This window comes from Bubalus kerabau, chromosome 4, assembly GCF_029407905.1.
Source record: "Bubalus kerabau isolate K-KA32 ecotype Philippines breed swamp buffalo chromosome 4, PCC_UOA_SB_1v2, whole genome shotgun sequence".
Classification (NCBI taxonomy): Eukaryota; Metazoa; Chordata; class Mammalia; order Artiodactyla; family Bovidae; genus Bubalus; species Bubalus kerabau.
Genome location: NC_073627.1, coordinates 28,657,406 through 28,931,503, shown reverse-complemented (window position 1 = coordinate 28,931,503; position 274,098 = coordinate 28,657,406). Strand labels below are relative to the sequence as shown.

Sequence of the window (274,098 nt, the reverse complement as noted above, 5' to 3'; positions counted from 1 at the left end):
GGTGGCCTGGGGGGTTGGAGAAGGAAGCAGTAGAAACAGGAGAGGAACTGAAGGGCAGACATGGGAGCAGCTGAGGGCCAGCCACCTGATCCTGGGTTCAGGCATGTGAACTGTGGCCCCTCCGCATGGGGAGGCACAGCCTCTCAGCACCTTTGGGCCCAGGTGGCTCCTGTTAACCTGAATGATTCTCCAGAGAAGGGGCAGTTGAGATCCACTGGGCAACGGCCCAGAAGCGGGGCACCAGGCTCACCCCAGTACAGGTGTCTGGTGGTGCACAAGATATACCTCTGCTGCAGCCGCTGCCACGGGGCCCAGTCCCTGAGTGAGAGGGATGCTCAGGCCCCAAGGACAAAGCAGGGGAGGTCTTGTTGGAGGGACCAGTGGGTCCAAGGAAGAGGCATTTCCTCTGAGCTCAGAAGGATGAGTAGAGGTTTCCCAGGTATATGGGAAGGGGCTTCCCAGAGTGGGGTCAGCACCAGCAAAGGCCCCTGGGGTGAGAGCGTAGGAAGAAGTAAAAGGAACAGTTTGGCTGGGGTGGGGAAGACCACACAGGGCCCCATGCGGGGCCGGACCTCCTTCTCCAGACCTCAGCCTTCCTCAGCCCTCCGTGATGGCCTTGCAGCCACAGCCTCCCCAGAGCAGGAGCTCTGGTCCTCTCTTGTTCACGATGGAGCCCCAGCACCCAGAGTAACCAGTGCCTGGCTCCCTGTAGGTGCTCAGCTTGGGCTGCTCCCACAAGATGTAAAAGAACCACGGGAAGTTGTTCTTGACCTGTCCTGGGAGGGGCCCAGGGCCTTGCCATGGAGCTGGCTGAGGAGTAGGTCCAGGAGGCCTCCTCCATGTTGGCCCAGTTGCGAGGTGTCTGCAGGCTCGCACAGTTTGTGTGTGGTGGTGTCCTTCTCAGAAGCGCACAAAATGAAACAACCTATGGTTGCCAAGGAACCCATCCTCATGCAGAACAGTTACCAAAGTACAAACGAAAAAATTTGTGGGATGTTAATAACTACAGGCTTCCCAGGTGGTGCTAGTGGTAAAGATCTGCCTGCCAATGAGATGCAGGCCCAATCCCTAGGTCGGGAAGATCCCCTGGAGGAGGGCATGGCAACCCACTCCAGTATTCTTACCTGGAGAATCCAACGGATAGAGGAGCCTGGTGGGCTACAGTCCGTGGGGTCACAAAGAGTCAGATACGAATTATCGACTGAGCCTGCACGCAGTAACCATGTTTCCTCACTAACTGTTGATGCCAGCTTCCTGGAGGTGAGCACAGCCTCACTGTCAGGGGTTCCAGAAAGTCACCAGCAAAGAACCCCACCCCTACCTCCCCACATCCCCCACCCCCACCATTCTGCAGGTGGCAGAATTGCCTCCATGTAAAAGAAGAGGATGCGGTCACTTTTCATTAGAGGTGAGAACACAGAGCTGTCCATGCTTCTCACCCAGGTACAGTCCCTGAGCCTGGGTGGGCGTGCAGGCCTGGCTTCTAGCCCTGCGATCCAGTGGTTTGGAGGCAGGCTTGCTGCTGTGGGGCAGGGCAAGGATACTCCTCCTGCAGAGGTCCGAGAGAATATACTGTAGGCTTCGTGGCTACGAGGTCGCTGGCAGCAGCATGGCTCCGTTAGCCTGACAGCAAAGCCATTATTATTACTGTTCAAATAATGCCTCATGTATGGGCACTGATATCTGAATTCCATATATTTTTCACATGGCACAGACTATTACTCTTTGACTCCACTCCCTGCTCTCCCCCACCCCACCATTATTAAAAAATGCAAAACTATTCTTGGCTGGAGGGCCATGAAAACAGGCTGTGGGCTACATCAGAATCTCCCAGAACTTCTTTAAGCTCATACCACTGTGAATTCTGATCCATCCAGCCCTTGGCAGTCCCCAAATGTGTATTTCTAACAAGTTCCCAGGTGATGTCAAGCTGTTGGGTTGCCTTACCCTGAGAACCGCTGTTTTTCTGCCTGGGAGATGAAGCCCCAGATGTTTGTGAGTTGACCACCTGCCCTGGCTCTCACACAGTTATAACCCTTCCCGAGTGTGAGATTAGGTGGCCTGGTGTTCCCTACAGAGGTGCCAAGCCAAGGTAGCCCCTCTCTGATGTAGGAGAGGAAAAAGATGGTTTTCCCCTCTATCTTCCCACATTCTTCAGCTTGGATCCTGCAAATTGGACTAATAAAAGAGGAATAAGGGAAAAACAAGCAGAAGTTTATCAGTATACATATCACACATACACACCAGAGAACTCAGTGATGAGTGACTCCAAAGATGGTTGGAATGCAGACTTTCAACAGCACTTTACAGATGAGGATGCTGAGGTTCAAGGACAAGCAGGAGTGCACTGGCCTCTCACTGCTCAAGCCAGATCTCTGCACTGTTTTGGATCCCCCCTGCACCCCCACCCCAACTCCACTCTGGTGCAACACCCTGACCTTTTAAATATTTAGAATTTGTTTTGAGCCCCAGTGCATTTCTCCATCGCACTGCCTCCACCCAGTCCAGGCCACTGTCATCTCCGACCTGGACGATTATAGTTAGCACCTCCCTGGTCCCCTGAGCCTCTTGCCCTTCTGTACCTGGGCAAGACTTTAGAGTCCCCTGGGCTTTGGGTCTGGGTGGCCTGGGCTCCCTGGCCCTGATGGGCCCGCAGGAAGCCTGCATGAAGCCTGCTCCAGCAGGCAGAAGGCTTGGCTGTATGAAGAGTGGGCCAGTCACCTGGATCCTGGCTCTGTGCTCCCTGAGTGACCTGCCAGCCGCAGCCCCTCCCTGAAACCTCTTTTTCTGGAACACGAGGAATGATGTGGAAAGACGCTTCCCTTCCCTTCCTGGGTCAGTGCTTCTTCAGCGTTGAGGCTGGGGCTGTTCTACTGAGGTGGGAGCTTGGGCACCACAGCCCTGGGTCAGGGCAGCCCAGGTTGGGCTCTGGAGCGGTGCTGCTGCCCAGGCAGTGTACTGCGCACCCCAGGAGGCCATTCATGGCCTATTCCTCCGTGCACAGCAGTGGTAACCTCCGAGATCTCTGGCCTCTCCTCACTGCCCACAGGCTCCGTGGGGAGGGTCCACAGCACATGTGGAAGGTGTGGTGTGGGGCGCCCCGGCCAAGATGGGAGCTGTTTCTGCAGACAGGGACAACTTTTCTTTGTGAACTGACTGACTACCTGGAAAATACTCGAAAGGGTGATGAGGCCTCCTACCAACACACGCACATAACCACATTCACATAGACCCACACATACACACGTACAGACACCTGAAATGTACACAAACACACGTGCACTGAACATACACACACGACAGTATGTGCCGCTCCCAAAGCATGCACCAACGTGAAGGATCCTCACAGTCACACATGAGGACATGCTGAGTCTGTGGGGCTAGAGCTCAGGGCATGGGTTGCCTGTGGGAGCAGGTGAGGGGTTAGGACCTGGTAGGTTTGGGCTCAGAGAATAGGAGTTCCTGGCTCTGGAGGAACAAGTTGACAAGGAAAGGTTTCCAGTCCACGTGTCCTGCCCATCAAAGAGGGGGCTTTATCAGTATATGCATTGCACACACCTGGGAGAGCTCAGTGAGGGAAAAAAAAGACAGACAGAGACAGATAAAGTGACAGACCAAAAAACATGCAGCCTGATAGATAGATGGACAAGGAGATAGAATCAGAAAGATGGACACATTCACAGACATATCAACAAGAGACAGAAAGCTATATGGACAACACAGAGAAGAAGACAGGCAGGATTATGGATAGAGAGGTACAGGCAAACTAACAGAAAGTGAGGCAGACACCCAGACAGGCAGGCATGCAAACACACATCTGTACATACAACCACACACACATATGTAGGTACAGCCACACACATATATGTAGGTACAGTCTCTAACACACACACGGATATAGGTACAGCCGCCCACACACAGATGTAGGTACAGCCGCACACAGTTGTAGGTACAGCCACACACACACAGATGTAGGTATAGTCACACTCATAGATATAGGTACAAATACACACACACATGTAGGTACAGCCACACATACAGATGTAGGTACAGTCACCCACACACAGATGTAGGTACAGTGTCACACACACACACACACACACAGAGATGTAGGTTCAGAGAGAGAGGCAGAGCCAGTGGAACAGAGAGGCAGACAGCATTGTTTCTGTCTTTTTTCTCTGACTTTGAATAGAGTTCCTCTGTGTGGGGCACATTGGCATGAGGAGGTCATGGCCACCTAAGATGCCATTATGAGCTCCTGTCAATCATGAGCCTTGGATTCATGTGACTTCAAGTGACGTGAAGGGCAAAACAATGTAGATCTGACATCTCGTATGGGATCAGAATGCTTCTTGCTCTATGATTATTTGACTAAGGATATACATTAAGAACGGAGAAGGCAATGGCACCCCACTCCAGTACTCTTGCCTGGAAAATCCCATGGATGGAGGAGCCTGGTAGGCTGCAGTTCATGGGGTTGCGAAGAGTCGGACACGACTGAGCGGCTTCACTTTCACGCATTGGAGAAAGAAATGACAACCCACTCCAGTGTTCTTGCCTGGAGAATCCCAGGGACGGCGGAGCCTGGTGGGCTGCCGCCTATGGGGTCCCACAGTCGGACACGACTGAAGCGACTTAGCAGCAGCAGCAGCAGCATACATTAAGAATGGTCATATTTTTATTTTGTTTTTGCTTGTTTCTGTCTAAGAGGAAAAATCCATAAAAATTCCATCCTGAAGTCTTTTTCCTGGAATACACCTAAACGAGGGATTCCAATTGGAGCCAGCAGAGGGCAGGAAGTCATTAGTCACTAGATCGTGTTGCTCGGTCTGTGGACAAGTAAACTCAAGGTTTGCTTGTGTCGTTGCTTCTTGAGCATTTGGTTAACTCCAAGAGCTGCACACACTCATCCACCCTTAATGAATGTGCTGAGTCTTCAGTATCTATAGCATTCAGACTTTCTGCTCTTTCTCAGCAATGAGGTATTAGAGGACACAGCTGTTCTTCGAAGTGGGGTGGAAAATCAACAAAAATCCACTCAAAATTAATTTTATGGGAGGTCCAGGAGGATTATATTGGATAGAATAAACAACAATGCAAAATGAATATCTTAGTGCAATTAACAATTTTAAGCTTATTCATTTTCCTTTATATTGCATAATTTACTAAATTCTGCATCCGCAGAAATATGTTTGCTGTTCAGAAAGAATGACTTCTGGAAGGTAAGTAATCAAAGTGTGTCTAAGCTCTTTACACCAATTGACATTGTCCCAGCAATGTGGTCTCTTCATCCAACTTTTGACAACAATTAGTTGTGTATTCATCAGTATTTACAGGCAACCCTCAACGCTTGTCATCTCAAATGTGGTTTCCAACTACAGATGCATCCTTAAATTTTTATGATTTTGGAACAAGTGGGAATCGGCTGGTCCACATAAATAAGATCAAGCATGTTCCTCTTTGAACACGGAAATTATGAGACCCAAGTTTTCCCACCAACATTCCCTTAGAGGCAGTAGTCTGCTGGAGTCTTGACGGGTGCAGAGAGTTAGGAGATGGCAGGAGGACTCCAGCTAGGACAGCCTGCAGACATCCATCTCCAAGGAGAGGAAGCCCTCTGTGCTCTCTCTGTGAGCCTCACCCTATGGACCTACCACACTTGAAGTCTCTGGACTTGGCGGTTCCTGGACCTCCAATCGGTGCAAACACACATTAGGTACTTCTTCATATCTAGCCTTTCCAGTCCATATTAAGTCTGTGAAATTCATCCATATTATATCATTATTTCATATAACAGCCATTCCTATCATCATTGCTAGGTCCTACTATTGTTTAACTATATCAAAATATACGTATCTGTTCGACTACTGATGTGAACTTTCTAATTCTCTGATTCTTTTAGCTTTTTCCTACTGGCACATCTTCTCATGGACATAAGCCATAATCCCTGTCAGGCTGTGTCATATGGGGTGTGTGTGTATGCTCAGCTGTATAGATATTGCCAAGCAGTTTTCTTTCCAAAGTTGTTATATTGCACTAATTCAGCCCTGTGCTTTGCTCGTGCGGCCTTGCTGGCAGTGTCAGCTTCCCGTACGTGTCCTCTCTTGTCTCGCGTGCCCCCTGCGTGTGTCTCCTGCTTTCTACGTGCTGCCCCGGTCTCTGTTAGACTGATCGGTATGGTTTTGTTTTTTTCCCCCACTTGGACAATGACAACACGATTACTAACCTGGAAAAGGTAAACTAAATCTATTTGCTGTTCTTGTTAGCTGTCTGGTGGGTAACAACTGAGAAGATTGGTAACATTCAGGGTGGTCAAACCATGGGTAAATATATACACGGAGCTACTGGGCAGAACATAGTAATGTTACAATGGGTATGGATTTGACCAGTAAATTTTCCTTCATGCCACCCCTACCTTTGGAGGAAGATGCTCACCTGAGTAGGAAGATGCTCACCGGCATGATCACCTACATGTGGTCTGGATACAAATGGTCATGACAGGACAGTTGTCAAACTGGCATCTCCGATGTACCACCTGGGGTCAGTTCATACAGACTGACCAGGACAGATAGGCAGGGCATATGGGGTATGGAAGTGTCAGTCTGTACAGAGAAGCATCTGGAATCTTTGTATAAAATGATGGCCCACAAACTATCTCATCCCACTAAGAGTCTCAGGTACCAACCATTCAGTTCAGTAGAGGAGTGGAGCCCTAGGTCATCTGACACTTGGCAGGAGACTGGGGCTTTCATGGGGCACGGCTGGACTGGGCTCACCCAGCTGGATAGCCCCTGCAGCATGGCTGCTGGCTGAGCCCATCAATCCAACACTGCTCACAACATTTACTTGTTTGTTCAGGCCATCACGATCACGCTGTGAGCAAGCATGTTCCCAGGTGGTGTGAGAGCTGGGACACAGGATAAGGAGCTGCCAAAGGCCCAGCAGACAAAGCACAGCAACCTCAGTGGGCAGCTGCCTCCCAGGGTGTCTGCCCCGCTGCCACTCCTGTGATTTTGTCATTTTACTGAGCAAAGGGGCTTGGCAGATGGAACTAAAGTTACTGATCAATGACCTTTGGCAGGATAAGATCCCAGTGGGCCTAATCTAATCACACAAGTCCTTACGAACTCACAGCCTTCTCTGGTTACGGGCACAAGGGCAGGTCCGATCTGTCAGGAGCTGAGCTGAGAGGTGTGAGTAGGTGAGTAGAGCCACAGGCCCCGAATGGAGCCGTGAAAGCTTTAATCACTTCCTGGGTTGAATGATGCAAGCATCTCCAGCTGTTCCATTGTCCCCTGGGGAAACGTGTACCTGTTGAGGCTAGGTGGGGCAGAGCATATGGCGGGTCATCTCACAGTGGGGTAGGCCCAGCAAAAGGCTCTGGTGGTTCTAGGGACCCAAGGTGGGTGTGAAGGGGTGAGCTTGGAGTGGAAAAATACTGGGTACCAAGTCAAAGTGGGGAAAGCACCTTCAAGGTTTCCCCCTTCTTTCTTGAAGGCGCCTGGGGAAGACCCCTGTCCAAGCATCAGATAAAAGCACCTGGGAATGGAGGTGCCAGGTAGAAGTGTAAGTCTGTGAAGAGCCCAGCCAGCCAGGGGCCTGAGTCCTTGACTGTGTAGGGAGGCAAAATCTGTTACCAGAAGACATATCTCTCTGGCATGAGGATTCATTTGGGCTGATTATTTTAAAAAAACAGAAGACTCAGGAAGTGTTTTGTTTTGTTATTTTTACCTCCCTCTTAGCTGCCTATAGAATTTAGATATAGAGACCGTTCCTGGAACAGAGCTGTCCTTGGAGAAATCTGGGTTTTGTGGGTTTTGTGCAGCGGGGAGAGTCAGCAGAGCCTGGAGACCAGAGTCCACTCTCATCCCGCTGCCTCTGCAGGGCTCAGGAGACACTGATTCACCAAAATTTGCTTTCCCATCTCCACGTGAATTGTCTGCATTCCCACTGAAGTCCCAAATCCCTACCTGACACCCTCTTTTGTCTTTAGCTGAAGATGGTATTAATATTTAAGCTGAGGGTTTTGGCACTGGTGAGTTATTCAGTTTCCCCAGGTCTCTCCCATGTATACATGTTATTAAACTCTGATGCTCTCCTGTTAATCTGCCTCATGTCAATTTAATTCTCATACCAACCAGAAGAATCTAGAAGGGTAGAGGAGAATCTTCCTCCCAGATAGCGGAATATTTCGTTATACATACATACATATAGGGCCTTCCCTGGTGGCTCAGATGGTCAAGAATTCACCTGCAATGAGGGAGACCTGAGTTTGGTCCCTGGGTTGGGAAGATCCCCTGGAGAAGGGCATGGCAACTCACTCCAGCATTCTAGCAGGGAGAACCCCCATGGACAGAGGAGCCTGGCGGGCTGCAGCACATACATGCACACACCACACATCTTGTATTTTCTTTATCTACTTAGGTTGTTTCCTTATCTTGACTTTTGCAGGTAACATGGCAATGCACAAGGGACATAGATATGTCTTTGAGATACTGATTCCATTTCCTTCGGATATACACCCAGAAGTGGGATTGCTGGGTCATATGGTAGGTCTATTTTAATATTTGAAGGTAGCTTTCTCCTGTTTTCCACAGTGGCTGCTGCAATTTACAGTACTATGAACAGCGCACAGGAGTTCCCTTTTCTCCCAGGGGAGCGTTTTCCATCTGGGGAGATCAGCAGTGATGCCTCCGTGAAACCTCTCTGATGGTTTCTCCTGGGTCTGAGCACCAGACTTTCCAGCATCATTGTCTTGGAGGATACCTGTGGGCATGAGGAAGATTGTCCCACAGAGAAAGCAGAGGCTGTGGGGATGAGATGCAGGACCCATGTGGGGAGGGGCGGGGAGGCACCACCAGCTCCTTCAGCTACAGCTCCTCAAAGGGTCCTGGAGAGTGCTGACAAGGGCTGGTGCTGTCTTGAGAGCCTATCTGAAGAGTCTTCCTGAGGGGTTTGCTCCACGTGGGTGGCTGGGGTCTCAGTGAAGTCTTGGGGGCACCAGGGTCCACTGCAGACCACTGGGAAAGCAGCCCCACCTCCATCCCTCCTGCCCTGAGCCTGGCTCCTCTGAGCTGGAGAACCCACCCCTACTGTGCGTCCACATGCACACCTGCTTCAGCTGCTGGAAAACACCTAGTCTGGACATTCCTGGGCAGGTCAAATTTCCTCTCTCATTTTTACACACATTAGCCATTATTTCAACCAAGCATGTCTCTTGTGGATGGGGGACCGAGGTCTCTAAGAATAAAGGACCACAGTTTAAAGCTTGTTCCGCTTCTTCCTGCCCTCAGCATATGATCATGAACTTCTGAAAATAAATTGTCAACTCATGTTTTATATGTTTTGCTGCCTCTAGAGAGGTGGCTGTATCCATACTAGAGCATGTGAATAGATGTGCACAGCTAGGACATATTTCTAGCTGTCACCTGCAAAAAACTGACATCTAGTAGATGCGAGTTTCTTGTTAAGTGTCTACAACGCACATAAGTCGATCTTCAGGAGGATGAACGTGACAGGCACTGTATGTTTATTAGGACCCTTTTTGCAATGCCTTTTAAAATAAATGTGTTGAATTCTATACTTAACCACCTTAGACCTCGATAGCAGGCTGACATTTTCAGTGCCTGTCAACAAAGGGCAGTGAGATGCATCAGATCCCTTACTTGGCCTCCATGTATGAGCAGCTGCATTAATTCAGTGCTTCCTTATTGAGCACCTATTGTGTGGCAGGTTCTGTGTTTGACTCTGTCCTTGGTTAGGCCCTGTTTAATAAGATGCTTAGCTCTTTGGGTGGAGGACAAATTGGTCTTGGAGACATTAATCCCATGAGTGAGTTCTTCTGTCTGTTACATGACATAACCTTTCTGTGCTCATTGCTCTCAAGAAGCGCATCTAGGGTTGGGGGAGATGGGCGCTACCCATGGGAACCAGGCGCCCACCTGATGGCACTGCTGCCTGACCTCAGGATTCCTGGCTGCCCCCGCCCCACCCCCCCCCCGCCCCGCTCCCCGCCCCAAGACTTGGTCCACAACCGTCACATCCTTTGACTTATGTGCGCAGAACACAGCATTTGCATTCTTCTCCTTTCGGTGAACACTGCTGCGTGAGCACCTTTGCTTGGTTTTCAAAGGTTCTGGAACATTCCTTTGTTGTGTCATGCTGCTGGATGTCCCATTTTTTAAGCTCTAATAAATAACAGTGACCTTCTAATAAATACACCCAAGTAGTATTCAGGATGAAGAGATCATCGTGGTAGGCATCAACTTGCTTCACTTGATTTTGCTTCTCTTTTCCAGATAAAGGGCCTGTTATATGGGCTGCTCCCCTGGAAGCACACCCTCCCCAATCCAGGGAGGGGGGTGAGACGCCTGCCCTCAGGAGCCTATAGCGTTGGAAGCGTCGGCTCCCTCTCTGACTCAGACGCAGGGCCCTGATGACGTCTGTCCCTCATAGTTGTCAACCTCAGGAGATTGAGTCACCTGGTGCACAGGTGTGCAGCCTCACTGAGATCAAACATTTTGTCGAATGAGAATTAGGGGCAGTGACATCTGTGTGTGACTGACCCAGGCATCCAGTAAGCTCTAAGGAGCCATACCCCACCCCGATGGTCATGGTGAGGTCACCGCTTGTCTCACTGGTGTGCTTGTCAGGCCCTTGTTCTCTGTGCTCTGTTATAGAAAATTCAGCTGCAGGACGGCTGGAGCACAGAGAAGGGAAGGCAGGAGGCATTTGCTGTTGCAGGAGAGACACTCTGGCAGGGGTGACCAGAGGAGGATCCTGGGAAATGGTGAGCAGCAGGTCTGAGAAATCAGAATGCAGACAGGGCAGGTGGTGCCAGGGCTGCTCCCTTGGGTCTAGGAGCTGTTCTTGCACTATTGTTCAATGAGCCAAGGACTGATTTTGCAGACATGCATGCCACGCCCCTGGTGGGCAAGGGGTTTCCAGGCTCTGCACCAGGTACTCGGCAGCCATGAGTCAAGCTGGTGTCCTTCTCACTGTCCAAGGAACAAGAGCATCAGTGGGGACCCCCAAGTCTCAGGGTCTCCAAGAGCTGCACTAGGGACAAGATCTCCCATGCCTGGCCTCACGCAGCCCCCTCCCCAGCAACATTTGTGCATTTTGGATGTTAGTTGACAGCAAACCGAAGTAGATATTTTGAAAATCTGAGTTGACAGAGAGGACTGCCCCCACAAGTAAGTTTTCTGGAAAATAAGCCCAATTATGGAGCAGAAGCTCACAACCCCGTACCTGGGCCCTGTAGCTGAGATCCTCCTATAAACTCCACTGCATGGCTCACATCACGGGTCCTGCTGGTACCCGGTGGTGATCAACACCAGGGCTGGCCTTCGTCCATGGCACGCACATGGCCTCAGCACCACCAGATGGGCCACTTGCATGGAAGCTGGAACAGAGAACCAACAGTCTCCAAGCCCAGTCTCTCTGAGGGGATCCAGCCCGCCCAGCAGAGCTACCTGGGTGTGAGGCTCTGACAGAGACATGTCCATGGTGCTGAAATAACCCCCATCTAACCCCCGCTAATCCACCTCCTCCTGCCACAAACAGATGACTAGAAATTCCAGTTCAAGGTGAGTGAGAAGGTCTTAACCCCCTGAGATGGAAGGCAACAAACTGCCCCAGGTCCGACTTCTCCCCTCTCTGGCTCATCCTTGGCAGCATCAAGTCATCTTTGGGCCTCAATCTCCTGCTTTAGGACCCGAGGGAAGGAAACCACTGGAAAAAGCCAATCTCACAGAATCAGCATTTCTTTCCAAGACTCCAGGCCACATCTGAGGAAGAAAAGATCACTGACCAGGCAAGCAGGAGCTCTAGGCTAGTGCTCCTCACCAGCCCTGGCTCAGAATCCACATCCAGAGGGAGGGCTCACAGGGTCCAGGAGTGCATCCAAGCAGGACCCCTTGGGGCCTTCCCGGGATATACCCCTCTCCCACGTCCTCTGTCCTCACAATAGTATCTGATATACACTCCTGAGTTGTTTTGCAAATGCTAAAAGCCCCCCAAGAGAAAGAAGTTAACTATTCGATGACCAGGAGCATGGAGCTACTAGAGGCTGAAAACTGATGATGTTCACCCCACCCTGTGACCCCACCCTGTTACCTCGTCATTAATCGATCAGAATTGTGCACAAGCTGACCCTCCTACTCTGTGACTCCCCTCCCTCACCTGGCCTTTAAATGTGCCTCCCTTCCAGCCTCCAGGGAGTTTGGGAGTTGCCTTATTTTGAACACCAGCTACCCTGGCCTCCTAATCTGCTGCCTTTCAGTAAACACTGCAGTTTCCTTCACACAACCAGATGTCACTAGATTGGCTTTATTGCTGCAAAGGCAAGCAGACCCAAGTGTGCTTTGGTGACAGAAGGATAGCAGCCCCCGGAGCTCTAGGATGTCTTCTGGACATTTCCACCACTGGCTGCTATTTTCTCTGCTTCCCCTGCAGGTGCAGTCGGTCACCCATTCAGAGTGCCAACTGGTCCATGAGAACACGTGGGGTTTCTGTGCACTTTGGGACTGTGGGATGGTGGTGGCAGTGGCATTCCCAGGCCTGTGCTCCTTAGAAGAGATGCCCCCATGGTTATGGACCCCTGGCATGGGTGCTCTGGGGAGGAGCCAGTTCTGGGTGTGATCAGAGGCCTGGCTCAGGGCTCAGGGCTCTGGTCAGTGGTGAGGCTGGGGTCAGTGGTCCCCTGCCAGTCCCATCCCAGGCACTCCTTTGTCTGATGACGGAGAGGGGTGTTTTCTGTCTCCCTGGCCCCAGTGATTGGCCCGGGGCTTAATCTATGTTGGCTGCTTGGGAGATGTTAAAAATAAAATAATGGAATGAGCCCGGCCCAGTGTGGCCCCCCTGCTGTGGGGCTCCCAATGATGCTTGCTTAGCTCTGCACACCTGGAGGACCAGGGCTTGGGCAGAAGCTGTGCCCCTGGGTGGTAAATGAGAATTCCTTGATCCACTGATGTGTTTAAGGACCTTCCCCTTATCCCATTGTGGAGGCCGAGGAGATAGTTGGTGGGAGAGAAAGTCAAGAGAGCAAGGGAAGGGCTGGGGTCCAGCAGCTAGAACCCTTAAAACCTGACACTTGGAGGGAAGAGATACAGCATCCTCTCCTTCCAGCTCACTTCGCCCTGCTCAGAGACACCTCTCAGAGGTCTTCCTGGGAGGGTCCTCTCATAGTGGCCTTTGATGTGTCAGATGACTGGAGTGTCACCTGGAAACAGGTACTGGCTGAAGGGTCCCCCACCCCGACCCTGACCCTGATCCCAAACCAGGAGATGCGTGTGGGCCTCAGGACTGCTGTCTTCCAGGAGGGTATCCTTAGTCAGGAATGAGATCCTCTGGGTTCCAGTGCCCCTCATGTGAGGGCGGTGCTTGGTGGGGACTGTCATCCACCAGCTTCCGCTTTTCCATCAGAGCCCCTCCCAACAGGAGCCCTTGTAGGAAAAGCTCCTCAGGACCCTCTCTCTCAACTTCATTCCTCTCTCCCTCATTTTGGAAGGTTCTGAAGCACACTCTCTTGCTCCTTTGTTGAGCTGCTGTGTCAGAGTTTGAGACATCACCAGGAGACTTCTGAACCAGGCGCTGATGTGACTTCATCAAAATGGCCCAGGTGGAACACAGAACCACTGCAGGTCCTGCCCATGTCCCCACTGGGGATGAATCCATAAGGGCACTTGGGCTCACAGACTTCACGGAAAACCTGTCTTCAGGACTGGTCTCCTTTCTTCCAACCAGCTGTTGGTCAGAGGCCCAGGCACCTCCATCCTGGCTCCACTCTCCAGGGCCTGGATTCTGGGACACCTTAGGGGTAATTCAAGGCTGTCATGCTCCTTTATTTGGGGACAAGAAGGCCCTAAAAGCTGCCTTTGTTTGATTTTGGAGGTCTGATTGTTTCTTGTCCAGATAGGTGGAAACATGGGGTGTGATGTTCCTACACCTGCAGGGCCTTCCCAGGGTAAAGATCTGTGTGTTTTCCCAGCCAGTCCGTCCCCTACACCACCCTCCCAGGAAACTCAGATCGAGGGTTACGAGAGTAGAAGCTCTCCTATTGTTTATCGTAACTTGGACTCCCACACTGAGGAGCCTGGCTCCCACCATCTGCCCTTTATCTGTGTATTGCTCCTTTCCAGATTACACGTGCAGAGGTTTCAGCATTGTTAGCTACTACACCCTGGAAAGAACCCCCAAAATGAAGCCCCCTGTTTATGTACAGTCCATTTTGCCTTTAGTCTACAGATTCCATTTATTTCTAAAGTTAACTCAGGTCAGCACCTTTTGCCCCCACCCTGACAGTTTTTCCCATACATTTCTAAAATAGTTAGATTCTATGTATTAGAATCTATAGTTAGATTCTATGAATTCTATTTAGTATTCCATCCTGTGACATTCCTACATCCAAAATAACTAAACCTGAGTAGCTTATGATTGACCCCCCAGGCTTTACAAATCTTTGGGTTTGGACAATCGCGTATCAACAAGTATCTGCCCTGAAGTATCACGTGTAATCCTTCAGACCCCCACACCCTGATCGGCTAGCATCTGTGTAGCTTTGTCTTTCCTAGATGTCATAAGTGGGGTCATACTCCACGTGGCACCTTCAGACTGGATTCTCTCACTTAGCAATATGCACATAAGACTCACCTGTGTCTTTCCATGGGTTGATGGTTCATTTCCCTCTATTGCTGAGTCGTGCTCCATTGCACGTGCATGGCAGGAAAAACAACTTTCCCTCTCCCCTTCTAGGCTCTTGGTTGAGATTCTGTAGGTCATAAAAGACAGATTAATAGGAGAAAAGCAAAGAGAATTTGAATACATTCATACATCATTCATACATGGGAGATAACCAGGAAAACTGAGTTAACTCCCTGAAATGGCCCAAGTCATCACTTAAAATACATCTTCAGCTAAAAACAAACAAAAAAGACTTTGGGGAATGGGGGAAGCCAGTTATGACAGGTTATCATGCAAAGCACGGTAGACAAGGGTATGGTTGTTATGCAGCTTGACTCAGGACTTCTTCACTGATGAGAGTTTCTTGCGATTTAGTCATCTTTGTATTCCTGGTACAGACAGGGAGACACCATTGGAATGGAGATTTCCCTTCTAGATGTAAATGTCCCTCAAAAAGGGCAAACTCTACTCAGTTTTCTGAAATTCTTCAGTGTGTTTTTAAAAAACTAATCAGCTCAAAATAATCCTTATGCCAAAGAATGTTTTGGGATGGCGTATTCTGTTCCCCTTGACAGGGATGTACCCCAGTTTGTTTATGCATGTATCTGTTGAAGAACTTTCTGATCTCTCCCAGTTTTTAGCCATTATGAGTAGAGCTGTTACGTATAATTCCATCCTTGGTTTGGGTATAGTTTTTCAAAGCAGTTGCCTAAATACTGGAAGCACACACTTTTTGGATCCCAAGGTGAGACTTGCTTAGTTTTGGGAAAAATTGTCAAGCTATCTTAAAAAGTGGCTGCACATTCATTCCACCAGTAGGCAGAGAGACTTCCTGTTGTTCCTCACCCTCCAAGAACTGGTATTGTCATTTTCTGGGAGCTCAGCAGTTCTCACAGGTGTGCAATGATGTCCCATTGTTGTACTGATTTGTGATTCCCTAATGGTGTATGACACTGAGCATATTTTTGTATACTCTGTATATCTTCATTGGCCAGGTGTCTGTCCGTATCTTTTACCTATTTTGAGTGGGGTGGTTTGTGTTTGAGGTGTTTGTGCATTTGAGATAAATCCTTTATTAGATATGTGTTTGCAAGTACTTTTCTCCCTGCTTCTGTCTTATCTCTTGATTTTCTGAAGGATGACTTTCACAGGGTAGAAATCTTTAGCTGTTTAAAGTCCATGATATTAACTTGCTCCTTTTTTGTGGATTTCCTTTTTGTGTTGTGGGTTAAAATTCAAAGCTCATGATCTATGAAACAAAACACAAGGTCATGTAAGATTGGCTCAGTTCAGTTCAGTCGCTCAGTCGTGTCTGACTCTGTGTGACCCCATGGACTGCAGCACGCCAGTTCTCCCCGTCCATCACCATCTCCCGGAGTTTACTCAAACTCATGTCCACTGAGTCGGTGATGCCCTCCAACCATCTCATTCTCTGTCGTCCCCTTCTCCTCCCACCTTCAATCTTTCCCAGCATCAGGGTCTTTTCAAATGAGTCAGTTCTTCACATCAGGTGGCCAAAGTATTGGAGTTTCAACTTTAGCATCAGTCCTTCCAATGAATATTCAGGACTGATTTCCTTTAGAATGGACTGGTTGGATCTTCTTGCAGTCTAAGGGACTCTCAAGAGTCTTCTCCAACACCACAGTTCAAAAGCATCAATTCTTCGGCTCTCAGCTTTCTTCACAGTCCAACTCTCACATCCATACATGACTACTGGAAAAGCAATAGCTTTGACTAGATGGACCTTTATTGGCAAAGTAATGTCTCTGCATTTTAATATGCTCTCTAGGTTGGTCATAACTTTTCTTCCAAGGAGCAAGCATCTTTTAATTTCATGGCTGCAGTTACCATCTGGGGTGATTTTGGAGCCCCCCAAAATAAAGTCTGTCACTGTTTCCATTATTTCCCCATCTATTTGCCATGAAATGATGGGATCAGATGCCATGATCTTAGTTTTTTTAATGTTGAGTTTTAAGCCAGCTTTTTCACTCTCCTTTTTCACTTTCATCATAAGGCTCTTTACTACTACTACTGCTAAGTCGCTTCAGTCATGTCCGACTCTGTGCGACCCCATAGACGGCAGCCCACCAGGCTCCCCCGTCCCTGGGATTCTCCAGGCAAGAACACTGGAGTGGGTTGCCATTTCCTTCTCCAATGCATGAAAGTGAAAAGTGAAAGTGAAGCCGCTCAGTTGTGTCTGACTCTTAGCGATCCCATGGACTGCAGCCCACCAAGCTCCTCTGTCCATGGGATATTCCAGGCAAGAGTACTGGAGTGGGGTGCCATTGCCTTCTCCGAGGCTCTTTAGTTCTTCACTTTCTGCCATAAGGGTGGTGTCATCTGCATATCTGAGGTTATTGATATTTCTCCTGGCAATCTTGATTCCAGCGTGTGCTTCCTCCAGCCCAGCGTTTCTCTTGATGTACTCTACATATAAGTTAAATAAGCAGGGTGACGGTACACAGCCTTGATGTACTCCTTCCCAGTCTTTTATGTCTTTTTGTATAATTTTGAGTAACTGTGTATTTTAAATGTGCCTAAGAATAATTTTGAATGAGTTGGTATAGGTTGTAACCTTCATGTCTACATTCATTTCATGTCATATTATTTCCAATTAATTGTTGCTTAACTATTTTTGGAGAAATTATGGGATATAATCTCCATTTCAGTGAATGCCCAAAATTAAATGGGTTCAGCAGTTCTGCCAGCAAGGGGTGCTTTCTCACTCTCCTCTTTCACCCTCATCAAGAGGCTTTTTAGTTCCTCTGTGCTTTCTCTCATGAGGGTGATGTCATCTGCATAGCTGAGGTGTCTCATATTTCTCCGGGCAATCTTGATTCCAGCTTGTGAGTCATCCAGCCCCGAGTTTCGCCTGATGTACTCTGCATATAAGTTAAATAAGTAGGGTGATAATACACAGCCTTGATGTACTCCTTTCTCAATTTTAAACCGGCCCATTGTTAGAAGTCCAGTCCTAACTGTTGCTTCTTGTCCTACATACAGGTTTCTCAGGAGGCAGGGAAGATGGTCTGGTATTCCCATCTCTTTAAGAATTTTCCACAGTTTGTTGCGATCCACATTGTCAGTGGCTTTAGAGTAGTCAATGAAACAGAAGTTGATTTTTTTTTTATTCCCTTGCTTTCTCTATGATCCATCAAATGTTGGCCGTTTGATCTCTGGTTCCTCTGCCTTTTCTAAATCCAGCTTCTACGTCTGGAAGTTCTCAGTTCATGTACTGTTGAAACCTAGCGTGAAGGGTTTTGAATATTACCTTGCTAGCATGTGAAATAGAGAAGGAAATGGCAACTCACTCTAGTATTCTTGGCTGGAGAATCCCAGGGACAGAGGAAGCTGGTGGGCTGCCATCTATGGGGTCACACAGAGTCGGACACGACTGAAGTGACTTAGCAGAAGCAGCAGCAGCGTGTGAAATGAGTGCCATTGTGCGGTAGTTTGAACATTCTTTGTCATTGTTCTTCTTTAAGGTTGAAATGAAAAACTGACCTCTTTCAGTCCTGTGGCCACTGCTGAGTTTTCCAAATTTCCTGACATAATGAGTGCAGCACTTTAACAGCACCATCCTCTAGTATTTGAAATAGCTCAGCTGGAATTCCATCACCTCCACTAGCTTAGTGATGCTTCCTAAGGCCCACTTGACTTCGCACTCCAAGATGTCTGGCTCTAGGTGAGTGATCACACCATTGTGGTTATCTAGGTCATTAAGACCTTTTTAGTATAGTTCTTCTGTGTATTCTTGCCATCTCTTTTTAATCTCTTCTGCTTCTGTTAGGTCCTTACCATTTCTGTCCTTTATCATGTCCATCCTGGAATGAAATCTTTCCTTGATATCTCCAATTTTCTTGAAGTGGTCTCTGCTGCTGCTGCTGCTGCTAAGTCGCTTCAGTCGTGTCCAACTCTTAGCAACCCCATAGACTGCAGCCTACCAGGCTCCTCTGCCCATGGGATTTTCCAGGCAAGAGTACTGGAGTGGGTTGCCAGTGCCTTCTCTGGAAGTGGTCTCTAGTCTTTCTCATTCTATTGTTTTCCCCTTTTTCTTGGCATTCTTAACTAAGAATGCTTTTTTTTTAATCTCTCCTTGATATTCTCTGGAACTCTGCATTCAGCTGGGTGTATCTTTCCTTTCTCCCTTGCCTTTCCCTTCTCTTCTTGTCTCAGCTATTTGTAAAGCCTCCTGAGACAACCACTTTGCTGTCTTGCATTTCTTTTTCTTTCAGATGGTTTTGGTCACCATATCTTGTACTATGTTCTGAGCCTCTCTGTCCATAGTTCTTCAGGCACTCTGTCCACCAGATCTAATCCTTTGAATCTATCCATCACCTCCACTGTATAATCATAAGGGATTTGATTTAGGTCCTACTTGAATGGCCTAGTGGTTTTCCCTGCTTTCTTCAATTTAAGCGTGAATTTTGCAATAAAGAGCTCATGATCTGAGCCACAGTCAGATCCAGGTCTTGTTTTTGTTGACTCTATAGCGTTTCTCCATCTTCGGCTGCAAAGAATGTACTCAATCTGATTTTGGTGTCAACCATCTGGTGATGTCCATGTGTAGAATTGTCTCTTGTGCTGTTGGAAGCTATGTCCAGTGTGTTCTCTTGGAACAACTCTGTTAGCCTTTGCCCTGCTTCATTTTTCACTCCAAGGCCACACTTGCCTGTTACTCTAGATATTTCTTGACTTCCCACTTTTGCATTCCAATCCCCACAATGAAAAGGACATCTGTTTTTAGTGATAGGTCCAGAAGGTCTTTTAGGTCTTTACAGAACCATTCAATTTCAGCTTCTTCAGCATTAGTGGTTGGGATATAGACTTGGATTGCTGTGATGTTGAATGGTTTGCCTTGGAAATGAACTAAAATCATTCTGTCATTTTTGAGATTGTACCCAAGTACTGCATTTCAGACTCTCTTGTTGACTGTGAGGGCTACTGCATTTCTTCTCAGGGAATTCTGGCCCACACTAGTCAATATAATGGTCATCTGAATTAAATTTGCTCATTCCTGTCCACTTTAGTTCACTGATTCCTAAGATGTCGATGTTCACTCTAGCCATCTCCTGCTTGATCACATCCAATTTATCTTGATTCATGGACCTAACTTTCCAGGTTCCTATGCAATATTGTTCTTTATAGCATGGGTCTTTACTTTTGCCAAAAGACATAGCCACAACTGAGTGGCATTTCCACCTTGACCCAGCCTTTTCATTCTTTTTGCAGCTGTTTCTCTGCTCTTTTCCAGTAGCATATTGGACACCTTCTGATCTGGTGGGCTCATCTTCTGATGTCATATCTTTTTGCCTTCTCATACCATTCATGGGTTTCTCGGGCAAGAGTATTCGAGTAGTTTGCCATTCCCTCCACTAGTGGACCACGTTTTGTAAGAACTCTCCACTATAACCTATCTGTCTTGCGTGGCCCTGCATGGATTGGCTTGTAGCTTCATTGACTTATGCAAGGCCCTTCACCATGACAAGGCTGTGATCCATGGAGGAGAAGGACTACAGAGAGAAAAGCAAATTAAACTCAGAATAACTACAAAAAAGAAAATAACAAACATTTGAATGAAAATAAATGAAATTGAAACTAAAAAGAAAACAAAATTAAAAGCTACATTTTTGGAAAAGATAATAAAAATAGGCAAAACTTTAGGTAGACTCATCAAGACAGAGGACTCAAAATAAATAAAATAGAAAAGGGGAGACACTATACCTGATACCACACATATAAAAAAGATCATAAGAGACTACTATCAAAATAACTCACCAACAGCATGGATGGCCTAGAAGAAAAAAATGGACAAACTCCTTGACTCTTAGGCCAACTAAAATTGATTCATAGTGAAATAAAAAGTCTGAAAAGACCAATAATGAGTGAGGACATTGAATCAGTGATCAAAAACCTTAAAACAAATAAAGTTTTATGACTAGATGACTTCATTAATGAATTCTACCCATTAGTTTAAAAAGAATTAATACCAGTCTTTCACCAACTCTACCAAAAACTAGGAGAGGGAATGATTTTTAATGGTTCTATGAGACCAGCATTATTCTGATAACAAAAACACAAGGACACTACTTGAGAAAAAAAAAAAAAAAAGAGTACAGACCAATAAAGTGGATGAATATGGATGCTTGAATCCTCAACAAACCAAATTCACCAAGGCATTGTGTTGCAGAAATCAGTACTCAAACACCACACTCAGAGAGTTGGAGAACTCGGGTTTATTATGCGGGCTCAGAGGAGTGCACTCCAAGCTCTGAGCCCCAAACAAAGAGGTTACAGAGTTTTTATAGACAGACTATAGTGGGCAACACTAGCTGCTAATAGGCTGGTTTAAACTAAGGGGTTTCATGTGCGTGGGAGCATTGGTCAAGATGGGGAGGGGGATGCCTGACCTTTACACAGACAGGCATGATTATGCATATTTGCAGGGGCTGGGCAATTGCAAAGAGCAGGACAAGGGTGAGTGAGATAAGCTCCAGTTCTTAGTATTGTAAGTCCCCACTTTCTGAGACTACGTGACCTACATGATCCAGACCTTGCAAGGAGCAAGCTGAGTTACAGAGGCAGAAGGAGGAGGTAAAATTTTAACTTTCCTCTTCATTCCCCCCTCTTGATGCTTCTCTCACTCGTTCTAGAAAGCATTATCTCATGTTTTGGTAGGACATTCAGAGTTCCCTATCGTTTAGGGGGCTATACTGAGCTCTTACCATTTGTAACTTTATGGATTCAATCTGAGAGGTTATGAACTGTGTAATTACATTGAGAATACAAGGGCCTAACAAGAGTGCCACAAAGAACATGAAGAGAGGACCAGTTAAAGGGAGAAGCCATGATGCCCAGCTCCAGATATTGTTCCAGTTACCCCAGGGATTTGCTCGTTCCTCTCTCCTTTTTAAGATTCATTCCTTTAGCTGTTGGGCCATGTCACTGACCATTCCTGGTTGGTTTACATAAAAGCAACATTCTTCTTTTAAGAAGAGGCAGAGTCTTCCCTTTTCAGCTGTCAATAAGTCTAACCCTCTCCTATTCTGTAAAACCACCTCAACCAGGGAGTCTAGTTGGTCCTGTAAGGCCACTAAAGATTTGGCCACTCTCAATGTCATCTGTGAAGTCTTTGGATAGTGTATGGTAGAAGGTGGCTGATGAAGCAATTCCTCCTATTCCCATACCTATCCCAGCCATGGGATCCCTATCCTAGACCAACTAGTAAGGGTATAAACTGGATGGCTGTTTTTGACCACATACGTGCTGCCAGAGGTACGGTAAGAGTCTGGTTGTTAGGGACAATATTCATCTGGGGAGTGAGGAAAGCTAAGGTGCAGATACCCATCCAATTGATTGGTAGACATAGGTAAGCATCTGTCCCACAAAGAAAAGCCCTTGATGGGGGCAGCACCAAATTGTGTTTGTGGGAGGATGAGTGGGCCACTCACCTTTTAAAGTTTGATTACATTGGTCCCTGGCTAAATTGCCAACAGGTTCAGTTCCTCCATCATTTGTAAAGCATTCTGGAGCCTTTTGAGTTAACTCAATTGGCCTTAAGACTGGTCCTTGTAAAGGTGGATCTATAGGAGTTTCCATGGCTGTTGCTATTTAATGGTACTGGTGTAGCTAAATACTGTGGAGCTCCTAAGGATAAGCAAAGCCGGCAGTCCCTGGCCAGCTGGGGGTTGGTGTCATTAAGTAGGTGATGAGTTGCGTTGAGAACCTGGTGCAGACGAGGGTCTAAGGGGGAGTAAACTCTGTAACCTGGGTTATATGATTTGGCAGAGCCAAAAAAATGGCAGAGCCTGAATTTTTAGGGCAAAGTTGGTCTGTGATTTCGTTTGTCTGCATTATTGTCCCTGTCCAATAGGTTTTTCCATTTATTTGACAGACAGACACCTGTTCTGGGTTGTAGCATCTGTGTGGCATTTGGGGGGTGGACGGAGGCACAGGGGCATGATGGCAATGCCATGGTGTTGAGATACCACCAGGGGTTTGGATCCTCTGGTGGGGGAAATATAGCAGCAGCAGGGGGCATACATTTTTGGAAAACATTTTTGGCACCCAGTCCCCTGGATATACATAGCATGGTTATGAAGGCAGTAGGTGATTGGCCTATAGGATTGACTATCTATACATTGCTCTTGTTGATGGTTAAGTAAGCGATTTTCCAAGGGTTGACTGTAATGTTGACAGGTGCATGATGGATAAGGAATGGCACCATCTATTACAGCAAGGGACACAAAAAGGCTGCAAAGCAGCCTGCACATAACAGATGACTGAGCACTAGCAAAAGGTTTTCTCCCCAACTTTGGGTTGTCACAGCTATAGCAACTGAGCCCATCATGAAGCGGGGTCAGATATACTGTGGAGCAATTTAGTTAGCAGGGAGAATTGATCAGAAGAGACATCTAATAAGAATGAGGCTTCCCACTACAGTGAAGAACAGACAGCTAACTGCAGCTTCTGACCCAAATCCCAGTCCTGGGGTGTGACTGAAGCTAGTGCTACAGCAAAGAGCACAGCGATAATACCAATCAGGCATAGAGTCCCGGATTGACAATGAAAATCCATTGATATTTTGATAGCTGGATCCTTAAGCTTCCGCTGTGTGTTGACCAGCCAGCTGCCGGAGTGTGGCTGGAGCAAGGCTGAAGAATCCTCAAACTTCTGCTGTGCGTTGACTAGTCAGCTCCCGGAGAGACTAGAGTAGTGCTCAGCGTCCTTCATGGGTGAAGGTCGTTGATTTGGAACCAGACCTCGAGAGGATTTTTGGGGTCCTAAACTGTTTTCCAGGTGTCCTCATTACAGGAAGCCTCTGCCTTTTTGACTCTGGTGTGGTAGATCCAAAGGATGATGATGCCTGTAACTTTAACAGCAGTAGGGGTTGCCAGGACAACCGTGTGAGGGCCTGTCCAAACTGGCTGAAGTGGTTCCTTTTTCCAGTCCTTAACCCATACCTCATCTCCTGGCTAATAGGGATGAACCCAATTGCCCAAAGGAATGGGTGTCCTTTCTAAGGTTTCTCTGATGATATGATGGAAGACTTTTCCCAGGGCCTGGAGGTGTCAGGACATCTCCAGGTCAGCTAGTTGTTGGGGATCTCCCCTGAGTTTTCCTGTCACTGGGGGTGTTCTCCCATATAAGATCTCAAAGGGAGAATAGCGTGAGGACCTTGGGGTGCATCAGGCTTGGAGTAAGGCTACGGGTAACATGTCGACCCATGACAACTGGGTCTCCTGACAGAGTTTGGCTAATGTAGTCTTGAGGGTCTGATTCATGCATTCAACTTTCCCTGAGCTCTGTGGCCTGTAAGCAGCATGAAGCTTCCATTTGATTCCCGTGTCCTGGATAAAGTTTGGATTATTTCAGACACAAAAGGTGGCCTATTGCCAGACCCTATGGAGAGAGGCAGCCCATATCTCGGGATTATGTCTCTTAGCAAGGGCTTGGCTACTTCTTATGCCCGTTCAGTGCATGTGGGGTAGGCTTCAGCCCATCCCGAGTAGGCGCAGACTACCACAAGTAAATACTTACAGCCCCTATAGGGCTTGACTTCAGTAAAGCCCACTTCTAGATCTTCAAAGGGCAGTGTCCCAACTGTCTGCACCCCTGGGTTGGGTCTTGGTCCTTGGCTGGCGTTGTTTTGCACACAAGTCACACATCTAGCTCTGATCTGGGCACACAGGTTTGGGAGCTTAGGAATTAAATAGTAGTGCCTCAATAAACTCTCCAGCACAGTTTTTCCTAAATGAGTTATCTCATGATATTGTTTCACCAGCTGGATTGTTATATAGCTGGGGACAAAGAGTCTTTGGTCTGGGAGCTTCCACCAGCCCTTCTTTTATTTTATTCCTCCCTCATTTAGAGCCCATTGATCTTCTTCCTTGGTGTATCTCAGGGACAGAGGCAATTCTGGTGCTAAGAGGACCTTAAAGATCGACTCGGGTCCACTGTGGGGCTTGGTTGTGTCACTGCCTCCTTGGTTGCCTGGTCAGCCAACTGATTTCCTTTGCTTATTGGATCAGTTCCTCCCTGATGGCCTTTACAATGGATGACTGCCACTTGAGAAGGCTTCCAGACTGCTTCTAACAGCTGGAAGATTCCTGTTTTGTTTTTAATCTCCTTTCTCCCGCACTGTCAATAGTCCCCTTTCTTTATAAATGGCTCATGTACATGTAAAGTAGCAAAGGCATAGCTTGAATCAGTATAGACGTTGACTTGTTTCCCTCTGGTGTGCCTTAGCGCCTGGGCGAGTGCCCATAGCTCAGCTCGTTGTGCTGACCCTCCTGGTGGCAAGGCCTCAGCCTTCACTATCTTGTCAGTTGTTATTATGGCATCGCCTGCTCTGTGCTGCCTGTCGTGGATGAAACTGCTTCTGTTAGTGAACAGTTCCAATTCTGGGTTCCTGAGGGGAATGTCCGTCAAGTCTGGCCTGCTCAAGTAAATTTCATCTATGACCTCCTCACAGTTATGTTTGGGGGTTCCCACTTCTGTAGGTAAAAAGGTGGTGGGGTTCAGCGTCTGCACAGTCTCAAGTTGGACCTGTGGGTTTTCGCAAAGCAGTCCTTGATGGTGAGTCATCCTGGAGCTGGTCAGCCACTTATGCCCCAGGCTATTCACCAGGGCAGTAACAGCATGCGGAACCTTTACATTTATATTTTGTCTTAGAGTAAGCGTATCTGCTTCTCTGACCAAAACCACAGTGCAGCTAACGCCTGGAGGCATGGTGGCCATCCCATGGCCACCGGATCCAGTCGTTTGGGCAGGTATGCGACCAGGCCCTGCCATGGACCAGCTTTGTGTGAGGACTCCCAGTGCAGTGTGATTTTTCTCATGTTCAAAGAAATTAAAGTCCCGTGTCACATCAGGCAGCCCTAATGCTGGAGAGCTAGTCAAGAGTCTATTTATCTCCTTGAAGTCCTTTTCCTGTTCAGGTCCCCACTCTAGGGAGTCCTTACCAGACCCTGCTATGGCTTTAAACAAAGGCTTGGCAGTTTCAGAGAAACCTGGTATCCAGATCCAGTAGAATCCGGCAGCTCCGAGGAACTCGCGGACTTCTTTCTTGGTGTTCAGCCAAGAAAGAGGTAGTGAACAGATGGCTTGCTTCCTCTCATGTCCAAGCACTCGATGCACTTTTGAGATGACAAACCCCAGGTTCTTGACCTCCTGTCTGCTGATCTGAGCCTTTTTCCATGACACCTTGTACCCTGTGGTGGAGAGTAGAGCCAACAGGGCTTTGGTGCCTCTCCAGGAGTCCCCTTGGGTGGGACTGGCTAGCAACAAGTCATCCACGTATTCGAGTAGGTGCAGTTTAAAGTTTCTCCGGGAAAGGCAGCAAGGTCTGCAGCCAGGGATTCACCAAACAGGGTAGGTGAGTTTTTGAAGCCTTGTGGCAGTCGAGTCCAAGTCAGCTGTGTCTTTCTCTCGGTGTGTGGGTCTTCCCATTCAAAGGCAAACAAGGACTGGCTGGCTGGTGATAGCCGGAGGCAGAAGACTGCATCCTTGAGATGGAGACAGGTGAACCAGCTTGCCTGAGTGGGTTAGAGACTCAGGAGAGTGTAGGGATTTGGGACCACTGGATGGATGGTGATCACTGCACTGTTGATGGCGTGGAGGTCCTGGACGGGGCGGTAGTTGTTCCCTCCAGACTTTTTTACAGGTAAGAGTGGAGCGTTCCAGGGAAACTGACATTTAATTAGGATCTCGGCATCTCATAGGTGCTGGATATGGTCCCAAATTCCCAGGCATGCCTCCCGTGGTACTGGATATTGTTTCTGTCTAACAGGAGTGGCTCCTGGCCTCAGGTCCACTATAATGGGGGCATGGTTTTTGGCCAAATCTGGGGGCCCCTTCTCTGCCCAGACATCAAGGAATTCTTTTAGCAGATTGGGGAGATTTATTTATTCCCTCCCTGAGGAATAGAGACACCATTCATCTTCCCTGGGCACGGTCATGGCCCATCATCAGAGCCGATTGGCTCCCCAAGGTGAGGCTCACAGGCTTTCCAGGGGCAAAGGTGATTTGTGCCCCCAGTTTTGTCAGTAAGTCTCTACCCAGCAGGGGAATGGGGCATTCCGGTAAGTACAGAAATTCATGAGTCACCAGATGGCCCCCTACCTGAATGAATGGGCCTTGCAAAATGAGTGGGCTGCCATGTCCCCTGTGGCCCCAACAACAGTTGCTATTCGGCCTGTGAAGGCAGCCACAGATGTGGTTAATGGAATGTTCAGCTTCGGTATCCACCATAAAAGTCATTGATTGGCCCCCTACTTTTATCATGACTGTGGGCTCCCAGGGGCCCAGGATCAGGGAGCCCAGTCTTCCCTAGTCTGATTCTGCTCTGGCCAGGCCAGTAAGGTTTTGGACAGCTGGCTCAGGCTGGTACCTTTCTTTGTTGGGTTGACTGAACTTTGATCCTTTAGATGTCCCTCTGCAATGGGGGTGTTCATTCCTCCAATGTGCAGTCTCTTTTCAGTGGGCGCACTGGTTGTAGCGTAGTGGGTGGTCTCGTCTTAGTGTCCCCTTTCCATGAGGGAACAGTCTGTTTCACTAGACCTGAGCTCCTCAATCCTGCTGCTAGCAGGGCTGCTTTCTGTTTCATTTTTGTATCTGCTTCTCGTTGGGCCTCACGGTCTCCGTTCACAAAGACTTTATTTGCTCCCTCCTGGAGCTGTGTGGCGTTCATCCCAGTGAAGTCTTCCAGCTTTTGGAGTTTTCGTTGGATGTCTGCATGGGATTGAGCCACAAAGGCAGTGTTAATCATCCATTGATTCTCGGCTGTCTCAGGGTTGGACAGGGTGTATGTCTGAAACGCTTCACACAGTCTTTCATAGAAATCAGTGGGGGTCTCCTCTGCTGTTTGGATTATCATTATAATTTTGGACGTATTGGTGGGCTTTTTGGCTCCCACTCAAAGTCCATGTTGAAGAGCATCATGGTATCGACCCAGGGTTTCTTGTCCTTCCCTGGTATTGAAATCCCAATTAGGTCTCATCTCTGACATTGCTTCTCGTGCCCATCCTTCCACATCTAAGACCTCTGTGGGGGCTTGTCCTCGGAGCCATTTTTGGGCTTCCGTCGAGATGCATTGTTTATCCTCAGTGGTGAAGAGAGAGATTAGGAACTGGTGACAGCCATCCCATGTAGATTGATGGGTGTGGAAAATGGACTCTAGGAGGTCAATCATAGCCAGAGTACGCTGGGTTATGGTGTTTCCAGTTTAGGAGACCAGTAGTGCTGAAGGGCTGGTAATAGAGATGGAGCGACCAGGCTGGACTGAGCCATCCTTGTTCACTTGTTGAGGACCTTGAGTTTCTCGCAGTGGCATCTGACGGGCCGCGGCCTGATGGCTAGATTGTTTGGCTGAGCGGAGCGGCTTACCTACTGGCTTGAGGCTGGAGTCTTGCTCATGAGTTGGTGCGGGGGACAAGGAGTGGGGTGGACTGTCTGGCAATGGGTCCAGCGCTGACTGTGCTGGGGCTTGTGGAGTCAGGGGAACGTATGGCAGGGGCAGTAGTGGGTCCTCTACTGGATCTCCCTGGGATATAGGTTTTTCCCCTTCTTTCTTTTTTCTGAGTGGTTGGGCCACAAATACCCTACTCTGTCTCTGTCTGTTCATGCAAAATCTTGCCCATGGGGGCAGGGTCTGTGCTATTAGAAGACAGGAGTCTATGTGTGGAAACTGATCTGGATGTCCTGGAGTCCCAGTGACTACCTGGTGTACTGCTTGGACGGCAGGCAAGTCAAGCGTGCCCTCTGGCAGCCATCCAACGTTAAAGGATGGCCAATCAAGCTCATAGAAGTTACAAAGATTCCTGGGGGTCATCTTGACTCCGTAATCTCCTACAAATCCCTTCTTAAAGTTTTTATCATGCGATCTAAAACTGTTGGCTTAGAGGAACTTCCCCCCATGTTGACAAATGTAATCTACCTGGCAGGGTTTTGAGGAAAACCTAATCTCTTAGATTTCAGCTCAAGGCATCAGTCGACAGAATAACCACTAATCAATAATTTCTCCCTCCCTGTGTATCCTGCCCTGAGTTGGTGGCACAAAGACAAACAAGGGTGGGTGTCCCTCAAAAGAGGAGCCCATTCAGGTGCCTGCTTGGCCATGTCCCTGGGGGGAGCTTAGGTGCCTCTTAGCATTGGCAGATCAGTATAAACCCCTGATATGGATCTGTCTTGCACAGGGGGACTGGGTCCCCCAGAGGCAAACACCTTCTTGAGCCATATGAGGTCACCATGGAACCACAAGTTAGGGCCCTCTAGGACTCTATAGCTGCAAAAAGGCCATGAAGCCACACAATCGAGGCTAAAGTGCAAGGGAATCAGGCTGCACACATTCACATTCATTTTTTGTCCGCCTGGACACTCTCCCGAGGGAGATTTAAGACACCTCTTAGCATTGGCAGATCAGTATAAACCCCTGACCCGGACCAGCCTTGCAGGGAGGGATCAAATCCCCCAGAGACTGGTGCCACCTTTAATCTTATGAGGCCGTCACAGAACCGCAGGTTTTGGACCCTCTCAGGCTCTATAGTCCGAGGACTGTGGAGCTCACTTTCACTTCCTTCAGTCAGCTAATCATGCATACACAATCAATCACTCAGAGGTTATCACAATATCTCCCTTTTTCCCAAGTCCCCAGGTCTCCCTATCTGATGTTCCCTTCCTGGGAGCCCAAGGAGGTGATCAGTCTCCTCTTCTACCAATTGGGGTAGGTCCTGACTGGGGACTGGCCCCAGGGCCTTACCTTATCCTGTGGTCCTTCCTGGTGAGTTGGTCCATCTGTCCAATGAGTCTTGCTGGTGCTCGGCCATCCGGACAGTTGGAAAGCTGGTCCAAAAGAGAATCCGGAATACTGTTAGGTGGCACACCTCCTTGTTCGTCTTGGAGCTCCTCCACTCCGACCTGGCCAAGCCACCAGTCTGGCGGCTCAAGGGCCAGCGTGGTTGGAATCTCACTGGGGCCCCAGAAATATTGCAGAAACCAGTACTTGAGAAACCAAGCACCACGTTCAGAGAGTTGGAGAACTCAGGTTTATTATGCCTGTGGGCCCAGAGGAGTTCACTCCAAGCTCTGAGCCCCAAACAAAGGTGTTACAGAGATTTTATAGAAAGACTACAGTGGGCCACACTAGCTGCTAATAGGCTGGTTTAAACTAAGGGGTTTCATGTGTGTGGGAGCATTGATCAAGATGAGGAGGGGGATGCCTGACCTTTACACGGACAGGCATGATTAAGTAGGTTTGCAGGGACTGGGCAATTGCAAAGAGCGGGACAAGGGTGAGTGAGATAAGCTCCAGTTCCTAGTACTATAAGTCTCCACTTTCTGAGACTACGTGACCTATGTGATCCAGATTTTGCAAGGAGCAAGCTGAGTTACAGAGGCAGGAGAAACAGGTAAAATTTTAACTTTTCCTTTTCAATTGCATGGACCATCTACCATGATCAAGCGATGGGGATTCCACCTGATCATCTCAACAGATTCAGCAACAGCATTTGACAAAATTCCACGTACAGTCATGGTAAACTCTTTTCAAAATGAGTACAGAGAGGGAGTTCCCTGGTAGCCTAGTGGTTAGGATTCCTGGCTTTCACTGCTGGGGCCTAGGTTTAGGGAATTGAGATCCTACAAGCTGTGTGGCATCCCCCCTTCAGCCCTGCCACACACACACACACAAAAGGCACTGAGGGAATATTTCACAACACAATCAAGGAACATTTTATAAGCTGAAAGGTAATGTCATACTCCACAGTGAAAAGCTAAAAGCGTGTCTTCTAAGATGAGGAGCAATGCAAGGATGTTATGCAACATGGCAACTGGTGTTTTAGCCAGAGCAATTAGGCAAGGAAAATAAACAAAGTATATCCAAATCAGAAAGGAAGAAGAGGGACTTCGTTGGTGGTCCAGGGGCTGAGACTCCATGCTCCCGATGCAGGGGCCTGGGTTCTAGACCTGTCAGGGAACCAGATCCCACAAGCCACAACTAGAGATCCCAGTGCTGCAAGTACAACCTGGCACAGCTTGAGTAAATATGTACATTTTTTTCAAAAAAGGAAGAAAAAAGACTGTCTCCATTAAAAAATTGTGAAAACTATTGAACGATTTCAAGGAACTTACAGAACACAAATTTAATATACAAATACTAATTGTACTTTCATACATTGACAACAAATTTTTACAACTAGAAATTAAGAAAGCCTTGCTTTAATATATGTGCTGCTGAAGTGAGCACAAGAAAACCATGCTTTTGGACTTCCTTGGTGGCCCAGTGGTAATGTCGGCTAATGTAGGGGACAGGGGCTCAATTCCTGGTCTGGGAAGATCTCACATGCTGCGGGGCAGCAAAGCCCATGTGCCACAACTACTGAGCCTTGCTGTAGAGCTCGCACTCCAAAACAAGAGAAGCCCCTGCAAAGAGAAACTTCCACACTGCCATAAGGAGTAGCCCCTGCCGGGCACAACTACAGAGAAAGCCTGCGCACAGCAACTAAGACCCAGCACAGCCAATAAATAAATAAATAAACATTAAATTTTTTTTTTAAATTTTAAAGCTATGGTCATGTTACAATGTAGGTATGCAGGCAATCACCCCTTTGTATACCAACACTTACATAATATTATATATTAATTTTATCTCAATAATATTTAGATTTAATAAATTTTAAATAAAAAGAGGTTCCAGGGAAGAAGAAAACACCAGTCCAAGCCTAGTGTTCTGTAGTCTGCTTAGTGGAAGTCACTCAGTCGTGTCCAACTCTTTGTGAATTTTTGTGACTCTTTGCGGCTGTGTAGTCCATGGAATTCACCAGGCCAGAATATTGGAGTGGGTAGGCTTTCCCTTCTCTAGGAGACTGAACCCAGGTCTCCCTTATTGAGGGCAGATTCTTTACCAACTGAGTTAATAAGAGGGTAACAGGCAAGAAGGCTAGGGGTCTCCAAACAGAGGAAATAGGCTGCAAGTGTCCGACATTTTTTATCTTTCTCTTAAGCGGCAGGAGGAAACAAACAAGTGTTAGATTTCCCCCTTCTCTATATTAATTTAAAAGGAGGTTTCTCTTAACATTTTAACAACACAAAATTCTTAAAATGTTGTTGCTCTGATGACACCTGGCTCCACCTGAACTTAACTTTTCTCAAACCTCGAGCTAACCGATGAGTTTTTCCTATGGAAATGTTTTCAGGCTAGAACAGTTAGAACTGGACATGGAACAACAGACTGGTTCCAAATAGGAAAAGGAGTACATCAAGGCTGTATATTGTCACCCTGCTTATTTAACTTATATGCAGAGTACATCATGAGAAACGCTGGGCTGGAATAAGCACAAGATGGAATCAAGATCGCTGGGAGAAATATCGATAACCTCAGATATGCAGATGACACCACCCTTTTGGCAGAAAGTGAGGAGGAACTAAAAAGCCTCTTGATGAAAGTGAAAGAGGAGAGTGAAAAAGTTGGCTTAAAGCTCAACATTCAGAAAACTAAGATCCTGGCATCTGGTCCCATCACTTCATGGGAAATAGATGGGGAATCAGTGGAAACGGTGTCAGACTTTATTTTTCTGGGCTCCAAAATCACTGCAGATGGTGACTGCAGCCATGAAATTAAAAGATGCTTACTCCTTGGAAGGAAGGTTATGACCAACCTAGATAGCATATTGAAAAGCAGGGATATTACTTTGCCAACAAAGGTCTGTCTAGTCAAGGCTATGGTTTTTCCAGTAGTCATGTATGGATGTGAGAGCTGGACTGTGAAGAAAGCTGAGTGCTGAAGAATTGATGTTTTTGAACTGTGGTGTTGGAGAAGACTCTTGAGAGTCCCTTGGACTACAAGGAGATCCAACCAGTCCATCCTAAAGGAGATCAGCCCTGGATGTTCATTGGAAGGACTGATGCTGAAGCTGAAACTCCAATACTTTGGCCACCTCATGCAAAGAGTTGACTCATTGGAAAAGACCCTGATGCTGGGAGGGATTGGGAGCAGGAGGAGAAGGGGACAACAGAGGATTAGATGGCTGGGTGGCATCACTGACTCAATGGACTGAGTTTAGGTAAACTCCGGGTGTTGGTAATGGACAGGGAGGCCTGGCGTGCTGCGATTCATGGGGTTACAAAGAGTTGGACACGACTGAGTGACTGAACTGAACTGAAGTTAATGAACTATGTATTTACCCTAGATTCTGTCTTTCTTCAAGTTGGTTCCGCTTCAGACTCAGAACTGATTAAGGTCTCAACAAATCTGTATGTTTTACTCATATATCGTTCTTCTAATATGTTAATGAAACTATATATTTACTTGGACACTTGCCTTTCTTCAGGATTCATGTCAATCATTTTATGGCCCAGGATGACTCATCAGGTGCCAATGTTATCTCAAAACACATGTTAGGGTGAGGGGCCTGGTGCCACTCTGAGTTTTGAGACATCTCCTTTCTATAATTAACAGCTTGCTAGTAGCTATATAACATCCGGCTAAAGACTAGTTGGGGTGGGGGTGGCACTCTTTCTGCCCCCTTCTTATGTCTATGTCAGAAGCTTTCTCTGTCTCTTTTATACTTTTATGGTGGTTTAGTCGCTAAGTCGTGTCCAACTCTTGTGATCCCGTGGACTGTAGCCTGTCAGGTTCCTCTGTCCATGGGATTCTCCAGGCAAGAATACTGGAGTGGGTTGCCATTTCCTTCTCCATTTTTATACTTTAATAAAACTTTATTACACAAAAGCTCTGAGTGATCAAGCCTCGTCACTGGCCCTGGATTGAATTCTTCTCTGGAAGCCAAGAATCCCAGCATCTTTTGTGGTTCATCAAGTTTTCACCATCAAGGAAGCCTGAGTCTGCTTAGAGATTAGGCCAAACAATGAACTGTCCTGCTTCCTGAGGAGCAACGGCCCAGATTCTCATTGCAGTCTCTGGAAGACTGTTCTGTAAATCAGAGAAAACCATGAACAGAGCAGCCCTCACAAACCTGGAACCCAACCTGAAGTATTAATAGCTCAGTCCCTAATTGGAACAAGGTGATCTGTGTGTGCACTGAATTCTATGGGGGATGGGGTGGTGGAGGTTCTTTTTGGGGGAAAGTCACATGACTCAGAAGCTCCATCAATTTTCAGGCACGTCTCTGGACTTCAATCAGAATGCAGTAGCCAAATCATGAGATGTGATGTGAAAACCAATAGTCAGAAAGAGAAGAAAAGGGGACAATGGCAAGAGTTCAAAGGCAATCAGGACTTGATGTCCTGAGTCTAACACTGAGCTTGAAATGCAAGTGAGCCTCAGGGAGAGGGGAGATGATCCCTGGTAGGGAGACCCCCTGACAAGCCACATGGGGGAGGTTTGCTCCTTGAGCTTCAGAAAGAAGAGGGGTAAAAGGCGGGCAGAGGGTGGTCCAGCATCAACTGCACCATTTACATGTAGGGTGTGGAAACAGGTGAGTATTGAATTCATCTCACCTCTCAATTCTCCTTAATGTTCACCAATAAAAGAATGGAATACACTGAGAGGGGCAAAGCACTGGAAGACTCCAGTGCAGACTGAATGTTGGAAATTGGATGGAGCTTCAAAGACAGGCCATCAAGATTCATTTGGAGATGAGAGGATAGTGTGTGTAGAAGCAGGACAGCTGTAACTGTGTGTATTGAGGAAAAACCCAACATGGACACAAGATTTCTACTACAAGCAGCTTTTTGTGGTCTATGTAGGAAGTGTAACTCCCTAGGCTCATGGGAAATTGTGTCTTTTTAATTCTATGCGGTGTACCTGTTTTGCAAGGGGAAAGTCAACATAATTTGAAGTGTTGATTTAAAATAAAATGCTTCATTTCACTTACATATTATATTTTATTAATTTTACATCATATTTTAAATAATATTTAGTTCCTTGAACATTGTTCAGATATAGGAGACTGGTTCTCCTCTTCCACAGGGGTGTTCTATACACTCGTGTCTGTTATTCACCAGACATTACTCGGCTTACATTCCCTGAGAGTGCACTGAAGTGTAGATGCAAGAAGGAAGAGAAGGGGCTTCCCTGGTGGCTGAGTGGTAAAGCATCCACCTGCCAGTGCGGGAGACACTTCTATCTGTGATTGGGAAGATCCCACGTGTCACGGAACAATTAAACCCATGCACCACAGCTACTGAGCCCGTGCTCTAGAGCTCGTCCTTCACCAAAAGGGAAACCACCTGCGCAACACAACTAGAGAGTTAGCCCCGCTCACCGCAAATGCAGAAAGCCCTTGCCTAGCAACCAAGACCCAGCACAGCCAAAAGTAAATAAATAAATTTAAAGTTGTTTTAAAAGGAAGGAAGGCAGGGATTCACACCCACAGACTCCCTGTGATGGCTGTGGTCACTGATGGGCACTGCAGCCTCATGTTCAGATGGGATTTCCATAAATGCTACTACGTTCAGCCTTCTGTCTTGGTGTCCACTTGGGGATACACTGTCCAGAGAGTCATAGTTTATGCTGGCTGGAAACTGAGCCCACACTGCTCTCACCCCTCAGACCGCAGCCATCACAGAAGGACATACATGGCGCTGGCTGGGAGGAGCCCTCTGTTACCCTGAACCCACTTTGGGTTTAGATAAGGAGAGATTAAAGAGAAGGAGAGAAAAACCCCACGGCTGGAGAAATGTCATGAATCTGCCCCTGAAGAAGCCCATAAAAACTTTTGTTAGTACTGGGACCACTGAACACAGGTCAAGACCCAGCTGCTGATTCAGGTCTCAATCTTAGCCAAATTGTCCAGCTGTTTGCCCTCTTAGAGTTTACAAATATTACAGGACACCAACAAGTGGTTTTCAAGATTTATTTGCGAGTGCTGTTCCAAGAGACCTGATGTGAAAATGTCAATGCCTCCTGATGGCCCCAGATTTTGGAACTGCCCCGTTATTGCCTGCAGACTTCTAGAACATGAAATCCACACCTTTGCTGATTTATTGCTGCTCTCATCACATGTACTGATACGACTCCTATATTTCCATTGGTTGTATGGAGATCGGGAGGCTGGTTCATAATTTAAGCAAACTTTACTGTCACTTCCTTAACTGTGGCGGTCTGGGTACTTCTAACACTGGTGGCTACAGCAAGGAGGAGTGCAGCTATGAACACATGCTGCTGCTGCTGCTCAGTCGCTCAGTCGTGTCCGAGTGCAGCTGCTGCTGCTGCTGCTGCTGCTAAGTCGCGTCAGTCGTGTCCGACTCTGTGCGACCCCAGAGACGGCAGCCCACCAGGCTCCCCCATCCCTGGGATTCTCCAGGCAAGAACACTAGAGTGGGTTGCCATTTCCTTCTCCAAGGCATGAAGGTGAAAAGTGAAAGTGAAGTCGCTCAGTCCTGTCCGACTCTGAGCGACCCCATGGACTGCAGCCTACCGGGCTCCTCCGTCCATGGGATTCTCCAGGCAAGAGTACTGGAGTGGGGTGCCATTGCTTTCTCCATGAACACATAAATGCAACCAAAGATCAGCCGCAAGTATTGGAGTGGTTTTTGACTTGTTTTTACGGAGCCAGTCTGTCCGAAACCAGATGAAGCAGGTCCGTCTGGGATGCTCCCTCCAGGACCTCTGCTTCTGCACATTGGAGGTTTCCAGCCTATGTGGCAAAAGCACTCTCCATAGTTGTTGCAACATCTTCTAAAATTGCATTTACTGGGGGGACAGTCATTTGAGACTAGTATTGCTGCAGTTGTTAATACAGATCTTCTCAGGAGCGCACAGGGTACCATTTCTCACCTGATCAACATCAATTATTACATCCAGTTGATGGTGATTGGATAGTCCCCAACACCAGACCCCTGAGATCTTTGACTGATGGAATGAAACCTCTTCCTGCAACGGGGGAGGTTGAGTGACATTGCTACACTGGAGCCTTCCACGCTTTACATCTTCCTTTTTACAACCATTAAATTTCAAGACCCTGCGCATAGCAGTACAGTGTCCAAATCGATTGGTTCCTCTATTGATTTCATAACAGTCATCACGACCCTGAAAAGAGTCTCTTCCAAATATTTCTCTGCAGTGCACACTGCGGTCAGTGCAGGTCCCATTATAGCAGCAACCCTCTTTAGAACAGGGCATTCCATCCTGCATATAAAGATCATCCAGAGGCATATAGAGACTGTTCCATGACAGTATTCCGGAAGATCACATATACTCTGGATTGGTCTGCAGAGTGTTCCTCTCTTAGACCAGGTACGGTTTGTACAGCAGCCTCCTATATGACACTCAGCCCCTACCTCGAACATACGGTTAACTTTACAGCTGGGTTGTTATAACACTGCTTGAAGGAGCTATAGTCACAGTCCTCCCAATCCTCTACCTCAGAATTTCCACAACGTTCTTTTATCAGGCTTTCATTAAAAAAGCATTGAGGTTTCGCAAACATACAACTGCCCCCAAATCCTGCTATGCTCCGCCAGTGAAGAGCGGAACAGTTACTGAAGGACTCTGTCAAGGATGGGAATGTTCCCATAATGCAGCTGCTCCTCCTCAGGCAAAAGCAGGTATCCTCATCATAGTACAGTGCCGGGAGCCGGCGAGAGACATTCCACTCGTGACAAAGGTCATGAGGAAGGGGGCTCGGCATACGCAAAGGCGGGATCGAGCCTCGGGAGTGCCCCCGGATATTCTCGAGCATCTACCCCCCAAAAAACCAGAGTCTGCCTACTTTATTGCTTTGTGCTCTCACCTCTGACTTTACTGGGGGCTGTCCCCCACCACCATCTCACTCTCTCTGTCAAAGAGTTAACTTACAGCTCCAATTAATAAAGTTCCTGGGCAATTAGGAGTGTTTAAATCCAAACCCCTCAGATGGCTCTCTAACTCGCCTGACAAGTTTACCCGTACACCTACAGCTATGCATACGATTGTTTACAGTCTCCCAGCCTCCAGAGGCACGGGAAGCTTAAGATATTCAAATAGCTTAGAGCCTCTCAGAGAATTAGAAACTGTCAGAATAAAACTAGTAAAAGATTTCATTGATGAGCCAATGTTTGTTGCCAAGTTTTCACATCCCCTGAATTGTATCCTTGAATGTGCATTAATTAATATAGTTGGTATGTAGAAAAAATAAGTAGTGGCCTGGTGTTAGTAACTTTAGACCCTTAAGGTAGTAAATTCTTTCCTTTGTAAACCCATTACACATCCACCCTATAGGAACGTAATCTTATCTTCGGAAGATGGCGCCAAACCTTAAAATAATTACTCTTAGAGAAAATAAGTCTTTGTTGATAAGTCCTTGTCAAGAGTCATAAAATGTTAAAAGGCCTCTGGCCAGAAGATGATGTAAATCACCTAAACCATTTGTATACGATAAATCTGCAGGAAAGAAACCCTGGCTTTTGATAAGCATCAAAGACTGCTGATTTTGCATCCCCTATTATCCTCTATGTGTAACTTAGGGTATAAAAGCCCCTGTTGAAAATAAAGCTATGGGCCTTGCTCACCAACGCTTGGTCTCCCCATGTCATTCTTCCCTTTAACTTCCAGCTGAGTGTCCATCTGGAGCGTGGATATCCTCTGCGACCATTTATTTGCCTGGGCTTCTAAGACCCACTCGAGAAGGTGTCTAAGGTGGGGCACCTTCCGCTATTCGAGAGGGCGCCTGCGGCCTCCGTGGTCAGAGCTAACCTGGTGTCACGGGTTATATTGATTTTCCGCGTAAACCAAGCCACTCAGCTTCTTTTCTCCACTGAATTTTCCTACTGAGCTATCCTCATTCTATTCCTCTTTATTATCTCTAATTAACATTTGAATAGGTCGCCTAGCCGTCTCTCCTTCGAATACCCTGGATCAGCTGGGGCTGGACCCCGGCAGTACAGACCAATTTGTCTCCCAGTGAGTCGGGCTGTTAAAACGCCTAACAAGATTACACGTCTCCCTAGACGATCAACTAGGGAGTCTGGTCCATTTAGACCAGACTAAAAGGACTGTTACACAATACATAAAGTTCTGATTCAAATTGAGTTAAATTGGATCCATCACGATTAAATATGAAGGATGTACTGGGATCTCCATATGGTAGAAATGTTGCTGTATGGTAACGAGCATATGGACCATATGGTACATTATAATCATTCATTCTGGTAGGATCTTGTACATCATATATAGCACTGCAATGAGCCAGAAGTTCAACACAAGACCCTTATAAAAGGAGTCCACCATATTACTGATCTGTAACAAGAATTTTATACACATAGTGACATTGTTGTATACACAATACATTGAATTAGAAAACTGATCCAATCCTGACATAACTGAAGGATAGGTTGCAAGCATTCTGGAAGTAACTCTGGGGGCTACACTGACATCCTCTTCAGTGGGCAATGGCTGCCTGTCCTCCTTGTGATCCGGTCTAAATGCGGGTCCTGTTCCACTGGCGTCTGCCACAATGTGAGAAACTATGTCTTCAAGCCTTTCAGAACACATGAGAGAGGCTTGATTTCATAGATAAGGTCATCCAAATTCATGATACCTTCGAGACCCCCATAGCAAGTGTCCAAGGTGACCATGGACAGAGGAATCTCCTCCAGGTAGCTGAGGTAGTAACAGTCTGAAGGGCCGATGGGGTAGTCTATCTGGAGGGCTCTTTGGTCATCCTGAGTCATCAGCGGCAGGTGTCTGGGTGAAAATAATTTCTTGCACCACATGTGGATAACATGCCTCTGCCCTGCAACACGCAGGCTGTAGGAGAGCCAGCCCAGCACCTGGACACTCTTGTCTCGGTGCAGCTCCTTCCTGGGAGTCACCACCTCCGAAGAGCTGTAGCGCCATGAGGGACGTCCTGGAGAACACTGGACAGGAGCCAGCACTGCCCAGAGCCCGAGCAGCAAGAGGGCTGCCCGCAAGGTGACCTGGCCCTCTGTCAGCCTGGCGGCCCGGCTCAGGGACATCTGCCAACGAGAATAATTCAAAGCAGGGTCCCAGAGTAGCCAAGTCTATACCATCTTCTGTGGCCACTTCCTACCAAGAAAATACTGACAGACAAAAAGGGGTCACTGGGTGGGTATCCTAAGATTAGGTAACAGTCGCAGGGCCAGGCAGAGGGTGGGTCTGGTTGTGAACTCAGCCAGGGCTGAGGTGAGAGACTGGGAGGGCTGTGTCTGAGAGTGCTACTGGGGAACTGAGGGCTTACTGGGTCAGCATTTAGAGTAGGATCAATATTTTCCTAGTGCACCCTGAAACCCTTCAGAGTCCTCCATCTCATGTTCCCTTCCCCTAATTACCAGACTGTGTTCCTTTCCCCACGGTGAGGAGAGAGGCTGCCCCTGACCCTGGAGAGTCCCAGAGGGCATTCCCTCTAGTCCTTGTTCGAGTTTCTCTCCTGGACGGTGGTACATTCCTCCCCCCTCCCCCCACCCCCACCTCAGCTGAAGACACAGGGGAGTGTCTCTTGGTGCCCAATGGGAGACAACAAATATTTCATTCGTGAAAATTCTGTACTTGTTTTCAGGGGAGGAAAAAAATCTAGTACCAGATCATGACCAGAAGAAAAAACGTCATGGTTCTCCAGACAATGAATATTTCCCTTTGAATTTTTGAACATACTCCCGCCATTTAAACTGACTGTGTTGGGGGATGAACTTCCAAGGCGGGACATTTACTCCTGGCCTTGGTCCGGCAGGACTCCATATTCCTACCTCCACCTCCCCCCACCCCCACCCCCTACCACCCCCATCCTACCTGGGCCTGCTCTTCCCCGGTGGATCTAACCCATGGGCTAATTTTCCCCTCTGATAGCCCAAGACTTGGATGCTCTTTCACTTCCACATTGGGGTTTTCACAAAGCACAGACAATAACTGAGACATAGAAATCTAATGTCTCCCTTTCCCCTCTGTTCTGTGCTCTTCCAGGCTTTCATGTTCAAGTGCCCACCGTTCTGCTCTCTCATGAGAATTCCCCTTGACCTTTCAAATGTTAACTCCACACTTTTAATTTATACCCATTACAAGACGATGTACTCTTCTCCCTCCACTCAGCATTTAATCATGCCTACACACATGGCTTTTACTGGTTCGCTTCTCGTTTCCTTCTTCTCCATCTTCTCTCTGGGCCTGTTTTCTCTTTACTCTAAAATTATGTCTCACAGTCTCCTTTGCTGCCTGTCAGCTGACAATGGACTCTGACTCGTGTTTTCATACTTTCTCTTCCATTGAAGTACTTTGATCAGCATGAAACGCTTTTGAAGGCCCAGTGTCAAAGGTCCAGTACTGCAGACGTGCACTAGTCCCCCGCCTTCAGGGGGCCACACTCATTCAGTCCACCCACACATCACAATGTGGAGTCTGACTTCACTGCAGGTCTCCAAATCTAATATCATACGCTGAGGGGTATGATATTACCTTTTAGTTTATCAAATGTACCTTGGTTATGTTGCAAAATACTCCCTCAATACCTTATTTAGGGTGCCAGGGTAGGGGGCCTGGCTGCACAGCTTGTGGGATCTAGTTCCCTAAACCCAGGCCCCAGCAGTGAAAGCCAGGAGTCCTACCCACTAGGCTACCAGGGAACTCCCTCTCTGTACCCATTTTGAAAAGAGAGTTTACTATGAGTGGATGTGGAATTTTGTCAAATGTTGTTGCTGTATCTGTTGAGATGACCATGTGGAATCCCCATCACTTGACTATCCAGAAGGAATCTCCTTTTCCTTTTCCTTCATTCCTTCCCCTCTTTCTTCCTTCCATACTTCCACAGATACACAGAAATCTGCATCTCTAAGAGATAATCCACAATAATTATCTCCTATCTTCCTTCTTTGTATACACAGTAAAGTATATCTGAGATAGACAATTCACAAGGACCTGTGGCTCAGCAAACTGCTCATTCTTCTGTGGCAAAATCCAAAAAACAATAGAGATATTCCATAGATATGTAATACCTGAATCAGGCGACTGTACGCTGACAACAATCACAACATTGCATATTGAACATAATGCACTGTAGCATCGGCAAGATGTTAAAGAAAGGAACAAAAAGCAGCTCCTACTCTAGTGTGTCTGACCTCCCTGACATGGGATGCTATCCCATCCCTGGAGGCTGAGCAATCTTTGGTCCCATTGATGGAGTGGGGATGTTTCAGGAAAGGGGACCCCTTCCAGGGCTAACACTTGTCTAACACTGGGAAATGAATTGTCTGAGGAGACACACGTGCTGATAAAGCAAGAAATTTTATTGGGAAAGGGCACCTGGGTGGAGAGCAGTAGGGTAAGGGAACCCAGGAGAACTGCTCTGCCACATGGCTAGCGGTCTTGAGTTTTATGGTGATGGGATTAGTTTCTGGGCTGTCTTTAGCCAATCATTTTTACTCAGAGTCCTTCCTGGTGGCCTTACTCAGCCAAGATAGATGCCAGCGAGGATTCTGGGAGGTGGTCGGACATATGGTGTCTCCTTTTGATCTTTTCCGAACTCTTCCTGTTGGTGGTGGCTTATTAGTCTCATGTTCCTTACCAGGACCTCCTGTCATAAAACAACTCATGCAAATGGTTGCTATGGTGCCTGGCCAGAGCAGGCGGTTTCAGTCAGTGTCCTTCCCCTAACAACTCCCCACTGAAAGACCTCAAACTCAAGGTGCCTCTTGCGAATTGGGGCGGAGGTCTCTTTCTTCTGTGACTTTTTCCTGCTGTGCATGGGTGTAGGCCTGCCTAGCAGAGCACAAGTTTTTCTCTACCGGATCTAAGTTGAGGTACTCTTCATCTGCAACCAGCATTCACCCTTGTAGACAGCAATTTAGCTTGAAACTGTTGGCTCCTCTCAGAGATGAAATAGACAGGGGTCAAACAGGAGAGCTAACAGGATGGGCATCACTGGTTCCCAGAGACAGAAGGCAACATTTGTGGTGAGGGCTTGAGGGTGAGTGACTTTTTTCTGATTGGTTGGTGGTAAGGCAACCACCACCAGAGTGGTGGTCTCAGAATCTTGTGCTCAGCCTGAAGCTACCATCCTCCACCGGGTGGGGGCCCCAGTTCTGTAGAAGAACTCAAAAACATTGTTATGCATATTTTTTTGAGTGGGAACCAGGATCCTGCCTCAAGGCTGTACCACCATTTGCTCCTCCTCTGTTTCTGTATCCCCTCCCTTCCCTGATTAGCAACTGTTGGAGTCTACCCTTTGGAACTCAGGGAAGGTCAAAGAGGCTGAATGAAGCCTGGGCAACTATGACTGTGATAACTTCCTGTCTAAATGGGGCATAGGACTGCCTCAGCTTGGAGAAGAGACACTGAATTGGAAGTATTCCTGACTTTCAAGTCCTAGATCTAAGTCTTGTAGGATTAAAATCTCAATCCCTTGGTCTGCCATTTTGGTGTAACATCCCAATTAGAAGTAGTTGGAGGAGTGACAACTGGAATTTTAATAGACAAAATAAATCTCATTTCTTTTTAGAAAAATAGCCCTGAAATCCAGTCTAGACCTTCAGGGAGACTTGTAGGCAGTTGCCTAGCTCTATAAAAAGTAAGGTTGTAGTTACTAGCTTCCAGCAGACATTGTTTTGAGAATGGTGGCATCTAAGCCTGACACGACTCAGAAAACTCAAGTGTTTAGCGATATAAGGTCTAGTCTGAAATTACACCCATAGAATCACCTAGTTATTTCCTTGAATGTCTGAAGCATCAGATCAGATCAGATCAGTCGCTCAGTCATGTCCAACTCTTTGCAACCCCATGAATTGCAGCACGTCAGGCCTCCCTGTCCATCACCAACTCCCAGAGTTCACTGAGACTCACGTCCATTGAGTCGGTGATGCCATCCAGCCATCTCATCCTCTGTCGTCCCCTTCTCCTCTTGCCCCCAATCCCTCCCAGCATCAGAGTCTTTTCCAATGAGTCAACTCTTCTCATGAGGTGGCCAAAGTACTGGAGTTTCAGCTTCAGCATCATTCCTTCCAAAGAACACCCAGGGCTGATCTCCTTCAGAATGGACTGGTTGGATCTCCTTGCAGTCCAAGGGACTCTCAAGAGTCTTCTCCAACACCACAGTTCAAAAGCATCAATTCTTCGGCACTCAGCCTTCTTCACAGTCCAACTCTCACATCCATACATGACCACAGGAAAAACCATAGCCTTGACTAGACGAACCTATTTTGATTTTTCATTATAAAATTCTCCTAACCTTTTGATAGGGCCCACATGGGGTCTCACTGATAAGATGGCTCGTATTGTCAACCTTGCGGATGAAGAATAAAATCACAGAGATCTGTGAGACTGACCAAATTGCCCAAATGGCATCCTGTTATCTCTGTGGCGCTTATCTTCTCAAAGCTGCAAGACCACCAGATTCCAGATGGCTACATGACCATCACTTCAGAGAATTTTTCATTGGTGGGGTATAAGAAGGACTCCGTCAGAAAGGGAGAACGCTGGTTTTCCTTAAGAGCCAGTCACCCTCTCTTTTCCCTCTAATAAATTTCCTTTTCTTGCCTGACTGCCTGGCTTGCTCTCTTTTTCTCTGCACTAGCCTTACACTTTTCTTTAAGCCACTTAAATGGAGCTCATTTACAAATTAATCTCAAAAATATTAACCAGAGACAGAGACATATAGAGACATATTTATACAGACACAAAGCAAGATCTAGCTTCATTTTCTGAGCTTAGTCATGAATTAGATACTACAATATAAAATTTGCTAGTTTATAAATAATAGTTGGAATAAATAAAATTTCTAAAGGCTTTTCCCCATTTTTCCTCAGTCTCAGCAGTTAGAGATGGTCCAGACAAGTGTTCCTGAGAGCCCTGGTCTCAAGGCACAGGGAAAGAAAATCAAGTTCTAACAAAATGGTGGCAGGCCACTTTCTTCTCCATGAGATCTTCCTGACCCAGGGATTGTACCCGTGTTTCCTGTGTTGGCAGGCGGATTCTTTACCACTGAGCCACCAAGGAAGTCCCATATATATATATGTATGTATTTGCCATCTATGTAAGTATATATACATATATACACTAATATATATTTCTGTATACATATATCTACCATCTATATATATGCCTGGCATGTTGCAGTCCCATGGAGTCACAAAGAGTCGGACACGACTGAGTGACTGAAATGAACTGATATGATGCATGTAAGTATCTGTCATCTCTCTGGATGCATCTACCCATTTTGTATCTACGTATATATGTATGTATGTAACAGCTGTATATTTGTAGCTGTGTGTGTATACATGCATGTATTTATTTATCTAGCTACATTGGTTCTACTTCTCTGGAGACGCCTGACTAATATATCAGCAGTTACACAAGATTGTCCTTACTTGGCAGGCAGTGTATCTGCGGACTATGACTTTGCAGTACAGAAACTAAACAATTAAGTATAATTGGAATTTTTTCAGTGTTCTGATACTGATATTGAACATTTTTTCTGTTACCATAGAGATATTTAGGACCACCTTTTCTAAATTGTAATCTCTCAGACTTGGGAATAAGTTTCTAAATCCTGAGGATACCTTGAAGTGGTGCTACAGAGGTTGGCATTTATGGAGTTGTCTTGTCTGAGACGTTCATGTGACACCACATTTTCAGGAAGAAGCTCAAGTTTATAATTGGCTGGCATTCGAGGTGGGAAACTGGAGGACAGAGGGAGCTCATTATCCGACCCCACATTGTCCTGACCATTGAGGTGGGAAGGCTTTACACTCCTTGTCTCCACATAAGGCTAAAATACCACTGTGTTCACAGACTAGACCAGAGTAGAAATGGAAATCCCCTAGGTCTGGGGCGATTCAGCCCTTTGTCACTGGTCATTGACACCTGCACGCCTCCACTCCTGTGCTCCTGCCAGCCTGGAAGAGCAGAACAGGCTGGGCAGGTCTGAAATAGAAGGCCCGCAGGTCAGCTCCGGCATCTCTCTTTCTCTCTCACACACATTTTCTGTCTCTCTTCATCTCTCTGAATCTCTCTCGCAAAGAAAATTGTCATGCGAGTGTATGTTCCTCGGTTCTTTGTCTCATCACAATAAAGATTTGGAGCGACGGATATTAAAGCCCTCGGCGCGTCACAGCTCTCGGGTCTTGGACAAACCGTGTTATAGCTCTTAGGCAAATCAGTGTTACAGCTCTATTTTATTTATAAGATAGCAGGAGAATCCATCCTTGAAGCGTGAGAGCATGCCAACCCAAAGACTCGAAGAGAAGCGAGTGGAGGAGCGTGCGGGGGAGGGAGAGAGAGGGAGAGAGAGAGAAAGAGCACACACACGCGGGAGAGAAAGAGAGCCCTAGAGAAAGCGCTTTGGCTCCTCCTTTTATATGTTTTTTTCCTCAACCTAGGCCTGCCTATGAAAATTGGGCTTAGCCAGGAGTGCTGTTTGTTCTGCCTGAAGTCTTCACTCTGGTCCTCGAACCGTCCTTTGACCTTCCTTGTCTTTAGCCACCGCCATTTTGGACTCCTTTTCCCTATTCTACCTACCTAAAAAAATGATGACTTTTTTTTCCTTTATTTTCTTTCTTTCACTGTTTCTATTTTATAACAGAAGAAACTTAGCTTCACAGGGGTAGTTAACGCACCAAAAGAAAAACAGTAAATATGGTGCTTAGAGTGCAAATAAAAATTAAAACCTGTGCTTCTGTGCCTCTAGAACTCATGTATTTTCTACCAAAATGTTAAAAAATATAAAAAAAAAAGGGGAGGGAGGGTGAGGGAAAGAGAGAGAAGAAGAAAAAGGGAGAGAGAGAGAAAGAGAAAAACAAAATGGGTGTGTTGCAGGAAAGGGAACTGCTTTCAGAATCAGAAAGTGGTCTCTTGTCTAACACTGGGAAATGAATGTCTGAGGAGACACACATGCTGACCAAACAAGAGATTTTATTGGGAAGGGGTGCCCAGGCAGAGAGCAGTAGGGTAAGGGAACCCAGGAGAACTGCTCTGCCACTGGTTAGCAGTCTCCAGTTTTATGGTGATGGGATTAGCTTCTGGGTTGTCTTTGGCAAATCACTCTGATTCAGAGTCCTTCCTGGTGGTGCACACATTGCTCAGCCAAGATGGATGCCAGCGAGAAGGATTCTAGAAGGCAGTTGGACATGTGATGTCACCTTTTTGACCTTCCTGAACTCTTCCCGTTGGTGGTGGCTTATTAGTTTCACGTTCCCTACCAGGACCTCCTGTTGTAAAACAACTCGTGCAAATGGTGGTGCAAAAACAACTATGGTGCCTGGCTGGGTGGATGGTTTCAGTGAGTGTGCTTCCCCTAACAACTTCCCTCTGAGAGACTTCATACTCAAGATACTTCTTGGGATTTGGGACAGAGGTCTCTTTCTTCTGTAATTTCTTCCTGCTGTGCATGGGTTAGGCCTGCCTAGGAGAGCAGAAGTCTCTCTCTACCTGATCTAGTCAGTCAATTTACTAGCTCAATCATGTCCAGCTTTTTGTGACCCCATGGACTGCAGCACTCTGGGCTTCCCTGTCCATCACCAACTCCCAGAGCTTGCTCAAACTCATGTCCATCGAGTCGGTGATGCCATCCAACCAACTCATCCTCTGTCAATCTTTCCCAGCATCAGGGTCTTTTCCAATGTCAACTCTTCACTTCAGGTGGCCAAAGTATTGGAGCTTCAGCTTCAACATCAGTCCTTCCAATGAATATTCAGGGTTGATTTCCTTTAGGATTGACTGGTTTGATCTCCTTGCCGTCCAAAGGACTCTCAAGAGTCTTCTCCAACATCACAGTTTAAAAGCATCAATTCTTCAGTGCTCAGCCTTCTTTATGGTCCAATTCTCACATCCATACATGACTACTGGAAAAACCATAGCCTTGACTAGATGGACCTTTACTGGCAAAGTAATGTCTCTGCTCTTTAATATGCTATCTAGGTTGGTCATAACTTTCCTTCCAAGGAGCAAGCATCTTTTAATTTCATGCAGCAGCCACAATCTGCAGTGATTTTGGAGCCCCCAAAAATAAAGTCTGACACTGTTTCCACTGTTTCCCCATCGATTTGCCATGAAGTGATGGGACCAGATTCTAGGATCTTCATTTTCTGAATGTTGAGCTTTAAGCCAACTTTTTCACTCTACTCTTTAACTTTCATCAAGAGGCTTTTTAGTTCCTCTTCACTTTCTGCCATAATGGTGGTGTCGTCTGCATATCTGAGGTTATTGATATTTCTCCCGGCAATCTTGATTCCAACTTGTGCTTCCTCCAGCCCAGCGTTTCTCATGATATTCTGCATATAAGTTAGATAAGCAGGGTGACAATATACAGCCTTGACTTACTCCTTTTCCTATTTGGAACCAGTCGGTTGTTTCATGTCCTGGTCTGACTGTTGCTTTTTAACCCGCATACAGATTTCTCAGGATCTAAGCCAAGATATTTTGTGCCTGAAACCAGCATTTACCCCTGTAAGAACAGTAGTTTAGCTTGAAACTATTGGCTCCTGTCAGATATGAAATAGACAGGGGCAAATAGGAGGCCTAAAAGGATGGTCATCACTGGGCCCCAGAAACAGAAGGCAACATTTGCAGGTGAGGGCTGCAGCGTGTGTGACTTTCTTCTGACTGGTTGGTGGTAAGGCAACAGAGTGGTGCTCCAGGAATCTTGTGCTCAGCCTGAAGTTACCATCCTTCACCTCGGTGAGGGCCCCAGTTCTGCAGAACTCAAGGACATTGCTATGCATGCTTCTTGAGTAGGAAGCAGGACCCTGCCTCAAGGTTGTACCACCATTTGATTGCTCCTTCTGTTTCTGTATCCCCTCCCTTCTCTGATTAGCAACTGTTTGAATCTGTTTTGAATCCTCTGGGACTCAGGAAAGGTCAGGAAGGCTGAATGAAGCCCATATCCTACAGACAAGAAATGGAGAACACTGAACAGATCTATACTCCAGAGCCCCGGTGAGTCCTGCTCAGTTTTAATTCAGGGAACTAGGCAACTATGACTGTGATAACTTCCTGTCTAAATGGGGCATAGGACTGCCTCAGCTTGGAGAATAGACACTGAATTGGAAGCATTCCTGAGTTCCAAGTCCTAGATCTGAGTCTTGTGTGATTAAAATCTCAATCTGTTGGTCTGCCATTTTGGTGTAACAGACCCAATTAGAAGTAGTTGGAGGAGTGACAACTGGAATTTTAATAGACAAAATAAATCTCATTTCTTTTCAGAAGAATAGGCCTGAAACCCAGTCTGGACCTGGCACTTCTGGGAGACTTGTAGCCAGGTAGCCAGTTGCCTAGCTCTATAAAAAGTGAGTTTGTAGTTACTAGCTTCCAGCAGACATTGTTTTGAGCATGTCTGGTGGCATCCAGGCCTGACACAACTCAGAAAACTCAAGCGTATAGCAATGCAAGGTCTAGTGTGAAATTACACGCATAGTATCACTACCTTGGATGTCTGGAGCATAGCTACTCTGTTTTGACTTTTTTGTTTTAATTTAACATTTTATTTAGCCAAACTTAAATTATAACTGCACAGTAGTTCCTAGAACAAATAATAAGTTGTTCTTTGGGGACAATTTTCTGACAAAATGAAGAGACACAAAGTGATGTGTCTTCCCATTTGACTTTCAAGGCACAGCCATAAAAGAGGATAATTGCTGATGCAGCTTGGCTTAGATCATAAGGCTCTTGGGCTCCATGGACAGGGCAGCCTGGCGCTCTCAGAGACAGGTCCACAGGCACAGCTGACAGTCCAGAGAGCAGCACCCATGCAGGAGGATGCCTAGGATTTTCCAGAGGGTGAGGCTCGGGCTCTGTTTGGCACCGAGCTAGATGGGGGTCTGGGGAGTTCACAGTCATGTGCTGGGAAGAGCTGATTTGAGAGGATAAAACTGACAAGTTAAAGGAAAACGCCCGTCCTGACATGACAGCAGGCGAGTGTAAGTCCAAATGTTTGAGACACCCACTTCAGTATAGCTACCTAGGCCTGTAAATTCCTCTTTTCCTATATCAGTTTAGGCTGTCTATTGCAAACAACAGTGTCTGAAAGAGCATTGTTGAAATAAAAGGTGTAGAAGACTTGGGACAGTCATGAGACTTGGGACAGTGGGCAGAGCTAGCCCCAAGGAAGAAGCCTAGCTCTAGCAACAACTGTCCAGCCCCGAGAAGACTGAAGGTGGCCTCATTTGAGTGGCAAACAGTAAGGTTTAAATTTCAAAAATTATTTATCCTGCTTCCTAATATTACTTAAACCACATAGTTCCATGAGGCAGGGTAAACTTGAAATCAATGAAACAGTAATGATCTTTCAAAACTGAGCAGCTGAACTACATATCAACAAGACAGGCCAGATTAAATCAAACTTAATAAAAAGCACTTTATGATACTAGTATCCATGTTCATCTTTAACATGAGTTGGTTTTTCAAAGGGAGGACGATGTAGGGGATGTCAAAAACCAAGTGAGAACAGATTTGCTTTCATCTCATTCTGTTCAGTTTCCATAATGGGAGGATGGATCCACTACCATTTCTTCACCAGTTTTCTTTGTTGCTGGCATCTCGCGCCTTTGGTCCTCCATGCCGAGGAAGGAACACTTTGCTGGGTGGCACTGCTCTAACTGCTACCAGAGACACTAGGTTTGACTTGTATATTGATAAAATCTGGCAAATATCTTCTGGAATCCTAGTAACTTCTGGAGGTGTAGGTGTTTTGAGTAGAATCTCATAAGAAGAAATAGTAGGAGAAGAGGCATCTGCAAAATTCTCAAAGCATTCATCTGAATTTGTACTTTCTTCCATTGCCAAATCATTCAATGAACTGTTTGCTTTTAATAATGGATAATTTGTGGATACCAGAGCTGTGCTGCTTTTTGTAGAAGGAACTTTCAAACCAGGAGTGCTGAATGTAGGTGCCAAGGGAGAATCTGTGTGCTCTGCCCCATTTTTTTTCCCAACAGCTGGATTATGAGTCCAGGAGTGGCAAAGACATTATCATTGGGCACTGGTTCTGTTTCTATGGTCTCACTGTTAGTCTTCACATTTTTAAGTCCAATTGTGTAATCGTCATTTAAACACATAGTGTATTCAGAGATACCAACTCAAAATCATCCATCTTTAGTGCACATTTTGAAGTTTTTACTAGTGACTGTTTGGAAAATGGAGTTAAAATTTTTGGCTCTTCCTTCTCATTGTTTACTGCTTAGGGAGGGTTTGGCAGAAATTGGGATATGATGTACTGCTCAAGTCCAAAATCAGAAAGTTGTGGACTATGCGGTGACTTCTCAGAAACAGAAGTGCTTGGAGCAGCAGAATCCAACAAATCATCTTTCACGTCAGGCTTCTCAGGACATTCACATTCACTGGGCACTGGTTTAGAGTCAATGACCTCTTTCTCATCCACTGAATTTTTCTTGGCACATGGAGTATATCCATACTTCTGGAAAAACTCTTTTATTTTAATGATATCCACTGAATTCTTTTTCATCAGTATTTTTGTTGCCTTTATGAAACCTATGCTTTCTTGACTTTCCAAGCTTTGCTTTATCAAGAATATTGACATCATCCTTTAGAGTCTGTACTTCTGAGTGAAGGTCATGTAAAACTCTCATTGGACAATCTTCAGAGTTGCTTTCCTCTCTGTCCAGCGCTCACTACAGCTGGGCCGTCTTGCCATCCAGGGTGATAGCCAGAGACCTCAGCATCCTGCAAAAGTCTTGGATTGGATCCATAGGAGAGCCCGGTCTATTTTGACTTTTAATTATAAAATTCTCCTTAATAGCCAAAGCAGATGTCACCATTAACAATGTCATTGTTTCTCAGGTATGAGAAGATGTAAGAGTTGGAACTCATTAAATCTTCTCCTGAAAAGATCTAACTATCTGAAGGCCTGTTCTGCCAGTTTTTCCCAGAGCACAGGGTGTCTCATTCCTGATTTCCACCCTGAACTCCTTTCAGGGGTGTTGAAAATCAGCAGCTGCCAGTGGTCATGATTTAATCTTTGTAGAGGTAGATGGCAAGTGTCAGTTTTTAGTTGGCAGAGCCCCTTCTTGGTCATAAACTTGGCCATGATTTTAAGAGAGAGCATTTCATGACCATTTCATGCTAGGATGCTGAGAATGTCCATTCTCAGGTCTGGCAAAGATTTTGTTAACAGGCCACTCAATGTGCTGTTACTGGATTAGGCCATAAAACAGTATCCAAAATTCTCTAGACCACCTGTCTTGCTAGCCTCTTGGTCCAGGATAACATTCCTTCATGTTGCTTCTTCCCATATCTAGAGTTACACTGTTACCATCATTGATCTCATATGGAACTATATATTATTTTATCAGAGGCCTCAGTCACACATTTGGCAGTATAAGAAACAGCAATTTTGTAAAACTGGTGAAAGACAAGTAACATAGACATCAGTATTATAAGCTAAAAACTTCCATTAGATGTAGCCCAGTATATCCCAGGTCATCTGACTTAGTCTATTCTGTATGAATCTTTATCTTCCAGGGAAATTATATATTAGCACTGTCTATAAGGCACATAACCCAGTTTCCTAGTGTTACTAGACTGATTATTTTTAGTATGATTTAATTGTTTCCAACATAGAGGACACTTTAAACCTAAATTACCATAACCTGGTGTTATCTATATAAATCCATCCCATAATAATGGGAGATTTTTTTCCTTTGCTGAAACTTTGCTTGCTGCTCTGATTGAGACTAATAGAAGAAAATTCAAATTTATGGCCAGGGTCAGAGGAGGCATTATTAATTGGTCGGGTAAGGGGATTCCATTTAGTAATATCAATAGTGACATGAATATGACCATAATTTTTCTTTTTAAGTAAATTTTCTCAGGGTCAACCACTTAGAGACTTGGAGTAGAGAAATTCACCAAGGTAACCCAGAACTAGACACAGGTAATTGGCCACAAACCCAACAATTGGATTGATTTCTAAAACTAGCCTAGGATCAGGGCTATGATAGAAAAGCTTTTGATTTATATGCAAAGGCCTAAGAAGTCAAGAAAACACTATAAATGATCATACGAATCAGATCCACATCTTGGGCAAACTGTCTATCTCTGATGTTGTCTTCTTCTTGTCCTGGTGTAGAGCAGTTTCTCCTCTGTTTGAGCATCATTTTAAGGTGAGATCAGGTCAGTTGTCCTCTCTATAGATCAGTCTAGTGTTGGGGCCTTTGGAAGTCGGAATTAATCTAAGAGTCAATTTCCCTTCAGTTTCATTGTGCATGAGCTAGTTAAGAGTACCTGATAAAAAGGTCCTTCCATCCAGGTTGGAGACAGCCCCTTAAATTATGTCTTTTTCTAGTCCTGGTTGCAGCTCATGAGGCATCTGATCTTTATGCAAAGATAGATTACTGAGATAAGCTTCAGAAACAAACTTAGGGTGTTCTTTAGAAATTCAATTAAATTTTACATTAATATCACATAACAGCAAAGAACTATCCAGGAAATGAGTCTTACTAGATTCAGACCTCCATTAACAAACTTGGATTTAACATTTATTGAAATATCTTTTTCTCCCTAAAATTACTCTCATTTTTATCAAAAATAACCAAATTAAGGCTAGTTTGTTTGCAAAATAGGTCTGCTTTCAATAAATTTGGCCTGATGATTTATATAACCACAATTGATTACAGACTTTTTGCTTTGTTGAAACTTTCATAGATTCTCAGATTGAACTTTTAAAATAAAACAGGGCTGGGAAAAGTCATACCAAAGGCTTATCACAGGTTTCACCTAACAAATCTAGGTGAATTCTTCCCTTTTCAAGGTCTCAAAAATTCCTTCAGAGTTCTGTACCTGTTAGTGAGAAAACCTTCCTAACTCATCTGATAAAGTTACTGAAAACCTAAGATTTACCAGTCTCTGAAGGAGTCAGATAGAGAGAAAATATAATTGTTTTAATTTGTTTATAACATATAATTTTACCAAATTACTGTCATAATTATTTTGAGGGGAAGGTTCTCCCTACTCCTGGAAAACACAGATTCAAATCTATAATTTTTTCAGATAGAAACCATAAAAGTTATAAGCATATTCGCTGGTTAATTCAGTCCTTTTGTAACTTTTGTGAAGTCATCAGGTTTCCCATTAGAATACCAGGACATATCAGAATGTTAGAAACTCCACATAATTTCTAGGATATTTATATTAGTAATGTTTACCATACATTATAACCTGAGAGGATTTATTACTCATTTGACAATATTTCCCATGTAATTTAACCAACCAAATAAGGACAATTAGTTTAATAGTTCTCTTTGGGATGTTTTAGGTGCCCTCTAAAGCAACCCAAAGTTAGCTAGAGGTCAAAAGAACTTCAACAGAATTTGATTTAGGAAGTTTTGTCAAAAAAATCAGTCAAAAGGGTTTAGAACATTCAGTCAGATTTCGTCAATGCTGATGGGTGTATCACTTAACTTGCTGATATGTCACAATCGGTATATATAAGGAGGCTCGAGGTCTAGAGAAAGTCAACTCCGTCATCTTGGACCTAGTTGGCTCTAACCAGTTCTCCTGCAGCTGTGTCATTCCTAAGAAAATCCATTTATCCAACTAATTGTAATCCAATTTTAGAAAATCCTGATCATGCATAACTCTTTCAGTATTTTTTTTTCATAACGTCTTCTCTTGAAAACACATCTTAGTTTCCCTAAAGTATTTTACACAATGAGGTACATTTCTTGTTGACAAATTTGTTACAGAATACAGTCTTATTTGACCTCTAGTAAACCTAGGTACAACAGAAGTATTATACTTATTGATGGTTCTAAAGACATATCTATGTTACCAGGTATTCATTTAATACTGAATATTTCTCAGTTCACATGAATCTGAAATTCATTTAATTTAATTTAGAATTATTTGATTTGTAAGCACTTACATGTTTAAAGCCAATTAAATAGAGCTTATCTACAAATTAATCTCAAAAGTATTATCCAGAGACAAAGACATATGGAGACATACACATATTCAGACAGACACAATGCAAAATCTAGCTTCATTTTCTAAACTTAGTCATGAATTAGGTATTACAATATAAAATTCACAATTTTATAGATAAATGTTCCTGAGAGCCCTGGTCTCAAGGCACAGGGAATGAAAATCAAGTTCTATCAAAATGGCAGCAGGTCTAAACCAAATGGTGGCCTGACAAAGCAGAATGGCCATCACCAATCACAACACAGATCGCAGAGTAGAAAACACATACACAGACCTGACAGTCTTAATCAGACCCTCCCTTAACAGAAGATTATAGTTTCTCAGAAAACCTCCTATGGAGACACAGAACTTCAGATCCAAGGACTAACAGAGTAAATGAAAATATCTCAGGTCTTCAAAGATTCCAAAGGGAGGAAAGGAAGCCAGGTTGAAAGGAGAGCGGGGAGGAGGCAGGAGAAAGGGGCAAAAGCTGTGGCCTTATAGACATCTCCTGCCACCTGCGGACACCCAGGCATTATGGGATGTTACCCTGGGCCTCCAGAGAAGGGAGGACTGGAACTCGGCCCTACCAGAAACCAGACCAGACCAGAATTCAAGCCAGAAACTAGAACAGAACCAGAATTCAAGTCTCTGCCAAGAAGAGGTGATCAGCCTCCAGTCCTCAGCTCAGGAGGATTTGACCTCCTGATTTGAGGCCCTTTGACCAGATTTCTGTGTTCAGGATCGGGGGGCTAGAAAAAGAAAGGGTAGGATAGGAAGGGTTAAGGAGAGGAAAGAGAGAAGGAAGGAGAGAGAGATCAATAAAATCTCTTGTTCCTTACCCGGTCTGGGCACTTTGGCCAGTTGTCCGCACCAGGAGGAGACCAGGAACAAAAGGGTCCCACTTGTGGCAGCTGGGTCTGATCCATTGCCAGGCAAGCTGGTCCCTGAGTGCCCCAAATGGTCAGGATGTCAGTTGCAGCAAAGAGGAGACCCCGCCAAAGTCGCCATTTGTTGCAGGAAGAGGGACCCCTTCCAGGGCCTGAAAGAGGGCTCTTATCTAACATTCAGAAGTGAATGTCTGAGGAGACAAAGCAAGAGATTTTATCCGGAAGGGGCGCCCAGGCAGAGAGTAGGAGGGTAAGGGAACCCAGGAGAACTGCTCTGCCACGTGGCTCACAGTCTCGGGGTTTATGGTGATGGGATTAGTTTCCAGGTGGTCTTTGGCCAATCATTCTGATTCAGAGTCCTTCCTGGTGGCGCACACATTGCTCAGCCAGAATGGATGCCAGTGAGAAGGATTCTGGGAGGTGGTTCTGAGCAAGATCAAAGCCCCCAATTAAAGTAACAACCTTTTGCTTTCCCTTCCCTTATCTTGTTTTTAAACAGCTGCTGCTCATCAATCACCACTTTCACTTCTGTGATCTTGCTTGCTCCTTACATCCATGGGAATTAAGGCTGCTGGTGAGGGGAGGGATCTGAGCTGTTTGAGCGGGAAGTTTACAGTGTATAAAAGATACCCAGAACAAAGCCGGGACTCCCAGCCTTTGGAGGTGACTCCGCTGGGCCTGCACCAGTGCTGAATAAACCCTGCTGTTCTGTATCTCTGAGTGACACTTGTGTCTTTCCGACACTATGGTTTCTATAATATTTTCTGGTGCTTTGGCCAGGAAGCTGACAACCGAACTGGCCCCTTGCGCCACCATTGTTAGGGAACCAGAGAAAGCTGTGGCCGCCGACCTGGTGACAGACAGATAGGCACCACCCGGCCATTTGCTGGAGCCCAATTCTCACTCAAATCACGCTGGCCTTGGCCCATGCCGCTTCCCCAACAGACTCAGAAGGAGAGCAGAAGCGGGGTCAAGTATAGGACGTCAGATGGGGGAGTGCCCTGGGGACATCTGCCTGAGTCAGGACCCACCATATGGCAGAAGGGGCGCCTGCTCACCTCCCAATGACCAGACAGTCACTCAGAATAGGGTATGTTCCCTCAGGTGGTCTGTCAATTCTGGTGTGTGTGGGAGAATGATTGGGTGGAGTGAAAGCCGGCGCTCCACCGTCTTTGGACTATGGCGCCTAAGAGGGTCCTAACCTGTGGTTCCATGATGAGCTTATTCAGTTCAGGGCAGTGCCAGCCTCTGGGGGATTTAATCTGTCCTTGTGAGGCTGGTCTGGGTTGGGAGTTTATATTGACCTGCCAATGCTCAGAGGTGTCTAAATTTCCATATGGGGAGCAGCCAGATGGATGAAAATGAGTGTCTCCCTTTGTTTTGTTGTGGGACACCACGTCAGGGTGGGAACTTTCACATAATGGGCAACTTGACTTCTAAACTCACTATCTTAGAGTGTATGGTTAAAAATTTTAAGAAAGGATTTTTCTGGGGATCAGGCTTCCCTTATAGCTCAGTTGGTAAAGAATCCGCCTGCAGTGCAGGAGACCCCAGTTCTCTTCCTGGGTTGGGAAGATCCGCTGGAGAAGGGATAGGCTACCCACTCTAGTATTCTTGAGCTTCCCTTGTGGCTCAGCTGGTAAAGAATCTGCCTGCAATGTGGGAGACCTGGGTTCATATCCCTGGAGAAGGGAAAGGCGACCCACTCCAGTAATCTGGCATGGAGAATTCCATGGACTGTACAGTCCATGGGGGTCAAAAAGAGTCAGACACGACTAAGCGACTTTAACTTTTCCTGGAGATTATGGTGTAAAATTGAGTCCTGAAAAGCTGTACAGTCTTTGTACCCTGGAGTAGCCCTCCTTCGGGGTCAGTGGCCCCCAGAGGGACCTTAGATATGCCCACAGTCTGAGTAGTGTCATAGTGGGAGACTCCAGCCACCTGGACCAATTCCTATATATCAATTAATGGTTGGAAATTGCCCAGTTAGGGCCCCCTTGGGTTTCAGGGATAGTGTAAAGTCCTAGTAATTCAATCAAAGAAAAGGATCTTGTGCCAAGAGAAGGAACCACCTATCCTCCAGGGAGAGGCTGAAGAGCTGCCTCCAATGTCCCCACCTTACGTCCCCATGGCTCCTGCACCCAGAGCAGCAGATCCCCATTTACCAGACAGCCTACTGCCTTCCATTCCTTCTCCTCCTCCTGATGCTCCTGAAGTTGTTGTGCCCCCTTGGCCAGCCATCCCAGAACCAATGGGTAGGCGCCTCTGGTCGGCTCAGGGACCAGCTGACTCAGCACTACAAATGCCCTTACGAGAGACTCAAGGGCTGCAGCACTTTGCTGCCGATGGGATCCTACCTGAGGGGGGACCCGTTTCTTACTACCAGTCTTTTTCCATGACTGATTCCCTTAACTGGAAACATCACACCACCTCTACTCTGAAAAGCCCCAAGCGCTGGTTGATCTCTTAGAATCCACCTTTCAGATCCACCGCCCTTCCTGGGGAAACTGCCAACAGCTTCTCCTCACCCTATTCAATACAGAGGAGCACCGAAGAGTCGTAACAGAGGCTCCAGGGGGTCAATTAGACGCAGAGAACTGGGATCGGTAGAATTTCCTGGAGGAAGAGCCTTGCTGGGCCCCAATACCGAGGGAGGGGAATAAACCAGTTGGAGAGGTATTGACAGGCCCTCTTACAGGGGGTAAGAGCCACGGTTAAGAAGTCTACTAACATAGCTCAGATCACTGAGGTGCTACAAAAGCCAGATGAAAGCCAGGCCGACTTCTATAAAAGGCTATGTGAATGAAGCCTTTCGGGCTTCACCCCTTTTGATCCTGAAGCCCCTGAATATCAACAGTTGATAAATGCAGGCTTTGTGGGACAGGCCCAATCTGACATCCAGAAAAAATTTACAGAAGTTAGAAGGGTTTGCACGTAAAAATGCCACAGAACTGCTAGAAATAGCTAACAAAGTCTTTGTCAATCGCAACCAAACAGCACGCTGAGAAGCAGAAAAGAGGATGAAGCAAAAAGCGGCACTCTTGGCAGCTGCCCTGTCAAAGCCTTCCCCCACCCCACCCCGCCGTGGGACCACCCCACAAAGCAAGGGGCCCAGATCTGAAAGGGAGCGTTCCCCTCAGCCATGATCAGTGTGACTATTGCAAGGAAAAGGGACACTGGAAAAATGAGTGCCCTAGCGCCCTGAGAAGAAAACCAAAGCAGCAGGCTCGCTGAGCTGATATCAAACCGAGCCACCCAGCACTAGTCTGATTGGGCTAGCTGGAGCAGAATCCAACTAGGGGGGACCAGGCTCTCTCCAACTGTGCCTCTGAGAGCCCATGGTCAGAATTCAAGTAGGGGGCCATCCAATGGACTTTATGGTGGACACAGGTGATGAGCATTCAGTGGTCACCCAGCAGACAGCCCCCTCTCGGGAAAAGAAACTACCATCATCGGGGCCACAGGTGCCCAGACCCACAGGCCATTTTGCAGTCCCTGACAGTGCCGACTAGGGGGCCGTGTGGTAATGCACAAATTCCTCTACCTGCTCCACTGCCCCGTTCCCTTGATGGCAAGAGACCTGTTTGCTGAGATGGGGGCCCAGATTTCCTTTTCTGCTGATGGATCAGCTCAGCTAAAGCTAGCCCGACCACCTTCCTCCTTCATTATGACTCTCACTATAAGGAGAGAAGAAGAATGGCACCTGTATTCCTCCCGTCCAGGAGAAGGGACCATTTCTCCTGAATTAGAGACTGAGTACCCACTAGTTTGGGCGGAGGAAAATCCTCCAGGTCTGGCAAAACACCTTGCTCCCATCCTGGTTGATCTGAAACTGGGAGCTCAGCCTGTAAAACGACAACAGTATCCAATTCCCCGGGAGGCCTGACTGGGAATCCAGGCTTATTCAGACAGACTACTCAAACACAGACTTCTGATGAAATGCCAGTCACCCTGGAACACCCTGGAACACCCCATTACCACCTGTGAAGAAGCCAGGGACTCATGACTACAGTCTGGTTCAGGACTTAAGAGCTGTGAATGAGGCAGCAATTACTCTGCATCTGGCAGTGCTTAATCTGTACACCCTACTAGGACTGATTCCTTCCACAGCTGAATGGTTTACTTGCTTGGACCTGAAAGATGCCTTCTTCTGCCTCTGGGTTGCACCTGTCAGCCAACCGCTATTTGCCCTTGAATGGGAAAACCCACACATGGGAGACAAGGAACAGCTCACTTGAAAGAGGCTTCCTCAGGGGTTCAAGAACTCCTCTACCCTCTTCAGCAAAGCTTTGGCTGCCAACTTAGCTAACTTTCCTGGACAGGAGTTAGACTGTGTCCTGCTGCAATACGTCAATGACCTCATGCTGGCCAGGACAACACAGGCTTGCTGCCTAGAAGGAGCAAAGGCCCTCCTCTCCTTGTTAATAGAAGCTGGGTACCAGGTATCAAAAGAAAAAGGCATTCCTGAAAGACATTGTCCTCAGATGTGGAATGCCTCTGACCATAGGGTCGGACAATGGGCAGGCATTTGTAGCCAAGACAGTACAATAGATGGCAAGGGCTTTGAAGATTAAGTGGAAATTGCATACTGCCTACCTGCCCCGAGCTCAGGGGAAGTGGAACGCGAGAATCGAACCTTCAAACAAACCCTAGCAAAACTATGCCAGGGGAACAGCTTACCTTGGGTAGGCATATTACCCATGGCCCTCTTGAAGGTGAGGTGTCCACCCTGGGCAGGGATAGGGTTTTCACCATTAGAAATCCTGTATGGATAGCCACCCCAGGTAGTCAACCTAACGGGAGACACCAGAAAACTGGGGAACTTGGACTTATATAGGCAGCTGCAAGGGTTATGATACATAATCTCTCAAACACATACATGGACAGTTGATGGAGTACCGATATCCTTAGGCATAACAGTACATCCCCACCAACCAGGGGACCAAGCATGGGTGAAGGATTGGAAAAAAGAGCATTTAAAACCCATGTGGAAAGGGCCCTATTCTGTAATCTTAACTACTCCCACTGCTCTCAAGGTGGCAGGAATAGACGCTTGGATCCATTACTCCAGAGTCAAACCTACAAGTCTGACCAATAGCTGAGGGGAGTGGGAAGCAGCCCTCAGTCTGGAGGAGCCCCTGGGCTTGATCTTGTGAAGGAGGAAACAGCCACCCCGAAGCCCTGCTTGGACCACACTGGAAGCTGGTCAGTCAACACATGGCTGAAGCGTGAGGAACCAACTGGACTGACAAAAGGCAGATGTATTGGCTATTAATTGGACTGGGACTCGGCCTATTTATCTTATGCAGAATAAAGCTCTTTCTCTCCTCCAGAGTGGACTTGTATCCAAAAACTCTCCCTCTGCTTTGTCTGCTTCTTCATAGTTCTTGATTTTTGGAGTTTTCTCCTATTGTGATCAGCTTAAATATGAAAATGACGTATTTTTGCCTTATAGTTCTGTTAAGTTGTAAAATCCCCTCCTCATCTGAGAGTCAGGATGATTGTTCGGAATATATAGAATCTTTCTACTATGAGAAGGGGTGGGTATGCCGTGCCTTTGCTTACTATACGCACCAGTCGGCAGCATGTCATAGTTCAGCCTCTACACGCAGTAGAGAACGGAAACATTATTGGAAGGGAGAAATTAAAGCCCAAAATATAGATGGCCAAAGATATTATGGGTTTCCAGGACAAGCAACTTGTTGGAAACTAGGCGAAGAGAAAACAAAAATTCCCGTCGACCTAGGAAAATGGCCAATTGAGTACATCTGGCTGGACCCCGACCCCTTAGTAGCCACCCCTGGCCCACCGACATTAAGCCCTGGGCCAGGATTCAAGGGACTATACAATCAACTCATTTCCCTAAAAGATGAACTAAAACTGTGTACTGCTGAAAATAATCTCTTTATCCATTTAGCCAAGCAGGTTACCTGAGAATTAGGTATCACTAACTGCTGGGTTTGCGGAGGAGCCCTGATGAGTGAAATATGGCCCTGGAAGGGTACCAGACTGGATGCCTTTCTGCTACTGCAATGGTATCAAACAATTAGTAGGCGGGTAGGAGGTCCTATTTGGAGTTGGCCCTGTCCTCAGAGACAATAGGCAAAAAATGCTTGAGTGGAGAAAGGATAAGTTATACCTGGGTCAGAAAAACAAAATGCAGAAAAACCCTGGTCTATAGTGACACCACTAAGAGCCTTTTGTGGTGACCAGGGCCCCCAAGCTGGTTTTGGGCTCCCCAAAAAGGAGGGTATAGAAATCACACTTGCATTTCCTTCAACTCCACCACCAGGATTCTAGTGCAAAACTGTACAGGAAACCAACCTGATATTAATCCTTTTCTTGCAACCCCAGTTCAGTTCAGTTCAGTTCAGTCGCTCAGTCGTGTCCGACTCTTTGCGACCCCATGAATCGCAGCACGCCAGGCCTCCCTGTCCATCACCAACTCCCAGAGTTCACTCAGACTCACGTCCATCGAGTCAGTGATGCCATCCAGCCATCTCATCCTCTGTCGTCCCCTTCTCCTCCTGCCCTCAATCCCTCCCAGCATCAGAGTCTTTTCCAATGAGTCAGTCAACTCTTCGCATGAGGTGGCCAAAGTACTGGAGTTTCAGCTTTAGCATCATTCCCTCCAAAGAAATCCCAGGGCTGATCTCCTTCAGAATGGACGGTTGGATCTCCTTGCAGTCCAAGGGACTCTCAAGAGTCTTCTCCAACACCACAGTTCAAAAGCATCAATTCTTCGGCGCTCAGCCTTCTTCACAGTCCAACTCTCACATCCATACATGACCACAGGAAAAACCATAGCCTTGACTAGATGGACTTTTGTTGGCAAAGTAATGTCTCTGCTCTTGAATATGCTATCTAGGTTGGTCATAACTTTCCTTCCAAGGAGTAAGCGTCTTTTAATTTAGTGGCTGCAGTCACCATCTGCAGTGATTTTGGAGCCCCAAAAAATAAAGTCTGACACTGTTTCCACTGTTTCCCCATCTATTTCCCATGAAGTAATGGGGCCGGATGCCATGATCTTCGTTTTCTGAATGTTGAGCTTGCATTAGCCATATTGGAAGCATCTTAAATCCACAAACCCAGACTTATGGCAGGTCCCAGAGGGTCTTCTTTAGATGTGTGGGAGAAAGGCCTACTCATGACTCCCATCCAGATAGGGAGGGGAGGAACCTGCACCATAGGAACAATTCATCCAGATTTTTTCCTCCTACCTGGCTCACAAGGAGACACGCTTGGCGTCCCAATCTATGATGACTTAAAATGTGGAGAAGGGCGGTCTCCAGAGATAGGAGGCCATCACCCGGAAAATGACTGGCCTCCCCAGTGAATACTCGATATTATGGTCCGGCCACAAGGGCACAAGATGGGAGCTGGGGATACAGGACACCCATTCATATGCTAAATTGAATAATCTGACTACAAGTGATGCTAGAGATTATAACCAATGAAAGGTCTGCTGCCTTGGAACTGCTGGCACAGCAACAATCCCAGATGAGAATTGCCATCATTCAAAATCACTTGGCACTAGACTACCTCCTAGCAGAGGAAGGAGGAGTCTGTGGGAAATTCAGTCAAACTGACTGTTGCCTCCAAAAAGATGATAATGGAAAAGCTGTGATAGACATAGCTAAACATATCAGGAAGATTGCCCATGTTCCAGTTCAGACCTGGAAGGGATGGGATTCAGATGGCCTCTTTGGAGGATGGATCTCTTGGCTGCTGCTGCTGCTGCTAAGTCACTTCAGTCGTGTCCGACTCTGTGCAACCCCATAGACGGCAGCCCACCAGGCTCCCCAACCCCTGGGATTCTCCAGGTAAGAACACTAGGGGGATTTAAAACAATGATTGGGATGGTCATAGTCATACTTGCTGGAGGTCTGCTTATTCCCTGCCTCATATCCTTCCTAATCAGAGTTGTAACAGGGTTCATAGAGGCAGTTGTCCCACTGAGGAAGGCCACCCAGTTGCTGCTTTTAAAGGAATACCAGCAAGTGCCAGAAGATGATGTTCTGTGACAGCTGCAGATGCATCCTAAGTATCAAGAGGGGGGGATGAGGTAGGAACGAGATCAAAACCCCCAATTAAAGGGACAGTCGTTTGCTTTCCCTTCCCTTATCTTGTTTTTAAACAGCTGCTGCTCATCAATCACCACTTTCATTTCTGTGATCTTGCTTGCTCTTTACATCCATGGGAATTAGGGCTGCTGGGGAGGGGAGGGATCTGAGCTATTTGAGCCGGAAGTTTACAGTGTATAAAAGATACCCAGAACAAAGCCGGGGCTCCCAGCCTTTGGAGGTGACTCCGCTGGGCCTGAATAAACCTGTGCTGAATAAACCCTGCTGTTCTTCATCTTCTTCATCTTTGAGTGCTGCTTTGAGTGCCGCCATGGTTTCTATAACAGTTGGACACGTGGTGTCACCTTTTGACCTTTCGTGAAGTCTATACAATCAGCAAAAACAAGACCAGGAGCTGACTGTGGCTCAGATCATGAACTCCTTATTGCCAAATTCAGACTTAAATCAAAGAAAGTGGGAAAACCACTAGACCATGCAGGTATGACCTAAATCAAATCCCTTATGATTATACAGTGGAAGTGAGAAATAGATTTAAGGGACTAGATCTGAGAGATAGAGTGCCTGATGAACTATGGATGGAGGTTCGTGACATTGTACAGGAGACAGGGATCAAGACCATCCCCATGGAAAAGAAATGCAAAAAAGCAAAATGGCTGTCTGGGTAGGCCTTACAAATAGCTGTGAAAAGAAGAGAACCGAAAAGCAGAGAGAAAAGGAAAGATATAAACATATGAATGCAGAGTTCCAAAGAACAGCAAGGAGAGATAAGAAAGCCTTCCTCAGCGATCAATGCAAAGAAATAGAGGAAAACAACACAATGGGAAAGACTAGAGATCTCTTCAAGAAAATTAGAGATACCAAGGGAACATTTCATGCAAAGATGGGCTCAATAAAGGACAGAAATGGTATGGACCTAACAGAAGCAGAAGATATTAAGAAAAGGTGGCAAGAATACACAGAAGAACTGTACAAAAAAGATCTTCACGACCCAGATAATCACAATGGTGTGATCACTCACCTAGAGCCAGACATCCTGGAATGTGAAGTCAAGTGGGCCTTAGAAAGCATCACTACGAACAAAGCAAGTGGAGGTGATGGAATTCCAGTTGAGCCATTTCAAATCCTGAAAGATGATGCTGTGAAAGTGCTGTACTCAATATGCCAGCAAATTTGGAAAACTCAGCAGTGGCCACAGGACTGGAAAAGGTCAGTTTTCATTCCAATCCCAAAGAAAGGCAATGCCAAAGAATGCTCAAACTATTGCACAATTGCACTCATCTCACACGCTAGTAAAGTAATGCTCAAAATTCTCCAAGTCAGGCTTCAGCAATACGTGAACTGTGAACTTCCAGATGTTCAAGCTGGTTTTAGAAAAGGCAGAGGAAACAGATCAAATTGCCAACATCTGCTGTATCATCAAAAAAGCAAGAGAGTTCCAGAAAAACATCTATTTCTGCTTTATTGACTATGCCAAAGCCTTTGACTGTGTGGATCACAATAAACTGTGGAAAATTCTGAAAGAGATGGGAATACCAGACCACCTGACCTGCCTCTTGAGAAACCTATATGCAGGTCAGGAAGCAACAGTTAGAACTGGACATGGAACAACAGACTGGTTCCAAATAGGAAAAGGAGTACATCAAGGCTGTATATTGTCACCTTGCTTATTTAACTTACATGTAGAGTACATCCTGAGAAATGCTTGGCTGGAAGAAGCACAAGCTGGAATCAAGATTGCCGGGACAAATATCAATAACCTCAGATATGCAGATGACACCACCCTTATGGCAGAAGTGAAGAGGAACTAAAAAGCTTCTTCATGAACGTGAAAGAGGAGAGTGAAAAAGTTGGCTTAAAGCTCAACATTCAGAAAACTAAGATCATGGCATCTTGTCCCATCACTTCATGGCAAATAGATGGGGAAACAGTGTCAGACTTTATTTTTTGGGGCTCCAAAATCACTGCAGATGGTGATTGCAGCCATGAAATTAAAAGACGTTTGATCCTCGGAAGGAAAGTTATGACCAACCTAGATAGCATATTAAAAAGCAGAGACTACTTTGTCAACAAAGATCCATCTAGTCAAGGCTATGGTTTTTCCAGTGGTCATGTATGGATGTGAGAGTCGGACTGTGAAGAAAGCTGAGCACCAAAGAATTGATGCTCTTGAGAGTCCCTTGGACTGCAAGGAGATCCAACCAGTCCATTCTAAAGAAGATCAGTCCTGGGTGTTCATTGGAAGGACTGATGCTAAAGTTGAAACTCCAATACTTTGCCCATCTCATGCGAAGAGTTGACTCATTGGACAAGACTCTGATGCTGGGAGGGATTGGGGGCAGGAGGAGAAGGGGACAACAGAGGATGAGATGGCTGGATGGCATCACCAACTCGATGGACATGAGTCTGAGTGAACTCTGGGAGATGGTGATGGACAGGGAGGCCTGGCGTGCTGCGATTCATGGGGTCGCAAAGAGTCGGACACTACTGAGCAACTGAAGTGAACTGAAGTCTTCTGGTGATTTATTAGTTCCATGTTCCTTACCTTCCCATTACCTTACCATGTCCCTCCCTCCTGTCGTAAAACAACTCATGCATATGATAACTATGGTGCCTGGCCAGGGTGGGCGGTTTCCATTAGTGTGTTTCCCCTAATAGGTCCTCGATAAGCTAATTGATTATGAAATTTTTAATTTCTTCTAGACTGCAGAATTAGCATATGCTTTCAGCATAATTAAAGACAAAGGCTGAAGTGTTTTTATTTAGCAGTAGAGACATTTAAGAACCGCAAAACTCACATTTTGAAATCCTACCCCCTCCCTTTTTTTAAACAGTATCCCCATTTGGACATGACAAGTAAAATTAAAAATATGGTTTATATGACAATTTGTTTGGAACTGAGAGTGTTAACAGCCTCGGTAGGGAGGCCAGAGGTCCCCAAGTGGCAGGAGGAAATGAACTGCAAGTGGTACACTTTTTTCCTTTCTCTGTTGGCACCTGGTTCCACCTGAACTTTTCTCAAACCTTGAGCTAACCAATGCATTTTTCTTATGGAAGTGTTTTTCTTAAGCTACTTCAATGAAACTATGTATTTGCTTTGGAATCTACCCTTTTTCAAATCGCCTGACTAACTTTTTTTTCTTTTCTCAAACCTTGAGCTGACTTGGGCTCAGCAAACCAGTATTCATGTCAATTGCTTTATGGGGTGGGATGATGGCGGGGTGGGGGTGTGGGGTTGATGACACCCACTGTGCCATTTTATCTCAAAAATGCATATTGTGGGAGAAGCGCCTGATGAAACTCCCTCAGCCTTGTTTCTCTTCATCTGATTAGCAGCTCGCTAATACAAAATGCCTTGCTGAAAACTAACAAGCTGGCACCCTCTGTCCCCTTCTGATGTCTACGTCAGAAGCTTTCCCTATCTCTATTATACTTTAATAAAACTTGGCTACACAAAAAGCTCTGAGGAGTCAATCCTCTGATGGAAATCCTCTCCTCCAGAGGTCACAAATCCCAGCATAGCACATGGCTGGCAATGGCAACCTTTCAGAACCGTATTGAAAAACAGTTTATATGAAAGAATTAAAAACAAGCCTCTCCAAAGTTCCCTGGTGGTCCAGTGTTTAGGACTCCAGGCTTCTACTATAGGTGGCTGGGGTTTGATCTCCAGTCAGGGAACTAAGATTCCTCTGCCACACAGCAGTGCAACAACAAAAAAAAGCCTTTCTCCTTAAAAAAAAAAAATGTATTTGTTCATTCATTATTTTGCCTGCACTGGGTCTTAGTGGTAGCACGTGGGATCCTGGGTACAGCACACAAACTCTTAGTTGTAGTGTGTGGGATCTAGTTCTCTGACCAAGGACTGAACCCAGGCCTCCTGCATTGGAAGCACAGTCTTAACCACTGGACCACCAGGGAAGTCTTTTGTTCATTCCAATTGCTCTGTGACCCTGCTGACTGGACCTCTGGGCAGCCTCCTCCCTTCCACTCTCCTGCCAGGCATCTTTGTGAGTTTCATGTCTTTATGGTTCCGGACCAAGTATTGCCGCAAACACCTCGGTGAACACATCCTGGTGCTCACCACATTCTTGGGTTTGTATTTGAGAGGGTTGACCAGTTTCTGTTAGTTTCCTGAAGAGTTGCACTGTTCTGCATTCCCATCAGCAAAAAGGAAATTTTCTTGCAGATCTAGAGCCCTACATACGGTATGTTGTTGGTTGTTTCAGTCGTGCTGTTTTTGAACGGTGCAAAGTATCTTCTTATGTCACCTTTTTTTTTTTTGGCTGCAGTTCACAGCTTGTAAGATCTTAGTTCCCTGACCAGGGATCAAACCTGGATCCTCGGCAGTCAAAGTACCAAGTCCTAACCACTGAACGGCCAGGGAAGTCTCTGTTTCATTATCTTGACTCGCATCCCCAGCCACCTCACCTCTGTCAATTGGCCTATGCAGTTTGCTCTTATATGAAAGACTGTTCATGAATGGCCCAGTTTTCTGCTGGACTGTTATTGGGACATAGATGTTTATTGGGTTATTTTATGTGTATGTATGTAAATCAAGTTAATTTGAACAAACGCACAGTATCATATATCCATTACGGTATCATTCGAAGTATTTCACTGCCCTGAAAATCCTCTGTGCTCTTTCTGTTTGGCGTTCCCAGCCCCTGGCAACACTGTCCTCTTTCTGCCTCCATAATCTGCCCTCCCCAACACAGCTTCTAGTTGGGCTCACACAAGACATAGCGTCTCAGACTGGTTTTCTGATCTTTGTTTTCTGTTTGAAGCTGTCTTTTCACCCCCATATCACTCAGAGAATGTTATTCCAACGCGATAGAGTTTGTTGCATAAGAGCCTTGTTGATCACCCAACATTCCCATGCTTAGAAGTGCCTAAGATTTTTTTTTACTATGATCATAAAGTTCTAAGGGTTACGTTTATTTCTGAATTATCAATACATTTATGAGTCGTTCAAACTCATTAAATTAGTATATATATGATTGCATATTTTAAAATTATTAAAAATAAATCTGCTTGAAATACATTTTTAATAGAGTGAATACTTTTTCCTTTTATTGTTTTTTTACATGTATTCAAAGATGACCATGACTAATTGCTAGGAAGAGAAATGATTCAGTAAATAGACCTAGTCCTAGTTTGTATTTCTTAGATATTAGCACAGATACTTTATTCAGATGAGAATCACTTATTCATTCAATTCCTTCCCAATTACATAACCAAGTATCACAAGAAAGGTTGGGTAACCTATCAGCTGACAACTTTATTAGTGTTTCCCTCAATCCTGTTGAAAGTACACAGGGGGAAGCTTTCAAGCAGGTTTATGAGAATCCTTTTTCAGTGTCTGGGGAGCAGGACAAAAGCATCCCCAGGCTCAGGAACTGAGCAGCTTCTCTTTCACTGACCAGCTTCTAACCTGACCAGCTTCTCTTTCACTGAGAAAGTCTTGCTTTACCTGATGTCCTTAACAGGCTCGGGAAATATGCAACTCTGTCCATCTTATTCTGCCTTCATGTATGTGGTATTCTGTTTCAATAAAGAGTTCTTACTGCAGGATGTTCTTGAAGTGACTTTCCTTTAAATCTGTATATTAGCTTATTCTGCTTGTGGAATATAATTGGCATCTTCATCCCTCCCTGCCTGGCCCACCAGCCTGGTCGGATTCTCTGACAGTCAAGACTCGTTTCAATGTTCACTGTAAGAAAAACAGGTGTTTGTGTTGAGAGGAGCCTTGCCAAACCAGGGCTCACCAAACTGCAGGGTGCATCCCTCAAGTAGCCTCACCAAGATCAGAAAGAGATGGAGCTCCTATATACGTCCAAAAAAGGGGAAGGACTTCCTTGACTGTCTAGTGGTTTAAGACTTCACACTTCCACTGCAGGGGGCATGGGTTTGATCCTTGGTCATGGAACTAAGATCTCACAGGCTGGGGGGCACAGCCAAATAAAAGGTGGGGGGAGATCAAAATGCACCTTCTCATTAAGCCGCTGAATGTGCAATGATGCATTATTAGCTAGAACTCCAGGATATTTTAACAGCTTTGTTGAGGTGTAATCAACATAAGACAGATGCACACGTTTAAAGTGTCCAATTTGGTGCTCACTTCGGCAGCACATATACTAAAATTGGAACGATACAGAGAAGATTAGCATGGCCCCTGCGCAAGGATGACACGCAAATTTGTGAAGCGTTCCATATTTTTACCTGTGGCGGATTCATTTTGATGTTTGGCAAAACTAATACAGTTATGTAAAGTTTAAAAATAAAATAAAATTTAAAAAAAAAAGAAAAAAAAATAAAGTGTCCAATTTGATATGGTTGGAAACACATGTCCCCCATCAAGATAATGAATGTATTGTCAATGAGAAATTACTCAATGGTCAATCTAAGTAGGGGGCTTCTGTGGTGGCTCAGATGGTAAAGAACCTGCCTGCAATGTGGGAGACCTGGGTTCAGTCCCTGGGTTGGGAAGATCCCTTGGAGAAGGAAATGGGAACCCACTCCAGTAATCCTGCCTGGAGAATTCCATAGACAGAGGAGACTGGCCGGCTACAGTCCATGGGATCACAAAGAGCTGGACACGACTGGGTGACTAACACACACACAATCTAAGCAGGAAGTGGAAAATTTAATTTGAGCCAATTTGAGGATTATAACCCAGGAGACAGGTTCTCAAATCTCTGAGAACTCTTCTGAAGAGGTGAGGGAAGAGAATTAGTGTGATTTTGATGAAGGGTTATGTGCTCCCTGCTATTCAGGAGGAACAGATGCCTTAAAGGTTTTAGTGTTTTTTTACGTGTGTGAAGAGGTGAGAATCCAGGTTCACAGAACGTTTCTCCTGAAAATATTTAACTGAGGGCCAGTGCTGCCAGACTTCCCAGAGCACCAAGTGCCTCATCCTGATGGTTGTCCACATTCCTTTCAGGGTGTCCTGTGGGTCAGTGACTGCGGTGTTGATGACATCATTCCTGTAGACCTGGGTGGCAGGAAATTTTCTTTATGTTACAGTCCCTCCCTTTGGTCTTAATTTTGACCAAGGTTTGGGAGGCATTTGGTGAGCAATTTGTCCTAAGGTCCTAGGAATGCTCATTCCCATGTTGGGCGAGGATTTCATTGATGGGCCACTCAACCTATTGTTACCAGACTAGCCCTGTTAACAGTAGCCCAAAGCCTTGGGCTGCGTGTCCTACTGGTCAGCAATCGTCCAGGAAATGGTTCCTTCCATGGCTTTTTCCCATACCTAGAATTACACTGTTACAATCACTGATCTTATAGAACTATGTATTTGATTAATTGTTTCGGGTCTCCTGTTCATTATTTGTATGGGAGGCTCAGTCACAAATTCAGTAATGCAAGAAACAATAATCTTGTAAAACAGGCAGCATACGAGTAATATAGCTGCTGCTGCTGCTGCTAAGTCACTTCAGTTGTGTCCAACTCTGTGCAACCCCATAGACTAGTGACATTAATAAGGTCACAAGTATTTAAGCTGAGAAGTTCCTTTAGGTGCAGCCCTGTGGTTGGCTGGCCAGTCTGTTCTGCACCACCCACTATCTTTTTTTTTCTTTAATATTTACTTATGACTGCACTGGTTCTTTGTTGCTTTCCATTGGCTTTTCTCTAGTTGTGGGGAGCAGAGGCTGCTCTTCCTTGTGGTGCGTGGACTTCTTATTGTGGTGGCTTCTCTTGTTGCAGAGCATGGAGTCCAGGGCATGCGAGCTTCAGTAGTTGCAGCAAGTAGGTGCAGTAGTTGTGGCACAGGGGCTTAGCTGCTCCATGGCATGTGCGATCTTCCCAGACCAGGGATTGAACCCATGTCCCCTGCATTGGCAGGTGGATTCCTATCCACTGCACCACCAGGAAAGTCTGCAATCACTGTCTTTGAGGGAAACGACATGGCCTTGTCCTTAACACTCACCAAAGCTGCACGTACAAGGTAAGTGGTGGTCATCATGACCCCTTACAGGATTGAGAAAGGAATGTTATTTTCCAAGGAGTTACCCTAATGCTAACCTCCATGACATAGCATTTCATTCCCACTAAGATGCTAGAATTGAAAAGACAGACAATGATAAGGGGGAAAGTTGGAATATTCAAACATGGCTAGTGGGAATGTGAGAAGGAAATGGCAACCCACTCCAGTATTCTTGCCTGGAGAATCCGGGGGATGGAGGAGCCTGGTGGGCTGTCATCTATGGGGTCACACAGAGTTGGATACGACTAAAGTGACTTGGCGGCAGCAGCAGCAGCGGGAATGTGAAATGATGCCACCATTTTGGAAATTAGTTTGGCAGTTTCTCAAAATGTCAAACATGGAGTCACCATGTGACTCAGTACTTACACTCCCGCATATAAACCCAAGAAAGGAAAACATGTCCATGGAAATACTTGTACATGAATGTTCCTAGCAGCACAATTCACAACAGCTGAAAGGTAGAAATCACCCAAATGACCATCCACAGGTGAATAGAGAACAGATACACATAATGTGGTCCATCCACACAATGGAGTATTACTCGGCCATGAAAAGGAGTGGAGCAGTGACACTCACTGCAGTGTGGTCTCACTCAACCTTGAACACACTCATCTTGACACTCATCTTGAACATACCATGCTCACTGAGAGAAGCCAGGCACAGAAGGATGCTGTCTTGGAATGCTTGGGCTACCATAGCAAAATAGCAGGATGGGGACCTCAGCAATAGAAATGTATTTCCTACAGTTCTGGAGACCAGAAATCTGAGATGAGGGTGTCAGGATGGTCAGGCTCTGGTAAAGTTCTGTTCTTGGTGGGGGACTGTGTCTTCATTGTATCCTCACATGTAGGAAGGGCTGAGGGAGCTCTCTGGGAGTCTTTTTTTTTTTTTTTATAAGAACACTAATTCCATTCATGGAGGCTCCTCTTTCATGACCTCATCACCACCTCAAGGCTCCACTTCCTCATACTATCACCTTGGGGGTTAGGATTTCAACATGTGAATTTCAACAAACACCCAGCCCAGAATAACCACAAATTGTATGATGCTATTTACAGGAAACATCCAGAACAGGCAAATCTAGAGACAGGAAGTGGGTTAGTGGTGTCAAATACTTGGGGAGGGGAAGGGTAACAGGAAGTGACTGCTCATGGAGATTCCTCTGGGGTCTCATTTGGGGATGAGAATGTTTTGGAACAAGTTTTTGGCTTGTCTTTTGATTTGTCTTTCACAGAGTAGAAATCTTTAATTTTATTAAGTCCAGGAAATCCTTTGCTTTTCTCTGTGGATTGCCTTTTTGTGTTGTGTGTTAATACTTCAAAGCTCATAATGTACACAGCCAAACCCAAATTCATGTCACTTTTCTCCTATAAATTGAATAGTTTGTATCTAAAATTTGTCTGTGAATAACTGAGTGAATTTGGTGTGAGTTGTGAAGTTTACATCTACATCCATTTCATTCTGCATGGTTTCCAATTAACTGTTCCTTAACTATTTTTAAAAAGTAAAGACATCACTTTGCTGACAAAGGTCCCTATAGTCAACACTATGGTCTTTCCAGTAGTCAAGTATGGATGTGAGAGCTGGACGATAAAGAAGGCTGAGTGCTGAAGAATTTATGCTTTTGAACTGCGATGCTAAAGAACCTCTTGATGATGGTGAAAGAGGAGAGTGAAAAAGCTGGCTTCAAACTCAACATTCAAAAAAATAAGATCATGGCATCTAGTCCCATCACTTTATGGTGTATAGATGGGGAAACAATAGAAACAGTGCAAGACTTTATTTTCTTTGGCTACAAAGTCACTGAGGACAGTGACTGCTGCCATGAAATTAAAAGATGATTGCTCCTTGGAAGAAAAGCTATGACAAAACTAGACAGCATATTAAAAAGCAGAGACAATACTCTGCCAACAAAGGTCTGTATAGTCAGAGCTATGGTTTTTCCAGCAGTCATGTATGGATGCGAGAGTTGGATCATGAAGAAGGCTGAGTGCTAAAGAATTAATGCCTTCGAACTGTGGTGTTGGAGAAGACTCTTGAGAGACCTTGGACAGCAAGGAAATCAAACCAGGCAATCCTAAATCAGGAAATCAACCCTGAATTTTCATTGGAAGGACTGATGCTGAAGTTGAAACTCCAATCCTTTGGCCACCTGATTTGAAGAGCCGACTCATTGGAAAAGACCCTGAGGCTGGAAAAGATTGAGGGCAGGAGAAGACAGGGATGACAGAGGATGAGATGATTGGATAGCACCACTGACACAATAGACGTGAACTTAGGCAAACTCCGGGAGATAGTGAGGGACAAGGAGGCCTGGCAGGCTGCAGTCCATGGGGTTGCAAAGCGCTGGACGTGACTTAGGTGGGTCGCTGGGTCTCTGACTCTGCAGTCAGGGATGGAAGTGGTGGGGGATCTTGGGGCCCTGGAATCTGAGGGGCCCTCTACTGGGGAGGGGGTAGGAGACCCCAGGTGGTAGTTAGCTGAGTCCAAGGCCCTCCTGGGTATGAGGCATCCTAGCCCCCATGCATCACCAAGAGGCCAGTTCCCTCCTCCCCTCAGCTCCCAGCCCTAGTGCCTGCTTCTGAGAAATTCCCTAGGGTGGGGTCCTGGTGCTGGAGGTGCCTCCATGCTGTGGCTCCTGAGTTTCCAGGGAGGATAGAGGAGTGAGGGGAGACTTGTCCACAGAAAGGGAGCTTCTGCAGAATAAAGCCTGGGGCTGTTGCACCCCCACACTATCTCTGTGCAGGACCGTGAGGGTGAGGCTCCTTCCCCTCCCAAAACCACAGGACACATGGGGCACTGGTCACTGGACCTGCACACAATACTGAAACCTCCCACATGGGCCCACTCAGTGAGAGACACCATTTAAAGACTATTAATGGAGGAGGGGGCAGGGTGGGGGAGGTGAATGTGGGGTGGGGAGAGTTGGAAAATCATCCAAGGACAGTCTCCCTGCAGTGACCCCGCCTCCCGCCCAGATAGAGGTGACCCTCCAAGTCAGAACCCTCATGTCTCAGACACCCACATTCTGGGCCTTTGGAGGACAAACACTTGAGCACTCTCAGTACTTGCCTTCATCTGCTACATTAAGGCCTGCCCTGTCTTCTTCATGGCCAAGTTCTCACCCCTCCCATCAGGGCTCTCGGGGGCTTAATGGAATGAGGGTGTCTATGGCAAGACCGGAGGCCATGGGGCAGGCAGGAGGGCTCCCACTGATCTTGCAGGTCCACACGTCATGGTTGCAGGCCTGCGCACAGGGAACCAGGCTGTGGATGAAGAAGGTGCAGTGGTCCAGGGACCAGTCTAGGCCCTGCAGGTGTCTGACCATGGAGCAGTCAGTGTAGACTATGCGGAGGGAGCCCAGGGATGCTCCCACACTCCTGGGGGGACACTTGAGCACGCACCCTGGAATGACCAGGAGATCAGATAGCAGGGCTCCCCACCCAACCTAAGTTCCCACAAGAAACCAAACACGCCTCTGCAGAAAAACAGGATGTCACCAGCCTGACTGCTGTCCTGAGGAGCTTGGCTGGAGCCTGACTGTTGTCCTAAGGTGCTTGTTTGGTGTCTGACTGCTGTCCTGAGAAGCCTGGCTGGTGTCTGGGTGCTGTCCTGAGGAGTTTGGCTGGAGCCTGGCTGCTGTCCTGAGAAGCCTGGCAGGTGTCTGGGTGCTGTCCTGAGGAGTTTGGCTGGTGTCTGACTGCTGTCCTAAGGAGCTTGGCTGGTGTCTGACTGCTGTCCTGAAAAGCCTGGCTGGTGTCTGGGTGCTGTCCTGGATTGAATGTAGGCCCCCATAAAATTAAGTCCCCATCATGACCCCAGAATCTGAGAATGGAACCTTATTTGTAAGTAGATCTTTGCAGGTATAATTAGTTACGGATCTGGGGGTGAGGTCATCCTGGATCAGAGTGGCCCTAAATCTATCTCAGTGTCCTTCAGAGAGACAAGAGGAGAGAGGCAGACACAGAGGAGACACCAGGTGAAGACAGAGGAAGAGATGGGAGGGAGGAGGCCATGAGCCCAGGGCCACCTGGAGGCCCTAGAAGCCAGAAGCAGCAGGAAGGGCCTTCTGCTGGAGCCTCTGGAGGGAGTGTGGTGTTGGGACTCCTTGATTTCGGACATCTGGTCTCCAGGACTGAGAGGGGACTGGCTTCTGTTGTTTGGAGTGTCCATGTGTGATTGGTTGTCACCGCTGCCCCAGCAATCTCAGCAGGTAGTGGGCAGCTCCTTGCCCTGTTCTAAACTCTCTCTCCCTTGCACAGGTGAGGTTATCCTGCAGACCCTACCCTTTCCTTCATGTCCAGTAGAGCTGATCTGGGAGTAGCTCTGGGGTTTTGCAGGCTGAGCCCCTGTTGCTGTGCCCCCGCTTCCCCACAAAAGCCTCCAGAATAAGCTGTCTGCCCTGTTGCCTGAATCCCCCTCTCCCACCCAGTATCCTCAGGAAAGGTCAGGAGTTCTGTAGCAGTGTCTGCAGGCAGTCTGCATCTGGATGCACGTCCACATCTTCCCTGTAAGCAGTGAGAACCTTCCCTGACCTCACGCCCCCAGCTGACTGCCTCCACATTTGGCCACAGTCCTGGTGTAGGTGTCAGACCGACTGCCCTCTCAGCCTTCTCATCATGTTGTCAGAGCTGCTCCAGGCCCTTGCTGAAAATCTGTGAACCCACTTTTACTAGGGGTGTCCTTGCTCACAACCCTCCAACCCCTACCTTTAGCAGGATTCAACAGAAGTCTTTCCTTCCAAGGAGTAAGCGTCTTTTAATTTCATGGCTGCAGTCACCATCTGCAGTGATTTGGGAGCCCAAAAAAATAAAGTCTGACACTGTTTCCACTGTTTCCCCAACTATTTCCCATGAAGTGATGGGACCAGATGCCATGATCTTCGTTTTCCAAATGTTGAGCTTTAAGCCAACTTTTTCACTCTCCTCTTTCACTTTCATCAAGAGGCTTTTTAGTTCCTCCTCACTTTCTGCCATAAGGGTGGTGTCATCTGCATATCTGAGGTTATTGATATCTCTCCCGGCAATCTTGATTCCAGCTTGTGCTTCTTCCAGCCTAGCGTTTCTCATGATGTACTCTGCATATAAGTTAAATGGAAAGTTATGACCAACCTAGATAGCATATTGAAAAGCAGAGACATTACTATGCCAACAAAGGTCTGTCCAGTCAAGGCTATGGTTTTTCCAGTGGTCATGTAAGGATGTGAGAGTTGGACTGTGAAGAAGGCTGAGCGCCAAAGAATTGATGCTTTTGAACTGTGGTGTTGGAGAAGACTCTTGAGAGTCCCTTGGACTGCAAGGAGATCCAACCAGTCCATTCTGAAGGAGATCAGCCCTGGGATTTCTTTGGAAGGAATGATGCTAAAGCTGAAACTCCAGTACTTTGGCCACCTTATGAGAAGAGTTGACTCATTGGAAAAGACTCTGATGCTGGGAGGGATTGGGGGCAGGAGGAGAAGGGGACGACAGAGGATGAGATGGTTGGTTGGCATCACTGACTCGATGGACGTGAGTCTGAATGAACTCTGGGAGTTGGTGATGGACAGGGAGGCCTGGCGTGCTGCGATTCAAGGGATCGCAAAGAGTCGGACACAACTGAGCGACTGAACTGAACTGAACTGAACAGAAGTGTTTAAGTCAAAGGATCCAGAGAGAAGAAAGGAAGCTACAAAGAACGAAAACCAGATGGCGTCAGCTGGGACCAAGCTGGCAATGAATCTGACTTCCAACAGACCCTGAGTCTCATTGTATGTTGATTTTACTATATTATCATATTAAGTGACACGTCTACTGGTGGCCATGACCAGACAGGAAGAACCAAAAAAAGGATAAAAAGGCAGTGGCACCCCTCTCCCTCGGAAAAAGCCCTGTCTCTTCCCCCAGTGCACATGCCTCCCCAGCATTAGCCTCACTCCTCCTCCTTTGTCTTTACTCTGGAGAATTAAAGCCCTCTCTCCAGGTGGGCGAGAAGCTGATCTGTGAACTTAATTCTGGCTTCTCCGTTCTTTGGCCTCTGAATAAAGCCTGTGCTGTGTTTGTCTCAGCTTTGGTTTCATAATCACCTATTTGAACCTGAATGGAGAAAGGAAACCTTCCCTGTTGGGTCAGAGAGCCTCGGCCAGGCTAGGGCCCGAGAAGGGCCCATAGAACTTGGTAACAATCTGTAAGCAGACAGTGGTCTCTGGCTGTAGCATGGGTGGAGGGCACACTTAAGCTACAGCACTAGCTGTGTGGACAGCACAGCCCCTCAAGGGCCTGGACTGTATGCTCTCCTCCCCCCATGATCTTATAGTCATGACTCGGTGACAGTGGCTGCTGGGCCGTCCAGTCAGGAGAGACTCAGAGGCAGCACCTAGAGCCAGATCAGAAGTGCCTTTTTACAGACAGTGTACAAGTAGATATTAGGACTCTGCTTTGCATCTAGAAACAAACAGAGCTGCTCAAAGCTGATGTGCGCTGTGGACTTGAAACCCACGTGCAGGACAAGAGTTCCCACTGGACCCTGGCTCGGAAGCTTCTGCACAGGTGATGGTCACAGTTGCGCTTCCTTGTCGAGTCCTCCAGGCCTCCCTGGTGGACACAGCTGGACCCACACCCATGGGCTCCCCAACCCAGAGCCTGAAGGGCTAATGCTGGCAGGGCCTGGGGACGAGAGCAGTCATTCCACCAACCACCAAAACTGAGCCCATCCCAGGCCCTGCTACAAGTCTGCTCGCATTTGCTCTCCGGATTCTGAAGACAGACCTGCAGGAAACAGGGGCCGTGAGTCCCATATTGATGGTGTTCTGTGGAATTTCCATGAGGCCCCTTTTTGCCCTGTTCTGAGCAAATGATTAGTCAGTCGGTGCTACCATCACTCCACAAGCAGGCTGAGAGGCTTAAGCTCTGAGAAGCCAAGTAACGCATCCAGAAGGACAGATGTGCAGCCATGGAGTGGGGTCTGTGCCCGCCAACTGCCCATTCACAGCAGGCTCACATCTGTTCCCTTTACCCCCTCCCAGGGCCATCTCTCAGAGCCTCCTGTTAGGGGGATTCACTCATCTTCTTTTACCAGGACTCTTATCTCACAGTCCTGTCTCTGGGATCATCCAGAAGTCTTGTCACTCTGAAGTGGATTTAGTTTCACGTCACCAGGGCGGCTTTCCTGGATCACACTCACCACCTGCTTGTCCACTCCCAGCTCAGACCAGAAAGGCCGCCTCGGGCCCCGAGCCCCATGGCTCTGCCTGGGCACTCACTCCCCTCCAGCCTGGTCCTTCCCTCTCAAGTCCCCTGCAGGGTCACCAGGAGCTCTCACCACCCAGGGCAGGCTGTCTGCTCTGTCCTGGGGAGGCCTCCGTAGTAACAAGTATAAGAAACAATAGGTTCCTGTGGGGCCTCCCACACACAGCACAGTGGCCAGCACCCACCTACTGACCTCTTCACTCTGGATGGCCCAGGGTGGCCTCAGGGGCCCCACTGCATGCCCTGGTTCTCATCTTATCCCAGCATTGCCCACAGGGCCGTCACTAAGCTACTCTGCCTGCTGCACAGAGAGGGCACTCATTCACACGATCCTCCTAGGAGCACAGGGTTCTGGTGGGCAGGCTCCTCCAAGGGTATGCGGCTCACCTGGGCAGGTACCCTGCAGGGCTCAGCACCAAGAAACCATGTACAGAGCCCTCTTTGCAGAGCACCCCCCAGCCCACCTATTGGTCAGTCTGACCCTGAGCCCCTCAGAGCAGGACCTGAACTAATAATCGCTCCTGGACAGGTCAGTGACCCTGGGCTTCACATGCAGCCTCCCTCCAAGTCTTCCAGAGACTTCCACCTCACCTTGGCACTGGGCCCCTGTTTCCACATACCATCCCTCCTCTCTCTGACTTCTGGGTTCCTCTCATTAGGAGAGGGTCTTCTTGAAATTACCTCCCACTTGTGGGCCAGATAAAATGATTAGAAAACAATTCAGAGCTCCAGTCCCATGTCCATCCTGACCTGCAGGAGCCACACCTGTTCCTAGCACCTGGAAGGCACAACAAGGCCCATTTTCTGCAACTGTGAGCCCCTAATGGGGGACGATTGGCTAACCTGACCTGGCCGGCCAGCCCTCCCCACGTGTGCCTGGCTTGAGGTCTGTAGAAACGGGTGTAAGAGTGCCTGCAGCTGTATTCTACACCATACTTTTGTGGGGTGGGTGGGCTGGAGAGAGGACCTTGTGGGTTGCTGTTTGTTATCAGGTCTTCCTAGACCAGGTATGGAAGAGGAGTGTCACCCATACCTGCTGTTGGCCATCACCCCAGGTGGGGGTGAGGAAATAAGGGAAAAGGCAGTGGGAGCAGGTTAGGAGGGGTAACTCAGGTAGGGAAATGGAAAGCTTCCAGAAGAGGCCCCTGGGTCAGGACCATCCTGCCTGGCCTGCATGAGCCAACTCGGCAAGCATGCTGTCGCTGGGGTGGCTCCAAGCCCTCTCCTCCCACCTGTGAGGTCTTTGCTGGTATTTGGGTGTTTTACCTGGGAAGGGTGGAGGAGGTTCAGGAGCAGCTAGCCTGGGGCTCAGCCAAGGTTTACTTAGAGATCGTGTGGTCCCCCAGTTTCCCACTGAGGATACTCCTGGGGGGTGGGGGGTGGAGGAGGTGGAAGGGCTGCTGGCTGCATATAAGTCCCCACTCCTGACCATCTTCAGAACTGCTCATCAGTGCAGCAAGTATCCTAACTGGGTTTCCATCTGTGTAACTGGTGGGTTCTTAATGAGTGTGAACAGTGACATTAAATGTCCTCAGTCAGGACTGAGACACTTACCACACCACGTGCACAGGTTTAAGAACCTGGGAAGTGCAGCTGGTACCCTAGTGATGGGCTTCAGGCTTGACCCCTCCACATTCTGGGGTCTAGCCACTCTTTAGCATTTCTCGGGGCCCAGTGCTGACTCTAAGGGTTCCATAATCCAGCCTCCATCTGCCTTTAGTGAGACCCACACTTCCAGGATCCTACAGAGCAAGGTTTGTGTGGCTGTTCTGTGGCTTTTCTAACAAATGACCATAAGCTGGGTAGTTTAAAACAACAGGAGTTCATGTCATTATTTGATCCTTTTTAATCAAGCTGGTTTTAGAAAAGGCAGAGGAACCAGAGATCAAATTGCCAACATCTGCTGGATCATCGAAAAAGCAAGAAAATTCCAGAAAAACATCTATTTCTGCTTTATTGACTATGCCAAAGCCTTTGACTGTGTGGATCACAATAAACTGTGGAAAATTCTGAAAGAGATGGGAATACCAGACCACCTGACATGCCTCTTGAGAAACCTGTATGCAGGTCAGGAAGCAACAGTTAGAACTGGACATGGAACAACAGACTGGCTCCAAATAGGAAAAGGAGTACATCAAGGCTGTATATTATCACCATGTTTATCTAGCTTACATGCAGAGTACATCACGAGAAATGCTGGACTGGATGAAGCACAAGCTAGAATCAAGATTGCCCGGAGAAATATCAATATCCTCAGATATGCAGATGACACCACCCTTATGGCAGAAAGTGAAGAGGAACTAAAAAGCCTCTTGATGAAAGTGAAAGAGAAGAGTGAAAAACTTGGCTTAAAGCTCAACATTCAGAAAACTAAGATCATGGCATCTTGTTCCATCACTTCATGGCAAATAGATGGGGAAACAGTGGAAACAGTGGCTGACTTAATTTTGGGGGGCTCCAAAATCACTGCAGATGGTGATTTCAGCCATGACATTAAAAGACGCTTAATCCTCGGAAGGAAAGTTATGACCAACCTAGACAGCATATTCAAAAGCAGAGACATTACTTTGACAACAAAGGTTCATCTAGTCAAGGCTATGGTTTTTCCAGTAGTCATGTATGGCTGTGACAGCTGGACTATAAAGAAAGCTGAGTGCCGGAGTCCAGCCCCAGTGGATCCAGGGAATTCGAAGGGGAGACGGCTTCGGGTATCAGGAAACAATAGATCAATTAAGCGTTAATTAAAGATATAAAGAGTGGTTAAATAGGGATAGCTCAGTAGGAAAATTCAGTGGAGAAAAGAGGCTGAATAACTTGGTTTACGTGGAAAGCTAATAAAATTCCAAGGCAAGGAATTTATGTCACCTACGTAGGCCGCAGGCGTCCTCCCGTTCTCCCGAAGGAGAGGAGACACTAAGGCCTCCCGATCAGCTCTTAGAAGCCCAGGCATAATTAGTAGGCTTGACGATTCTCCATACTCCAGATGGGAATTCAGCCAGAAGGTGAGAGAAAGAATGATATGGGGAGACCAGTCTTTCCAGGAACTGATCCCATTCTTTATTTTCCAGGGTCCGCTTTTATACACAGAGATGTAATACAAAAGTCACGCAGGGTCAGCAGTCCTGACTTTTATAAAAGTCAGGTGCTTTAGAAAGAATGACATGGGGAGACCAGTCTCTCCAGGAACTGATCCCATTCTTTATTTTCCAGGGTCCGCTTTTATACACAGAGATGTAATACAAAAGTCACGCAGGGTCAGCAGTCCTGACTTTTATAAAAGTCAGGTGCTTTATACAAATGTATACAAAGGTCTTAGGGGGTGTTACATCATCTTCTGGCCAAGGGGCCTGCTAACAATTTATGACTCTCTCCTTGTGATAGTGGTCAGTCAACCAGAACACTCATTTTTCCAGGGGTGATTATTCTTAAAACAGACGCCACCTTTCGAAGGCGCCAGATAAGGTTACATTCCTATAGGGTAAGGGTGCAGTGGGTTTTAATTAAGGAAAGAATTTGCTTAGCCTAAGGTCTAAACGTGATTAATATCAAGGGTTAATACTTATTTCTTCTATATATTCATCAATGTATATAAGGGCAGGGGATGTGGAGACTTAGCAGCAAACATTGGCTCAACAAATGAAAAATCCTTCACCAATACAATTTCTAATCAGCCCACTATACTACACTAATAATTTCCTAACATCTCAAAAGAATCTGTTTTTAGAAAGTTTAGAGCATTGCGTGCCTCTCACAGTTGGGAGGCTGTGAACAATCACATGTGGCTGGAAAAGCCTGTCAGGCAGGCTAGAGAACCTTCAGAGGAGTTTGTAGGTTGAAACACTCCTATCACGCCCAGGAATTATTATTAACTGGAGCTGTAAGTTAACTCTTTTTCAGAGACAGGTGGTGGGGGACAGCCCCCCATAAAGTCAGAGGTGTAGGTGAGGGCACAAGGCAGTGAAGTAGGCAGACTCTGGTTTTGGGGGGTAGACGCTCGAGAATTTCCAGGGGGACTCCTGAGGCTCGATCCCGCCTTTGAGTATGCCGAGCCTCCTTCCTTATGACCTTTGCCACGGGCGGAGTTCCTCACGCTGGCTCCCGGCAGCTGAGTGCCGAAGAATTGATGCTTTTGAACTGTGGTGTTGGAGAAGACTCTTGAGAGTCTGGGGTGTTCATCGGAAGGACTGATGTTGAAGCTGAAACTCCAATATTTTGGCCACCTGATGCGAAGAGTTGACTCATTTGAAAAGACCCTGATGCTGGGAAAGATTGTGGGCAGGAGGAGAAGGGGATGACAGAGGATGAGATGGTTGGATGACATCACTGACTGGACATGAGTTTGGGTAAACTCCGGCAGTTGGTGATGGACAGGGAGGCCTGGCGTGCTGCGGTCCATGGGGTCGTAAAGAGTCGGACATGACTGAGCGACTGAACTGAACTGAATAGCTGAATAATATTATGGCTAGGTACCCCATCTTCTTTATCCATTCATCTGTGTTCTGCACTTAGATTGCTGCTGTGTCTTGTTTATGGTCTTAGTGCAGCTGTGATCATAGGGCTGCAGGCGTCTTTTCAGATTTTGGTTTTCTCCATATCCACACCCAGGTGTGGGATTGTTGGATCCTAGATATGTCTATGTTTAGTTTTTTAGAAGAACCTTCATACTCTTTGCCTAATGGGTGTACCAATTTACATTCCCATCAAGAATGCAGGGGAATTCCCTTCTCTCCCACATCCTCTGAAACACGTATTGTTGGCGATTCTCTGAGATGGCCATTCTGACTGGGGTGAGGTGATAGGTGATAGTTCACTGGACTTTTTATTTGTCTTCCTCTAACCATTAATGATGCTGAGCATCTTTTCAAGTGCTTAGTGGCCATGTGTATACCTTCTTGAAATGTCCACTGAGATCTTTGGCCCATTTCCTATTGAGTATTTTTATTTTTGATATTGAGCTGCATGAGTTGTTTGTATGTTTTGGAGATGAATTCTATGTGGGGATTTTTGTTTGAAATATTTTTTTCCTATCCTGAGTGTTGTCTTTTTCTTTCATTTAGGGTTTTGTTTGCTGTGAAAATGCTGCTAAGGTTAATTATGTCCCTTTGGCTTTTTATTTTTTATTACTCTAAGATGTGGATCCAAAAAGAACTTGCTGCTATTTACAACAAAGTGCTTTCTGTCTATATTTTCCTCAAGGGTTTGAGAGTATCCATCTTCACATTGAGATCTGTAAATTATTTGGAGTTTATTTTTGTGTATGGTGTTAGGGAGTGAGAAATGGAATATTTTCTGTTGTATCAGTAAACGAGGATGTCATAGTCATCAGCAATTGCAGCCCTCCACTGTGAGCTGGTGAGCCCTCAGGGAACTCAGGAATGAGAAGAGTATCTGCTCTCTGGCAGCCATCAGACTACAGCCACTCCCTAAGGTGAACCCTGAGGAAAGGAAACTCAGGATGTGAAAACAGGACACTGGCCCGACAGGTGAGGTGCATATGAAATGAATGATTTCAGTGAGCCCTGACTCGTGCATCTTGCCATACACAGAAAAGCACTAAATCCCTTAACTCGGGATATCTGGTTTTCTTAACAATAATCTTTTGATATTCAGACTACCTGCCCTTTCTTACAAAATTGTATGTAATCTGACTCCTCCCCTCACCTCCTCAAAGCAGGTCTTATTTGAGATGGTGTCACCTGGGCTTGAAGTCCTGAAAATTCCTGCCGAATAAAACATAATTCTCATCTTTTAGGTTGTGAATATTTTTTAAGTCAACAGGAATTACCATAATTTCATTCTCATTTTCAATGTTTAAGGAACCTCCACACTGTCTCCATGGGCTTCCCAGGTGGTACAAATGGTGAAGAACTGGCCTGCCAACACAGGAAACATGAGACATGGGTTTGATCCCTGGGTGGGGAAGATCGCCTGGAGGAGGAGACAACCCACTCCAATGTTCTTGCCTAGAGAATCCCATGGACAGAGGAGCCTGGCGGGCTACAGTCCACAGCGTTGAAGAGTCAGAAATGACTGAAGTGACTTAGCATGCAGGCACACTGTTTCCTTAGCGGTGTTCCCAACTGACATTCCAGCATCAACGGAGGAGGGTTTTCATTTGTCCGCACCCTCTCCAACCTTGGTTCTTTGTAGAGTGTTTGACAATGGCCATTCTAACCAGTGTGAGGTGATACCTCATTGTAGTTTTGATTTGGATTTCTCCTGCCTCTTGAGAAACCTATATGCAGGTCAGGAAGCAACAGTTAGAACTGGACATGGAACAACAGACTGGTTCCAAATAGGAAAAGGAGTACGTCAAGGATGTATATTGTCACCCTGCTTATTTAACTTATATGCAGAGTACATCATGCGAAACGCTGGGCTGGAGGAAGAACAAGCTGGAATCAAGATTGCCGGAAGAAATATCAATAACCTCAGATATGTAGATGACACCACCCTTATGGTAGAAAGTTAAGAGGAACTAAAAAGCCTCCTGATGAAAGAGGAGAGTGAAAAAGTTGGCTTAAAGCTCAACATTCGGAAAACGAAGATCATGGCATCTGGTCCCATAACTTCATGGCAAATAGATGGGGAAACAGTGGAAAGTGTCAGATTTTATTTTGGGGGGCTCCAAAATCACTGCAGATGATGATTGCAGCCGTGGAATTAAAAGACGCTTACTCCTTGGAAGGAAGGTTATGACCAACCTAGACAGCATATTAAAAAGCAGAGACATTACTTTACCAACAGAAGTCCATCTAGTCAAGGCTGTGGTTTTTCCAGTGGCCATGTATGGATGTGAGTTGGACTGTGAAGAAAGCTGAGCACTGAAGAATTGATGCTTTTGAACTGTGGTACTGGAGAAGACTCTTGAGAGTCCCTTGGACTGCAAGGAGATCCAACCAGTCCATTCTAAAGGAGATCAGCCCTGGGTGTTCTTTGGAAGGAATGATGCTAAAGCTGAAACTCCAGTACTTTGGCCACCTCATGCGAAGAGTTGACTCACTGGAAAAGACTCTGATGCTGGGAGGGATTGGGGGCAGGAGGAGGGGACGACAGAGGATGAGATGGCTGGTTGGCATCACCGACTCGATGGACATGAGTTTGGGTAAACTCTGGGAGTTGGTGATGGACAGGGAGGCCTGGCGTGCTATTCCTGGGGTCACAGAGTTGGACACGACTGAGCGACTGAACTGAACTGAATAGTTAGCAAGGTTGGCATTATTTCCTATGATTTTTTTTTTTAAAGGGTACAAGTGAAGCATCTTGCAATTGAGTCTTGAATGTCTGCTCTGTGTTTTGATGACCATTCCTGGAGCATTTCTTGAAGGCAGGTGTTGTTTACTCACAATCCCACAGCCTTCTGAATATTAAGTGCCCATCAGCGCAGTAGTGCCCACAAGGCAGTAGCATTTCTTCATGACCCTTTGTTTTCTTTTTCTTTCTGTGCAATTTCATTTTGATCTTACATTGAAATAGAGTTGGTTTCCAATGTTGTGTTTGTATAAGGTGTACAGGAACTTAATTCAGTCATGCATAAATGTATACATATTTTTTTTAAGGTTCTTTTAGTGGTTTACAGAAGATCCCCAAAAGTACTGATAAGCAAGAGTTGGAGAAGAGAATAAAAACACAGCAAAAGGTGTTGGAAAGTGATGCAAAATCCAAGAAATGTAACCCTGTAGAAGCAGGGCTCTACAAACGGAAAGCATGGAAACTGGATTCCAGAATTCTTTACGGTGGGCCGATTTTGCCTGAGAAACCGCCAGAGAAGCCACTCACCATGCCTATTGGCTTTGAATTTGAAACAGAGAAAAGAATCAAACAGCAAAAAGCAAAGAAGGTATTGGGGGATAAACACTTTATATTTATGTGAAGCCTTGCCCTTATTGTATCTTATTAGGTGTTGTGGGTGTTCCCAAAAAGAAAGAAACTCCACTCACTGTCCCCCTGACTCCTGCCTTTGTTTGGAAGAAGAGAACCTAAAACCCTCCAAGAGGATGAGGAGCAGCCAGGAGTGGTAAGAGCCCATGATGGGGTACCTTTTAAGCCCCAAATCCCAGTGAGAAGAACTGTGGAATTACGCCCTTTCTCTTTTGATTCAAAAAAGTCACTTAGAGGAGAAGAAAATAAAACTGTTGCAGGAAGGTGGACCCCTTCCAGGGCCCGAAACTGGGCTCTTGTCTAACACTTGGAAATGAATTGTCCAAGGAGACACATGTGCTGACAAAGCAAGAGATTTTATTGGGAAAGGGCACCCAGGTGGAGAACAGCAGGGTAAGGGAACCCAACAGCTCTGTCACATGGCTTAAAGTCTCAGGTTTTATGGTGATTGGATTAGTTTCCGGGTAAGTCCTTCCTGGTGGTGCATGCCTTGTTCAGCCAAGATGGATGCCAGAGAGGAGGATTCTGGGAGGCGGTCGGACATGTGGTGTCTCCTTTTGACCTTTCCAGAACTCTTCCAGTTGGTGGAGGCTTATTAGTTCTGTGTTCCTTAGCAGGACCTCCTGTCCTAAAACAACTCATGCAAATGGTTACTATGGTGCCTGGCCAGGGTGGGTGGTTTCAGTCAGTGTGCTTCCCCTAACAGAACCACCTCAGAAAGGGGAGGTGCCCAAGTTCTAGGTGCTTCCTTCACCTCATTTTACTACCATTAACCTGCAGGAGAAGAACATGAAGAACACAACTCAGGCTGAGCCTTCGGCTTGGAGCCTGGAAGATGTGTCTCAAGGCGCAGACTTGGGTTCTCTCTGTGTCCTGGTGACAAAGAAGGCTCCTCCTGGTGCGATCAAAAGAGCAGCTCTGGGTCCCGGATGGTATCTGCTGCTGAGTCTAGCGGAGGAATCGGCTGGAGCTCTTGGGTGGTACCCACACAGTCAAGGGCTGCTCACTTACAGTAATTTCTGTTTACATCCTCCTCCTCTTCTAAGTCAGACTATATAGTTGATTAATTTGTAATTTAAAGTATAATTTTTTTTACTGCATTTATCTTTTTAACATTTAAAAATAAAGATTTATAGTTTATGTCTGATACTTTCCTCTTCTCTGTACAAAATGAATTTAGAATTCAAGAGCCCTTTGCTGCAAGGGAGGAGCCTTGTTAACCACCTGACAAGGAAGAGACTTGACTGACGGGTCCCTCACCAGAGGCTGTCTGCTGGCTTTGGGAGGAGCTGCTGTTCAGGCACCTTCTTCCCTTGTTGGTGCTGACGATGAAGGAACACTGAGCAGGACATGTTTTAAGTCCTCCAAAGACCTGGACTGGAGTCAATGTTTGTCTTACTTAAAAAAGGCAGTTCCATACTCAACAGTGATTCTCAGCATTTACCTGTCATCAGTACTGTCAATGTTCCTTTCCTTCATGTCTTCTCCCATTTACCTTTGTAGACTGAGGATGGCCTTTCAAACAGGCACAGAGTGTTCCCTCATTGTGGTTTTGATTTGCATGCCTCTAACAATTTGTGATGTGCAGCACATTTTCACGGGCTTTGATTTTAACTAGTGTGTGTGGAATTGATCGTGGAAATTTTCTTCACAGTCTGCTCAGTTTTTAATTATTTTCAATTAGTTACCCATGGAAAATTTTAAAGTGCCAATATCATTTAAAGCCCAGCAATCCTTGTGAATATGAAGTGCTCATAAGTGCTCCAGTGAAATAAAGTTTTCTTTCTCTTTTGCCTTTTGAGTCCTAATCTACTTTAACTGTTTCTGATCTACTTTGCCAAGGAAGATCCGTCTAGTTAAAGCTATGGTTTTTCCAGTAGTCATGTATGGATGTTGAGAGTTGGACTATAAAGAAAACTGAGTGCCAAAGAATTGATGCTTTTAAACTGTGGTGTTGGAGAAGACTCTTTGAGAGTCCCTTGGACTGCAAGGAGATCAAACCAGTCAATCCTAACGGAAATCAGTCCTAAATATTCGCCGGAAGGACTGATGCTGAAGCTGAAACTTCAATACTCTGGCCACCTGATGTGAAGAACTGACACATTCATTGGAAAAGACCCCGATAATGGGAAAGACTGAAGGCAGAAGGAGAACGGGACAACAGAGGATGAGATGGTTTGATGGCATCACCAACTCAATGGACATGAGTTTGAACAAGCTACAGGAGTTGGTAAAGAACAGGGAAGCCTAACATCCTGCAGTCCATGGGGTTGCAAAGAGTCGGACACGACTGAGTGACTGAACTGAACTGACTGATCCTGGGAAGGGGAGAAATACTAATCAGGGTTAACTGTGAAATACAAGACTATCTACCTATGTTATTTTTGGCTACAGACAGGTGTGTTCAATGTCTCAGGTTCAGTCTTAAAAGAAATGCACCCAAATTAGCGCGCGCGTGTATGTGTGTGTGTGTGTAGGTAGGTAGAGAAGGAAGAACCACATATACTTAGTTTCAAACAAAAGTTACTGTGAGTTTATTAAAACATTCCTAGTAACAAAAAAACCACATCTGACTCAATATATCATTATCTATATATTATCACACATTCTGGAAAGTCTGAGATTTCAGGACGGGTTTTTCCTGTGGCTCAACTGGACCTGAGGAAAGAACAGAAGAAATGATATACTTGATTTATAGCCACTGGTCATCAACAAACAACATGGACTGGCAGTGTTATCTGAAGAGGCAAGATCACCAGACTGTTTTCTCCTCCTGGTTAGTGTTCTGCTCAAAATTCTGCTACCTTCAAAAATTCTTTCCCCTAATTAAGTCTGTATGTACTTCCAGAGTTTCTCCTCAACATTTATGAATCTCAGAGAAGATCAAATTACTCAACTGTGATGAACAGGTCAACTGCAAAGTTCAATGTCAGAATGACCACCATATCTCAGATGAAAATCAAGCCATGGGAAGAAAATAATGTCCTACTGTTTTAAATATCAAGCAGCAATTGGAGGAAGGCAAAAACCTTGTATCTTGAAGTCAAAAAGTACAAATTTGGAGTTATAAACATGTACTAGGGATGTGATATACAATATGATAAATACAACGAACACTGCCATACATTATGTACGAAAGTTGTTAAGAGAGAAAATCCTAGGACTTCTCACCACAAAGAAAGGAGTTTTTATCTATTTCTTTCATTTTGTATCTATATGAGATGATCGATGCTCATTAAAGTTATTGTAGTAAACATTTCATGACATATGTATGTCAAATCATTATGCAGTACATCTGAAACTTACACATTGCTATATGCCAATTATATCTCAATAAAACTGGAAGAAAAAGAATATATACATGCATGTGCCACATATATATATTACATATGGCAGCAAAACTAATGACTAACCATTCACTAGCTATAAGGCAAGCTACTTATAAACTCTCAAGAAACATACAAAATAAAAGGGCTTGAGCTTATGGAAACTGTAATTATACATGAAGATACTTACCTCTCTCTGTTAAGTCTCTTCTGCTTTGCAGATTATATACTCAGTGATTATAATTTTGATGATTATTTATGGACATAGTATTAAAAATCTTCCCTCAGAAGAACAGAGCCAGATTGTTGTGATTTGGGAGAAGAAATTCCCAAGGAAAAGTTTAAGTCCAACTTCCTGATCTATGTCCTTCCCACTCCCTTAACTGAAGATACAGCAACTCAGAGGCAAAGAAACAAAGATCAGCTAATATAGTCCCTCTGCCAACTGACAGCAATGGGTATAACCTTAAAACTTTGTAGAATGAAAAAAAAAAAGCTTTTCTTACTTTGAATAATCTTTTTAAAAGTCTGAGTAATGATGCAACCTGAAAAAAGTAAAAGACAAATCATTAAAACAATTTTTGATTACCCTGGGTATTGTCAATCAGATCACAGCATGGCACTTAGGAAGACTTTAGGTGTGGAAATGTAATCACCATCACTCTCACTGGGCAGCTACGTTAAGACTCCTCAAGTTAATATTCTGAAGGATCCTAATGCTAATACCTCAGAGTTTAGATACAAGCCATCAGCTTGCTCCAAAGCATTAAAGCAGAATCTGAAATACCTCATGAGCCACTTCCAGCAGAAATGCTGTCACTGCAAACCACATGCTGGAAGCAGTCTCACGAGAGATCAATGCTCTGGTGAAAATTCTAACGGGCTTAGGGGCTTAAGAAAAGAAAAAAATCCGTTATCATAATAAATTACAGCTTCGGAAGAGAATTTTGAAGCACAGTGAGTATCTGCATCCTTTTATAAAATCCAAACCGAAAGATCACTCCAAAAATGACCTGCAGTGAGAATGACGAAGCTACCAATTTTCCCAGCACCATCCGCCCAATTTTCTTTCAAAGTAAAACTATAAGCATGTTATCGTTTGCTACATTCTCTTCTCACAACTATCTCCTCAAAACCAATTTGCACTCCTCCTCTTCTTTACCCCAGATTTCAGCTTCTTTGAAAGCAGGCTTTCCCTGAAGCACACAAACATGAACACAGGCTTCTATACCACATTCACTGCCAGCCCACGGGAGCAAGGAAAGGGGGCTGTGACTTAGGTCAGTCCCCCCCCAAGAGTCACCTTGTCACCAGCATTTTCTTCTAGAAACAATGTAATTAGATTTTATTTGTTTTTGCTTTATAGCCAAGTAAACTGAGTGCAGAAAAGAACCTGGACAGAGCATAAACTTTTGGTATCTTTGTAGTTAATATCCATATTTACAGCTTACAGCTGCCGGAAAAGAAATAAGTACCTCTTCGAAAAATATCACTTAAATCTAGTGGAATAAACAGAGCATTGTCAAGTCGACAAAGGCTAATCTAAAAACGTAAGGCACCAAGAAAGTGGCAGTATTATTAAAGGGGCAATTTTTCCTCAATTTGACATTTTCAAAACACAGCATCACCCCGCTTCTCCAAAAACTCCAAGTGAATTTTTTGCTAGTGACATTTTATGGTAGAAAAATGTACATTTTGTTAGATGTGAGGATAACACCACCTACCTATACATCAGGGCCTTCCCCTTTTCATTCCCCAAGGCAAAATACCCACTTCTGGGAGAAAAATCCATGGTATGAATAAGAGAAATATTCTTCTTTTTAACAACTGGGAAGTTTGAAAATACTGTAAAGGAAGGAAGGTGGACCTGCAGGAAACAATAAAAGCTTTTAAACTAAAAGAACTGGGAGCTCATCTTAAATTTTAGTCTTCATTCTATCATTTTGCTAGAACAAAAGTTCGTTTTGATTGTAACACACATCAAGTACAGTTCCCTTAATACAGCAAAGTGTTCCAAAATTAAAATTTGATTTTCAATATGCTATTACTGAGAAGAAAGGGACGGAAGAGAAAAAAGTGCTTTCTTGATGCTTCATTATTAATAAACTGCAGCATCTAGCATGGTGCCTAGGAGGGTCAACAAATAAGTGAATGAACGAAGTGAAAAGTCAGCAGTGGTGGTTTACTCGTTAAGTCATGTCTGAGTCTTGCGACCCCGTGGACTGCAGCTTGCCAGGCTCCTCTGTCCATGGGGTTCTCCAGGCAAGAATACTGAAGTGAGTTGCCATTTCCTTCTCCAGGGGATCTTCCTGACCCAGGAACTGAACCCGGGTCTCCTGCACTGCAGGCAGTTTCATTACTGACTGAGCTACCAGGGAAGCCCAAAAAGTCAGTAGTAGAACCCATTAATGTTCTAACATAATAACTACAGTAAAGAATACTACAATCTGATTACAAGGAACAGAACATTATGAAGAGCCTGAAGCCAAGACAAAATCATACCAAATTTTCCAGTATCATACAATTGCCTACTTGCACTTTTATTTCTCAACAATGTGGTATTGAGAATCTCTCCTCGAGGAGAGGCTAAACCATGAAAACTTGGTCCCAGTGAAACTGTGTTCTGACTGAGAAACAGTCCAAAGCTCACCTCAAGGCCAGGTCTCTTTCTCCAGAAAAGTCTGCTCAGGGGGGAAGTGAGCCCAAATTCAAGCTAGGCAAGACAAGTCCTCATCCAATTTGTGGATAAATAAAATCCAAGCAAGGAAGCCATTATCTTAAGCAGACTGGGATTTTGACAACTCTCGCACATTCTCTAGCTCTTCCAAGAAACGTAGCACCTTCATACTGACAGAATTCTCATTCAGCTATTAATCATGGCAGTCCATAATCCTCCACTTTGAGGTCACACTTTAAACGAGCCAATCAAGGGGACTTTCACAGACAAGTACCAGGTAAAACTGTTAGATAACATCTGTCTATTACACAGGTTTCATTCAGTCACTAGGCCCTACTACCCTGCTAAATGCCTACTGACCATTAAGTCAAGAAAGTTTACAGTGTCTCCAGACCATTTTCAATTATTCTCCTTCTCCAGGAAGCAGATTCTGTCTGCACAGCCTGTCATCAATGCAAAGTGATGAGACTTTGCACTTCAAATGAGAAGTGCTCTTTGACACATTAAAGCAAAGACGCTGACAAAAACTGGAGTATAAGACACAAAGCAATTTTTTAAAGTTCAACTTTACCTTTTGTGTATTTGTCTAGCTAAATAAACAGAACAACTCTGTTACCAAAATTATCAGAAATACTGCAGTAAACACAAAGTTTATGATGTAAATGGAGTCCCTTTAAATGTACCCTGTGCAACAAATAACCTACACAAACATACATAGTAGCCAGAGCTTCAGACAACAAGCTGACATGTTCTGATGGAGGATAAATACCAATTTATCAACAATTTTAAATTTTATCTCCCCTACTGACTTGAGTATCAGGGAGCAAAAACCAGGTTTATGCCTTCCTAAAAGACTCAGCCATCTACTTGCAAGAGCCCCAGTTTAGGGAGTGCTTAGTGGTCCAGTGGCTAAGACTCCTTGCTCCAAATACAGGGGGCCTGGGTTCGATCCCTGGACAGGGGACTAGATCCTATGTGCCACAACTAAAAGATTTTGCATGCCACAATGAAGGTCAAAGATCCCCTGAGCTGCAACTAAGACCCAGTGCAGCCAAACAAATAAGTATTGGAAAAAAAGTTCCCCAGAGATTACACTGAATTAGTACATCTTCCCTCAGACCAATGACCCCCGCCTGGTTAGATCTCAGCTGTTCTCTAATCTCTCTTTATGACCCTTGTATTAAAAGCTGTGATTGAACTAATAAGAAGTCCCATAAAAACACAACTTCTTTAATTCATAAAGTTCCCTTTATCTCCAACATAATTTCTGTATTACATTTAAGGGTCCAGTTATCAAAATTCAACAAAAGCTCTCTTATCCTTAATTTCATAACTAAGGAGTCCCACAACTCCTACAACATCCAAGATTGACGATGTAGTAACAATTTAACTTCTGAGTCTCTCAATGGTGCTATGACTTAGATTTATATTCACTGCTGGAATAACAGAACTGTTTGGATCATTATAGGAGACTGCATCTAATAACACTGACACTGTTTCACAGAGGCATTATACCTGGCTTATTTCCATTAGTCATTATGGTTGAAAGTTGTTAGAAAGTGTCAGTCACTGTTATCTCCGACTCTGCAACTCCCATGTACTGTAGCCTGCCAGGCTCCTTTGTCCATGGAATTCTCCAGGCAAGAATACTGGAGTGTGTAGACATTCCCTTCTCCAGGGGATTTTCCTGACCCAGGGATTGAACCTGGGTCTCCTGCATTGCAGGCAGACTCTTTACTATCTAAGCCATCAGGGAAGCTGCTTGATGTTATAGCTGACTACCATTTAAAAAATGGGAGGGGGCTGACACTAATGAATTTCTTATGTGATTTTACTACAATAAAAAAACGTAAATGCTGCCATGATCACTGAAGCAAACTAGACAGAACTATAAGGCGTTTTGCAGAACATATTATGTCAAGAAAAATAGATGCCATGGTTTTCTAACACAATTTACTATCATTAAAATGATAAAAGATTGATTTGTGCTAGTCTACCACTTCCATTACAGGAGTGGAGATTTTAAAGCTGACCTGAATTAGAACCCTCCCATTTATCAAATGATTCATTCAACAGAGGCAATAAAACCCAATGATATATTATCCACACTTTTCCAGCAGAACTCTTTCTTCCCTCAAAGAAAATCTTAATGCAGAATGCCAATATATATATCACAAGTAATACTAAAGCTGCTCTATATAATACAGGGAGGAGCTTAGCCTCCTACTTGACATCTGAAGTCCTGTACACATTCTAGGGCTCTGAAAAATTTAGTTGGAAAACTAAAAGCTAAAAAGAATACAGAATCTAGCATCACAGTTCACTGGCCTTTAGTAGCCGCTGACTTTGGGGAAGCTAATCCTCTGAGGACTATCACTTGGCTCAAAATTTTTTGTAAAATTCTTTATAAATCTTTGTAAACTATACACTATTAAAGCTGATGAAGTATGCAAGGTTTATTTGCTGAGTGTAAGTAAGATAAAAATAAGAATCTCTGTAATGTGTTTACAATCTGGTAGTATGCACATAAAAATAGCACCCTGCAATGCTGCTTTTCAAGGTTCTATGTATACCTGGGCATCTGTATACCTGGCTTAGAGCAAGAAACTGATTCTGCCTGAAGCGGAGGAAACTTCACGAGGTAGAGTGACATTTAAGCTGAGCTCTGATGCTGGGCAAAAAAAAAAAAAAGAGCTAACACTGGCCTGAGGCTGTTATCCTTAGAAAGGCCTGCTTACAAGTGGCCCTTAGATGCTTTCTGGGAGTTTGACTGGCATATAGGTCCCGACACAGATGGGACACTTTTCCTAAATGATAAGGATGGCTCATGAGTCCGTGCTCAGTTGCCTCAGTTATGTTCAACTCTATGTGAATCCATGGACTGTGCCCACCAGGATCCTCTGTCCATGGAATTTTCCAGGCAAGAATACTGGAGTGGGTTGTCATTTCATACTCCAGAGGATCTCCAATGTGGTTTATGTTGAACACTTGACTTTACTTCTGGGAACCTTTACTTTGGGTACCTCCTAGGTAGAGGGTACCTACATGATCAACCCCCAGTAAAAACCTTGGGCACTGAGTCTATGATGAGCTTCTCTGGTAGAAAACATTTAACACATGTTGTCACAACTTGTTACTCGAGAAATTAAACATGTCCTATGTGATCTGCCTTAAGAGAGGACTTCTGAAGCCTGTGCCTGGTTTCATCCAGGCTTCATCCCATACACCTTTTTCCTTATCCTTTGTATCTTTTCTCTGTAATAATTCTTAGCCATGAGTATGACTATATTCTGAGTCCTTGAGTCCCTGTATTTACTATTCTATTCCATGTGGTGCAATGGTAAAAGAATCCACCTTACAATGCAGGAGAAACAAGCAATGCAGGTTTGATTGCTGGGTTGGGAAGATCCCCTGGAGTAGGAAACAGCAACCCACTCCAGTATGCCTGCCTGGAAAATTCAATGGACAGAGGAGTCTGGTGGGCTTCAGCCCATGGGATTGCAAAGAGTCGGACATAACTGAGCGACTGAATGCTCAGCACTCACCAAACCTGGGCGAGTTCCTGGGAACCCCTGGCACAGAGCTATCTTCACAAGTACTATCCAGCTATTTAAACTGCAATCTTTTTACATGGTTAATGTCCAAGCTCAATTTATTTTCAGAATTTAAGAACTGCCTCCACTCTATTATGACACCAGGTCTTATAAAGGTAAATTAAGAAAACTAGAGAGGGATGAAATATTTGCTTACATATTCCTTCATGTATATACTGAAAGTAACTTCTGAAAAGGAAGACCACCCCTTAAGAAATGTTAGGAAAGGACAGCACAGTTTTCCCAAAAGAACTGAAATAATATAAATTTGGTGGCTACTGTATATCATTTCTATAATCACACCCAAAAGCTACAATACTAGCAGTTTTTACAACAAAAGAGGCTACTCTTTTTAAAATAATTCAACTCTTTCCTTATTAACTTTTCACGTTTTCAACCTAAAATTTTAAGATCATCAATGCTAAAAGGAAAGGGTAAAGAAACATTACCAGTCTGACTGCTTCTTTCATGTTTGCTGAAGCAATTGCCAAGATTTCTGTAGTAGGATTGAAGGTCAGAGAAGTAACACCTGTAACCAAGTTCATTATCGCTTTTATTGGCTTTGGGTTCATTTCTTGGAGACAAGAATTTTGATTGTATACGTTTACCACTCCACAATTAGAACTGCAAAGAGAAAAAAGAATGAATTAAAGATTAAAAAGAAGCAACAGGATTTTCACAATCCAAGTGCATTAAGATATAACACCCCACCCCCAGAAAACTAATATTTATAGGAACTGTATCATGTTACACAGGGACTATGGGCTGGAGTGTTCATCCCAAGGCAAAAATCATAGTCTATCAGTTTTACTGTAGTCTTACCGAAATCTTGTTAATGCTGGGAGCTTTTAAATTACTAGTGTAGCTAGAAAATCCAAGGAAGCGTAGAATCTTCATTATTCATTCCTTCAATAAATATTTACTGAATTTCAACTTTACGACAGGCACTGTTTAAGTGCCTGGGATGCAAAGACAAACAAAAGAGGCTAAGAGGACCACTCTCATGGCATTTATGGACAACTGAACATTCTAATATGCGAATGAGCACCACCTTTCCCCTGTTCAGATCTCCTCCTTTTTTTATTCTATTCTATTCATGAGAACATCCAAAACGGTGCTGCACAACAGCTGTAATAGCAAGTACCTTAGTTTTTTGGTCTATAAGAATACCACAGTCAGCAGTTAACGGAAGCGATCATCCACTCCAAGTTTACTGAAATATTTACCAACAATGAATTATACCCAATATTCATAAAACGTAATTCTTAATGACTAACAGAATCATTCACAGACAAGTTTCAGTAAAGTTTTTGACCTCAATCTTCAGACCACCTAATGTTACAGGCATCATTTATAAGGAATAAGAATAAGGTAGTTGTCATTCACAGATACTTAATTAGCAAATGCAATATAAACCTGAAAGTTGCAAGAAATTAATACTCAAACTAACAAGGGCGACACATTAAGTGTTCTCATTCCTACACTCAACATTCTCACTGATTCACTTAATACTTACTGCCTACAGTGAAACAGGCACAATGCATAAACAAGACAAATTTAGTTCACACACAAGACTCCACAGTTTGAAATTATAGCCAACTCACAAATAGTATGTTAGATTTAGTGTTTTAAAGTCTTCAAACTACTTATATTTACAGTTTCTGATGTATATTTCATATACATTAATTAAAAAGTCCTTAATTTAAGTACAGCTTACTCTTATGTGGTCCCTATTAACCACTCAGGAGAAACAATATATATCCTGGGTTTAGAAAATTTTGCTGTGGACTGAACATTTGTGTCCCACAAAAATGGTTTTTCCAGTAGTCATGTATGGATGTGAGAGTTGGACTATAAAAAAAGCTGAGTGCTGAAGAATTGATGCTTTTGAACTGTGGTGTTGGAGAAGACTCTTGAGAGTCCCTTGGACTGCAAGGAGATCCAACCAGTCCATCCTAAAGGAGATCAGTCCTGAGTGTTCATTGGAAGGACTGACGCTGAAGCGGAAATTCCAATATTTGGCCACCTGATACAGAGAGCTGACTCATCTGAAAAGACCCTGATGCTGGGAAAGACTGAAGGCAGGAGGAGAAGGGGACGACAGAGGATGAGATGGTCGGATGGCATCACTGACTCAGTGGACATGAGTTTGGGTAAACTCTGGGAGTTGGTGATGGATGGGGAGGCCTGGCATGCTGCAGTCTATTGGGTTGCAGAGTTGGACATGACTGAGTGATTGAACTGAACTGAATGGCAGTTCTATTTTCAATTTTGTAAGGAATCTCCACACTGTTCTCCATAGTGGGTGCACTAGTTTGCATTCCCACCAACAATGTAACAGGGTTCCCTTTTCTCCACACCCTTTCCAGCATTTATTGTTTGTAGACTTTTTGATAGCAGCCATTCTGACCGGCGTGAGATGGTAACCTCATTGTGGTTTTGATTTGCATTTCTCTAATAAGTGATGTTTAGCATTTTTTCACGTTTGTTAGCCATCTGTATGTCTTCTTTGGAGAAATGTCTGTTTAGTTCTTTGGTCCATTTCTTGATTAGGTCGTTTATTTTTGTGGTATTGAGCTGCATGAGCTGTTTGTATATTTTTGAGATTCTTTGTGAGCTGCTTCGTTTGCTTATATTTTCTCCTACTCTGAAGACTGTCTTTTCACCTTGCTTTTATAGTTTCTTTCATTGTGCAAAAGCTTTTAAATTTAATTAGGTCCCATTTGTTTATTTTTGCTTTTTTTCCCTTTACTTTGGGAGGTGGGTCATAGAGGATCCTGCTGTAATTTATGTCAGAGAGTGTTTTGCCTATGTTTTCCTCTAGCAGTTTTATAGTTTCTGGTCTTAAATTTAGATCTTTAATCCATTTTGAGTTTATTTTTGTGTATGGTGTTAGGAAGTGTTCTAATTTTATTCTTTTACGTGTAGCTGTCCAGTTTTCCCAGAACCATTTATTGAAGAGGCTCTCTTTGCCCCATTGTATATTCTTGCCTCCTTTGTCAAAGATAAGGTGTCCTCAGGTGTGTGGATTTATCTCTGGGCTTTCTATTGTGTTCTATTGATCTATATTTCTGTCTTTGTGCCAGTACCATACTGTCTTGATGGCTGAAGCTTTGTAGTACAGACTGAAGTCAGGCAGGTTGATTCCTCCAGTTCCTTTCTTCTTTCTCAAGATTGCTTTGGTTATTCGAGGTTTTTTGTATTTCCATACAAATTGTGAAATTATTTGTTCTAGTTCTGTGAAAAATACCGATGGTAGCTTGATAGGCATTGTACTGAATCTATAGATGGCTTTGGATAGTATACTCATTTTCACTATATTGATTCTTCCATCCATGAACATGGTATATTTCTCCATTATTTGTGTTATCTGTCATTTCTTTCATCAGTGTTTTACAGTTTTCTGTAAAACTGTAAAAATATATAGGTCTGTCTTTGTTTAGGTAGATTTATTCCTAAGTATTTTATTCTTTTCATTGCAATGGTGAATGATTATTTCCTTAATTTCTGTTTTCTCATTGTTGGTATATAGGAATGTAAGGGATTTCAGTGTATTAATTTTATATCCTGAAACTTTACTATTCATTGATTAACACTAGTAATTTTCTGGTAGTCCTTAGGGTTTTCTATGTAGATGGATCATGTCATCTGCAAACAGTGAGAGTTTTACTTCTTTTCCAATTTGGATTCCTTTTATTTCTTTTTCTTCTCCAACTGCTGTGGCTAAAACTTCCAAAACTATGTTGAATAGTAGTGGTGAGAGTGGTCTTGTTCCCGACTTTAGGGGAAATGCTTTCAATTATTCGCCATTGAGGATAATGTTTGCTGTGGATTTATCATATATGACTTTTATTATGTTGAGGTATGTTCCTTTTATGCCTGCTTTCTGGAGAGTTTTTATCATAAATGGGTGTTGAATTTTGTCAAAGGCTTTCTCTGCATCTAGAAATAATCATATGGTTTTTATCCTTCGATTTGCTAATGTGGTGTATCACATTGATTGATCTGCAAATACTGAAGGATCCTTGCATCCCTGGGATAAAGCCCACTTGGCCATGATGTATGATCTTTTTAATATGTTGTTGGATTCTATTTGCTAGAATTTTGTTGAGGATTTTTGCATCTACATCCATCAGTGATATTGGCGTGTCATTTTCTTTTTTTGTGGCATCTTTGTCTGGTTTTGATATTAGGGTGATGATGGTGGCCTCAATAAGCTTGGGAGTTCACCTTCCTCTGAAATTTTCTGGAAGAGTTTGAGTAGGATAAGTTAGCTCTTCTCTAAATTTTTGGTAGAATTCACCTGTGAAACCATCTGTTCCTGGTCTTTTGTTTGTTGGAAGATTTTTGATTACAGCTTCTATATCCGTGCTTGTGACGGGGTCTCTTAAGATTTTCTATTTCTTCCTGATTCAGTTTTGGAAGGTTATAATTTTCTAAGAATTTGTTCATTTCTTCCAAGCTGTCCATTTTATTGGCATATAGTTGCTGAGAGTAGTCTCTTATGATCTTTTGTTGTCTGTTGTTGTGTGTTGTCTGTTGTGATCTCTCCATTTTCATTTCTAATTTTGTTGATTTGATTCTTCTCCCTTTTTTTCTTGATGAGTCTGGTTAATGGTTTGTCTGTTTTATCTTCTCAGAGAACCAGCTTTTAGCTTTGCTGATTTTTGGTAGAGTCTCCTTTGTTTCTTTTTATTTCCGCCCTAATTTTATGATTTCTTTACTTCTACTAACCCTGGGGTTCTTCATTTCTTCTTTTTCTAGTTCCTTTAGGTGTATGTAAAGTTAGGTTAATTTGATTTTTGTGTTTCTTGAGGTAAGCTTGTAACGCTATGAACCTTCCCCTTAGCACTGCTTTTACTGAATCCCATAGGTTTTAGGTTGTCGTGCTCTCATTTTCATTTGTTTCTATGCATGTTTTAATTTCCTTTTTGACTTCTTCCATGATGTGTTGGTTATTCAGAAGCATGTTATTTAGCCTCCATATGTCTGTGTTTTTAATAGCTTTTTTCCTGTAGTTGACATCTAATCTTACCGCATTGTGATCGGAAAAGATGCTTGAAATGATTTCAATTTTTTTGAATTTACTAAGGCTAGATTTATGGCCCAGGTTGGGATCTATCTTGGACAATGTCCCGTGTGTAGTTGAGAAAAATGTGAAATTCATCGTTTTGGGGTGAAATGTCCTAAAGATATCAATTAGGTCTAACTGGTCCATTGTATCATGTAAAGTTTGTGTTTCCTTTCTAATTTGCTGTTTGGTTGATCTATCCATAGGTGTGAGTGGGGTATTAAAGTCTCCCACTATTATTGTGTTACTGTTAATTTCCCCTTTCATACTTCTTAGCATTTGCCTTACGTCTTGAGGTGTTCCTAACTTGGATGCATGCTGCTGCTGCTACTAAGTCGCTTCAGTCGTGTCGGACTCTGTGCGACCCCATAGACGGCAGCCCACCAGGCTCCCCCATCCCTGGGATTCTCCAGACAAGAACACTGCAGTGGGTTGCCATTTCCTTCTCCAAAGCAGGAAAGTGAAAAGTGAAAGTGAAGTCACTCAGTTGTGTCCAACTCTTCGAGATCCCATGGACTACAACCTATCAGGCTCCTCCATCCATGGGATTTTCCAGGCAAGAGTACTGGAGTGGGTTGCCATTGCCTTCTCCGACTTGGATGCATATATATTTCTAATTGTTATATCTTCTTGGATTGATCCTTTGATCATTATGTAGTGTCCTTCTTTGTCTCTTTTTATGACCTTTATTTCAAAGTCTATTTTATCTGATAAGAGTATTGCTACTCCTGTTTTCTTTTGGTCTCTATTTGCATGAAATATCTTTTTCCAGCCCTTCATTTCAGTCTGTATGTGTCCCTTGGTTTCAGGTGGGTCTCTTAGACAGCATATACAGAGGTCTTGTTTTTTTATCCATTCAGCAGGTCTTTGTCTTTTGGTTGGGGCATTCAACCTATTTACATTTAATGTAATTACTGATAAGTATGATCCTGTTGCCATTTACTTTGTTGTTTTGGGTTCGAGTTTATAAACCTTTTCCTGTTTCCTGTCTAGAGGAGATCCTTTAGCATTTGTTGAAGAGCTGGTTTGGTGGTGCTGAATTCTCTCAGCTTTTGCTTGTCTGTAAAGCTTTTGATTTCTCCTTCATATTTGAATGAGATCCATGCTGGGTATAGTAATCTGGGTTGTAGGTTTTTCTCTTTCATCACTGTATGTCCTGCCATTCCCTTCTGGCTTGAAGAGTTTCTTTTGAAAGATCAGCTGTTATCCTTATGGGGATCCCCTTTTGTGTTATTTGTTGCTTTTCCCTTGCGGCTTTTAATATTTGCTCTTTGTGTTTAACCTTGTTAGTTTGATTAATATGTGTCTTGGGGTGTTTTGCGTTGGGTTTATCCTGTTTGGGACTCGCCGGGTTTTTTGGACTTGGGTGGCTATTTCCTCTCCCATTTTAGGGAAATTTTCAACTATTATCTCCTCAAATGTCTTCTCATGCCCTTTCTTTTTGTCGTCTTCTTCTGGGACTACTATGATTTGAATGTTGGGGCATTTAACATTGTCCTAGAGGTCTCTTGAGGTTGTCCTCATTTAATTCTTGTTTCTTTTTTTCCTCTCTGCTTCATTTATTTCCAATATTCTTCCACCTCACTTATCCTATCTTCTGTCTCAGTTATTCTACTATTGTTTCCCTCCAGAGTGCTTTCAATCTCAGTTATTGCACTATTCATTATTGATTGACTCTTTATTTCTTTTAAGTCCTTGTCAACCATTTCTTGCATCTTCTCAATCCTTGTCTCTAATCTATTTACCTGTAACCTCCACTGTTTTCAAGATTTTGGATCATCTTTACTATCATTATTCTGATGAATTCTTTTTTAAAAAATATATTTATTTATTTTTGGCTGTGCTGGGTCTTCCCTCCTGCAAGGGCTTTTCTTTACTTGTGGGGAGCAGGGGCTACCCGCCAATTGCTGTGTGCGAGTTTCTCATTGTGGTGGCTTTCTCTTGTTGCAGAGCATGGGCTCCAGGATGTGAGCTTCAGTAGTTGCAGCTTATAGTCACAAGCTCATGATAGGTTGTTGCTGAGCCATGAAAGACACTGTGATTCTTGGCCTCTGGAGGAGAGGAGTTCAATCTGGGGCCAGTAACAAGGCTTGATCGCTAACAAACTTTTTGTGTAATAAAGTTTTATTAAAGTGTAAAAGAGACAGAGAAAGCTTCTGACTTAGACATCAGAAGGGGGCAGAAAGAGTGCCCCCTTGCTAGTCTTTAGCCAGATGTTATATACCTATCTTTAGCTGGATGTTATATACCTATACTTTCCTGGTGGCTCAGATGGTAAAGTGTCTGCCTACAATGCAGGAAACCTGGGTTCAATCCCTGGGTCGGGAAGATCCCCTGGAGAAGGAAATGGCAACCCACTCCAGTACTCTTGCCTGGAAAACCCCATGGATAGAGGAGCCTGGTAGGCTACAGTCCAAGGGGTCGCAAGGAGTCGGACACAACTGAGCGACTTCACTTTCACTTGTAATTCTCTACAGTCCTGAATTTTCAGTAGTCTTTTAAAATAAAATCAAAATACTTAGGGGGTGGCAGTGTGGAAAGAACACAGAACTGGAAATCAAACAACATGAGTTGTAGCAATCCTTACATTAACCAAACCCATTAAAAAAAAAGGCACTATAAAACAAAAGACCTCTATTTACAATATTCTGAGTTTTCTATGTCCCTATCAGAGCAAAGCTGTAAATCGAAAGCATCCACTTTAAGCCACGACACTGAGAAGAGTTAATGGACACTATCAGACAGATTTTGAGATCAAGAGAGGAAGAGAGAGAGGTAGGAGGAAGGGAAGGAGCAGCCAGTCAATGAGTTCAGTTTCTCCTACCTCTGCTCTGACTGTACCACCAATAACTCTCCCCCCTACATGAGAAACTCCTCTAAGAAGGGTTAAGGCCTTTCTTTACAGGTTTAACAATAAAAACCTAGAAATGGTCTTTGACCAAGCGCATCAGAATTCAATTACACTGACAGGCAATTAAAATCAAATGAGTTTAAATGGCTAATATTAGAGTCGTTCCTCTCTGGGCCTGTCAAAGGGGATTAACAAAAAGTAAAAAAAAAAAAAAAAAAAAAAAAAGAGGCAAAAACCAGAAAAAGATTAACTTCACAAATCTGAGTGATGGTTATGTTTGTGCAGTTTTTGTCTTACACAAAGGTAAAGCAGGTCTGCTTAAAATTACTTATAATTTTACTCCCAGTCTACATTTTAAAGGAGCTTTAGTCTCAAAAGACTTGCTAATCATACACTGCTGCCATAGTGCATACTGCTCCAGCAAGCGCTGGGCTCAGGCTGTCTCCCTGCCTGCGTCAGACTCACATGATGTTAGCCTGGCCTCCGAGCGCCACAGCCTGGTTCTACTCTCCTTTCTTCCCAGGCTACAAGGTAGCTGCTGACCAATATCCAAATGGTGACAGAGATATTTATAGGCAGTTTCCCCAATTTTAGCCTTTGAAGGAGGTGGTGAAGAAAAAGTGGTGAACAAGCTATGCTGCTGGACCCACTGGACTGCCCAACAAGGGAGAATCGGAATGAAAACTCTTTATGGATCAATTTTGTTTAATCTAACAGTCATAAAGATCAACTTCTGGAAGTTCTAAAATTACAGTTGCTGATTAGTGATTTGGTGGTAAAATCATTTAGAATTACAGGTAATTCTAACACGCAACACCTCCTTGTCCTACCCTGCATCTTTAAAATCAAATAGGACAATACAGCCATCTTTTCCCCAGTGCAATAACCATTTTTCTCAGCAATGACACAGTAACATGTTCTAGATAATACTTTCAAGATCCCTATAATACTAACAATAGTATCCCAAAAAACATGTTACTGGTTTATACCACATAGCTAGATGAAGGAACATATACTTTTAAGTATCTTTAAGACTTAAACAAATATTCCAAACATAAGAGAAAAAAGTACTGTAACATAATAAGGGAGTCTGGGTTTCCCAGGTGGCACTAGTAGTAAAGAACCTGCCTGCCAATGCAGGAGACACAAGAGATACAGGTCTGATCCCTGGTTGGGAAGATCCTGTGGAGGAGGGCCTGGCAACCCACTCCAGTATTCTTGGCTGGAGAATTCCATGGACAGAGGAGACTGGAGGGCTACCATCCACAGGGTCACAAATAGTTGGACACGACTGAAGCGACTTAGGATGCATGCACACAAGAAGTTAGTCCAATATTTTCTTTGCTATAGAGCTGAAAAACTGCCATTAATATTATTAAACACAAATATTAGAAAATCTTATTAAGACAATAAAATGTAAAAGAGCTGGGTTTATAATTTCATATCACTAAACACTTTATAAACAGTACTCAGGTACCATCTCGTATATTCAATTCTTTAATATTTTTTCATTAGCAAAAGGTGATTAAAGGATACCAGAACCTCTGTTTACTTACCCACAAGCCACATACTGTCCATTCCTAGATGTGGCAATGCTTAATCCATATAAGCTGCCTTCATCAACAAATCTGTTAAGGCACTTTCTAGAGTTCACATCCCAAACATAAACTTCCCCGTCCCCTGAAAGAGCCAAAAAAAAAGGGGGGGAGTTGGGGGGGTTGGTTAACTTTGTTTTAAACTTGAAAGGCAACCAAATTCATTCTTAGTTCCTCTTTAATAGTACAAGTTACTAAGAAGACCTGTAAATGTTCTAGGTCTAGAAAACTGGCCTAAAAAGTGTTTCTTGTATACATTTTCATGTATACAAAACTATATCCCATTAGTCACTAATAAATAGTATCTTTAGGTTTAGAGTGAAAAATCACAAACTCTTGGCTTGAGCTGAGCTTTTAGAAAAGTTCCTACGTTTCACTCAAATAAATTAATGGAGAAAAATTTGAAAAAAAACAAAATATCCACCAGCACAGGTTTTCCAACATCTATCAATAGGTATTAGAGTACCTAATATGTAAGGCCAGGTGATTTAGACACCAAACTGATGATGATATTGATGACATCAAGAGGAGGAGGAAAAAGTGAAGGATGACTGGTCTAGACTAACAGGATATAATTAAGGACGTGTGTACAATTCCTAGGAGGTATGTTTTTGAACTGTGGTGTTGGAGAAGACTCTTGCGAGTCCCTTGGACTGCAAGGAGATCAAACCAGTCAATCCTAGGAAATCAGCCCTGAATGTTCATTGGAAGGACTGATGCTGAAGCGCCAATAATTTGGCCACCTGATGCGAAGAAATGGCTCCTTGGAAAAGACCCTGATGCTGGGAAAGATTGAAGGCAGGAGGAGAAGGGGACGACCAGAAAATGAGATGGTTGGATGGCATCACCAATTCGACAGACATGAGTTTGAGCAGGCTCCAGGAGTTGGTTATGGACAGGGAAGCCTGGCGTGCTGCAGTCCATGGAGTTGCAAAGAGTCAGACATGACTGAGCGACTGAAGTGAATTGAACTTTACAATTCTGAGTAATAAGCACAAATAGTTTAGAGAAGGGAGAAAGAGGGGATAATAAATCTGATGAGAACACACTTTCATGGTAGAAATAGCCATCTAACAACCAAAATCTGTCCTTATTCTTTCTTCTCTCTCCTATATATTCCATATTGATGATCACCCTCTTCCTCAGACCCATTATAAATCTGTAATAATGACCCTATATGCATCTCAAAAGTAGCCTCTCACTCATCTCTTTTCTCTCTTTACTGTGATTATTGCTCTAATGTTCATCCTTCTATACTACTATTCCTTCACTGAGAATTCAATGAATCTCACTGTTTCAACTATTTCATTAACAAATTTTCCCAGGCTGACAAAAGGGTTTAGGTTTACAATATGTATTTAGGAAAAATTTTAATAGGTGCAAATTTTAAAGCCTGTATGTTTGTCTATAGAGTCATGGTACAGTAAAGACAGATGTTTAAAAATTTGCTAGTAACAGACTAAAATGGGAAGGGAAGGGATGAAGGGCAGGAAGACCATCTAGAAAGCAAGAGTATTAGATGGTTAAGTTGATGACTTAAGGCAAAGAAAGCAATAATTAATCCAGCAGAAAACAAAATGAAAGAACTAGTTAAGTTGAAAAGATCAAAGAACTCTTTCTTCAACAATCCTATCAAAATATTCTTCATATACATAAAACAAGGTAATATGAACAACATGATGCTAATCACATAAATCACTTCTTATACAAGGAGGAAAGGAGAAAAAAGGGAAGGGGGAGAACACCAATCAAAATACAGGGAATTCCCTAACTTACCAAGGCTCAACTTTTGATTACTCCTTCTCTAATTTTAGGAACTTTCTTGTGGTAAATTAGACCATCATACTGTGTAAACATTTAATATCTATATCCAATTCATATAACCAAATCTTAGTAGCTCTGCTGACCCTTTAACTCTTCTCCCAAACTCTGACTCTCCCAGGATCCAAGGACAATTTCATTAGGAACATTACTACTCTGTATCAATATTTATTCCTTACTCCTCAAAAAAACTAGCATATTAATTAATTAATAGGGAAAACAGATGCTGACTGGCTTCCCTGGTGGCTCCTACAATGTGGGAGCTGCAAGGTTCAGTTCCTGGGTCAGGAAGATGATAGGGCCATAAATCCTGCAGCAGAGGGAGTCTGTGTCCCTGCACACTTGGCACCGCCAGGGTCCCCACAAGCCAAGCTGCTGCATCACCTTCACGCTCAACTCTCACTCGGGCAGAGCTGCCACAGACAAAGAAAGTATTGCATCTATGCGCTCAGGGTCACTTCAGTCATGTCCGACTCTGCGACCATGTCCAACTCTGTGACCCTGTAGACTGTGGCCTGCCAGGCTTCTCTGTCAAGGGGGTTCTCCAGGCAAGGATACTGGAGCGTATCAGCCAATCCTGGCTGCCATACCCTTCTAGAGCACTGTATTTCCTGCTGCCCTAGCCGCCAACTCCTGAGTACCTGGTGCTGCCAGAACCCCTGCAACCCAAGCAGCTGCACCACCTTCATACCTGGCCCTCGCAGGGGCAAACCCAAGTCCTCAAGGGAAGGGAAGCCTCAGGAGCAAACCCCAGCGGACGACCCACATGAGAGGTGGTAATAAAACCACAAGTGAAACCCACAGGCAGTACAGCAGGAAGACCCAACACCTTCCCACCAGCTGTACAAGCTGCAGATTAAATCCACAAGATCAACTAGCCAGACTCTATGTTTATGGAATATATAAAAGGACACTGAGAGCTCCTACAAAAGAAAGCACACTGGTTCTGATAGCTGTGGATATTGGAGGCAAGAACACACGGGAGTAGGACCAAATTAGAATCTGAGCTGCCCCCACAGCAAGTCCAGAGTTGGAAGGCATCCTAGGGAGGTAAGGTGGACTGGAACTCCCGGCGAGAAAGGACTCTGACAGCAGTGACTCAAGAAAAACAATTATTACTTTTATGTTTGGACTTGTTCTATAGATTCTTTTGTTTGTTTGTTTGTTTGTTTTCCTTCCATTTCCACCCCCCACCTTGGCTGGAGTTGTCGATTTTATTGGCACTATAAAATCTAATTAGGCTTTTGATTCTTTTTTTTCTCTCAGTCACATTTGTTATTGCTGTTACAAACCTCTGGCTCTATGTTGGGCTTTTGCAGTTCTGTGGAGTTTTCCTTTTTTGTTTTCTTTTCTCAATTTTAACTTTTAAAACCTATTATTTTTTTTTCTACATTTACTCTTTTGTTTACTTTTCCTACTGTTCTTTTCCCCTTGCAGTTAATCTTTAATGTATATAAATCTTCTTTATCTACCTCTATTTAACTTTGGATATCTATTGTTTCTTTTCATTCTTACCTTTCCTCTAAACATAAATTTTATTTTGTTTTATTCCCCACTTGGCACCATGCTTTAGTTTTGTTTTCCAGTTTGTGTTTTAGTTAGTCTTAACTGGTAGATACACTTCTTGATCTCCTTTGTTCACCAGGTCAATCTACTGTGCTTTATTTTTGTTGGACTGTTTTGACTGTGCTTATGGGTGTATATGCATATTCCATTATTTCAATGATTATTTGCCTTATTTTATAACTGCCATTTGTCTGGGGTCCCTGTGGCTCAGCTGGTAAAGAATCCGCCTGCAATGCAGGAAACCCCAGTTCGATTTCTGGGTTGGGAAGATCTGCTGGAGAAGGGATAGGCTACCCACTCTAGTATTCTCGGGTTTCCCTTGAGGCTCAGCTGGTAAAAAATCCACCTGCAGTGTGGGAGACCTGGGTTTGATCCTTGGGTTGGGAAGATCCCTTGGAGAAGGAAAAGGCTACCCACTCCAGTGTTCTGGCCTAGAGAATTCCATAGATTATAAAGTCCATGGAGTTGCAAAGAGTCGGACACAACTGAGCAATTTTCACTTTCATCTTTGGTTTCTCAATTTTGGATACTTATTTTAATCTCACAATGCCATAACAAACCACTTGTGGAATCTTTGTCCCTGACCAGAGATAAAGCCTTGAGCCTTCGGAGTGGAAGTACTGACTCCAAGACCTTAGACTACCAGAGAACTAACCCCTAGGGAGTATCAAATAGTGAGAACTTCCACAAAGGAAACCACTTGAATACAAGACCTATACAGGAAAACTAAACAACAAACTAAACAAAAATACAAGCCCAATCATCAGCAGACAGGATTACCACCTCACTCAGCCTTGCCCACCAGAGGAAAAACAAAGACTCAGCACAAATCCCACCCTATAGGAAGCTTACACAAACGACTGGACCAGCCCTAGAGGGCAGAAACCAAAAGGAAGAAAGAATTCAACCTTGAAGGCTGGGAAAAGGAGACCTCAAACACAATGTTAAAAAATAATAATAATGAAAAGGCAGAGAATACTACATAAATGAAGGAACAAACTAAAACACAGAAGTCCAAATAAATGAAGAGGAAATAGGCAAACTACCTGAAAAAGAATTCAGAATAATGCTAGTAAAGATCATCAAAAAGCTTGAAAACAAAAATGGAGAAAATGCAAGAATCAATTCACAAAGACCTAAAAGAATTAAAGAATAAGCATACAGAGAAAAACAACACAAGTACTGAGATTACAAATACTCTAGAAGAAATCAATAGCAGAATATCTGAAGCAAAAGAACAATCAGTGAGTTGGAAGATAAAATGGTGGTAATAACTTCTGAAGAGCTGAATAAAGTAAAAAGAATGAAAAGAACAGTGACCTCTGGGACAATACCAAACGCACCAACATCGAATTATAGGGGGTCCCAGGAGAAGAAGAGAAAAAGAAAAGGTATGAAAAATTTTTGAAGAGATTATAGTTGAAAATTTCCCCAACATCAAAAAAGGAAATAGTCAATCAAGTCCAAAAGGCACAGAGTCCCATACAGGATAAACCCAAGGAGAAACATGCCAAGACACATACTAATTAAACTAACAAAGAAATAATATTAAAAGCAGCAAGGGAGAAGCAACAAGTAACATATGGGGAAACCCCATACACTTCTAACAGCAGATCTTTCAGCAAAAACTGCAGGCCAGAAGGGAATGGCAGGATATATTTAAAGTACGGAAAGGGAAAATTCTACAACCAAGATTACTGTACCTGGCAAGGATTTCATTCAGAATTGATGGAGAAATAAAAAGCTTTTCTGAGAAGCAAAAGTTAAGAGAATTTAGTACTACCAAACCAGCTTTACACAAAAGTTAAAGGGACTTATAGTAAAGAAATACAAGAGAAGAAAAAAGATCTAAAAAATCAACCCCAAACAATTGAGAAAATGACAATAGGAACATATATATCAATAATTATTTTAAATGTAAATGGATTAAATGCTCCAACCAAAAGACAAGAGATGGGCAGAATGGATATAAAAACAAGACCCATATATATGCTGTCTACAAGAAACCCACTTCAGACCTAAAGACACATATAGACTGAAAGTGAGAGGATGGAAAAATATATTACATGCAAATGGGACGCAAAAGAAGACTGGAGTAGCAATCCTCATATCAGACAAAACAGACAAAATAAAGAAGCTTACAAGAGATAAGGACACTACATAATGATCAAGGGATCAATTCAAGAGGAAGACATAAAAATTGTAAATATCTATGCACCCAACATAGGAGCACCTCAATACATAAAACACTAACACACATAAAAGGAGAAATTGACAGTAACACAGTAATAGTAGCAGACTAAAACACCCCACTCACACTAAAGGAAAGATCATCAAAACAGAAAATTAATAAGGACACACAAGTCTTAAATGATACATTAGATGAGATGGAGCTCATTGATATCTTCAGGATATTCCATCCAAATGAAGAATACTATACCTTCTTCTCAAGTGCACATGGAACATTCTCTAGGATAGACCACATCTTGGGTCACAAATCAAACCTCAGCAAATTTAAGAAAATTGAAGTATCAAGCATCTTCTCTGACTGCAATGCTATAAGACTAGGTATCAAGTACAAGAAAAAAACTGTAAGAAACACACACATATGGAGAGTAAACAATATGTTTCTAAATAACCAACAGGTTACAGAAGAAATCAAAAGAGAAATTAAAAAATTTCTAGAAATAAATGACAGAGAAGGCAATGGCACCCCACTCCAGTACTTTTGCCTGGAAAATCCCATGGATGGAAGGGCCTGGTAGGCTGCAGTCCATGGGGTCGCCAAGAGTCGGGCACAACTCAGCGACTTCACTTTCACTTTTCACTTTCATGCATTGGAGAAGGAAATGGCAACTTGCCTGGAGAATCCCAGGGACGGGGGAGCCTGGTGGGCTGCCGTCTATGGGGTCGCACAGAGTTGGACACGACTGAAGTGACCTAGCAGCAGCAGCAGAAATAAATGACACTGAAAGCACAACAACTCAAAACCTATGGGCTGCAGCAAAAGCAGTTCTAAGAGGGGAGTTTATAGCAATACAATCCTACCTTAAGAAGCAAGAAAAACATCGAATAGACAACCCAGCTTTACACCTAAAACGACTGGAAAAAGAAGAACAAAAAAAAACCCCAAAGGAAAGAAATTATAAAGATCAAAGCAGAAATAAATGAAAAAGCAATGAAAGAAATAATAGTAAAGATTAACAAAACTAAAAGCTGGTTCCTTGAGAAGATAAACAAAATTGACAAACCTTTAACCAGACTCATCAAGAAAAAAAGAGAAGAATCAAATCAACAAAATTAGAAATGAAAAAGTAGAGGTTACAACAGACAATGCAGAAATACAAAGGATTATAAGAGACTATTATGAACAACTGTATGGCAATAAAATGGATAAACTGGAAGAAATGGACAGATTCTTAGAAAAGTTGAATCTTCCAAGACTGAACTAGGAAGAAATAGAAATTAAGAACAACCCAATTACAAGCTATGAAATTGAAGCTGTGATCAAAAATCTCCCCCAAAACAAAAGCCCAGGACCAGATGGCTTCACAGGAGAATTCTATCAAACATTTAGAGACGAGCCAATGCCTTCCTTCTAAAACTCTCTCAAAAAATCGCAAAGCAAGAAACACTTCCAAACTCATTCTATGAGGCCACCGTCACCCTGATACAAAAACCAGAGACAACACAAAAAAAGAAAACTACAAGCCAGTATCACTGATTAACATAGATGCAAAAATTCTCAACAAAATTTTAGCAAACAGAATTCAGCAACACATCAAAAAGCTCATACACCATGATCAAGCTGGGTTTATTCCAGGGAAGCAAGGATTCTTCAATGTATGCAAATCAATGTGATATACCATATTAACAAATTGAAAGACAGAAACCATATGATAATCTCAATAGATGCAGAAAAAGCTTTTGACAGAATTCAGCACCCATTTATGATTAAAACTTCGAAAGATGGGCATAGAAGGAACCTACCTCCACATATGGTAAGTCTACAGCAAACATTATTCTCAAAGGTGAAAGCATTCCTCCTAAGATAAGGAACAAGACAAGGGTATCCACTTTCACCACTATTATTCAACATAGTTCTAGAAGTCTAGCTATAGCAATCAGAGAAGAAAAAGAAATAAAAGGAATCCAGATTGGAAAAGAAGAAGCTCTGTTTGTAGATGAGAGGATATTGTATATAGAACACCCTAAAGACAGTATCAGAAAATTACTAGAGCTAATTAGTCAATTTAGCAAAGTTGCAGGATACAAAACCAATACATAGAAATCAGTTGCATTTCTATACACTAACAATGAAATATCAGAAAGAGAAATTAAGAAATCAATCCCACTCACCACTGCAAGAAAAAAAAGAATTAAATATCTAGGAATAAACTAACCTAAGGAGACAAAAGAACTGTACACAGTAAATTATTAGACAATGATGAAAGAAATCAAAGACGACATAAACAAATGGAGAGATATTCCATGTTCCTGGGTAGGAAGAGTCAATATTGTGAAAATGACTATATTACCAAAAGCAATTTACAGATTCAGTGTGATCCCTATCAAATTACCAATGACATTTTTCACAGAACTAGAATAAAAATTTTCACAATTCATATGGAAACACAAAAGACCCCAAATAGCTGAAGCAGTCTTGAGAAAGAAGAATGAAGCTGGAGGAATAAACCTTCCTGACTTCAGATTATATTACAAAGCTACAGTCATCAAGACAGTATGGTACCAGCACAGAAACAGAAATATAGACCAATCAAACAAGACAGAAAGCCCAGAAATAAACCCATGCACCTATGGGTACCTTATTTTTTACAATGGGGCAAAGAGCCTCTTCAATAAATAGTTCTGGGAAAACTGGACAGCTACACGTAAAAGAATAAAATTAGAACACTTCCTAACACCATACACAAAGATAAACTCAAAGTGGATTAAAGACCTAAATGTAAGACCAGAAGCTATAATACTCTTAGAGGAAAACATAGGCAGAACACTTGATGAAGTAAATCAAAGCAAGATCCTCTATGACCCACCTCCTAGAATAATGGAAATAAAAACACAAATAAACAAATGGGACCTGATTAAACTTAAAAGCTTTTGCACAGCAAAGGAAACTATAAGCAAGGTAAAGAGACAACCCTCAGAATGGGAGAAAACAGCAGCAAATGAAATGACAAAGGATCAGTTTCCAAAATATACGTGCACCTCATACAACCCAATACCAGAAAAACAAACAACCCAATCAAAAAGTGGAAAAAAGACCTAAACAGACATTTCTCCAAAGAAGACAAACAGATGGCTAACAAACACATGAAAAGATGCTCAACATCGCTCATTATGAGAGAACTGCAAAGCAAAACTACAATGAGATATCATCTCACACCAGTCAGAATGGCCATCATCAAAGAGTCTACAAACAATAATGCTGGAGAGGGTGCGCAGAAAAGGGAATGTTCTCACACTGCTGGCAACACTTCTCGCACTGTTCTTGCATACTGTGGGAATGTAAACGGATACAGCCACTAGGTAAGATGGTATGGAGATCCCTTTAAAAGCTAGGAATAAAACCACCATACGACTCAGCAATCCAACTCCAATGCATATATCCTGAGGAAACCAAACTTGAAAGAGACAAATGTACTGCACTGTTGACTGCAGCACTATTTACAATAGCTAGAACATGGAAGCAACCTAGATGTCCATTGACAGATGAATGGATAAAGAAATTGTTACGTATACACAATGGAATATTACTCAGCCATTAAAAGGAACACGTTTGAGTCAGTTCTAATGAGATGGACGAACCTAGAAAAGAACCTATTGTACAGAGTGAAGAAAGTTAGAAAAAGAAAGATATTGTATTCTAATGCACGTATACGGAATCTAGAAAAATGGTACTGAAGAATTTATTTACAGGGCAGCAAAGGAGAAACAGACATAGAGGATAGACTTATGGATATGGTGAGGGGAGGAGGGGGTGAGACAGATGTATGGAAAAAGTAACATGGAAACTTACATTACCATATTTAAAATACATAGCCAACAGGAATTTGCGGTAGTGCTCAGGAAAACTCAAACAGGGGCTCTGTATCAATTGAGAGGGGTGGGCTGGGGTGGGAGGTTCAAAAGGGAGGGGATATATGTATACCTATGGCTGATTCATGTTGAGGTTTGACAGAAAAGAACAAAATTCTGTAAAGCAATTATCCTTCAATAAAAAATAAATTAATTAAAAAAAACAGTATTATAGAAATATCATGATAAAATCAGAACTGTTTTCAGAAGAAAATTCCAAACAGTATCCAAGTGAAATGGGGCTAAAAGAAAAGAAATAGTGATTCTAAGTAACTTTTATAAAGAAAAAAAAGGAAGTTTCAGAATGGGGCTTCCCTGGTGGTTCAGTGGTTAACAGCCTGCTGTGCAATGCACGGGACACCAGTTTGATCCCTATGCGGCAGCGCAACTAAACCTGTGCACATCCACTGAGCCCACACACCGCCAAGTACTGCAGCCACTCACCGGAGAGCCCACGCTCTGCAGTAAGAGACACCACTGCAATGCGAAGCCTGCACGCCACGACTAGAGAAGCACCCAAGCACCACAACTACAGAAAGCCAGCACCCAGCAACAGAGACCCAGCAGAGCCAAAAAGACCTACATAAATATTTTAAAAAGAGGGTGGACCCTAAATGCAATTCTTCAAAAAAAAAAAAAATCTCAGAATGAACTATCTTTCAAATGTGAATCTTCTTCCCATCTTTTCTCCAAATAGTACACATTAAGTGGTTAACCTTTCACCATTACTAGTCAGTAAATGAGAAGGCAAACAGCAATGAAAAATTAATTCTAAAAATAAAAATGATTTTCTTACTAACACAGAAGTCTAAAATCAAACTCAGTTTTGATTAAATTTGATATTTAAACACATCTTGTTGTTAACTTACCTGAAGATGCATATGCTTTCTTACTATCTGAAGAGAATGTGGATGCTGCAATCCTCCCATTAATTTTCATACTACCAATTAGCTCTTTCGTCTGAAAGAATAAGAAATATTACTTACCAAACTGTTAGGAGTTGTAAAGAATCACAACGTGTAGAATAAAAATGATCTGGTTCTCTTGTTTTGTAGCACCTACTTAACTTTGTTTTTCCCTATACTCCAAAGAAACCACAAAAGTTCTTCCCCTGCTGCCCACAACTTCTCTTCAAGCCCCTGTGTGCTTCCACTTGGGATGCCGATTTAAGGACGCCATGAGTTATGGCTCAAGGCTATTCCTACTTGGTCTAATGTCTTATCCTAGAAAAAGCAACAGCTAATAATGGTTCACCTTCATAGACAGCAAATGCAAATATCCAGCAACACCATTTATAAGCAGGAAGGACCCATCTGGGGAAACTTCAAAGCTCCTCACTATCTTCTCTTTCAAACCTAAGAAAGGAAATGAATCAATAAGGATTAATAGCTTGCAATTACTGACAACTGAGAGTCTCTTACTTTTTAAGCGCCTTAAATAAAATGTAGGCTCAGACACTGAATAAGTCTGACTCAATGCATCAAGTATAACTCAAATATAAGGTCACTATAAAATGCTTGGCAAACTTTTGTTCTTTCTCTTGGATAACATTCACCATTTTAATTGCAGGCCAGAGACTCAGCTCTCCAAATAGTAAACTTATTGACTAAGTTTCTAAATGTAAACAGTAATACCCATAAATAAACTGAATGAATAAATTATACTTTTTTGTCACAACATTCATCACCAAAGGGAAATATACTGCCATTAGAGATAGCTAAAACACAGTAACATGTAGAAACTAGTTGCTATCCACCTACTAAACATCCCATGACATATGGAAGTCTATTTCTTAACTTTGTGGATCCAAAAGGAAAAAACAAAACCACATGTCGGTAATGTATTTAAGAGTTAATTAGCTTCTCAAGACTCATGTAAGCAAATCACATGAGCTAAGTATATAGACCAGAGAGTCAATTTACTTATTTATAATGGGACACTTTTCTTTTCCATGCCTGAAAGGCTCATACTATGCAACAGATTCTTTCTGATATTAAACTGCTTAAAGAGCCAACATACCCATTAAAAAGTTGCCTAACAGAAAGGATACATAGTAAGTATAACTGGCTACACTTCCAGTGAAGGGAAGTAAATGGCCAGGGTGACAAGAGAATTCTCATTAGCCATTCATTTGTACATTTTGGATTTTTGCACCATGTGAATGTATCACTTAGTCAAAAAAGTTATTAAAAAAAATTAATGTGCTAAGTTAAAGTATTAACCAGGAAAAAGAAACTAGAAAAATCCAGTGAGGAGTTCCTGTTTCCCCATAGGAAAATGATAGGTAAAGGTCCCACAGACTATCTCTGGGCTATTAACAGTCTTTGTCTAGCTGGTTTAAAATACCACAAAACTGGGCCTCCCACTCTAGACCTCCACCAAAAGTCTACACCCTAATTTCCTTGACTGGAATCAATCCAGATACCTGTTTCCAATTACTAGGGTTACTTCAGCTAGGGATTATCAATCTTCACAATGATTCTAGACTCTAGTCTTACTAAGGGTAATCTTCACCCCAAATTTTGGGCAAACATTATACACTGACTACAGAATCAAAAGAGACAGCTCCAAACAGAGGGAAAATACCATAACATGAAGAATCCAGAAAGGGAGATTAGGTCTATCACCCTGTGAGGCTACAGCTAGAAACCCCTGCAGACCCAATCCAAAGGACACAGCATTAGGCAGCAGGAACATAAGAGAGAACACAAAGTGCTCACCATGGAGCCTGCAGCTGGGCACCAGCACAGTGCTGCAGGACTGCAGACTGCACAGGCATCACAAGGGCAACAGAAAACAAACTTCCCTCAGACTGTGCGGGATACAACACAAACCAAGGATGGCAACAGAAGAGACAAAGTGCCAGAGGACTCGTACAGAGTCCACAGCTCTCTGCCCATCATGAAAGACCTTACTTTTTTGTTCTGAATAAGCCTGTTGTTTGGGGGTAACTAAGGAGAGGAGGTTGTCTTCAAGAAGGAAATATCAGATATCCAACAAATAAAGTTGCCTTATCAATTAACTGGAAAAATAAGAAAGACAGCGATATTTTTATCCAAAGCTTATGATAGGGACAGAATGAAGGAACAAAATAGGTCATTAAATAGTTAATCCCACTAGGAGATTGTAAGTAAAAAAAATCTGGGAGACCCCTGTGAGTTAATGATTACTCCAGAAATTAGGTCTGCTTAACCACAAAACCAAACAGGCTTGCTTAGCAAAACCATGCAACATAAGCACAGGACATGCCCCAAAACAAAACAACGGTGGCATGAGACCCATATCCTGCCAGTGAGTTCAGTTAATTTAATGATCCATAGGACATGCTCTCTGCACACAAAAACAACAACTTGTGGACACAGCTTGACCACACAGGGACAAAAACACTCCCCTGCTCAACCTGGAGGAGGAGCTGATGATGAAAACATGATGTCTACTCAAAAGACAAGGTCTTCTCTCCCTTCCTACTTTTCCTTTGCCCACTAAGTTCTTCTGTTCTGTTCAGTCACTCAGTCATGTCTGACTCTTTGTGACCCCGTGACTGCAGCATGCCAAGCTTCCCTGTCCATCACCAACTCCCGGAGCTTGCTCAAACTCGTGTCCATTGTGTTGGTGATGCCATCCAACCATCTCATCCTCTGTCATCCCGTTCTCCTCCTGCCCTCAATCTTTCCAGCACCAGGCTCTTTCTTTTCCAATGAGTCAGTTCTTCGCATCAGGTGGCCAAAGTACTGGAGTTTCAGCTTCAGCATCAGTGCTTCCAATGAGTAAGTTCTTGGAGCATGGCATTTCTCACCCACCTGCTTATATGCCTCACAAGCGTCCTATTCTAATAAATCACTTATCTACCACTTTGCTCTCGCTCAATTGTTCTCTGCACTGAGACATAAAGGACTGTGGTACCAGAGCTCTTCAGAGCCTTCCTGAAATGACATCAATCAGTTTCAGCTGGTGACTGCGGCAGGCCTGTGGTAAAAAAGGAAGGTCTAGGATCAGGTCCTAGCAGGGCCATGGGATGCCATGGGCCAGGAGTTCCAGGGAGGGTGCTCTTTCGATGATAGCCTGTTGCAGTTGGGCCGATCAACCCTGAATGCTTTGGAGCTCTGATTGGGTACCTAAGTACAGGCCAGGGGATTGATGATATAAATGTTTAAAGAGAAGGAACTGGAAGAACAATGGTGATCAGCATGGACTGCCACAGAAAGGTGGCAGGAGTTGTGGAAGGGATCTTTCTGCTGGTGCAGAAGACAAGGGAAATGGTTTATGAAACAGAAGAATTTCACTCTCTGGTGGCTTTGACAAGGTTCGAGTAGTGGCTGCATAGAAACATAAAAAGAATATAAAGGCTATGCTTGTGCACATCCAACAGCTAGCCTGGGATAAAGCCAGCCACTAAATGATGTTACAGAATTTAATAATCTATACTCTTCTCTCTCACTCTGAGGTTTTCCTTCTATGCTTTACATGTGTTTCCATTCTATTTCTTTCCTTTTTAACTCCAGGAGACTTTTTACTACATTCACTAGAGCAATTCATTCTTCTCTTCTATGTCAGTTTATCTGGCAAGAAACCACTTTAATTCTGAGACTGTTCTTTTATCCCTGATTAAAACTCAAAAGACTGTTTTTCATAACGCCTCTTACCTTTTGAGATGGCACACAACTCTGTGAATTGTGCTTCTCTCTAAATAAATACCCATCACTTTGTCTCTCCTGAATTCTGTGATGAGACATCAAAAATCTGAACTTCATGAAGTCCTAAAAACAGGTGTGTAATCTCAATTAAAAGAGCTTGGGTTCAAGTTTCAATATGGGTTTTGGCTAGGCTGGAGTCCCAACTATGTGGATTCAAGTTCTAAACTGGGTTATAAGATTTCAGTCCTAAATTTAAAAAACTAAGCTGTAAATTAAACAATCAGAGCTATGGGAAATCCAAGACAGCTGCCTGACTCTTCCCAGCTCCCTGACAAACCCCATTTTTTAATTTAATGGGCTAAAGCTTTTCTTGGCTACAAAGCTAATGCACTCATCAAAAAAAAAAGGAGGGGGGGATAAAAATGTGTTTTCACTTGGGGTATCCTTTTTATTGGACAAAACATACAAGCCTATACGATCAGTTAACCAGACTTATCTTATTTTACAAACAAATCTATCTTAATTTGGCCATGTGTGTTAAAAGTGAGGGTAATTTTGGGGAAAATTGTATTTTTATAAATATTAAATTTTAGCTCTGCTACTTGAGGCTTAGTCACTCAGTTGTGTCCAACTCTTTGTGACACCATGGACAGAGGAGCCTGGAGGGCTGCAGTCCATGGGATTTTCCAGGCAAGAACACTGGAGTGGGTTGCCACGCCCTCCTCCAGATCATCTTCCTAACCCAGGGATCAAACCCAGGTCTCCTGAATTTACCATATGAGCCACCACAGAAGGGGATTCTGCCTCACCAAATTCTGAAAATCATTAGGACAGGGAACATATCTACTGTTTAAAACTTACTTTTTGAAATAGCCTTGGTCATTATTTTATATTATTGTAAAACTTAATTGAGTTACTAAGAAGGTATTCTAAGCTTGTTTCTGAAGCTGATCACTGTAATTTATCTTTGAAAAAAGATCAAATGTTTATAATCTATAACCAGAGGATATATGGTTTAAAAAAAATAAACATTTAATGAACTGTGTCCCACTAGATAAAAGACCTCTTAGTGGGTATTAAGTACACCATGCCTCCTCCCCTCACCACCACCCCCCCCCCAAAAAAAATTGAAGGGAATCAACTTTTTTGGTGAGTGGGGAGGCGGGGCAGGATTTGAGGTACTTTCCCCCCAATTACTAAAAGTGCCCAACGGAGGATGACTTCCTGAGCCTTAATGTCAGTCTTTCCCTCCTTCCAACCTTTAAAAATGCTGATCCTTTATTTCCAATTTGCAGCCAGACCAGTTCACTGGGGACTTTTTCTGTTCTATTCCTTTGTGGCAAGTTCTTAGACATTAACGCCTGGTTGGGGGACTACTGTAGAAGGGATAACATCTAAAGTTGTTAAGTACAAATCTTAATTAAATTATATGGTGGATTTTTTAACATGTGAAGGAAGTTCTTATATAGCTAACTATTGCCTTGGTGAAAGCTACTGTATTCATGAAAATGGCTGCTCCAACAAGGGCTATCTCACAGGTGGGAGCCAAGGCTCCAAGCCTCTTGTAGCCAGAGCCCATGCTAACCAAATGGCAGCCCAGTAAGGCCATACAGCACACCAGGCAGGGAACAACACTGTTCCCTGAGGCAGATTCACAATGCAATCATCAGATAAATTTTATTGATAGAGATAGATGGGACCATATGATTAACTGTTTAACAAGTGGTATAAAAAAGTTCACAGAGAACCCTGTTATTAAAAAAAAAAAACAAGGACAGGATGAAAATACTACAGTTTTTCAAGGGTGATTAATACAAGCTTTTAAAAAGTACACAAATATGGACTACTCCTCCCTCAAGGAACAAGCCCTTTTGGCTATGCACTTCATAGCCCAGTCTGCCCCAGACATCAGGCACAAAATTAAAAAAAAAACTGCTGGTCCTCAGACCATCTATGAGTGATTTACTCCAACTGGCTTATCTGGTTTTCAATAACTGGGATATGGCCAAAAACGCTGAAGGCACCCAAAGAGAAAAAGAAAAGGCTCAAATGACTGCGATGGCTCTGTCCACTCAGGGACCACCAAAGGAGAGGCCAGACTTTCTGGGCCAAACTGGACATGGTAGACTACAAAGCCATGGGTACTGGGCACCTAGACAAAGTAAGTGTGCCCTGTGTGGATAGAAGGGGCACTAGAAGAAATAGTGATCCACGTGCCCTTGCTAACAGCCAGGGCATTGGCAGAGTGAAGGCCCCAGATGCCCACAACCATAGATGGTTTCACAATCCAAAGACTGACAGGGCCCAAGGCTAGAAGTGGCTCTGCCCAGAGATGGCATATAAACAACTAACACTGAGCCTCAGGTGGTCACTGAAATGGCAGGCCACTTGATAGAATTTCTCATAAACATTGCTGCGTCTTCTTGGTCTTAACCCAAAGGACTGAAAACCTTATCAACTGTAAGAAATATGTAATGGCAATGTCAGGAAAGAGACAGGGGCCTGCTTTCCTTGGACCCCTTTTCTGTAACATCAAAAACCGGCTGTTTCTACATTGCCTTCTGTTTATGCCTAATTGCCCTAGTTCTTTAATAAAAGGGACATATTAACTAAATTAGGAGCCATTCTATCTCTTGAGGGACAAAAAGGAACCCTCATCACCAAACGATATTAACAGAAAAAAAGGAACGGATTAAATCTATAACTGAGATAAAAGACTCAACAGACTCTAAAATATAAAACACTGAGACTCTGGGCCTAATTAAAACAAACAGATTGAGGCCTCAAGTGACCCCTTCTGGATTTGGAAACCACTGGGGGAAAAAATGGTTCAGATCTTGAAAATTATGGTTATAATCTCTTTTAATGACTTTTTTGATGCTTACTGTTGTATTTTTTTAGATTCCTAAACTTTTTTTTAGATTCCTCAATGCTTTACATCCAAGAGAACTAAAAAGATAATGCTAACCAGAGTGACACTGACTTGCAGTTCTCCAAATAGAAAAGGGACAAAATATATTTGTGTAGGATATAAGATTAATATAATATAATATAAACAGAAATTTATTACATTTAAATTATTAATGACATCATTCAAGATGCTTCTATTCTTATTTTTTCTGCACTTGATAAAATATTCTCAGAGAAATGTTAGTGTCACTATGCTTATTTTTTCTTTTCCCTTATATTTGTTCTGATTTTTGCTTTATGTATCCATGCTTCTTTGTTATTAGGCGTCTGATGGTTTATGATGTCTATCTTCTTTGTGAATTATACTTTTTATCATTACAAATATTCACCTGTTTCATTTAAAAATAAATTTAAAAAAGGGACAGTCAGCCAGATGTTTACTCCTTCCCCTGACAGGCCTATGCCCATTCTCAGCTGAAAGTAGCTACTGATTAAAAGAACTTCACCCCTTACCCCCTCTTTTAAGAATAAAAGGGTAAACACCTGGAGGGGGGAAATGATAAGGAGAGAATGAAGGGACAAGATAGGTGATTAAATATTTAATCCTACTAGGGATTAGAAAGAGAAATAGAAAATAGAAATATATGGAACCTCTGTAAGTTAATTATTATTCAAGAAAGTAGGTTTGCTTAACCCACAAAACCAAACAGGCTTGCTTAGCAACAGAAGCACAGGGCATGCTCCCAAACCATAAACCAATGGGGGCATGAGACACATATCTTGCCCAGTGAGCTAAGTAAGTTAATGATCCCTAGGATATGTGCTCTACACATGTGAAAAACAAATTTGTGGACCTAGCTTGATCACACAGGGACAAGAAAACTCCTGTGCCCAATCTGGAGGAGGAGTTCATGATGAAAACATGGCATCTATTCAAGAAAGACAAAGAAGTGTTCTCCCCCTCCTCACTATTCCTTTGATTATGAAAACTGTAGACCACTAAGTTCTCAGAGCATGGCATTTCTCTCCTGGGCGCTTGGGGCCTCACAGGTGTGCCGTTCTGATAGATAACTTCTTATCCACCACTGTGCTCTTGCTGAATTCCTCTCTGCACTGAGACATAAAGGACTATGGTACCAGCGTTCTTCAGAGCCCCCATGAAATGACACCAATCGGTTTCACTTACACTGTGTAATGCCAGTTACATGTACATAGCATTTTGCTTTTAACTTCACACAAAATATAGTGATAATAAATGCTAATATCAATATTACAACTGTTTTACAAAAGCTGGAGCTTTCAAAATAGAAGCCAGATAAAATTTATAATATGGCCTTGAGCAAAAAAGATATACAACTTAATGATGTCAGATTATAAATGTTGCTACTGCTTAGAGAATGAGTTTTCAGGTCAACTGCTGTGCAACTGATAAGAAAAAGAATGTCCAGGTTAATCAGAATAGAGCCAAATTCCACAGCATGGTAAGTGATCTGATTGTGATCAGACAGATTATATGCTGTTCTTAACGGCGGCAGTAGTTATCAATGAGCATTCACAAAGTGGCAGGTGCTGAGTTCAGCTCAGTCGTGTCCAACTCTCTGCTACCCCATGGCCTGCAGCATGCCAGGCTTCCCTGTCCATCACCAACTCCCATCCTCCCAAGATTTATAATGTTAAGCCAACCAATCACAAGGCTTTGGTTCCCAAGGGTTCATGAAGGTGGCACTGTGCTTTTGTGGTAATGGGGGTAGGAGAATGCCAAAGAATGGATAAGGCAGAGGAAAGACAAATTTTTATCTGATGATACATCTGCTAAGTAGTTCATTTTTCAAAGTACGACTTCCAAAAGCAGTGCTTTGTTTCCCTTTAAATGTAAATCAAAATTGTATTAAAACAAACACCAGAAGAACTGGAGGGTATCCAAATTTCAGAACAAAGAAGTGAAATAATTTGTCTGAAGAATTAGAACCCAGGTGTTCTAGCTCCCAGGCTCATATTCTTTCTGCTGCAGCAATTGCTGATTTTACAGCCAAATATGTGCAACTGCCTTTCTACTCTAGGGGAATACAGATTTGCAAACTATAATTTTTTCCCCCAATAAACTCAGTTCACTTTTTTCATTCAAACACATTATCTCAACAACACATTTTCTACACACTAAAACCAAAGAAACTCTATTTTTAAGAACTTTATGGGAAGAAAAAAAAAAGTGGTTCTAAATACTGTTAAACAAACTCAGCTGTGGGCTGTGGGTGTCAGTATATTCAACAGAAACCTTACCTCTTACTTGATGCACAGGAATTAGCTTTCCAGCCAGCATATCATAGACATAAAGAATCTTGCTGTGAGTGCTCGTGGCTAAAACCTCTTCTCCATTAGCACTAAAACAAGCCTTAAAGATCGGAAACTTTTCCAAATAGATGCTCTGAATTTTAGGATTTGTTTTTCCATCAACCTATAAGGAATTATAAAATATTCCTTTTGATTATTTCCAAAGACCATGTATGCTGATTATAAACACTTTTCACTACAAGTCTCCACATACCTGAAATAGGGATACAGCATTATCCAGTCCAGCGACCATCACAACCTGGGCATGAGGGTGGAACTGCACAGACGAGATCCGAGCAGTAGTAGGACGTTCAGCATTTGCATGCTGGCAGTTCTTCATCTGTGGAAAAATAAAGTTGAAATTTTATCAATTCAAATGGGTTAACATTATCTTCTTTAAAGCATGATAAAAGACATCATAGTTTACAATGCAAAAGAAAGTGCACTGGAATGAAAACCAGAAGACCACAGCTCTGTGACCAACTAGTATTCTAGTACAATGTTTCACTATTCAAGAATCCATTTTTACAATCTTTCAAAGAAGGAGATTAAATCGTTATGCCTTGGAACTCTAGTACACAATCATTTCCCTGAGATATATCCATTTGAGTTAGGAGATTTTTATTTCCATGGAAATTTTACTTAAAACTCCTACTCTGGCATCGCTGTAGTCATGGTACACAATAAAAGGCAATGAGTGGTCATTCCCAAGGTTCTATGGTTGGCATGTCCACTTGTGCAAACTCCAGGATAGTGATGGATGGGAAAACCCAGTGTGCTGCGGTTCATGGGGTCACAAAGTCAGACTTGACTCAGCAACTGAACAACAGCAATGGTTGGTATGGATTGGTAATGTTTTTCTCTCACAGTATATGGTTGTTAGTTTGAAGTAATGATGATCTCATGTGTCATTTGGACTATTTTCACACTTTTGTTTTGTTTTTACAGGCTTTTCACTCTGCATTAAAAATGAAATTATATAAAACATCATAGTATTATATGATGTTCTGTTTTTGACTACATTTTCAACAGAGGTGAATTCACTCTATGAGGAGCTAAATGAATTACCTTCAGAGTAAGGACAGACAGAATCACTAATAATTTATCATGATAAGATCCCCTTTTCTCATATAATTCACATGCTATCATTTTATAATGGGGAAAATTACATCAAAGAAAGAACAGTTCATTTGACAGATATTTGAAGTAAGTGCTGGGTAAGCACTTGGTTACAACAATGAACAAGTGGGACACAGGAGTAAATTAGAAGGTAACTAGAGTAAGCTACTTTTTAAAAGAAGATTGAAAAAAGATTTATTTGGCTGTATCAAGTCTTAGTTGCAGCACATGGGGAATCTTTATTGCAACATGCAGTAGTTTTTCTTGCAGCAGTCTCTCTAGTTTCAATGGATGGGCGTAGTTGGGTGTAGTTGATCTGTGGTTCATGGGATCTTAGTTCCCTGACAAGGATCAGACCCAAGTCCTCCACACTGGAAGGCAGATTCTTAACCACTGGACCACTAGGGAAGTCTTGAGTAAGCCACTTTAGACAGGAAGGCCAGGAAAGACATTTCTAGGGCATTATGTGAGCAGAAAGGTAAGAATGAGTTTGCCACTGGCTGTGCTTGAAAAACAGACAGAAGACTGAGCAAGAACAAAGGTTTAGAGGCAAGAAAGGACTCAGCATGTGCAGAAAACAGAAACAAGGTCTCTGCAGCCTAAATAAGGAGTAAGAGAAAAAGGGATGAGATGAAGTTGAAGACGTAAGCATTAAGTCAGATCCCAGGAAGAGGGTAGTGTAGACTATGATACGACAGCTTACAAAGAGCAATGAAAAGTGACAGGACATGACGCTTTATTTTTAAAAGACCCTTCAGGCTACTGTAGGAAGAATGGTTGAGGAAGAAGTGGAAATGGAGAGTCTAGCCATGAAATTGTTGCCATGCAGCACGAACCAGGCTCCTGTCAACAGAAAGGATGAGAAATGCAAAAGGAGGAATCAAGCAAGAATCATAAAAGATTCCTGGGAACGTAATTTAATGTTATCATTTTTGCAAAAGGAAAAAAAAAAACACCTTACACAAATATTTATCAAGGCAAAAAGACAGCAAGCACATTTAATCCCACAGATAACAGAAAGCCATAGGTCTGAAAGTCAAAGTATTTTGGATTTGAGGTAATTAACTGGTTTGGCCCAATTTTACTAATTCTCACCTTTAAGATTCCTTTAGGAAGAGATGTAGATGTGGATATGAAATTCCCAGTCCTTTGCAACAAATCATCTTCATCCTCTTCACTTTCATCTATGTCAAACAAACCCATAAGTTTATCTTTAGAATCAATGAGATAGCCATCACCTATCCCAAACACCTGTATTTCAAACTTCAACTCCCCTCCCATTCTCCCAATCTCAATCATTTTATTTAAGCTACAACTGGTAAAAGTAAAACAGCAAAATAAATTTGAAAGAGGAAATGACAAACACATCAATGTATATGTTTAAAAGCCTGACTCTGGAATGAAAGGCAGACATTCACTACAGTGACTAAAAGAACATGAAATAAAGATAAACTGAGTCAACATTTAAAGAGAGAAACTCATAATTGTGGCAAAACTGGCAACAGGATGAACAGCAGATCTAGCTTAACAATTCACAAGAAAAAGAACTAGAACTTTTAGTTGACTGGAAGATCACTGGTAGCAAACCATGTGTCAGAACTTCAAAGAAAGGTAATAGGCCTGCTCTTCCCCTGGAGATGACTGATTAATCTCCTAAAGAAAGCTGAGAAGCTAAGCAGAGTATTTCAGGTTAAGGGGGCAAAACCTAGCACCAGAAGCCCTCTAGGGTACCTAAGGGACCTGATAAACTACCAGGCTCTGAAATTGTTGCCACAAAAGGCAGTACATAAAATTAAAGGTGAAATAAAAGAATCGTAAGAAAATCTCCCAAGACCTGAAACCCAGCTTTAAAACCTCGTACTATCTCATTAGAATAAAATGTTTTAGGATTGCTAGTACCCCTTGCCCAGCCACTTACCCAAAAACAACTGTACAAATTCTCTAGAAAAATATATCATAGTCCTAGACCTCTAGTTAATCAATACTACTTTTTTTAATTGGAGTATAATTGCTTTTCCATATTGTGTTAGTTTCTGCCATACAACGTGAATCAGCTATATATATGCTATACATATTCCCCCCTTTCGGAGTCTCCCTCCCATCCCACCCCCATCCCATCTCTCCAAGTCATTACAGAGCACCAAGCTGAGCTCCCTGTACTATACAGAAGGTTCCCATTAGCTATCTGTTTTACACATGTGTTAGTTGTTCAGTTGTGTCCGACTGTTTGTAACCCCATGGACAGTAGTCCATCAGGCTCCTCTGTCCATGGAATTCTCCAGACAAGAATAATGGAGTGAGTAGCTAGTCCCTTCTCCAGGGGATCTTCCAGACCCAGGGATCGAACCTGTGTCTCCTGCATTGCAGGCAGATTCTTTACCACCTGAGCCACCAGGGAAGCCCCACCGCACACACAGGAATGTATACAAGTCAATGCTACTCTCTCAATTCATCCCATCTTCCCTTCCCCACATGTCCAAAAGTCTGTTCTCTACATCCATGTCTTCTATTCCTGCCCTGCAAATAGGTGCAGTACCATTTTTCTATTTGATACTATTTTTCATGTACAATGCCCACCACTCAATGAAACAGAACCAAGTCAATAATGACAAGGTGAGTATAATCTGACTGAAAACCTAAGGGGAAACAATCCTCACAGGAGATCTAGATAATGGAGTTATCAGACATAAAAATTTAAATATTATGTTTAAAACTTATGGAAAAAGAGATCAGGTCTCTGGTTTCCAGAGATTGGTGAGGGAGAGGAACATAAGGGGAAATTGGATGAAGGCAGTCAAAAAGGTACAAGCTTTCAGTTATAAGATCAGTAAGTACTAGAGATATAACATACAACATGATAACTAGAATTCTGCTATATATATCAAAGTTGTTAAGATATAAAAATCTTAAGACATCTCATCACAAGGAAAAATATTTCTTTTCTATGTGTATAACTTTTTATCTATCTGAGATGACGGATGTTCACATACACTAAACTTATTTTGGTGATCATTTCATGATGTCTGTAAGTCAAATCATTACACTGTACACCTTAAACTTATACAGTGTTGTAGGTCAATTCTCTCAATAAAACTGGAAGGAAAAGAAAAAAATTAAAACTTCATTTTTAACATATTTAACATATTTAAAAGACATGTTTTACATATTTGAAAGACAAGACTCAGAAATAAGCCAGAAAACTAGCTGACTAAAAAAAGAACCAGCCACTTCTCTGGCAGTCCAGCAGTTAAGACTTTGCCTTCCAATGCAGGGGGTAAGGGTTTGATCCTTGGTTAGGGAGCAAAGATCCCACATGCCTCTAGACCAAAAAACCAAAACACAAATAGAAGCAATACTGTAACAACTTCAGTAAAGACTTAAAAAACAAAACAAAATCTCAGACTATCATAAAAAAATAGAACCAAATAGAAATTCTAGAACTGAAAAACACAGTAATGAAAATTTAACATCCAGTGGATGGTTTTAACAGGTATCAAAATTACATGAGGAGAGAATTAGTGGTCTAGAAAAAGGATCAGAAAAAATTATCCAGACTAAAGCACAGAAAGCAAAAAGAAAATACAGAAAAGAATAGTCTATAGCCATACCACCCTGAATGCATCCAATCATCAGAAAAGAACACACAGAATGTTTTAAAAAAAAATTAACATAAATGTAACTGGTATCCTAGAAAGAAAGAAAGAATGGAACAAAAACAATTTGAAGAGATTAACAGGCAAGAATTTGCAAAACTTAGAAAAGGCATCTAGCCAGATTCAAGAGTACCTATGAAGACCAAGAATACAAAGCAATCTAAAAAGACTGGGGGGAGGGGTAGATAAATTGACAAAAAAGCAACAATAACACAACTACAATATTGAGGAATTATTACTGATTACTGCAAGCATATCAGTTCAGCTCAGTTGCTCAGTCATGTCCAACTCTTTGCAAACCCACAGACTGCAGCATACCAGGCTTTCCTGTCCATTACCAACTCCCAGAGCTTGCTCAAACTTATGTCCATTGAGTCAGTGATGCCATCCAACCATCTCATCCTCTGATGTCCCCTTCTCCTCCTGCCTTCAATCTTTCCCAGCATTAGGGTCTTTTCCAAGGAGTCAGTTCTTCGCATCAGGTGGCCAAAGTATTGGAGCTTCAGCATCAGTTCTTCCAAAGAATATTCAGGACTGCTTTCCTTTAGGATGGACTGGTTGGATCTCCTTGCAGTCCAAGGGACTCTCACGACTCTTCTCCAACACCACAGTTCAAAAGTATCAATTCTTCGGCGCTCAGCCTTCTTCACAGTCCAACTCTCACATCCATACATGACAACTGGAAAAACCATAGCTTTGACTAGACAGACCTTTGTCAGCAAAGTAATGTCTCTGCTTTTTAACATGCTGTCTAGGTTTGTCATAATTATTCTTCCAAGGAGCAAGCATCTTTTAATTTCATGGCTGCAGTCACCATATGTAGTGATTTTGGAGCCCCAAAAATAGTCTGTCACTGATTCCCCATCTATTTGCCATGAGGTGAGGGGACCAGATGCCATGATCTTCACATTTTGAATGTTAAGAGTTTTAAGCCAGCTTTTTCACTCTCCTCTTTCACTTTCATCAAGAGGCTCTTTAGTTCCTCTTCACCTTCTACCATTAAGGGTGGTGTCATCTGCGTATCTGAGGTTATTGATATTTCTCCTAGCAATCTTGATTCCAGCTTGTGCTTCATCCAGTCCAGCATGAAGTACTCTGCATATGAATTAAATAAGCAAGATGACAATATACAGCCTTGATGTACTCCTTTCCCAATTTGGAACCAGTCCGTTGTTCCATGTCTGGTTCTAACTGCTGCTTCTTGATCTGCATACAGATTTCACAGGAGGCAGGTAAGGTGGTCTGATATTTTCATGTGTTTAAGAATTTTCCATAGTTTTCTGTGACCCACATAGTCAAAGACTTTAGTGCAGTTGATGAAGCAGATGTTTTTCTGGAATTCTCTTGCTTTTTCTATGATCCAATGGATCATAACAGCATTATAGTTATGTTTAAAGCGGGGTGGGGGGGCGGTATTTCTCTTTTAATCTAGAAACCTCCTTGGCAGTCCAGGAGTTAAGATTCCGCACATTCACTTCAGGGTGCACAGGTCTAATCCCTGGTCAGGGAACTTACATAACAGTGAGCCAAAAAAAGTAATTCAGAAAGAACAAAAAATAACCTTAAAAAAACATAATAATCTAGTATTTATAGATAAAAATAACAAATGGTGGGACTTCCCTGGTGGTCTAGTAGTTAAGAATCTGCCTTAAGGGGACAGAGTTAAGTGGTTAGAAATCTCAAGGGACATGAGTTCGATCCTTGGTCTGGGAAGACCCCTCATGCCATGGAGCATCTAAACCCATGTGATGGAATTCCTGAGCCCACACACTCCAGGGTCTGCACACTGCAATAAAGAATAGCCCCCACTCACTGCAACTAGAGAAAAGCCCACACACAGCAATGAAGACCTAGCACAGCCAAAAATTAACTAATTAATTTTTAAAAATAACTGTGAGATTAAAACTGTGAAGCTAGGTTATTATAGTCACCACTTGGCCAATAAGTATACTTTGGACAAATCACTTGTATCTTTTTGAACCTTACTCTTGTCATCTGTCCAATAAAGGTATTAGACTTCAAAATCCCAGATAGTAACAGACTGGCTAACTGTTGACCTAATTCGTTTCCCTTTTCTCCTTGGCACAAAGACACACTCTATTTCCTGGTATTCCATGCAGTTAAGTGTGGTCTCATTACTGAGTTCTGGCCAAAAACATGGGGGTGCAAGTATCATGTAGCACTTGCAGGACAGGTTTTATTAACCTCCCTTGGTGAGCCTCTCTCACTTCTCCTATAAGTCAACTGGTAGTCGTCAATACCTTCGGCAACTCTGGAAGGCCCAGAATAAGATGGCAGAATCTCTAAGAATTTGGGCCCCTGAAGTAGAACATGACCTCACCACCCTAACTATATGCACAGAAAAAAAATTCTACCTGATTAAGCCACTGGGATCTGGGAAATTTTCTGCTTCAGTGCTAGCATAAAACCTTATCTATAATTACATGGATCTAAAATAGAGTATTCTATGAATGCAGTATTCTAAAACGGATAATAAAATTGTATTTCATTCAGGAAAGTAAACTGGTGACCAAAGTTTGTAATTATGTCATGTTAAAAAAAGTGATGACAAGATAATTAACATACCAAAAAAAACTTGGAAAAATATTTCTCAAATAACAGAACAGTTTCATATGAAAGAGAGGTAAGATTATATCTCTTCAAAACACAGGACTAGAGAGTAGGAAGATTAAATTTCAAAATAGTAAAAAATTAGAACAATTAGTTCTTAAAGAGGAAGAGAGTAAGAAACAGCCAAATAAAGAGCACAACATTATTTGATATATTTAAGCAGAGGTTAAGTTATCATCTAGCAGCTGTTGTGGAAAAGCTTCTTGCAGTGGATCGAGTCAGGTTATATCACTAAGAGTCCCTCAACCTCTAAAAGTATCTAGTTGGAAACCAGAAGGTAAGTTTCTGCTTACTAACTGATTGAGTTTTCTATCAGAAATGTATAAAACTGGTTCCTTGTAAGGGCTCCCTATACTTGAATACCAGGACTGACATAGGTTGGGAGAAGGAAGGGAGAGGTGATGACGACAATCAAATAGAAATTCATCAGATATCAAAGATGCTAAGAAAGGAGCTCCTGTATTACAATGAAAGGCTACACTGCAGAATCCCTCAAGGATTTCAAAGGTCAATTTCAAGTCTAAAATTTGTAACTCTAAAAACTCATATCAGGTCTTGGCCAAACTGTAACATCTAAACTCAAAGATCTTAACGGTAGAAAACAGTTTTGGTACAAGTCAAACTTAAAATCCGGAGTTGAAAAATAGGTTTTTAGGAAGTATGTAATCATCTGGGTCTGACCTGACAGGTGCTCCTTAGCAAAACATTCCATTTCCTAGTGGATAGCTAAATCAGTTGCTCATGTCTTTGGAAGGGGCGCTGAATCAAGAAATAACACTACTATTTATTTTTTTTACTTAATCCTATGTCATAATGTAACATAGTTCTGTTGAAGAAAACAAAACAAAATTCATCCATTATTGCCTTTACAAGTAAAGAGTATACTATTAAGTCTTACATTATTGTAAAAGCATTTCCCTCAGAGAAATGGTAGACTTCAAGACCAGGTATTTAAAAAAAAAAGACATTTCAAACATTAATGAGTCTCATGAGAAACCTCAAATAATAACAGAACAACATTAGGAATCTAGTTACCAATTTAAACAGAGGTGTCAACACTCACCATCTGAAGGTGTTTTCCATTTATTGGCCTCTGCCCAGGCAGGTACTCCCCCCATAGCATGCTGAAATCTAAGCAAAAACATAAAATTTTGCAGGGACCACTGTATTTATACTTTGGTACATTTAAAGAATATAGGTCAGAACATAAATAGAAATCTCTTCCAAAGAAGTTCTTATCCTGAAGAACAGAAGGGCTAGTCACACAGGATATTCCCAACCTGCCTAAATTGATAACCATCTAAACTAGTCCGGGATACAGGACACCTGGATACCTATTTGTTGTTACTAATTACATTTGCTGTTGCCTTATTTGCATATATAAACACACAAGATTTGGTGATTAAGAAATAGAAAACTCTTTGCGGTTATAAATCAATGCTAACAGAATACACAATAGAATACTAGAACATGTATGAAAGAAAATGACCAGAATGGTAAAATAAACAAACCTTCATTGTATATCCTTTGACTAAAATGGGAGCACTTCACCCTAGAAAAAGTAAGCTCCAAGAGAAGCATGCTAGTTACATTCTGGTATGTAGAAGCCTGCAAAAATCATTCTAATTGTTTAAAACAGAATCATAGACAAGTCCACCAAACTAAGCCCACTGGACAAAATGTATGAAACTGTTTTCAAAAGTTGGACAAAAGGCAACATAGGACTATGATCCCTAAGAGAAGAGAAATAACAAGGGGAGCCATGCCATTACTGGGATTTTCCCCTCAAGGGATTTTTATAAGACCCTGACACAGAGGTAAGGGGAAAATGATCAGACTTGAAAGACGCTGAGACAACAGGAATTTGAGGGGCAATCAACTATAGAAGAGGAAGAGAATGAGCTCCAGAAATTTGCACAGGGGGTCCACAGACACTTCTGAATACTAAGCTACACACTCACAGAATAAAATTCCATGAGGTCAAGCAAGGAACTACTAGACGGATCTAAGTTGCACAGAACCAAAGTTCAGACATTTGAGTTCAACCAGTCAGAGGAAGGGTCCTTATTGAACACTCAGGACATTCAGCAGAGATCCCAGGAAGGTCACATCTTAATAGGGCTAAACCAGCCTAGAATAAATGCTACTCGAATAGAAGAAATCTCTAAAAACAAGTCTTGAAAGGATCAAAGTGATTTCCAAGTCATTTAACTGCCTGCCAAGACAAAGTTAAACACGCACTGAAAACAAAAAACAAAATCCAGGCACTGAACAACATTCACACTGCCCAGAATACAATCAAAATTATTAGATTTACAAAGAAGCAGAAAAATATGAACCATAACCAGAAGAAAAAAAAAAAAAGCAATCAACAGAAATGAAAGACCTGACAGGATTAGCGCTCGAGGACCTAAAAGTAACTAATACACATAAAAACGAATGAAACCGTGCCATTTGCAGAAATGTGGATGACTCTAGAGACGGTCACAAAGTGAGGTGAGTCAGAAACAGAAAAACAAATATCATGTAATATTGCTTACATGTGGAATCTAGAAAAGTGATACAGCAAAGCAGAGAGGGACACAGATGTACAGAACAAGTGTATGGTAATGGATGGGGGCGGAGGGGGGGGGCAGGATGAACTGGGAGGTTGGGATTGACGCATATACACTATGTATAAAATAGATAACTAATGAGAACCTAACGCATAGCACAGGACAGTCTACTCAATGCTCTGTGGTACCTAAACGGGAAGGAAATCCAAAAAAGAGGGAATATATGTACATGTATAGCTGATTCACCTTGCTGTACAGCAGAAACACAACTTTGTAGAGCAACTATACTCCAATAAAAATTAATAGAAAATAAAATAAAACAGCTAATACAAATATATTCAAGTATTTAAAGGATGTATGAACACAATAAAAGGAAAAATAGCAACTAAACAGAACAAAATGAAAGGTCTAGTTGAAAAGATCTTCTCAAGCTGGAAAATATCTGAAATAACAAATTCACTAAATGGGTTTAACAGACTGAAAAAACTATATACTGTATTATTGTATTTATATGACATTCTGGAAAAAGCAAATCTATAAAGACAGAAAATGGATCAATGCTTGTCAGGGGCTAATGGAGTTAGAAGATGAAGAGAGAATGCTGACTATTGAGGGGTATAAAAGAACTTTCTGAGTGAAAGCAATGTTCTGTATCTTGATTACATATATTAATTGTCATGGGCTTACATGACTATACCTACTAAACAAAATTTACAGAATGATACTTTAAAAGGGTGAATTTCAATATATGTAAATTATACTTCAATAAATCTGTCAAAATATAGTGATAATGTAATGAATCTCTAGGAATATAAAAAAAATTCAGTACAAAAAATAAACATACCTTAAAATACTTTTAAAGGTACACAAGTCTGAATTAATAAAATGTTTCAATAAAAAATCATTATATTAAAATATGTATTTTCCAGTTCTGTTCAACCTCAAGAGCCTAGAAGTTGTGGAAAAGAGATGATTTACCACATACCAACTAACAAGCAAGTGAACAATAATATCATTGATCATACTTGGACAGTGGGATTCCAAGTTTTTTGTACTTGTGTTCTCTCTCTGCTCCCTCATAATAAAGTTAAATCATTTTCCAAGGACAATTCTTTTATGATTCAAAATGGAAATCTGACTACCCAAGAAGCTGTTACAGCCAAAGGTTGAACAAGTCAAAATAAAATACACTTACTCTTCTTTAAGTCTCTTTTGAAGCTCATCTTTTGAAAGCTGATTTTCACTGGCATTTTTCATCATATCTTTCCGAAAACGATTGTTCATCATGTCAACCCTACAAAAAAAAATAGAACTGTATGCTTTAGTTAACTTAAAGAATTAACATTAACAGTTGTTGCCTTTAGTATTTGGAGCAAACAACACAGGCCAAGATTTATAAGATGTGGAACATCTTAAATATACATTCTTCATTCTTCCAGAAATAAAAAGTAAATCTCTAATATTTCAGGTCACCTAATTCACCCTCTGGTGAGCTATTTCAAATTCATGACTTCTCTAGACACAGCTTACAGCCATTCACCAAAATTAATTCCAGGTAAATCACCCAAACTTTAAAATACTATGAAGGAAAAATATAGGTAAATATTTTTCTCTCTGATGCAGAACTTTTTACTGTTAAAATCAGAAAAAAAAAAAAAGATTTCACTACATATATACTTGAATATTCTGTGCCAAACAATATTAAAACCAACTTAAAAGCAAACAAAAAGCGAGAAGATGAGTTTCTCTGGTGGCTCACTGGTAGGCAATTTACCTGCAGAAGACTCGAGTTGGATCCCTGATCTGGGAAGATCCCACATGCTGTGGGGCAATTAAGCCCAAGCGCCACAATTATTGAGCCTGAGCTCTGCTGCTGCTAAGTTGCTTCAATTGTGTCCGACTCTGTGCGACCCGAGAGACAGCAGCCCACTAGGCTCCTCTGTCCCTGGGATTCTCCAGGCAAGAACACTGGAGTGGGTTGCCATTTCTTTCTCCAATACATGAAAGTGAAAAGTGAAAGTGAAGTCGCTCAGTCATGTCCGACTCTTAGCGACCCCATGGACAGCAGCCTACCAGGCTCCTCCGTCCATGGGATTTTCCAGGCAATAGTACTGGAGTGGGGTGCCACTGCCTTCTCCGAGCCTGAGCTCTAGAGCCTGGCAACTGCAACTACTGAGACCATAAGCCACAACTACAGAAGCCCACACACCCTAGAGAAGAAACCATAATGAGAAGTTCGCACACTGCACTAGAGAAGAGCCCTCACTCTCCACAACCAGAGAAAAGCCCAAGCAACATCAAAGACATGGCACAGCCAAAAATAAATAAAATTATATAGTTTTTAAAGCTAGAAGATAATGTGCAATAAACTTGACATTAAAAGGTTTGAAATTCTCAATTACGTAGGGAGCTAATATACTAAAATCATTAATAAACAGTCTCATTCTGCCATATGCAACAACATGGATGAACACTATGTGAAATAAAACAGACATGGAAGAAAAATACTGCATGGTCTCACTTATGCGTGGACTCTGAAGAGAAGAACAGACAAAAGCAAAGAGTGGAATGACGATTACCAGGGGTGAGAAGGTAGACGAAACAGGGAGATGCTGGTCGAAGAGTACAAAGCTGCAGTTATATAGGATAGAGAGCTAATGCAAAGCATGACTACAGTTAATATTACACACTGGAAATTTGCAAAGTGAGGAGATTTCAAGTGCTCTCACTACAAATAAAAATGGTAACTCTTTGAAGAAATGGAAATGCAATTAATTTACATGACTGCAGTAATAACTTCACTATGTATATGTATAGCAAATTATCATGTTGTACACCTTAAACACATTCAACTTTTATTTGAAAAGTAAACAAAATGAAACAGTGTTTAGTGGACAAAACAAGCAAAGACATAACAGAGACTACTTTTAAGAGATACCAATGACTAACAAAAACTGATCTATCTTCTCAACAAAAATTAAGTAGGTATTTCCCACCCGTTAAACTGACAAGGTCTGAAAACAGAAATTACGGTTTTCAAAAAAGAGTAAAACAAATACTTTTCAATTGAGAAGTAAACTGGTAGAACTTCAGAGTCAGCCTGGTAGTAATTATCAACAACCCTAGATATGTCTCCTCTTTGATTAAATTATTCTACCTCTGACAGACTGGAGCCTCATCCTCTGCTTCCTTTTCAAACCTACCCTCTTTCCTCACTGCATCCTCATCCTCACCCCCAACTCCATCATCACTGCACTCCTTCAAGGGTGCAGCAGTGGAATATCTGGCATCCAGTTCTAAGAATAAGTGGTGGCAGAGTTCAATACAGAAGCTCCTTTGCCCCAGTGATGTTGCATATTTGTCTGTCTGTGGCTTCAACTTCTGGCTTTAGATTTCATAAATTCATTTTCTAATTTAAAAGAAGAATCTTCCTTTAATTTTAAAAGAAAAAGGTTTATGCATAAACATGCCCATCTCAACATTAATTTAAAAAAATAACTTACCCAACAACAGCTATGTAAATTATGGTTAAATCATATAATGGATTATAATACATCCATTATAGTAGTCTTTAAAGTGTTTATAAGGTGTTTTGTTTTTTTTTTTAATTAGGGAGAAATGCTTGTAATACAGTACATTCTTCCTATGCTTGTGTGCTTGCTAAGTTGTTTCAGTCGTGTCCAACTCTTTGCAACCCTTGGACTCGGAGCCCATCAGGCTCTTCTGTCCATGAAATTCTCTAAGCAAGAATATTGGAGTGGGTTACCATGCCCTTCTCCAGGAGATCTTTCCAACCGAGGGATCAAACCTGTCTCTCTTACATCTCTTGCATTGGCAGGCGAGTTCTTTACCACTAGCGCCACCTGGGAAGCCCATGTAAATTATGGTTAAATCATATAATGGATAACATATCCATTTTAAAGTGTTTATAAAGTTTTTTTTTTAACTAGGGAGACATGCTTGCAATACAATACATTCTCATCAATTAAAGTACATACTGTGCATGATGGCTAATTTTTTTTAGTCTTTTCTCCATTTCAGGCATGTGTAAAGAGCTCTACATATAGTATTTAATCTCAAGAGCCTTCTGATATAGTTACTATCTCCATTTTACAAAGGAGAAAAGACAGGTTCCAAACTGGCCTGTAGTCAGTTAGGAACTGGCCAAACTGGGAAGCAAACTCAGGTCTGACCCCCAAACACTGTGCTCTCTTAGCTTCTCTGTAGAGCACAGAAGAGAGGAGAGATGCATGCCAGCACACTAACCGTGGTTCTCCCTCGGCGATGGGATATGAATGGTCTTTGCCATATACTTTCCAGTACTTTTTAAATCTTCACAGAATCACATATTCAGAAAGAGAACGTTCTTAAAACCTGAAAAACAACTTCTGACGCATCCAGAGGGATTCCAGAAAAAAATTAGGCAACCTACATCTCCTCATCTTCATCTTCTTCATCCAGCCAAACTGGCTTCTTCTGAGGTAGAAAATTATCTTTTGCTTCCTTTTCCACTTCTGAGTCATCTGAGTCTTCCTGTACTTGAACCTAGAGAAGACAAAATACCCACAAGCACTGAGTCTTTCTTATCTCATGGTGGCAGACTTTGTAGTTACACTGTTTGTAGAATGCTTTGTTTTTATGGCCCTCTGATCAAATTATGGGACAGAATACTACCACAGCAAATGCTAGAGGCAGAAGAGAAAACCAGATTAGAGATAGAGAAATGCATCACCCACTGGACAGGTGAGGTAAGATAGAACAGTCTAGGAGAAAAAGTCAACTAGCTGAGAAGATCAAAAAAGACAAGAGTAAAAGGTAAGTTAGATAAAAGAGCAGGGAAAATCACAGAACTACACAAATCACAGGATCCGAGGCAGACTGACACCAAAAATAAAATAACATGATTGAATGTCATGACTAAACCATATTTCATATTCTTAGACACACTTCTCTATTTTTCTTAACTGTTCTTGATCCCCTACCTACTTAAGAAACTTTATACTATACAATCAAATCTAAATCTAGACCACAGAATTTACCCTGAAGTGAGCTTGAGCTTTCCCAAAACCACGATAAGTTGCTAAGTTGTTTCAGTCATGTTGGACTCTATGTGACCCCATAGATGGAAACCCACCAGGCTCCCCCGTCCCTGGGATTCTCCAGGCAAGAGTACTGGAGTGGGTTGCCATTTCCTTCTCCAATGCATGAAAGTGAAAAGTGAAAGGGAAGTCACTCATTCATGTCCGACTCTTAGCAACCCCATGGACTGCAGCCTACCAGGCTCTGCCATCCATGGGATTTTCCAGGCAAGAGTACTGGAGTGGGGTGCCGGTGCCTTCTCCAAAACCACGATAGGTATGTTCAAATGATTTATACCTGCTCTATTACTAGCCTATGATCCTTCAAAGCCCAATAAACCCCATTTCACAGTTTCTTTTCCTGACTGGGAAACCATCACATAGTTCAGCATTTTCCCAGTAGTATTTCTCTATCTCCCAGCTAGATTCCGCAACCTCTCTCATAAGCACCCAAAGGATGTTCTGGCAATCAACTGATACTTGCTACGTCTGTTTCTTTATCAAATTGAGTAATTCTCAGGAAGGCTTTGCTCTTCTACCCTATGCATTATTGTATAGGCTCCCTCTACATAAATTTAATCTTCCTTTCTTGAATGTCTTTTTATTCTTCAGCATTTCACTGACATAGTTGAGTTTTATCTTCTGCCTCTGCCACTAGTATCTAACTCCAAAAAGGCAAGGATGTTTGCCAGTTTTTGTCCATTGCTGTTTCTCTTCCAGTGCCTAGTAATTGCCTAGGACTTCCTATCTTGGAAGATAAGCCAGATAAAGGATTTTTTTTTTTTTAAGCGTGCAAAAAATTTATAATCATTATAATCAATCAATCATGCAGGGTTTTCACCGCCAGGAAAAGAATCTGCCGCCAAATTGGCTCACAAATATTTAAAAGACGAATACAAAAGTTGGCCAATCACTTGGTATGATTGTTAAAACATCAGACAAGACTCCCAGGCCTGTGCACAGGAATTCTAATTCCACAAACAGACTGCCAGTCCTGTGCCCAGGAATTCTGATTTCGCAAACGAAGCAGAACTCCTGAATCACTGCATAGTATTGAGGCAGGTGATGCAACGACTAAGGGGGAGAAGACAGTGGGGATGAGCCACAAAAGATGCTCACGATTAAAACAGTCTAAACGAGTATGAGGGCTTCCCAGGTGGTGCTAGTAGTAAAGAACCCGCCTGCCAATGCATGAGACTTAGGAAACGCGAGTTCGATCCCTGGGTCTGGAAGATCCCCGGGAGAAGGCATGACAACCCACTCCAATAATCTTGCCTGGAGAATCCCATGGACAGAGGAGCCTGGTGGGCTACAATCCACAGTGTTGCAGAGCTGGACAGGACTGAAGCGACTGTGCGCGCGCGCACGCAAACGAGTATGTATTGAGCGCCTACTGGATACCTGGCGCAGCGGCTCCCAAGCGGGCGAAGAAAGGCGCGGTTTCCGCCCTCCCAGGACTTTAAAGCTGGCACCCCAAGGCGCCCGTGTTCCCGGCTCCCTACCACCTGAGCGCTTCCAGGCACCGCTCCCCAGCGCCCAGGCTCCGCCCCCGGGGGCTCGCAGCCCACTGCGGGCCCAAGCAGCGCGAGGTGGCCTCCCTCACCAGCGGGACCCGTAGACGCCGCAGCAACGCATCCTCGTCGTCCTCCACGTCGCCGAAGACCAGCTCCTCCAGGCACCGCTCTGCTTCCGGCTTGTCCTCTTCTAGCATCAGACGGTTCCGCAGTCGGAGCCGGTTCTCCTCCTCCGCCTCAACTGAGATTGCAGCGGCCGCCGCGCGCGGCCAGGCCAGCGACTTTTGCTGGCATGAGGAGGCAGCCTTTCGGGGCGGCCCGCCCCACCGCGCTCCGGCTCTCCGGTCCGGCCTCACTTGGGTCTTACGGTCCTGTCTCACTCTGCGCCTTCTTTCCGGCGGCATCTTTGGGTTTGAGAAGAAACGCAGGCGCTCACGTGGAACCTCACTGCGCATGCGCTGAGGCCGCAGGTGGCCGGAAGAAGGCTGCACCGCCTTTGAGCATGTGACCAACACTGTGTTCTTGTGTAACGCCCACTCCCCTCACGAGCCCCTCCCCGTGTGGGAGTTCCTCCGGGAGGACCAATCTTCCGGGTGGAGGGGGAAGCGGCGTGACTGGAGTGGAAATTTTTTTCCAACATAACTTCGCAGCTGTAACTGATTGAAAGGATATAAAGAAAGCTATAGATGACAGGCTGAAACTTTTACTCTTTTTCATGGCTTTTTAACCATTCGATTTACACGAGCCCCAATCGCCTTTTCCACCCCTTCGTCTTGGTACGACCCTTGGAGTACGGCGCCTGCAGAGGGTCCCACGCTGGAAGACAGAGAGGAGGGTATGTAGGGAAGCGGGCCAATCGGGGCGCGGGTCACGGCGCAGGCGCGTTGAGGAGGGAGGGCTATGCTAATGTTGTTGATATCCTGGGGCCACCCGAGTTAAAGGGGGGAAATCCGGGGGCTGCCGTAGCCGCCACCAGTCTGGGCCCAGCCGGGGCTCCCTTGTAGTCGCCGTAGTCCCGGGGAGAGGCGCCTGCCCCCAGCTCGGGAGGGGGCGCCGCGGGCCCGGGGAGCGCGGACAACCCCTACCCATGAGGCCCTGATGGAAAACACAAAGGATCTGGTGAGAGCCGAGCGCGGCAGCTGCTTTGTGTGCCAGATGGGGGGGACGCCCGCAGCTCCCTGACCCCAGGAACCCGTGCAGCCCCCTGACCCCGCTCCCAGGCCTGCTTCTCCTATCCCACGCCCCCTCCACCTCCAGAGCCCCCCTCCCCCTGCCGGCCGTTAAACGATTGGGGGGTGTCCCCTCCCCCCACTCCCCTCAGCCCTGGACTCCCCGGGATTCTCTCTATCCCCTTCACTATCTGGAAAACAAATTTTAGAAGAAAGTTCTTCTCTTCGTTCCACCCCACCCCACCCCCCTTAGCTCTGGCTGGGGGAGAAAGACTGGATTTGAGACTTCCTTTTTTGACCGCCCAGGGTCGGGGAGTGGAGTCCTCACGTCTCCCGCGGGGCAGAGTTTGGGTGCTTTGCGTGGGAAGGCGCCGCGAAGCGTTTCGCACGTGGAGGTGGAAAAATTGAAAAGGGGCGGAGTGGGCACGTGTGGGAGGGAGAGGTGGGAGTGGTGTTTGGGAAGTAGTCGCCTTTTAAAAGGGTTCTAATTTGGTGGGCTTTTATGACCATTGTATTCTCTTTTGTGAAATAAGAATCCTAACATTTCAGAGTCGGAAGAGACATTAGAGGTCACCCAAAGCCGCCGTCCCCTGTGCAGCCTCCCTGACAAGTGGTAGGTAGCCTGGCCTCTGCCTAAACCCCTCCAAACACTGAGCGCTCGCTGCTGCCCAGGAAAGCCCTTTCTGTTCAGTTGTTAGGATTGTTGTTTGCTTATCCTTATTAGACTCTTCAGTCTCATTCATGTCTTTGTTAAATGGATTCCCCTTATTACTTCTCAAATTTTCTCTCACATCCTCCTCACCCACCCCACTGCTCATTGGCCTATATTTTGTGTGCCAGGAAAGAACGGCCAGGAAGTGGGGGAAGGAGGGCTTACGAGATAGTGAGGGCCGGCTGAAAACTTGGCTTAGGTCAGTTCAGATGTGCTGGCTTATATGTCTGAGAATGGATGCTGTTTTTCTGCAGGAAGCTTGGAAAATAGGATCTAGGGATTTCATGGCTGTTTTCTCTCGCTGGTTTTTTTTTTTTTTTTTTTTTTAAGTTATAAATTTCAGAATCTTGTCCCAAAGCACATTTCTCTATGTCTAAGTAACTTTTCCTAAGTATGCCTAAAATCGCGTCTTGGAGATAGTACCAAAGCCTATAGGAAGCAGCTCTTGGTAGAGGAATAATCAGAAGAACTGCACTCCTCCCCCTGCCTTCGGAACTATGTTCTTCTTTCAAGCTGGGCTTCCTTCTCAAGGCCCCTCCTTCACAATACTTTCTCTATTTTTTTTCCTCCAATTTTTAATGAGATTTGAAACTTTTACAATACTTTATAATCTTTGCGTAGAGTTTGCAGTATTTTTCATGCTGCTTACATTGGTATGCTCCAGTAGTTACCACACAGTGGTTGAGATAGTTCAGTTCTACTACTGTCACTTAGCATTTTTCTAATATTCTCCTTCATTTGGTGAGCTGTGCTGCTTCCAAAAGTTGTTTTATTGGCATAGGAATCTTGGGGGCACACGTTTTCCTCTTCCTAATGTGGTGAAGCGGTAGTCAAGACATAACAGATAAAATGTAAAAGTAATGAATCTGGTGGGCTTCCCTGGTAGCTCGGTGGTCAAGAGTCTGCCTGCCCCTGCAGGAGATGTAAGTTCAATCCCTGGGTGGGGAAGATCCCTATAAAAGGAAATGGCAACCCATTGCAGTATTCTTGCCTGGGAAATACCATGGACAGAGGAGCCTGGCGGGCTACAGTCCATGGGGTCCCAAAAGAGTCAGACACACAACTTAGCAACTAAACACCACCACCAATGAATCTGGTATAAAAGCCAGAGAATAAATTTCACTTTAAACTCCCAGCCCCCTCTTTAAAATATTAGAGCACAGAAATTTTTTTCTCTCCCTTTCTTACAGTTTGTAGACTGTTGCTCTCCAAGTATTTTAATGTGCTCACGCTGTATTTTTTTTTGTTTGTTTACCTCAACACCAATGAGTGGTTAGAAAGAAAATAGCTGTCTTTTTTTGTACCACCTCCTTCTCTGAATAACAAGTAGCTTCTATTTATATAGAACACCATACTCTGGGCTTCTGGGTGCTTTGCACATTATGGCAAAAACTGTCTTGAGTAAAGATCTGTTCATAAGTATCTTATGTTTAAGACAGTTTTTTAACTGTCCAACTTTTTTATTTTATACACACTTTTTTATATACACTTTGACACATACTTTCACTAAATTTAGTCACTAAAAGTTAACAGGGGAGTGAATACTAGATAAGTGATAAAAGTTAATGGAGCTGTATAATTCTATCTTGAAAGTTTCCATTAATGTGGAGTTCCCAAGTTCCTATTCACTTTAAATGTGAATTGTCATGACTTACGTTGACTGACTTTGGAGATATTTGCATCGTAAACATACTAGACAGGAACAACTGGTTTTATTTTTAAAGAAGATACTATGTATTTTTATGACTGATGATATGTTGATTTAATTAGTGTATAAACCATAGGTGTTCAGAGGCTTCAAACCCTCAGTTACATTGGAAATGAAAACAATTTAAATTGTTTTAAATGTAACATAGTAGTCAAAGGAAGGTAAAACTATAGCTCAGAAGTGAAAACAGCATACTAGTTTTGTAAATAATAAACTACTAGATTACTAAAAGCCAAGCGTTCTCAGTGGTTTGAGTAACCACATCCTAAAATTAGAAGTCAGTATTCTTTTGGTTGCTCCTTTGTTTCTCAATTTTTCATCTTTAAAATGGAATGTTTGCAAAAGAAAATTTAACTTTTTCACATTTATAATGTTAAGAAAATGTATGATTTAATTTCAGATTCAAAAGAGAGAGAAAAACATCAGGATGGTAGAAGAGGAAGGACTTAACAACAGTTAAACTAAGATATGCCTCCTAACACTAGTATATTCTTAACTGTCCAAGGCTACTTTTAATTTTGTATAAAACTTGCAAAATAATTTGATTTAATCATGAATTTTAAATACTTTTTTTTTTAGAAGTTTTCTTCCCACAAATTTAGAATTTCTCTTCTTTCTTTACTGCAACCCACAAGGAAGGGTGGAAAGAAAATAATTCCCATTTGAATAAACCCTGAAGTTGAGGGGATGAAGTGATACAGTATGAGGGGCACTGGCAGACTAGGTTAGCATTTCATTTCCGCCTCTAAATAACTTCGTAGCCCTTGCTGGACAAGATTCTGTGCCTCAGTGTTCTCATCCTTAGAGTAGAAGGGTTGTCAAGAATTAACATCCAATAGAACTTTCTGCAGTGATAAAACTGTTCTATATCTGTGCCATCTGTATGGTGGCCACTAGCCACAGGTGTCTCTTGAGCTCTTAAAAAGGTAACTAGTGGGACCAAGGAACCCAATTTCCAATCTGATTTAATCAAGTGTGAATTTAAATAGCTACATGTCTGCCACATTGGACATACACATAGAGGACAGTGTTTTATAAAAATATAAACCTCTCTCTTACAGGTTATGATTCAGTAGGTCTGCAGTGGAGCCTAGAAATGCATGTTTCAGAAAAGTTTTTATCAGACCAGTTAGAGAAACACTGTATGAGAAGATTTCTGAGGCGCTTTCTAGTTCTGACGTTTAGGATTGATAACTTAAAACGTAGCATAGTGGAAATGAGCTGTGGACAAAGTTGTCAGACTGGCCCGGCTCTTGCTCTGCCACTTCCTCACCTGTGATCTGTTAAGCTTCATTTTCCTCATCTACGTAAGGGCCAGACATCAGTCCTGCCTTCCTCCCAAGGTTTCCATAAACCTCCAGTCAAATGTGATGACCGCTATATAGTAAAATGTGAGCTGCTGTAAACTGTAAAATGTTAAGATATCTTTCTAGAATGCCTTTTTCTTTTTTCCCTTTTCACTGTATTATCTAATTCATATTTATAGAACTAGTTATATACAATACTCATTAATTTAGTAATTTCTTGTCCTCCCAACTATTTGGGATAGTTTATAGTCTAGTGTTAGGACATACATATTAAGTTTAACACTTCTTTGCATTTCTGGTATTTAGCATGATTTTTGTGTATATTACTCAGTACATATTAGATAATACCATTTATTCACTCTACTATTAGACTTTAAAACTTTTATTAATTTCAGATTATTTTATATATCAGAGAAATAACTCACTTGATTGTGTTTCAACTGTCCCATTATCAATACCCTATAGTTACTATTAGTGGTTGTACATATTTTGAGCAACCAGCTACAAATATTTTTTTGAAAGATAAACACCAAGAGAATGTCATCATTTTACATCAATATTTTTAGGTATATCAAATTAACATGATGATGAATAACCTATTTAACCTATTTTTGTTACATTAAGATTCATAAAAGCTCTTGTTTGATTATTTAAAATACATTTAGACTTTAGCCTAGCCTTAGTATGAATTCTGTTATTTGGATGGAATTGATACCTAATATGAATGATCTTAAAGACCATCTAGGTTAGTGCATTTCAGACTTAATTTTGATGAGGTCATTTTATTTTTAATTAGCTTTTCAAAAGATTCATACTTAAGGATTCATAACTGTCTTCTGAAGAACTGAAGGCCCATTCATACGAATTATTTTTCAGACATCTTCCTGTGTGGTAAGTGGTGTTTTACTGATCTAGAAGAGAAGGAAATTGAGACCCAAATAATTGTTACATCCAAAGTCCTAAGTAATGAAGTACCAGAACTTGAACCCAAAGAGATAGAAATTTATATTTTTTATATATCAAAGATAACTTCCTTTTGCTCACTGTAGCTTTACATTTTAGAATATTGTCATGTAGAATACTGTCCTATCCTTCTTGGGTACTTTTCAGTTTCTCTGGGTGGGATATTCAAGATATTATTGCTTTCAGTTTTAATGATTCTATCACTGGGATAGATATGTTCTCTCACATTGAACTTGTGGGAAATAAAAGCCCAACAATCCCAAATCTTTACTGTTTATTTTTGTCCTAATAGTAAGCTTAAGAAGCATGAAGGCACTTATGTTTAGCCCAGTAAATTGTATTTTGATAGGGGAATGAGGAAGAGAAGAGCAAGAACTGAGTAGCTCCATAGCTTCTCTGCGTCATTACAGAGTAAATATTAATTCTTATTTTGAACTTCATCGGTTTACATGTACAACTTTCAAACTTAGGATTCTGGGAAACTTACATTCCATGGTTAAATATAAAACTTTGACAGTTATATGGGCCACTGTACTCTATTGGTATGGATAATGGAGAATTGGTTTAACTTTTGATTAGTTTATTCATACTGAGATTATATTATTAATTTGTTGTTATTTAGTCGCTAAGTTGTGTCTGACTCTTTTGTGACCCCATGGAGTGTAGCCCATCAGGGTCCTCTGTCCATGGGATTTGCTAGGCAAGAATACTGGAGTTGGTTGCCGTTTCCTTCTCTGGGGGATCATCTTGACCCAGAGATCAAACCTGCATCTCCTGTATTGGCAGGTGGATTCTTTACCACTGAGCCACCGGGGAAGCCCTATACTATTATTTATATGTGCTTGCATTTAGAGTCTCAAATGTTTTCTGTAAAATTTCTCCTGGAGAGGTTTACACTTTTATTGGAACCTGTGGGTGATTACATGAATAAGTTAACGGTTATACCTTTTAATTCCTTTGTAGATTGTATAAGGAGGAAGTTTCTTCAGGGAGACCATCACGGTAGGAAAATGAAATTCTACTACAGTTTGTGACTTCTTCCTGTATTTCATCACTATGAAAACCTCTTTTTTGTTTTATTTTTCACTATAGAAGTGTTACATACTTGCTATTTAAAAAAAAGAAAATGAAAAATATGGAAAAGTTAAAATTTTTTATCTTCCTATCCCATTCTCACCCTGTTAGTAGTTTAGCTATTCCTTCCAGAATCTTTCTAAATATATACATAAACATATATATATCAGTCTCCATGTATACCAGCACACATTGTTTCCTTTAATAAAAAAATGAGTCATATTACTCATATTTGGCAATTTATTTTTTTTCAATCAGTATTTTACCTGTTGTTAATCATCTACCTATTAATGGTTAGATTGCCTTCATTTTTTTGCAATTACATTATTACTATAAGAAATAGCCTTCCACATGGATTCTTGTGTCCCATGAGTGTTTCTGAAGGATGGGTTCCTTAAAGTGGAATTTCCTGGTCAACAGACATACTCATCTCATAAGTAATACAAATTACTTTCCAAAAAGATGGCATACATTTGCCTTTCTATGTGAATATATATGAGTGCTTTTTCTCTCATACATAAATTTGCCAATGCCATATATCATCAGTCTGCCTATTTTTACCAGTTTATTAAATTTTTTAGAGGTAGTTAATAATAAAAATTTGCTTTTATTTTTGTAAAATAAAAGATCCCTTGCAGCAATCTTTTACCAGTTCAGCTTTTATGAGATAGTTATTTTTAATTCTTTTATTTTTGATTTAGTATCTATCTCCATAATTCTAAATAGTAAACTTCCATTACCTGGTGTATGAGTTTCAGATACCTTGTTTTGACATCTTCTGTGCTGGATGAGCAGTTACATATATGCCCTAATATTAGGCAAGGTTTCCCCATCACCTTATAAGTCATCTCACCACCTTATATTTCAAGTCTTGAGTGACTGTATGAGTACCTAATGTGATTTCTCAGTTTTATTTTGAATAACAAAGTGTTCAAAATGTCATATTGCCTCAAACAGTTTTATTTGGTCTTTGTTTTCTGTGCCTGTAGAAGTTAGAACCATAATTAAGAAAGAAAGAAGAGGTTAAAACTGAACATAAATTTAAGATTATTCCCTTATTCATCGCTAATGTTCATTTTAGCTGTATGACCTTGAGCAAATCACTTAATCTGTTTGAACCTCTGCTTCCTCATCTGTAGAAAGGGAGTAATAATATTTGTAAGGATTAAATGCATTACTTCATATTAACTGTTTAGAATGTCTTACCACATACTAAGAATCGTATTAGTTGTATTATTAATCATACGCACTACCCTTGCCTTCAGCATTAAGAAACAAATTAGCACAACCTTCAAATTACCTTAAAGTAGAGAAATCAGATTCCAAGAGATCCATCTGACTGTGTAAAGAGTGGGAAAAGGAAGTATTAACAGGTTTATTGATAGAGTTTAGGGTCATGGAAGGCTTAAATGAAGCACAAAAATACCACTTCCAAAAGAGAGAAATTCAGCACTTAAGTTCCAAAGTACTGAACACAGGCTTACCATGCTGCTTCCAGGCCTCAGTCCCTTTCATACCTTTATTCCTTTCTTTTTTTTAACTAAAAAGTTTTTCTTATACATTTTGGGCAACCATCAAAAAAAAAACAAAAAAAAACAATGAACACAGGTTTGAAATCTGATAGTTCACAGCTCTAACCACAGAGAAGAGCTAGAAAGCAAGCAGTACCAGAATTGGTATCCTGAAATGATTGGTGCTTCATAGGGAAGAAATGAAGACATAGGACTTAAGAGTCATGGATAAAAAGAAGGAGGAAGAGGAAAAAAATAATCTTTCAGAAAAAGAAAGAGGGTGTTCTTGAACTGGGAACTCTGACCGTGAAGTGAATAGAAATAGAAAAGAGTAAATCATATCCATTCAGAACTCCCATAAGAAGAAACAAACAATGCGAGTGTATGGAGCTGATTAGTATCTCTCCTTATCCCCAGAAAAAGAAAAATGTGAGGCAGAAGAAAATTGATACAGTGATACCCAAGATGAAATAAAACATCTTAAAACCAGTATTTGGAGACAAAAGTGAGGAAAAACACCTTCACTCAAATAGAAAACAGAACAGAAAGGAACAGGAGACAGGAAAAAATAAAGGCGGATTAAACTGAGAAAAGAGAGGGAAAAATTGTAACAGAAATGAGGACTAAGTTACAAATTGCCAACAGACAAGAGCTAAGTCGCTTCAGTCGTGTCCGACTCTGTGTGACTCCAGAGACGGCAGCCCACCAGGCTCCCCCGTCCCTGGGATTCTCCAGGCGAGAACACTGGAGTGGCTTGCCATTTCCTTCTCCAATGCATAAAAGTGAAAAGTGAAAGTGAAGTCGCTCAGGTTGTCTACTTGAAAGTTATACAGTCGTGTCCGACTCCTAGCGACCCCATGGACTGCAGTCTACCAGGCTCCTCCGTCCATGGGATTTTCCAGGCAAGAGTACTGGAGTGGAGTGCCATTGCCTTCTCCAACAGACGAGAGTAAAATGCAAATATGATAAAAGGCATAGAAGAAAAACAGGAAGACCAAGAGAATGACAATTTCAATGAAAGATGGGTCCAGAAAGTCTCATGTAATTGGTGTCTCTCAAGAAGGCAAAAGAATAAAAGCATAATATTTAAAGCCATAATCCAAGAAAACTGTCTGAAAACAAAAAACTTTCTGAATTTTGAATACATCAAAATTTCATACCATAAGATAAATTCCAAGATAGTAAACCTATGCAACTTTAAAGCTTATAAAAAATTCTCAGGGCCTCCAGGCAAAAAGATGAAGTGACCTACGGGGGCCAGAGAATTAGAATGGTTTTGGATTTCTTAAAAGCAACATACACAGCAAGAAATAGTGGAGTGTCACCAACTAAAAATATTGTCAAATTGGATCAGAAAATTAAAACCCATGTTATAATAGACAAAGAGCCCTTGAAACAGCTAAAAACAAAAAAATGGACAAAGATATACTAGGCAAACAGATATACTAGGCGGATATACTAGGCAGACAGCAGGATTGGCAATGCTGATAACACGTCAAACCAAAAAGCCTTGAACAAGGCAAAGACAGTTTATAATGCTAAAACCACAATTCACAACAGAGATATAATAGTTATATATGAACCAAATAACACCAACAATCTGTAAATCAGAAGCTATAAAAAAAAAAGGAAATAGTGAAAAGAAGCACTAAAATTTCAAGACTTTAATACTTTAACACTAGATAGTTGTTGTAGACAAAATATAAGAATATGAAAGATCTAACAAGAAAATAAGGCAAAGATCTTCAGGTATGTCTACCACTACATCCTAAGAAAGACTATATTTCAAACACCAGGTATTCACAAAAATCATTGCTAAATGAGGAAAACGTCACTAGGTTCCGTTCAAGAACACAAAAGCAAACCAAAAAGCAAAAGGGCACTTCCATCTTGAACTTTAGTGACCTATTATATGTTATAAAGTCTTGGCAAGAATGTTCATAGCAGTTTTATTCATAGTAGTCAAGTCTGGGTGGAGAATGGATGGACTAATATATTGAGAAAGTTGAGTATTACTCAGCCGTAAGAAGCAATGAACCATTGTACATGTAATAACATGGATAAATCTCAAAAATATTGTGCTGAGTGAAATAAATTAGATACCAAAAATGTCCATACAGTTTTATTCCATTTATATAAAATCTTAAATATATGCAGAATTAACCAATTGTGCTAAAACTGCAGGGAGGAGAAAAACAGACTGGAAAAGGACATGAGAGAGCTTTCTAGAGTGATAGAGAAGTTCTGCATCTTAATAGGCATTCAAAATCATGCCTCAGTTTAAAAATATTAACTTGGGTAAAAGGGGAATGCAAACAAAGTACAGAGTTTATAAAAAATAACAATAATGAAAATACTACATATGTATCAGAATTTGTGGAATACACTTAAAGCCTTGAGCAGAGGAAAATTCATACTCCTAAATTATCAGTCAGTTGTTAAAGGAAAATGCAAATGTGATTTTTAAAGGTTTTCTGGGCTTTATCAGCAATTGATACATTGGACAGCATCCAGTCTAGCAGTTAGAAAGGCACTCTGAAAAGCTGCACAAGGCCAAGAGATTTTGATAGACCAAAGTGAGCAAGGGGAACAAGAAAGTTTTACTAGACATTTACTGATTGGTTAAAATGGTGTTACTTGACTTAATGGAGCAAAAAGAGGTCTTGGAGCTGCCTCAAGTAATTGGTGCTGATTGTGCCTAGGTTGACCTAGGCCTGTCTCTTCAGGAAGAGCTGAGTGTAGAAACTTAACCATTAAATTTTGGTTTTCTGACTTGGGGCTCAGCATGAGCAACTCCATCTTGGGCCTCATCTGGTTACTTTGTTGTTGTTCAGTCGCATAGTGGTCTGACTCTTTGCAACCCCATGGACTGCAACATGCCAGGTCTCCCTGTCCCTCACCATCTCCTAGGGTTTGCCCAAGTTATTGTTCATTGCATCAGTGATTCCATCCAGCCATTTCATCTTCTGACACCCTCTTCTCCTTCTGCCCTCAATCTTTCCCAGCATCAGGCACTTTTCCAAAGAGTCATCTGTTTGTATCAGATGACCAAAATACTGGCACTTTAGCTTCAGTCCTTCCAGTGAGTATTCAGGGTTGATTTCCCTTAAGATTGACTGGTTTGATCTCTTTGCTGTCCAAGGGACTTTCTGGAGTTTTCTCCAGCACCACATTTTGAAGGCATCAATTCTTTGGCATTCTGCCTTCTTTATGGTCCAGCTCTCATAACCATATGTGACCACTGGGAAGACCATAGCGTTGACTTTGTGGATTTTTGTCGGCAGAATAATGTCTCTGCTTTTCAACACACTGTCTCGGTTTGTCATAGCTTTTCTTCCAAGGAGCAAGTGTCCTTTAATTTCATGGCTACAGTCATGGTCCATAGTGATTTTGGAGCCCAAGGAGAGGAAATTGTCACTACTTCCACCTTTTCCCCTTCTGTTTGCCATGTAGTAATGGGGCCAGATGCCATTATCTTAGTTTTTTTAATGTTTAGTCTTAAGCCAGCTCTTTTCACTCTCCTCCTTCACCCTCATCAAGAGGCTCTTAAGTTCCTCTTTGCTTTCTGCCATTAGAGTGGTATCATGCGCATAGCTGAGGTTGTTGATGTTTCTCCCGCCTATCTGGATTCCAGCTTGTAACTCATCCAGCCCAGCATTTCTCATGATGTGCTCAGCGTGTAGGTTAAACAAGGTGACAGCAGACAGTCCTGTTGTACTCCTTTCTCTATCTTGAACCAGTTAGTTGTTCCATACAGGGTTCTAACTGTTGCTTCTTGACCCACATACAGGTTTCTCAGGAGATAGGTAAGATGATCTGGTATTCCCATCTCTCTAAGAGCTTTCCACAGTTTGTAATGATCCACACAGTCAGAGGCTTTAGCATAGTTGATGAATCAGAGATGGTTGTTTTTCTGAAATTCCCTTGCTTTCTCTATAATCCAGCGAAGGTTGGCAGTTTAATTTCCAGTCCCTCTTCCTTTTCTAAACCCAGCTTGGACATCTAGAAGTTCTTAGTTTGCATAATGCTGAATGAAGCCTAGCATGCAGGATTTTACCCATGACCTTACTAGCATGGGAGATGAGTGCAATTGTCCGGTCGTTAGCACATTCTTTGGTACCACCTTTCTTGGAAATTATGTTGAGGATTGACCTTTTCCAGTCCTGTGGCCACTGCTGGGTCTTCCAGATTTGCTGACATAATGAATGCAAAACCTTGATGGCCTCATCCTTTAGGGATTTTGAATAGTCCTGCTGGAATTTCATCATATCCACTAGCTTTATTAACAGCAGTGCTTCTTAAGGCCCACTTGACTTCACAATCCAGAATGTCTTGTTCTGGATGACTAACCATATCATTGTAGTAATTTGGTTCATTAAGATCTTTTTTATACAGCTCTTCCATGTATTCTATCTTTTCTTGATCTCTTCAGTGTCTACTAGGTCTCTACCGTTTTTATCCTTTATTGTGCCCATCTTTGGGTGGAATGGCCCCTTGATGTTTCCAGTTTTCCTGAAGAGATCTCTAGTCTTGCCTCTTTTTTGGTTTTCTTCATTATTAAGCCCTGTTCATTGAAGAAGGCCTTCTTGTTTCTCCCAGCTATTCCTTTGGAACTCTGTATTTAATTGGGTGTACCTCTCCCCTCTCCCTTGCTTTTCACTTTTCTTTTTTCTTCCTCTATTTGTAAAGCCTCCTCAGATAACATCACTTTGCCTTCTTGGTTACTTTAGCATTGTAAAAATAAAAGATTGAAAATAAATAATTCCCAACTCAGAAATGAAAAAGAACAGCAAAGTAAGCCAAAGCAAAACACAGAAAACAAAAGAAGTAATAGGTAAATGTAGAAATTAATTTGTTAAAAAGCAGAGAAAACTATATGTAAAATTGATGGGTCAATCCTGGATCTTTGTATTGAAATTCACAAAATAAGTAAACCATTAGCTAGTTTAATCAAGGGGAAGAGGAGGATGCACAGACATACAGAATGCATAACAAAAGGATAATTTGATACAAAACACATTTAGAAAATCATAAGCAACTATTTTGCATACACTATGCAAATAAATTTGAGAACCTAGATGAAATGGATTATTAGGAAAATATAGTTTCAGAAAATTGACCTCACCAAAGATTAAAAAAAAAAAAAATACTTGAACACTTTCCATAGAAGAGATGAAGAAATTATCAAGTAGGTATCCTACAAATAGCTTGCCTGGTGGCTGAACCAGCAAAGAATCAGACTGCAGTGCAAGAGACCTGGGGTCTACCCCTAGGCCCAGAAGATCCCCTGGCGAAGGGAATGGCAATTCTCCAGGAATTCTTGCCTGGAGAATCCTGGAGGAGCCCGGCAGGCTACAATCCATGGGATCGCAAAGAGTCAAACACGACTGAGCAACTAACACCTATTCCACGCAACGCCAGACCCAAATGATTTCACATAGGATTCTGTGAAACCTTTAGTGACCAATGCTACACGAATCATTTCAGACCATAAAAAATGAAGGAAAACGATCTAAGTATTTTTATGAAGCAAGACTAATAACCAATTTTTGGACCTGATAAAAATAATGCAAAGAAATGAAAATTAGACATTTGTGAATATCAATGCAAAATCCTAAATGTTGTGCAATCTCTAGCGCTGTATTCAAATATATTGTGATAAAGTAAGGTTTGTAGTAGGAATACAAGAATGATTCAGTATTTGGAACTCTACTGATGTATAATTTACCATATTAATAGCCCTAACGAGAACAGTCATATTTTCTTTTTAGATGCTGGGTAAGTCTGTGACAATAGGAAAGATCTATTCCTTATAGAAATTTTTAAGAAAACAGGAATGGATGGATTCTTCCTTAACATGATTTTCATAAATATACATGCACCATATACATATATACACACACCTTAATCCTAAAACTAGCATCTTAGTAGGGAAACACTAAGATCAGAAAGAAAGGGTGTCCCTTGTCTCCACTGTTTAACATTGTACTAGAAGTGTGAACCAATTCAGTTAGGAAAAAGAAAACAATTATAAGCATAGTGGGAAAGAAAAGTTTCTTTGCAAGTGACATGATAGTTTATCTGGAAAGCCCTAGAAAATGAATGACAAAACTTTCAAAATAACTTAGCAAGATTGCAGGATATAAAATGATACACCTTAGTGTACTCTTGATGAAGGTGAAAGAGTGGAGTGAAAAAGCTGGCTTAAGATTCAACAATCAAAAAACAAATATCATGGCATCCAGTCACATCACTTCATGGCAAATAGATGGGGAAAAAATGGAAACAATGACACTTTATTTTCTTGGGCTCCAAAATCAATGTGAACGGTGACTGCACAAATTAAAAGATGCTTGCTCCTTGGAAGGAAAGCTGTGACAAACCTAAACACTGTTTTAAAAAAAAGGCAGAGACATCACTTTGATATCAAAGTTCCATATAGTCAGAGCTATGGTTTTTCAAGTGGTCATGTACAGATGTGAGAGTTGGACCCTAAAGAAGGCTAAGTGCAGAAGAAATTAACACTTTTGAACTGCGGTGTTGGAGAAGACCCTTTAGAGTCCCTTGGACAGCAAGGAAATCTAACCAGTCAATCCTAAAGGAAATCATCCTTGAATATTCATTGGAAGGACTGATGCTGAAGCTCCAGTACTTTGGCCACCTGTTGTAAAGAGCCAGCTCACTGGAGAAGACTGTGATGCTGGGAAAGATTGGACATGAGGAGAAAGGAGCAGCAGAGGATGAGGTGGTCGGATGGCATCACAGACCCAATGGACATGAGTTTGAGCATACTCCAGGAGTTAGTGAAGGACAGGACAGCCTGGTGTGCTGCAGTTGATAGGGTCACAAAGAGTTGAACACCACTGAGGAACTGAACAACAATGTGCTAAATAAATAATTCAACAATATAACAAGGAAAAATTGCACTTATATTAACCACAAAATATGCTTAAATTCCTAAGATGATGCAGACTATAAAACACATTTCATATTCTTACTTAAGACATCTCAATATTATGAAGATGTCACTTCTTCCTGTTAGTAAATCTAATGAGACCCTAATAATACCCAACAATTTTACAATACAGAGCTAAATTAGTTAGTACTGAAGTTCATTTGGAAAAATAAAACATGCAAGAGTTTTGAAACATTAAAGGGAAAATACATGAAATAATATAAAGTTTAGATATGGAGACAACTACATATGGAAACCTGATGTATAAAGTGGGGTTTCAAAGCACTGTGATAAAATAGACATTTTAGTAAAAAGGGTTACTACAACTAGATAGTTGGGGAAAGATAACGTTAGGTCTGTTCTTCACCTCGTTTTTTTGTATGCTTAGTTGTGTTGGACTGTGCGACCCCATGGACAGTAGCCCACGAGGCTCCTCTGCCTGTGGTCCAGGCAAGGATACTGGAGTGGGGTGACATTTCCTACTCCAGGGGATCTTCTGATCCAGGAATCAAACCCACGTCTCTTGTGTCTTCTGCATTGGCATGCAGATTCTTTACCACTAGCACTACCTAGAACCCCCCTCTTCACACCATACCTAAGAATAAACTCGGGATCAGTGATATAATTATCAAAAACTACAAATAACATATATAGGTGAATTTGGAAATTTTTCTATGATTCAAGATCAAGGTACATTGAAAGAAAATACTGATAAATTTTACTACATTAAAAAATTTTAGTTGCATGACAAAAAACTATAAGCAAAATCAAAAATTTGCCATATATAACACACAAGGGCAAATTTAGGGTAAATTCCTAAATACAAAGTTTTGAGTAAACATTTGAAAGATTAAAAACACTGAAGAAAAAAGGATAAAAGATAAGAACAGACAAATCCACACACATATACAAGAATGATAAAAAATGGCTTAACGTAAAACTGTTATTGGTTTATAATACCAGTCCCCACTAAAAAGGGTGAGAGCTCCTTGGAAAAATGGTTGATTTCAGAGCTGGAGCAGTGTAGGTTTAAAATAATACTAGATTATCTTGATATCCCAGAAAGTAAGGCATTGTCCAAAATGGATGTGGGCATGTCAGAATGACGTGGAGTTAGTTCAGAGTGATCCTAGTAGCCAAATCTGGGGTGATTTGAACCCCCAAATAATTAAGGACAGTAATGAATTATAAACTATGCTATGCTAAGTGACTTCAGTCGTGTCCGACTCTGTGTGACCCCATAGACGGCAGCCACTAGGCTCCCCCATCCCTGGGATTCTCCAGGCAAGAACACTGGAGTGGGTTGCCATTTCCTTCTCCAATGCATGAAAGGGAAAAGTGAAAGCGAAGTCGCTCAGTCGTGTCTGACTCTTAGCGACCCCGTGGACTGCAGCCTACCAGGCTCCTCCATCCATGGGATTTTCCAGGCAAAAGTACTGGAGTGGGGTGCCATTGCCTTCTCCAGAATTATAAACTACTGGGGAAAAAAAAGGAGTTAGTGAGCTCATACTGATAATGAGTAGATAGATATATAAAGGGGATGATGAGAGAGTTTCCTACTGACTGGTAAGAGAATACTAGAATTAGAAAATCATTTTGTGACATCATAATGTTTGGTTCTGCAGGAGCTTTTGGATGCCTGATTTAGGGAAGAGAAGGGTGGAATTTCGATGAGAAACAGTATTTGTTTTAAATGTGTCCCCAAGATTGCTTATTAATTTCAGGGAGAAGTATGTAAGGTAAGTATACTGGAAAACCTAGACAGCACCAAGAGGGGAGGAGGCCTATATTCTCTGAAAGCAATCTTCTAGATTAAAGAAAACTAAGGATACAAATACAACATGTGATCCTGGACTGGAGGGAAGAAATTTTATAAAGGATATTATTGGGTCCGTTGAACTACAGATGGTAAGTTAGGGCAAACTGTTTTATGTTAAATTTCCTGAAATTGAATAATTGTGCTGTAGTTATGAGAGAATGTTTATATTCTCAGGAAATGCACACGGAAGCAGTTTGGAATAAAAAGACAGGTATGGGACTTCCTGGTGGTCCAGTAGTTAAGGTTCTGCAGTGGAAACTTCAGGGGGGGTGAGTTTGATATCTGGCCAGGGAACTCTGATCCTTCATGCTGATGGGATGCAATCAAAACAAACAAAAAAAAATTATGCAACTCACTCTCAAATGGTTCAGAAAAATATTTATATATTTCAACAGAAGAATTAAACAAATGGAGCAATTTTTTATTGATTAGTGAATTTGAGTAGAATACACAGGATTTCATTGTACTATTTTTCCAACTTTTCTGAAAATTCAAGAGTTATTTCCAAGTAAAAAATTAAAACAGCAGAGGAGACTGCATGGACATACTGTTTTCAGCCAGCATATGAATCAGCATATTGGCAAAAAAAAACAACAACACTCTTACTTCTTCACTGCTGCTGCTAAGTCGCTTCAGTCATATCCGACTCTGTGCGACCCCATAGACAGCAGCTCACCAGGCCCTGCCATCCCTGGGATTCTCCAGGCAAGAACACTGGAGTGGGTTGCCATTTCCTCCTCCAGTGCATGAAAGTGAAAAGTGAAAGTGAAGTCACTCCATCCTTGGGATTTTCCAGGCAAGAGTACTGGAGTGGGTTGCCATTGCCTTTTCCGACTTCTTCACTATTGCCAGAGTAAATTCAAAATGGTGAAATCTCCATGCAGGAGAATTTGGCAATAGCTAACAAAATTACTACATTTACCATTCTAACCAGCAGTCACACTTCTGGGAGTATATCCTGAAGGTTTACCACAAATAATTCATATACATGTATATGTTCATGGCAGCAATATTTGTCATTTGTCATATGACAAAAATTCGTCATATTTTTTTCATTGTAAAACACTGAAAACTATTAAATGTCTAAGTGAGATTAGTTTGATAAACATACACACAATGTAGGAACTGTTCAGCTTAAAAAGAAATGAGGAAGATGTCTATGCTTTGAAACAGTGTTTTCCAGGGTAATTTTCTAAATGCAAAGGATGGAGGAATTTAGTATGTGGCCTTTTGTGTAAGAAAGAAGAAATAAGGAAGCATAAATATACCTGTTTAACTTTTTAAAACATAGACACAATAAGAGATGAACCAGAAAGCAATAAAGTTGGTTACCCACCTTACAAGAGTCAGTGGTAGGGTAAGGCAAGGAAATGACATTTCTCCAACTTACATCTCCTGATTTTTTTGATAGTCCCTAAAACTGAAACAAATTCATTAAGGATGTCAAGGGAGATACAAACCAAAACCCAACTTATTTCAAGTTAGTAACATAACCACAACTGAAGGAGAGAGAAATAACGAATCCAGGTAATTCTTGAACTTGATATTCTATTGCTTGGTTTGGAGACAAGATTACAAAGAAATTCTGAATATAAAAGTTCATTTTTATAGCAGTAGAGATGTTACGCTTCTGAAACTTATTTAAATATAGAAAAGGATGGAGCATATAAATGTTAATTTTGTTGGAGGCCAGGGTTTTCAGTAGAAGAAGAGAGCAACAAATATGAATGTGGGAAGGTAAGGAAAAGCCCTGTAGGGATGGAAAATGTAAGTGTGAACTCATGATTTTCTAAAATACATTGTATATATATAAGACAAATGTCACATTTTTGTGTGCATATTTATTCCAACTCACATGCACTGAAGGGCTCCAGAATCAAACAGATACCCTAGTAGCAATGAGCGCATGGACCACCTAGATCTTTATTTCTAACATTCCCAATAAAAGAAACCAAGGCTCTTTGGAGAAATGGTTGATTCCAGATTTGAGACAGAAAGTGAGTATGAGATAAGCCTTGACTGTCTTGTGATACCAGAAAGTAAAGAAATGCTCAAAAATGATAGGGCCATGTCAGAATGACACAGGAGTCTGCCTGAATGGGTTCCAGCTGGCCGAATCTGGCATGGTTTGAACCCCCAAATAACAAAGGACAGTAGGGAATTATAAACCACTGAAACATAGGAATCCAGAAGTTAAAAGCCATAAGAGAGGAAAGAGGTCTTTTCTTTACAGAAAAATACCAGCTGATGGATATGGAAGGATTTCTGGGATTGGAAAATCATAGTAAAAAATTGGGCAAAAATCATTGAATGCTAAATCTGGAGTGACATTTTGATGAGCAGTTTATTCACATGGTCTTGAAGTGTCCTCTATAGTAGTTGTTTAATTGCTCAGTCATGTGTCCAACTCTTTGCAATGCCATGAACTGTAGCCCACCAGGCTTCTCTGTCTCTGAGATTTTCCAGGCCAGATTTCTGAGTGGGTTGCCATTTTCTCCTCCAAGGGATCTTGCTGACCCAGGGATTGAACACATGTCTCTGTGCCTCCTGCATCAAAGGCAGATTCTTTACTGCTGAGCCACAGGGGAAGCCCCATCTTTCTATAGACTGCTTATTTAAATAAGAAAAATTACGAGACTTTAGTGAAGAACCAGACGGCAACTAGACCAAGTCTTCAAACTTATGATCACCAGTAAGGGGCAGATGGACACCATGTAATCTGGATTTGCTTCCCTGAGAAAAGTATCATCAGTTATGTAGTATTTCAACTGGGAATATACAGTCTGAATCTAATGATTCTGCTGCTGCTGCTAAGTCGCTTCAGTCGTGTCCGATTCTGTGCAGCCCCATAGACGGCAGCTCACCAGGCTCCCCCATCCCTGGGATTCTCCAGGCAAGAGTACTAGAGTGGGTTGCCATTGCCTTCTCCGGAATCTAATGATGAGAAAACCTCAAATCCAAAAAGAAGGAATTTTTATCTTAGTAAAGGAGAGGAAATCTGTGTGAAAGAATTCCAAATAATTTGTGTAGATAGTCCACCCTTATGGAAGGGGTGCTTAATTCCCAACTCCTTAAGCATGGACTTCCAATAGTTCCAAAGAGTAAAATATGGAGGAGGGGAGAGGAGTAATTTTAGAGTAGAGAAAACTGACATACTTCTCAGGCAAGTAATCAAGGTCAGCATCAACAGGGATAAATTATGTTGAAGGATGTATCCTTGATGTAACAAAGGACACTTGACATCTGTGATCTCCATCCCAAAAGTATAAACCCAGTCTAATCTTAAGAACATTGTACAGGAGGCAGTGATCAAGACCATCCCCAAGAAAGAAATGCAGAAAGGCAAAATAGTTGCCTGAGGAGGCCTTACAAATAGCTGAGAAAAGAAGAGAAGCTAAAGGCAAAGGGGAAAAGGAAAGATGTACCCGTTGAATGCAGAGTTCCAAAGAATAGCAAGGAGAGATAAGGAAGGCTTCCTCAGTGGTCAGTACAAAGAAATAGAGGAAAATAATAGAATGGGAAAGACTATAGATCTCTTCTAGAAAATTAGAGATACCAAGGGAACATTTCATGCAAAGAGGATAAAGGACAGGAATGGTATGGGCCTAACAAGCAAAGGATATTAAGAAGAGGGGGCAAGAATACACAGAACTATACAAAAAACATATTCATGTCCCAGATAACCATAATGCTGTGATCACTCACCTAGAGCCAGGCATCTTGGAATGTGAAATCAAGTAGGCCTTAGGAAGCATCACTACAAACAAAGCTAGTGGAGGTGATGGAATTCCAATTGAGCTATTTCAAATCCTAAAATATAATGCTGTGAAAGTGCTGCACTCAATGTGCCAGTGACTTGGGAAAACTCAGAAGTTGCCACAGGATTGAAAAAGGTCAGTTTTTATTCCAATCCCAAAGAGAAGCAATGCCAAAGAATGTTCAAACTACTGCACAATTGCACTAATCTCACACGCTAGCAAAGTAATGCTCAAAATTCTCCAAGCCATGGTTCAATAGTAGGTGAACCATGAACTTCAGATCTTCAAGGTGGATTTAGAAAAAGCAGAGGAACGAGAGATCAAATTGCCAACATCCGTTGGATTATGAAAAAAGCAGGAGAGTTCCAGAAAAACATCTACTTCTGCTTTATTGAGTATGCCAAAGCCTTTGTGTGAATTGCAACAAACTGGAAAATTCTTAAAGAGATGGGAGTACCAGACCACTTGACCTGCCTCCTGAGAAATCATATTGCAGGTCAAGAAACAACAGTTAGAACTGGACATTGAACTATAGATTGGTTCCAAATCTGGAAAGGAGTATGTCAAGGCTGTATATTGTCATCCTGCTTATTTAACTTATATGCAGAGTTAAAAGCACAAACTGGAATCAAGTGAAAAGCACAAACTGGAATCAAGATTGCCGGGAGAAATATCAATAACCTCAGATATGCAAATGACACCACCCTTATGGCAGAAAGTGAAGAAATACTAAAGAGCCTCTTGATGAAAATGAAAGAGAAGAATGAAAAAGTTGGCTTAAAACTCAGTATTCAGAAAACTAAGATCATGGCATCCAGTCCCATCACTTCATGGCAAGTAGATGGTGAAACAGCGGAAACAGTGAGAGACTTTATTTTCTTGGACTTCAAAATCACTGCAGACTGTGACTGCAGCCATGAAATTAAAAGATGCTTGATCCTTGGAAGAAAAGCTATGACCAACCTAGACAGCATATTAAAAAGCAGAGACATTACTTTGCCACCAAAGGTATGTCTAGTCAAGACTATGGTTTTTCCACTGGTCATGTATAGACGTGAGAGTTGGACTATAAAGAAGGCTGAGCACCGAAAAATTGATGCTTTTGAACTGTGGTGTTGGAGAAGACTCTTGAGAGTCTCTTGGACTGCAAGGAGATCCAACCAGTCCATCCTAAAGGAAATTAGTCCTGAATATTCATTGGAAGGACTGATGCTGAATCTGAAACTCCAATACTTTGGCCACCCAACATGAAGAACTGACTCATTTGAAAAGACCCTGATGCTGGGAAAGATTGAAGGCGGGAGTAGAAGGGGACAGCAGAGGTTGAGATGGTTGGATGGCATCACCAACTCAATGGACATGAGTTTGAGTAAGCTCTGGGAGTTGGTGATGGACAGGGAAGCCTGGCGTGCTGCAGTCCATGGGGTTGCAAAGAGTCAGAAACAACTGAGCAACTGAACTGAATAAATACATTTTGATATGTCCACACAGTAATTCCATCTTGCTACTTTATGATTAAAATAAATGAATTACTGATACTCATAACAGGGGCAGATCTCATAATAATTATGCTGAGTGAAAAACCGTACCCCTCCCAAAAAAGCTGTATGATTTCATTTATATTTAAAACTTTGAAAAAACTAACGTACAGTCACAGAAAACAGATCAGTAAGCTACTTGGGGAGAAAGCAGTGGCAACCCACTCCAGCACTCCTGCCTGGGAAATTCCATGGACGGAGGAGCCTATGGGCTACAGTCCATGGGGTTTCGAAGAGTTGGACACAACTGAGCAACTTCACTTTCACTTTTCACTTTCATGCACTTGAGGAGGAAATGGCAACCCACTCCAGTATTCTTGCCTGGAGAATCCCAGGGACAGAGGAGCCTGGTGGGCTACCGTCAATGGGATCGCACAGAGTCGGACACGACTGAAGCGACTTAGCAGCAGCAAACTACTTGGGGAACGGATGGGACCAGGGGAGGGAAAGAATTTACAAAGCAGCATGAAGAAACATACAGTGATTATGGACAGGTTCTGTATCTTGACTGTGGAGATAGTTTAATGAGTGCTGTATTTGTCAAAACTTGCCAAGACAATGATAAAAGGGATGTCCTTGGATTGACAGCTATACAGGAGGTCTAAAAAGCAACCATACTATATTGGAGGAGGAGGGATGAAGGTGGCTCCAGGATAAAAATGAACCGTTGACAGTTGAAGGATTTAGAAAAAGGCAATAGATACTTTTAATAGTGATTAAATGAAAAAAGGAATGAGACAATTGCTAACTCCTGGAAAAGTTATACCAAAATGGAATACAGAGTTTCCTGGTGGCCTAGCGGTTAGGATTCCAGGCTTTCACTGCTGTGGCCCAGGTTCAGTCCAGTGACTGGGCTGAGGAGCAGTAAATACAATCACATAAACACTGGGCATATTCCCTTTATGTTGCTTGGATGACATATTCTGTGTTTGCAGGGTCCGTGGAACAGACTAGAGAGTATATCTCTAGAACAAAAGTCCTTAAAGATGCTTTGGAAAGGGCTGCATACTGTATAGTCCTCTTAAATTATTGTAATGTTCACAATGTGTTAAGGGTTCATAGAGGGCTTTGAAGTAAGGAAAATTTCCTAAATATGTTTGATCATAATCCTTTTTTTTTAAATGTTAACACCCTTTAATTATTAACACTAAAATGTTTGACTCTCTGAAATTTTAGGTTTATATTCTCTTAACAAGTTGAGTCAGAATAAGACTCTCTACTGACACTAAAGGGTCAGTAAATATGTTAGCTGCTGAGCAAGCTGACTATCAAGTGGACGACAAGCTTATATGAAAACTTTGGGTTGTAAAAGATAATCTCTGCATGGAGTTAGGGTGTATGAATTTATTAGAACTTACAATTCTAGCCAGTTTTTACTAAATGTATATTCCAGGCATTGTGAAAAATATTTCATAGTGTCTTTATGTTGCCCTCAGGAAAAAAAACGTATGTCAAACTTTTACTCTGGCCTTCAAGGGCTCTGGTAATCTGAGTGTAGCATCCTCCTCTACCCCATCTCACTAGGTAACAGCTACCCTGACCTTTCAATGAATCAAGTATATGCCAGCCCTAAAGCCTCTGTCTTGCCTTTTCCTTTGCCTAGAATATTCCAGCACCAGATATTCAGTTCAGTTCAGTTTAGTTGCTCAGTCATGTCCGACTCTTTGTGACCTCATGGACTGCAGCACATGAGGCCTCCCTATCCATCACCAACTCCCAGAGTCCACCCAAACTCACGTCCACTGAGTTGGTGATGCCATCCAACCATCTCATCCTCTGTTGTCCCCTTTTCGTCCTGCCCTCAATCTTTCCCAGCCTTAGGGTCTTTTCAGATGAGTCAGCACTTCACATCAGGTGGCCAAAGTATTGGAGTTTCAGCTTCAACATCAGTCCTTCCAATGAACACCCAGGACTGATCTCTCCTTTAGGATGGACTGGTTGGATCTCTTTGCAGTCCAAGGGACTCTCAGGAGTCTTCTCCAACACCACAGTTCAAAAGCGTCAATTCTTTGGCACTCAGCTTTCTTTACAGTTCAACTCTCACATCCATACATGACTACTGGAAAAACCATAGCCTTGACTAGATGGACCTTTGTTGGCAAAGTAATATCTCTGCTTTTTAATATGCTACCTAGGTTGGTCATAACTTTCCTTCCAAGGAGTAAGTGTCTTAGTTTCATGACTGCAATCACCATCTGCAATGATTTTGGAGCCCAAAAAAATAAAGTCTGCCACTGTTTCCCCATCTGTTTGCCATGAAGAGATGGGACCAGATGCCATGATCTTAGTTTTCTGAATGTTGAGCTTTAAGCCAACTTTTTCACTCTCCTCCTCCACTTTCATCAAAAGGCTCCTTAGTTCCTCTTCACTTTCTGCCAAATTGGTGGTGTCATCTGCATATCTGAGGTTATTGATATTTCTCCCGGCAATCTTGACTCCAGTTTGTTCTTCCTCTAGCCCAGCATTTCTCATGATGTACTCTGCATATAAGTTAAATAAACAGGGTGACAATATACATCCTTGATGTACTCCTTTTCCTATTTGGAACGAGTCTGTTGTTCCATGTCCAGTTCTAACTGTTGCTTCCTGACCCGCATACAGATTTCTCAAGAGGCAAGTCAGGTGGTCTGGTATTCCCATCTGTTTCAGAATTTTCCAGAGTTTGTTGTGATCCATACAGTCAAAGGCTTTGGCATCGTCAATAAAGCAGATGTTTTTCTGGAACTCTCTTGCTTTTTCAATGATCCAGCAGATGTTGGCAATTTGGTCTCTGGTTCATCTGCCTTTTCTAAATCCAGCTTGAAGATCTGGAAGCTCACAGTTCACGTATTGCTGAAGCCTGGCCTGGAGAATTTTGAACATTACTTGGCTAGCATGTGAGTTGAGTGTAATTGTGCGGTAGTTTGCGCATTCTTTGGCACTGCCTTTCTTTGGGATTGGAATGAAAACTGACCTTTTCCAGTCCTGTGGCCACTGCTGAGTTTTCCAAATTCATTGGCATATTGAATGCAGCACTTTCACAGCATCATCTTTTAGAATTTGAAGTAGCTCAACTGGAATTCCATCACTTCCACTAGCTTTGTTCATAGTGATGCTTCCTAAGGCCCACTTGACTTCACATTCCAGGATGTCTGGTTCTAGGTGAGTGATCACACCATCTTGATTATCTGGGTTGTGAAGATCTTTTTTGTATAGTTCTTTTGTGTATTCTTGCCCCCTTTTCTTAATATCTTCTGCTTCTGTTAGGTTCATACCATTTCTATCCTTTATTGACCCCATCTTTGCATGAAATGTTCCTTGGTATCTCTAATTTTCTAGAAGAGATCTCTAGTCTTTCCCATTCTATTATTTTTCTCTATTTCTTTGCACTAATCACTGAGGAAGCCTTTCTTATCTCTTCTTGCTATTCCTTGGAACTCTGCATTCAAATGGGTATATCCTTCCTTTTCTCCTTTGCTTTTCACTTTTCTTCTTTTCACAGCTATTTGTAAGGCCTATTCAGACAGCCATTTTGCCTTTTTGGATTTCTTTTTCTTGGGGATGGTCTTGATCCCTGTCTCCTATACAATGTCATGAACCTCCGTCCATAGTTCATCAAGCACTCTGTCTTATCAGATCTAGTCCCTTAAATCTATTTGTCACTTCCACTGTATAATCATAAGAGATTTGATTTAGGTCATACCTGCATGGTCTAGTGGTTTTCCCCACTTTCTTCGATTTAAGTCTGAATTTTGCAATAAGGAGTTCATGATCGGAGCCACAGTCTGCTCCTGGTCTTGTTTTTGCTGACTGTATACAGCTTCTCCATCTTTGGCTGCAAAGAATATAATCAGTCTGATTTTGGTGTTGGCCATCTGGTGATATCCATATGTAGAGTCTTGTCTTGTGTTGTTGGAAGAGGGTTTTTGCTCTGACCAGTGCATTCTCTTGGCAAAACTCTATTAGCCTTTGCCCTGCTTCATTTTGTACTCCAAGGCCACATTTGCCTGTTACTCAGGTGTTTCTTGACTTCCTGCTTTTGCATTCCAGTCCCCTATAATGAAAAGGACATCTTTTTTGAGTGTTAGTTCTAAAGGTCTTGTAGGTCTTCATAGAACTGAGCAGCTTCAGCTTCTTCAGCATTACTGGTCGGGGTGTAGACTTGAATTACCATGATATTGAATGGTTTGCCTTGGAAATGAACAGAGATCATTCTGTTGTTTTTGAGATTGCATCCAAGTACTGCATTCTGAACTCTCTTGTTGACAATGATGGTTACTCCATTTCTTCTAAGGGATTCCTGCCCACAGTAGTAGATGTAATGGTCATCTGAGCTAAATATTCAAGGCAGATATTCAAGTGGCTGCCTTTTTTGTGCTCAGGATCCCTCCTCAATCTCAGTTGACTGCCCTTGCCTTGTCCTTTTCACGTGCCTTGTATTATCACATGGCCTTGCTTTAATTTTTCCCACCTGTGGACTCATCTGCCATAAACTTTATGAGAACCATTGATTTCTCTTTAGCTTCTCTGAGAAACAAATGCTTGCTGAATGCTGAATGAACAAAAGAAAGAAACGCATCACTTGCCCAAGTTCATAGTTCGTAAATGGCAAAGCTGAATCTCAAACCTGGGTCTGTCATAATTATGTGTTATTAGCACCACACTTCAGATGAACAAGGATTATCCTATTCCCCACCAGCTTACCAGTATTACCAATATTGTTAAACTTTTCCTTTTGAATTGCCTTCAGAGTCTTATTTATTTTTTTGAAATCTTCTGGTGGTAGCAGATTTTGATTCTTTGAAGATACATGTGGTTTATAGAAATAACTATAAGATTTTCAGAACTGAGTCTGCTGAATAATCAGGCTGGGGAAAACAATAGTAGGAGGTTGGGAGAATAATTCTAAAGTGGCTACAAACAGCTTTTCCTTTTTAAACTGGGTCTAAAAGAGAGTTCTGAAAGAATAGTTTTTTTTTAATGTGGCAATATTTGTAGAACATTTGTAGAGCCTCCCAAGGGGAGGACTTAAGATCGTATTCACTTGAGTGTATAATATTTCCATTTTATGGATTGAAAAACTACTTCTTTTGCTTTCATAGTTAGTTACACATAATACAAATGGAAAATCAGTTCCCCTCCTCAGTGAAACTGTTTAATACAAGCATATCTGAAAATGATAGTTTATTTAGTAAAACTAAGAGATGCATTTCCATGGTTTTATCTTGTCAAGCTTTGGAAATAGATTTCAGCTTTGTTACTGGTCATGTTAAGCCTTTAAACTAGCCAGGAAAGAAATTGTGCATAAAGTGTAAGATGATACCAAGAAACTTATAACTGAGCAAAAGAAGAAGATAGGTACCAAACTCTAAAGATTTTTTGGTTGACAATTTTCATTCACTCTGTTGTAACTCAATGTATGTTTAGTGATGGTTTGGTGGGTTGGTTTTTTTTTTTTTTTTTTTTTTTTTTTCATTTCAAATATTCCTTTTTTTTTTTTCTCTCTTTGTTATTTCCTGCTTTCTGTTAACTTTCTTATCACTGAACTTGAAGTTTTGGAATTGATTTCAGGAACAGTTGGAGTGGTGGTGGGTATTAGTTTGGGGATATTTTGGTGGCTTGAGTGAGGGAATATTTGGAGGAACATATGAGTAGCAGTTGCTCAACGTGATACATAGTTATCTTTGTGCTTGTTTTTTTTAAAGGGCGTAGTGTTTAGCTGGAGATAATTGGGTTATGTCTAACAATTTATGTTAAAGAAAAAAACGAAATATGCTGTCTTCTATAGTTTTTGAAATAGCTAATGTCTAAAAATTGTCTCCGCAAAATTTAAAATTTGCAGTCTCTCCAGAACTCTTAGTGATTTTTAAAAGCATCTATATATTTCCTGGATGCTCTAAATTATAATAAAAATTTTAAATTTTAGAGATAAAAGGCAAATTAAGAAACCATCTATTTGTTACGAGTATTTCACTACTTTTTAAAAACATCATCTGATCACATTTTTATAGAAAAGTAATATATCTAGTTTATGGCAAAACTTGTTACAGCTTCTGACTCCCATTCCGTTTGTTCCATCACTGTTACTCCTTTTAGCTAGCATGGTAGTTAATAGGTTTATGCCTCATGGAAATGAAGGGCTGCATTTTGACACAGACATTTAGATTTTCATTTTGCAAACCTCATTTATCACAATTTGAACTAAGGTCTTTTGGGTGGTGTACATGGGTGCTATATCATAGTTACTGATTCCTTCTGCTTTGAAGACTGAACATTCTTCACCATCCGAAAGGCAAAGAAGAGACTCGTTCGGGATGTTTGACGGTTATGATAGCTGCAGTGAGGACACAAGCAGCAGCTCCAGCTCTGAGGAGAGTGAGGAGGAGGCCGCTCCTTTACCTTCTAGTCTCCCCATCATCAAAAACAATGGCCAAGTGTACACATACCCAGATGGTAAATCTGGCATGGGTGAGTATACTTCAGCTCAGGTGAACTGCCTTCACCTTTTACATCCCTTTATATTTGAGGGTATGTTTTAATTCCATTTCTCATGTCATTTCCCTTAAAATTTTTAAAGAACAATTAAGAAACAGAATCTGAAACTTACAGTTCTAGATAAGATCACTGGATTTGTGTTATATCTCTTTATTAACAAGTAGAACAAAATGAAAACAAAAAGCTGTTGAGAAACTTCATATAATTCGAAGTGTGTAAGATAATAGACTTCCACAATTGAAAGACACTTTCAAGGTAAGTCTCCATTCTCTAACAATTCCTTATAAGTTTTCTGCTTTAACACTTCAGTGATAATGTATCTCTAATTACCAGAATATTCTTTATATTAAACCAAAATTATCCTTACTCTGACTTTTGTCCTTTTTTCCTTCACACAGTAACATTTATTTTTAGTGTTTCTCTTGGGCATACCAAGTAAACCTAGTTCCTTCAAGCATTTCTCACAGCATCACAGTGTTTTAATTCATCAGTATCCCGCTCACTTTCTCCTGGAGATACTTCAGATTGTGTGGTCGCAGGGTGGCAACTTGTCCTGACTGGCCTGAGACCCTTCTGGTTTTAGGGTTATCCTGGAAAAGACCTCCGGCAAATAGTTGGTCACCCTGTGTGATTAGAGCAGAGGTCGTTCAACTTTTATCTCTTTTCTTCAGGACACTGTGTTTCCATTTAGGCATATTTCTAATTCAGTCATCTAATGTTGAATGCAGTATCTTCTGATTGTCATTTTCTGATTTGACGATTATGCCTTATAGATCATATTCTAATATTTTGATTAAAAGTTAAGCATCAAAGGGCCTGGTACACAGTCATTCATATCATATCAAAGGACTTAACTTCATTTAGCGGGACCCAGTAGGTGTGGTCATCCAACCAGTTAATAGCTACCTAGATCTTTTCTACTTTAGCTTGAATTTCTCAATCCTTAATTGACAAAGCTACATGAGAGATTTTATCAAATGTGTTAACTCCTATTAATATACATCTTGCCATGATTTAGTTATACCAGTGTGGCAATCTGTCACAAGAGGGAGCTTTATATGTGCCACATTCTGTTTTAAAGATACAGATAGGAATAATATAGAATAAAGTCCCTGGTGGAGCTTACATCCTAGTCATGGGAGTTCTAGTTTGACATGTTCAGTTCTTGGCAAAGTCATACTATCCCCTTGGGATTGCATTTTTTTTTTTTAACCTATGTGATCCGCAAACCTTTTAATCTGTTCTAGAATTTTTACAACAGAAAGTCATTCAGGTGAGATGAATGATTTTTCCCCCTTAGATCCCCTTTATCTCTCATCCTCTGGTACCTTACATTTTTCCATGATTTCTCATAATTTCTAAGTACTGGTTAAACTGTAAGTCCCTCCAGTTGCAACTGTTTAGGTGGAGATTTAAACCCATTGAAGTAGTTGTTCGCTATGTTATCTTTTTTCCCCCAACTTTATTGAGGAATAATTGACAAATATAGTTGTATATGTTTAAATGTATAAATGTTCATAAACGTGATTTGATATTACATGTACCTAATGGAATGATTACAAAGATCAAGATAATTAACACATCCATCACCTCACAAAGTTAACTTTTTATTTATTCAACTGTGCTGGGTCTTAGTTGTGGCATGCGGACTCTTAATTCCCTGACCAGGGATCAAACCCAGGCTCCCTACATTGCAAACAAGGAGTCTTAACCACTGGACCACCAGGGAAGTCCCCAAAAGTTAATTCTGTGTGTGTGTGTGTGTGTGTGTGATGTGAGCACAAGATCTACTCAGCAAGTTTCAAGTGTATAATAAGTAGTAGTATTAACTATAGTGACCATGCTCTATATCAGATCGTCACAACTTATTCTTTTTATAACTGAAAATCTGTGCCCTTTGGCCTTCATCTCACCATTTCTCCCTCTTCTCAACCCTTGGCAACCACCATCCTATGAAATAGGCTTTTTTTTTTTTAATTCCATGTATGTAATGCTATACACTGTCTTTCTCATTTTGGCTTATTTCACTTAGCATAATCCCCTCCAGTTTTGTCCTTGTTGTCAGAAATGACAAGATTTCCTTCTTTATATGGCCGAATAATACTGTATTATAATGAATAATATCTACTTTACATATACATATGCATTTACATATACATATATGTATCACTTGTTTTTTTATCCTCTCATTCATCAGAAGGCATCTAATATGTTTCTCTAACTTGGTTATTGTTAACAATGCTACAGTGAATGTGGGAGGGCAGATATCTTTCTGATATACTGAGTTGCAATCAACTAATTTTTGATAAGGGCACCAAGAACACTTGATAGGGAAAGTGTAGTTTTTTTTAGTAAATGATGTTGGAAAATTAGATATCCACATGCAAAGAAAGGCTGGACCTATCTTACACCACTCAGAAAAATTAACTTGAAATGGAGTAAAAACTTAAATGTAAGACCTGAAACAATAAAACCTCTAGAAGAAAACATAGGGAAAAAGCTCCTTGACTTTACTCTTGGCATTGATTTATTGGGTAAGACACTAGAAGCACAGCTAATAAAAGCTAAAATACGCAGTGAGATTACAACAAATTAAAAAAAGTTCTACTCAACAAAGGAAACAATATATTGAAAAGACAGCCTACAGGATGGGAGAAAATATTTGTAAACTCTATATCTGATAAGGGGTTAATATCCAAAATACATGAAGAACTTGTACAACTCAACAGTGCAGAAAAAGCAAATAATACAATTAAAAAATGGGCAAAGCACCTGAATAGATTTTTTTTCCCAAAGAAGACCTGCAAATGGCCAATAAATACATGAAAAGGTGCTCAACGTCACTAATCATCAGGAAAACAAAGATGAAAGCTACACTGAGATATCACCTCATACCTGTTAGGATGGCTGGTGTCAAAAAGACAAGAGCTAACAAATGTTGAGGAGGATGTGGAGAAAAGAGAACTCATACACTCTTGGTGGTAATATAAACTGGTACAGCCATTACTGAAAACCCTATGGTGATTGCTCAAAAATTTGAAAATAGAACTACTGTATAATTCAGCAGTCCCACAACTTGTATGTCTTTTGAGATTCACTTTTTGTTACCCTCATGTTTCAATCTTTACAATATTTTAAAGACCTGTGCTGTGCTTTGTATGAATCTTCAGTTTTACTGCAACTACTTTTCATCTTTTGTTTATAATCCTTTCAAACATTAGAGCTTATAATGTCTGGCACAAGGTGAGCACTAAGGAAATGTTAGTTGAATCTAACTTACGTTTGTGTATTTTGATCCTTTTTAAAGCCTTTTGAGACTTTATTGTCAGTCCTTCTGGAGCCTATAGCCATGAAGGAATGTTTTAAAAATTAAAACGTTTAGATAATTGGAGGAATTATTAAACTGTTAGACGAAAATCAGTTTTATGATCATAACACCAGTGTTTTTATTTGTTAATTAGCTACCTGTGAAATGTGTGGAATGGTTGGTGTGCGAGATGCTTTTTACTCTAAAACAAAGCGTTTCTGCAGTGTTTCATGTTCAAGAAGTTACTCGTCAAACTCCAAGAAGGCAAGCATTTTGGCCAGACTTCAGGTAACGGTACAGAAACCTTCTTGTTCTTATATCTGTTATTTCTATGACTTTCACTGTTTGTCTGTCATTTGATTGTGATTCACTACACTCCACCTTTACCTAACTGGCCTGTTAGTATTTTATACCCCACATTTTTAAGAAATATGTGAGCCCTAGAGTTTGTCCATTCTATAAAATTTGAGCAGCTGCTATAAATAGAGAAGGCATACTATTCAAAATAAACTATGAATTGTTTGTGTCTTTTTTTCTAAATAAGTATAAATGTAATAAATATCTTTATCTGTATCTATATAGATATAGATATAGGTATGTCTATATATATATATATATATATATATAAATTTAAGCCATTTTCCCCCCTGGTTTTCTTTGAAAGTTTCGTAATTAGTATCAAGGTAGAAACTTTCAGTGTTGGCAGGGAATGATTTACCCTTTGATTTTATTTTTCCATTATCTTTGGTTTGTACTTTGATTGCAACCCATTTGATACCTTGACCAAGGGTATTTGGTTAATCCAACTAACCTTTTTGGAAACGATCATAATACTAAAAGAAAATCGTCTTTCTATAAATGTACATCAACACCTACAAAATGACTGGAATGCCTACAAAATGACCATTGAAGTTATTACTATTGTAGCATATAAACAACTTTATAAAAGCATCACATAGCTGATTTTTGTAATATATTTTATTTGAATGATCACATTTGTCTTCTTCTTCTTCATCTTATTGTAATAAGGTAGCACATAACACTGAAAGGATTATTTAAGCTCCCCAAATTAAGGAAATACATCACTTAGATGTATTTCTGTATTTCAGATAGACAGCCCCTAAAGATCCTGAGCAGTGGTCTTGCCCACATGGATGGCAGTTTGTCACACTGTGAATTTGGCCCATGATCATTTTGTTATTGATCTTTTGCATTAGCGCTAAAGGTATAAACCTCAGTCACTTGCTGTTTAAACACTGAATTATTTTTTTCTTATATAAATAGCAGTGCTTAGCAACCTGCATGAGTGAATAACCACTGGATTTATCTAGTACAAGATGGAATCAGTTATTCACCACAGCCTATATTTTAACATTTTATGGGATATAATTTTTTATTAATATATTAATTTGCATATTGCTATTTAAGTCTGTGCCAGCTGCGCTACCCATATTAGATATCTACATTGTAGCAGAACTCCAGAAAACATTTCTCATGTGACTTTTCTTGTATGTTTCCTCTGCTTTAATAATTTTCTAAACGCTCAATGTTTCCTTAAAATGAGTAGTATGCAATTAAGTTAGTTTTCAGATTTGGGAGTGGGGAATGATAAAGAATCCTATTTACTTAACTCTTCTTGTTTTAGGGTAAGCCTCCAACAAAGAAAGCAAAAGTTCTTCAGAAACAACCTTTAGTTGCTAAACTAGCTGCATATGCTCAGTATCAAGCTACCTTACAAAATCAAGCAAAGACTAAATCAGGTAATATGGGTGAATGCAATAGAGGTAAAATACTTGGTACTAATTCATCTAGTTTTAATTAATAACATTTTAATTTTGGATTCTGTTAACTAAGCTATTTCTGTTCCCTATTTGTACATATGACACTAGGCTTCCTTGATTTCAGTAAATTATCCTAGAAAAGTATAGTGTTCACAAGTTATGGTGCTTGTGACAGTCTCCTTAATAATACTCTTTTTTATTTGGTTTATTATTTATTTTTTATGCATTGATTCTCTAGCTGTGAACAGTGGGAAACGTTGTGAAAAGGCAGAGAAATATGACATTTATTAGGCTTCAAAGGGATTGGGGAGAAGAGAGTAACAAGAGAAGGAGATTGAAGAAAGGGTCTCTTCTAACAGAAAGATTCTTAACAGGAATGTAAAAGCAAGGCAGTAAGTAGGGAGTAAGACAATAAGGAGCCATAGTGAAAGTATTAGGTGGTAAATACTGGATAGAAATTTCAGTGAAGTGTGCAGTTAGAGCTACATGGGAATAACACACAGGAGCAGTCAGAACAGTGTTTGTTATCCTGAACGTATCTTCTTTCAGTGTTCTTTGTTTCTTATAATTGGAGAGCTCTTGCCTCACTTCCCAAAGAGCATACCTTGTGTGTAGAAAAGTTAAACTATTTGTTTGCAAATACGATACATGCTGAAGTTCATGTTTATTTACAGAAGTTTTGTCTTTATAGGAAAAAATTTAGAGGTGATACATTTGTATCACTTCACATTATAAAGTAATAACCTTCTTACAGATAAACGATCTGAGAACTCCAATATATCTAAACTTATTTTATTTCAGCAGCAGTCTCCACAGAAGGTTTCAACTGGGGTAACTACATCAATAGCAATAGCTTTATAGCAGCTCCAGTTACCTGCTTTAAACATGTGAGTATGGAATTTTCTGTTTGTATTGAAATGCTTAGTCATCGTTTAAATCTGAAGGCACAGTAGCATTTTTTAAACATCTTATCCTTAGAAGGTCTTTATTTTATACATCATAATGGAAATGTTTCTTTTTTATTAATTATTGTACTTACTAATAGTTACATAACCTTAAGTTTTATAAAGGTTTCCTTTGAAGACATTGCAAGTTGAAATTATTTTAAATGAGGAAGGCAGGCGTCTCATCCAGTTTTCATATTAAGTTGAACCATATAAAATTACTTGTGTATCAAAAATAGTTGGATATTAGCAAAATCATATGGTTCAGCCTCATAGAAACCATCCATTGTATGTTACCTAAATTTTTGTGATTTGATCTAATAATTGAGAAGAGGAAAGATCTAGTTTTGTTTGGTCACAAATATAAAATCACAAAAACAAAGAAGGAACTATTAGCAATATAGTACTGTGGACTGATTTTATTTTTTGCAAGATGTTCTTTTTAACAAGTAGATTGTCACAGACATTTGAAGTAATTGAGAGTTATGTTTAAAATGTACCAATGATAAATTCTTTCCTTTTGATTCAATTATTTGTGCTTAATTCTCTTCAATACTTTTTTAACCTATAAGTTTTAATTTATATTTAACGGTTCTATCTGCTACTGACTGTGTATAAGAAGAAAAGAATTTAGAAAGTTAATGAGTGAAGTTTTGTGTACACTTAACATTATTGTTAACTTAGGGCTTTCCTGTTAAATAATAGCATGTGAACAAAACTGAGCTTGAGTTCTTGCTGTGGAAATCAAAATAAATTTTAATTCATTTGTGGCCAATAAAGGATCTTGATCAAGGCCAAGCGTATTAATTCAGTGGTAGAAATAAAAATTAAAGCCAAATTCAGTCATTTGCTAACTTTTCTTTCTGGAAAGTACAGGTGTTAAGCCCTTAATCAGTGGCCTGCTATCTGAACCAGCCTCAGTGGAATCGATATAGCTTCAATATACTGTAGCTGATATATTTTATTGAAATGTTGGTTGTAGTGTCATACTTGTGAGAGATGTTAAATATATGGCCCCAGTAGCTTTCATGAGAATTACGAAACAAATTTAACTCTCCTCTCTTGAGAGAGTTCTTTTCTGGTACAAAGAATATCAGAATTAGATTAAGTCCTCATTTATAATAACTCTTGCATTGCAGCCTTCTGAAACATTTGTTTGTTGTTTCCTTCTGAGTAGCCTTTATCTCTTTCCATCTTTATTATTTAGTATTTTGGTTTTCTAGGTTTACTATCATAACCCATGTCCAGCTATTTTATATAAGTAGTCAGAATATTTTAAAAATAGTATTTCAAAGTCCCAAGATGTAATATTTTATTTCATGTCAGTATCTTTGAATAGTAATACTGTGTTAAACTTCTTTGCAAGAAAATCTCTATTATAATGAAATTGTTTTTTTTGTTTTACAAAAAACAAATTGAAATTTGTTTTCTACAATTGAAAAAAGAATAGAGCAGCTAGCTTTAGCTGTATGGTTAATAAGGATACTATGGGATCTCTTTTTTCTCATTTACAATCAAAGTATCTGTCACCCAGTGCCTTCTTGCTCCACTCATCTTCCTTTACTGTCTTTTCCTTATTAACTAGGAAACATTTTCTATTTTTAATGTCTTAGTGTATTTTAGTGCAAAATGAGTTTGCTTTGTTGCCTTAACCAGCATTTTTATTTGAAGTCATTTGATTTAGAAGGTGAAACTTCCTGTTGTAGTTGATTGTGTCCTTTAGAGTTGACTCTTCATGGTTCTCCCCCATAAACAGTTTTTGTGGTCTCCAAGGAAAATTACTAGCTTTTAGTTTTATTATTGCTAGGAGGAGCTGCAAGCACAGGGTCCTGCCTTGACTCATCAGTTTTCCAGTCTTCTAACACTTGATGCCTGCTCCAACACTTGTTCATCAGCAAAGCCCCTTCCTCCACACTCTGTACTTGCATTGTTTCCAACTTGAGCACAGGTTAAGAGCCTTCCCCTACTCGGAGAGGGTTCTTTTTTCAAGCATAATTTTTAAAAACATTAAATTTGTGAGAATTCCCTGGCACTCCAGAGATTAGGACTCTGTGCTTTAACTGATGGGTCCTAGGCTCCATTCCTGGTTGGGAAACTAAAATCCTGCAAGCCAGGCAGCACTGCAAAAAAAAAAAAACCGTCTAAAACCATGGAAACAGAACTGTTCTGGCTGAACCAGGACTTGAGTGTAGGGTGGTGTCACAACTTTGCCTGCCTGCTTCTTTAACATCACTCAGCCTCTTATGCAGTAAGGACCGCAGGTAAATATATATTCCAATACTTTAAAATGATTATGATTAGTTCGAAAAGCATAGAATTTCAGTGGAATTCCTCTTTATCATAGTCTGTCTTTAAATTTCTGGAAAGTTTCTGCAAAATATGTCATAGGACAATACTGTCTCTGAATATTGCTGTAATTATGCGTAATGGTTTATATAGTCAATCACCCAATTACTTTTGACATTCTGGAGTCAAGTTGTCATTAAATATATCTACTTAGAAATCTGCATATTGTTGCTGTATATCTGATGCAACTTTCATTTTATCTAGGTGATAGTTTTCAGACTTCTTTGTTTTTTAAGCATTACAATTCCTCTTTTTTCTAATAAACATAGCTAGGATAAAGGAAATTCATACCAATTGGTCTGGAAAGAGTAGAATGAATTGACTGGAGCCTTGGCACCTGACTCTTGGCTTTCCCTTCTTTGGCAGTGTCTGTGGTTGGAAACCACTAAATTTGGTAATATCATTTTTAAAAAAAATTGTATTGGAGTTGTTTACAGTATTGTGTTGGTTTCAAGTGTTAGGTAATATCATTTTTAATTATTCCTAAATCATAGGGTCACAAAGCTGTAAGTTATCTTAAAAATCATCTAGTTCATCTACTCCATCTCTTATTATAAATGAAGAAGCTCTTGCTGTCTTTTTCAGTAGCTGGATTGAAATTTTCAACTTTGGGCTTTAACCTGCAGTTTTTATTTTCTTTTTAATTCTATTTATGGCCGAGCTGGGTCTTCGTTGCTGTGCAGGCTTTTCTCTAGTTGCAGAGAGAAACTCGAGTTTCAGTGCACAGGCGTCTCAGTTGTGGCTTCTCCTGTTGCAGAGCATGGGCTCGAGGACACATGAGCTTCAATAATTGGGGCGAATGGACTCAGTAGTTGTGGCTTCCGGGCTTTGGAACAGGCTCTAGTAGTTGTAGTGCGTAGGCTTAGTTGCTCCACGGCATGTGGGATCTTCCCAGACCAGGGATTGAACCCCGGTCTCTTGCATTGGCAGGCAGATTATTAACTACTGAGCCACCAGGGAAGCCCTTGTTTTTGTTTTGTTTTGTTTTAATGGTTTTGAATTAAGCCCCTATAGGAAAAGCCCTTCTGTGTTTCACCTTAACACAACTACCAATACCATACTTCTGATACCAGATGAGTGGGTTTTCTGCCCATCAAGTATTTCTCTGACACCAGCTGAGTATCATACAATTTAGTTTAATTCTGCCACTGTCTATCTGGAATCGTCATCAGATGCCACACTTACAGGCCCAGTCCTACAAGACTGCTGCCACTCCAAACACCGGTTGCAAGTCCCACATTGTCATCTCTGCTTTTGACAGATTAGCTATAAATCAGGGTTCCCATGACCCCTTCTTTGGGTTTGATAATTTACTAGAATGGCTCACAGAATTCAGAGAAATGGTTTACTATCTTATCATTACGGATATAATAAAAGAGATGAACAACCAGATGAAGAGATGTGTAGCACAGGATATATGGGAAGGAGCACAGTTTCCATGCTCTCTCAAGTGCACCACCCTTCTAGCACTTTACTCATCCACCAGCCCAATTCTGTGTATTAGGATTTTTATGGAGGCTTCATCACTTAGGCATACTGGATCATTAACTCAATCTATAACTCCTTTCCCTTTCCTGGAAGATAGATGATGGGGCTGAAAATTCCAAGAAGCTTTTAATCCGAGTTTGATCTGTATGGTGACCAGCTCCCATCCTGAAGCTATCTAGGGGCCCACAAAGAGATGCCTCATTAGAACAAAAAATCCTGCTGTCATCCAAGAAATTGCAAAGGATTTAGGAGCTCTGTGTCTGGAATCAAGGTCAAAGATCAAACATTAGAACAAAAGATATATCTAGTGCTCTTATCACTTAGGAAATTATGAAGGATGTGAAACCTCTATACCAGGAACAGGGCCAGAAACTAATCTATTTTTTTTATTTCACAGCTTCTAAAAGCAGTAACCTTATCTTTACTAACTGTGGAAAAATCTTCAAAATACTTCTGCAGTACTACATTCCAGTTAGGTACCCTATGTTAGTGAAATTCACAGACTATTTTCTCCTATTGGCATTTATGTTTGAACCCAAGAGAGTTGTTCTATATGTATCCAGAATATTTAGCCTTAAAGCATTCTTAACTTTTCTAATATCGTAGTCTTTTAAATAGATACACTCTATTCCCCGTTATTTCCTTATAATATCAAGTATAGAGAGTTCCCTGGTACCCAGTGATTAGAATTCCAGGCTGTCACTACCATGGCCCGGATTCAGTCCTTGGTAGGGGCACTAAGATCCCACAAGCCATGCAGCATGGCCAAAATAAAAAAAAATCAAGTAGACTATTTCTTTCAAGATTGCAGGGAGAAATATCAATAACCTCAGATATGCAGGGAGAAGGCAATGGCACTCCACTCCAGTACTCTTGCCTGGAAAATCCCATGGACGGAGGGCCTGGTGGGCTGCCGTCCATGGGTCACTAAGAGTCGGACACGACTGAGGGACTTCACTTTCACTTTTTATTTTCATGCATTGGAGAAGGAAATGGCAACCCACTCCAGTGTTCTTGCCTGGAGAATCCCAGGGACGGGGGAGCCTGGTGGGCTGCCGTCTATGGGGTCACACAGAGTCAGACATGACTGAAGCGACTTAGCAGCAGCAGCAGTAGCAGATATGCAGATGACACCACCCTGATTATAGAAAGTGAAGAGGAACTAAAGAGCTTCTTGATGAAAGTGAAGGAGAGTGAAAAAGCTGACTTAAAACTCAACATTCAGAAAACTAAGATCATGGCATCTAGTCCCATCACTTCATGGCAAATAGATGGGGAAACAATGGAAACAGTGACAGTCTTTAATTTGGGGGGGCTCCAAAGTCACTGCAGACAGTGACTGCAGCCATGAAATTAAAAGATGCTTGTTCCTTGAAAGAAAAGCTATGACCAATCAAGATAGCATATCAAAAAGCAGAGACATCACTTTCCCGACAAAAGCTATGGTTTTTCCAGTAGTCGTGTATGGATGTGAGAGTTGGACGATAAAGAAAGCTGAGCACTGAAAAATTGATGCTTTTGAACTATGGTGTTGGAGAAAACTCGGGAGAGTCCTTTGGACTGCAAGTAGATCAAACTGGTCAATCCTCAAGGAAATCAGTCCTGAATGTTCATTGGAGGGACTGATACTAAAGCTCCAATACTTTGGCCACCTGATGTGAAGATCTGACTAATTGGAAAAGACCCTGATGCTGGAAAAGATTGAAGGCAGGAGAAGGGAACGTCAGAGGATGAGATGGTTGGATGGCATCACCGACTCGATGGACATGAGCAAGCTCTGGGAGTTGGTGATAGACAGGGAAGCCTGATATCCGATCACAAAGAGTCGGACGTGACTGCACAACTGAACTGAAGCATTACAGCACAGGCCAAAATGTTTCAATGTCAAATGTATATGAATCTTAAAAAGCTAAAATCATATGCCTTTAATTATGAATTTACAGACGTCAAATTTTTTTGTTTGGTACCTGAACTATATATTCTGATGTCAATTTATTGATACTGTCCTTGCTAAAAGCAGAAATGTAATCATCCTACTTTTTTTCTCCCTTGAAAATAGTTGTAGTTACGTAATTTTTACAAAGGTCCTTTACCTCCACAGCTTGTATTGCTTACATGATATTTTCTAATCCTCTGTATTGGTCCAGCTATTTTGAAAGGGATAAGGTTATTAATATTTCTTTGCAACAGGCATTAAAAATATTTTTTGAATATATATATTAAGGAGAAAAAAGGCTTTTTGTTTGTGTATGTGTGGTAACAATGGTTTATTAGTAAAACTTGGGTCTATGTTTATTAGTAAAATAGTCTCCTTCAAATAAAACTATTCTTTGTTTTTTTCCCCTAGCTTTAACCATGCATACATAACTCCATTGAAAATAAATGTGACTTCACATCCTTTGTAACTGAAGGTAGAGTTATCAATATGTCATCCTAGATTGCAGAGTTTCTTTCTAATGGAAGTAGAAGTTTTTAGTTTCTGGTACTTGTTAGTACTCTAATTTAGCTATTGTGTTGCCACAGAATAAATTCTCTGCAGGAAAGCAGTGGCTTCTGATATAATATATATATAATAAAATATAATAAAAATAATCTGTTTCAAGGAAGGCCTAAGTAATCTAGGTTATTTTCATTTAATATTTTTTAAAAATTATAAACTACTTTATGCTTTTCAAATTAGTAACCACTGCTTCCTTTCTCTTTTTACGTACACTAGCATTCCATCATATTTTTTTTTGGCTTTAGTTATTGTTTATTTTTGGCTGTGCTGGCTCTTTGTTGCTGTACGCAGGCCTTCTCTAGTCGCAGCTAGCAGGGCCTTCTCCAGTCGCAGTGTGCAGGCTTCTCATTACAGTGACTTCTCTTGTTGAAGAGCAGCTAAGCTCAAGAGCGCACGAGCTTCAGTAGTCGTGGCACATGCCTGCTTAGTTACCCCACGGCTAGGGTTTCCAGACCAAGGTTTGAACCCACGTCCCCTGCATTGGCAGGTGGATTCTTAACCACTGGACCATGAGGGAAGTCCAGCATTCCCTCATTCTTAATCTGATTTTCACCCCAAGCATCCCATTTTCTCTTTTTACTTTCCTTGTACTCCCATCCCCCTACTATTGTGCGTGCATGCTAAGTCACCTCAGTTGTGTCCAACTCTTTGCGACCCTGTGCACGGTAGCCCTCCAGGCTCCTCTGTCCATGGGATTCTCCAGGCAAGAATATTGGAGTGGGTTGCCATGCCCTTCTCCAGGGGATCATCCCCACTCAGGGATCGAACCCCTGTCTCCTAGGTCTCCTGCATTGGCAGGTCGATTCTTTACGACTAGCACCACTTGGGAAGCCCTCCTGCTATGACCCAACCCCAAAAGTAGGTCCTGTTATCAAATCAAAAGGTGAGTGGACTTTCTGGAGAAAGAGGGAACTGTTTTATTTTTCTGTTCCTACTTTCTGTCAATTCCAGCAAATGACATTTAGGACTTCGAATTCTTTTCTAGTCAATTTCCTATAATGCTTTTTCCCCTTTTGCCCATATAGTAGTTTATCTTTCTCTCCTAGTTGCACTTTAGTCACCATATGCCTATTAGTCAAAGTATTTTAATGGTGGCTTTTTGTATATTTGCAATATCGTTAGTAGGATCAATAATAGTTACCAGTGTACAACTTCAGGGCTAACTTCTGCCCGCTTGAATTCTATTACTACTGAAGATTGTGATTATCAAAAGTTACAGGTTTTCAGCTCTGTGGAGGGAAATCTGTATTTCTCCCGCAAAGCATCATGTGTGTAATGTGTCAGTCTTCTGAGAGTCTAAATACTAGCCATCTGGGCTATTGGACTATCTGGAAATGTTCTTAACGTACAGAAAAAGGAAGAATCCCATCCAGTTACTTTCTTACGGACAGTCAGGTGGAGGTTATCATACATTTGTACTGGGGAGCCCTCAGCATTTGGATTTGGCCGTGACCTGCAGGACCTGATGACAGCTTACCTTGCAGGGAAGGAGAGTCGCTCCCAGATAGCCCTCACGAGCGGCCCTGGAGCAGGAAGTGATGAAGCAGATCTTCCTGGTTTGGGAGGAACCTGAGGTGGACCTCTCGTCCTGAGTCTGGAAGGTAAATTTGTTGTTACCTGTAAATGATGGTTCTGCTAGTCCATGCTATGCCAATCCAGACTTTCAGAGGTATCCCTCCTGCCAGCAAGAGAAGACAGATGACTTGGCTGAAGATGGCTCTCGAGCCCTGGGTCATTTAGTCTTCCACACTTAAGAATATCCATTTTAAACAAAAGGGCAGCTGTATCTTTAAAATTCCTTTATTATTTCAACACATTGAGCACATACTATGCAGTGACGATTGTGCTCTTTTTTGTTATTGTTTTTGTTCATTTTTTTTCTTAGAGTGAACCATATGGATTGGTTTAAGAGGGCCTAGCAGAACCACAACCTTACAGGCAAGAACAAATGTCACTTTCTGCTACTTTCTCCTATACCAATCCAGACTGTAGGGACGAAAACATAACATCCCCCAACCAAAGTGAGCATTAACTTTATTTTCTAAGTGAGCAAGCATATTGACACTTGTTTTTTTAATAAAATGTGACTAAAAGTTATTTTCTCCAAACAATTGTTAAAAGACTTAAAAAAAAAAAAAGTCATTGTCACACCTAACTCAAAAGGGAGTTCTATATGCCAAATTCTTTTAGCAGTGTGCTCATCTTTACACATAGCTTGTCAGCATAACCACGCGTCTTCCTTCTTAATGAAAAATAAAGCCCATTTCATAAGACTTGGCAGCCAAACAAAGAGGAATGGATATCCTACCTTAATTTAATGCATACATTCCACTACATCTGTCCACTGGAATTGGTTTATCCTCACAGAAATTAATACATGGTCTTTGTGTTAATATATGGTAGCTTAATCTGTTACCTGTCTTCCTTCCAGCCTCTCCTTTTCTGATCATATCTGCTGGCAACAGGGATGGCCCTACAGTCTAGAATGATATAGGGGGAGATAGCAGAACCTGAAGAGTCCATTCTTTCCATTTAAAAATAGCAGAAAGAGGTAGTCATAATGGATGTATTATTTTTTGTACAGCTCAGGAAGATAGTTATGTGTATCCTTCCAGGATTAGAAATACTTGAGATAGGCCACTGTATCCAAGTGATTGAAGTATACTCTTTGCTTGCTACTTAAATAGCCATAAGTTGATTCTGTGTTTGGTTTCTAGACTTATCCTAGTTCAGTATTATTTGACATTTTCTTCCTGTCCTTCAGAAATTCCTTAAGCTATTGAGAGCATACGGGTTGAGTACTGTTTTAAGCTAACCCCCTTTTGGGTTAGTGACTACCCAAGATGAGCAGCCTTGCATGGCATGACATTTGTCCAGTGTTCAGATGGACTAGTTCGCGTGACTCTTGGATATCTTTGTGTTTAATCATCTTTTAGCTTCGAAGCTATTTTGTCTTTTCCTGATTTGTTCATGTTATCAAGTCTTTTACATCCTTACCTAATACTTCTTGTGATCAGGGTTCTGAATTGTATTTAATGAGGAGCTGATTATCAAGGGCCACAGAGACTGTTTGGTATTATCAGCATTTAAATTCCTAAATTCATTTTGGTTTTAATTAGCCAAATTAATTAGCTAAATTCCAAATAATGGTAAACTGCCTCAAATTTAAGGATTAAAATATAATGGAAATTGTAATTTGGAAACACACTAAATGTTGGCAAATCCCTTCATGATATTCATTTAATTAGTTTTCTAAGTCCCCATCTTAACCATTTGTGTGGAGGCTGATTACTACCAGATCTAACATTGAAAGTTTTCTTTGTTTATTGTAATTCCTGTGTGAGAAATTTTGAAATAATAAATCATTTAACAATTTACCATGTATGATTCTCCAAAATCTCTTTAACTTCATCATTTTAACAACTTTATCTGGTGCTTTTGCCACAAGTCTGTTGTAACAGACTATATTTCTGTTCTGCGAACTTAACTGAAGTTGAAAATACAGATAACTAAGTTTTGTTTCTCTGTGTTATTGGAAACCACATGGCTGATTGAAATTCTTTCTTTCTACTCTTTAGCCAGATCTTTTAAAATTAGAGGTTAAGGTAAAGTACATTCATTCAGTTCATGATAAAATAATGAATTTTTAAGTCAACTTTTTCCTGTGAAACCTAATATCAAGTTTGTAATTTGGCATTTATAAAAATTGCTCTCAAGTCTTATATTTGAGCACTATTGAATTTTGAACTGGATATGGATCAGTTCTAGTATATGTGAATTCTCTTCGTCTTGAGCTTGTCCCTGACACTGGCTTTTTCTAAATAGAATTCTGTGATGCAAGGGATAACAATTATGTTTCTAGAAAAAAAGAATGAATTAAATGGTATTTTTAGTTTAATGTTACCATGATTGAATAATAGTGCTTAATTTTGAACCATGTATTTTAGACTTATTAAAGATGATAATTTAATAATTTTTATATGACAGGCACCTATGGGGACCTGCTGGGGTGATATCTCAGAAAATGTGAGAGTAGAAGTTCCCAATACAGACTGCAGCCTACCTACCAAAGTCTTCTGGATCGCTGGAATAGTAAAATTAGCAGGTGAAAAACATGCATAATAATTCACTTTAAAAAATCACTTGTATTTGTAATTTGTAAGAAAGCATATTTGTAAATTTTCAAGTATTGCCAAATAAGTATGATACAGGGCAAAGATTAGCAAACTTTTTTTCTATTAAAAAAACAACAGTAAATATTTTCAGCTTTGTGAGCAAAGCAATCTCTGTCACAACCATTTAATTCTACTATCATAGCATAGGCGCAGCCAAAGCAACGCATAAATGAATAGGCATGGCTGTGTTCTAATAAAACTTTGTTTATGGGCACTAAAATTTGAGTTTCCTATAATTGTTACATATCATAAAATATTACTTTACCTCTAATTTTTTTTCAACCATTTAAAAATGTAAAAACTATTCTGGATGACAGTAGGCCAAATCTGTGGGCCCTATAGTTTCCTCAACCTCTGATACAGGGAAATACTTCGGAAAGTAACAAAAAGTACTAAAAAAAGTGATATGGTCCATAATATCAGAAGTAAACTAATGATGAAAATTTCATCTATTTTGGGTACTACATTTTCTTCAGTCCTACCTCTTCCATGTATCCCAGCCCTTTTTACATTGTTGCCCGTGAAGTAAATGTGTTAGGTATCTACTATGTTAGACCCTGTGGGCAGGTGATGTGCAAACTTAAAAGATTTCTTTTTTTGGTGAGTTTACATCTGCTAAATATTGAATACATTTTATGACAAGGTGCTTAGTAAGTAGTATAGTAGGATACTGTGATACTTCAGAGGAGGAGCAGCCACTCAGATAATAAAAGGTATCCTGAGATTACTGGAAGAGGTATCTTACTCATTCTACTCTTTCTAGTCTTACCTCCAGCCATCTTCCCAAAAATGCCCTGCCTGTTCCACCCTGTGTACTGCTGATAGACTTAATTTACCTAAAAATGATCTCAATTCCATTTTTCTGTCTTTAGTGGCTTCTTTGTCCTTAAAGGATCAGGATGGTCACCATTTACAGCTATTGTTAAGTTTCACTGTACACCACTGAACAGATTTTTTTATTGTTCCCCGACATAAATGATCTGTTCTGCTGAGATTAGTTTTCCTTCTCTCTCATATAGCATATTCTATGTCACCTTCATTCCTTTACTCACTCTCGCTCTCACTTACCTTATTTAACCCAGTACAGTTCCTACCTTTTCCATGAAACATTTCCGCAGCTTATGTAAGTGAAAAAGTGAAAGTGTTAGTCGCTCAGTCCTGTCTGACTCTTTGGAATTTCGTGGACTGTAGTCTGCCAGGCTCCTCTATCTGTGGAATTCTCCAGGCAAGCATAGTGGAGTGGGTAGCCATTCCCTTCTCCAGGGGATCTTACTGGCCCAGGGATCAAATCTTGCATTGCAGTCAGATTCTTTACCATCTGAACCACCAGGGAAGCCCCCAGCTATATAGACATTCTCTAAATACCTGTATTATTCCCTGTACCTTGTTTAAAACAGCAATATATATTTTTTGCTTGATGTTTAAATCACTTGCATATAAATGGCTCTAAAGATCAATGCATTTAATACTCAAGAATTATTTCTGTCTTCCATCTCTGGTTTCATACTTCTGCTATATCTAATTGCAACATATCTCATTTTAAGTCACTTTAATGACATTTTAGAAGTGAGCCTGTTGTTGATCATGAACCCAGAACTTAGAAACAGCAAGTCATGAGTTGTTCTGTGAATTACTGAATTTTAAAACTAAAAGTTTAATGCTATAAATTTTCAAAACCTAAGTATTAACACATGAAAATGCTAACTAAACCTAGCTCCTAGCCTGAAATACAAGTTTATTGGGCATTTTTTATTCCACTAAAGACCTTAACTTTTTAATGTTATCAAGATAAGGTTTACTAAAAGTAATAAACAATGAAAATACTTTCTCATGTAACTTTTATTTCACTGAGAGAAAAATATTTTAAATAAGCAAAGAAACAAACACTTTGTCAAAGACAAGCTTGAAGAGATGACAGAGCTGGTTATGGGTGACTATACATACATCAGAGGGTTTCTTTGAGGAAATGATATTTGATACTCTTATTTTCTTTACTATTGTATGTATTTAATAAAAGTTTGTCTATTTAAATATTAAAAAGATAAGGTTTATTAAATTATAAACAGTATATATCATACACTATTTGTTCTTTCCAGGAAATAAGTCTTCCCATTTGTTTAGTGCATGTGTGCTCAGTCACTCAGCCCTGTCTAACTCTTTGTGACCCCTTGGACTGCAAGCCACCCAAGCTTCTCCGTCCATGGAATTTTCCAAGAGAGAATAGTGGAGAGGATTACCATTTCCTGCTCCAGGGGATCTTCCACCCAGGATCGAACCCGAGTCTCCTACATCTCCTGCGTTGGCAGGCAGATTCTTTACCGCTGCACCACTTGGGAAGAAGACCCTGTTTGTTTAGTACATGTAGATTTTAAGTGATTTCACATATCTTTATTTGTGTTCATTGAACTTTTTTACCTGGCATTTTTGAATCTTATTTCCAAATCAACAAGACAAAAAAATTTAAACTCTTAAAGTAGCCACATGCAAATTATCTGAAAATAATTTGATCACTTGGATAAAGCAGTGTCTTTGAAATGTACTTTAACTGGATTTCTGTGACTTAACAAGGTTATATTAACTTACCACAATATTCTTTATTTCCAAAACTATGCATCCTAGTAGAACTTTCTCACTCCTCTTTTCTAGAATTTAAGAAACTATGGGTAAAATTGAAATATATTCAGAGAAATAGGCCGTGCTCTGAAAACAGTTAAACTAATTCCATTGTTCAAATCGTCCTCAGAGTTTCATCCATATAGCACTAGTGTAAGCACCTCTGGGAACTTCTTAGAAATACAGTTTCTAAGACTCACCCAAGATCTGCTAAATGATTTCTGGGGTATGAGGCCCAGCCGTCTTGTCTGTTCACAAGCTCTGCACCTGTTGCAGATGCTCACTGACATTTGATACTCACTACCAGCAGCTATATTCTGTTTTATTTCATTTGATTTTCTTATTATGTGGTGACTTATTATGTTGGTTTCAGGTTACAATGCCCTCTTAAGATATGAAGGATTTGAAAATGACTCGGGTCTGGACTTCTGGTACAGTATATGTGGTTCTGATATCCATCCAGTTGGTTGGTGTGCTGCAAGTGGAAAACCTCTTGTCCCTCCTAGAAGTGAGTAACTTCTTTACCCTTACTGTAATTTAAGTATCTGAACTTTAATACAGTTTCACAATTAGTAATATTACAGTGACAAGTGACATAAAAATTAAAATAATATTTTTTTATTTCAGGTAACTTATTTGCTAGCAAGACATACTTGTTTTCCCTATTTTTGCTATTCTTCTTAAGAATTTTAACTGCAGGGAAATTTGTTACTTTTTTTTTTTTAAGCAAATAGCTTTTGAAGCAGTTATATTCTTTGCTAAAGTATAACTGGTTATTTCTTTTTTTTTAGCTATTCAGCATAAGTATACAAACTGGAAAGCTTTTCTAGTGAAACGACTTACTGGTGCCAAAACTCTGCCTCCCGATTTCTCACAAAAGGTAAAGACAAGATCTTAGAAAGGACTCAAGTGGCAAATGAGAACTCTAAAAAATAGAGTAACTTGAAAGCTTTTTAAGGAATTGTTTCAATTAGTGAGTCAAGTGACCTATGTTAACTATTGAGTGCACTAGATATTTTTATAGTAGAATACTAATTTGTAGACCTTTGTCATGAATTCTCAAAAGTTCTGCTTTTCTTTCAAGGTTTCAGAGAGCATGCAGTATCCTTTCAAACCTTGCATGAGAGTAGAGGTGGTTGACAAGAGGCATTTGTGTCGAACACGAGTGGCAGTGGTGGAAAGTGTAATTGGAGGAAGATTAAGACTAGTATATGAAGAGAGTGAAGATAGAACAGATGACTTCTGGTGCCATATGCACAGCCCATTAATCCATCATATTGGTTGGTCTCGAAGCATAGGCCATCGATTCAAAAGATCTGGTAAGCACCTGTCACAAGAATTCCTGTTGAAAATAACATTGAGGCTAAATTGTATTCCTTGGGTATTTTTCTCCGCAGAATAGCAAAGATCAAAATCAGTTGCCTTGGGCTGCTTATTCTACCTTAATTAGGGAAGGTTCACATCAGAAAATTAAATGTCCTAACCAATTCCTTTATATTCCTTCCACTTATGCTCAAGTTAAAAATAAAGCCCTTTCGGTCACAACTACATTTGTTTTCTTACACTTTTTTATCCACCCCATTTGAAAGAAGATAGCCTTTCCCTTTCCATTCAGTGTTAGTAGAAATACCAAAATTAAATGTGGTTAGACCTAATACTAAACACTTTAAAACATACTTTTATCCCTAACTAGGGAATTCCCAGCATTCTAATTGGCTAAATGTACTTAATAGCACATGTACTCTAAAGAGATAGAGACTTTTAAAGAATATTATTCACCGAAATGTAGAAGGCACGTATTTTTGCCATGTTTTAGAGTATACATACCTTGTGAGTTTGAAACCTTCAAAAAAAACGTGGTTTTTGGTCTTCTCACAAATGCTGACAGATTAGTATGTAACTTTTCCTTGTAGATATTACAAAGAAACAGGATGGACATTTTGATACACCACCACATTTATTTGCTAAGGTAAGAAGTTTTTATAAGAACCCTCATTTGTAAATTATGTTTGAAAGAGGGTTGTGGGTTTTTTCCTAATATTATAGAAATCACAATTACATATATTCACCTAAAAGGATTAAGACCTTGTAATCCATATGTGTCACAACTATTAATTATAATTATTATTAAATTCTGTTTGCCTGAATTCTCTCTATTCCGTAATGGAAGTTTGAGTTATAATATTAGGTAGGTAGGAGAAGGTACTTGGTATTTTCATCTTGTAAACTTTTTCAAATTGGTATTATTTTAATTATTAAACTGATAACACCTGTAACAATAGATGTGCTTTCATGTAATTCTTTAGGTAAAAGAAGTAGACCAGAGTGGGGAATGGTTCAAGGAAGGAATGAAATTGGAAGCTATAGACCCATTAAATCTTTCCACAATATGTGTTGCGACCATTAGAAAGGTAAGAGAATAGGTTTTAAAATATAGAAATGAAGTTATAGGAACTAGTTTTAAAGTACTGGGCTTCCCTGGTGGCTAACTGGTAAAGAATCTGCCTGCCAGTGCAGGAGACATGGGTTCTATTCCTAGGCTGGGAAGATCCCCTGGAGAAGGAAATAGCAACCCACTCCAGTATTCTTGCCTGGGAAATCCCATTGACAGAGGACCCTGGCGGGCTACAGTTCATGGGGTTGCAAAAGAGTAGGAAGTAGGACAGGACATAGCAACTAAGCAACAACAAATAGGAGAAGGAGGCCCCTAACGTTCATTTTGACCTAAAATGTGTGCATCTGTGTCTTCACTGGGGAGAATGTCAGTAGTAATTGCAAGATAAATTTGAGTTCTCTTACCAGAGGTTTTCTTTGTATATATCTTATTATCAAGATTGTTATCTTGAGTCTGCTACTTTTATTTTATGGAAGTATATCCTAAGTTGAAAGAAGAATATTTATTTAAGTTACTTCCTAGTCAAAACTTGTCCAATACAAAATTGTAACAATGCTAGTTTATCCTCAGCTTCCTGTGTTTCCTTTTTGTGCTTTTTCCCTCCATTGGTAGTACTTTATTGCTTCTTTTCTCTTTTTCTTCTCTTCTTAAACTGTTTTTACAAAAAGATGTAGAAGAGTGGTTCTCAGTTGTCAGTAGGCATTGAAATCTCCTGGAGAACTTTAAAAAAAAAAAATAATAATACTATTGACTAAGCCTCTTCTCCAACCCTGCAGTCCCATTCTGATTTAATCAGTCTTAGCATTGGCATTTTTTTTAAGGTCCCAGGTGATTCTGAAGTACAATCAGGGTTAAGACCTATTAATCCAGAATACACTTACATAAAGGTGTAATTAAATTGTGACTTGCATTTCAACACAGTTTAAGCCTTAAAGTGAATGTTGTTCATCATGTCTTTGCAACCCCACGGACTATAGAGTCCATGAAATTCTCCAGGCCAGAATACTGGAGTGGGTAGCCTTTCCCTTCTCTGGGGGATCTTCCCAACCAAGGGATTGAACCCAGGTCTCCTGCATTGCAGGCGGACTTTTTAACAGCTGAGCCACAAGGGAAGTCCTTTAAGCCTTAAGCCAAAAGAATTAAAAAGTTGTGTTGGCTGCCATGTCCTGTACACTTGTGTTCAAGGTCACACAGCTAAACCAGACTGACTCTAAACCCTTATTCTTCCTTTTGATCTGACTAGGAATCCAGACTACCTGTTGCTATTTAAAACATAGATTCCCATGACCTACTCTAGACCTGCTCAATCAGAATCATAAGAAAGACTACCCAGATATTTGTATTTGTTTAAAAAAAAAAATAATTAAAAAGTTCTCAAGATGTAACTCTTGACAGTCAGCCAGATTTGGGAATCAGCACCATCGTGTCATGCTCTGTGTGAAAGGAAAATAAGTGTCCAGTGAATAGAATATTAAGCTTCACTCAGAAAATACTTAAAATGAATTCCTGCAGTGCTAGGTTGGTTTGGACTCTATAAAGCTTACAGTCTTGTAGAACCAGATGAGGTGTAGGAAAACATGTTTAACGTACAAGATCAACTATGATTCAAGAATGGTACAAGTACTGTTGAAATTCAGATAAAGAAGAGCATCTTCTCAGAGGAATCAGGAGAAGCTTTGTGGAAGAGAGGACATTTGAAAACTTCATTTTGAAGGATGGGAAAAACTGGGCCAAGAAGAGATTCAGGAGGAAACTGTGCCATGGAAAGAGAATATGCACAGAAGCACCAAGAGTGAAAGGCACAGGCCACACTTAGGAAATGGCTAAAGGCTCACACACAGGACACATCGGACAGGTTGCTTTGAATATTCTGGGCCAGGCTTTTTGTTTATAAGGAACAGAAACCCTCTCAATTGGGCTTTAGAAAAGTCACTCTGAGGATTCAGTGGGCACGTTCATAGACATAGAAGGCCCCAGGGATGAAACCTGGAAAGGCATAAGCTTAGCGCTGTCCTCTGCCTCTACGGGCCTCTTTGTTCCATCTCTGCTCTGTGTCTGTGCCGCTCTTCTTTCATTCTCTCTCTCTCCTGGTGTCCTGCGTATTCAGCCTCCATACGGTAACCTCTCACCCTTCTGTTGGGCTTCCCCGGTACCTCAGATGGTAAAGAATCTCCTTGCAATTGTGGGATACCTAGATTCGATCCTTAGTCTGGGAAGATCTTTTGGAGAAGGGCATGGTAACCCACTCTAGTATTCTTGCCTGGAGAATCCCATGGACGGAGGAGCTTGGAGGGCTACAGTCCATGGTGTAACGAAGAGTCGGAAACTACTGAGCAACTTTCACTTCATTCACCCTTCTGTATCACTGCCTTTCAGTGCCAGCTCCAACCCATGGCTTGACTGCTATCTCTCTGTATGTTAATTCTAATTACAGAGAAAATCTGAACAACTGAGCCCAGCTTTTTGCGTGGTACTCTGAAGGTGGGATACGAGCCCCTGATTCACTAAGCTGTGTTCAAAAGGGAAAAACTAATCCTGTATGAGTGGAGGTAGTCCTTTCTAGAGGTCTCAGAGTTCTTAAGATTAAAGAGAAAATCAGTATATATATATATATATATACACACACACACACACACACACACACACACACACACAATGTAGTAGAAATAACTAGGAGAACAGAACCTGCAAGTAGACAGAAAGGTGATGTGAAATTAATTTGTGCAGCCTTTAATGCTTGGTCACGTTGAGTTTTCTTTAGTGAACAGGTTAAGCTGGTAAAGCTTTCTGGCATGAACAGAGTACATAGCAAAGGAAAGCTTTAACTGTGTAAGAGGGGAAATGTACATAGGGAAGGCTGAAAGCGATAATATTAAGCAACATAGTGGAGAGAGAGTTAATGGCTAGGATAAAGGGACTGAATGTTTAGGGGGAGTTGTGGGGACCCAGCAATTGATTGCCCTTGAAAGGAGCTGGAGAAAGAGTTGTTGGTTTGATGCCCTGTACTAACTCTCAGAGAATATATTCAGCATGCAGGTAAAAAGCAGGCCTGAGACACTGGGAGGGTGAAAAACTCATGATAAAACTTGAGAAATTGTTGGCATAAAAGTCAACCATTGAAGAGTGAATGCCATCATGAAAACAAAAGAAAAGGGCTAAAATCAGAAATAAGAATTGAAGGTGAAAGGGTGGTTGCCAAAAAAAATGTGAAGCAATGAACACAGGTGAGAAGATGGATCAGTAGGCTATAATGTAGTGAGAATCTGGGAATAAATGCTTCAAAAAATTGAGAAGTCAGCTGGTATGGGATATTGTAAAGGAGGGTGAAGTGTTGGGAAAAAGACACTGGATTTGACAAACTAGAAGATCGCTGCTTCCCGGATAGCTCAGCTCTTAAAGAATCTGCCTACAATGTAGGAAACCCTGGTTCGATTCCTGGGTCAGGAAATGCTCCTGGAGAAGCGATAAGCTACCCACTCTAGTATTCTTGGGCTTCCCTGGTGGCTCAGACAATAAGGAATCTGCCTGCAATGTGGGAGACCTGGGTTCGATCCCTGGGTTGGGAAGATCCCCTGGAGGGGAGCATGGCAACCCAATCCAGTATTCTTGTCTGGAGGATCCCCATGGACAGAGGAAAGTCGGACACAACTGAGTGATATAACTTGAATTGGGTCTCTGGGTGAAGAGTATTTAGGAATTTGTTGTACTCTATATACCTTTTTTTAATTGTGAACTGTTTCAAAATAAAATACTTTTAATATAACGGGAATTGGGAGACATGGAGAGGTTTGTCTTGAGAGGCAAAGGAAGGACTACTACTTAGAGCAGTCTGACATGCACAGGATGGACTGTGAGGTCCCTCTCGTAGTTTCTGTCATGGAGGAGCACAGTTATCCAGAGCATGAAAGCGGTAAAGTTGGAGCTTGAGGAAGATGGAAAAAGTTTAGAAAAACTCCACTATGTGAAAATCAGAAGGATATAAGTAGAGTTCCTACTGAATAAGATTTAAAGCTTAGCCGAGACTAGATAGTTGAATTGTAAAAGAGCACTCAGCCCCCCCGTTTGATGCCACAGAAGAAAACAGCCTTGGCCATCGTCAGGAGTATGTTTTCCTTAGACCTCTACAATTACTTCTCTGTAACCATGCTTTTATTTCTGGCACACAGTAGAATTTATACAGATTTTTCATTATAATTTCAGTTATTTAAGACAGTTCAATAAACATTTCTCACTTTCACGAGATCTTTATGTAATAGATTTTGCATTCTTTTAGAATGTCACTTAAAGGATCATTTTTATAATAGTGGTACCTAATTTTAAATACTTGCAATTCTCTTAATTTAAAAGGTGCTGGCTGATGGATTCCTGATGATAGGGATCGATGGCTCAGAAGCAGCAGATGGATCTGACTGGTTCTGTTATCATGCAACCTCCCCTTCTATTTTCCCTGTTGGTTTCTGTGAAATTAACATGATTGAACTCACTCCACCCAGAGGTACTTTTTTCTAATATATACCTGGGTATTCATCCTTGTTTTCTTTTTACAAGGTACCTGTTTACACTGTTTACCACAGCCCTAGATTTCTTTTTTATTTTTAGCCCTAGATTATTTGCTGTATGAAAATATATGTATATATAAACATATGTGTGTTACATATGTATATATTTATATCAAGAGCTGTGGGGTGTCTGAAAACATAAAGACCTGTAACCTAGCTAGCTTTAATAAATTGGTGTAGAATTTTTCCTGAGCATTTGTACATTTTATAATAAGAATTGGTATTCTCATCCCTGTTGAGATGATGATGTAGGCTCAAAGGGCTATCACATACATAAACTTTTTTTAAAAAATAGACTTTAGCCTTTGAGAGAAAGCAAGTTTTCATGTTTAGATTACTGTATGAGGAAGCTCCCTGGCATTCCAGTTGTTAGGACTTGGGGCTTTCACTGTCAGGGCCCTGGGTTCAATCCCTGGTTAGGAAATTAAGATCTCAGAAGGCAGGTGGTATTACCAAAAAAAAATAAAAATTACCATATGACTTTTTTTAAAATGACACCCTTAAATAGTTCATATGGCTTAACCAGTGACTTTCCTAATTTCAATATCTGAGCCTTGGATTTTTCTCTTAAGGAGAAAAGCCAAAACAGAAGACTGTAAAAACAGTATTTGCCCAGCTACTGTTCTTTCTTACAAAGAAAGAAAAATATTACTGAAAAATATTAAATGTTAGACTATTCTAAGCCTAGGATTGAAAAGCAAAAGTCTAGTTCTTATAGGATACGTGGGTGCACCTGTTTCTGTCTAGAAAAACAGGAAGAGCCATATAACAGGGAAGAATTATTGTACTCTACAGCATTAGCTCATGAGATTGTAATGTGTACTGAATTACTTTATATCTGCATTTTTATATTACACTAATTTTAAATGAACTTCTAGTTAAACTAGTTGTGTTTTCCAGGTTACACAAAGCTTCCTTTTAAATGGTTTGACTACCTCAGGGAAACTGGCTCCATTGCAGCACCAGTAAAACTGTTTAATAAGGTAAATTTAAATAAACACATACATATTAGTTAAACAGTGTAGGTATTTCCTTTACATAGGAGTTGAAATTTGTTTCCAAACTTTGTTTCATTATTAGGAATGAATGCAGTTCCTAACTAGTTCTTACATGCTTCACCTTCATATGTTTCAGTAAAGGGTTTTTTTGGTCTAAATTGTTAATTGGTTATGTTACTTCTCTTTTTTTCTTTTCTAGTGATGATGGAGTTATACATTCTTCTTTTCACCAGTGTTAATGTTTTGCTTCTCCTTGTTAGGATGTTCCAAATCACGGATTTCGTGTCGGAATGAAATTAGAAGCAGTGGACCTCATGGAGCCACGATTAATATGTGTAGCCACAGTAACTCGAATTATTCATCGTCTCTTGAGGATACATTTTGATGGATGGGAAGAAGAATATGATCAGTGGGTAGACTGTGAGTCCCCTGACCTCTATCCTGTAGGGTGGTGTCAATTAACTGGATATCAACTACAGCCTCCAGCATCACAGTGTAAGTTGGTATAAGAAAAGGTGTCCTTTTGTAAAAATCAGCAATTCTCCAAGGACTATCACACATAAATCATCTTGTGAGCTTACAGGACAAGAATATACCTATGTCTGATTGGTTGCCAGGTAAGATCTTACCTGATAAGACTCAACCATGATATCACAGAATCAGACCATGTGTGCCATGGCAGTGTGAACTCAATAGTTAGTTGCTTAATGACTATAGCACAACATTAAGAACACCCACCGAAGTAAATTAGACTTCCTTTAGTGAGTTTAAAGTTACAGGCTAAAATTTATTAACATATACAAAGTGCTTATTGAATAAATAATGGAATCTGGTATTGAGGTTCATGGTTTTGCAGGAACAAGTACCCTTATTTTCAAAGCATTGTGTACTTTTATAAACATCATGGTCTTGGTAAAGGTAGTTCATCTGAGTTGTATCGAGAGTTGTAAGAAATTATCTGATAACCAATTTTCTTCTTTATTTTTCAGCATCAAGAGAAAGCCAGTCAGGTTCATCAAAACAAAAGAAAAAGACTAAGTCCCAGCAATACAAAGGACATAAGAAAAGTGGGTCACCACATGGTGTTTATATACATTTCCTAACTTGTTAACCAACTGGGGTCTTGGTATCCTTGCATAGAAATGGTATCCCTTGTGAGAGCTGATAACTGTGCATCCTGTATTATGCTTAAAGGTGCAGTATGCCATAAAAGGCAGACTTTTTAAAAATAAGAAGCACTTGTCTTTGATTGACAGGAGAAATTATTACCATAACATTTAATAGATGGTAAAGAGTAGAGTCTATGAATGATTCTTGAAGTAATATGTAAACCTGAAAATTAGTCCTTTTTAAAAAATTTTTTTATTAAAAATAAAAACAGATGTTTGGTGCTTACAGTAGACTTGGAGACTAAAAAACCTATCCTTCTAAACCAAAAAACTCTTCCTAAAATGGTACTTAAAAGAAATTCAAGTTAAAAAAATAAAAGAAAAATGAAATTCAACTTGATAGCTAATGAAATCAAGCTTAAGCAAATCTTAATATGCTTTCTGACAGTATTTTACCTTACAATGAATGATAACTGGCCTTAATAGCCAAAATAATATAAAATATATTGATAGCTCTGATTCTTTTAAAATCTTTCCCCCTCCATCATAGAAAGCTATAGATTTTTTTCTCTTTGTGAAAGTTGTCATGGAATATTTCATCCTAAGATAAAGTTATTTTGTTTTTCATTTTTTTCCTGGGGACTTATAGCAGCCACTGCAGCGTGCTTAGTTTCTTCCTACATGAAACCCAAGTCGGTCTCACTATAGTGCTAACCATCAAGACCTATCTCTTACCGTCTTTTATATTGTAGACGTAAGCCTCTGTAGACCCAGAATTATTTTGCTTACTGGCTGCTTACCATGGTTGATATTTACCTAAAAGAACTCCAGAGAACATTGCCAAACCAGGCAGATTAAAATGATTTCCAGTTTATCAGAAACTGATGAGCAAGAAGTCATGTGGTAACTTCATGTCAGTGGATTAACCACAGCTGGTGTGATCATTGAGCTTTCTCTAAGACTGAAGTAGTACAGGCTGCTTTGGCCTGTCTTTACATTTAACTGGACAAGAATTTGAGATTTCAGAATTTTCTTTGCAATGTGTTGAATTTAAGAATGTTTTTTACTACTCAGTGACTTTACGACATTTTTTAGAACAAACTTCTGAGCATTGTATACACAGTTCACATACCTCTCTCAGTGTGACTCTTACTGGGTTTGTTATAGTTTATGGGGTGTAATCATTTTGAATTAATAGGCTAGGGACATGGGAAGAAATATGAAATTAATGAAGTGATAATATCAGTATCCCAATTTTTAGTGACATTTAATAATGTGTGTCACTAAATGTCCCATTTAGTGACATCATCAGATTTCTGGATTAGCTGAAAAAATGAATTTAAACCTAGAACATATTATTTAATATTTTAATAGCTCTTAATATTGCGACATCATCTCTAATGCCTTTAAATTGTCTTTTGGACATAGAAAAGAAAAAACTATGGACTCACAGTCCCTTATTAGAAATCCTAGAGATCAAATGCACTTTGGAATTTAGAATTCTGGGGTTTTTTTTGAAAGAAGTACAGTGTGTGTAGCATATATTATGTAACACCCCTTGCAGACTCTGCAGCACTTTGAAGCAGAATATATATAAATAGTAACATTTAATGGGCCAAATAAAGATTATTATAAATAGTATCACCAAGTGAGGTCTGATTTTGTTGCCCAAAAAAAACTGAATTTCGGAATTCAGGATAAGGAATTGCAGTCATCTGTGAATGAAAAGCATTCTTCGTTTTAAGATACTGTCTATTCCTTTTATTTTTTCACATTACTTAGCAAATAGTTTATTAGAAATTTCAAAATAAGAAAGAACCTGGGGTCCAGGAACCTTGAGTCATCCATTGCATGCAGATTTTTATCAGTCAGACACAAAACCTTTTGTTTTTAAGTTTATCTACAGATTATTATATCCTGGCTCTGTTGTTTCATCTTATGACTCTGGTCTTTCTACAACCTAAAATCATCTGCTGGTATGTTCTTTGGTAGGGCTTATTTTTTACAAAAATAATTGATTGACTTCATTGTTCTAGCCTGTTTTTTAATTAGCTGTGTTCATGCTGTAAAGGGATAACTATTAACTAGTGCTTTCGAACAATATGAAGAACGTTCTGTCAAGAGAATCATATAGACTGTTGTATACATACGATCTGTCCAATCTGAAAAGTGTTTTTTTCCTCAAAGTTTAATAATTCTAGAGCAGGAAATCAGCACTCATTTCTGTACCATCTTCAGGGGCTATTGTAAGTAGTAGAGAATTGAAGATTCTCCTTGCATTTTTACCTCCCAAGTGTGTAGTGCATTTAGACTTTTTCATCTAAATGAATGCTACAGGTGATTTTGGTTTGAGAGTTGAATGTGTACTCATAGGAACTTGATTTCCAGATCATTTTACATATTAATACTGTCTGACTTAGATTTGTCTTTTAGTTCTGATTTTGCAAAGCAAATTTCTGATTGTTCTTTCCTGAGTTATGTTAACTCTGGAATAAAACAGGTATAACTTATAGTCACAAAGATCTGTAAGTATCCTTCAATTTTTAACCAGATAAATGCGGTATGCTTGATCAGTCTTTGCAAAGCTTAGAGTATTTTTTTGTTGGTGGTGAAAGTATTGTAAAAGTCTTTGAAGGCCTATGTCTGCTAATGAAACTATAACCAAAGGCTGTTTCAAAAGAAATTAAATTGCTTAAGATCTTGCAGGCCACGAATCTTTAAATTTTAGAACTGCTTTTCAGAGTAAGAATTTTTTTCTAAAAGAGTGAATTATAAACCAAAAGTTAGGGAAACATATTTCATACCAGTAAAATTCTGCCACTTGTATAATTCATTAATTAAGCTGTTTGATTTCTCCCTGAAGGACAGTGTTTGGGCTTATATGGGCACAGTGAAATACCTACAAGTAGGGCTTTAAAATTCTCTCTGCCTTGGATTTTCAGTCCCCCTCAAACTAAAATTTTACTTGAAAGTAGTTAGCCAGCTGGCTGTGCTCCACACTCAATGCTCTCTGTCATTCATTTTGCTTTGATTCGTTTTAAATTGACCACAGAGTCAAGAACCAGGATTACTAGACTCAGAGAGACTAGAAATAATCTCCCCTATCATCCACCCCCCAACACACACACACACACACACACACACACACACACACACACCCACCCACCCTTGTTTCTCACACACATCCTTGTTTTCAAAAATACGAACCTTGCATAGTTGGTTCTCTTTTCACAGTATCCTCTGCAATACAACCTTTCCTAGTTATGATACACTTTTCTTCCCACGCATGTAAGTAAAAGCTTACTTTAGTTTAACTTGATATTTAGAGAGGAAGATGCCAGTTGGGAAGAAGCCTGTCAGTTTGTCAAGCCTGCCCATGACAGGTGGGGTGCGGAGGAGCTTCTCTGGTGACGAAGAGTTGACTCCTCCTCCATATCGAACCCTTCCAGCACAGACAGCCCCGGAGGCCTTCCCACCTCCCCGCACTAGCCAAGAGTTCAGTCCCAGCCTCAAAACAGGTAATTAGTCACATCAACACTTCAGGTACTGCAGAGGGTCAGAGCCTGGGTTAGGGTGGTGGGAGACAAAGCATGGTCTCGCATGGCAGATGCTGACTCATCAAATTTTTCTTTATCTTTCAACTAAAAAATTCATTTTCACTAGTCCTTGGTAATTACTTCACTAAAATGAATAATCAGGAAAGGATTTTTATTTTGTTATAAGCCACTTATGAGCTTCAAATTCAGTAAAGCTGTAATTTCAGCTTACGGAATTTGTGGGATAGCTTGTACTATTTCATGGTTTTGTTAAAATGGTTGAACATTTTGCATTGCAGAATTCTGTGTGACTTGACTTCAGGGAGAAATATGCAATAAGGGATCAGTATGATTAATCAGATCCAAAAATGAGGCTTTCTTCTTCATAGCATTCCATTAGCATCTCATTCAATAAACAGATGTGTGTTGTATTCCTGTGTAATTTTGGTTCTGGTAGTAACATTTACCACAATCTTAGTTGAATAACATGAATTTGGAAATAAAATACCTGTATAATTTTGGTATTGCATTTGAGTGAAATATATTTCTGTATGAACATGAAATATGTACGGTGATTAATGTTTAATTCAAGTTGAATTGGTTAGGATAAGTTGGTAGAGTAAGGAAGACTGCCCTTTGTCCTTGCTAAGAACAAACATGTTACCATAGAATGTCAGAGGATCTTCACTTACATATGATGAATCTTAGACGTGAGTACAGACCAGATGGCATCAAAGTGGTATCTAATTTGGCATATATTCTGCCATGTGTCCTACCTATTGCTTGTAAACTACATTTTTTCATCTAATTTTTGTTCTTTAAAAAGCCTTGCGTTCTTTCAAATCCCTGTTGAAACCCTGATGAGACTTAGTGTCTAGCTCTGTTTTCTTCTCATTACTGTTTGCACCTGAAGTTGTCATCAGCCTTTTTCTTTTTTCTTTTCTTTTTTTTCATTTAAGGATGTGTTCTTTAGCTTTTGCCTTCTTAAACAGTATATTAGGTGATCTTTATCCTTCCCAGTCTGTTTCTCTGAAGATCACTCTCATATCTTTATATCTAGAAAAAATTACAGTACCTCTTTTGTGTAAGAAATGGATTAGGACTGCAAATCCAAGTTTATCTGCTCTTTAATACTTTCAAATATCAAGAGCATTTCAAAAAAAAGAGCATTTCAGCTCCTTGTTTGTCTTTTTAACTTTTTTTTTTTCCTCTTGTACTTGTTATTATGAAAGTCTTTTATAACTTAATTAACTGTAGATATTGTGAACTCTGGATATATTCGATTTTTACTGCATTTTAGATGTTTTGTTTTGTTTTATGCATTAGACTGATTTTGAAGGTGTATGTCACATTTTGTGAGAAAACTTGACTTTTAGGATTGGTAAAACCGAGGAACTTGGAGTAGACATACAGGGTAGAGCCCACAAGGCCTCCTAATGACTTCCCTTTCCTCTAGACTTTATCATGTGTGTTTTCTGAGCTGGGGGCACATTTGCAGGACTTTTGTGTGATTTTACTCTGGTGAAACTGTGTAGGGACTGTGTTGCTGGCCTAACTATAGTTGGTTTAGCTTTTGCAAGAGTTGACTATTTATGGACTTCTAACTAGAAAAGTGTGATTTCTGTTTATGTCCTGAAATGTTAGTGATTAGAGTCAGCAAAGTAACTTCCTTTTAAAAACAGAGCCAAGAAAATGCATTTGTGTAGAAAGTGACATTAGCCACAGAGTCTATTTTATTTCATCCATTATTCATTGACAATAAAGCCTGTAAAGAAAAAATGATGAGTGTGAAGATACCAGACAGGCTTTATTTTAGTTTCCATGAAAACCCTGAAACTTTAGATAAAACATCCCACATCTCAGTGAATGTTTCATGTTTATCTTGAGTTATATTTTTTAGAACATTGTTTCCATATATTAACATGAGTAGAAGCATAATCCAGAACTTTGTTGTTAATAATAAATGCAAATAGTTTCAGGATGTGCTTTAGAATCTGTTTAATTTTCTTACATTAAAAAAAAAAAGGCAAAAACATCCATTTGAATGGAGCATATTTGGTCTTGAAGCACAGTAATTGTTTTCTCATTCATTTAGCCATCTGATCATCATATAACAAGATATTGTTTTAATCAACCTTTTATTGTGGGTACTGCACCTTTAATGAAATTTGTTTTTTTTTCCTTTTCCATGTGTTTATTTTCATGTCCAAATGTCCTTAGCAATTAATGCATGTTGGTTTGATTTGAAGGATACTGTTCTGTGTTTGATATCCTCCATAAAAGCATTTTTTTCATATTAAGTAATTTTTAAACGATTTTTTAAAGAAAGCAAGCAGTCAGTCGTGTTTACTTTACCTTTTAACAGTCTGATTGGTATGTGTTTCGCTATTATTATAGAAATAGTGTATTCACTTTTCTGTCTTTGGACTTAAATTTTTTAACACCATTACCAAAGCAGAATAAAATGAATTAGCATATCTCAGAAGATTATGCTTGTTTTTACTTTCTTCCATATTTTTTAAAGATTATTTATTTATTCTTGGCTGTGCGGTGTCTTCATTGCTGTACAGGCTTTTCTCTAGTTGTGGCGAACAGGGGCTCCTCTCCTGCGGTGCACAGACTTACTGAGGTGGCTTCTCTTATTGTGGAGCACAAGCTCCAGGGAGCACCAGCTTCAGTAATTGCAGCACATGGGCTCAGTGGCTGTGTCTCCTGGCTCTAGAGCACATGCTCAGGAGTTGTGGCACACAGGCTTAGTGCCCACAGCATATGGAATCTTCCCAGACCAGAGATCGAACCTGTCTTCTGCATTGGCAGGTGGATTTCTACCACTGTGCCACCAGAGAAATGCATAAGATTATTCTTGAAATTACCAAATAAGATGTCAAAGACCCTTGTTTTTGAAACTAATATTTTATAACTGAAATCAAGACACAAAGTGTTTTTCTATCATTATTTTGACTTTAAAAGTAGCCCTTTTAGGGAATTCCCTGGTGTACAGTGGATAAGAACCCCCTGCCAAAGTAGGGAATGTGGTTTCACATGCCACAGAGCAACTAAGCCCATGTCCCACAGCTCCTGAAGCCGGCACACGTAGAGCCCATGCTCTGCAACAGAAGCCAGCACGATGAGAAGCCCACGCACGGCAACAAAGACTAGCCCCCGCAAGCCCAAACCAGAGGAAGCCCGTGTGCAGCAATGGAGACCCAGTGCAATCCAAAAAAATTAATCTTTTTTAAAGTAAGAAAGTAATTTTTTCTTCACAGAGTTCTAATAGGAAGTAGAGGGTGGGCTTCAGGGCAAGTATTTAGGGCAATCTGAAGTTACTGGCGAATTGTGTTGAGGGTAACTTAAGAGATGTTTATAAAAGAAGATAGGAAAATCTGAGAATTAAACTGCCTAAACTTTTGCCTAAGACCAGTGCTGGGACGAGCAAGAAAAAAATTTTTCTTTCTCTTCTTGCTTGTCCATGCATTACAAGGAGCCCTCCTGCCACTAAAAATGCTGACTAGCATGACTTCAGTGGCTACCAAGAAACCTAAACCCCACTGAAAATAATGGAAACTGGAAAACATTTGTCTATAAAAATAAAGACCTATTGGAACATGACCTGTTCATAAATTGAGGACTGCCTATACTGTTGTTTCTTTTCATTAAAAAAAAAAATCTTCAGATAAAAATTTGACAGGCAGTAAGTACTATTAAGTGATCCCATTGGTAATGTTAGCTGTTTTGTTTTTGGTTTCTCTTTTAGCTGCACTGCGAGGCTTGCAGGATCTTAGTTACCCAACCAGGGATTGAACCCATGCTCTCAGCAGTGAAAGCAGAGTCCTAACCCCTGGACACTAGGGAATTCCAAGTGTTAGCTGTTTTATACCAGTGACTTGCACACTGCTGATGTCAATTTCTGTTTTACCTGAAATGATTACTTAAGTTTTTCTTGATTTTAGTTTTAATACAGATGTTTTTACTATTGGGTTTATTATTTATTTTTATAAATATATAAATTATATGTAGATCATATATTTTATGTTATTTTTAATACTATTTTAAAATTAGGTTTTATCTTTTTTTTATGAAGCATCTTTAACAAAGGTATTCCTTGGAGATAACATATTAAAGTCATATTTATTCTGTTACTTAACTGTCCAAAAAATACATCATTTATATAGGCATTGACATAAAAGTGAATACTTAATCATGAGAAAAATTCTAGTCAAATTAGTGATCACTATCACCTTCAACATTTCATTGACAGTGTTCATTTATGCAGTGTCCAATTTGTAGGGTTGTTCTTTTTTGAAACTTTTCTCAACTACAAATATACTTTGAAAATTAAAAGTAATTAAATGCTCCTCCTTCAGGGGGAGTTAGTTTTAAAATTATTGAAGACATGAAGAAGCCTCTTATTAACTATAAAGCTGGTGGAACATGAAGATTAAAAGCAATCTGAATATTCCAGAAAGACTTAATAACATCTTGTATATTTCTCTCTTTCTTGCAGTGACTGCATTGCAGCTGAAAGAGGAGCTGATGGATGGAGAGGATTATAGTTTCCTCCAAGGAGCATCTGATCAGGAAAGCAATGGCTCTGCCAACTTTTACATCAAACAAGAGCCTTGAGGTTGCTCAGAAACTGAGGGTGGGAGGGAAAGAATTTTACACAGGACTGATTTTATAATCAATCCAGCTGTACAGCGGGGCTATTCTACTGGGACATTTTGCTAAACATAGAAAATTTCAGTTCCAGATTTTTCAAGTGGGTAGGGAAACTATTTTAGCCTTGGGGGAAAATTTTTCAATTTATAAAGATGGACAATTTTTGTGTTGTATTTGAAGCTTTTGAAAGAATTTTGTAATATTTTCCAAGTTTGGATTTATGTGCATTGTTAACAAGAATTGAAATTCTAACTTTTTTGGTAAGATTAAAGTTTAGGTAGCAGGATTGAAGGAAATGACTTAAGAAAGATACTGTTGTAAATGCAAACGAACTGTCATTACTAATGAACCTTTTTGGTACCTGTTGGGAGATTTTGGGATTTTAGAAGTTAGGCCAGTCACATCTCCAGCTTCCTCTGCTGCAGAATATGCAACTGAATCCCCCCTGTGGAGAGCTCATCACCACATAAATCATGGAAGGGTAATTAATTCTGCTTGTTGGCATTTTATTGCAGCCCATTTTAAATATTTGTACAGAAGTGTTTCATTCTGTGAAAATTTATTTAGAGTTCTATATGAAACTGGAAGAACTCTGGATACTTTATATGTTCTCTTTTAATTAAAAATGAGTAAAATCATCCTAACACTAAAATGTTAAACTGGAATGGTTGACAAGATATACAAGATCTCGGTCTACATGTTGAGGGATTGGGAAAAACGCAATATTGTCCTAAGTTTATTTTATTTTCCTTACTAAAAAATATCCCACAAAAGGAATTCTCATTAGTTCTCTGCCATTTCTCTCCATCTGTGAGATAATACTTGTATAACTACACCCCAAAACTTATGTGTTCTGTATTACCAAGAGAATCAAAATTATTTTAACAGTTGTTTAAAGCCAAGATAAGTCTAGATTTCAAAATCATTCCTGCTATGCTTTTGACTATCCTGGATTTGTTAGAAAACTAATTTGAAAGAGAATTTAATTTTCTTAAAATTCCATATATATATATGTACGAATTGTCTTTAACTGTATTCAGATTTAACAGTAATAACTGATTTGGACCATTTCAAACATTCCCTGTTTTTAAATTCACATGGCTTCGTTTAAAAAAGGATATAAGGGTAAATTGGTGAAAGGTTTGCTCTCTGCATTTTTCTGACCGAGTTGTGACTGAATGAGAGCTTTAGCATTTACCAGTGAGGTTCATAAACTAAACTCTCAGGAATTAATTGCATCTGTTGTAGAAGTGCTTCTGGGTATTAGCCTGGCCTCTTCAGAGTGGTAATATTAACCATCTCCTCTGGAATATAGGTAGGGCTAATTAGAAATTAATCAAAATGATTAACCTCTACAGTCCTTCAGCCTATGGAATGCTTTAAAAAATGTTAATGGAAAGCCCCAGGAGACCATATTAGGTAAGATTTTTTTTGTTTGAATTTTAAAATGCATAGAACATTAAAAACCAGCAATTTATTTTCTAAAATATTGCTCTACTTTTGGGAATAATAGCATTGGTAATATGCACAGGTTTACCTCATTCTATGCAAGAGGGGTTAATATCATAAGGTTTTGTAGTTGCTACTGGAAGTAAAATTTGTTACTTTATAGTGTAAGAATGTATGGAATTGCATGTCAACATTTCTTAATACTGTCTCTTTAGGGGCATAAATGCAAGTCATATCAATGCCAGGTTGATTCTTATGTGTCAAATATATGTGAATTCAGCTGTTAAATTACTGGATATTTATCTTAAACATTACTGAGAGGGACCTACTGTAAATGTGACATAAACTTCCCAGATCTTCAACTTTTAAGAATCTTCCCATGAACTTAAAGCCTGGAAGACTTCTAAAGCAAAGGTTACAACAGTCGTTATTCTCAGGCTCAGTGAATTTAAACCCAGGACTCCTATTCCGTGTTATGGGCACCAGAAGCCAGTTGTAGCGTGTGCTTTACCAGTACCCTGAGCTTAAGATCTCTATGGGGAACTGAATAAACCAGGAGGGATTTGATTTGGAGCCTGGTAATTAGTTCTGTGAAATGCTCATTTGTAGCCAGATTTTATAAGCTTCTAATTTTACAGCAAAGCCAGGCTGTTTTCAAATTTGCCACATATTATTAATATTTATGAAGTGTTTCTTGTCTTAATCCCATGACCAGCATGGTGATGGTAAGGACTTTGTACCAGATAAACTCGATCTGAAGCCCTCTTCACTGTTCAGGCTCTTCACTCCTACTGCCGAAGGAACAGAAAACGAGTTGGTGGCAGAGGAGATTCATGTCTTAGCCACAACTCCAAGTGTACAACTCAGTAGCCCCGTTCTCTTACGGTTCAAATATACTGCTGACCTTGGGTTCGTTCTTGTTTTTTTTTTTTTTTTTTCTGTTAGGATTATTTGGGGGTTTTTGGTAGTTTAAACTCTTTAACTTTTTCCTTGCTGTGTATGAGGAAAGCTAAAGCTGTTATCAACTTCTTATTCTATGGATACTAACACGGGTTTTCAGTGTTTGTTTGTTTTTATTATTATTCATTTTGTGTGATGTGAATACCCTCTCCCATCAATATTTGTATTATGGTGCTATATATTTGGTAATGATCCTTTACTATTGGGAAGGGATTTTAAAAATACTGTGATTAAACTGGGTTTCTTCCTTTGATTTTCATATTTTAAATAAAGCCACAGTCATTTATACAAAAGAAAAGCATCTGTCCCTGGGCAAATCTTTTGAGGACAGAGGTCAAAGTAAACTGCATAAGGTTTTTACATCATTTCTGTATGTATTTGATATATAGATCAATATCTGTACAAATTTAATCTTTTATTTTCTTGGTAACTTGTGATCATTGAGAAAGTGAAACTTTCTCATGAAGTGTATATATGGCGTGAAAAATTCCTTTGGAGAAATTTATGTTCCTTTCATTTTTACCAAATTGAAAATTTTCAGCATGGATGTGTTAAAAGCATTAAAATTATAACTTTGTGTACAAAATGAAAATAATTCACTAAATTTGCCCTTTTTTACACAAAATAAAACGTTAAAGTTAAGTTGCACATGAGCAGTTCTTTAATATGCTTGGTATTTGAGGAATTTGCTTTTTCATTCAAAACATTGAATGCCTTATTTTTTCTTTGTAATTGTTTTTTTGGCCACACCTGGTGGCAGGAGGGATCCTAGTTTCTGGACCGGGGATTCAGCCTGCACCCCCTGCCGTGGAACTGCAGTCTTAACCACTGGACAGCTAGGGGAGTCCCTTGAGTGCCTTCTCTCTTTTTTTTAATATAAATTTATTTATTTTAATTGGGGGCTAATTACTTTACAATATTGTATTGGTTCTGCCACAAATCAACATGAATCCGCCACGGGTGTATACGTGTTCGCCCTCCTGAAGCCCCCTCCCCTCTCCCTCCCCGTACTATCCCTCTGGGTCGTCTCAGTGCACCAGCCCCAAGCATCCATTATCATGCATCGAACCTGGACTAGTGACTCGTTTCATATATGATATTATACATGTTTCAGTGCCATTCTCCCAAATCATCCCACTCTCTCCCTCTCCCACAGAGTCCAAAAGACTGTTCTATACATCTGTGTCTCTTTGGCTCTCTCGCATACATGGTGCCTTCTGTAAGCAGTCAAAGGCCCCAGGGAAAGTTGGATCAGTTCCTCCCTCACAAAACCTGTACTCTGATAAGGTAAGCCAGCAGGAGTGATGAAGAGTTCTGAACGTGTAACAAAAAAATTCCGAGAACAGCCCTGGCACAGAATAAGCCTGTACGTAACTGCTGCTGCTAATTACAAGTACCTCAGCCAGGGTGCTTCGGGATCAGGGATGGGTACCCCCACATTAAAATGCATATCCCAGATCTGCCTCAGGATCTACTAATTGTAGTGAAATTGCTACTAAATGTAGTGAAAGCATGCAGCATATATAAACATGAAATTCATTTGAAACTAAAAAATGACTTAGAAAATGCTAACATTTCTTGAAATTCTTAACTTGAAATTAGAATCCTGACATTTTTTATACCAAGCTATTGATGTATTTAAAGAATACAAAGAATAGCAAGGAGAGATAAAAAAAAAAAGCCTTCCTCAGTGATGAGTGCAAAGAAATAGAGGAAAACAATAGAATGGGAAAGACTAGAGATCTCTTCAAGAAAATTAGAGATGCCAAGGGAACATTTCATACAAAGATGGACACAATAAAGGACAGAAATGGTATGGACCTAACAGAAGCAGAAGATATTAAGAAGAGGGGGCAAGAATACACAGAAGAACTATACAAAAAAGATCTTCCTAACCCAGATAATCACAATGGTATGATCACTCACCTAGAGCCAGACATTTTGGAATGAAAAGTCAAATGGGACTTAGGAAACATCACTACCAACAAAGCTAGTGGAGGTGGTGGAATTCCAGTTGAGCTATTTCAAATCCTAAAAGATGATGCTGTGAAAGTGCTGCACTCAATATGCCAGCATATTTGGAAAACTCAGAAGTGGCCATAGGACTGGAAAAGGTCAGTTTTTCATTCCAATCCCAAAGAAAGGCAATGCTAAAGAACGCTCAAAGTACCGAACAATTGCACTCAACTCACACACTGCTGCTACTGCTAAGTCGCTTCAGTCGTGTCCGACTCTGCGGCCCACCAGGCTCCTCAGTCCATGGGATTTTCTAGGCCAGGAGTACTGGAGTGGGGTGCCATTGCCTTCTCCACAACTCACATTGCTAGTAAAGTAATTAATGCTCAAAATTCTCCAAGCCAGGCTTTCAACCGTACATGAACCATGAACTTCCAGATATTCAGGCTGGTTTTAGAAAAGGCAGAGGAACCAGAGATCAAATTGCCAACATCCACTGGATTATCAAAAAAGCCAGAGAGTTCCAGAAGAACATCTATTTCTGAAGAGATGGGAATACCAGACCATCTGACCTTCCTCTTGAGAAATCTGTATGCAGGTCAGGAAGCAACAGTTAGAACTGCACATGGAACAGACTGGTTCCAAATAGGGAAAGGAGTATGTCAAGGCTGTATATTGTCACCCTGCTTATTTAACTTACATGCAAAGTACATCATGAGAAACGCTGGGCTGGATGAAGCACAAGCTGGAATCAAGATTCCCGGGAGAAATATCAATAACCTCAGATATGCAGAGGACACCACCCTTATGGCAGAAAGCGAAGAACTAAAGAGCCTCTTAATGAAAGTGAAAGAGAGTGAAAAAGTTGGCTTAAAGCTAAACATTCAAAAAACTAAGATCAAGGTATCTGGTCCCATCACTTCATGGCAAATAGATGGGGAAACAGTGGAAACAGTGACAGACTTCAAAACAGCTCCAAAATCACTGCAGATGGTGACTGCAGCCTGAAATTAAAAGACGCTTACTCCTTGGAAGAAAAGTTATGACCAACCTAGACAGCATATTAAAAAACAGACATTACTTTGCCAACAAAGGTCCTTCTAGTCAAGGCTATGGTTTTTCAGTAGTCATGTATGGATGTGAGATTTGGACTATAAAGAAAGCTGAGCGCCAAAGAATTGATGCTTTTGAACAGTGGTATTGGAGAAGACTCTTAGGAGTCCCTTGGACTGTAAGGAGATCCAACAAATCCATCCTAAAGGAAATCAGTGCTGAATATTCATTGGAAGGACTGATGTTGAAGCTGAAACTCCAATACTTTGGCCGCCTGATGCAAAGAACTGACTCATTTGAAAAGACCCTGATGTTGGGAAAGATTGAAGGCAGGAGAAGGGGACAACAGGATTTTTAGATGGTTGGATAGCATCACTGACTCAACGGACATGAGTTTAAGTAAACTCCAGAAGTTGGTGAAGGTCAGGGAGGCCTGGCATGCTACAGTCCATAGGGTCGCAAAGAGTCAGACACAACTGAGCAACTGAACTGAACTGATTGACGTATTTGTCATTGTCTTATAGTATAGCAGTGTGCACAAAAAACAATGTTGAGAGAATTCCCTGGTGGCATAGTGGTTAGCATTCTGGGCTTTCACTGCAGTGGCCTGGGTTCAATACCTGATTGGGGAACCAAGAATCCCACGGCAAAAGAAACAAACCACACATTGTTAAGTCTTTTATGTGGAAGTGACATAAAAAGCTGTCACTGGTTTCCAAAAACAGCTATTCGTAAACCCACATATTTCTATAATCTCATGTTTAAGGCAAAATCCAAATGATAATGATAGGTACTGTTTGGTATCGTTTTACAACTTTGCCAATCCAGTAAAATTAACCAGACAATATGGATTTTGTAACCACTTAACTACTGCCCAGGGAATAATCATGATAAATATCCCACCCTAGGGTAGAGAGTAAGAAGGGAGGTAGGATTGCAGGGAATATTTGTGTACCAGCCATGGGCCAGGCACTAGGTTAAACAGCTCTACATGCATTATTTCATTTAACCCTGCATTGTCTTGGTATCATCCTCATATTACAGATATCCTTAGGTTTCCATTTTCCACTTCTTGAGCTTGCCCGGTTTGCAGTCAATAAGAGTGTAAATCTGGACAGCTTGACTAGTCTGTTTCATCCTACAAAGTTGCGACAATTTTTTACAGAAATGTGCATGTCTGCATCTGGTGTTCATTATCTCCTCATTAGTTTCCTCAGATACACAGTCAGTGCCGCACTTGTCCTCTTCAGCCTCGCTGCTTTCCTTCTCGTCTGGAAGTATACTAGGTGCTGAGAAGGGTCAGGTGAGTTTTCCATAACAAGCAGAATTCATTCATTCTGGATAACACTACAATAGCCAGGGGACCAAGTCACGTCTTCCAGCTTAATAACGAGTAATCACGAGAGGCTGTATGCAGTTTTTAAAGGCTTTATTAGTAAATATGCTTTAGGAAATAAACATCCATCCTACTGCTTCCATATCAGTGGAATGAAGAGCTGTGCCTGGGAACACAGGAAGTGGTGCCTGAAGGGACTGATGTTCTGACCACCTCTTATTCATATATCCAGTCAAAAGCACAAGGCTTGTATTCAATCAATTCTTCGGGCTTAAACCACAAGCTGATTTCTTTCTCAGCACTTTTTACTGAATCACTGCCATGAATGATGTTCCTAAGGAGAATAATTACTAGTTACCACATTTTAAAGTGCAAGAAAGTCTGTTTAATGGATGAAACAAAGAGCCACTAAAGACTTTTTCAGCCTGTTGCCCCTTGAAGCAGCTGATGACCCCAAATTATTTCCTCTTAAAAGCAACTGTAAAACTATAAAGGTACTTAACTCAAAAGTGTCCCTTGGTTCAACTTTATTATGTTTCTATGTTTTCAAAACAGTGCTTGTACCCAGGATTGCCATGCCACCACAAAACATTCCTTCTCATATTTTAAAAAATATAGGAATATCTAGACCAAACCCCAAACTAGATATAAAATATTATTAACAGCCATTTCTGCTGTATTTTGTTACATTAATTTGCAAAGCCCAACCAAAACATTCACACTTATTGAGACTCCCTTTATTTCATTTGAATCTCATAACTCTGTGAAATTTGTAATATTTTGTGTAAGTGAGAGAAGCAAAAAGGCTAAAAGTGACACACCCTTGGACACAGTACCACAGGGCAGAGCCAACACTAAAAACATTCCTTGCCCCACTCTTTGCACTTTCTGTTGTCACAAAGGACCTAATGGCAACTCCCTTGTGCAGTGCCTTGGGTTAAATTTTAAGTAGCCTAGAGAAGTAACTATTTAAGAAAGCATTCATCCAATGATAATTACCACCTAATTTAAATGTTCAAGTTTTTCTAAAATTGTAATATGCAAAGTAAGTGGCTTTGAGGAAAAGTGATTATAACGCCCCTTAGAACTTACCTGCCAACTTGAATGCAGAAGTCACCACGAATGGTGCCCGGCTTAGAATCTGCTGGGTTGGTCTCCCCAAGCATCACTCGTCCTGTCTTCACTACATTCAGGCCCTCCCAGACCTTGACAGTAGGAAAAAAGAAGTACATCAGTTCTGCCATCAGGACCACTGAAAACATTTACCTCTACCTAATAGCACACACTGATATCGCAAACACCGTTTTCCAACAACACAAGATACAATTCTATATATGGACATCACCAGATGGTCAATACCACAATCAGATTCTTTGCAGCCAAAGATGGAGCAACTCTATACAGTCAGCAAAAACAAGACTGGAGCTGACTGTGGCTCAGGCCATGAGCTCCTTACTGCAAAATTCAAGCTTAAATTGAAGAAAGTAGGGAAAACCACTAGGCCATTCAGATACTACCTAAATCAAATGCCTTACAATTATATAGTGGAGATGACAAATAGAATCAAGGGGTCAGATCTGGTAGGGAGAGTTCCTGAAGAACTGTGATCAGAGGTTCGTAACACTTCAGGGGGCAGTGACCAAAACCATCCCAATGAAAAAGAAATGCAAGAAGGCAAACAACCAGTCTGAGGAAGCCTTACAAATAGCTGAGAAAAGAAAAGCGAAAGGAAAGATACACCCAACTGCATGCAGAGTTCTAGAGAATAGCAAGGAGAGATAAGAAGGCCTTCTTAAATGAACAGAGGAAAAAATGGAAAGACTAGAGATTTCTTTAAGAAAATTGGAGATACCAATTTTTCATGCAAGGATGAGCTACCTGATGCGAAGAGCCAACTCATTGAAAGAGACCCTGATTCTGGGAAAGACTGAGAGCAGGAGAAGGGGGTGACAGGATGAGATGGTTGGATGGCATCCCCGACTCAATGGATATTTTGCACAAACTCCGTGAGAGAGTGAAGGACAGGGAAGCCTGGTGTGCTACTTTCCATGGGGTTGCAGAGAGTTGACTGCAACTTCAACTGAACAACAGTAGCACACATCAGTCAGACCAACAGTGACCTGATTATCAACCGGCCCCAGAATAGGGGCTGATATAACATACCCCATACTCCATCCCAAGTGTATACTGAGAAAAGGTCTGCCCAACTTGACTTCCTAGTCTGACTGAAAGAGATTAACAAGACTGAAGAATTCTTGTGCAGTCCCAAACTCTAAAAAAGTAATGACGAAAGGGTAAAAAAAAAAGTGACCAGACTAGAACGGGATCAGTGAGAAGGGCATCACAGAAGACTGGCCGAGCAAGACAAGGCAAAAACTGACATGAAAGGGGGAAGTGTATTCCAGGGAAGAGCAGAAAGAAGGTTACTGTCAGGGAACAGGAAGTAGGTCTTCTTTCTCAACAATTTTATTGACTCTGTATTATACCCCCCTGCTTCTATTCACTTCATTTCCAGTTGGACGTTAATGCCACATTAAGAAATAGACAACTTCATTTCTAGCATAGGATGAAAAGAACTTTTTATGTCTGATTCTCACTTCCTTTTTCCTCCCAAGCTCCCAGTTGCTTTGTAAACTAACCACAAGCAGGCTGCATTTGTAAAACAAGGAATTGGGGGTATCTGGAGATGATGTCTAAAAAGGGAAATGAAGACATTGAGCAAACCCAGTTACCTATCAGCTTTATTCTTCTACCTGGTGCCACCATGAGAAACTTACCATGGCCACAACTGGCCCTGAGTTCATGTACTTCACCAGGCCCGGAAAGAATGGGCGGTCTTTCAGGTCAATGTAGTGCTGCTTCAGGAGTTCCTCAGAGGCCTTGGCATTGAAGAGAAGGTACCAATTAGGAATTAAACTCCTCAGACCTCCTCCCTACCCCAGTAACTTGGTAGGTTCTCTAAAAGTCTGGTTATGTATTTAAGTTCACATTCATAAGACGTGTTTTTTTAAAAATCCCATCCAAACCATGAAACTGACAGTTTATTAGCAGAAAGATTCTTCTGATCATGAACACACACTATCATGTCAATGACCTTGTAATACAGATGTTATAATCCTTAAAAGAAGGTGGTTATTAAGTGTTGGCTGCAATCAAAGGAACCAATCCAAACAGAGGTCATATCAAATCCTCTGGCCCTTTCATAATGCCCTTTTAAACATTTCTGATGTTAACTGAAAGATCTCTTTACTGAGAAGCTTGGTTTAAAAATCAGTTCTTAGATATGTATCCCCTGAGGTCCATCCAGATTTGTGCCCCAAATTTAATGTGGAAAATAAAGTTGTCCTATGCCAAAGGGAGCCTGCAGGGAAAGGGCAGAGGAAGGGAAGCCCCATCTAAAACCTCAATCATCTCAGAGTTGAAAAACTGAAGCACAAAAGGATTGCAGCCTCCATCCTGTGCCTGGGTGGACCCGCGTGGGCCCAGGACACAGGCCTTCTCCACTCCCTGCTGCCCTCCTGCGGCCCACAGCCCCATGGCAACCTGAGTCACTTTACCTCCGCTTAACCTTCCAAGGGTGCCCGCCCACACCGCGCCGCCGGGGCCTGGGGAAGGGTCAGCGGGCCCCAGGCGCCCTGGAGAGGGAGGGTAAAGCAAGTTCCCGCGGGCCCTAGATCAGCCAGATTTTCCGACTCAGAAAAGGACGCGGATCGGCGCTGCGGGGAAGGAAAACCGCCCGTGACCATGCCGCAGCCGGGGGAAAGGGAGCGGGGCGCATCACCTGAAGGAACTTCATGGCCACAAGGCGGAATCCCTTCTGCTCGAAGCGCTTGATGATCTCGCCCACCAGGCCGCGCTGCACGCCGTCGGGCTTGATAGCAATAAAGGTGCGCTCCGCGTGGGCCATGGTCCTGTGGGCGGCAGGTGCAATCAGAAACCGGTGTCCGCGCCCACACAGGCCTCGAGGGGACTCCGACGCCGGCCGGGAGGCCACGTGGCGCCCGCGCCTGCCCTCCCCAGCCCGCAGCCGCCCGCCGCTACGTGACTTTCTAGAAGCCAAGCCCTACCCGCACCCAGCCGCCGCCCCTCGGCTGTCCAGAGCTGCCGCGGAGGACACGCGGCCGAATCTTGGGATAAAGCCAGGCCTGCGGGACCCAGGGGACGCTTGCGGGACGCAGGAGACGCTTGCGGGACGCAGGAGACGCCTGCGGCCCGGGACCCGCTTGACGCGGCGCGAGGGAGGAGGTGCCCCAGAGCGAAAAAGGGAGCGGAGCCGCAGCCTTACCGGTAAGGGGGTGAGCGCGGGTGCGGGTAGCGATGACGGCCAGAGCCTAGACCTGAGCCGAGAGCTGAGCGACTGACTCGGCTGGGAGCCCGCGGAGGAGGGGCCGGCAGTAGCCACACCCCGGACGACCCGCCGCCCAACCCGCGAGGCCGGACGCGTTCGGAAGACTCTGAACAGCCCCGAGCTTAAGGAAGAAGCTGGCTAGGGCTTCAGGGGCAGGAAGTGATTTTTTTCGCTACCTGGATGATCCACTAGTAGAACTGCGCGAGTCCAATCCAACTCCTGTCTTCAGTATCTCGTAGCACTCAAATATCTCCAGGTCTTGCTGCTGCTGCTAAGTCGCTTCAGTCGTGTCCTACTCTGTGCGAGTCAGTACCATCTTTCCCCCCCATCCACCGAGTACCCAGAGCTGCTTTCTCTCCGCCCTGTCTAGCACAAGCCATTATCCTACGTGTGAAATCGGTTCCCCTTCCCTCCCTTCAAGCAAATTGAGCCCTGCTTCAAGTCCTCCGCCTCCCAACGCGCCTCGACCTCACTTCTGACCGCAGGGAGCCTCCGTCAGCATCCTCTTCAAACACCATCTGACCCTCCGCCCTGCTTTGATTATTGCCTCTGCCTGGAAGATGGCATCCAAGGCTAATTTAACAAAATGCCCTATGCCCTTCTCCTTCCTGCCTGTCTCTCCACCAACCTTCCCAGCCCAGTTTAGGTGCCCTGATCCTGTTATGGAGTCCAAGCTCGCTCTGCTCGCCACACGACAGGCCGAGAGAGGAGGTGTTGAGGCAAGAAAAACAGCTTTATTCAGAAAGCAGCTGACAGAGACGATGGCAGGCTAGCGCTTCAAAATAACCGTCTTATGGATGCCAGGTTCTTTTCCAGGTCAGAGAGAGAGAGAGAAGCAACGAGGAGCTAAAATCAAAAAACAGGCTAGAGAGGGAGAGGCGGCGGGGAAGTGAAGTGAAAGGGTCCTCAGTCTTGCAAAACATCTCCAAGGGAACGGTCAGCCTTTGGATGGGGTGTGTTAATCTCGATTCACAGGTGGGCAGGGACAAATGTCTCGCCAAGAGCTGAACAAAGGCACTTTTCTGTCAAGCAGAGGGCAGGGTCCTCCAGGGAGGCCATTAAGTATGATTATAATAATACAGCAGTGAAAATCAAGTCAAAGAAACAGTTTTGAACATGGAGTCAGAATCGGCTTCCTCCCTGCAACATTCCTTGGAGAAGGAAATGGCAACCCACTCCAGTACTCTTGCCTGGAAAATCCCATGGATGGAGGAGCTTGGTAGGCTACAGTCCATGGGGTCGTGAAGAGTCAGACAGGAGACTTAGCAGCAGTAGCAGCAGCTACAACATCTGCAACATTCCCACCCTGAGATGATGGTCTCTTCTGCCCTGGCACTATTGTGTGGCCGGGATATACAGTTCAGTCTGAGACACACCCTTGATAAGATTCTAGATTCTCTCACAGAAATCAGGCCTGTCATACATTTGCAGACAATCTCTATCTCCTCTCTGTCTGGCTAAACACTAGCTTTGGTGGTGACCAGCTTTCCCCCCCTCCACCTCTCCTGCAGTGCTTACAGCCTGAGATGGGCAAACACACTCTCTGCTCAGGGTGGTGAGCTAACCATAGGGATTGCGTGTCACCACCCTGGTAGTCCTGGCACTGCACTGATAACCTGTGTTAGATGACTTGACAGTCCAGGCCTCCATTACACTTTGCTGGCTTTTCAAACTTCTAATTGCAGAGCATTAAACCACAGTACATTGGCAGTCTTCATTCTGGAGCAGGAACACCCAGTGTTCCTTTGGGCCCCAATCTGCAGCACACTTTTATTTGAGTTTCCTTTCCAGAGTTATCAAATGTCAATTGTGCGAAAGAGTGGGAATTTCACAAATATTTCTCCGCGAAGCTGTTTGCCTCTTGGTCTGGTCACTAATACCACCTTGTGGTTATAGCCAGTAGCAGCCCTCTGCCTTTCAACTCTCCTTTTCTTCCTGGGAAGACTGGAGAAGGTATAAACAAAAAGAGAAGGGGGCAGGGCACAATCCTTAAAAGATAACACAGCCTTGAAAAAAACTGGATACAACAAAAACTAGTTAGAACTGACTAGGCCCAAAATGGTGGAAGATTCACCTTCCCTAGCCTGTGAGCCTCATTATACTCTCATTGTAATGCACTACTGCTGCTGCTAAGTCGCTTCAGTCGTGTCTGACTCTGTGCGACCCCATAAACGGCAGCCCACCAGGCTCCCCCGTCCCTGGGATTCTCCAGGCGAGAACACTGGAGTGGGTTGCCATTTCCTTCTGCAATGCATGAAAGTGAAAAGTGAAAGGGAAGTCGCTCAGTCGTATCCGACTCTTCACGACCCCATGGACTGCAGCCCAACAGGCTCCTCCATCCATGGGGTTTTCCAGGCAAGAGTACTGGAGTAGGGTGCCATCGCCTTCTCACTAGCATGCTAAATTGTTAGGGGAAGCACACTAATTGAAACCTTCCACCCTGGCCAGGCACCATAGTAACCATTTGCATAAGTTGTTTTACAACAGGAGGTCCTAGTAAGGAACATGGAACCAATAAGCCTCCACCAACCGGAAGAGTTTGGGAAAGGTCAAAAGGAGACACCACAGGTCCGACCACCTCCCAAAATCCTTCTCTCTAGCATCCATCTTGGCTGAACAAGGAGTGCACCACCAGGAAGGACTCTGAGTCAGAATGATTGGCTAAAGACAACCCGGAAACTAATCCAATCACCATAAAACCTGAGACTGCAAGCCACGTGGCAGAGCAGTTCTCCTGGGTTTCCTTACCCAGCTGCTCTCCACCCGGGTGCCCTTTCCCAATAAAATCTCTTGCTTTGTCAGCACATGTGTCTCCTTGGACAATTCATTTTCGAGTGTTAGACAAGAGCCCAGTTTCGGGCCCTGGAAGAGGTCCCCCTTCCTGCAACAAATAACACAAACACAGGCATCAAGTTCCAAGGCCAAGACTGAAAGGCCAAAAAGTGGGCAGTGGCCCAAATCATGGAAATCCCCCACCCCTTCTCCAAGGTGATTAGAATATTCCTTCTACTCTTTAGCCTATGGAAATACCCAGCCCATAAAAACTAACCACCCCACATCTCAGGGCTACTTTGCCTCCTGAGACAGACTACCTATGGAATTGTAACCAACCAGGCCCCCATGGGGCCTTCTGGGACAGACCTTCCCCCAGAATCCTCTGCTTTAGCTCCTCTCTGAAGTACTGAGATAATAGTACCTGATGCACATATCCTGAGTAGTTTTACACATGTGAAAGCCCCCACTAAATGGAAGATATTTAACTATTTGATGACCAAGGACATATAGCCCCCAGGTCTCCTAGAGCCTAAGGATTATGTTAACTCCAGTGACACCACCCTGTTACCTCACAATCAACCAATTAGAGAACTGTGCACAAGCTGATCACACACCCTACAATCCCACTCCCTCACCTGACCTTTAAAAATGCTTTGCTGAAACCTTTTGAGAAATGGGGCTGGGGGGTGGGGAGGGGTTCAGGGGCATGAGCCACCCATCTCCTTGCATGGCCCTGCAGTAAGTCTTTCTCGGCTCCAAACTCCAACATTTAGGTATTGTTTGGCCTAATTGTGCATCAGGCACATGAACACAAGTTCAGTAACAGAATGTGTCTCTCTCTCAGTAAAACTGCTTTCACTTTACTATGCTTGCTCTTAAATTCTTTCCTGCACAAAGCCAAGGACCTTCACTTGGTGGCCCATCCCAAGACCTAGGACAAGACCATCCTCTTGTGCCCCATTTTCCTGCAACATATTTATGAAAGAAGAGGAAGAAAGTGGTCTTGTTGTAGCCACACGTTCCAAGAAACAAACTCACTCAGAAGAACAATGCAGATAGTGGAGTGCAGTTTATTACACCGGCGGGCTCAAGGCAGTCTCCTCTTAGCCAAGGACCCTGACCACTTTTGTGAAAACCTTATATACCCTAAGTGTACGTGCCCAAACCCATCTCCCCAAATTTCCTGAAACTAGTCTGAACAAAGGAAAAGAAACATGCAATCAAAGTTAACCCGTGATTCATATGCCTTCAGCCTAAGTAGTTAACAGTGGACAATTATCAATAGGCCTGTGGTCATACCCCAATAAGCATAATAGAATTTATGATTCTATTTGGTTACACAGATAATTAGGGTATTCTTTCAGGCTATGGAGAGTCTAGGTACAAACCCTGGGGCTCTTCCATCCAGGGGTCTGGTTTTCCAGTTGGTATGTCGTTTCCATAGATACTGGGCATATAGCTTAAAGTCCAGAGTCTGGCCCAAGATGGAGTCCTGCTTTCAAGATGGAGCCTGTTCTGTTTCCTCCTTCATTCTCTACCTCCCCACTTTTCCTTTGATATTAAAAAAACCCACTTAGTTCTCAGGGAACAGCCCTCTTGCCTGCCCACTGGTACCCTTCACAAGCATCCTTAATAAATCTACTTCTTACCTTTGTCTCTTGCTGAATTCCTTCTGTGCTGAGATATAAAGAACCTGAGCTTCATTAAGTCCTGAGATGAGGTATGCAGTTTCACAACCCTCCTGTCTTACTACACATATATTCATTCCCCCAAAGTCCTGGTACTCTCTCTCGCCCCCCACCCACCCCACCATTCTTTGTATGAACTAGAAATACATCTAGTCCTCAGCTGCTCTAGGAGAAGGTGGCCCCCAATGGAATAAATCCTTTCACAATGTATATTGTTTGTATACTTACATCCAATCATGTTGTACACTAAATATCTTACAATTTTGTCAATTATACTTCAGTAAAACTGATGGGGGGCGGGGGCAGAATCCAAGCAGGTATGGCTCATAGAGGTGACGATAGTCGTAAAGCTCTAATCCTTGAGGTGGTCCAGGGACTCAGTCCCCTCCATCCAATCCAAGACAGATGCTACCGGCCCTATATCCAGCTTCTAGCAAGTCAGGAAGTAGGATTACCTCTTCTTTTGCAAAGTACAACCTTAAATTTACCATCCTCACTTTTCCACATCTCTTTGGCCAGAACTTGGTCCTGTGGCTCTATCTACCTGCAAGCTAATAAAATCAAGCTAATATAACCATAGCTTCCCATAGTTACCATTTCCTCCCTCCCTCCCTCTCTCTTTCTTGTGGTGAGAACACAGATCTACCCAATCTAGCAAATTTGAAGTACACAGTACAGTACTGTTAATTGCCATCACAGTGATCAACATTAGATTTCCAGTTTGAACTTATTAATAAATAAATACATTTCCATCTTGTCTCTGTTAAAGCAACCAAATCAATATCCTAACAAATCAAAACTCTTTACAAAATAACTCCTGCATCTTTTAAGGTCATCTCAGAAATCCAGGCCCACTATCCACATAGCTTTTCTGTTTTGGAGTAGTTACAACTTCTCACACTCGCCCAAACTCTGAATCCCTGAGAGTTTCTCAAGAGCAAGAAAGATATTAATATCTTTTATTTCCAGGGAATCCTTGATGTATATAGTACAGTTTGGGCAACCGAGCAGATCCCTGGCAGATAGCTGTTGACTGGCTCAGTGCCAAGAATGGACGGAACGCAGGGAAAAGAGGGACGGGCAAAAAACGTGTGTGTATGTATGATCTCTCAGGCCAATATAAATAATTTATATTGTATTTACACTCTATTAGATTAGCCAAGTACCTAAAAAAAGAAAAGAATACAAAGCAATACAACAAAACAAAAGTAACTCAATGACTCTTTCCTTGAGATGAACATTTTAATCTGATGATAGCATTTAACACTGTACGTGGAGCACCCACAGCTCCCAGAGTTTCCCTCCAAATGAAAAGCAAGTTCTCAGAAATAACCAGGTTTGCAATGGCCTGGTCCTTGCCTGCGGGAGGGAAGGAAACTAGCATGGGACGAGCACTGTGGTCTGCTTCCAAGTCACTCGTAGATCCAGTTCTGAGCACAGCTCTTGTAATTGACCAGTTCCTCAGGGCGAAACCACAAGGCAATCTCCTTCTCTGCACTCTCCACGGAATCACTGCCATGGATAATGTTCCTGGATGGGGAAAGAGATGGCCAAAACCAGGATTAAACTGCCCAGAAGCTCCCTTCATTCCCATTGCCAGAAAGCCTATAGCCACAGAGCAGGATAAAAAACAAAGCTCCATGTACATTATTTCTTGTCAAAAGAAGAAACCTATAGTTGCCATCAAAGTAAGGATAAAGAATTCCCTCCACACATCCAGCCCTCTGATATTCAGCCCATCTGAACACTAATGCAGGCAGTGGGAGCCTTCAGGAAGGTTCTACTCTCACAGCAGAGGCGCAACCACAGTGATGATGATGACCAAAGGCAGAGGGCCTGCAAAGCCAAGCTAAGAAAAGCCAAATTAAGAAAGAGGGAAACAATAAACTCTGATTATAAATGGATCTGTATATGGCATCATGTCTACCCTCAGCTGCAGAAAACCACATTCTTACTGCACCCAACTTGGATTTTAGAAAAGAGTAAAATGCAACAACCCCTACCTGCCAACTTGGATGCAAAAGTCCCCACGGATGGTCCCAGGCTTGGAGTCCGCAGGGTTAGTCTCCCCAAGCATCACTCGACCTGTCTTCACAACATTCAGTCCCTCCCAGACCTCCAAGGACAAAAGAAGATACGGTTAAGGAAAAAAATCAATCTCAGCAGAAAGTCTGAAAACTATTAATTCAAAAAGAAAATAAAAGGCTCTCATAAAATGGCATTCATTCATCGAACAAGTATTTATGGGGCATCTAAGTGTTCCAGCACTGGGAAAATTGGTCTTCCTGCACTCCTCTTGCTTTTCTACTATCTATTCTTGACACAGCAGCCAGAGTGGACTTTTTAAAACACCAAGTGAAAAAAACTCCTACAGCCTCCCAACAGTCATGAAGTACAGGGCCAAGACAGCCCCACATAATCTGGCCTCTGCCTCTGCCACTGAATTAATCTCACCCAACTTTTCCTTTCACCCACCAGGTTTCACTTATTCCAAACGTCCTTCTGTACTTCAAAAAGTTCCCCACCCCAGGTTCTTTGCACATGCTATTTTCTTGGTTGGGAATGCTGTTCACTGTAAATTTGTGCATAGCCGGCTCCTTCTCATGCAGATCTCAGTTTGAAAATCATGTTTATTGACCACTCAATCTAATGTGGTCACTTCCTATTACATCATCTTATTTCATTTCTGTGCATCATTAATCATTAGCTGATATGTATGATTTTTGCTTTCTATATTATCTGCCCATCCTCCCTTTTCAGGATATGTAGGCAAGGAAAGCTATGAAAACAGTTACCTATTTTTGTCTCATTCATGATTATATCCCCAGTGTCTAAAAAAGAGCCTGGCACAAAGATGACAACCAGTACATACTCAGAGAAGAATTACTACAATAAATAAGACACAATCTCTCTACCCTCCAGGAGCTTACAGTCAGGCATATCTCTTCTAATGTCTCCCAGATGTGAGTCTTCAGCTCACCAAGCAAATGTATTTTGCCTTTGGTGAGTCAGAAAACTCATACTGTAATTGTCCAATGCCCCAGGCTCAGCATCCTTGCATCAATGAAGACCTGGCATTAGGAGCAGGAATCACAACATTCACTCTTCGCTCTCAACTGAGCCATTTGTATCAACATCCCAAACATGTACACTCACCATGGCAACCACTGGCCCTGAGTGCATGTATTTCACCAGGCCAGCAAAGAATGGACGGTCCTTCAGGTCAATATAGTGCTCCTTGAGAAGGTCTTCAGAAGCCTAGCCCATGAGATAGAGAAAGAAATTTCATCCCCAAACTATTTAAGAACCAGCAATTTAGTTATTTCCCACTCACCCATCCTGCCATTTAAAACGTGAGCTCTCAGCTCACTTGTTCTATTACAATCTAATTCACTCAACTTACCAAAAGGAAGAAGTGACAGGGACTATAAGTGCTCCAGCTTTGTACCAACTTTCCCCTATTGTCCTTGACTGATCAGTATAAAATTACAGAACATTAGAACTGAATCCAGCCATGGTATTTTTTTTTTTTTTTTTTTGGTAAGATCAGTTTATACTGTTTGCTTACTATTTTTTTTAATTTAATTTTATTTTTTAAACTTTACATAATTGTATTAGTTTTGCCAAATATCAAAATGAATCCGCCACAGGTATACATATGTTCCCCATCCTGCACCCTCCTCCCTCCTCCCTCCCCATACCATCCCTCTGGGTCGTCCCAGTGCGCTAGCCCCAAGCATCCAGTATCGTGCATCGAACCTGGACTGGCAACTCGTTTCATACATGATATTTTACATGTTTCAATGCCATTCTCCCAAATCTTCCCACCCACTCCCTCTCCCACAGAGTCCATAAGACTGTTCTATACATCAGTGTCTCTTTTGCTGTCTCGTACACAGGGTTATTGTTACCATCTTTCTAAATTCCATATATATGTGTTAGTATACTGTATTGGTGTTTTTCTTTCTGGCTTACTTCACTCTGTATAATAGGCTCCAGTTTCATCCACCTCATTAGAACTGATTCAAATGTATTCTTTTTAATGGCTGAGTAATACCCCATTGTGTATATGTACCACTGCTTTCTTATCCATTCATCTGCTGATGGACATCTAGGTTGCTTCCATGTCCTGGCTATTATAAACAGTGCTTCTTCCTCCTCAGGAGTCAGCTTGGCCCCCTTCTTGTGGCCCAGGGGCAGTGCATAGTGGGACTCGTACCACTGTCGGTACAGTGTGCTGTCGATAAGCACAATACAGTTCTTCACCAGGGTCTTGGTACGGACCAGTTCGTTGTTGGATGCATTATAAACATCGATTATTCTTGTCTTGCGTGTACAACACTCTGAGCCCCAGGAGAAGTTCCCCACGTCCAGCCTCAAGGCCCGGTACTTCTTGTTGCCTCCCCGCACACAGACTGTGTGTATGCGGCGGGGGCCAATCTTTGTGTTGGCAGCGGGGCGTCCCAGCTCATACTTCCGCTTCTTGTGGTAGGGCTTTCTCTTGCCCCCGGTCTTACGGCACTTGTGCCAGTTGTCCGGAGAGATGCCCATCGCTCAGCGCTGGCTGGAAAGAGCCAGCCATGGTATTTTAGACAGAAGAACTAACAATACAATGAATTTCCATTCCCAAACAATCCTCAACTAAAATCTTAGAGGGAGGTGGTCTCAGCATTGGATGAAAAGCAAAGTGAACCAGGCCATTTCTCATCACATTTAAAAAATACCAAAGGCCCAGTGCAGGGACCATGCAATTTCCACAGGTACTGCAAACCACCCCAAAGCGCATGCCATCTAACAATAAGTCATTTTACTAAAGAATAAATCTTTCACGTTGCAAGGCCGGTATCTGGGAACAAATCAGACTAGTTATAGAGAGCAAACCATCTGCTTAGCAATGCCAACTCGACTCACCTGTGTTTCCTCTTTGCTACACTTACATGCTCCTTAAGGGTCTAATGAGATCCCTTAGTTTTCCCAGTTCTGTAGTACTGCTTCGTACAGAATGCTGCACACTTCAGCGATACACACAAACGTGGGGATTTGCTGCCAAAAAGCACATCCTGAACATGCTATCGTTCAGCCCCGTTGGTCGTCTCTTGCCAAAGTGAAATTACACAGCCACATCATCACCCCGTTAGTATTCATCCTGACCCATCCCTTCCATCCATGTGGGAGACTTGCAGTGATTGTTTCCTGATGACCTTCCCTTACCAACATTCTTTTAATTCTATTCATTGGCACTGGCTTTTTTTGTGTGTGGGGGCCAGGGGGTGGGGTGGGAGGAGGCGGGGGGCAGGTGGGAGGGAACTCAAGTTTTCCTTCACATCAGATTTAAATAACCCTGTAGGCTCATGGCAGCTATCCCACCTCCCATTCTTCACCAAGTCCAAACCCTTGATAGGAAACAGTATAAAGGACAAAATGTATGCACTTACGGGTCAGAGAGCCCTGAGTTAAAATCCTAGCTACATCACCGACTGGGTAACCACACATTACTTAAACTCTCCAAGCCTCAGTTAGCTTCCTTATTGTTAACAACCATGGGAATAGAAATAAATACTTCTCTGGGTTGACATGAGAGCTAGTGAGAAAACACATATGCCCAACACATGGTAAATATCCGATCAATAATACTTTGATTTCACTTTACCTTCAAAACCTAATTCAATATACAAACTCTCTGGAAAGCACTGCTAGTCCAATACCTGGTTCTAACCATTCTATCATGCTATCCCCTCAGCATTAACATCAGCCTGCTCCCTCTTATATTAACACACTCTTTCTAAAACATCACATAGGAACTACAGTGCAAATCAAACTAAATTTAATATGCACCAGACGGGGAATTCCCTGGCAGCCCAGTGGCTAGAATTCAATGCTTTTACTGCCAGGGCCGAGGTTCGTTCCCTGGTCACGGAACTAAGATCCCACAAGCCATGCAGCACAGCTAAAAAATGAAATGCACTGGGAAAGTCCAAAGTTGACTCTTTTTCTCTGATTCATTCACTAAAGTTGACTCTTAATAGGGAAAAAAAAGATGATTCCCTAATGTATTTGCTTTGAGAATTTAAGTTCTTATTTCCCAGGTCTGTTTGAAGAAGGGTTCTTGGCCAATCAGTCCTTTGGAGTTTTTGAAATATTGCTTTGCAGGTATCTTGCAAGGGTGTCTGCTCTCTGTTGTTTCAGGTGGGCCTCCCCAAGGGCACAGCCACAACTTTCCCCTATATGCCCGGATAGCGCCTAATACATGCTAGACGCTAGGCAGGTGGTAAACAATGATAAAAAGACTTCCTTGCTGAAGAACAATTTGCCTCAAATGGTGGGGGGTGGGGGCAAAGGCAAGGGCTGGGGAGTCTCAAAAATGATCTGCTCAGGAAGCTCAAGATCAGCAGCTCAAACAGGCCCAGGGCTTTGAGTCAGAAATCACTGTGCTACAGTAATATGTGGAACTCTGCACTGCCAAGAGAAAAGGGAGGCTACTTCTGCAAGTCCTGAATAACTCGTGCTGTTCCAGGACTCAGTGGAGAGGCCACCGTTTCAGGACATTTATTCACCCTAAATGGAGAAGTCCAAAATGATCTGAAGGGAGAAAGAGAGAGGCTGACCTACGGTGTTCCCCTATTTCTATGAAGAAATAGCAATGAAGTCCACTTACCCGCATGAATTTCATGGCAACAAGACGGAATCCCTTTTGCTCAAAACGCTTGATTATTTCTCCCATGAGGCCTCGCTGGACTCCATCGGGCTTGATGGCAATGAAGGTGCGCTCGCTGCTGGCCATGGTCCTGGGGATAGGCAGGTGGAGGGATGAAGCAACACTGAATATCCTGCCTACATCATTATCCTTCTCAAGTGATTATCCCATAAAGCTGCTTTAAATCTGTGACATCAATTCCAGGACTCTCTAATTCCACCTCAGTCCCCCCATCTATGAATAAATATCCCAGAGTGGGGAAGGGTCGAAAAGCTGGGGTTATAAGTGCTATTTCATTTGATTTAATAAGCTTCTGTTAAGTCATATCAAGAGGATGTGACTGCCAGTTCACCCTCAACCTGGACCCAGGCGATCAGAGGCTCCTCACTCCCTCCCCGGTCCTTGGAATATACACTCTGTACACTATTCCCATAGCAGGAGCCATTCAAGGATGCAGCTTTGAGAGAGGTAAGGTGTTATTGAGACCATCTGCACAGAACATGTGACTGAACCCAGTTAAGGCCTCTATATAAATTTTAAGATTCTGATGGGTGCGTACAATGCAGTCAGCCAAGATAAGCCTCATGTGTATGTTCCCTGTCTTATTAAAACTGCCACCTTCCAACCTAGAGTGGTCTGCCTCTTTGGTCTCTCCTTGCCCTCTACATACAGGGCCAATTTTGTGAACTAACAATTGGTGAGCCAGCCAAGAGACTGAAGAAATGGGCCTTGAGAAAGAAGCATCCCTAGAACTCCAAGCTGAACATCTACCTCTATGTGGGGAAGGTGGCCTGTATGTCTGATGCTTGTGGACCACTACAGGAGAACAGGGATGCCCCAAAAACTCTGGCTACTTTAAAATATTTGTTAGAGAAACTACATAGGCAACAAAGATGAGAAATCAGTGGCCGCCACAGTGGGCAAGCCACTGGCCACAGACGCACTAGAGGCTGAAGCCTGAGTTAGCTGGAAGAGCTGAAGTTAGAGAAGAACATGCAGGTATCCACTGCTCTGCCAGCTGAGACAAGGTAAAAGTTGGAGACCTTAGCTTTTATGTAGCAAAGCTAGGAGAGCACAAGCTGCTGCAGATTAATGTCCAAGTGCTGTGACAAAGCCTGATTAGGACACTAAGAGACAGAATCCTTGGGAAAGTTAGAAGCACTAAAGGGAGGATGTTGTGGTGATTGACAATGAAACAGATGATGCACTCGACGCTGTCCAGCCCCTAATACAAAGAAAAATCTTCATCAGTAATTACCCTAGACTTATGGTAATAGAGAAATACACCCCAAAACTTCTAAGAGAAAACTTGCATTCTTTCTGTCTCTTGAAATTGTAAATCTTACCATGTGTTTGAAATGTAAATATCACAGGAGATAATTAAAATATTGCCCACAGATTGAAGAAAAAGGGTGGGGAGGGGTGTGAAAACAGTTTGCTATAGGACCGCCCTCCCACAAAATCTAGTCTTCAGCGTCCATCAAAGCCAAGTACAAAAAAACCTGTTTTGGCCGTGCTGTGAGGCTTGAGTGATCTTAGTTCTCCAACCAGAGATTGAACTCATGGCCCCTGCAGTGGAAGCATGGAGTCCTAATCACCGCACCACCAGGAAATTCCCGAATTTTTAAAGTCTTCTCTACAAATATTAGTAAAAGGCTTTAGCCATGTGAGTGGATACCTGATTCATGGCTCAAGTTTTGGAGAGACAGCTATGGAGTCTTTGTTTGTGTCTATCTGTATTTCATATGTCTATGGATGTGTTATAAATATAGGTGATATTTTTCTATCTCGAGAGTTGTCAAAATCAATTTGTAAAAAAGCTCTATTTAGTTGGCCTAAAGAAAAATAAGCTTTGATATCAATAGTGTACTTATGAAAGCTAAACAACTTTCTTTTATGTGCGCAAAGGACAAAATTTTGCTGGACTACTGGTCTGTTCCTTATGGGATTGTGAGAGGCTTTTATTACCTTTTGAGTAACCTGCCTAGAAAAAGATTCTGTGTTTTATCAAAATTTCTTGTGCTTCATGTTATCTTTCTCAGGTCTTTGATTCACAAAATATTTTTTTGTACTTGCCTTTGATGGAAGCTGAGGACTAGATTTTGTGGGAGGGCGGTCCTATAGCAGACTGTTTTCACACCCCTCTCCACCCTCTTTCTTCAATCTGTGGGCAATATTTTAGTTATCTCCTGTGATATTTACATTTCAAACACGTGGTAAGTTTACAATTTCAAGAGAGAAAGAATGAAAGTTTTCTCTTAGGAGTTTTGGGGTGTATTTCTCTATGAATCTTCTCTATTAAAAAGGCTAAGTTTGGGTTTGTTTTTTTTTATCAATTATGTAACTTTCTATATTTGCCTTTGGAGTCTTTGTAACTTAAGTTAAATAGAAAACTATTAATTCACAGTGACCTAAGATCCTATTTAATCGTGTTTTAAAACCTTTTGGTATTTTTGATAAGCTCTCCAAAAATCTATTCGTAAATAAAGTTTTGTTGACCTAGAACTAACTCTGGGATTTTCCAGAGAACCTCTACTGCTGCTGCTGCTGCTGCTAAGTCACGTCAGTCGTGTCCGACTCTGTGCATCCCCATAGACAGCAGCCCACCAGGCTCCCCGTCCCTGGGATTCTCCAGGCAAGAACACTGGAGTGGGTTGCCATTTCCTTCTCCAATGCATGAAAGTGAAAAGTGAAAGTGAAGTCGCTCAGTCCTGTCCGACTCTTCGCGACCCCATGGACTACAGCCCACCAGGCCCTCCGTCCATGGGATTTTCCAGGCAAGAGTACTGGAGTGGGGTGCCATTGCCTTCTCCGAGAGAACCTCTAGAACAATTCAAAAGATATATTCTCTTTCCTTATAAAAGAGAGATATTAAACTAATTAGCCTATTTAATATATTAAATTATATGGGAAGCATTATCAAATAAGAAGTGATGTTAAACTTTCTTTGGGGTATATTTGTATGAAATTTCTAAAAATCTGCTATGTCTTGGTATAATGTTATCAACTATACTTTTTAAATGTGTATCCAAAAAAATCACATTTCCTTGTCAACTGAATTATAATGAACTCTCATAAGATCTTTAGCTATAGTCATTTAAAAGTTTCTTTTTTATCATTTACAGTCATTGATTTACTCTGATGATTTGCAAAACTGTTCCTGCAAAAGTGTTTCATCTTGGACTTCCCTGGTGGTCCAATGGTGAGGAATCCGCCTGCCAGTGTAGGGTACACAGGTTCGATCCCTGGTCCAGGATTCCACATGCCACAGGCAACTGAGCCTGCACACCACAACTACTGAGCCTGTGCTTAGATCCCACGAGTCACAACTACTGAGCCCAAGTGCCACAAGCACCCTGCGCACCCTGGAGCCTACAGAAGTCACTGCAACGCAAAGCTCAGCACCACAACTAGAAAAGCCTCCGCTCCCCGCAGCTAGAGAAAGCCTGCTCACAGAAATGAAGACCTGGTACAGCGAAAAAGAAATTATTATTTTTTTTAATATGCTTCATCTTCAAGGAGATTTATGGAAAACTTTTTACAAGCATAAGTTACTGATAACTAAGATCAATTTGCCTTCATGTGAGACGGGCAGTAATGGACGTTTCAAGGACTTCCCCGTGGCTACCTGCACAACCCCACATGCTTGGGCGATAGCCAAAGACTTGTCCCTGTTTCCTTTCCCCACTCTGATAAAACAGGTCCATTACATCAATGATATGATACTGTGAACATGTGATGACTTGCCCCTGCGGTAGAACACTCTGCAGGCTTTGTCGGAACATCCATGAGGGAGAAGGTGGGCAGTGCACTCACAGAAAATTCAGGGCCCAGACACCTTGGGAAAGTTTTTGGCAGTCCTTTGGTCAGATAAATTGTCCCAGAAGTTGTCACTGATAAGGTACAAGCTTATCCAACCCCTAAGAACGTGAAACAGATGCAAGCCTTTGTAGGAATTTGGAGGTTTTGGAGGACTTTTATTCCTCACCTGGCACAGTGCCTCCATCCCTTATATCACCTGATAAAGACAAGGCATACGTGGGACTGGGGATTACAGCAGCAGTCTTATTAGAGCAGCAGGTTATTTTGCCTTTGAGATGGCAAAAAATACTAGTGAAGCAAATTAAGGCTCTTCCAAGTGGCTAACTCAAATGGTAGCCACTTCCCAAGCTGGGCTCCCATTTGAGTTAGACGCACCTATTACTCAGGAAGGTCTGAGTTGGGCACTGTGGTAGAGAAGGAGAGTTCCCCTAGGATTTTGGTTCCGGCTCTGGAAGAGGGCAGACACCCAATACACCCCACAGAACAGCAGCTTCTAGCACTGTACGCAATGCTCCTCTGGGCAAAGCTTCTCACAAAGGAACAGCACATCATGGAAAGAACTTCCCTTCCTTTGAAGGGGTTGTTAAGAATAAGTTCCATCTACCCACCTCTGCCATGGCTCAAACCCTCACAATGACTAAACGACCTGTCCATTTGTAGCAGATGAGCACCCTACCACCAGTCCACTGTCTCTAGAAATGTGGGCGCTCCTAGGCCCTATCCCTGGAGGAGGAAATGGCAACCACTTCAGTATTCTTGCCTGGAGAATCCCATGGACAGAGCCACCATCTTGGTCCCCTCCATTGGCCTGGAGGACATTAAAGCATACAGACAGGCCCTTACTCCATTCATCCAGCAAGTCTTAAATGACGTGTGCAAAGCCCATCTTAACCGAATACTAAAATAATCTTTAATGAGAAAAGCTGTCCTCTAAAACAGAATAGCCTTGGACATTATTACTGCCTCATAAGGGGACTTAGTAAATCAATGGTTCAAATTATGGGGCTCTTGATGGAGAAAACTGTTATTTATTTTGAGAATCATCTTAATCTGTCTTTTCTCTTGCATATGCCTTTATATTGTTGCTGTGGCATCTGCCTCCACTGCAGTCAGATAGCTGCCAAACAAGCCACCTCCATGTGACAGAACCACTTGCTGACTTCTCAGGGCACACTTCTGACCCTGCAGAAGGAGAGGGGGTGAGATTGTAAGGGCTGGTCACAAGGGATGGAGTATTGGAGGAGGTTTTGACCATCAGTTGACACTCCAGCTGATCCCAGCAACTGCAAGCTCCTCACCCCTGCCCCTGTCCTTGGGATTTACACTCTCCCTACTGTCCTCACATTAGGGGATGTTCCAAGGACAGCAGCCTTGAGAGAGTAAGGGGTTGTTCAGACCCTCTGAACTGAACCATGTGACTGTACCTAGTTAAGGCCTCTATATATAATTTTAAAATTGTGGTGAACAAGAGCAGAGATCTACTCATCTTGCAACCACCCAAGATAGGCCTCAAACTCTGTTGCTCATTACACCTGCCATATACCAATCTGAGTGGTTGGCCTTTTTTTTGTCTTCATTTCCTTCTGTGTACAGGAGCCAGTTTTCAAACATAGTATTGTGTACCCAATACTGTGGCAGAACTAAGGCAGGAGATTTTTAAAAAGACACTATCTTTCTTAACTATCCAGATGAGGGAAACCACAGTGATAATGTAAAGGGCAGTCTGAAATGTGGTTTGACCTACTGCCACAGTCGTGGTTTTAGACCTAGAAGGGATATTAGAGATTCTTTCATTACAATCTCCTTTTACAAACGAGGAAACAGATTCAGAGCACCAAAATCCAGATCACCCAACCCTATGCAACTTACGTTATGTCATGAGACATAAAGCATATTCTGACTAACCAATAAATGGTGGATTATGGGAGCACTAAAACCATGAGTAATATCTGACATGGGACATCACGCTGGAAGGAAGCCTAGAAAGAACCGATTCTAGACTTTTCCTTTTACAGAGAAAACTGGGCTCAGAAACTGATCCTTCTCCACAAGATGAGAAAGGAGTCCTCTTATCTTGAAATACAATCCCTCTGGCTAGCAGGACCACTTTCTGGCTCTCTCTTCCTGTACTTTAGTTACCTCTTATTACAGCACTGTAACAATATATTTGAATTTTCTGTTTATCTGTCTTTCCACTGGCTTCCTGCATCTATACAGGGATGGTTTACTTCTGTGTCTGTCCTGCTACCTAGCCACAGGGCGTAGCACTCAGTAAGACCAAAGAAAATCTCTTAAATGATAATCACCCTGCACCTCCAAGAAAAAGAGACAAAGCCCCCAAACTGGTGAAGAACTCCTAATGGAAGCTTAAAATAAGCACCGATTCCCCGGGAGAAAATGGGACTAAAGAGCCACACACAGTCCCTATCAGTGTCCCCCGCGTACACCTGCCACACACAGCTGTCGTTCATTCTGTCTGTATGTGTAGGTACTCGCTCAGTCGTGTCCCACTCTTTGCGACCCTGTGGATTTAACCCGCCAGGTTCCCGTCCATGGGATTTTCCAGGCAAGAGTACTACAGTGAGTCATTTATTGCTGCCCAGAAACAAGACACAACCCCTACAGTCGCGGAAAGGCAGCCACCGACAAAGTAAGTCCACGTGGCGTGGGACGGGAGCTGACAGGTTTGGACCAGTCGTCAGGCGATTCCCTCCCATTCGACCCCCCGGCCACCTCTCTGAGCAGAACAAGTCCCACCTCTTCACCTCCTCCTTCCCAGACTCCACTCGTTTCCCTTTCCTTTCAGGAGCCCGACCTCTTCTTACGAACGCTTCTGCTTCCTGGGCTTCAACACCGTCTGCGGCCGCCAGCACCGGAAACACGCCCCGGCTCCTCCAGTTTCCCGGCACCTACCCGCGCGGAACGCTTCTGCCTAGATCGGCTGCAGGAGGGCCCGTTTTGCTGAACACCGCTCGCCTACGCTTCCTCCTGACAGTCCGGCGTCGTTCTAGGGAGCAGCTGCTACTCTTGTTTTTCCCTGCTCTTCCGGCAAGCTACCTTCCGCCATTTTAAAAGCTTTATTTTTTTCGTTAAGATTCTGTGACTCAACTTTCTTTTTTCTCGACCAAATTGGCTCCCGAGAGGTGGCGCTCACGCGAAGTCTGAAGAGCTTCTGACCTACAAGTAGACCGTAGCCCTCCTTTTACATTCACTCGTTCTTTCCAGCCTGCCAAGCAAATTTACTTACCCAAGTACCGTCTGTGTACCAGGCGCTATTTTAGGGTCTGGGGTATGACAATAAGTTTTCTTGAAGCTGGCGATGGGATTGAGAATGGGGATAAACTAATGAGCAAATTCGTATGCAATATATTATGTAAATGCTGTTTTAAAAAGCAGGATTGAGGGGAAGGTTGAGAAGTAAACTAAACTTAGCTCAAGGAGGGACTTCCCTGGTGGCACAGTGGATAAGAATCTGCCTGCCAATGCAGGGGACACAGGTTCGATTCCTGGTTCAGGAAGATTTCCCCATGCCAGGAGCAACTAAGACCTGTGACCCACATCTGTGGAGCCCGCCCACTGCAACTACTGAAGCCCATCCACACAGCTAGAAGCCAATGTTCCACAATTAAGAGAAGCCACCATGATGAGAAGCCAGGGCACCACAGCTAGAGAGTAGTTCCCCTTGATGGAACTGCAGAAAACCCAGGCAAAGCAACAAAGACCCAGCACAGCCAAAACTTATTATTATTATTTTTAAGTAGCACGGAAGAGGTCAGATTTCTAAAACACACACATACAAGCACACACATACACAGAACATCCTAGGAAGATCTGGTAGAACATTTAAATCCAAGAGACACAGAGGAATAAAAGTTTCCCAGTAGAAGGCCTTTATTTAAAAACAAAATTCTGAAGATATTTTTATCAAGCCAGCTTTATATTTAACTTCATGTAGGATAAAAGAGTTTCCTCGTTTTTAGGGCATGGTTTTCTTTAATTTCCAATTAAGTAAATGCTTGTAAGTTTTGTATGTACATTAACCTGACTGGAGTATTAGATGAAGTTTGGCAATTTATTGTTTTTTTTTCACCTTTATTTCTCATTCTGAAGTCGGTTTGTCAAACTAAACTTGCTAGTGATGATCGTGTATTGAGCCAATGCTCTCAATATATTGAGCCAAGCTTGAGAGCTTGACTCCTCTAGGTTTGACCCCAGAGTTGTTTGAGTCCCGTCTTATGTGTCTTGGGTTCTCCCTGTGGCACATAAGACTACCATGGGTAATCAGATTGCAGAATTGCCGGTTCTGTTTTTTTTTTTTTTTTAATTTAAAGTTTTTATTTTGTATTGGAGTATAGCCGATTAACAATGTTGTGATGGTTTCAGGTGAACAGCAAAGGGACTCAGCCATACATATAAATGTATCGATTCTCTCGAAGTCCCCCTACCATCCAGGTTGGCACATAACATCAAGTAGAGTTCCATGTGCTGTACAATAGTCCTTGTTGGTTATCCGTTTTCAATAGTGTACATGACCTTCAGAAGTCTCTAACTTTCCTGTTCCCCTGGCATCCATAAATTTGTTTTCTAAGTCTGTGCATCTCTTTCTTTTTGTAAGTAAGTTCAATTGTATCATTTCTTTTTAGATTCCAAATATAACATGTTACACAATATTTCTCCTCTGTCTGACTTATTTCACTCAGTATGACAATCTCTAGGTACATCTATGTTGCTGCAAATGGCATTATTTCATTCTTTTTAATGGCTGAGTCATATTCCATTGCATATACATACCACATGTTCTTGGGGCTTCCTGGGTGGCCTGAAAGAACCCGCATACCAGTGCAGGAGATGTAAGAGATACAGGTTCCATCCCTAGGTCAGGAAGATTCCCTGGAGAAGGAAATGGCAACCCACTCCAGTATTCTCACCTGGAGAAGCTCATGGACAGAGGAGCCTACAGTCCATGGGGTCACAAAGAGTCAGACACGACTGAAATAACTCAGCATGCACTCATGCACAAAATCCATTTTCTATCGATGGACATTTAGGTTGCTTCCATGTCTTGGCTACTGTAAGCTGTGTTGCAATGAACATTGGGGTGCATGTATCCTTTCAGATCATCTTTTTCTCCGGATATGTGCCCAGGAATGGGATTACAGGGTCACATGGTAGCTCTATTTTTAGTTTATTAAGGAACCTCTATACTGTTCTCCATAGTGGCTGTACCAATTTACATCCCCACCAACAGTGTAGGAGGGTTCCCTTCTCTCCATACCCTCTCCAGCATTTGTTGTTTGTGGATTTTTTTTGGTAACAGCCATTCTGACCTGTGTGAGGTGATAGCTCATTGTAGTTTTGACTTGCATTTCTCTAATAACTAGTGAGGTTGAACATCTTAGTGACATTTAACACTTTTTCGAACATCTGTTGTTCGAAATGAACATCTATTGGCCATCTGTATTTCCTCTTTGAAGAAAAGTCTGTTCAGGTCCTCTGCCCATTTTTCAAGTGGGTTTTTTGGTTTGATGCTGTTAAGCATCATAAGCTGTTTGTAACTTTTGGAGACTAATCTCTTACCAGTCACATCATTTGCAGATAGTTTCTCCCAATCTATGGGTTGTCCTTTCATTTTGTTTCCTTTGCTGTGCAAAAGTTTTTGGATTTAAGTAGATTCCATTTGTTTATTTTTGTTTTTATTTCCATTATTCTGGGAGATGGATTGAAAAAGATGTTGCTGTGATTTATATAGAGAGTGTTCTACCTGTTTTTCTTTAGGAGTTTTATAGTTTCTGGTCTCACATATAGATCTTTAATCCATTTTGAGTTTGTTTTTGTGTATGGAGTTAAAGAATCATCTAATTTCATTTTTTTATGTGTGGCTTCCAGTTTTCCCAGCACCGTTTATTGAAGAGATTGTCTTTCCAACATTGTGCAGTCTTGCCTCCTTTGTCATAGATTAGTTGACCGTAGATGCATGGGCTTATTTATGGGTTTTCTATCCTATTCCATGGATCTGTATTTCTATTTTTGTGTCAGTGCCATACTGTTTTGATGACTGTAGTATGGCTTTGTGGTATAGTCTGAAGTCAGGGAGCCTGATTCTCCAGCTCCATTTTTCTTTTTCAAGATTGCTTTGGCTATTTGGGGTCTTTCCTGTCTCCATACAAATTTTCAGATTTTTTTTTTGTTCCAATTCTGTGAAAAATACCATTGGTAATCTGATAGGGATTGCATTGAATTACTAACATAAATTCAGGGTAGTATCTGCCTGAAATACAGGAGACCCGGATTCAATCCCTGGATCTGGAAGATCGATCTCCTGGAGAAGAGAAGGGCTACCCACTCCAGTATTCTTGCCTGGAGAATTCCATGGACAGAGGAGCCTGGTGGGCTACAGTCCATGGGGTTGCAAAGAGCCAGACATGACCAAGTGACTAACACTTTCACTTTAGATAGTATAGTCATTTTGACAATATTGATTCTTCCAATCCACAAATATGGTTTATCTTTGCATCAGTTTATGTCTTCTTTGATTTCTTTCATCAACAGCTTATAGTTTTTGGAGTACAGGTCTTATGTCATCTTGAGTTGGCTTATTCCTAGATATTTTAGTTTAGTTTTTGATGTGATGGTATATTGAATTGCTTCTTAAATTTCTCTTTGTGGACTTTCATTTTTAATGTATAGAAATGCAACAGATTTTTGTGTATTAATTTTGTATCACAGAATGACCATCTCTTATTTGTGTCCCCAGTTGAGCGTATAATTAATTAATAAGTGGCTTTCCCTATAGGTACAGCTGCATGAAATGAGGCCTTGCATTTACCACTGCAGCAAGTTTCTCAGTCACCTGAGAAAATCATGTGGGCCAAGAGGAAAGAGTCCCTTCTTCAGAGCTCAGAAGCTCTCATAAAGTTTCAGGTTTGTTTGTTTGTTTTTTTTTCAGTAACTCTATCAAGGTACCCAGTTCAAGGAAAAATTACAAGCCAGTCTTTCCCATAGTAACTCAGTCCCGCCTTACTCAGTATTTAACTGAACAAAATCTTTCCAGTCCTTAAGCTGAGGATAACCACTCAGTATCTAATTGAGTTTTCCTAGTGTCTTTTACATTGAGGATAACCCACTCAATGGGTTGTTGTTCTAAGTTGTTAGGTCATGTCTTGACTGTTTGTGACCCTATGGACTGCAGCGCTCCAGTCCTCCCTGTCTCTCACCATCTCCCAGAGTTCACCCAAATTCATGTCCATTGAATCTAGCCATCTCATCCTCTGCCACCTTCTTCTCCTTTGCCTTCAGTCTTTCCCAGCATCAGGGTCTTTTCTGACGAATCGGCTGTTCTCATCAGGCGGCCGAAGTATTGGAGTTTCAGTTTCAGCATCAGTCCTTCCAATGAGTATTCAGGGGAGATTTCCCCTAGGATTGACTGGTTTGATCTCCTTGCTGTCCTAGGGACTCTCAAGAGTCTTCTCTAGTCTTTACTCGATGCATAAACTGAGCAAAATCTTCCCAACCTTTCAACTGAGGATAACCCAGGTACTTCTTGAAATTAAGTTTCAAGGATAGCCTATTCCCCTATCAAATAAAATTTAGTATTATCATACAATGACAGGAGATCCTAGAACCAGGAAAGACTCACCCAAATTCATCTGGACTCCCTGAGGAGACAGATGGGCACAAGAGGTCTCTGCTGGTACCAAGGTTCCAGATACTTGTAGAATTCAGGCAAAGAAGAGGAATCTGCTTTGGTCTCTTTGTGGTCACCATAACTGTAAACAACCAAACAAAAAATCCACACCCTAAAGTTGAGAGCTACATTTTATTTGGTGGGGATTTGTAGGACTCTAAGCCCAGGAGGCAGCATCTCAAGTAACCCTAAGAGAACTGCTCCAAGGAAGTACGGAGAGTTTCAGGTTATATAGAAGTTTTGCAACAAAGGGCAGGTAGTCTGAACATCAAAAAACATCAAAAGATTTGTAAATTAAGAAGACCATATGTCCCTAGTTAAGGCATTTAGCTTTTTTCTATGTGTGGGACGATACAAGAGTCTGGTTCACTGAAATCATTACTTTGATATGCACTTCAACTATCTGGGGCCAGTATCTTGTGTTTTCACATACCGAGTTTTCTCAGAGCTCACCAGCTCACAATTGAGGGCTGCAATCACTGATGACTATGACATCCTTATTTACTGATATGGCAGGTAGAGTTTCTCAAAACTCTACCTAAACCTCCACCTAAACCTCCCAACTTAAATGAAAATTCACTCCAAATGGATCATAAATTTGTAAGTGTAAATATATGTGAACAAAAAAAAAGGTGCGGGGGAGAAAATGTTGCCCGCCATTTTAGTAAACAAAGACTGTTGGCTGTCATCAAACCATTAACCACTGTAACCTCTCTAGTGGTGCACCATGAAAGGAAATCAAAAGAAAAACAGGATAGCGGCCCTGGATAGTTAAGATACATATCAAAGGAATAATTTTAGTGAAACTGCTTTTTTTCGCTCCATGCATCTCTTTTTTGTGATTATGAGTAATTTTTTAAAATGTTGATTTATTTTAATTAACAAGGACTGTGTTAATTTCTGCTGTACAGCAAAGTGATTCAGTTATACATGTATATATATTCTTTTTCATCCTCTTTTCCATTATATTTTATCATAGGATATTGAATACAGTCATCTGTGCTATACAGTAGGACCTTGTTAGTTACCATCCTATAAATAATAATTTGCATTTGCTAATCCCAAACTCCCAGTCCTTCCCTGCTCCAGCTCCTCCCCCTGGGCAACCATAAGCCTGGTTTCTAAAATTGATTAGCAGTAATCTTTTGATGCTTTTGAACTGTGGTGTTGGAGAAGACTCTTGAGAGTCCCTTGGACTGCAAGGAGATCCAACCAATCCATCCTAAAGGAAATCAGTCCTGAATATTCTTTGGAAGGACTGATGTTGAAGTTGAAACTCCAATATTTTGGCCACCTGATGCAAAGAGCTGACTCATTTGAAAAGACCCTGATGCTGGGAAAGATAGAAGGTGGGAGAAGAAGGGGATGACAGAGGATGAGATAGTTGGATGGCATCACCGACTCAATGGACATGAGTTTGAGTAAACTCTGGGAGTTGGTGATGGACAGGGAGGTCTGTTGTGCTACAGTCCATGGGGTTGCAAAGAGTCAGACACAACTGAGTGACTGAACTGAATCTTTTGATGTTCTACTTTTTTTTTTTTTTTTAGCAAAAACTATATATTCTGACCTTAGCCTTACCTTTTTGGATCAGTTCCTCAGAGCTATCTGAGAGACTGTTTCCCAAGCTATAGTCTCAATAAGGTCATTAAATAAACCTTAATTCACAACTTTTAGGCCGTGTGTTTCTTTTCAGTTAGCACTATAAAAAGCTTAGAAAAACAACATGGTAAACATCTTTAGGACCAATGGCCAGGCAGAGTTTTCAGAATTGCCACCAAAAGCACCATCCATATAAGGAAAACACTGATAAAATGGATCTTATTGTTGCAGGTATGGGGACCCCTTCCTGTGCCCAAGAGTGGGCCTTTGTCTAACATTCAGAAATGAATTGTCCAAAGAGACACATATGCTAACAAAGCAAGAGACTATCGGGAAGGTCTGCCAAGGTGGAGAGCAGCAGGGTAAGGGAACCCAAGAGAACTGCTCTGCCATGTGGCTCACAGCCTCAGTTTTATGGTGATGGGATTAGTTTCTAGGTTGTCTCTGGTCAGTCAGATGTTGGATGTTTCAGGCTTCAAAGATGTGGAAATATTGACTAATAAAATGAGAAAATAAAATAGCTGTTGAGGGAAAGTAAATGAATATAGAGGATGCTTTCAGTTTCTTGTGATAGAAACCAACTCAAGCCTCTATCAGTTCAGTTCAGTTCAGTCGCTCAGTCGTGTCCGACTCTTTGTGACCTCATGAATTGCAGCACGCCAGGCCTCCCTGTCCATCTCCAACTCCCAGAGTTCACTGAGACTCACGTCCATCGAGTTGGTGATGCCATCCAGCCATCTCATCCTCTGTCATCCCCTTTTCCTCCTGCCCCCAATCCCTCCCAGCATCAGAGTCTTTTCCAATGAGTCAACTCTTTGCATGAGGTGGCCAAAGTATTGGAGTTTCAGCTTTAGCATCAGTCCTTTCAAAGAACACCCAGGACTGATCTCCTTTAGAATGGACTGGCTGGATCTCCTTGCAGTTTAAGGGACTCTCAAGAGTCTTCTCCAACACCACAGTTCAAAACCATCAATTCTTCGGTCCTCAGCTTTCTTCACAGTCCAACTCTCACATCCATACATGGCCATTAGGAAAATGTAAAAATCACAATAAGGACTTCCCTGGTAGCCCAGTGATTAAGAATCTTCCTGCCAATACAGGGGACACAGATTCCATCCATGGTCTGGGAAGATTCCACATGCCATGGGGCAGCTAAACCCATGGACCACAACTATGGAACCCTGCACACCTAGCTCCACAACAAGAGAAGCCACCTCTATGAGAAGCCCATGCTCTCCACAACTAGAGAAGTACTCAACAAGGAAGACCCAGTGCAGCCGAAAACAAACAAAATTAGTTAAAAATTACAATGAGATATCACTATACACCTATGATGATGGCTAAAATTTTTGAAAAATAGTGAAAACACCAAACACTCTCAAGGAGGTGGAGGAACTGTATCCACTTATATACCTTGCTGGCAGGAGTGTAAAATGGCACAGCTACTCTGGAAAAATTTGGCAGTTTCTTATAAAACTAAGCATATGCTTACTGTGTGATCCAGCAATCGCACTCTTGGGTGTTTATCCTAGAGAAAGTGATTAATGTTCTGTTCACACAAAAACTTGTACACAAATTATAGTGTAAGCAGATAAGGTAGGGGTTCCCCAGAGAAAGAGACCTAGTCTCAGTGTTTTTGACTTTAAGAGAAGCCATTTACTTTGTGATCAAAGTCTGGCCACAAGGCTTGCCCTTGAAGAGGGCTCAGTAATTACGGATTCTGAAGGAACTAAAGAATGCAGGAACAAAGAAAGCAATCAAGAAGCAATAGTTTATTAATAAAAGAATCGATCCTGAAGGGACATGCATAACAATCTAATGCGTATCTTTGAGTTCAGCAGGAACTAAGGCCCCCACCTTGTGGAGGATGGCTAGATAGGCGGAGATCCCAGACTGGTCAGAACCTAAGGAATAATAATATTGACATATTCTGAACCTCATGACTTCAGTTAACAAAAGCTTGAACTCTGTCAACCTTTGTCCCAAATCTAAGCTAAATTCTCTGTTCAAGCCCCTTCATGAAGATACATGTACCCTTAGCTTAAAGCTTTCCCAATTTTGCTGTCAGGGAGACACTGCTTTGGGAAATATCCTTGGTGTTCTCCTTACTAGCTGTAAGTGATAAATTCTTCCTTCTCCCACACTTTGGCTTGGATGTGTCTTTTTGCTTGATACCCACGAAGAGGTGAATCCAGTTTTTGAGTAACAATAGAAGCTTTTCTATAATAGCCCAAAGCTGGAATCAACCCAAATGTCATGATTCACTTTGCTGTACATCTAAAACTAACACAACATTGTGAATCAATTACACTCCAATAAAAATTAAGAAACAAGCAACAACAACCGCCTCCCCCAACCAAGTATGGAACACTACTCAACAATAAGAAAAGAAACCACTGATACATGCCATAACTTGGGCAGATCTCAAGAGAATTATGCTGATTGAAAAAGCCAGTCACAGAAAAAGTTACTTTCTATATTATTACATTTATATAAGATTCTTGCTTTTTTTTAAGTTAATTTTTTTGGCAACGTCACCCGGCATGCAGGATTTTAGTCCCCCGACCAGGGGTCAAATCCATGTTTCCTGCATTGGAAGCATGGAGTCTTAGCCACTGGACTGCCAGGGAAGTCTCTCTTGTTTTTATTTTTTAATATTATTTTTAAATTTTTTATTTATTTTTGGCCATGCTGGGTCTTTGTTGCTTTACACAGGCTTTCTGTGGTTGCAGTGAGCAGGGACTACTCTTCATCGCTGTGTGTGGGCTTCTCGTTACAGTGGCTTCTCTTGTGGAGCACAGGTTGTAGGCACATGGGCTTCAGTAGCTGCAACACACAGGCTCAGTAGTCGGGGTACATGGGCTTAGTTGCTCCTTGGCTTGTGAAATCTTGCCAGACCAGTGATTGAACCCGTGTCCCCTGCATCAGCAGGTGAATTCTTATCCACTGCACAACATTCTTGAAATAATACAATTATAGAGATAAAGAATAGATTAGTGGTTGCCAGGAATTAGTGACCAGAGAGAAGGCAGGGTACATTCTAAAAGGGTAGCAAAAGGGAATCGTGTGGTAATGGAATTGTTCTGTATATTGATTGTGGAGTGGAAACAGTTACACGAATCTACACATGTAATAAAGTTGCGCAGAAGTATACACATACCAAAAAAATTAGTGCATGTAAAATGATGAGATTCAGATAAATTCTGTGGATTATACCTATGTCAATTTCAATATTGTAGTATAGTTATACAAGATGTTACCATTAGAGGCACTGGATGAAGGATACATGGACTTCTTCATACCTATTTTTTTTTTTTTTTGCAATTTCCCATGAGTCTAAAATTTCAAAATTTAAAAAATTTCTAAAAAGAATCAGGAAAACTGTTTGAGGGCTTCCCTGGTGGTCCAGTGGTTAAGAATCCACCTCGCAATGCAAGGGATACTGGTTCGATCCCTGGTTTGGGAGTATCCCACATGCAGCAGAGCAACTAAGCCCATGTGCCACTACTGAAGCTCACATACCTCAACAAAGAGTAGCCCCCACTCACTGCAACTAGAGAAAAGCCTGTGTGCAGCACTAAAGACCCACCACAGCCGAAAAATAAAGCATAAATAAATAAATCTTTTAAAAAAACAAAAACTTATGGAGACTCTAGCAGTAGTCTAAGTGGGAGATGATGGTGGTTTGCAATAGGTGGTGACGAAAGAAAAGTAGTTAGTTACAGGGTATATATTTAAGGTTGAACCTGAAATAGGAGGGGAGGGGGCAAGGCACAACCCCTAAAGAATGACATAGCTATGGATGATACAACAAAAACTGGTTTGAACCAACTAGGTCCAAGATAGAGGAAGACTCAATTCCAGTAGACCTTTAGCCTCATTATATGCTCATTGAAATGCATTTGTATGCTAACGGATGCACCCAAAGTCACCAGGACAGTTGAAGGCCAACTATTAAAGACCAAAAGTGAGCAGTGGCTCAATTCCTAGACATCCTGCCTCTTCCCCAAAATAGTTGGAATAATCCTCCTAGCCGGCCCATTAAAAACTTGTTAACCACCCTATATTTCCAGGCCCATCTTTTGAGATAGACTGCATTTTGGCTATTGAATGTATATCTCCCAGGGCGTCTCACCTTCTGAGGGGGCGCACACTCTGTCTATGGAGTGTGCATCTCCCTAAATAAATCTGCCTTCTCACTTGATTCTCAGGGCAGAGAGAATCTGTGTGCTTATATCTCTCACGAGCATCCTATATTAATAAATCTACTTATTGCTATCACTTTGCCTCTCACTGAATTCCTTCTGTGTTAAGACATAAAGAACCTGAGCTTCAGTAAGTCCGGACACCAGGTGAGTGATTTTAATTAAAAGACAGTGGGTTCAAGGGACTTCCTTGTGGATGAGTGATTAAGAATTCATGCTTCTACTGCCGAGAACACAGATTCAATGCCTGGTCAGGGAACTGAGATTCTGCATGATGTGTGGTGCAGCCAAAACACAGAAAAAGACAGTGAGTCCAAGTCTGAATCTGACTTCAAGTCCCAATCTGAGTTTTGGCTGAGTTCAAGTCCCATATGAATTGGGTGGTTTCAAGCCTATACCTAAATCTTGCTGATGGATAGGATGTGGGGCATGAGAGAAGAAAAAAGAGTTGTTGACTGACTGCTAGTTTTCTTTTTTTCTTCTTTTTTTGTAGAAAGTGAAAATTGCTCAGTAGTGTCCCACTCTTTGCAACCCCAAGGACTATACAGTCCACAGAATTCTCCATGCCAGAATACTGGAGTGGGTAGCCTTTCTCTTCTCCAGAGGATCTTCCCAGCCCAGAGATCGAACCCAGGTCTCCCACATTGCAGGCAGATTCTTTAACAGCTAAGCCACCAGGAAGTCCAAGAATACTGGAGTCGGTAGCCTTTCCCTTCTCCAGCAGATCTTCCAAACCCAGGAATTGAACCAGGGTCTCCTGCATTGCCAGAGAAGGTGATGGCACCCCTCTCCAGTACTCTTGCCTGGAAAATACCATGGATGGAGGAGCCTGGTAGGCTGCAGTCCATGGGGTCGCGAAGAGTTGGACACGACTGAGCAACTTCACTTTCACTTTTCACTTTCATGCATTGGAGAAGGAAATGGCAACCCACTCCAGTGTTCTTGCCTGGAGAATTCCAGGGACGGCGGAGCCTGGTGGGCTGCCATCTATGGGGTCGCACAGAGTTGGACATGACTGAAGCGACTTAGCAGCAGCAGCAGCTCTTGCATTGCAGGCAGATTCTATAACAACTGAGCTATCATTATCAGCTCAATAGTTCTATATAAAGCACCTTTTTAATGTTTGGAGTCCACTCTACTAGTACTTCTAAAATATCTGTGTACAAATTAATCACTGGGAATTTGTTCTGACTGAATGAATTCTGACTGAGTAAATTCTAGAATGGATCCTGAGAATCTGAGGATTCCAATGCTATTGATTGGTAGACTGCTAGACCATGTCTTAGAGTTAAGTTCTTTTAACTTGATGATTTAAACTTTATTGGGTGGGGAGGGTCTTGCCCAGGCAAATGCTAGAGAAGGGAGATGGGCAATAGAAAACAGGATGGTCTCATCTCTTCCTCGAAGCCATTCTAGTTACATGATTCACCTTAATCTTCCTTTCCTAACTTCACACAAAACCTTCCATGCTTCCATACATAAACATTTCTGCAAACCAAATCAGGAAAAAATATGGATTTAAAGATGAAAGTAATCTTAACTGGCAAATGCACCAATACTCTCTCCAGAAACCCTGTCTATGGGTTTCAGTGTCTGCTTGAAACCTCCAAGAGTGGGAATTCACTATCTCAGACCTTAGATCACTGGCTTTTCACCCACTCCTTGATAAAATAAAATCTGCCAATCAAATATATTCATCTCCCAAAATAATAATAGCAGTAATGTTTAGTGAATTGTACTAACAATATCAACTACTGTGAAGAGAGAAAGAGGGGTCACTAGACGCTTTGATAGAGTAAAGATTTTATAGAAGAAGTAGGATTTGTGTACACAAAAGATGGTAACTAGATAAGTTTGTAGGTACTATGAGATTAGGAAAGCAGCAAAGAGTAAAGGTATAAGAGAAAAGCAGAAAATGTTTGAGAAACTGATTAGACATTCTTAATAAAGTGCTACAGAACAGCCGGGGATAGAACCACCAAGATTAGAGACAAATTTTAAATGCTAGGTTAAGTTAGGACCTTCGGCTGTAATTAATGGAAACCCACTGAAGCTTGGGGATAGGATAGTAACATGAGAAATATCTTAATATTCTATAACTCAAAAAAAACCTATCAAGGCTGATAGGGATAGAATAGGATAGTTACGCAGGTAGTTGTAGAAGTCCCAGTAGAAGATTATAGATAGGGAAACCTAGGAAAATTTGAGAGGCCACTGTAAGTTAATGATCACTCAAGAAAGCTATGGGAATTTTGTGGAATGAAGCGGGCTTACTTAACTATAAAGCACAAGATATACCTCAGGTCATCAAGTGAAAGAAAAATATTACCACCCTTCTGCTGATTTGAATAGGTGCTGGGACAGTCCTAGTTTGACCCCGTAGGGTCAGACACTCGCCTGTCAGATACAAGAGGAGGAGCTAGTGATGTAAGCCTGATATCTACTCAAAGAATGAGGAAGAAGGTGTATTTCCCCCTTCCTCATTTTCCTTTGATTATAAAAATGTAGCCCACTTAATTCAGAGGGCACAGCCCCCTCACCTGCCTGCATACACCTCTCCCAAGTGTCCTATATTAATAAATCTACCTCTTGCCTATCACTTAGCCTCTCGCTGAATTTCTTCTGTGCTGAGACACAAAGAACCTGAGCCTCAGTAAGTCCAGACATCAGGTGAGTAATTCTAATTAGAAGACTGTGGGTTCAAGTCCCAATCTGAGATGGATGGTTTCAGTGCCATTCATTCACTTTCAGCTCAGTTCAGTCGCTCAGTCGTGTCCAACTCTTTGTGACCCCATGAATTGCAGCGTGCAAGGCTTCCCTGTCCATCACCAACTCCCGGAGTTCACCCAAACTCACGTCCATCGAGTCGGTGATACCATCTAGCCATCTCATCCTCTGTTGTCCCCTTCTCCTCCTGCCCCCATCCCCTCCCAGCATCAGAGTCTTTTCCAACGAGTCAACTCTATAGAGATACAAATAGATCAGAAGAGATGATTCAAAATTACCCTGGTATGTAGGAAGGGCTATGTCTTAGACAGTAAAGAATCTAGCTAAAATTTGGAAGAGCAAGAAGCTGGAAGAAAAGGAACTCATTATTAGGATGCTGACATCATCAATAATCAAGAGATAAGGATTAAAGTGGTAAAAGGAATGTTTATAACAGAATTTCTAGGATAAACTGACAGGAATTGATCAGATATAACTGAAAAAGAGAGAGAGGACCTGTTTAATAGTGATGATAGTGCTAAGCAGTATGGCTCTGTTTTAAAAAGAGGTGAGGTGGTTTTTTTTTTTAATTTTGGCTGGGCTGGGACGTCATTGTGGCATGAACTTCTCTAATTATGGTAGGCAGGCTTAGTTGCTCTGCAGCATGTGGGATCTTAGTTTCTCAACCAAAGATTGAACCGTGCATTGGAAGGCAGATTCTTAACTATTAGGCCACCAGGGAAGTCCTGTCAGGGTGATTCTTGACTCAGTCACTTATTAATTATATAAACTTGCAGAATTTATCCAATATCACTGACCCTCAGTCTATATTTGATAAACCATCATAAGACTGTTGTGAGGATTATATAAAGTAATTCAATAAAAGTTTAACACACTGTCTGGCACATAGTAAATAATAAATGTCAGCTGTTTTTTTTTTATAGCTATGGGTGACAAAATTATTACACCTAAGGAACTGTGACAATAATGATATTAACAGAAATAGCGAAGACCAGAGGGAGTCAGCTAGAGGAAGATGAGTTTAATGTAATGACAAATCTGATGGAGAGCCATGCAAGAGAGAAAATATATAGTGATCAACTGAGGACATTTATCTGGGGTTCAGAAGAGATGCTAGGTCTAGGGAGAAACATGTAGAAATTATTTGCATAAAAGTGATCTCTAGGTCTATAAAATATTTAGGAAGGGGCAATATTTACCATTCATTTGTTACACAGAAGTGAATAATGACCCATGTTTATTGAAAGTTTGCCAAGTACAAAGTGCTTTACTTACACTAATTTTTTTAAATCTGAATAACCCCTTAATGATATACATACTACTATTATCCTCAATCTTTTTTTTAAATCTCCTTTTTTTTAAAAAAAATTAAAGATTCCTGGGACTTCCCTGGTTGGTTCAGTGGTTAAGAACCCTCCTTGCAATGCAGGAGATGCAGGTTTGATCCCTGGTAGGGGAAATAAGATCCCACATGCCTCAGAACAACTGAGCCTGCATTTTGCAAATACTGAGCCCCTGTACTTCAGAGCCCTCACAGCACAACTAGAAAGTCTGTGTACTGCAAAAAAAAAAAAAAAAAATCCCTCGTACTGCAACTAAGACCCAATGCAGCCAAATAAATAAATATTAAAAAAAAAAGAATCCTAATGACTTGAGGTAGACGATGCTTTTGTCAGATAATGAAGCAATTAGGTGTATAATACATAAATAACAAAACTGAAGGAAAGGAAGCACTGATTTGAAATTATCTTCTTCTATGTTCGGATGGAAAATTAAGAAAACTTCCAATTCAAAGTTCTAGGCACAAAATTCAGGTATGTCATGTGGTGGACTTGCTTCTTCAACCAGAGATGAATTCAGCAGCCAGTTTTAAGAATCCACACTTTAACAAACAGCAAGCTACAAAATGACTGTTGGGAATTTCCTGATGGTCCAGTGATTACGTTAGGGGAAGCACACTGACTGAAACTGCTCACCCTGGCCAGGCACCATAGTAACCATTTATGTGAGTTATTTTACGACAGGAGGTCCTGGTAAGGAACATGGAACTAACAAGCCATCACTAACCACGAGAGTTCAGGAAAGGTCAAAAGGAGACGCCACGTGTCCGACCACCTCCCAGAATCCTTCTTGCTGGCATCCATCTTGGCTGAGCAAAGCATGCACCACCAGGAAGGACTCTGAGTCAGAATGATTGGTGAAAGACAACCTGAAAACTAACCCCATTAACACAGAACCTGAGACTGTGAGCCACAAGGCAGAGCAGTTCTCCTGGGTTCCTTTACCTTCCTGCTCTCCGCCACATGCCCCTTCCCAATAAAGTCTCTTGCTTTGTCAGCACCTGTGTCTCCTCAGACAATTCATTTCTGAGTGTTAGACAAAAGACCCCCTTTCAGGCCCTGGAAGGGGTCCCCCTTCCTGCAACAGTTAGGACTCTGCTTCCACTGCAGTGGGCATGGGTTTGATCCCTGGCTGGGGAACTAAGATCCTGAAAGCCACATGGTGCAGCAAATTAAAAAAAAAAAAAAAAATTATCCCCATGAAGAAGATAGTGATTGAATTCGATTTTTGCAGCTTGGCTCATTCCCCAAAGTTCAGGCTTTGGAGTCCTAAAGTCTTCTTTAGCATTTAACTAGTTCATTATTGGTGGAAGAGGCTGGGACTGTCTCTCTACAAGTAAACTGACCTTTGTCATAAATCACTTTTATAATGAGAGAGAAGCTAGATCATGTTGCCATGTTTCCCCATTCGCCAAATCTTCCTGGGTGATGCGGAATTTGTTCCCATGTGGGCAGGGGTAGAGGTACATCTCTGAGTTCTTTCCATATTGGAAGTCCTTGATCTCCACCTCACCGTGAAACACTGCCGTCGTCACTGGGGCCATAGAGGTCTGCCACCTCTGCCATCCTACCCAGGCCAAGGCCAGTCCCCAGGTCCCCAACCAGCCAGGCCTATTCGTATTCTTCAGGTGAGGAAACTGAGGTTCATTGGGCTTGGGTAACTTGCTCAAGTTTTGATAGCTAAAAGAGGTAGAACCAGAATTTAAACTAATCCATGCAGTGTCGGAGCCTGGGCCGTAAACTACAAATGTGCTGCTTCACTCTGCAAGAAGTTGTATTCCCGGTCTCACTTCCATGGAGGGAATCACTGTGAGGTGCAGAGAAATCATTATTCTAAACCAATGCTCTTAATACTGTGGAAAGAATGGAATTGACTCAGGTCATGATTGTCTTGTTATTAATGATTTAAGGAATCAGAATAACTAATGCATTTATGCCTGTGTATGAGAAAGAGAAAGACATCTGGGAATGCAGGGCAAGAAGAGAACATTCATAACAATATGTGGGAATGGGCCCCCAGGGCATCTTCACTGTCTCTAAGCAAGAATGAAATACGAACCCTCCCACCTTTGACTCCAGAGTCAAACTACAAATCAAACAGCAGGATCATTTGGTGAAGGTAATTGCCTGTTGCACAAAAACTATACACAGATCATCTGTCTGCCTCTAGCTATAGAGTGTGGAAGGAAAAACTACCTCCTCAGTCTTCTGACTGATACCCTGATCACTGAGGGAAGGAGAAGGAGGGTTTTTCGGGACACCTGCATTATTTGCTGACTGGGGAAGGAATCATTCCTCACATAGTCTGGTTCAACAACCATATAAAAGGGCACTATTCTAATTCCTATTTTACAGGTGGGGAAACAGAGACACAGGAATGTTAAATAACTTACCCAAGAATGCAAAACCAATAAGTAATAGAGCTGGGCTGTGAATCCATCTTACTCTTACTCCAGAGCTCACATGCTTAACTACCATGCTATACCACGTAGAATATGATATCCTCAGAAATCACAGACTTCTCTGGCCCCATGAGACCTTAAGGATCACAACCCAACCCAAATTACATTGGTCATCTTTGTTCTATTCAATTATATTGCCTGCTTTTGATATCCCTGAATTTTCTGCTCTTGCCTCTGAACAATAACACTAATACCATTGATCTTGTCTCCATAAACTCCTCAATCCCATTTATTTTTACATTCTCTTACAACTCTCCTCTTGTCTCCACTTTCTTTCTTTTTCTCTTGTCTTCAAGTTTTAAGCTTCGTATAATAAAGGTAATAGGTATATTAAAGACTTTAGCAAAAATAAGGACTTTGCCTATAATAGTCCATCCACTTGCCTTAACCCTGATAGTCTTTCAGGATAAAACTCTCTGAGGAAAGGATTATGTAGCTGAAGAGGTTCTACATTCAGAGCAGGGATTTAGTTTCGATCTGTTTCTTGCTTTCACATCCTTTGATTCTCCAGAATGCTTACTGGAAGCCTGAGACTTGCACATGGTATCTTTGGTCTGTACTGTTGAAAATGATGATAGTAGACTGATTCAGCAATATCTCTCCTTCCTCCCTTCAACCTCTTCAAATTAGGGCTGAATGTAAATGTCATGTAATCTGTGATTTCTATAATACTATGATTGTAGTGCCTTTTGTATTAGGATAGGCTGGGTTGTGCTTAAGAAGAAAATGTCTTGGTGCATGCACTTAAACTGATTGTGAAACAGGAGGGAGGGAGGCAGGACACAACTTGGAAAGAATGACATCCAAGGGCAAAACATAAACTGATTAGAATCAAATGGGTCCAAGATGGCAGACAAGTCAACTTCAACTAGAACTTGATCCTCAGTATATGCTCATTGTAACTCATCAGCAAGCTAAATGATACACCCAGAGGCACCATGACAGTTCTAAGGCTGACCATCAAAGACCAAAAAGTGGGCAGTAGCCGAATTCCTAGAAAGCTCTGCCCCTTCCCCCAAATAGTTGAAATAATCCTCCCATTCATTACCCATGAAATAACCCAGCTCATAAAAGCTAACTACACCACATTTCAAGGCCACACTCACCCTCTGCGATGTCCCACACTCTTGTCTATGAAGTGTTGTTATTGTTGAGTTGCTAAATCGTGTCCAACTCTTTGTGAACCCATGGACTACAACACACCATGGTCCTCTGTCCTCTACTGTCTCCTGGAGTTTGCTCAAATTCCTGTCAACTGAGTCGGTGATACTATCTAGCTATCTCTCCCACCCTTTTCTCCTTTTGCCTTCTTTGGACTATGTTTCTCTCTAAATAAATCCACTTCTTACCTATCACTTTCTCTCTCACTGATTTCTTTCTGTGATGAGACATCAAGAGTCTGAGCTTCATTAGGTTCTGAAACAAGGTGTGTGATCTCAGTTGGAAGACCATGGGTTTTGGCCAGGTTTGAGTCCCAGCACATGGGTTCAAGTCCTAATCTAAGGTGAAAGGTTTCATTTCCATGGCTTAATATCTTAGTCATTTCAGATGCTATAACAAAAATACTGGGACTTCCCTGGTGGTCCAGTTATTAAGACTCCATGCTTCAAATGCAGGGGGCACGTTCAATCCTTGGTTAGGGAACTAAGATCCCACAGGCCACACAGGGAGGGCAAAAAACAAACAAAAAACCCCAAAATACTATAGACTAGGTAGTTTAGAAACAACAAACATTGGGGAATTCCCTGATGATCTAGTAGTTAGGTCTCTGCATTTTCACAGCCAAGGGCCTGGGTTCTCAAGGAACTGAGATCCCACAAGCCACGGTGTGGCCAAATAAAGAAAGGAACAAACAGCAAACATTTAGTTCTCATAGTTCTAGAGACAGGGAAGTCCAAGATCATGGTGCCAATAGATTTGGTGTCTAGTGAGAATTCTCTTCTTCACTGATTGCAGTCTTCTCACTGTAACCTCACACGGTGGAAGCAAGCATGGGAGCTTCCAAGATCTTTCCATAAGGACATTAATCCTATTCATGAGGGTGGCCATGCTGTGCTCTGCTTAGTCGCTCAGTCATTTCCAGCTCTTTGCGACTGAATGGACTTAGCCCACCAGGCTCCTCTGTCCATGGGGATTCTCCAGACAAGAATACTGGAGTGGGTTGCCATGCTCTTCTCCAGGGGAATCTTCCCAAGCCAGGGACTGAACCCAGGTCTCCTGTGTTGCAGGCAGATTCTTTACTGTCTGAGCCACCAGGGAAGCCCCATGAGGGTGGAGCCTTTCCCAAAGGTCTCAGCTCCTGATACCATTATCCAGGGTCTAAGAATTTCAACATATGAATTTGGTTGTTCGAAGATGGGGATGGGACATTAATATATAGTTTATTGCACAGATCAAAACCCAACTTTTTCACTCACCTAAAACCTGCTGCAGGGCCATCATCTCTGTGGTTACTTCGTCCCCTGAAATGACTTGGGAGCCTGATTCTTTCCAACATGTAGCTCTGCCATCTTAATACAAAGCCTATGTGCAGCACAACAGAGCAGAGACAGCTGCAGAGTCAGGCAGTAGCCATTAAATGCTGGCTTGGCCTGGAAGTGACACCTGTTACTGCTCCTTCCAGTCCCTTGACCAGAATTAGTCAAATGACCCTGCCTAACTCTAAGAGAACCCCATGAACAGTATGAAAAGGCAAAAAGATAGGACACTAAAGGTTGAACTCCCCAGGTTGGTGGTTGCCCAATATGCTACTGGAGATTAGTGGAGAAATAACTCCAGAAAGAATGAAGAGACAGAGCCAAAGCAAAAACAACACCCAGTTGTGGATGTGACTGGTGATAGAAGCGAGGTCCAATGCTGTAAGGAGCAATATTGCATAGGAACCTGGAATGTTAGGTCCATGAATCAAGGCAAATTGGAAGTGGTCAAACAGGAGATGGCTAGAGTGAATGTCGACATTTTAGGAATCAGCGAACTAAAATGGACTGGAATGGGTGAATTTAACTCAGATGACCATTATATCTACTACGGTGGGCAGGAATCCTTAAGAAGAAATGGAGTAGCCATCATAGTAAACAAAAGAGTCCAGAATACAGTACTTGGATGAAATCTCAAAAATGACAGAATGATCTCTGTTTGTTTCCAAGGCAAACCATTCAATATCATGGTAATCCAAGTCTATGCCCCAACCAGTAATGGTGAATAAGCTGAAGCTGAATGGTTCTATGAAGACCTACAAACCTGCTAGAACTAACACCAAAAAAAAAAAAAAAAAGATGTCCTTTTCATTATAGGGGACTGGTATGCAAAAGTAGGAAGTCAAGAAACACCTGGAGTAATAGGCAAATTTGGCCTTGGAGTACAGAATGAAGCAGGGCAAAGGCTAATTTAGTTTTGCCAAGAGAATGCACTGGTCATAGCAAACACCCTCTTCCAATAACACAAGACAAGACTCTATACATGGACATCACCAGATGGTCAATACTGAAATCAGATTAATTATATTCTTTGCAGCCAAAGATGGAGAAGGTGTATACAGTCAGCAAAAACAAGATGGGGAGCTGGCTGTGGCTCAAATCATGAACTCCTTATTGCCAAATTCAGACTTAAATTGAAGAAAGTAGGGAAAACCACTAGACTATTCAAATATGACCTAAATCAAATCCCTTACGATTATACACTGGAAGTGAGAAATAGATTTAAAGGACTAAATCTGATAGACAGAGTGCTTGATGAACTATGGACAGAGGTTTATGACATTGTACAGGAGACAGGGACATGGCCATCCCCAAGAAAAAGAAATGCAAAAAATCAAAATGGTTGTCTGAGGGGGCCTTACAAATAGCTGTGAAAAAAAGAGAAGCGAAAAGCAAAGGAGAAAAGGAAAGATATACCTATTTGAATGCAGAGTTCCAAAGAATAGCAAGGAGAGCTAAGAAAGCCTTCCTCAGTGATTAGTGCAAAGAAATAGAGGAAAACAATAGAATGGGAAAGACTAGAGATCTCTTCAAGAAAATTAGATACCAAAGGAACATTTCATGCAAAGATGGGCACAATAAAGGACAGAAATGGTATGGACCTAACAGAAGCAGAAGATATTAAGAAGGGTGGCAAGAATACACAGAAGAACTATTCAAAAAACATCTTCACAACCCCGATAATCAAGATGGTGTGATCACTCACCTAGAGCCAGACATCCTGGAATGTGAAGTAAAGTGGGCCTTAGGAAGCATCACTATGAACAAAGATAGTGGAGGTGATGGAATTTCAGTTGAGCTATTTCAAATCCTGAAAGATGATGCTGTGAAACTGCTACACTCAACATGCCAGTGAATTTGGAAAATGCAGCAGAGGCCACAGGACTGGAAAAGGTCAGTTTTCATTCCAATCCCAAAGAAAGGCAATGCCAAAGAATGCTCAAACTATCAAACAATTGCATTCATCCCACACGCTAGCAGAGTAATGCTCAAAATTCTCCAAGCCAGGCTTCAACAATACGTGAACCGTGAACTTCCAGACGTTCAAGCTGGTTTTAGAAAAGGCAGAGGAGCCATAGATCAAATTGCTAACATCCACTGGATCATCGAAAAAGCAAGAGAGTTCCAGAAAAACATCTACTTCTGCTTTATTGACTATGCCAAAGCTTTTGACTATGTGGATCACCACAGTGGAAAATTCTTCAAGAGATGGGAATACCAGATCACCTGATCTGCCTATTGAGAAATCTGTATGCAGGTCAGGAAGCAACAGTTAGAACTGGACATGGAACAACAGACTGGTTCCAAATAGGAAAAGGAGTACTTCAAGGCTATATATTGTCACCTTGCTTATTTAACTTATATCCAGAGTACATCATGATAAATGCTGGGCTGGATGAAGCACAAGCTGGAATCAAGATTGCCAGGAGAAATATCAATAACCTCAGATATGCAGAGGACACCACCCTTATGGCAGAAAGGGAAGAAGAACTAAAGAGCCTCCTGATAAAAGTGAAAGAGGGGAGTGAAAAAGTTGCCTTAAAGCTCAACATTCAGAAAACGAAGATCATGGCATCTGATCCCATCACTTCATGGCAAATAGATGGGGAAACAGTGGAGACAGTGGCTGACTTTATTTTTGGGGGCTCCAAAATCACTGCAGATGGTGACTGCAGCCATGAAATTCAAAGACGGTTACTCCTTGGAAGAAAAGTTATGACCCACCTAGTGTGAGTGAGTGAAATCACTCAGTTGTGTCTGACTCTTTGCTACCCCTTGGACCGTAGCCCATGAGTCTCTCCTCTGTCCATGGATTCTCCAGGCAAGAATAGTGGAGTGGGTTGCCATTTCCTTCTCCAGACCAACCTAGACAGTATATTAAAAAGCAGAGACATTACTTTGCCAACAAAGGTCTGTCTAGTCAAGGCTATGGTTTTTCCAGTAGTCATGTATGGATGTGAGAGTTGGACTATAAAGAAAGCTGAGTGCCAAAGAATTGATGCTTTTGAATTGTGATATTGGAGAAAACTCTTGAGAGTCCCTTGGACTTCAAGGATGTCTAACCGGTCCATCCTAAAGGACATCAGTCCTGAATATTCATTGGAAGGACTGATGTTGAAGCTGAAACTCCAATACTTTGGCCACCTGATGTGAAGAACTGACTCATTTGAAAAGACCCTGTTGCTGGGAAAGATTGAAGCAGGAGGAGAAGGGGAAGACAGAGGATGAGATGGTTGGATGGCATCACTGACTCAATGGACATGTGTTTGAGTAAACTCCGGGAGTTGGTTACGGACAGGGAGCCCTGGCATGCTGTAGTCCATGGGGTCACAGAGTCGGACACGACTGAGTGACTGAACTGAACTGAACTCTAAGGGATATAGGAAAAGGAGGATCACAGGGCATTCTGTGAGCTGGAAATATCTGCCTTCTTATTATTGTATCGTATATGCAATCTTGTCTCTTTCCCAGTCTAGTCACTGCCCATTCACTTGTACCTTCTACCTCTAAATCCACTAATTATAGTTTAATCCAATTCTGTCTTTTGGAGTGTTTTATCTTCTGCCAGATGACCCTGTTTTTGATCTTTGACTGGTATACCTCACAGATGCAGTTTCCCCCCCCTCATTCCCATCCCTGCTTTTGCATCTAGCCTTTTCCAGAATCTACCCAGCTGAGAGTAATCTGAAAAGACCCCTCTATTTTTTGCAATTAAAATTGAAGATACTAAGAACAAGGAACACTTTCTGAAGTGGAGAGAATAAAGGGAGAGGGGGAAAAACTGAAGGGGAAAAAACAGGTTGAATAAATCTTCTGGAGGCCAAGGTTCAGGAACAACTCTGGTTCATTCTTTCCCTAGGACAGTTTAGTACAGGTCAAACAAAAAGACTTCTGGTAAAGAACCATAATGGTCTCTGCTCTCTGGGTTTTCCTCTTCCACAGTTTAATCATGTTCTGATTGGAATTAGCATTAGTGTCATGCTTTTGTTTTTAATATCATTCCTCAAGAGTAATTTTTAAGGAAATTTAAAAAATCTAATCCTACCAACCTAAAAATTATTGTTCTATGCATACTTCTTTCCAATTGTTATTTTTGTTCAGTCGCTCAGTCATGTCCAACTCTTTGCAACCCCATGCACTGCAGCACACCAGGCTTCTCTGTACTTCATTCTCTCCCGGAGTTTGTTCAGACTCAGGTCCATTGAGTCAATGATGCCATCCAACCATCTTTCCTCTGTTGTCCTCTTCTCCTGCCCTCAATCTTTTCCAGTGTCAGAGTCTTTTTCAGTGAGTTGGCTCTTCACATCAGGTGGTCAAAGTATTGGAGCTTCAGCTTCAACATCAGTCCTTCCAATGAATATTCAGAGTTGATTTCCTTTAGGATTGACTGGTTTGATCGCCTTGCTGTCCAAGGGACTCTCAAGAGTCTTCTCCAGCACCACAGTTCAAAAGCATCAATTGTTTGAACATAGTGTCACACTTCTCTCATCAATTCTTACATCTGTGCAAGACTACTGGAAAAACCATAGCTTTGACTATACGGACCTTTGTCAGCAAAGTGATGTCCCTGCTTTTTAATACGCTATTTAGGTTTGTCATAGGTGTTCTTGCAAGGAGCAAACGTCTTTTAATTTCACGGCTGCAGTCACTGTCTTCAGTGTAGGGACATCACTGTCTAATTGTAGAGCTGGAAAAAAATGTCTTTTCCTCTACGCATCCTAGGATCTCCAGATGGAACCCACTAATAAGTTAGACTGGCCAAAGACAGATTAACGAAAGAAAACCAGATGTGTTGCACATGCATCTAGCGAGTACCCAGTGATGATGAGCTATGCAAAGTGGTAAATAAAGGAGAAGAAATCTGGGGCTTCCGGGCAGATGAGGCACGTTATGGGAAGGCATAAGAATAGCGCAATGAACAAGGGTTGTTTAGTAAGGTCTGTTAGGCAAATTTAAGTGGATACCTTCTCTTTTAATAAGAATTGTTAAGGGAATGGTCCAGTGGTTAGGACTCTGCCCTGAGGACCCAGGAACTAAGAAAATCTACCCAAGTTTATAGTATGGCCAAAAAAAACCCACCTGGTTAGGAATAGGGAAATACACAGTTGGAAATTTCCTTTATAAAAGGAAAACTTACGCTCTGTTTCAAGCTTTTCCTGAGACTGTTGGTAATCCATATGCCAAAGAGGAATATTTTGGAGTGGCATATTCTGGTCTTTGTTTATTTTATATGCTTGTGATTATGCCAAACATAACTAGCAAACAAGTATTTCCGTTTAAAAGAAGGATGTATCCCTGAGAAGTGAACAACACACAGTCATTTATATTTTAGTAAGAATTAGCTTGAAGAGCCTTTTTTTTTTTTTTCTTTATGAACTGGTTGGGATTAAGATACTAAAAGTTTTTGATAGAAGGAGCAACAGGGGAGCTGGTGGGTGTGTGTAAAAGAATTTGGGTAGCCCATGGCAGCAAGCAGTCACTGATCTTGGGGAATGGAGGGCCAACAGGTAGATGATTAGAATTAAAAAAAGAAGCAGAAAAGGGGAGGGGCTGGCTCCAAAAGAAACTTTGCCAGCCTAATGGTTTTAAGATCACAAATCTAGTGAATAGATTCTTGAAACTCATCTATTCCAACTACCATTTTGTGTTTCCCTTCACCATATCCTTGCCATTTGCTGCCAAAACTGGGCTTGAAAAACTCCAGTTCTGGGCACTCTACTATTTCCCATGATCTCCCCAACTATTTTAGACAACTCTCTCTCATTAAAAAAGAAAAAATCTTTTTAAAATGTTAGCTTTATTAAGTTATTAAAATAAAGATCTTTGCTTTTAAATATTTAAAGATTCGCGTATTTGGCGGCATCAGGTTTCAGTTGCTGCGCATGTTGCATCGTGCAGGATCCTTCGTTGCGGTGCAGGGACTCATTAGCTGTGGTGCAGAGGCGCACTAGCTTCCTGGGGGCTCCAGGCTTGCAGACTGCAGTAGTTGCAGGATTAGTTGCTTGGCAGCTTCAGGGATTGCATCTACATCCCCTGCACTGAAAGGCAGATTCTTAAACACTGGACCACCAGGTAAGTCCTCTAAAATAAAGATCTTCTCTTGAGAAAAAAAATGCACTTCCTGTAGCTTTGGTTATAATCTGCCCTCTAGTTGTCACCCTACACGACCTGCTATTTCAAGACAGCTCCAAAATCTCCTCAGAGGCCCTCTTAAATAGGATAATCATGTCAACACTTTAAGTCTCATTTCCAACCAGGCCACTTCCCCAGAATATATCTGGCCTTTGTAGTTTTCAAGTGATAATGTCATTCTGCAGAGCCCTTAAGAAGAAAATGCAAAATCCTTCTGAGAGAAAGACAGGTTAGGTGTGATTTTGAAACAGTGACTTGTAGTAAGAAGAGATCCCCATAGGAAAGGGAAGTGGGCTTGACTCCTTGCTAGTAATTCTACATCAATTAATAATGTTAGCTTACAATTATTAAACGTTTATGTGCCAAACACTATTCTAAGCACTTTATGTGTATTGTCTCATCAAATCCTCACAATAACCTTATGAGATGGGTCCTCTTATTCTTAACCTCATTTTACAGATGAGGAAAGTGAGGTACAAAGAGTAACTTGTCCAAGATGTCACAGCTAGTAAGTGACAGAAACACAATTCAGACCCAGCAGCTAATTCCAGACCCCTTGTACTCTCTCAGTCAGTGCTGTTTATTGCTTCATGCTTGACTAAGATTTTGAATTTTAATATTTTTGCAAAGCAGCAAAGAACACATTTCTCTAAGTCTTGATTTCTGCTAATTTGATAGTGAACAACAGAATGTTATTCCCATATACGCAACATATACATCAGAACAGGATATCAGCCCAGGATACTTCCTCCTTTCAGACCATAGGTCTTGTATCTAATATATGATATTATTTGGCTTTTGATCTAGGAATTTGAAAAACGGGAGGTTGAATGGGTCACTGAGCTAACAGTCCAGAGCTTTAGATACTAATTCCAACATAGCCATGACTTTGCCTAATTCCTCAACTGTAAAGTGAGGGAATTGGATTCCATTCTACTCTAAGGGACATCCTGTGTTGAAATCTCATGTCCAAAGGAATGATTTTCTCACCAGGAATTTCCAGCACTGTGGCAGAAGGAAAGACTCTCTGGTGCCCCTTGAGTCATACGTACTAAATTGAAGTGAACAAATGAGCATCTGTTGACTGTTTCTGATGTGTAAAGCTGTCAACTGGAAATAGTTACTATGCTTAGGTTTTCAAATGGCTCTGTTGCCTCTACTAAAAATAAGCCACTGGTATTAGGGCTGAGTCATCTTCATACATGAATATGTGGAAGAAAAAAGTGACAAAGGTTATAAAGGAACTGTGGGTTATTTCCCTTCCAACCAGACACCACACCTTGTTCCCAACCAGCCCCACTTTTTCTGTTTTATTTCAGATAAGCTGTATACTTTAAATAGAGAACATATTCAACAGTATGCTGTATTTTAGTTTGTTCATATCCTGTTCACTGCTTGTAGATTAGGCTTTTCCTTTAGAGTTGGGTTATGTACTTTTCTGAGGAGTATGGGTTGATGTTAACAGCATTTGCAACTATGCTTTACTATATACAAAGTGATTACATATACATAGTTTCTCTTGAATAGTCAGCCACCCCCTGGTGATGTGGCAACTTGAGGATAGGTATCAAGCATCCTCTCCAGGTAGTAAAATCTTATGGGACAGGACACAATCTGGGCAAAATGGTAAAGGAATTTTGCCTTGTTTTAAGGCAGTCTTTCTCTTTAGGCTTTGGGGATTATCTCTCACCTTCTAGGATCTCCATCCCCTCCGTCCCTGTGGCTGGGGCCCTTACTCTGCTTTCTACTCAAAGCTGCACTCTGTTAGCCTTATATTCCTAGCTGTAAAATGGGAGGAAAATTGGAGGAGTAAAACACTGAAGTTCTTTCTTAATCTAACTTCTTTTTCCAAGTGTGCCTTTCTAAGAAGCAGTAAAAAAACTCCAAAATTATATCAGGCTTCTTTCTTTTACCCAATAAAATTCCCATTCCCTCAGGGTTGCTGATTTCCACTAGCTATTTGGTAGAAAACTGTTGACTAAGCGAAATATAAAGGGTGAATATTGAATCATGAGTTTCCTAGGTGTATTGTCCACAAACAAGACTTAACTACATTCATAAATTAATGACTTCGAATGGTTTGTCCAGCTACTGATGCCCAGCAGTGCCCTGAGGGACGCCTGGGCATGGAGTTCTTTTGCCCCCCATTTCTTTTAGGTGAGACTCCAGCCTCCACAACCTGCGTTCCAAAGGGCAGAACAGTTACTAATCAAAGGAGGAGCAGCCAGGAAACCACGTGAAGCAAGATTAAAGGTGCCGGAGAGGCTCATCCAGATTAGGAGACTGGACCACCTAAGACCCTACACACATCCTAATCTTGTCAACAACACTACCCTTTTGAAACTTGGCAGAAGAAAAAAGAATACAAGACTATTACTGCCTTGATTCTTATCAGGTAGTCCTGACTGACTATATAGCCTCTTGCTACTCACCAGGGAGAGGGGCACAGTTCCTGAGGTGCTAACCTACTGCGTTCCCCCTTTGTCTGGCAAAGTAATAAAGCCACTCTTTTCTTCTCCCCCAAAACTCTTATCTCTGTATTTCTGTTCGGCATTGGAGCACAGACAGCCAATTTTGGCAACACTGCCCTCTTTCTTTGAGATCCAGTCCAGAAGCACCTAAAACTAAAAATATTCAAAATGGACTTACTATTTTATTTTAAAAAGCTACTTTGTTGGTAGCTACTCACCTGAGTCTGCCTGCTCTCCCCTGGACAGTGTACTATTGAAACAGGAGGGAAGGGGTCAGGGCACAACATTTGAAAGTCTGGGGACACAACATAAACTGACTAGAACCAAATAAGTCCAAGATGGCAGATGAGTCAGCTTCCACTAGACCTTGATTCTCAGTATATACTCATTATATACTGAGTTACTGAGTGCTCAGTAACACATCAGCAAACTAAATAACACACCCACAGGTGCCATGACAGTTCTGAGATCGACCATAAAGACCAAAAAGTGTGTAGTGGCCCAATTCCTGGAAATCTCTACCCCTTCTCCAAAATAGTTGGAATAATCCTCCCAGTCATTAACCTATCAAATTGCTAATGCTAATGCTATGTCGCTTCAGTCGTGTCCGACTCTATGCGACCCCATAGACGGCAGCCCACCAGGCTCCCCCGTCCCTGGGATTCTCCAGGCAAGAACACTGGAGTGGGTTGCCATTTCCTTCTCCAATGCATGAAAGAGAAAAGTGAAAGTGAAGTCGCTCAGTCCTGTCCGACTCCTAGCGACCCCATGGACTGCAGCCTACCAGGCTCCTCTGTCCATGGATTTTCCAGGCAAGAGTACTGGAGTGGGGTGCCATTGCCTTCTCTGACCTATCAAATTACCCACCCCATAAAAACTAACCATGCTATATTTCAGGGCCACTCTTGCCTTCTCCAATGGCCCACACTTTGTGGAGTGTTTTTCTCTCAATAAATCCACTTCTTACCTATTATTTTGTCTCTCACTGAATTCTTTCTGTGCTGAGACATAAAGACTCTAAGTCTCAGTAAGTCCAGACAGCACGTGTGTGACCTCAGTTAAAGACTGTGGCTTTGGGCTGGGTTTCAGTCCTGGCCTCATAGGTTCAGGTCCCAGTCTGAGGTACACAGTTTCACTACGTCTTAATAAATCCTTGCCTTGCTTTCTTGAGGGGGAAAAACAAAACAAAACAAAACTACTTTCCTTCCTGAATTAACTCTTTTTTTGGCTGCACAAGGTGGCTTGTGGGATATTGATTCCTGTCCAGAGACTGAGCTGGGGCCCCTGGCAGTAAAGGCTCCTTGCCCTAACCACTGGACCACCAGGGAATTCCCCTGAATTAACTCTCCTGATTGGTGGTGCTATCATTTACCCATGTGTCCAAACCAGAAACCTGTGGGTCTGTTACTGTTATCCTCTAAAACTACCAAGTTCTGTCCATTGGATTTCTCAAATATTTTTCACATCCATAACATTGTCATTACCTTAACATAAAGGATGGGGAGGCAGGTAGGGAGATTAGGCAGATACAAACGGGATGCAAAAAGCAAGATCTAAGTAAGACTGAAACCATTCACCTTAGTTTGGGACTTGAACCCATGTGGCTGGGACTTGAACTTGGCCAAAACCCTGCTTGGGATTTGAACTCACAAGGCTGGGACTCGAAACTAGCCAAAATCAAGTCTTCCATCTGAGATCACACTCTTGTTTTCAGGACTTAATGAAGCTCAGGTTCTTGATGTCTCATCATAGAAAGAATTCAGTGAAAGACAAAGTGATAGGTAAGAAGTGGATTTATTTAGAGAGAAGCACACTCCACAGACAAAGTGTGGGCCATCTCATAAGCAAGGAGTGACCTTGGGAGAAACATATTCCACAGACAAGAGTATGAGCCATCACAAATGGTTGAGTGCAGCCTCAAAATGTGGTGTGGTTAGCTTTTATGGGCTGGGTAATTTCATAAGCTAATGAGTGGGAGGGTTATTCCAACTATTTGGGGCAAGGGGCAGAGATTTCCATGAATTGGGCTACTGCCCATTTTTTGGTCTTTGATGGTTAGCCTTGGAACTGTCATGGTGCCTCTGGGTGTGTCATTTAGCTTGCTGATGTGTTACAATGAGCATAGACTGAATATTAAGGTCTAGTTGAAATTGATCTGTCTGCCATCTTGGACCTACTTGATTCTAGCCCGTTTATGTTTTGTCCTCGGGCTATGTCATTCTTTCCAAGTTGTGCCCTGCTCCCTTCCCTCCTGTTTCATGCACCAAGTACATGCCGCAAGACATTAGTCTGGCAAGCCAGACAAAGTTCTTGACTCCTACCAATAGCACTTTACCTCCACCACCACTTTTTAACATATTAGTAGCCTAGCCTGCAGGGCTCCCAAAATGTAGAGAGAGTACCTCTGCTCACTATTAAGATTTAACTTGAAGTTGAAATGGAGAAAGAATATATGGGGAAAGGCCTCACTTTTCACACTGAAAAATTGGTAGGATGGAGGCATTGAGCACAGGAATAAAGAGAATAAAACTATCAGATATGCATCGACATTTTTGGAAGTCCAAGCTTTGTCCCAGGGAGTAGACGTGTAGAATAAATGAAAACAATATTCAGGGCTCTACCCTTCTCTTATCTGGGGCTCAGGAAGATGCCACCTTGAAGACCACACCATATCAAGCTAGCAACAAGTACATCAAGTTGTCTACGTTGTGGATTTGGGTAGTGGGAAGCTTAGTGGTTTAGCTTTCTTAGCCTGGGAACTTGGGGTGGGGCTGGGCAGTAGAGCAGGTAGCTCTGAGGTAAGGACCACAGGGAAGACTACCATCACTGCCAGACCTCAGAGACATCTCAGCAACATCAGAGTCAAAGAAGCTCAAGTTACATAGGGAGTGATATCAAAAGAATGGACTCTGAGTTCTCGTAGCTCAAAACTCAACTTTTTTGGCTGCATCACACTGCATGCGGGATCTTCGTGCATCAACCAGGGATGGAACCTACACTGCCTGCAGTGGAAGGGCAGAGTCTTAACCACTGGACCACCAGGGAGTCCCTCAAAACTTCAACATTGAAGGCCAGCTGGATTTCTAGAGACTAGGCAAGTGAGTAACACTGCTTAGAGGCTAGAAGACAATGAATGATGTTCACTTCATGGGTCCAAAGACCCCATTCACCTTTATCCACCTTTATCAAGTGGCCAAAGAAAGAGTTCTCTCCCATAATCTAAATACTGTAAAGGGGAAGACCAAGAAAGGGAGAGGTTAGCTGAAAAGACTCATCATTTTTATCGGAGAGACTGCACATGACCTAAAGGAACTGTTTCAATAATCCATGTAGACTGAGCTTTCCTTTGAACTTGGTCTGTTTTACCAGTGAGATTTCAGGAAGTTGGCCAGATCAGGTTTAGACAAAACAAATAAATCATTTTTCTCTGCTTATCTGAATCTGTGAGTTAACCCCCAATCCAAACCTCTGCTGAGATTACCTTCCCCTTGGCAAAATCCTCCAGGAGGCCTTCACCGAAATAACCTCCAAACAGAGGTTAACTATTCTTTTCTCTTTATCATCGCACTTTATACATATTTAGATTGTTGCACTTGCATAGGATTTAATGCTTCTAATGCTTCTGAGGCCTGCCTCCTTCACTAGTTGCTTGTCTTGGGGGAAAATATTGTGCCTGATTCATCTTGATCTTGGCCTAGCACCTTCAACTTGGGCTTCATACAGGACTAGTATCTAACAAGCAACAAATCTGGTTAAATTGCCTTGAGTTCTTAAAGATGGTGGATTATAGGTATGATGTTTTGGGTCATTGAGACCTTCTCCCAAAATATATACATGAACTAACTGGTATTCAGAAAAATTAGATGGTTTTCTTCTCATCTTCATTCCTTTCCCAGCATGACTGTTAAGTTAAAAAATGTGTCAAAATTCATTTCTAATCTAGAATGGACTAACAGTGTTATCCCAGTGAAATCTCTTTAAACTCATTTGGAAATGGGCTCTGAGTTTCTCTGATGTTTCCTTAAATTCTAATGTATACCTTTCTCATCTGTTTACTTAGGAGACTCAAGTGAGGGAGTGGGGGAACAAAATTCAAGTTTCTGGCTTGTGAGTCTCACTGGATGCTTACCTGCTCCAGACAAAGCAAGTTCCCTTGCACTCGACTCTTCTCCTACATGGACAATGATTTCCTGGATTTCCTTACAGATTGTTGAATATTAACCATGTGATATCTTGAAAGTGGGATTTGTTGGGTGGTTTTACATTTCTTTGTGCTTTTCTGTATTTAGCAAATTTTCTATAGTGAGTATGTATTTTGTCTGTAATTGGGGGAAAAAACCCAACTAACCCACTGTTTTGAAAACATGTCTTTTATTCCTAGAGTGAACTTCAGCTATAAAAAGTATACTGAGAGGTGGGCAATGGGCCTCCTCTTCCACCAACCCAAGTCAGGAGGAGGTGGAGAGAAAATAGACCTAAATACAAATATGACTAACATAACTTGGTCCCATTTAAAACAGTCTCATATAATGGGATTCTTGCTTCAGCCATATGTTCAGCCTTCTCATTTTAGAGGGAATTTCTGGCAGTCCAATGTTCTAGGTGGGGAGTGAGGGATAGAGGAGGGTACTACAAGGAAATATGCCTTCTTGCAACTTCAACCTGGATAGATTTAGCCATCTAATCCTGACACCTTAAAAGCCTATCAGGGGATTTCCCTGGTGGTCCAGAGGTTAAGACTGTACTCCCAAAGCAGGGGGCCTGGGTTCCATCTCTGATCAGGGAGCTAGATCCCAGTGCAGCCAAATAAAAAAAAAATAATAATAAATAAATAAAAGGCTTTCGAAGGAAAAACTGAGGGTTCAGAAAAATTCTCTGGCACTTTTTAACAGCCTGAATTCCATAGTTGGACTGCCTCACTGAGCATGTTCTAGTTTATAAGGAGTGATAAACCATGTATCATTTCACACTACCATAGCTAGAGGGTCTTGTGCGCTAGGAGCCCTCTTTTCTTTTCCTCTTTCAGGGACCCACTCTCCCCATGTGGCAAAATGTAGTTTGTGAAACCAGAGAAATTGATTCACATAGAAATAACTGTAAAATTTCCTGAAGGCCAGACAAACAACAAGACTAGCAATTTCGGTCTCCCAGTGATTACAGTAATTAAGCTTTGGAAGAAACTCCTCCCTTCCTTCCCCAGTCAACCCCACCCCCGCTCTGCTGCTCCCATTACTGTCCTCACTATTTGTGCAAGGCCAAAGAATTCCAAAAATGGAATTTCCTTCCTTTTAGGAACCAAAAGTAAACATTTGCTCTAAATCCACAACATAACCCGTTTTCCTGAATGACTAGTCGTTTTTAACAATAATCTCAGCCTGTGGCATTAGAGGTGGGAGCTGGGAATTTTTCCAGGTAGTTGAGTATAGAAAATAGTATTATCACTTACAAAATTAGGAGTTGACTAAAGGGACTCAATCTCAAGGCCCTCTCTCCTGTCTTTCATTCCTACCTACAAACCAGAATCATAGGACTTAACTGCAAGAAATCTTTCTAGTTTCTGTAATACACCTCTTCATCATACAGATGAAGAAGTTGAGGCTCACAGTTCTTAACAGTCCTTATCACAGCCGCTGGCACCCAGTAGGTACTCCGTGACTATTAGCTTTGTGTGTGTGTGTGTGTTTAAGTGTTTATTTATATGACTGCACCAGGGATCTTTCATTGTGGTGCGCTGACTCTCTAGTTGTGGCAAGCGGGCTCAGTAGCTACAGCAGGTGGTCTTGTATAGTGCGTGGAATCTTAGTTCCCTCAACAGGGATTGAACTCTGCATCCCCTGCATTTCCAGGTGGATTCCTTTTTTTTTTTATCACCAAAATGGTTTTATTTCAGACACTGACAACATGCACAACAATGCAACTGTATCTTGTTTGGTTTCCTTAAGTATTACTTAAGTATGCATTGAAAATACACGTTTACATTTAAGAAATGTAACACATTAAAGTCCTCTGTAAACAGAAGTCCTTCTCAATATATTTTCCTGCTTTGTTTCATACATAAATAACATAATCTACAAAGTTGTAAATAAAACTATTAACTCCTATGACCTAAAAGTATATACAAATTTTGGAGCTTGACAAGAGTGTTTTCTTTCTGATTTTATATAAGTAACAACATGCAGTATTTGCAATGTTTTTGAATCATATAGATGACTTATAATCAAAACCTTTATTGTCTCCCAAACTTTTCTCCCTATAACAGACATTCAGTGTACTTGGTAAAGATGCCACCATTCAAAAGTCAATGTGGTCAAAAGTCTAGATTTTTAAAATAGAACAGAAGGTTGCCATTAAATATTATTAAGCCTTATTAAAATCACTTTAGTTTATTTGAAGAACAAAATATGCTACCAAAGAGTATATGCTTGTACTATCATTTAACTGGAAAGCTAACACAATCTTAAAAAATCAGATTCAATTTGTAGTAGTCTTGGGAAAAAATAGTTCATGGAGATTCTGTTAGAGGAACAGAAACCATATTATCCTAAGTTTTCTAAATTTTATTTTGAACCATCATTTCAATTAGTTAAAACTTACAGGGTAAAAATAATGACACACAAAAATGATCTTAGAAAGGCATATTCAGAATTCCTGATGCAGAAAATGTGATTATTTTTGTTTAATGACTGGAAATCTTTATTCCTTCAGAAAATAGTAACATTATTTATTGAATGTCACCACCTGTTTGGTGATTTACTAGATAACCACTCAAGGTATTTTATTAAGTAAGCACTCAAATTATTTTTATTTAACAAAAGTAAAAAGACTTTTCATGTTGGAAGTGTTTCATTATGAATTAAAAACTTAGAGAAACATTCTCAATTAATATCTTCCCTAAATTTAAATGAATCAAATGACAAATAATACCAAGCTAAGCACTGTCATTACCTTTAAAAATCTAAGTTTTCTAAAAGTTTTACTTTTTTATCAATATTAATATGATCTGGCACACTATTAACTGCCACTCAAACTGTATGTTTAAAAAAAAGAAATATTCTTTGTTAAGAGCAGATTAACAACATGTTTTCCATGTTCTTATAAAAAACAAGATTCTGATATGCATAAGGAATCTAAGTCAAAAATCCACACATGGTAGTGGAAATTCTGTCAACTTTCAGCCTAATACAACATAAATCCACAGTAATTTTGCATAAACAATTCAAAATTTAAGTTTATAATGGAAATGTCAACAAGTCTTAACTACAACATTAACTGCTGATGGGTTCCACTATAGTTCACCCAGGCACAGCAGATGTGCACCTCTGATGGACAGACTGCTTAAAAAATTAAAGCTAACAGAGCTATAAATTAGGAATACATAAATATGAACACAGCAATGCCAAAGCATTAGAGCGGTTAAAGAAAAAATAAAAAGATGTGATGTAAACACAACTCATAGTTTTCTCTGTAAGCCACTTTCCACTGATTTATAAAGCTATGGCTTTCTAATTCTTTTAAAAAGAACAATGTTTCCACATTGCTACATGCAGTGATTTCATTGTTATGTTCTTGACTACAATGCAATCTTCAATCTTCCTATACAGCTTGACATAGCCCATCAAGATTTCTTCAGAAAGTCAGCTTGTCATATTTTCAGCAGCCTTTAAGGCTTCTGTGGCCTTGCGAAGTTCCTTAATAACTGATGATAAAGCTTCTGGGTTAATTCCTTGTTCACAAAGCTGCACACATATAGACAGAGTTTCCATATCTAATCTAGTATTCAAAATTCTTGAAATCTCAAGTAGGATGCATTCAGATTCGCTGCTGCTGCCGTCACCGACCCAGCCCCACCGCTGCTAGTCATGGCGAGGGCCGAGGGAGGCCGGCAAAGGGCCTGACCCGGAACTTCCGGGTGGATTCTTAACCACTAACTTTTTTGTTTCTGGCCTAAGTTCTTCAAAATGACCAGTCCATACTAAAAGAATAAGATTCCCAATTTAAAAACTGTTTTCTTTCCACTTTGTCACACTAAATTATGTAATTCTATTGGTTTAGAATAAAGTTATTATAGCCATAAATTTCATTTAGTTTTAACAGCTGTATTGAAATACAATTCACACACTATATAATTAAACTGGTCTTCCCTGGTGGTTCATGGGTAAAGAATATGCCTGAAACGCAGGAGCCGCAGGACACGCTGGTTTGATTGCTGGGTCTGGAAGATCCCCTGGAGGAGAGCATGGCAACCCACTCCAATATTGTTGCCTGGAGAATCCCATGGAAGAGGAGCCTGATGGGCTACAGTCCATGGGGTTGCAAAAAGTCAGACACAACTGAAGCGAATTAGCACCCATGCACATAAATAATTAAACCATTTACAGTGTACAATTCAATGACTTTTAGTATATTCAGAGTATTAGTATACTGTCTATATTAGCATAGAAAGTGAAAAAAAAAGTGAAAGTTGCTCAGTCATGTCCGACGCTGCGACCCCATGGACTATACAGTCCATGGAATTCTCCAGGCCAGAATACTGGAGTGGGTAGCCTTTCCCTTCTCCCGGGGATCTTCCCAACCCAGGGATCAAACCCAGGTCTCCTGCATTGCAGGTGGATTCTTTACCAGCTGAGCCATAATATATATAATTAGTATCATAATATAATATATTAGTATATTATCTATTACCATAATCAATTTTAGAGCATTTTCATTAGGCCCAAAAGAAACCCATGCCCTTTAGCATTCACTCTTATTTTCCCTTGTTCCACCAGCCAGCCTGAGGCAACCACTGATCTTTCATGTGGTCCTTTGTGACTGGCTTCTTTTACTTAGAATATTTTCAAGGTTTAATATTTCCATGTTGTAATATGTACTTCATTTCTTTTTGTTGTTGAATAATAAATATTTCATTATATGCATAAATAATATTTTAATTCAAGAACTGATGGGTATTTGGCAGAATGTTGTTTTAAACAAATGTGATCACTGAGCTAGCAGAAACTTAAAATTAGTACATATACACATGTGTGTGTGCTAAATCGCTTCAGTCCTGTCCAACTCTCCACAACATTATAGGCTGTAGCCTGCCAGGATTCTCTGTCCATGGGATTCTCCAAGCAAGAATACTGGAGTGGGTTGCCATTTCCTTCTCCAGGGGATCTTCCTGACCCAGGGATTGAACCTGTGTCTCTTATGTTTCCTGCATTGTCAGGTGGGTTCTTTACCACTAGTGCCATCTGGGAAGCAATATATAAATATGTATCTCGTATATTTCTATGCTGAATTTATACTTAAGCACATTTACTATTAAGACTTTATTATAATCTTAGACCTGAATATCAATTTTTTCCCCTCTAAATTTTCTGATGTGTATGATAGTAGTGTGTAAAGACAAAGTAAAGTCTTGCCCTAAGTTTTTCTGCTCCTCGGACTTCTAGGAAAACAGAGGCATATATATAGGTATATATATATATATATATATAGAGAGAGAGAGAGAGAGAGAGAGAGAGAGGCATAAATATAGGTGCCCAAGTAAGAGTTCTTAGGAGAGAAAAAGAAAAAAAAAAAAAACAGATCCAGAGCAACATTAGTTCCTGGTTTTTAAATAAGAGCTTTATTAAAGAAGGGCATTTGGGGCACATATCCAACTAGCTGATCGGCAATTCTAAGACCTACACATAGACACAAACAATAAGAGGTGACTGCTTGGTGAGGGTGCGAAAGGGGGACAGTACAGGCCACAAATTCAATCACGTGTGTCCTTGTAAGGCTAAGTTTTTCACCTCCTTACTGCTTTTGTGGGTCTCTGGTTGGGTACAGATTGGAAGACTTTGGAGAACTAGTTCGTACTTAGAGAACTTAAACTTGGAAATACCAAATTGAGGGTTTTTATGATCCTGGGAGGTAGCTGATTCCCCACTGAACCATTCTGTACTCAAATCTTGCCTTCCCTGGCCCTATTACA

At 41.7% G+C, this 274,098-nt stretch overlaps 6 protein-coding genes, 1 long non-coding RNA gene, 1 other non-coding gene and 2 pseudogenes across 42 annotated transcripts; 3 read left to right on the top strand and 7 right to left on the bottom strand.

The window, feature by feature from the left end:
- Positions 1–49,111: 49,111 nt before the first annotated feature.
- On the bottom strand, positions 49,112–56,252 carry LOC129649164 (spindle and kinetochore-associated protein 3-like; annotated as a pseudogene).
- Positions 56,253–69,553: 13,301 nt separating this feature from the next.
- LOC129651841 (U6 spliceosomal RNA) lies at positions 69,554–69,660 on the top strand. Its single transcript, XR_008714348.1, has one exon. It is a non-coding gene; the product is annotated as a U6 spliceosomal RNA (small nuclear RNA).
- Positions 69,661–79,065: 9,405 nt separating this feature from the next.
- Positions 79,066–88,426, top strand: LOC129649162 (uncharacterized). Of its 11 annotated transcripts, none has more exons than XR_008712997.1 (5): positions 79,598–79,663; positions 80,360–80,410; positions 86,557–86,673; positions 87,318–87,549; positions 87,718–88,423. It is a non-coding gene; the product is annotated as an uncharacterized LOC129649162 (long non-coding RNA). The 11 variants fall into 11 exon arrangements; XR_008712998.1 differs by lacking the exon at positions 80,360–80,410 and adding an exon at positions 83,958–84,139 and having other exon boundaries at positions 79,603–79,663; positions 87,718–88,426; XR_008712996.1 differs by lacking the exon at positions 80,360–80,410 and adding an exon at positions 86,216–86,392 and having other exon boundaries at positions 79,618–79,663; positions 87,718–88,426.
- Positions 88,427–89,047: 621 nt separating this feature from the next.
- On the bottom strand, positions 89,048–142,054 carry UTP18 (UTP18 small subunit processome component). Its single transcript, XM_055576253.1, has 14 exons — positions 141,648–142,054; positions 139,399–139,511; positions 136,162–136,260; positions 133,475–133,542; positions 127,223–127,311; positions 125,223–125,348; positions 124,958–125,132; positions 116,388–116,488; positions 116,003–116,093; positions 105,612–105,735; positions 96,583–96,757; positions 91,588–91,730; positions 90,370–90,408; positions 89,048–89,195 (listed from the first exon to the last, which is right to left on the bottom strand). Exons 1-13 carry the CDS (start codon positions 142,011–142,013, stop codon positions 90,384–90,386), a joined length of 1,695 nt encoding a protein of 564 aa, XP_055432228.1. The 5' UTR covers positions 142,014–142,054; the 3' UTR covers positions 89,048–89,195; positions 90,370–90,383.
- Positions 142,055–142,160: 106 nt separating this feature from the next.
- On the top strand, positions 142,161–210,007 carry MBTD1 (mbt domain containing 1). 23 transcript variants are annotated; one of them, XM_055576242.1, is made up of 20 exons: positions 142,423–142,677; positions 143,277–143,340; positions 147,251–147,345; positions 147,767–147,828; positions 148,381–148,419; positions 170,344–170,519; positions 174,008–174,147; positions 175,499–175,613; positions 176,436–176,521; positions 186,900–187,017; positions 190,074–190,208; positions 190,492–190,580; positions 190,785–191,019; positions 191,614–191,669; positions 192,007–192,111; positions 196,443–196,590; positions 197,555–197,637; positions 197,913–198,147; positions 198,642–198,719; positions 206,802–210,007. In XM_055576242.1, exons 6-20 carry the CDS (start codon positions 170,366–170,368, stop codon positions 206,918–206,920), a joined length of 1,896 nt encoding a protein of 631 aa, XP_055432217.1. In that variant the 5' UTR covers positions 142,423–142,677; positions 143,277–143,340; positions 147,251–147,345; positions 147,767–147,828; positions 148,381–148,419; positions 170,344–170,365; the 3' UTR covers positions 206,921–210,007. The 23 variants fall into 23 exon arrangements, with proteins under 23 accessions (XP_055432213.1, XP_055432219.1, XP_055432209.1 ...); XM_055576235.1 differs by having other exon boundaries at positions 170,318–170,519; XM_055576238.1 differs by lacking the exons at positions 142,423–142,677; positions 147,767–147,828 and adding an exon at positions 142,161–142,393 and having other exon boundaries at positions 170,318–170,519.
- A 3,779-nt stretch (positions 210,008–213,786) lies between these two features.
- LOC129649158 (nucleoside diphosphate kinase B) lies at positions 213,787–218,134 on the bottom strand. The gene is made up of 5 exons (XM_055576223.1): positions 217,996–218,134; positions 217,492–217,621; positions 216,488–216,589; positions 214,803–214,915; positions 213,787–214,044 (listed from the first exon to the last, which is right to left on the bottom strand). Exons 2-5 carry the CDS (start codon positions 217,615–217,617, stop codon positions 213,927–213,929), a joined length of 459 nt encoding a protein of 152 aa, XP_055432198.1. The 5' UTR covers positions 217,618–217,621; positions 217,996–218,134; the 3' UTR covers positions 213,787–213,926.
- A 5,610-nt stretch (positions 218,135–223,744) lies between these two features.
- On the bottom strand, positions 223,745–235,992 carry LOC129649159 (nucleoside diphosphate kinase A 2). Of its 3 annotated transcripts, none has more exons than XM_055576226.1 (5): positions 235,853–235,992; positions 229,177–229,306; positions 225,678–225,779; positions 224,525–224,637; positions 223,745–224,051 (listed from the first exon to the last, which is right to left on the bottom strand). In XM_055576226.1, the coding sequence occupies exons 2-5, from the start codon at positions 229,300–229,302 to the stop codon at positions 223,934–223,936; spliced, it is 459 nt and encodes a 152-aa protein (XP_055432201.1). In that variant the 5' UTR covers positions 229,303–229,306; positions 235,853–235,992; the 3' UTR covers positions 223,745–223,933. The 3 variants fall into 3 exon arrangements, with proteins under 3 accessions (XP_055432201.1, XP_055432199.1, XP_055432202.1); XM_055576224.1 differs by having other exon boundaries at positions 235,795–235,944; XM_055576227.1 differs by having other exon boundaries at positions 235,803–235,933.
- On the bottom strand, positions 226,509–227,134 carry LOC129649157 (40S ribosomal protein S8-like; the record flags this gene model as incomplete). The annotated part of the gene is made up of 1 exon (XM_055576222.1): positions 226,509–227,134. A coding segment is annotated over exon 1 (564 nt), but the record flags the coding sequence as incomplete, so codon positions are not given.
- A 15,884-nt stretch (positions 235,993–251,876) lies between the features above and the next one.
- On the bottom strand, positions 251,877–252,139 carry LOC129650829 (diphthamide biosynthesis protein 3-like). Its single transcript, XM_055579630.1, has 2 exons — positions 252,015–252,139; positions 251,877–251,940 (listed from the first exon to the last, which is right to left on the bottom strand). Exons 1-2 carry the CDS (start codon positions 252,137–252,139, stop codon positions 251,877–251,879), a joined length of 189 nt encoding a protein of 62 aa, XP_055435605.1.
- Positions 252,140–271,245: 19,106 nt separating this feature from the next.
- LOC129651292 (mitotic-spindle organizing protein 1-like) lies at positions 271,246–272,091 on the bottom strand (annotated as a pseudogene).
- Between the last annotated feature and the right edge of the window lie 2,007 nt (positions 272,092–274,098).

Coding starts and splice junctions, on each gene's coding strand:
- UTP18 (XM_055576253.1), bottom strand. CDS start 142,013: ATGCGCAGTGAGGTTCCACGTGAGCGCCTGCGTTTCTTCTCAAACCCA. Junction 127,312..133,474: donor ATGGAAAACACCTTCAGATG/GTGAGTGTTGAC, acceptor TGTTTGACATAG/ATGAAAGTGAAGAGGATGAA. Junction 105,736..116,002: donor GAAAGCATATGCATCTTCAG/GTAAGTTAACAA, acceptor TGGCTCTTTCAG/GGGACGGGGAAGTTTATGTT.
- LOC129650829 (XM_055579630.1), bottom strand. CDS start 252,139: ATGGCCCCAGTGACGACGGCAGTGTTTCACGGTGAGGTGGAGATCAAG. Junction 251,941..252,014: donor AAATTCCGCATCACCCAGGA/AGATTTGGCGAA, acceptor TTATGACAAAGG/TCAGTTTACTTGTAGAGAGA.
- MBTD1 (XM_055576228.1), top strand. CDS start 142,657: ATGGAAAACACAAAGGATCTG. Junction 170,520..174,007: donor AGATGGTAAATCTGGCATGG/GTGAGTATACTT, acceptor TTTGTTAATTAG/CTACCTGTGAAATGTGTGGA. Junction 192,112..196,442: donor GTGTTGCGACCATTAGAAAG/GTAAGAGAATAG, acceptor TTAATTTAAAAG/GTGCTGGCTGATGGATTCCT.
- LOC129649159 (XM_055576226.1), bottom strand. CDS start 229,302: ATGGCCAGCAGCGAGCGCACCTTCATTGCCATCAAGCCCGATGGAGTC. Junction 225,780..229,176: donor TTGCCATGAAATTCATGCGG/GTAAGTGGACTT, acceptor CTCATGGGCTAG/GCTTCTGAAGACCTTCTCAA. Junction 224,638..225,677: donor CAGGGCCAGTGGTTGCCATG/GTGAGTGTACAT, acceptor TTGTCCTTGGAG/GTCTGGGAGGGACTGAATGT.
- LOC129649158 (XM_055576223.1), bottom strand. CDS start 217,617: ATGGCCCACGCGGAGCGCACCTTTATTGCTATCAAGCCCGACGGCGTG. Junction 216,590..217,491: donor TGGCCATGAAGTTCCTTCAG/GTGATGCGCCCC, acceptor TTCAATGCCAAG/GCCTCTGAGGAACTCCTGAA. Junction 214,045..214,802: donor TTCTGCATTCAAGTTGGCAG/GTAAGTTCTAAG, acceptor TATTCTCCTTAG/GAACATCATTCATGGCAGTG.